General features: G+C 43.1%; 2 protein-coding genes across 12 annotated transcripts; both read left to right on the top strand.

The window, feature by feature from the left end:
• Window positions 1–91,804: 91,804 nt before the first annotated feature.
• Window positions 91,805–165,513, top strand: Il1r1 (interleukin 1 receptor type 1). Of its 11 annotated transcripts, none has more exons than XM_078028749.1 (14): window positions 91,805–91,821; window positions 93,007–93,117; window positions 134,704–134,780; window positions 137,000–137,093; window positions 140,403–140,466; window positions 150,903–151,137; window positions 151,241–151,430; window positions 152,142–152,310; window positions 154,087–154,152; window positions 158,327–158,444; window positions 159,154–159,305; window positions 160,914–161,057; window positions 161,698–161,865; window positions 162,407–165,513. In XM_078028749.1, the coding sequence occupies exons 4-14, from the start codon at window positions 137,055–137,057 to the stop codon at window positions 162,823–162,825; spliced, it is 1,764 nt and encodes a 587-aa protein (XP_077884875.1). In that variant the 5' UTR covers window positions 91,805–91,821; window positions 93,007–93,117; window positions 134,704–134,780; window positions 137,000–137,054; the 3' UTR covers window positions 162,826–165,513. The 11 variants fall into 11 exon arrangements, with proteins under 11 accessions (XP_077884875.1, XP_077884874.1, XP_077884879.1 ...); XM_078028748.1 differs by lacking the exon at window positions 91,805–91,821 and adding an exon at window positions 92,785–92,889; XM_078028750.1 differs by lacking the exons at window positions 91,805–91,821; window positions 93,007–93,117 and adding an exon at window positions 123,201–123,519.
• An 11,717-nt stretch (window positions 165,514–177,230) lies between these two features.
• Window positions 177,231–219,011, top strand: Il1rl2 (interleukin 1 receptor like 2). The gene is given in 11 exon segments (XM_040270832.2): window positions 177,231–177,304; window positions 178,125–178,359; window positions 180,532–180,727; window positions 189,069–189,228; window positions 192,885–192,959; window positions 200,200–200,329; window positions 201,096–201,232; window positions 207,071–207,214; window positions 213,600–213,761; window positions 215,301–215,631; window positions 215,633–219,011. Coding segments are annotated over 11 exon segments (1,728 nt in total). The 5' UTR covers window positions 177,231–177,234; the 3' UTR covers window positions 215,721–219,011.
• Window positions 219,012–261,664: the final 42,653 nt, after the last annotated feature.

The raw sequence follows: 261,664 nt of genomic DNA, 5'->3' as shown, positions 1-261,664 counted from the left end.
TCTGTTCACTCAACAAAATATGAAGATCGTCTAGGCTGCGTGGAAGGTGGCGTAGATGCCTAGTTGACAGTTTGCCATTCAGAGCGGGAGGTCTTGTTTTGATCCTGGCAGGGATGACTTAGAAATGCTCAGGCAGAAGAATCCATACAGTCGGTGAACCCTTTGGGAAAGATGATCCAAAATTAGTGATTAATAAAGAATTAGGATGATCCCCCAAAGACGCCAGCGGGAGCATATCGGCAAGTGGAGAAATGGACCCAGCTTCGTAACAGCACTTCTGAAAACAAGAAGGACACTGAGATGATTATATGCAAATTGGAAAAACATAGAACCAGAGCCTCTTTTATATCATACTTCAAAAGAATCACACCCGGATAAATGGGTTGAATTACAACAAAACAAACGGCAGGAAGATCAGCCTGGTTCACTCCTTCACCTATTTGTGGCATTTGATTGTAGCAGCCCAACTAGATGAAGAAAGATACCTTTCATAAAACTTTATGTGTTAAGAGTTATTAATTCTTTAACTTATCTGACATGATTTCCTTCAAATTTTATCTTTGCTGTTTTATCGTATAGAAATTGTGATCAAGCTTATCAGTCCTTTCTCTTGCAGTTAGTTCCCTTATGGGGAGTGAACACGGAAGGTTCATCTTCTTTTCTTTTATTCCATAAATATTCTCTAAATGCCACCTTCACAGGACTGGAGATGTACCTGTGATCAAAACGACACAAATAGGGCTCTGTTTAAATTTAGATGTGGCTTTCTCAGAGGCTTTTTCCTCCCCTCATGTTGCTCCATCCTTCGATGCTCTCCCCACTGGACCTCCCGTTGTAGGTGTGCCTGCTCATTTCCTGTCTGTGTTCCCCACCTGGATGGAAGATCTGCCAGGGCAGAGATGTCGTTTTGATCACAGGTGTCTCCCCAGCCCTGTGAAGGTGGCATTTAATGAATATTTATCGAATAAAAAAAAATAAGATGAACCTTTTGTGTTCACTCCCCCTAAGGGAACTGCCAGAGAAAAGATTAATAGGCTGAATCACAATTTCTACACCATAAAATCGTGAAGATAAAGTTGGAGGGAAATCCTGTCAGGTAAGTTAAAGAATTAATAACTCTAACAGGTAAAGTTTTATGAAAGGTATCTTTCTTCATCTAGTTGGGCTGCTATCATCAAATATCATACATTGGGTGGCTCATAAAGAACAGAAATTTAATTCTCCCATTTCTAAAGGTCGAGAAGTCTAGGATCAAGAGACCAGCAGACTGGGTGTGTGGCAAGGGCAGCTTCCTGGTTCAGAGAAGGCTGTCTTCAGGACTCGGTCACCCCCCACCCCAGGGCATCACCTCCCACCATCACACCGTAGGGGTTTCAGGTCTCCAAATACAAATTTTAGGAAGACACAAACATTCAGTGTAGTAGCCCATCATCCTGCTGGAGACCGTGAGTAGGGACCACATGGAAAGATGAAAATCAGAGATGCAAATTAAAGAGATACCAAGGCTCGAGAGTGAGATCCAGGCTGTCGGGAAGCCATCACTTACACACCCTGTGATTCAGTTTCAAATTTGGTCCTGGGAAATACAAAGGCAATATGGACCAAGCCAGGGGTCCAGGGGGCCAACTTGCATCCACTTGTCAGTGCTAAGCATCTGCCTCTCTTCCCATCGCTGTTCAGTGATGTCATGTTGGCAATTAAAAATCCACCATCATCAGAGAATTACCCCATAAAAATTGGCAAATGGCACAGATCAGTCCTCTCCTCCCCAACATATCGCTTTAAGAGTCAGACTGATGCCAAAGAGATGCCCAGGAGTTTAGCTTAAGAAATAATCCCTTGAAAGAAAGTGGTTAGAATGTATGAACTAATTTAGTGAATGCTATTATTTGAATGATGAAAAATCATGCTACAATGATCGGTTATAACTGTCAAGATTGTGAGACAAATATTTATCATGTTAAGGGACAGCAATGCATTGTTTCATGCAGAATTTATAGTAATAGCAATATTGAACTTTGCATGTGGACAAACAGGAAAGTTAGAAAGAAGAACTTTTAAGAGATTTTCTGGGTTCAAGTCCAAGTGCTACCCATGTGGTTTGGGGGCAAGTCCTTTAATCTCACAGTTCACTAATTTTGTCATTTGAAAAGTGGGAATAATCACAGTAATTGTTTTGACTATTAAGCTCTATTTTACATTTCATCTTTCCTTTAAAAATTTTTTAACTGTCGTTAACTATTTAATAATTAAAACCAGAGTAGGAACAGACCAAAATTTAGAACAGTTGTATTGTTTAGACTGTGGATAAACTGCAGCCTGGGGGTCAAATCTGGTCTGTCCTCTGGTTTTATAAAGTGCAAATTATTAGAAAATAGCTACTCCTGGTTGTTTATGTACTGCCTCGGACTGTTTTCACTCCTTGAAGACAGAGTAGTTGAGGAAGCAAAGTCTAAAATATCTACTCTCCGGCCTGTGATAGAACAAGACTGCCTCCCCCTGGTTTAGACTAAGGAACCCCCCCCCCAAGGTTTTTGACCTCAGCTGTTGTACCTTTATCTCCTCTTCCATCCTTTCTTCTATTTTCTAAGCATGTGATGGGAGTGGGGAGGAAGTAGGAAGAGGAAGCAGAGGCCTTTGAGCCTCTCATCAAAGCAGGATTTTATCCACTAAAGGAAGGAAACAGGTTTGTGACGGAAGGACCACGTGGGGACATCACCAATGGCTTCTGCATCTGCAGGTTGGGTACCACGGGGCGCTTGTTCCTCTTCCTTCCTGGGACTCCTCCAGGGCTCTCTGGAGTTCCCCACCTGCAGATTCTGGCAGCTTCAGCACTGACCCAGGAAAGAAGCTGACTGCAGCCAGGAAGAACTGCCGACGACGTCTCAGAACCTCCGTCGGCAGCCCGGGTCTGCATTTCCTCCTCCCCAATGGGCGAAGCATGGGGCCATGCTGTTTAGGAAAAGCACTAGGAGCAGGGAGTCGCGAAAACTGGATTCATGCTCACCTAGGGGATAAGTGTGATATTGGGGTTGATACAATTTTTAGAGTCGTTTCTTTGTAAGAGACATACTGAATTATTTATGGGATGATAGCTGAGATAGGATTCAAAATTATCCAGTGCTGGGTGGAAGAGTAAATAAGGTTGGCCAAGTGTTGATAGCAATCGACACCCAGGGTGGCTACTCTGGGCTCCTTAGGCCATTCTGTCTACTTTTGTGTGTATTTGAAAACTTGCTTAGAAAAGAGTAAAATGAAATCTAGGAGCAACCCCCATGAGTAGGGTGCAGGAACGGCAGTAAAATAGGGCGGTGGATTTTATAGTGGTGACTACTCTAATAAATGATCTGCTTGCAACAAAATATGGATGGATCTTAGAAATACATTATTGAGTCAGTAAGTCCAAGAAATGTTTGCTTATAGCTTGTTGCTCTCTTTGACATAAAGTGAAAAACAACTAAAACTAAGCTCTCTCTCACACACTCGTACATCTATGGTTAAAGCTGTGTCACATACGTGCTTCTGCATGTGTGTGTGGATACTGATTATGTCAGGCAACAGCCAACAAGAACTGATATGGATAGGAAGATGTAAGTTGCATCGGGTTCTTTGGGTCTCATGTTGGGCAGAGGACTTTTATTGTTTAACTTATAATCAAATAAACAGATGAAGAAACAGGTCCTTCAGGGACCAATGGAGAATGTGCATCTTGAATCAAGGATCATGACTAACCTAACTCTCTGCACCCGAGTCCATTTTAAACCCACACGTTGAACAAGTTGGCTTCTTAATGTGACTCATTTCTGTTAGATTGAGCCTGTTGTTTTAATCTTCAAAAGGTTAAACTGTGCCTTTATGAAAGATGGAGGGAAGGGGGAGACGAGGTGTGGAGACTTGACACTTCCTTGCACTGCCTCTGAGAAATACAATAAGCCTTAGGTGATAAGATGCCACCTCTTGAGACTAACCAAGGACAGCCGGGGATAGCCCCAACAGACACAAATAATTATTTATGCACTAAAAGGCAAATTGGATGTCTCTAGTATTTCAAATATCTGTGAGAGACCGCAGGGGTTCTTATAAAGGGGTTCTTAAAGAAAGAGTGGGATGTATAGTTCCTGTAAAATCCTCAGGGCAGGAGTTTCATGCTCACTGATGCAACCCCAGCACTGGCCCATCGTCTTGGCACTGGTAGAAAGCCGTTACAGAGTGTCTGCTGTGTGGACGGATGACCCATTACTTGGATTTTCCAGGCCTGTGTGAACAAATGGGGTCCTATTAGCAGCACTCAGCTAAATTCCTCTTCTGCTCCTGCTCTCAAACTTGCACTGCTTTTTTACCATGACCTCCTGCCAAGAGCTCGCTTGGACACACAAATGCTACTTGTGTTTCTGAGGCTGTTTTTCTGTACGTGTGGACTCCACCCATGGGCATCTGCCATGCATGCCACTTTTTCAGGGCTACTTGTTAATGTCGTTGGGCTCCAAGAAATCACTGTCATCCCCCAAGGGCACTGCCCTGGACATCCGGAGGACAAGCTGTCCAGCTGTCATTCTGGGCTACAGCCTCCCTGTGCACTCATGGAAGCTCCCCTTCCGTGGCTCCTGTGGCTGGCCAGGCTCCAAAGCAGAGGTGGTGTGTGGTCACCTTTTCCACAGGGCTCATACCTTTCCAGCCGCGCATCCTTCTCTCTGGCATGTTTGCAAAAACCACTTCCTCAGACAAAGCAAAGAGAAACAAAGCCTCCTGCAAAGAGACTCCTGCCCACTGGTTCTTCAGAAACCGCTCAGTCTACAGTCACCAGGTCCCTGAGGGAGGCCAATCCACTGGGGCCAGGTTGACACAGACAGATGCAAAGATTGGGGGAGAGAAGGTTTTTAGATGAAAAAAAAATTGGGGAGGCAACGTAAACAGAACCAAGAAGGGAAAACCAACATGTTATTGTCTGCACTGCGCTAGACTTTACCCAATATAATGCTAAAAGTAAACTTTACCAGGCAAGTATTTTACAGTGCATTCTCCAGATAAAGGAACTGAGGCTTACTGAGTTTAAATATTACTTACATCTTAGAGAGTGTAGCTTAGTGGTGCAGCAGCCGTGGGTGTCCCGAAACTAAATCTCAGAACTGAACACAGCTGGAGAGCAGCTGGGCCCTAGCAGGGGCTGGTCTGAGTCAAGGTTAAGGCAGGAAGGAGCAGAGTAAATATTTGCTTTCCTGGGGAAACGTGAGTCCCAAGAAGAGATGAGCCACTCACCAGAGTCAGTCCCCCTCCAAACTCACCAGGAGATGTGTCTGGAATCTGTGAGGGGACCAGAGTGACTCTAACATGATCCTAGGAAAGGAAGCCTCAGAAAGGGGGACCAAGTGTCCCTCTTTCCTACAGGGCTTCCCAGTGGTTTGTTGGCTTAGCCTCTGGGACCCCCAAACAAGTCCAAGGTCCACTGAGGCATTGCTGGGTTTCCCTGGCTGTCCATCAAAACAGTCCGGCTCCTTGACCTTCCTGAGCCTGCTTTCCTAGGGAAATACAGGTGGGACTCCCTGAACTTTCCTGAGCCCTTCAGGGGATAATGAAGATTTAGCCCCGAGAAAGCTCAAAAATGGTGAAGAACTGTATGTAAATTAAACTAATTTCAAAACGGTGCTGTCCCTAAGGCTGACAATTCACCTTGTTGCATTCCCTATTGCAAATTGCTGTTTGAAAATATGGATGTTATTATTATGCAGATAGGGTGAGGCCAACAGATCAAAGGACAAGTGCATTAAAGGAAATAGAGTATGTACTACAGAGCCCAAGAGGAGGGGGCACGCCACATCATGGGGAAAGGGCACGGGAAGCAGGAGGCTTGGTAGGAGGCAGAGGGAGCCAGGGGAAGTTTCTGTGGGGGCAGAGATGGGTGAGGCGGGGAGGCAAGATATGATTGGCTGGTTTGAATTCTCAATGAGCTCGGGGGTGTAGGGTCCGTCCCAAGCTGGGCAGGTGTGTAGTGATCCAGAGTGTGAGAGCTCCTTAGAGCAGGTGCAGTCTCTCCAGGGCCGCAGGCTTCCAGGTGTGTAACCATCAGAAACACACAGTCAATATATCTTCCTCCGGCATCGCCTGAAATGAGCATCAGAAGTTTTGCAAGGAAATTAAATAGCCCAAAGTAAAGATCCAACAAAGTAGATGCTCCAATATTATTATTATTTTAAAACAAGAATACCAAGTATCCTTTATTAAGTGCAGTAAAGCAGCCACCACAAGACCTTGCAAGTGTGGACAGCGAAACGTTAGTGTTGCCCTGAAATGTTGGCAATATCTATAAGGGATGGAAAGCAAATCGAAAAAATTTTGAAATCAAAATCTTAGTTTCTCCTTCCATAATTCCTTCTTGCTGAGCCCCAACAAGAGGGGTTGCAGTCTGGGTTGTCATTATTTTTTTTTTTTTTTTTTTTTTTTAGGGAAGGGTCTGGCTCCTTAGGATCTTGGGCACTGAATTGGCCTCTCATCTGTCCCCTTTTGAAGAGTTCCAGGTGTTAATGCAGGATTAGCACAGCCCGACCCATCTGCACTAGATTTTTAAAACAAGCCCTTTCTGGGCACTGGAGTGATTCCCCAGACAAACGTTGCTCCCGGGACCCTGTACTGAGTGTTGACAGTGGCCACAGCAGAGCCTTGAGGGTAAGTGAGGAAAGATGGAGACCAGCCGAGCTGCTGGTTCTCTGCACATAGACCCCACACCAGAAGTGTCAGCATCCCCAGGAACTCACTAGAAATGAAAGGCCTGTTGACTAGAGACTCCGGGTGATCCAGGGTCTGTAGTTTAACAAGTTTTTCAGTTAGGTTCTTCTACACAAAGGCTGAGCACCCCTGCTCTTATGGATAGTCTAGAATCCATGAGCTGAGAATGTGAGCCATCTTTGGCCAATTAGCTTAACAGGAGTTAGTGAGATCCCATGCTCATTGCATCTGGGGGGACTCCACCCATGCATCTTACCTCTCACTCCAGTATCGGGGACCCTGTGCTTTCCTGAATAATGCATTCATCTTCAGGAGTACTCCTGATTGCTCAGGCTCGGGGCCTTATTTTTTTTTTTTTTTTTGGTGACTTTCTTCCCATCCAGCATGTTTGGAATTTCTCCTAATGTTTTTTCCTGAGAACGCTCATTTCAGTCCTGTCTGGTGACAGAGCTTCCTCTCTGTTGTCAGCGATTGCCATGGCCTCCTCCTCTAGAACTTTCTAGACCTCTGCACCTTTCCCAAGGAAAGGGTACTTTCCCAGCCCCATTTGGGCTGCATCATTGCCCCAGCAGGTTAGCCACACTGCCTGTACCCCGGGATTTCAGTGAGAGTTGCCCTGTCAGCATGTGCTAGCAGCACGTGATTTCCCTTCGGCTTTTGAATGTTCAAGATGCTTTGTTTCTCTCACAAAAATATCTTTCAGAAGTGAAAGAATGGACCCGGAGTGACTGTATAATGGTTAAGTGGGAGTTCCCAGCCTTGGCTGCAGACTGGGATCATCTGGGGAGATGGAAGCCACATGGCGGGTGACTGGGCCAACCCCCCTCCCCTGCCCCCCCCCCCCTGCCCGGGCATTCTGCTGTGAGTAGCCTTGACTGTGGGAGTTGCCAGTACTTGCAGGTGGTTCTAATGGGAATTCACCCCTGGTTTAACCTCTTTTATTTTCCACTGCCTAAGGGCTGATGCTCTGTGCTCTTTGCTTTCTGTACCAGAAATCCATGCATTCACACACGCATTCTTTCATTCATCTATCCTAGCATAGTCTTCTAGATTTCTGTCTCATGGGTTTCCCATGCGACAGCTTACAGTCAGTATCTCTGGGCATGCCAGAAACACCCTGGAGAACTTAGGCCACAGAGGAGCCCAGAGCAGCTTATTTCTGTCCATCACTTGCCTCCTAAGAGACAGAGAAGGAGACCAGACCAAGCACATCTCTTCTCCCAGGGGTGAGAGTCTGGAAGTTTCCACATGAAGGAAATATAAGGAGTGGGGACCCTGTGTGGCCTTCTCAAAAAATAAACATTTATTAGTTATGTCCAACTATTTCACTACAACTTTTATTTGTATTCTTCCTGCCCAATTCTTCATTACTCTAAGAGAGTTCTTTCCCTGGAAAGTAGAAACAGAAGAGATAGCTGAGCTGTGGTCACAAAGTCTAAGCCGTTGAAAGTCGGGCTCCAGGGAATGGAATCCAAGTCTTTTGAAGGTTGCAGTTCGAGTCCTCATTTCCAGTCTGGCCTAGTCTCATTAGAGACCAGCAGTTGTCCATGAATGAACGACTTATGCATTCAAGGGAAGTGGCTAGAGGAAGCACTTCCCCATCAACTGCCGACTTTCCCGCAATTGGCTTTGTTTGCATTTTTTTTCCTCCTCTCTAAATCTTATTTTCTCTTGAGCCCTGTTCAAATGTCACCAGCACTATACATCCTTTTCCACACAATGAGATAATCTCCGGCAGTCCTGAATCCTCCAAGCACCTCACCGGGTCTTCATTTGAGCACTTAGTGCTTTCTGCCTTCTGTGATGGCTAATTGGATTTCCCTCTTTTCCCCCTGGCCTGACTGTGAGGAACTTGAGGGCAGGTTCGAGATTGGATTGAACTTCATGTCTCCAAAGCATGAGATAGGGGAGGGGAGAAGCACGCGGTGGACGTGTGCTCTGAGGAGGAAAGCTCACAACTGTGCATGAGCCCTCAACAGCCAAAGAAGGGCACCCAGACATAGAAGGGCAACGAAGAGAGGCCCTCCGCCCTAATCTGGGGGAAGCTGCCGGAACCCCAGGTCCCTGATGAAGGAGGCAGGGAGCATCCCCCAGGAAACAGCCCTTGCCGAGGCTCCTTCCCGAGGGACAGTCCCTAGGGCCCAGTGAGATGGGCTGAACCAATCAGATCCCCCCCTGGGAGTCTGCACACCCTACAGTCTGCCACTAGAGGGGGCCAAAGTGGAGAGATGACGAAGCCCCGGAGTGTGGGCACAGGGGCCTTTTGTTTCAATAACTGCCAAATGCCCCCAGACTCCGTTTCTAGTCTGCTTACTGCGCTCAGGTGTCTTGTCTACTCTGTCTCCTTTTAGAAGGCAAACTCTGGGAGACCAGGGCTCTGTATCTTGTTTGATTCACTACTCTTCTTCCTTTCAGCTCAGGAGAGAGGGCTTGGCATACAGCAGGTGCACAGAAAATATTTACTGAATGAACAGATAAGTGCTTGGCTCGGTGGCTTCATCTCCCACCAGTCCTCCAACTCTCCCCTTGCCCGTGGCTAGCCAAACAGTAGCGCTTGCAAGTCCCCTCAAGCCTCTATTTATTTTCTTGTGTTGGAGCCTTGGCATGTGCTGTTTCCTGGGGCTTGGAAAACTCCTTCATTCTGTCCAATCGGCTGAATCTTTCTTCCTGTTTAGGTCTTCCCTGGAAGTCTTTCCTGAGTCCCCAAGCTGGCAGGGAGGACCCTCTTACTGGACCCCAGAATACCAGGTGACCATCACAGTTGGAGTGGATGTCATTTATTGAGCCAGCAGGACAGCCTCTAGGCACATTTTTTTTTTTTTTTTTTTGGTACCAGGGATTGAACCAGGGACGCTTAACCACTGAGCCACATCCCAAGTCCTTTTTATATTTTATTTAGAGACAGGGTCTTGCTAAGTTGCTTAGGTCCTCACTAAGTTGCTGAGGCTGGCTTTGAACTTTCGATCCTCTTGCCTCAGCCTCCTGAGCTGCTGGGAATACAGGCATGCACCACTGTGCCCAGCTCTAAGTAATTTTTTAAACATGATCTCATTCATTTATCCAAACCACTAATAATTCCCCTGATTTACATGTGGGGCAATGGAAGGTTTGAAGGCTTCAGTAATTTGCCTCAGTTAATCCCAAGGAGGGCTAACAAGGAGATTATTCCTTGTAGTCAAAAGAGGAGACTTGAATTATATTCCAGGAATTGCTCCCTCTTCTTCAGAAATCAGTCTTTTCTCTCCAACATCTAACACTGCCAGACTCTGCCCACTGCATCTTTAGCTCCTTTATTATAAGAAGAGCACTCAAAATCTCCTTTTTAGTTTTCAGACTTAAGATATTCATCAGAGCCAGGTGTGGTGGTGCATGCCAGTCATCCCAGTCGTTTGGGAGGCTGAGCAGGAGGATTGCAAGTGCCAAGCTAGCCTTAGCAACTTAGGGAGGTCCTAAGCAACTTAAAGAGACTATCTCAAAATAGAAAATAAAATAAAGGGCTGGGGATGTGGCTCAGTGGTAAAGCACCTGGGTTAAAAAAAAAAGGCAAAAAAATAAAAATAAAAAAAGCTATCTGTCAGCAAAGTAGGGGAAGCTTGGGAGTTTGGTATGAGCAGGAAGGGAGATTTTTCCTGGTTATCACTGACACCATTCCAAATGTTTTCTGTTCTCTGGACTCACAATTTCCTGTTTAACAATAAGGTCTGAAAGTGTATCACAATTGGACACAGAGTACTTGCTAAGCCCTGACTATATACAAGCCTGTGATTAGATCATTTCAGACTCTAGTGAAAATATTTTTGGAATGAACTCCTTCGGGAGTCCTATCGGGTGCTGAGTACACTTTCTCGGTAAGCACTTGGACTTGCTCTGTCTTTCTGAGTCAGCCTGGACTCAGCAGCCTCCATCCTGAGGAAATTCGGGAGACTTATCTTCAAAGTCAAAAGCCTGGGGTGAGTTCAGAACTCTCCCAGAGATAAAGGATCCCGATAAGAGGGCTCTCAGGTGGCCAGAGCTTTTTGTTTATATATATGTAGAAAGAAAGGTAGATTTTCCTTGTTCATTTAACTGTTTAAATAAAAATTTCCTGCAATATACTTGAAATGGTGATCCTTCAAGGGAGAAAATTCATGAAGTAGGTGCTGTCAGGGTCCCTTTTTCCACCGTCCCCTAAATACAGGGCATCTAGTGTTGGATTGGGGTTGAGATAGGTGGGCCATGGCCTTTTGACTTCCCTATGCTGACTGACATTACTGTCACCATATTTCTTAAATCACAATTTTTCTTCAATAGCCCAAAGGAGATTCTCTGTTATTTCCTGCATCGAAGCACATGACTTTCAAATAACATCCAATGAACACCAGCATGAGTAAGAGGCTGTGCTTGGTGAGGGCTTGGGAGGAAGCACACTGGTGGGTTGTGCAGTATTTTTCTGTGTTCCAGAAGCTTGTGGGACGAGCGCTGGCAGGACATTTCCACAGGTTGAGCATGCTTTCCCTGGCTGAGCCAGTCTGTGGTGGCCCTAAGACAGGGGGAAATGCAGACAGCAACCAAAATCTTCTTTAGCTCTAGATCTGTATCAATTGGGGATGCCTTGGGCTGCAGGGAACAGCCAAGAAACAATGGAGAGTTATTTAAATAAAAATGGGTGCTCGGTTTTCTCACGGTTACCTGAGGTAGGAAGACCTAGCAGCTCATGCTGCCTTCTTTTTTGTTTTTCCTCATGGTTAGAAGATGACTGTTGGGTAGCAGGTGTGGCGTCTACAGTGCAGGCAGGTAGAAGGGAAAAGGAAACATCGGCTCTATCTTCACCTTTCCCTGGAAACCCTTCTCAAAGCCCCCTGCAGACTTCTGCTTCTGCTTCATGATCAGAACCGTCATGTGGGCTTTCCGGTTCCCACAAGCCCAGGAAAGCCATACCCCAGCTTCATGCCCTCCATTTCCTACCTTAACACTTTTTCTGAAGGTTGGCTTTTCTGATATTAAAGTCCCCAGTTCCTAGGGATCTAGAAAAATGTTTCTGTGGGCTGATTTGAAAAGAGCAGGGGGCTTCCAGCAGCACCTCTGCTCACACCTGTGACAGGGAGCACCACACCTGGCTCTCAGGCCTGACTTCCCCTCTCCTGGAACTACTTCTTTTCCCCACGAGAACATTGTAGGGTTACAGGACAGCGGGCCGTCCCTGCTTTTGGGGAGGGGATGAATTTGGGGCAAAGCTGGATGTCAGGCAATTGAACAATCCTAGGGAATTCAGACAGACAAAACCTAGGATGGGCTGACACCGACATGCCTGGATTCTTGATGACCACAGAGTTTATAGCTTTTTATGCTGCAATTTGGAAGAAAGGAAGAAAGGAAGGAAGGAAAGGAGGAAGGAAGGAAGGAAGGAAGGAAGGAAGGAAGGAAGGAAGGAAGGAAAGGGAGAGATGAGAGGTGGAGGGAAAGAGAGAGAGAGGGAGGAAAAAAGGAGAGAGAAAGGAAAGAGGGGAGGTGGGGAAGAAAGAGTAAGAGAGGGAGAAGGAGAAGAGAGAGGAAGGGAAAGAGGGAGGAAGGAAGGAATAGAGGAAAAGAAAGGGCAAGAGAGACTAACCAAACAAGCTAAAAATTCAAACTGTACTAGAGAGAGGAGGGAGGGAAAGAAGAGCGGGCAGGTAGGTAGAGAGAGGAGACGGAAAATACACAACCCAGCCCAGACACCAGAACTGCACTAGAGAGGAGACTGGGGTGTGTACAAGTTTCCACCCTGCTCTGCGGGAACATGGAGGGGATTCCCAGGGTGCTGTGTGAGTCCGTTGGAGGGAGCTCAGTAGAAAGGAGCAAAGAGCATCTTGACTCTTTGTTCGTTTGTTCGTGCAACAAATGTGAATTTTTCCTTCTTTGGCTGCCTGCCCTGTGGGAGCTTAATTTTCACAGAGAAGGCAAAGATGATACGATGAGCCCAATATAATATAAACTCACGGAAAGCGCGGTTATGACTGTGAGCAGGCATAATCAGGGAAATCCACCCACCAGGTGAGATTTTGACACAGAGAGGAAGGGGAGTGCTCCTCCTTAGGAGAAGCAGATGGAGCAGGGACAGGGTTGGCCTGGTGTGTGAGAGGTGAATGGACTGGGTATCTGAAAAGAGCAGAGGTTGGGACAACGATGTGCCACACATTTGTTGTTTCTTTTTATCATTATTATTTTCTGAATTTGTGTTATGCTTAGAACGATCCTGTAAAGTTAGAATCCCCTTCATTGTGGTCACCTTGACAGTAAACCCTGACACAAGGACTTGGAGACAAGCAGTCTCTCAGGGAAGCAATTCCAGTTAGCAGGAGTGAGGGAGAGTCGGCCAGGAACTCAGGAAACACGGAGCCGAGGTGAGTAAGAGAGGTCCCCACCATGGCCGGTGGAGCTCTGGTCCACTGGGGTCTCCTGGAAAGTACCACCAGCCCTCCATATCTGTGAATCCACGCCCCAACTTCAACCAACCACAGGGACAAATGTGTTTAGGTCTATGATGGTGGCATCTGTACGGAACATGTACATTTAAAATTGTTATCACTGGTCCATAAACCATGTAGTGTGACAACTGTTGATATGACCTGTGCGCTGTGATGTAATCTAGAGATGATAGAAAGCATAGAGGAGGATTTGTATAGGTTACAGGCAATATTATGCAATTTTATAGAAGGGACATGAGCATCTGTGAAATTTGGTGTCCATGGGGAGGGGAGTTGTAAAACCAATTTCCAACAGATACTGAGGGATATCTGTATATAAAAGTCTTCCACATTTTTTTTTTTTTTGCTTGAAGAAATGTACACAGATGCAAAGGGTTTATTGGCTGGGATGTAGTTCAGTGGTAAAGTGTGTGCCTTGCATAAGGCCCTGGGTTCAATCCCAAGCAACACACACACACACACACACACACACACACACACACTCTCAAAGCCAAAGGCCAAGGGCTCTTGAGATACTTGCCATGAATGTTATGTTCATTTTAGAGTTAAGGATCAAAACTTTCAACCCGGCTGGGCATGGTATGCACTCCTGTAATCCCAGAAGCTCTGGAGGCTGAGGCAGGAGGACCTAGAGTTCAAAGCCAGCCTCAGCAACAGTGAGGTATTAAGCAACTCAGTGAGATCCTGTAGGGCTGGGATGTGGCTCAGTGGTTGAGTGCCCCTGAGTTCAATACCCAGTACCTCCGCCCCCAAGACAAAAAAAAAAAAACACCAAACAAAGCAATTTCAACCCCTTGTCCAAATTTACATGGCCAGTAGATGACAGAGCAGGGATTTGGAACAAGGTATTGTGGTTTCAAAACTCGTACTTGTTCTTACCATCATCATTATATATTAAATATTAAATTTATCTGCCACAGTCCGGCTGCAGCAAAATAACCCCGGGGGTGGGGGGTGGGTGTTGACGAGGAACTTGTGTAGATTGATACAGAAGGAGTGGGAGCCGTTTATTGAAGGACAGGAGGGGCATATATACATTCCACACAGCTTATCTTAATTAACATAAACTAGATACATCAGTCAACCAATAAGGAATCTCCACACTTAATGGCTCGCTGGCGTGACTTCACAAACCACTCCCTCTGGCAAAATGCCAGGCGCCATCCTGACTTGTTTACAGACCCTAATATTTATCATTATATATTAAATTTGCTGGCCTCATCATCATGTATTAAACTTATAGTTATAAAAAGTAATGTATGAATATCCATGTTGGCATGGTATTTTCATAATAGTCATTCATTCTTCCAGTCTTAAAAATAATGTAAAATTTCTGATTTTCTATGGTACCTGTAGTACCTCATCACTGGATAGGAGTGAAGAGATGACATTGCCCTGTGATAATTTAATCCAAGCATCAGATAGCAAAGGGGATTTCAACAGGGCCTGTAGATTAATGACCTAAGAGCAGATTAAAGATGACCACAAATTCTGTGGAGTTTAAATCTCCTTCCCCTAAGTCCCGGCTGGCATTAACGACTTGCAAGATCAATCAAAGACTGAGACAGAGTGACTTTCTGGAATTTCCAAGCTTTGCTGATAGGAATCCCTGTGGTTTGGAACTGGGCTTTTTGTGTGGGAGACTATTGGTGTCCTGAGTGGCCATTGAAGGTATCTAGCCACTCAAGAGTCTCCGTGCTGGTGAGACCCCAGGTCAGTACTTCAGTAGAGAGTGTCAGCTGAGCCCAGCTTTCTAATCGTCCCCACAAAGTGCCAGATGGAGGAGAGGCCCTCCAGGCGAGGCCACGTTCCAGCTGTGTGCCACCGCGTAACCTCTATTGAAACAATGAATTACGTAGGCTGAGCCCTGCTCAAATATGGACCCGCAAAATGATGAGATAAAACCACATACTCGTTTGGTTAAGAGTCTAATTTGGGAGGCAGCTAATCAACAATAAATAGCTGGAATACAGCCACCCATTTCTATTTCCTGTCCTGGCTGCAGTATCCCTCAGTATCAGTAGGATACAGTAATATTACCATCTTTAATTTCTGGCCATAAAATTAGGTGGAAACTTAGCTATTTGAACTAAGTTATTTCTGATATACTTGGTAATCATTGGGAAGTTTAGAAATCTCATTTCTCTCTTTGTTAATCAAGCCTGGGGTTTATGTTTTTTTGCTTTTTAGTAAGAATTTTTATTTTATTTTTTTTTATTTTACTTTTTGCAGTTCTAAGGATTGAACTCAGAGAATTTCACCTGCTGGGCAAGTGCTCTACCCCTGAGCTACATGTCCAGTCCCATGTCTGGAATTCAGGAGTGTTCCTAATTCTCAGCACTGAACTTTAAGTCCCTGGCACAAGACTTACAAATTCATTTATAAACATCAGCAAACAAAATCCTCAAAACTATACTTTTTTTCCATGAGGGCTTGGTACCTACTGTCATAATTATGGGTGTGTTTTCTGAGACAAAGCAAAGCAGAAAGGAGAACACAAACTTGGGAGACGCCACGGTGAAAGAGGGAGAAGGAGAAGCCCAGGTCGGGTGCTTGGCAGCCAGGGAGAGGTTTGTAGAACTATGTCCAGACAGGCTCCTGGGAGAGGCCGATTCACAGAGTCCCCAGATCCTCACTCTGCGTGTGCTTTCATTAAGTTCCCTGGTGACCTCCCAAATAACTTTGGGTGGTGGTATACACGTTGTGTGGGGGGGGAGATCTTGTCTTTCATCAATGGGTAACTAATTTAGTGAGGCATCTCACCTTTGGGGGGCAAAGGCACAGCATGGTTTTATTTTTTTAATCCCCCAGTTGTCTTTTGACGAGTTCCTCATCTGTGCGGCTCGGGAATCTCCCTAAGGCTCGTTTGGTCCATTTCTATAAATGCCAGTGATGGGTTGTTAGAGCACTTCAGTTCTGGTTTCAAGACTTGGTCTTGTTCCCTTTAAAATCCTCATCTCACCCTCTGTGGTTTCCTTCTTGAAAGGAAAGTGACCACGACACTCGGAGTGACCACGAGATCTTTACTGCGGTGGTATCTGATTAACAGGGAAGGAAGAGAGAAAGAGAGAGAGAAAGAGAGAGAGAGCAGGGAAAGAGAGAGAGGGAGAGAGAGAGGGAGAGAGGGAGAGAGGGAAAGGGAGAGGGAGAGGGAGAGGGAGAGGGAGGGAGGGAGAGAGAGGGAGAGAGAGAGGGAGAGAGGGAGAGGGAGAGAGAGGGAGAGGGAGAGAGGGAGAGGGAGAGGGAGGGAGGGAGAGAGAGGGAGAGAGAGAGGGAGAGAGGGAGAGGGAGAGAGAGGGAGAGGGAGAGAGGGAGAGGGAGAGGGAGGGAGGGAGGGAGAGAGAGAGGGGGGGAGAGAGAGAGAGAGGGAGAGAGAGAGAGGGAGAGGGAGAGGGAGAGAGAGGGGGAGAGAGAGAGAGAGGGAGAGAGGGAGAGAGAGAGAGAGAGAGGGAGAGAGGGGGGGGAGGGCCAGGCAGGAGTTTTTATAGCCCAAATCTAACGGGGTCTCTGGGTGTGCAAGCTGCCTTGTTGGCGGACAGTGAGTGGACCACACAGAAGTGGTTAAGGGTGTCATCTTCTGTGTTCAGGGCCTAGATGTGGGTCTCCATTGCACCAGGCGGGTGGGGGCTGAGTGTTCAGCCCTGAGTGGGGCTGAGTGTTCAGCCTGGAGGCAAACAATGGATAAGGAGCCTGACCGATGAGCGTCTGGCCCACACTGCAGCGACCACTTCTCCCTTGCTGCTGTGTGTTGGAGCATGTCTCTCCCACCTCTCACCCCACTGAGCTCACACCTTTGCGTTGGCTGGGGCTGTGGGAGGGTGAGGGAAAGCCCTTAAAGACCCTGTGGGTGGACCCCGCTGGCCAGGTTGCCGTCCTCTTCCTGTGGCCACTGCTGTTTCTATGTTTCCATGACCGGCCTTGGGGTCCATTTGGTGCTTTCTAGCAAGAGCTGGTTGTCCGGAGGAGGCAAAGGGAGGGCACAGGACAGCTTCTCAATGGCCTGGGGAGGGCGGTCTCTTTCCACAAGGTTCCCTGGTTTTTATACCATGTTAATATGGTCAGGGCCTCCATCTCTTCTGGCTGAAGGATCCTCACTATTTTCGAGCCCCTTCCCAGAGCAGGCCTCCCACCACCAGGCTTTTTCTAAGTCCTCTCTACACACCAGCCACTGCTCAGAGCCCTTTCATCAAATCCTCTTGCCTCTGCAGGGAGCAGAGGCTGAGGAGGCAAAGCGTTGTCCAGAGTCCCAGCTGTGGGTCAGTGGTCTTGCCGGGTTCTCCCCGTCCTCTTTCTTCTGCTCCTGTTTATTCTCCACACACGGTGCAGACCTCTCAATCATTGTGCTTCTGAGAATTTCCTTCAGCCTCATGTGTCTTTTCTTAGATGTGGTAAACCAGAGTTCATGCAGTTTTCCAAATACGGCTGAGGCTGGGTTGTGCGTACCCACAGGGTGAGGGCTTGTTTTTGACAGCGACGGCCTTCCTGCCCTTTAACATGGGTGGGACAACCAGGGGAGGGAAAGAAGTGGGAAGATGTTTCCCGGAAATGGCCACAGTGACCCCCCAGCATCTCTTTTCAGGGCTATAATAAGGTGGGCTGGGGACCTTTATCTTAGAAAAATAGCAGAGACGGCTGTTTCTGGAAGTCGTTTCAGGGGAAAACTATGATCATAAAAGACTCCCAGAGAAGTACAGCTATCATTTCCTGCTGACTGTGTCAGATCATCTTACAGTATCATCAACTTGCCATTTTATTATCTGTAAAACTCGAGAGTCATCTGCAAAGTTGGAGATTTCCCTAGATACTCCCTCATTTTCCACCATGGAGACGTAGTCATTTATTTTGAAAGTTGGATTTGGTCCCCAGGTTTCCTGTCTAGACTTGCTATATGCCTACGCTCCTACAGGTTGTGTTGTGAAGACACTAAATTATTAGACCTGGGGCACCTATGAAGCAAGATCGGAACCCAGGAGAGGTGAGGGCTTCCAGACCAGGGTAGGTTACAAAGACCTGGTATTTTCTACTCAGGGAAATCACCAGTGGACAAAATAAGAGTATAAAATCATAAGATAATTTATTTAATTTAATTTTTTTTTTTTTTGGTACTGGGGATTGAACACAGAGGCTCTTCACCACGGAGCTATGTCACCAGCCCTTTTTACTTTTTATTTTTATTTTGCTGAGGGCCTCACTAAATTGCTGAGGCTGGCTTCACATTTGTGATCCTCCCGCATCAGCCTCCTAAGTCACCGGGATGACAGGCATATCACGTTGCCAAGCTCATGAGAAAATTTAAATCAGATTTACCTAACATGCAAGAGCAAGGAAGGTGCCATTTGATGTTTGATAGGGATTAAGAAAATGAAATGTCTGTTTGAATATATATATTAAAGAAGTGTATGTGAGTTGCTCACAAAGACATGGTACATATTCAGGTACCAAAAAAGTTCAAGTGGCGTCTGAGTTAAGCAATATAATTCTTAGAAGTCACTTGGGGGAATTAGGGATGTTTGGTTCACTAAGAAAATCAAAAATAGAATTGGGCCTGCAGGGTATGTTGGGGAGTTTGGGGAGATGTTGGTCAAAGGCTACAGAATTTCAGTCCGGAGGAGTAAGTAAAGATAATTGATTTTAATTAAAATATTAACTTCACAATTGTTATTGATAGCAGTTCTATAAGGACCACTAAGAATGGGTGACCGGTATGTCTATGAGAAGCCATGTTAGAGATCCTAAGGATCAAAGAGTCTGTTTTCTTTGTCCTGATGAACTCTTCCTTCTTCCTCAAATTCATTTTATATTAAAAAAAAAATCAAGCAACAACTCTAGCTTCAAATGATTCTTCACCTGCAGCCCTTCCTCTTTCTAGAATGTGTTAGACCAGGAGGTAACATACTGATTTAGTCACAAAGTAAGTTCCAGCCGGCCTGGGTTCAAATACTAGCTCAGCCACTCACTTGCTTGTGACAATGAGCAGGTTCCTTAAAATCTCTAAACCAGGAGGATGATGCTTCTCTTACGAGGTTGCTTTGGGGATTAAATTAATCAAGGTGATATATGATGAGTGTTTGTCACAGAATAAATTCTTCTTCCATTATACATTAGCATTGATAGCAATTCCAAAATCTAGGTCTTATAAAAGAAAAACGGAGGCCAGTTTAACCGAACAAAGTTCACTTGAAAAGAAAAAAGTTCTAGAATCAGGCAGCACGCTGGGCCTGACGTTGGTCCAGGAGGCCCCACTTTACCCCAAGGTCAGGCTGTGTTTAGGGCCAGGGAGAAGCAAGTGACAAGGAAAGAACCCGGCTGGGAGGTTGGCTTCTGCCTGCTATGGGCGTGGTCTGATCAGTTGGCAGCCGGTGATTGGCTGAAGCTCTGCTGCTCTGATTGGCTGGGACTCCCTCAGCTCTGGTAAGATTAGACTTTGAAGGGAGTTTGCACACCAGGTTGGGCTGTAGTCCTTGACACAGTTAGGCCGCTTTGGGCCAAGTTTTATTGCCCAAGGACGGAAACAGACTTAGGCCAAACATTAATAGTGTCTACTTGAAGTTTTTGGACTACAGTGAGTTCTTGGTTGGTTGGTTGGTTGATTTCTCACATCTCTGGGGAGTCACTATCCTCCTTCTCGCCCTTTAAGTCCCACCAGGGCTAAGTCCCTTCCCAGGAGGGTCCTGCTCACAAAAGAGATTGATGCTTCCTACTCAGAGCCCAGCCTTGATGTCAGTCACGGCAGCTGTGGGGTACAAAACAGGGGTGGCCTTTCTCTGCAGAATGGATCCATATATTGAGTATGACAACGAGTTTCCCCACCAGTTTCTGGAGCAGGAGAAGCGGAGCGTATCTTGTGATTCCAGGGAGATTTGAAAAAAATACTTGATGCTGAAGAACATCATCCCTAGGGGCGTTTGCCAAAGGCCCAGGAGCAGTTTCCATGAGCACTTCAGGGCAAAGTGTGCCCAGGCGTCATGGGGAACGAACATCCCAAGGAGGTTGACCTTGGAGAAAACAGCCCTTTCAGTGTCTCACAGCCCAGTCACAGCAGGGATCTGAGGCCCACTCCCGGTTTTTCAGTACATCTGTGGGCCTCCTCTTCCTCTTGGGCCGCCGGCCCCCTAATTCTCTTCTACAGCCTGCCTGCAGCAACAAAATCAAGACTCAGACTTTTCCATTAATCTTCAATTGATCCTTGTTCCAACCTGTGGGAAAGGCCGGGCAGCTCCTACTGCACCCGTTTAATGGATACAAACAATTCAGCAGACCAAGACCTTGCAAGTGGGGGCGCCAGCTCTTGCTCAGTTCCTTTTATTTTGCTGGATAATAAAGTTCACGGCTGTCATTTGTAGAGAGCATTTGCCTTTACATGAATTCCTGCAAAGGAGAGATTCATTCCTGTTAGAATTTTAAGCAAAATGACAAGGTCACAATTCAAAGATTTTCAGGGAAATCTCTCCAGACCCCTCTGGTCACTCGGGACTGTGTCTCCCTTGGGGGATGAATTGCCCTGGCAGATCAAAGGACTGGTGAAGTGAAAGTAGATTTACGAGAAACAACTCCTTCCCCTTACATGTTATTAAAGTGTTTTTTTTTTGTTTTGTTTTTTTGTAGGATTGAATCACAGTGACAATTTTTGAGGCAGTTGACCTAAATTTTGAATGTGATCTCAAGGTCAAGGTTCTTGAAATAATGAAAATGGCTGTGCTTACTACAGGGAAATAGAAAGAAAGCGAACCATGTGGTTTTAGTTCAGAAATCATCAAATTTAAAAGAAATCTCAGTCTGTTCCACCCAAGCAGGAAAACTGTGGCCAAAGAGAGACTTACTAGATTGCTTTTAAAGTGGGTGGGATTTAAATAGCACAAATGTGTATTTTAATTTCTTTTAGTGATCAGTTCTGGCTTTTTATTTTTTAATTGCATAAAGTGAGTCTCTAAGAGTTGAGCTCCTATTAATACTGAGTCATGGAAAAAAGGGAGTTTGACCTAGGACAGCTTGGTTTGCAATCCGGAGTCAATTAAATGGGGGTGGGAGGAGGCAGTGGTTGCTAGCACACTGTTTGTCAATGGTGTGGCCAAGGAGGGCCTGGCCCAGCTCTGCACAACTCTGGCTGCTGCTTGGTTAATGTGAAGCATTTGCCTAGTGGTGGCTGTAGGCTCTGTTTTCTCTACCTATTCCGGGACTCTGGGTCTTGCTGCAGTCAAGGGGAGGATGTTTTCAACTCCTCTTGGCAGGATGACTTATTCTTGAATGGTATCCAAGCAAAAAAGGATTTTCCTCAACTTGGTGAACCTTCAAATGCCAGGATATACACTTTTGGTAACAGCACTAAATGCATTTCATGACTTGTGGGATTCAAGGTCTTACGGTTCAAATCTATTTAGAGCGATCGGAGGTGGGCAGCACATGGATAGCCAGCTGGATACGGTGGTCTTCAGAGGGGACTGAGTGTGAGAGTGTGCATCACCCAGTGGAAGGCCTGGGTGTGGGCCCTGGTGGAGTCCAGGGCTTACAGGTCAGGAGGCATCCATGACAACTGTGGAGATGGTTCAGGGCGAGAGCCGGGGTGATCACAGGCACGGGGAGACTCGTGGAAGAGAAGTTTACATACATACATACTGACACTGTCTCAGTTTCAAATGTTTCTGAAAGGACATATAAAAGGATGTGGTTTTCTCTGGAGAGGAGGCCAGAGGTTCTGGGAATAGGAATTGTTCTACTTTTCTTTGAATCGTTTCTACAAGTGCGCTGATGCTGTTTCCATTAGATAACTGGACTAGGTTTCTCCACCTACATTAGAGGTGACTGATGATCTTGGTCATAAAGCACTGCATGTGGCCTAATGTCACACTTCTTACTATCAGGGCAAGGGATTTGAGTTAGAGACTTTTTAACATCTTTCCTCGCTCCTTCTAGGGATTAATTTTAAGACTGAAATATAACAGGAAGTAGGTTGTCTTCTACTTAAAACAAGTTTCTTTTTAAAATGTTTAAGTTGGTAGTAAAAATGTATACACAGTGCTCTTTGCCCTGGTAATGCCTCTTCTACCCGTAGCTAAGACAATGGAGATGTGAATGTCAATCACATGTCACTCCCGACCCTTAATGAGGGCAAATGTGGAGATGGCATTGCTTCCAGTAGATAAGACAGATGTGACAGAACTTCCTCTGTTTGTGTGGGTGAGTGAGATTATTTACATCTTTTTAAGTCAAGCCAAAAATTGGGATTCAGGCTAACAGCTGGAGGAAGCCAGGAACCTATTTGATTGGGACACACGAAGCCTTCAGGATTCTCCCGTCAAAGAGCCTTGTTTTCGGAAACTTTCCTCTTGTTGGACATTAATCTCTGCCAGTGCTTTGGAAACTACTGTTGGTGGCTGGTTGGTGAAGCTCTTTAGAAAACAGAATGGAAACAGCCATCTGTTACCAAAGCTAAGGAGCTTAGATAGGTTGTTATTTCTCCTCTCAGTGGAGGAATTAAATGTGCTGCGTGTTAACATCCAGTTAAGGCAAACAGATAAAATGGGGGCAGTTCTAGAAGGGCTGGCCTCACCATGCTGAGTCAAAGCTGAGTTTTTCTAAGACAGTCGTTAGACGGGCCCCAGGAAGAGGGAGACAGAAATGCAGGGTCTGGCCTGTGTCCCAGGAAAGAACTCACTCAAGGCTATTGCCACTGTGTGCACATAGCCACTGGGATCTTCAGGCCGCCTTGAACTGAGGCCAGAAACTCAACTTGGATAGTTTTCAGAGATGTTCAGGCTCCCAAGGGCAGGTTCATCCTATCCAAACTCAGCAGGCTGTCGAAATCCCAAATCCCCAACTGTTAAGGATGGTAGGGACATCTCTTTCCAACGACTTATGGATGTAACTGAGGGGCCTAATTCAGCATCTAAGGGCAGCTTGGAGAACATGCTACAGGAGGGCAGGGGCCTTGTGGAACTTTCTGGCAGTATAGTGCAGCTATATAATAGGGTGTGGTCCTGGACTGAGGCTGCCCGGGGCTAGGTTCCAACCCTAGAATATTGTTGATGCTGCAGAGGTTTCCTTGACTTGTCTTTGTCTCTGTTTCCTTGACTGATGAAATTGGTATAATTTCACTGGATAATTCCAGAGTCTGAGAGAGGATGAAATGAGCATGCTACGCACCCAGAACCGTGAGAGGCACGCGGTGAGCATTTGGAGTGTTAGCTATTGTTGTCATCCTCTCTGCAGACTTTTAGGGAAAGGAGATAACAAATACTTAATTGCATTGCTGACCACAACATTTCTATGGCAACTACTCAGCTGTGCGACACAACATAAAAGCAGTCATAGAGTGGGGTGGGGCTGTGTTCCCGTAAAACTTTATGAAAACAGAGGGTGGGTAGGATTCTGTCCTGTGGCTGAAGTTTGCTGACCACTCATTTATAAAATCTCCATGACACTGGAACACTGGTTCAATTACTGAGTGTAACGACTTGGATCTTCAACATCCCGCAAAAACTTATGTGTTTAGGGCTTGGTTACCTAACGGGGGGACGATCAGTGTCTCACTCGGGGGTTCTTCTTCCTGCTGAGGAAGGTGTAAGCCCCCTGAAAACTTAAAGTCTAAAATACTTAGTGAAGAACTAAATACAAAGAGCCAGAAATACATTTACAAAAGTGGAGCCGCTGATACATCCAGTCCACACAAAAGCTGCAACCAGACAGAGGGGAGATGGCTCCAGTGGTTTATTTAAGGGGGTACATCAAAGACAGGGGTAAGGTTCCAAGGGCGGAGTTTTACTTTGTGATGTCTCGCAGTCAGTAGGTTGATGGGCATCTTGGCAGGTCACATGCATCTCAGGTCCTGTGTGGGACATGGCAGAGCGAGACAGAAATTCACAATGTCTCTGGGCCATCGACTAGAAAAAATGTCCCCTGGTCATTCCCAGACACCAGATGTTTCTATCCACTAGGCTTCAATGCACGGTGATCCACGTGTAACCCATGGATGGCTTGTGACAGTTACCAGCCTGTGGTGTTAATGGGTGACTGTGGCACCTTTAAGAGGTGGGGCCTAATGGGAGTCGGGTAGGTCTTTGGGGACATGCCTTTGAAGGGGTTACTGGGGACTCTGGCCTCTTCCTGTACTCTCTTTGCTTCCTGATCACCATGAGGGGAACAGACCCCCTCTGCTCCACACTCTCTCCATGAGATGTTATGCTGCCAGACTCCCAAAGCAATGGTGCAAGTGATGAAAAATTGAGCCTTTGAAACCATCAGCCCAAATAAATCTTTCCTCTTTTCAGTCAGTTATCTCAGGTATTTTGTCACAATGACAGAAAGCTGACTAACACATTGAGTAACAGTAAGGGGTTGATAAGTGGGATGATCAGATTTTCCCTTTACTAAGTATGCATTCTATTCTTTGGAAGGATGGAATGGACAGATAGGGAGACCAAGGCACCCATGCTCATGTTATGAAGTTGGCAAAAATCTCACTTGCCTGATCCTTTTATTTACTGCTTTCTCCTCACCCTTGCACAGCCTAATACTTACAAGGGTGGAAGGAATTCAATTTGATCATGTGCAGATGAGTTAGGGATATAATTTCCTAGCCAAGGGAACCTCCAATGAGGGGTATTAAAGAATATGAAGGATAGAACCCCCATTCAAAGGGAATTTGTGGTAAATGTTGGACGCTTCTATCCTATCCACTGCACTCTGCCCAAGGGAATTGTGATAAATCAACAGCTGGCCTTCTCCAAGAGCATCCTCCAAAGACAGCAAATGTGATGCCTGGAGTCATAGAAAGAGGGACACTGCCCAAAGCCCCAAGCTCAAGAGATCTAAACACTGAAACCCAAAGACCTCATTTAAGGTTCATTATGAATCTTATAAGTAAGTTTTTTAAAGTTTGGACCAAAACTGAATATGAGGGAATTATAGAAGCAGCTTGCTGGAGCCAAACTAGACCCCTCCAAGCCAGAGGATGCTGTGTAGAGGGGAAAACCTGCTCTTAAGATCCAGAGAAAGTTGCTTTTGTTTAAAACGGACTGTCCCAAACCACCCAGAGTGGGAGTCTAAATAAATAACTGCGTCCCCTTCCTCCCCTTTGTTGAGAGGAGGTAGTTTGGAACTTCCTAGAAATTCTCAGGAAAGTGTGGCTCTGGAGTGGGTGGGAGCTTGCCCTCTGTGGCTCTTTGGGTGCTTGATCTTGTGCTCTCCCTACCCAGGACGCCGTGCTACATCTTGGGCTCCCAGCACGCTGGCTGGGTGGGAGGGGTCAGGGATCCCGTGGGTGCTGACCAGGCCCTGGATGTGAATGGGTAGGATTTCAAACATAGTTTTCTTAGGTTTACATTAAACAGCTTTGAAATATCTCCGTGAGAGGTGCGGTGGCTTAAATATGTCCCCCAGGTTTCCCGAGTTAGAAACTTAATCTCCAACTTCATTGGTTAACGATGCTTGGAGGTGGGATCCTAAGGTTACGAAACCTGCAGCTGAGACAAACCTTGAACCCTGGTCTTTGCTGTTTCATAAAAGGAAGCTCTTTCAGCCTTCTCTGTTCCAGAACCTCTTGTCTTTCCTACCAGATTTCACCACACAGTCATTGAAGATTTTATGCCAAATAGTTTTGCGAAAAAGTGGGTTGTCACCATTATGTGAAGCTTTTTTTTTTCTATTAAAAAGGTGCAGTATTTCTTCAAAATTGCTAATTACTAAACTGTCTTTGATGCAGAAGTAGGATGCACAAAATACTTATGAATATAGTTTAAATCCAATAATCCAAGTTGTTGAACACGTTTTCTTCATGACAGTTTAGACAACATTTTTCTGACCTAAAAAAAGTGAACACATTAGTTGTTATTGATTGGTGCATTTTGGTTGAAATAGTAAACATGAGAAAATTTACTACAGTGTTGCAAAGTATGGACTTGCAAAATGCGGACTTCTGGGTCTGCAGATTCGGAACCACTGTCATTATTTTCGTCATCCGACATGCTGTCCTCAGGGCCACTCAAACAAGCTGTGTTCACGGTTAGTACTGAAGCATTTTTTTTTTTTTTTGGTACTGAGAATTGAATCCAGGAACATCTAACCACTGAGCCATATCCCCAGCCCATATTTTTTTTGTATTTTATTTAGAGACAGGGTCTCCTTAACTTGTTTAGGTCCTCGCCAAGTTACTGAGGCTGGCTTTCCACTCACAATCCTCCTGCTTCAGCCTCCTGAGCCACTGGGATTACGGGCGTGGGACACCATGCCCGGCAGTACCATAGCATTCTTAACAAACCAAGCAAGTCGAATTTGGAAACACTGACAATATGCAGTGTTATCGAGGCTCACAGTGAGACCACCGTTTCTTAGCTCATGGTTTCAGAAGGCCAGCAGTTCAGGGTGGTTTTGTCTTAGGTCTTTCACATGATTGCGGTCAACATCTTGGCCAGGACAGCTGTCAATCAAGGCTCGAGTGGGGCAGAGTGATGACTCATAGCTGGCAAATTGGGGCTGGCTGTGGGCAGGAGACCTCAGTTCATGCCACATGCAGTCTCCTCAGGGCAGCTAGGATGTCTTCATGACATGGCAACTGGCTTTCTGGGTCTGATCTCAAAGTCTGCAGAGGAGGCTGCTCTGACTTTTATGATCTGGCCACGAGAATCACCTGTACTCATTTCTGAGGGTGTATTCTGATTTAATATTCAATGTGCAGGGTCATAAATAGGAGGTGGGGATGATGGGCTGGAGGGCGTTGTCGTGGAGACTGGCTACTGCAGATATCCTTATATCCCTATGCAACGTGGTATTCACAGCCCTCAGCTGGGGCTACTCAAGCCCTATTTTGAGGGGGCTGCTTCTTTGGACTGTCCTTTGTGCTCTGCCTTCAGATCCTTCATCCCCAGGTGCAGCTACACCTCCTCACTAATTCCTGCAGAAGTTCTTGGACTCAGGAATTCATAATAACCATTAAGGTGAGAACCTTACCTAGATGGTTAAGTGTTGACATGAATATGTGTACATCTAATTAGGTATAAGAAGGCGTGTACCCATGGAAGCCTCACATCAACTACCAGTACTTCCTCATCAGATGCCTGCGGACATTTGGTACTCTGGGGAACACTGGTAGGGTATCCATCTTTCCCCAGATCTTTCTCTTTGGATAATGCTGATGGGATTCTGTATCTTACATCATTCATTCTGCTTCATACTTTTAATTCAGCTGATATGGAAGTGAAAATATTCTGCCTCTCTCCCTTTTGTTCAAGAATCATCTTTTACTGGCCAGAATATATCGGCAGAGTCCCACAGTCCCATTAACTGTATTTCCAGCACTCTAGATCCTTGTGCGCTTGTTCAACCCTCCCTCATTGTTGCATTTATTACACGGTGACTGGGTGAGAGCTCTATTGCCAGGACTGGAGGCAAGTTTCTTTGCTTTCTTGTTGGTTGCTGTACGAATTGTCAAATACTGCAGGCTGGAGCTGGTCTCGCCTCCTTTAACTTAGGCTCCTCTAGTGCCCTCTGCAAAATGTCCTTATGCAAAGTGAAAGCTGCTTGCAGCACAAGGAGATGAAGTTTGAGAGGCAGCTCTCGCTGTAGGTGCAGAGCATACTTTCTGGGCTGGTGTCCAGCATGGTCCCTGGCAGATCCTCCATGTTCTGGTGCAGGTCTTCTTTACTGTTTCCAGTGTTCCAGAGTCCCCTTAGTCGCAGATGCTCCAAGAGCCTGTAGTTGTTATGGGTAGTTTGATCCTTTCCTGATTTTTTTTTTTTTTGGTCTCTTTTTAAAAAGGACTTTGTTCCTGGGTTGGGGTTGTGGCTCAGTGGCAGAGTGCTCACCTTGAACGTGTGAGGCATTGGGTTCGATTCTCAGCACCACATAAAATGAATAAATAAAATAAAGGTATTGTGTGTATCTACAACTAAAAAGTAAAAAATAAAATAAAAAGTAAAATACTACCAACTCCTTGATTTTTTAAAAAAAGACTTTGGTTCTTTGGTCCTCTACCACAGGAAGCTATGTATCATCTGACACCTGTGTATGTTCCAATACAGAGAAGATGAAAAACAACTCTTTTAAAATGCAAAGTGGCTTCTGGAAGCAGGTAGAAGGTCAGTAATGTGAAGAGCCATTGAAGAGACTGAAGAACCCACAGAACTGAAGAAAATCATCAGGAAGGTGGCCCTTGGTGACATGCAGAAGCAGGGCAGGCTTGGGAAAGAGAAGCCACAGAGCCGAGTCCTGCCAGTCATCCCGCCTTTGAGGCGAAGTCCAGAACATGGGCACCATGACATGTGGCCCCTAGAGATCTGGAGACAGGGACTGTGTGACCATGGGAAAATTGCCATGAACTGCCCCACAAGGTGGGTCTCAACACCCCTATTTTAATAAAAGAGCAGCCGACTGGATGTGGGGCTCGGTGGAAATCTCCTGGTGAACTTTGGGTGCTTTTTGGTTAGAAGTGACTTCAATTGGAGTTGTTCAGGAGAACAGTTCAGTGTTCTCCGGAACTAAGAGTGGCAGAGCCAGTTCTCAATTAAGCTAACAAAGAATGGGGAGGAAACTAGACTCCAGGGCTAGAGAAACTCAACTTTTATTAATGCTGTCATCTCTTGGGTGGTTATGGGTTTTTCCAATGGGTCTGCTATGATGCAGGCTCTAGGAAGTCTTTGTGATTGACAGCTCAATTGCAGTCTCCTGCCGAGGGAGGATGGTTTGGTGAGTGTGTATGTGTGTGTGTGTTTATGTGCATATATGTGGTGGTGACCTGCATGTCAAAGTCACTAGCTTCCTCCCCCCTTGGAACTGGATGAAGGTGCGAGAGTGGTACCTAAATACGTGCCTGGCTCTTCCCAAGCCAACGGAGGGATAGTTTCCTACATTCCCCCCACCCAGCCTCCAAGGCCATCTTGCACCAAACCCCAGGACGATTTCTAAAAAAATTCAATTACCCAAAGAGAGCTCTTTCAAGGGAAAACCAAATGATTTATTGAAATAATGCATTTAATTCCATATTTGCGTAAGTTCCATGAGAGGGGGAATAACAAACATATCCGGATGAGTCACAAGGTCTCACTGTTGACTGGGGGCTCCCACGTGTGAATTCTTTGACAGACACAAACCCCCCTCAGCTGCCCTCTCATTTCAGTCTTTGAGGCTTTCAAATCGGGGAGCCTAGTGTGAGCCTCAGAAGTAGCTCAGAATTATTCTGTCATTCACTTGCCGACTCTGTGATGGGGACAAGGAAGCCAGACGTGCTTGCATTGCCATGAACCGCCCCACAAGGTGGGCCTCAAAACCCCTATTTTAATAAGAGAGCAGCCGACTGGATGTGGGCTCGGTGGACATCTCCGTGTGAACTTTGGAGTGCTCAATGAGGAAAGACTCCCAGGACCCCTGTGAGCATGGATCTCACACATGCTCCCCCCAAGACCTTCAGGATTGGTCCTCTGCACTTTAAACGACTTCGCTGGACTAGAAATGAAACCCCACAACCCCTGGAGATTGAAGGTCCGTTTGTCTTTCTCCTGGTGCTGGACAAGGGTGCTCCTGTGCAGGACACTTTCCCTACGGTGGTGGCTTGCTGTTTGCCAGCTGAGTCCTCCAGTCTTCACCTCTCTAACTTTTCACCCAAAGCTTTGTTCAGGCTGTTCCTTGGTTTCTCTTCTTATTCACCCTCTTGGTTTATTATAAGCCTGTAATCACTGGAGAGAGTTTAGTTCATGGACAGAGAATCCAGAGGAAATCCTATGAGTTGGGCTTATTTGGTTACCTGCTGAAAGCTAACCCTATCACCTACCTTCCCAGGGGATTTTGGGACAGCCCCTGGAGACTCGGCTTTTCATTACTACAACAAAATACTAGATGCAGGCTAACTTTATAAAGAAAAGAGGTTGATCGGTTTGCAGTTTTGGAGGCTGAAAGTCCAAACATCAGGGTACAGGCTCTGTTGAGGGCTCCCACCCTGGCATCATCACCTCATGGCAGAAGTGCATGGTAGAAATGCATGAGGGGATGAGCGATCATGTTCCTGAACAGGAAGCCAGAGTGTTGGGTGGGGCCAGTTGCAGGCATTTACAATTACCAACTCCTGAGAACTTCCACAGATCACAGGAGAACTACTCAATCCCAATCAAGGGCAGCACCCTCAACTGATATAAGGACATCCCACCAACCAGGCTCCCCCTCCTAAAGGTTCCTCCATCCTCAATATCACCACCACCTGGTTGTCAAGCTTCCAACACATGAGACTTGGAGGGACACACAAAAAACATGCAAACCACAGTCACACCGAGTGAAGGGAGCCACACCTTGAATGTGAGCCACAGAGAGGGATGTAAGCAATTCCTTAAAAGTTGGCCAGAGGTTGAGGGGAGGGTTGGAGGGGGGAGCAGAGAGGAGCTTAATTCTAGCACTTTCATTGAATGGGTTAACCAGTGTTTGACGACATATAATCTATTTGCCTTTTCCCTTTTTCTTGTGTGTGTACATATAGTTATAGATAAATGCATACACATGTATACACGTGTATATTCATGTATGTATGGATCTATGCATGCTTATATACAAGTGTGTATAAATTTCTATGCACATGTATATAAATGTATGTACAAGTATTTTTAAATTATTTATGTACACACAGAAATCAATTCACACTTACTTTGAAAAGATGTCTTTAGAATTGTTTCCCAAAATCATTAAAACCAAGTTTTACGGCAACAGGCAGTTGAGGGCTAGGAAGTAGCTCAGTGGAAGAGAGTTTGCCTAGAATGAGGCTCTGGTTTGATCACCAGAGCTGTGAATGAATGAATGGGTGGATGGATGGATACAATAAAAAATAGAAAAAGAAATGTGGGAAAAATCCCTGTTTTATAAGTGTAATGAATGTCTGTAAAGTTCTGGGGACTTAGGACCTGGCAAAGCCTGCCCTTGTCTCTCCCATGGGATCTGCACCTCTGGCACCACTGGACAGCAGGCCGAGGGCCATCTCTCAGGAAGAGGAGAACCCAGGAGGCAGTGTGTTCTTCGGGTGGGTGAGGTCAGCCTTGTCTGAACCTCGTCACCAGGGGTGCCCGTGTGACCTGAGACACATCACTCTCACTCCCTGGGACTCTGTTTCCCTCTGTAGAAAAAGGATGCCCTAAGTGATCTCCACAGTCCTACAAAGCTCACGTTCCATGACTTAGAATCACTGGGCAATAGAACCTCAGTGGAGATGGATCTTGGCTTCAAGTCTGCCGCAGTCTGGCTGGGCACAATTCTCGAGCCACTTGTCAAGCAGAAAGGAACTTTATTTTTAGAACACAGGCCACACCACACAGCTCTTCAGGAATTCCCTCAGAGCCCAACTGCCACCACCGGCTTCCCACGAGCCTCTCAACCCCCCTCCCCACTCCTCCTGCTCTTGAGGCCAATTGGCTGGGTCTTGTGGGCGGAGCCAAAAGAGTCCCCCAATGAGCAGCTCCGTGGTCTGAAAGGGCGGGGAAACAGCCCAATGAGCATCACCACAGAGGAGCCAATCAGCTGGCAGCTGGAAGTTTGCTGGGGCCACGGTGAGCCAATCAGCTGGAAGTTTGCTGGGGCCCCTTTGGCTGTGGCTCTCAACACAAGTCCATTCTGAGCACACAGAGATGGGATGGCAAAGATTCAGGGGCTGATATTCCCCATGATTTCCCAATGAGCTCACAGTCAGTCAGGCTGGGAACACACCAAGAGCTGTAATTCTAGCTCCTCCGTTGAGTAGCTTTATGAACTTGACTACAGAACTATTACATTTACCCTCTTGAAATTTCTTTTTCTGAATGTCTACCTCTCGAGGTTATAGTTGGTACCTCACCTATAACAATACCTGACTCCCAGTGTGGCTCAGAGCCAGTAGCCCAGATCTTGTTTCTGACACCCTCCACAGCGAGTTGAGAATGGGGTGAGAATCTTGTCCCGGGGTGACAGCAGACCAGAGCTTGGAGTCAAGATTTCAGAGCTTTTAACAAAACAGTGGAGTGAGTGCAGACCAGCACTGAGATTTTCCAGAGAACATTTGACTTCAGCTTCTTCTTCTTCTTTTTTTTTTAAGTTACTTTTTTAGTTGGACACAATATCTTTATTTTATTTATTTATTTTTATGTGGGGCTGAGGGTCGAACCAGGGCCTCACACATGCTAGGTGAGCACTCTACTGCTGAGCCACACCCCCAGCCCTGACTGCAGCTTCTTGGCAGTATTTTTAAAGCTTTCACTATCATTTTTTTCTCTTCTTGAATGGAAGGGCTGAGCATTCAGCACAACAAAATCCTACTATATAATATAGAGTTGATGAGTAGGCAATTTCTCTTGAGCAGGAAACTTTCCTCATCAACATATTTATAAAAGTAATATTTCACATTTTCTAATTGATACGGTTTTCATTTAGGTTACTTTTGGTTCTTGATTATTTTAAAAATATACAGAGACATAAAAGCATAAAAAAACCACATAATTCCCCTCCTTATAACTGACGCGTATTAGTAAATTTTTCTTATTTCTAAATATTAACTTAACTCAAGAGGTGGGGGAGAGGCAGAGAATTATCTATTGGCTCATAAAACAATTCATAAGATCCAGAAACAGAAATTAACAGCTTCAGGCATGGCTGGATCCTGGGGCTCCCTGGCTTTCTTATCTTGGCATCTTGTCCGCATTCTCCTCATATGGTTGGCATATGAGCGACTGGTAGCTCAAGGTGGGCCTTATGTTTCCTCAGCAACCCACACGAGAAAAGAAAATCCTCCCTAATGATTCTGGCTGAAAACGCCTTAGGACGAGTTTGCCATGTCCAGTGTGTTCTGTGTTCCTGTCTGAACACAGCCTGTCTGAACACAGGCTGGGTGGATGGTACAATGACATTGGGTGACGTGGCCACATCCCTTCTATGTAGAACTCAAATGGTGGGAGTGATAGCCCAGTACCCTCATTTCTAAAAATAGCAAGAAGCCAGCCGTCTCTTGGTTCCATTGTCAAGGACACCAGGCAGGTAAGTGCAGGATTGATTTCAGTCCATCCTGTACTTGATGTCCCTGGAGGGGGATGGGGGTGTGTGCGTGTGTGTGTGTGTGTGTGTGTGTGTGTGTGTGTGCAGCGTTGTGCTCCAGAGTTTTGAAGCCTGTGCTCTTACACGCAGAGCCCAAAGCAGAAACCAGGTTGAAATGAAAAGTTGGAAATTTGTTCTTGAAAATCCCCAAGTGTTTGTAGCCCGTCTCTTATTAATCAAGGTCAAGTGCTTTTCCACGAGACACTTTGATGGCCTCTGTGCCATTTCTGATGCACTCTGGGTCTGACACCAAGGCTGGGTCTGATACCAGAAGTGAGGGGTCAGAATCACCGGGGACGCTCCCTGCATAGGAAAGCCCCTGGAGAATCCATGCAAGTCATCGCCTTCTCCGGACCGTGTGACTCAAGCCCCATGGGCTCGTGCTCATTGAAATCCCCCTTTGTGCGAGAATGATTTTTTTTTTAAAGATAAGGAAAAAAAATTGATTGGGAAAAATGAATAATATGATCTCTTAACTCTCTAAAGGCTTAAAATGATGTCATGAGCTTGGTCTCACTTTGAGAGGTGGCAGGCTCTGCCTGCAGTGGAGAAGCTGAGGTGTCTCCTGAGTCACCTGGCCACGGTTCCAGGGTAGCTCAGATCATCGCCATCTCAGACACCTTGGTGCACAGCTTTGTGCATTCATTTTCACAACATCCTTGGGAAACTGGGCCCTCCCTAATCAACAGATCTCTGCTCTGCACATCCTAAAGTTTAAAAACTCATGTATGCTGGGCACAGTGGTGCACCCCTGTAATCCTAGTGGCTTTGGAGGCTGAGGCAGGAGGATCTGAGTTCAAATCCAACCTCAGCAAGTTAGCGAGACACTTAGCAACTCAGTAAGACCCTGTCCCTAAATAAAATATAAAAAGTGGGCTAGGGATGTGGCTCAGTGGTTAAGCAACCCTGAGTTCAATCATCAGTACAAAAAACAAAACAAAAACCAAAACCCAAAAACTTCACTTAAGGACAAAGATCTTTGAGTTTGCTCTCTTGAACACACTTTGCACCCTCTAGGGTCTTCCAGGTCGTACTCCCCTGTGTGCTTCTGAACAAACAGCCCCTCCCTGTGTTTTCCAATGCCCTTTGCCCTCCTTTCAAGTGACATTGACCTCTTTTCAAATGCACCTTATCAGTTTCCCCTTTCCAAAAGGCCTTTGAAGCTCCCTTCCTTGCCAGGTCTTCCTTCCCAGGAGGCGTAGCCCTTACTGGAAGGTTGGCTGGGGGTGCTGCTGGTTTTGTTGACCCGGGGTTGCTACCTGCACACAGGTGGGCTAGGGACAGCGGTAGGAGGGGTCCCAGCAGCTTCCTCATTTCTTTTTATAGCAGGATCCCAAGAAACAGCCAAACCTATATTTCAAAATTCCACAACAAACCCAGCGTCTTTTCCCTGGGCCACTCCCTTCCTTCTCTTCCTTCTTCTTGGAGTTGGATACCAGCTGAGTGTCAGCCTGGGACTGCTGGTGCCCCCAGCTAGCCCGAGGGGACACAGAAGCCCATTCCAGGTCTGTTGAGGTGTGGGTGGCCTTGACAAGACGTGATTTCAAGATTTGGAGCTCTTCTGGATGAAGCTCTGTCCTCTGTTCTACATTTAATGATTTCACAAAATTGCCTGTTTCTGGTGTCTTCATGGTGTTGGTCGGCTGTGCGCACCCTCAGGGTGACTGTGAGGATCAAATGAGAGGACACCTGTAGAATCAGCAGGACCCTTGTCCCCACCACCTGTCTCTCTCAGGCAAGGCTGGATGCCCTTGTTGGTTTCATGGGATGACCAGGTGGCGAAGGCGATCCCCCACTCACTGTCTTGACAGGGTCACAGTGAGGATGAAGGCTGGCAAAGCCACGCTGGTTGGTGGGCAACCAAAACCATGAGACCCTTTTTTATGTAATTGGGACTTTGCATTTTCTTGCTTACGTTTCTGACAGGAGGCATGAGTATGTTAAATGCCAAGCAAGTTAAATTTCAGATGGCTAGACCATAACAGGTAGTTCATGCCTTGGAGGCTGTTCTCCTACCCCTCAGCATATCAAGGACAAAGTAGAAGGCTGTTCTTCTATCTCAGTACATTGTGGACAAACCTGATCACGGACAACAATCATCCTCTGAAAGGTCATGAGAGTTTTAGGCACCACATTGATTATATCAACTAGAACCCAAGCCCATATTTCCGGCCTCTTAGAAAACCTAATCATTTTGCTTATTTCACAAAGTTCACCACATGCAGTTTCATTTTTGATTAAGGAAAGTTATATTATACACTTAGGAAAGTTAAAACATATAAAGATATATTCTTCTCTTTTTATAAACTCTTTTTACTTTACATAGGGATTTATGATGAGCATAGTTAATATTGGTGGAAAGTGGATTGATGTTTAGAACTTACTTTCTATTGAGAAAGATTATAAAGATATGAGAACTAGTGCACCTTGACTGAGAAACAAAGAAACTCTTTGAGAAAGCAGCTCAACCAGTTTTATGAGAATAAATTTAGGAATTAATTAAAGTAGCTTTATAAGATATATTTTTAGAATAATGTTAGAAATATTATCCTGTTTAGATTTTTGGGTTTAGAAATTCTGAAGTTTTTAGTTGTATGGGTTTCTGATATGTTTTAAGAATAATTTATAAAACTTTAAGATATTTTAAGTATAAGATTTAAGGGGACCTTTTTAGATGGGAATTTTAGATTAGAAATAAAGTAAAGGTGTACTTTAAACTTAAAGGTTAATGATAGGTTAGGAGACTTAGAGTCTGGTTACGTAGTTTGGCATTAGTTAATAAGAAAATAGTAAATCTTGGGAAAATCTGAAAAATGTAAATTAGTGATGTATTTTATTAATGACTCTGTACTTTTAATAATTACATAACTGAAGGTCATATCCTGGAAAAATGTAAATTAATGTTACATTTTTTGTACCCCCGATCATGGTTAAGGAAATGTCATGTCTCGGCAAAGTTTTAAATTGTATAATCAATGACGTATTCTGAATCTATAATGATGAGAAAAATTGTAATAAAAGATGACCCAGAGAAAGCTGCATGAGCTCTCTCTCTGGAGATTGCTCCAACGGGACGACTCCTGTCTCATCTTTTCACCGACGCCACTCATCCTTCAGGACTCCCTGGACCCCCCTAGGGCAGGACCCCACAACTAGGTCTGCCCGCAGGCATCAAACCCAATGACAATAAGCCAGATATCACTTGTTTGCATCTCCACACCCATCCCATGTGGAACTTGCGGTTGCCACTCCATTTTGACAATGAGGAATCAAAGGCTGAGAGGTGTGTTAGCCACTGGACAGGTACTTTCCGGGGTGATCACCTATGCTTGAGACGGGGAGCTACTGCTGTTCCTTTAAATGACACTCTCAAAACTGCTGGGTTTTGTATAAGATAAGGCCATCTAGAGAAGCCAAAGCCACAGAGCCACGGTGCCTCACTCTTGTGAAGTAACTGGCGTAAACTTGGCTCATTACGACACTGACTTCTTCACCCGGAGGCGCTGCCCTCAGCCATCTCGTTGAACATGTGATCCATGACCTTGAGCTCTACATGCTCAGGAATGTGCCCACCTCCCTGTGACGGTGAGTCTTTCTTGTACCAATATGAGCTTCCCCCAAAAGCCCCTGGCTTTGTTCAGGGAGGTGCTACTTTGAGTGGCTCTGGTGCACTCCTTCCTTTCTGCAAGGATCTAAACTTTCTCCGCTCTCTCACCCCCTGGTTTTGCTGCTCAGCTTTGCAAACCCACTGTGTTCAGTCACAAAGGGACTTCTCATTACCAAACCTGCCCTTTTCTCACTGTGTCCATCAATTTCATTTATTTATTTTTGCAGTGACAAAATACCTGACACACTCAACTTGGAGGATGAAGGATTTATTTTGGCTCATGGCTTCAGAAGTCCATTGCTTTGGGCCTGTGGTAAGACAGAACATCATGGCGGAACGACAGAGGAAATGACCCAGCTCAAGGTATTCAGGAAGCAGAGATAGAGAGAAGAGAAGGAGCCAGGGACAAGATAAATCCTTCAAGGGCATACCTTTAGTGATTTACCTCCTTCAACTAGGCCCCAACTCCTGATAATCCATTTGAACGATCCACTGAATGGATTAATCCACAGATGAGGTTAGAGTCCTCCTGACCCAAATCATTTCCTAAAAACCCACCTCTGCATATTGCTGTACTGGGGACCAACCTGTTAAGTACATGAGCCTTTGGGGAACATTCCATATCCAAAGCATAACATCCACTATAATAGGATCATTTTTAAATATCATTTTTTTATTAATTAATTATTTTTAAAAATTTCATTCATGGTACACAATTGCAGCACAACTTTTCATTTCTCTGGTTGTTCATGATGTAGCATTGCACCGTATGTGCAGTCGTACCTCTACCTAGGGTAATGAGGTCCATGTAATTTCACCATCTTTCCTGCTCCCATGTTCCTTCCCCACTCCTCCCTCCCATTTGCCCCATCAAAATTCCTCCATTTTTCCCATGTCCCCCCCATTATGGATCAGTGTCCACTTATCAGAGAGAACATTGAGCCTTTGGATTTTTGGGATTGGCTTACTTCACTTAGCATGATATTCTCCAACTCCATCCATTTGCCTGCAAATGCCATAATTTTATTCTCTTTTAATGCTGAGTAATATTCCATTGTGTATATATACCACAGTTTCTTTATCCATTCATCTATGGAAGAGCATCTAGGTTGCTTCCACAGTTTAGCTATTGTGAATTGAGCTGCTATAAACATTGATGTGGCTGTGTTATTATAGAATTCTGATTTTAAGTCCTTTGGTTATAGACCAAGAAGTGGGATAGCTGGGTCAAGTTTTCTAACGAATCTCCATACTGCTTTCCAGATTGGTTGTACCAATTTGCAGTCCCACCAGCAGTGTATGAGTGTGCCTTTCCCCCCACATCCTCAACAACATTTATTGTGGTCTGTATTCTTGATAACTGCCATTCTGACTGGTGTGAGATGAAATCTTAAGAGTAGTTTTGGTTTGCATTTCTCTAATTTCTAGAGCTGTTGAGCATTTTTTCATATATTTGTTGATGTAAATACTCTTACTCAAAAAATGTTAAGAGTTCTGCAGGAAACACTTGAAAGCACGTGTGAGATTATCCTGGGCTAGTTTCACGTTTAAGTTAACAGAGGCACAGAGCTGGGGAGGGAAGAGGGGTTTTAGTCCCAGCCCTACCTCCACTGTGTCCTTACGGGGGGACCAGAGTCCTCATGGTGTGGTTGCATCTATGGTGAGATGCTGGAGAAGAAGGCAAGGAGTGCTCCGGGTGGCCTCCGTGCTGGCAGCGATGACTTTCTTGGTGAGACAGAACGTGACTACCTTCCTCTCTCTGTTGTCCTTGCAAGACTTGGAGTGGGGAACCTCTGGGTGTGTTCCAGCCTCTGCCCTGGGGCTTCCAGGCAGAGTGGGAGGACCAGAACACCCAGGTCAGAAGGTTAGAGCTGTCACCTCCCAGCTGTGGACCTGAATCTATCTAACATTGTACAGTTACTGTGAGGTTTTTAAAATAAAAATCACAGAAGGTTATTTATTATGTTGGACTGAGCTTTCGAATTGGGCTCCAAAGGACCTAAATAAAAAGCAAAACTACGATTTGATGTCAAACTGAAACTCGGCGGTTATCTGACAGCTCAAGAATCCAGGAGAAATGTGAGGTCCCAAGTGACTTTCCCAAACATTTCCCAAATAGGCTATTTCACTTGGCGGAATGATGAGGTTTCCTCTGCCATTCGTCCTTGCATCCTTTCATCTTTATAAAAAGCAAGCTGAAGTAGTCCGATGTTAAGCAATCAGTTATTTCCCTCTTGTTCTGCCTCCTTTGAAATGACCAATCCACCTTTTTCTTCTTTTGTTTCTGCTTTCACTTTTCTCTTTATAACTCAATCGCCTCTGTCTCCTACGCTGGAGCACTCATTCCATTGTATATAATGAAGTATTGCTGGATTCTAGGGTCAAAATAAAGTGAATTAACATATTAAAATTGTTTTCACTTGCCCTTTGACAGAATTAGATAAAGCATGGAAAGTTCCCGTCACAGAAGACAGTCAACAAATGTTCAGTGACATCTCCCTCCCTCACACCTGAAGAGCACTTGCTCTCTCTCCTTCTACACCCCATTCTTACACCTCTTGGACAGTCAGGTGATCTCTGAGAACCTCAGTCTCTTCAGTTATAGGGGAAAAACAATAGAGTTGCTTTAACAGTCAGGATAACTAAATCCTAAATTATTGTTCTCCATCCTAAAGCAGTTTCCCCTGTGTTAGCTGCAGGCCTGGGCTGCTGGGAGCAGCGGAGCTTGAGTCACTTTACCTCCACGGCTTCCCAAAGAGCCTTCGTCCTGCTGCAGAGATATTGCATAGATGGCCACTGCCCCCACTCCCAGAAGGCGTGACCTAGATTCAAGTCATTGTCACTGGGGGATTAGGCCTGGGGCCCCTCTATCTGTCTGCTGCAGAATAGCTCTTGTGTCGACAGCAACTCTTACAAGAGTCAGAGGGGACTTCAGAAACCAAAGTCCTCAGAGTCCTCAGCTGCTCTGTGCCTGCACCGAGTGGGGTAAGTGATACTGGGGACAGACAGCAGCTGCCTCTCAACCAATATTTGCCATGACGTGTGTTTTCTTCTGGTTCCCTTGATTTCAAGGTCGTTATTATAACATGATCTAGTTTAACTGCAATGTGTCCCCTGGGACTCACTCGCAGGGCAGAACCAGCTCCGCGGCTCCATCGTGGTGGGGAAGGAACTGGAGGGGGTGCAGGCCCCCTCCATATGTGCCTATCTTTTCTTGGGTATTTCTGGGTATAAAATGCATTGGACAAAATGGATGGTTTTACATGCCTTTTTGTTTTTTTAATGTTCTAGAATCGGAGCCCTTTGGACTGAAGAAATTTTCATGTCACTTCAAAATATAAAAAAAAATAGAAATTGGAAACCACTCCAGTTGAAGTCAGAGGGAAGAGACTCTTTAGGCTCCTCCCAGACCCCTTGTGGAACCCCAGGGTTCTTTGGCACACGGTCCGGGAACTGCTGGACTGGCGTCTCCCCGAGATGCTCTGTGGGTGATGAGTGTGTGAGATGCACCTGGGGGTGCTACCAGAGTCCGGCTCCTCTCTAGAATCCCCCCGGGAATCTGCATTCCCCCAGTATGTGAGGGACTCCCTTCACTCTCTGCCAAGGTGCTCAGTGGACAGGTTTCAGGGTCACCTGAAGGCTAGGATGGACCCGTTGGTCAAGGAGCCTTTCCTTAGGTTCCCAGGAAGGGCTTGGCGAGTACCTGATGGACAGGTAAGGAAACCTCTTTAAGGTATACAGAAGGCTGAACAACCCCCAGGCAGAGACATGTTGCCTGGAAGTCCCACATATAAGGAGACAGGAAAGCCTGGATAGACTTCATCCACGTGTCCTGGTTTGGACAGATGCTGGTGGGGACATCTGTGACCTGCTGCAGTATTTCTGTCACTCATTAATGGGTTAGGATCCCAGGAAGGCTGCTGAGGGGCTGCTCACTGTCACTCCACCCACCTACACGGGGGACACATGAATATCCCTCACACTATATCAAGGGTCAACAAACTGGGGACCCTGGCCAACCATGGCCTGTCACCTGTTTGTCCAGCCCAGCCTCAGGCCCAGCGCTCTGAGCCGTGGAACCCAAGCCTAGGTGTCTACCCCCATCCTTATTCTCCATTTGGCTTCCAGCACCTGCCTCCCCCGCCAGAGGACGGACCCGTCTTGCCACTACCCAGGCCCCCGGAGTCACCACCTGCATTGTGGGCACTCTCTTGATGAAGCAGCCAGGCGTGAGCCTCGAATCTCAGTCTGGGGGTTGGTGACGCCATAGACTCACTTCTGGCCAACTGTGTCAAGGGAGAGGGTGGAGGGCTTACACAGGCAGACAGCGCCTGCTTTCTGGGCCAGTTTTATAGACGGACCTACATTTTCTATGGTCAACCCTCCCTAAGTCGGGTGTGGGGTTTGTTTCTAGAGCCTCCTTATGATTCCCAAATCCAATGATGCTCATCTCCCTTATAAGAAATGGCAAAGGATTTGTACCAATCCTCTGCACTCTTTAGATCATCTCTAGATGACGTATGAAATAAATGTAATGCCATGTAAATGGTGATATTGTTTAGGGAATAATGACAAGACAAAACACCTTTGGTACATGTTTGGTACAGATGAAAGTTTATTCGATTATATATATATATATATTTTTGTGTGGTGCTGGGGATCAAACCCAGGGTCTGGAGCATGCTAAGCAGAAACTTTACCACTAAGCTACACCATCATTCCTTATTATCAATATGTTTGATCTGTAGTTGGTGAATCTGCAGATGATCCACAGTTGGCCCTCCATAAATATCATATCTAATATATATTTTATATCTACCAAATGAAAATTATATAATATACTTCTTTTGTTTATTTTTTTTTTTAGTTGTCAATGAACCTTTATTTTATCTATTTGTATGTGGTGCTGAGAATTGAACCCAGTGCCTCACACATAGAGTGGCAAGCGCTCTACCACTGGGCTACAATCCCAGCCCCCTATAATATACTTTTTGGACCACAGTATCTATAATATTTATAATTTGACTTTGGACAATGAGTTTGCCTACTTTGGTGCTATATCATAATAACTGTGCGTTGAATGATCCTATAAAGATTCAACTACTTTTTAATAACCATAAACAATAATATTAGCTATCATTTATTGAGGCTTAGAAAGGTTAAGTGATTTGATAAGGTCACCCAGCTAGTGTGTGGGATTTTGCAGTTTAGAAAAAGGAATAAATGAGAGACTCGATTCTTGGCCAAGCCTTCCGCTTCTCCACGGGTCGCCTCCCTCCGCAACTGCCAGGCAGCTCTGTCGTGCCTGCCCCTCCTCCTGAGCTCTCTCGGGGCTGCTGCCAATGTTTATCATTGTGGCCTTGCATGAGAACACGGTGGCCAGAAGCTTCTGTCTTTCCGGTAATTTCTTTCCTGTGTGGTCTCTCAGCTTCAGTGGTTCCTTTGTAACCTCGCTAGCTCCCCTCTGGAAACACAGTTTTCCCTTTGTGGATTCAGAGAAGAGACCAGTGCTCCGAGTTCCAGGTTGCTGTGTCGGTGATGAGGAGTCCCTGCCCTGCCTCCTCCTGACTCATCCCGGAGAGCAAACACAGCTCGCTCCTGGGCATCATTTCAGAATGTGCTGCTGGGTGCATTTTCCAGGAATTAGAGCTCACTGTTCTGAACGTGTAACTGTTTCACACATTAATCTTGACAACAGATTATTCTGCCTTTTGTTGTTAGCTAGAGCTCATGGTGCACATTGAAGCTCTCCTGAGAACTTGCAACACTATTATTGTGTGTGTGGAAGGTGGTAGTTGAACTCTCCCCCTTGAGGAATTGCCCATGAAACATGGAGGTCTCCAAAGTCTCATCTGTGGATGGGCATAATAGTACCCCAAGTCCCCATCCCTCACTCTCCATCAGGGAGGCTTCCAGAACCCACCCCCCCTCCCCGGGATGCCCCACTCCACAAATGCTCAAGTCTTTTAAGTAAAAAAGAGGCCATCTTTGCACACACCCTTTGCCTATACACCTGTATAATTTATCTCTAAATTACTTATAGTATCTAATACAGTATAATTTTGTGTAAATAGTTATTATACTATATTGCTTAGAAAATAATAAGGAAAAAGGTCTCTACATGTTCAGTTCAGATTCAATATTTTCTCTTTTTAAAATTTATGGTACCAGGGATTGAACCCAGGGGCACTTAACCACTGAGCCACAAATCCAGCCCTTGTTTAATATTTTATTTAGGGACAGGGTCTTGCTGAATTGCTCAGGGCCTCGCTAAATTGCTGTGGCTGGCTTTGAACTCACGATCTTCTTGCCTCTGCCTCCCTAGCCACTGGGATTAGGCTCTCCTCTTATTTCTGATGTATGGTTGTTGGAACCTGAGGATGCAGATAAGGAGGGCCAATGGTACTGACCCTGTGGGATTGCAGGGGGCTGAGATAATCCATGTAACGCTGCCTCCAGGGAGACTGGCCTAGGACTGGCCCACAGTGAGCCCCACTGGGGGAAGCTCGCTCTTGTGGTCGAAGTGCCATGCTGTCCCAAGGCAGTAGTGCCAACCCTGGCTGCATGCTCCAGTCCCCTGCAGGAGCATTTTAAATACGTGCTGGGGTGCCATCCAACATCATCCGAATCAGTGTCTGTGGGGCAGCTGCTGCTTGCAGCCCCAATGATTCTGTTTGTTTTGGTAGCAAGGATTGGACCCAGGGGTGTTTAATCACTGAGCCACATCCCCAGCCCCTTTTCATTGTTTTTATTTTGAGACAGAGTCTCACTAAATTGCTTAGGGCCTTGCTAAATTGCTAAGGCTGACCTCAAAATTTCAATCCTTCTGCCTCAGCCTCCTGAGTTGCTGGGACCCTAGATGAATGTCACTGTGCCCAGCCCAAGGATTCTGTTTTGATTTGTGTTAAGCTGAGCTCAGTTGTAGTTTGCACTGAAAACTGGTGCTTCAAGGTGTACCCAGGTGTCTCTCCCAACACCAGTGGTGGCCCCATCCTGCGGAAACCTTTGAGAATTTATATTTTCCTTTTGGAGTTTTTTCCTTCCTTCTCCTCCTGTTTACTCTTATGAGTAGCTAAGAAGGATTAGCTACTTGATTAACCTTGATCAACTGCCTTGAAGTTTTTACCCTTCCATCTCTACCTAGTCCCAGAGGCCTTCTGTGTCACTCTGGACCTCTTGGGAGTGAGGGGTCCCCACAGTATGCATGCCATCTTCAATCTGGGACCCCTGCAAGTTCCTGCTCTATTTCTTCCCTCTTGTCTCCGTCAGTGCTGGATTCTGCATTGGCTCTCTTCACTGATTTAGCACAGTCACCTAGAACTGTGCCTGTATACAGTAGGTGCTTGTGAGTGTATGAGTAAACCAGTGGTCCCGATAGGAACTCTGGGGGGCGGGGTTCAGGGACCACCATCATTCATCATTCCTCTTTTATAGATGAGGAAACTGAAGCACAGACACAATTTGCCTGAGGTCCCCAGGAGGCAGAGGCCCCTGGGTGGGTCTGAGGTCTTGGAACTCGCCTCCCGGATTCCGCATTTCGGCTGCCTGGAGCACTCCGGCTGCCAGTGAGACGCCAGGCCAGGAAACCAGCAGGCTGACTTTAAAAGAGAATTACATGATAAGCAAGAAGGCCGTGACTCTCTAGGGAAATTTGTTTCCCTTAATCTCCTGACAATGTGATTCCAGCTATTCTTGTTTAACAGATAAAACTTAACTATAATTTGGAGAGTTTGAAGTTTCCTTTTCTTAATTCTCAACTCAGTTCCTGTTACTGACCATTGCAGTAGAGACGTTTTAGTCTTTTGTTTTGTTTTTTTTTGTTAATTGCTGTGACCCAAAGACCCGGCAAGAACAATTAGAGGAAGAGAAGTTTATTTGGGGACTCAGTTTCAGAGGTCTCAGTCCATAGACAGCTGGCTCCATTCCTTGGGACTTGAGGTAAGGCAAGACCTCCTGGTGGAAGAGTTTGGTGGAAGAAAAGAGGTGAGAAAATGGCACCAAGAAGCCGAGAGAGGGGTGGGAGACTGACTTTACTCACCAGATACAAAATATAAACTCCAAAGGCATGCCACCATGACCCACCTCTTCCACCACACCCCACCTGCCCTCAGTTACCACCCACTTCATCCCCACCAGGGGATTAACCCACGGATTGGGTTAAGGCTTCCGTAACCCAATCATTCCACCTCCGATTCTTCTTGCATTGTCTCACACACGAGCTTTCGGGGGACACTCACATCCATTCCATAAAGCATCTGTCTCCGGGCTGCTGCAAAGCCATACGGGTGGCTTTGGCTGCTTATTTAGCCCCAGAGAAAGGAGTAAAGAAATATCCCAGAGGAGAAGTTGGGGCCAGGGACGGGGTGGCCACCCCTTCCAGCTTGCAGGTGGCTGGTCAGGTCAGGGGCACTTCCAAATTGTAGATGGTACTCCCCAAAGGGTGCTCCACCCCTACTCAAAGTGGGGAGCTTCCTCTACTGTATCCCAAGTCCAATGGGGTTGGGGAAGGGGAACGCAGGGTGACGGCTTCCTCGGGAGCCAGGGCCCTGGGTGGCTGCAGGCTCAGGAACACAGACACAGCAGCTCAATTCACCAAAGCTAAACTGTGGAAGCAACCGAGATGCCCTTCAATAGATGAGTGGAAAGAGAAACCGTGGTAAAGAAAACACAACAGAATAGTACTCAGCATTAAAAGAGAATAAAATCATGGCATTTGCAGGTAAATGGATGGAGTTGAAGACTGTCGTGCTAAGTGAAGTTAGCCAACCCCCCAAACCAAAGGCGGAATGTTCTCTCTGATAAGTGGATGCTGATCCATGATGGGGGTGGGGGCATGGGAAAAATGGAGGAACGTTGATGGGGAAAAAAGGAGGGAGCATGGGGGCAGGAAAGATGGTGGAATGAGACAGACATCATCACCCCAGGTAGAGGGATGACTATGTATGGCGCGACACTACATCGTGGTCAACCGGAGAATTGAAAAGTTGTGTTGTAGTTGTGTACGATGACTCAAAATGCATCCTGCTGTCACATATACCTAATTAGAATAAATAAACAAATAAATTAAAGAAAATAAAAACAGAGGGGAAAGCAGAATCAAGGGGACCGTGAGCTGCTGTTTTCTGAGATGCCAGAAGCAGCTGTGACTCAGGGCATGCTGTGATAGGTACCGCCAGGACTGGGCATCAGGGCTGAGGACAACCAGCCTCCCTCTGGCTCCTCACTTTGAAACCCATCTCTTCCTTGGGAATTATTGGTGATACGTGGGTCACACACACATTTCTGCAACACTAACACTGCTCTAAGGCGTCTAGACTTTTCTAGATGGTGATGGACTGCAAACTGTGTGTTTCTGTGGCGCTCTTGCTGTCTCCCTACTCTCAGGGAAGGAACTTTATTTTACTATAAATATGCCAAGAAAGTTGAATTTGCTGAAGATCTCACCCTTTTCTATTGGTTCTCCTCTTCACCAGGAGGGCTGCACAATAATGATGTGGAAATAACCAGGAGGCTGTTTGGACGGTGACCTGGCTTCCAGAAAACTCTGAGTCGGGAAAGTCTGATTACATCACTCGAGTGTGTCAGACTTTATTTATATTCACCCTGAAGCAAGAGCCACATGCTTTAGTCCCCTACAGAACTGCTTGTTTTCTAATAGTTACTGCAGGTAGACGTTTTTAGTGGATTTCATTCTTTTTTTTTTTTTAAATTTTAAATATTCATTTTTTTAGTTGTAGTTGAACATGATACCTTTATTTTTATGTGGTGTTGAGGATCAAACCCAGGGCTTCCCACATGCTAGGTGAGTGCTCTACTGCTGAGCCACAACCCCAGCCCTTTAGTGGATTTCTTAAGAAGCATTAGACCAAGTCTCTGCAGCACAGGGTGGGTGGGTGGATGATTTTGGGTAAACCACGCATATGCAGAGAGGAGGTCATGTGACCAGAGGAGAGCCAGAGACCCTTTGGATCCACTGGTGCTTCTGTCCCGGTCTCAGACCCTCATTTTGCAGAGAGGGGAGTAGGTAGTGGGGGTAGGAAGAGGGGTGCACTTGGAAAGAGGTAATGTTTCCAGGAGCCTGTTGTACTGCACATGGGACAAGCAGAGAGCCCGAAGGAAAGGTATTGGGACTTTGGTCAGGAGCAGAGAAGGTCACGAACGTGGGGCACTATGGATAGCATTGCTGAATGTGAATCTGCTCCTCTCCCAAATTTTCCTCCTTTTGATTTTGTGAGGGATGATTTGTCCCCTCAACAAGTCAACACTTGAAGGTTTATCCCAACTTCCCAGTGCGCAGGACCTTACTCAGGGCTTCCTAAACCATGTTAAATTTACATTTCTCTCCACTGCCTTAAATAAACCAGAACCCTGCCATGCCTGGGGGCTGTTGTCCTAGGCCATTGACTGGTCTCCTGGTGTTGCCGGCTCCAGTCCTCTCCCAGCTTGGGAGGCGGGACATTCTTCTGAAGCACAGATCTCTTTGGACAGACATTTCTGGGGGAGGAAAAACAACACACCCTCACAGCAGGGTGTCCCTGACCCTTTGGTGTCCGGTAGCAGTGGGCAGATGAGAGCAGCACCCTCCCTTGGACACTCCTGGTCCCCAACTGCCCCTCCTCTCTCACTCCCCTTTGAGAAAACACAACAGACGGCAGGTGGGGGACAGGGAGCCTGCAGGGACCCCCTCCACCGATCCTGACTGGTTACACATTACTTGCGCCACGCGGCTCCACGTTGAGTAACACGGCTCGGAGGCAGAGTCCAGTGGAGGAGGTCTCTCCGCCACTTTCCAGCCCTGCCTTTCAGTTGTCTTTCCCTTTGGTGGCCTTCGCCCTCCCCCTCTTCTCATGCTATCCCTGGCGCTCACTGTCCACTTTCCTCCTGGTGAATCTGGCACAGGTGGTGGTCTCTGCCCAGCCTGGCCTTCTCTCTCCTCTCTGTCCTTGCAGGTACTTCTGATTGTCAGTCCCAGCCTCTGGGTGGAGTCTTCCTTGGGCTTTTGTGCACCTGTGTGCTTGTTTCACAGTGTCTATCATATTATATTATCTTACCCTAAATCTTTTTTGAAAATCAATTTCCTTTAGTATAATTTACAAATTAGAAAATGCACCATGTTTGAGTCTTGCACTTCAATAAATCTCTCTCTCTCTCTCTCTCTCTCTCTCTCTCTCTCTATATATATATATATATATATATATATATATATATATATATATATGTTTTTTTTTTCATGTAACAGACCACCAAGGATACGATATAGGATTTTCTAACACCAGAAAAGTGCTCTTTGCTGGCCAGTTTCCCTCATCCCGGCCCTAGGACACCACTGGTCGGATGTCCATCATTTTAGATCAGGTTTTCTTTCTAGAGTTCCGTGTCCACGGAGCAGAGTGAGTGTGCTCTGTTGAGGGCTGCACCCTGGTGCACTCCCCCCCCACGAGGTGGACCAGCATTCTGGTTGCTCCACATTTCTGTCAACATTTGTTACTGTCCATCTTTTGAGTTTGAGCCATTCTGGTAAATGAGCAGTGTCCTCTTCTTGTTTTGGCTTATCACACTGTATTTCAGCTGTTTGTTTTAGAGACATTCTTGCCCACCAGAACTCAGTGCAGTGACAACTGCATTCACTTTTGCTGGTTGAAAGGACACAGTCCGAATGTCGCAGGATCCTCACCCTGACTCCACTTAAAAAAAATCAAACTGGGGGACTGGGGCTGTGGCTCAGCGGCAGAGCGCTTGCCAAGCCTGTGTGAGGCACTGGGTTCAATCCTCAGCACTACGTATAAATAAATGAATAAAATAAAGGTCCATCAACATCTTAAAAAAAATCAAACTGAAATGTTCTGGATAGACGCTACCTGAGTCCTAGGTAGCATGACCGGCCATCCTAGTTTGTCTGCAAGGGAAGGATTTCTCAGGCTGTAGGACTTTCAGTACAAACAGGAGAGTACCAGGCAAAAAGGTCATCAGATATGGGAGACAGCTCAGGAATGGCAGTGTGATATGGAGTCACCAAAATGAGACTTGATTTCTCTATTACTGATCTTAACTTAGCTCATGAATCCTTACTTCTGCCAGCAGTGGAAAAATTAAGGCTTTCCAGTTCAAGGTAGCTTAGGTTGTGTCCATTGATCTTGCACATGACCAAGGATTCAAACCAGTTCCAGGTTCCCTTCCATCCTTTCCTCCCCGCCCCTTCCCTCCCTGGGTGTGGTCTGCACTGGAAGCTGTTCAGTGACATCCATCAACCTGACCCCTGGCTACTGGATTCTCAATTTGCCTGCATCCTGCTTGTGCCTGGTCTCTAGAGGCACATGCTGAGCCCTTCTGTAGCTCAACTGGGGTTACTTGAACTCGGAGACTTCCCGCAGGTCTGTTTCCCCAGGCATCTGCCCGCCTTTCTGCACAGGCTTCATTGTGGATGAGGAGTTTGCATATGAGGCCCTCAATCTCCTTAGCCTGGAGATGGAGACCACAGGTTCCTTCCAACCCGCTCTTGAGCCATCAGTACTTCTTGTATCATGTGCTGGTTTGGATTTTTTTATTTTTTTCCTTGGAGCAGAAACTTTTTGGTTTATGATGTGAAATCTACGCTCTAGAATTCCAGGTGTTTGGCTCCTGACAAATGAGAATATGTCCTAGAATTCCAACAAATAAAAGTGAAAAATCAGAACTAACCCATTCTTGAGTTCTCAGGTGGCAGACTTAACTGTCAAGGCTTTTAAGATCCAAGTTTTGAAAATCAGCTTGGTGGCTACCTTGGCTTTTGGCCTCACTCCTGCACCTGGCCTCCTGTCGGAGCACAGTTCAGGAAATGTCGCTTGTTGCCAGGGCTGGGGGCAGTGGGCTCCGGGGAGGGAGGAGGGAGAGGCCGCTCTGGAGGTGGTGTGAAGGCATGTTGAAGAGGTGCCACCCAGGCTGCCTTTAAAGGGAGGGTGCATTCTGGCGACGAGGGGGCGTGAGCTCGGGAGGTCCTCCTGGAGAAGGAACCTGGTAACAACCACAGCACACAGCTGGCTGTGCCCCATGTGTGGGGACACTGGTAAGGCAGCCTGACCACAGGGGAGGATGTGCGGTCCAGGGAGATAAGATTGAGGGCGGCTGCTGTAGTCCTTGGGGGCAGGTTTGCCTTGGGTCACCGGGGTTCACGACCGACCCAGCAGGGTGCCAGTTGGCCACCCTCTCCATGGCTCCCTTCTAGTTACAGACCCTCCTTGACCAAGCATGTCACCTCAGCCTCCCCACCAAGCCCTGGGGTAGGTGTGCTCGCCTCTAGACAGAGAGGAAAAGGGGGCCCAACAAAGACAAGTCATTTGTGCTAGAACCAGAGAAAAGAATCATTCTGTCACTCCATGAGACACCTGTCAAATGTCTTCCATGACTCAGGTGCATGCACTATACACTTTTGTTTCTTTTGTACCTGGTAAAATTTTCAGACGACATGATGGAACACTACCTACTCAAGTGAAGAATCTGGGAGGAGTTTCGTATATTTCCTAAGTCTCCGTGATCCACTTATTATATGACTAACGATATTTCTCAAATTCCATGTTCAGTTGTTTCTGTGTCCATCGATTCAACATCCATGAAGTCGACCAACCACAGATTGCAAATTTTTTTTGGAAAAAAAAAAACTGCATCTGTATTGAACACCTACAAATTTTCATGGCATCTCAGTGAAATCACTTAAAACTCTGAGCACCAGAATCACCCTCAGGGCTCTTTCCTTGGATGCTGAATGGATCCAACAGTACCTCTTAAATAACCTCAATCTGACATCCTCTTGCCTTTCTGAAGTAGGAGACACTAGTCGACTGTTCTGAAAATCCACTGGTGGCTTGTGCAATGATGGCTACACAATTTCCTTCTAGGTATGTTATAAGCCCTGGGACACACTGCTGTTATTTTTGCTCAAGTCATCTTTCAAAGCCCTCTAGGAGTCACATGAAATTCAGGGGAGGGGGAAACCAACTCCACATTTAAAAGGCGAGAGTGACAAATAATTTTCAGACTTCAAACACCCACTGCAACATTCAATAGAGAATTCCTATGTCTCTCACTGGCATTCTGCTAAGTAGAGCACGAGGGTTATTCTTCACAGTGTCATTCAATTATCTCTAAGTTCAAAGACGAGAGAAGAGGGGAAAAGTGAGCCTACCTTACTCAGCAGAAACACCTTCTCCTAGAGGGTTCCTTGGAACCCTCAAAGATGGGCATCAGCATGCCTCTGCTTGATGCTGACCGGATGAAAGAACAAATGGTCTGGGGCTCATTCCAGGTCAGATGGTTCCAGAGCAGCTCAATCTTCCCCCGACAGTCACACAGCTTCGAACCTCATTTTTTAACATTATCTTTTTAGTTGTTGATGGACATTTCTTTTTTTATGTATTCATATGTGGTGCTGAGAGTCAAACCCAGGGTCTCACACCTGCTAGGCAAGCGCTCCGCCACTGAGCCCCAGCCCAAGCCCCAGCCTCAGGTTCTTTTCAACTCAACAGGGATGACTTAGCACGCGGCCTGCAACTTCACACCGTGCTTGAGATCGACCGTTTGGACTGAATTTGGGTACTTCTCAAAGAATCTCAGATACTGGAGAGTTTTGCTGTCTGTCTTATCTATTATGGCATCATGAACCTCCACCACCTCCAACTCCAGTGTGAGGTTTAGATCTGGGGCGTCCTCCAAAAGCTCACGTGTGAGACAATGCAAGAATGTTCACAGGTGAAATGACTGGACCATGAGGACTGTAACGTAATCAGTGGATTGAGCCACGGATGTGGATTAACTGGGTGGTAACTGTAGGCAGGTAGGGTGTGGCTAGAAGTAGGTCACTAGGGGTGTGCCTTTGCCCCTGGAGAGCAGAGGTCCCCGCTTCCTGGTGTCCTGCCCTGAACTGCTGCTTTTCCTCCACCATACCCCTCCGCCATGATGGAGTGTGTCACCTGGGGTCCAGAGCCATGGAACTGGCTGACCGTGGAGCGGACTTCTGAAACCATGAGTCAAAATATACGATTCTAGATTTCAGAAGTAACTACTGTTTCTCTAGTGAATCATGTTTTGCCCTTTTCAAATGAGGTCTTGCAGGTTTTTTTTTAAATATCTGAAATAATTAGGATGAACTTAATTCTAATTAGCATATAGTAAATTTCTGATAAAAAGAGCATTTATATAATCTGTACAATATGGTATGTGGTCTTTCATGTTTTTAGCTACAACTTATTGAGTATTATGACGATCTTATTATGTGGGTAAGATGTGGGTATGATGAACAAATAATAAATAACAATTACATGCTGCATTGTTAGTAATTCACCATTTTTTCAAAAACAGACTCTCTGATGTGTGGTTTTTACCAACTATTATATTATGAATGAATGAAGTTCAGTAAATGAATAATTGGAACTACATACTTGCTTAGGGTGCCTATCGCTCTTTGTTAAAAAACCTTTAGTTATATAAAATTTTAATACTGTTTCTTACATTGTGAATTAATGGAATTTTGATAAAATGTACATTAATAATGCTGAAGTCTTTCATTGAATCTTATATCAGTTTATGAAATAAATATGCTATATGTGGAAAAAAAACAAAAACAAAATATACGATTCTTCCTTAAGTTGTTCTTGTCAGGTCTTTTGGTCACAATGATACAAAGCTGAATAAAATATCCAGTGAAATAACAAACCCTTTATTTCTGTTCGTGATCCCGTTAGTTGGGTGAACCAGGTAGTTTGGGGTTCCACATGGTGTTGTCTGGTTGCAGCCATGTGGAAGCTGCTCAGGCTGGTGAGGTCTGACACTGCACACACAGGGGACTGGCACTTATGAGGAGAGCTGGGGAGCTGGGCTCTGATGGCATCCTGTGACTTTCCTGAGTAGCCTCAGGCCCCTCTCTACTGTCTTTCCACGTGTTCTCTAGTGGAGGAGCTCATCTCTTACACAGCCATTCAGGACTCCCAACACTGCAGAAGTGGAAGGAAACCTTTGCAGGCTTTGGCCCCGAGCCAGCATGGCACCACTTTCTTGGCCTCGTTTGGGGGAAAAGCAGTCACATGACATTCAGGGGGTGGGGAGACCAACTTCACATTTTAAAGGGGACAGTGACAAATAGTTTTCAGCCTCTAAAAACCCACTGCAATATTCAATAAAGAATACCTATGTCTCTCACTGGTATTCTGCTAAGTCGAGCACGAGGGTTATTTTTTATAATGTCATTCAATTAAGTAATAAAGGAAGGAATTTTTTAAAGTTTTCTTTTTAAAGTTTAATGTGTTCTAAGTAGTCACACGTGACAGTAGAATGTATTTTGACACATGGTGCACAAATGGAGCACAACATCTCATCCTCTGGCTGTACACGGTACAGAGTCACACCAGTAGTGCAGTCATACATGCATACAGGGTAACAATGTCTGTCTCATTCTACCATCCTCCCCCCACCACCGCCCCAACCCTCCCTGTACTCCCCTCTATACAACCCGAAGTTCCTTCATTCTTCCCTATCCCCGTCCCACTCTGCGTCAGCATCTCCTTATCAGAGAAAACATTTGGCCTTTTGGGGATTGGCTTGTTTCACTTAGCCTGATATTCACTAGTTCCATTCATTTACATGCAAATACCATAATTTCATTCTTCTTTAAGGCTGAGTAATATTCCATTGTTTATATTTACCACATTTTTTTTTTATAGATTCATCTAGGTTGGTTGCATAGTTTAGCTATTGTGAATTGAGCTGCTATAAACATTGTTGTGGCTGCATCACTGTAGTATGCTGATTTTAGTAAAAGAAGGAATTCTGTTTTCATTTAAAATATGAACTGGTCCAGAGGGAGGAGTTTTTGGTGACTTTTATTTTCTTCTTTACTAAACATTTCTGCACTTCAGAAATTTCTAAATGTATCATTTTATAATTAGAACAATGTCATTTTCATTTAAAAAATATACACATGTACACGTAGGAATGTATAAATGTATCTATATGCCTTGTACATTTTTTTCCCCTTGTTTTCTGAGTTGGAATTTGGCAAAGTCCGTGGTGACATCTGAATTACTCTGTAGGTGAAAGAGACTTTATGGTGGTAGAAGTGGACTAGGTGACTTCACAAGACCCCCAGCTGCCATACCTGCAATTTTTTGTTTGACCTCATCCAGTCCCGATGATTCAATGAACACCTCCTTACTAAAACTTTGCAAATCAGTTTGCAGAAGCATATACATATCCACTCAACAAGTAAGTGTGACGTGTATGTTGTGATGTTGACTCCGTATCAGACACATAGGCACTGGGAGGGGCTTGGTGTGGACTTCCTATCCTTAGGAACTTTTGAGTTGGGAGGTGAGACACAGATATGGACAAAATTATAACAAATGTTAAAACACAGCTATAAATGAAGATAAAAATTTAAATGTTGAAGAGGTGAGTATCAGCTGTTTAAAAAAAACATACAAACATAAATCCCAGATCTTTCTAATAAGATCAGATTTACCCTAACAGAGCTATTCATTCAAATATATAGACAATTTCTAAGTCCTTGATCCTGGAACCCCGATTTACATGACATGTAACTGATTTACATGAAGAAAAGAAAGATTTATAGTACATACAATGGAGAATGATTTCTCACTGGTCAGCAGCAGTGTATCACAGGCTTTAGAACACACCTAGAAGAAAAAATGTGTAGCAATCACAGCACTTTGAGGCCTTTCCTTCTGAGTCTCCCTGGATCTCTCCCACATGACTGTGGGAAACTCCTCAATTTACTTACCAGGCGCAAGTTTCTGATGCAAAACTCCCCCACACATTTCTGATTTCCTACTGCACTTCCCACAAGTGTCTCTAGGAGGGAGGCCCAGATATGGGAGATTAATTTCTTTACAGGAAATAAAAAGAGCACTTTAGAACATAAGAATGTTTAAGATAAGATTTGCTGAGGATGGTTGTCAGGAACCATTTGAATTTCCCACCAGCAAAGTGGCAGCACAACTGTCTTTAAGATCCATCTACTGGCAGTGGATCAAAGAACTAATATACTGATCTACGTCATGGAGGAACTTATTGTGCACATCTAAAACTTACTGCAGTCTCATTTCAAGTGATACTGCACTGCTTCATGTATAGCAAAAGAACATTACAATACTTTCGTTTCTCTACTCCTGGTCTTTGTGCAATGATTGCTACACATTTTTTCTTCTAGGTATGTTATAAACCCTATGAAACACTGATGTTATTTTTGCTTAAGTTATCTTTCAAAGAAACTTAAGTAAAAACAACAACAACAACAACTCAGGTATGTGTCCATATAATTTCCATATCTGCTGCTTTTCATTCCTGTTTTTAGATCATTCATTATAATTTTCTTCTTATCTGGAGGACTTTCTTGAACGTTTCCTATAGGCAGGTCTGCTGGTCATAAATCCTTTCAGCTTATATATCTGGTAAATGACTTTATTTCAATTTCTCTTTCAAAAGATTTTTATTGGGTAAAGAATTATAGGTGTTATTTCTTTCTTAAAGATGCTGATTCCAGCTTTTCTCTCTTGCATTGTTTCTGATGAGCAATCAGCTGTCTGTCTTTGTTCCACCGTTCGCTAGAAGCTGAGACTTGATTGTGGTAGATCTTGGTGTATTCTTCTTCACAATTATTTCCTAAAAGTTTGCTGCATTTCTTGGGTCTGTGAGCTTGTGATTGCCCTCACACTTGAGAATTTTTTGACCATTATTTATAAATATTTTTTCTATCACCTCTACCTTACTCCTCTGATTTAGAGACTTTTAATTGCATGTGTATTTAATTACTTTACATTGTTTCATAATTCACTGATGCTCTATTCATTTTTCCCCATCTTTTTTTCCTTTACTATTTAATTTTTGATACCTTTAATTGCTGTGTCTTAGAATGTTTCTTATGTTATTCATTTCACCTAACATATTTTTAAAAATCTTAGAGCTGGCTGGGTATGGTGGCGCATACCTGTAATCTCAGTGACTAGGGAGACTAATCTAGAAGGGTCCAAGTTTGAGGCTAGCTTCTGCCACTTAGCAAGACCTGTGCCAAAACAAAAAAATAAAAAAAGGGTTGGGGATGAAGCTGAGTAGTAAAGTGTCTCTCAGTTCAATTCCAAGTATCACAAAAAGCAAAACAAAATGACAACTCCCTCAAAACTCCCTCAGATCTGCCAATTTTCACCTCAATAAGTTTGTTTTAGATATTTAAAAAAATATCTTTTTTAAAAAAATTTGCACAGAACATGCTTGATACTTTCTCTAGCACCTTGAACATACGAAATATAATTCTGTTTTGACATTCTTACTTTTTAATTATACCATATGAGTTACTTCTGAATTAGCTTCAATGGATTATTTTCCTTTATATTGTGGGTCATATTTTCCTGCTTCTTGCATACTTGGAGATTTTTTTATTGACATGAATTTTATCTTGTTGAGTTAGAACTAACTATATTCAACAATCCACCCAGGAATAGCAAAATGCACATTCTTCTCATCTGCACATGGAACATTTTCCAGGACAGGCCATATCAAGTCATAAAACAGTGCTCAGTGCATATAAAAAGACTGAAATCATACAAAGTATGGGAATCAAACTAGAAAGTCAAAAATAGCAGCATCAAAAAGGAATATGAACCATGACACTTCAAATACCAAGAGTCAAAAAATAAAAGAAATTATAAAATTCTTTAAAATTAAAAAATAAAGAACAATAAAATTTATTGGATGCAGGCAAAGCTGTACATGTGCTGAAATTTAGAGATATACATGTCTGTATTAAAAAAGCAGACCTCAAAAAATGTGGCATATATACACACAATGGAATTTTACTCAGCAATAAAAGAGAATAAAATCATGGCATTTGCAGGTAAATGGATGGCGTTGGAGAAGATAATGCTAAGTGAAGTTAGCCAATCCCCCCAAAAAACAAATGCCAAATATTTTCTCTGATATCAGGAGGCTGACTCATAATGGGGTAGGGAGGGGGAGCATGGGAGGATTAGATGAATTCTAGATAGGGCAGAGGGGTGGGAGGGAAAGGAAGGGGGCAGGGGATTAGCAAGGGTGGTGGAATGTGATGGACATCATTATCCAAAGTACATGTATGAAGACACAAATTGGTGTCAACATACTTTATATACAACCAGAGACATGAAAAATTGTGCTGTTTATGTGTAATAAGAATTGTAATGCATTCCACTGTCATTTATTTTTTTAAAAAATCAATAAAACAAACAAACAAAAAAAGAAGATCTCAAATTCTTACACCCTGAGAAGATATTAAAAAGAAAACTAACCATCAAAAAATCAGAAGGAATTACATTAAAAAAAAAAGACTAGTGTAGAAATAGATAAAATGGAGAATGGGATAGAGAAAATTAACAAAATTAAAGTCGGTTTTCTGAAATGACATACAAAATTTGCCAACTGTTAGCTAGATTGATCAGTATGAAAGAAAAAAATTTAAATAAATAAAAACGAAAGGGAAGGCTTTGCTGGTAACATTAAAAAAATAAAACAAATTATAAGGGAATACTATAAAAAACTTCACGCTAGGGGCTGGGACTGTGGCTCAGTGGTAGAACACATCGCCCAGCGTGAGTGAGGCATTGGGTTTGATCCTCAGCACCAAATAAAAATAAATAAATAAAAATAAAGGCATTGCGTCCACCTACAACTAAAAAATATGAAAACAAACAAACAACAACAACAACAACTAAACTGTACACTAGCAAGTTAAATAGCCTTCATGAAAGAGACAAGTTCCCAGAATGTCATTAGCCGAAATGGATTCCAGAATATCATTAAAGTAATTAATAAATCGAATTAGCAGTCCAAAACTTCTCATGAAAAAAAGCTTAGGCACAGAGAATGCTCCTAGAGAATTGCACCAAACATTTAAAGAATTGACACTCATCCTTCAAAAGACTCTCCCAAAGAGCAGAAGAGGAGGGAACATTTGCCAAGTCATTCTGTGATGGCATTATTGCTCTAACACCAAAACCAAAGACATCAATGAGAAGAATGAAGACCAATATCCTTTACAAAAACAGACACAAAATCCTCAGGAAAATACTAGTAAGCCAAATACAGCAGCATCAAAAAGGAATATAAACTTTGACCAAATGGGAGTTGTTCTAAAAACACAAGCTTGTTCCAATATCCACAAACCGATTGGCGTAATACAACATATTAATTAATGAAATAAAGAACAGATACCAAGTGGTCTTCTCAATAGATGCAGACAAAGCACCATCCCCCTTTCATGGTGAAAAGAACCATCAGCAGATGAGGGAGAGAACAGAGCTTTCAATCTAATGATGAGCATCTGTGACAACTCCCCAGCTGACCCAGTCTTGTATATAGAAAATTCTAAGGAGTCCACAAAGAACTAATAGAACTAATAAAGAAGCTCAGGAAGGTTGCAAGACACAAGATCAAGAAACAAGCATCAGCTGTATTTTTATACATTAAAATCAGACTAAGTGAAATGAAGGAAACAATTCTGTTCATAACAGCATCAAAAAATACTTAGCAATATATACTTGACAAGAGAATTAAAAATATAACTACTAAAATTATGAAACACTATAGAGAAAAATTAAAGAAGATCTAAGCAAATTGAAAATGTTCCATGGTTGGGTTAAGAAGGACTTTTTTGTTTTAAAGGCAGCAATGATTCTCAAACTGATTTGCAGATTATCACAATCCCTGTGAAAATACAAGTTGCCATGGTTGCAGAAATTGACAAGCTGATTGTGAAATCCATGAAGGGAATGCAAGGGACCTGAATATCTGAGCAACTCAACAAGAACAAAGTTCAATGACTCACACCTTTCAACTTGAAACTTATCACAGAGCAGCACTGTTTCAAGTCAGTGTAGTGTTTCTGTATCATAAACATAGAAATCACTTGAAAACAGAATCAGACTTATGATTAATTGATTTTAAACAAGGATATCAGAATAATTCAATGAGAAAGAACTGTTTGTCAACGAATGGTGCTGGGACATTTCTACATGCAAGGAGAGAATTGGTGCTTCTACCTTCTACCAGGTACAAAAATCAATTCAAAAGTCATTGTACACATAAATGTATAAGCATAAAACTCTTGAAAGGAAACGTAGGTGTCAATCTATCTTTGTGACCTTGGATTGTTATAGTTAAAGCTTCGTCCCAGGGTTTCATAAACTCACTTCCAGACCACTCACGTATAATCGAATCAAGCCTTTATTGAAGCACACCGGTGGCGGCTGACCAGAACATAAAGCTGTTCCCCTGATCAGCCCCGAACAATTGCAAGGACACTCCTTATAAGCCTGAAAACCGCAAAAGGGATGTTCGGGGGTCTAGCCAATGCAAGCCAGCCAGGTTACAGAAGCGGGACAGTGCAGTCAAGTGGAGGGAAGCCTAACCAATCACAGTTAGCCCAGTCACCCCAGTTACAGAAACAAGAGCCCCGTTACCCTAGTTACAGAAACAATACCCCATTAGGTAGTTCCGTGTTCTTAAAGGTTTCTATAGCAAAAGGAAAAGAGCATCTTGCCCCAGTCATGACTCTTCTACTTGGAATGGCTGTTTTACAGGATGAAGTCATAAAACAAAATGGAGTCACATTTGCTCCAACTATCACAGGATTAGGTAATAGTTTTTTAAATATCACAGTAAAAGCCTAAGCAATAAAATAAAAATAGAAAATTATACTGCATCAAAATTTAAAGCTTTTCTGTTTTAAAGCACATTCTTAAGAAGGTGAAAAAAACTCATAACATGAATATATTTGTAAATTATATATATATATATATATATAATTTATATATATAATGAGAGACTTATATAAATGATACAGGAAAATCTCTTCTACAGGAATTATAAAAGACCACCTAATTAGAAAGTAGGCACAAGGTTTCAATAGACATTTTCCCAAAAACATTTCCAATGGCCAATAAGCACATGAAAAGACCCTCAAAATTGTTAGTCATTAAGAGAATGCAAATCAGGACATGAAGAGGTGTCACCTTGCATCCATTAGAATGACTACAATTTAAAAGACAAAAATTAATAATGTTAGTAAGGCTGTAGAGAAATTGGAATGCTCATTCATTGCTGGCAGGAATATAAAATGGCGCAGCCACTTTGTAAAACAGTTTAAGATTTCCTTGGAAAGTTCAATGGCTCAGCAATTCTCTTCCTAGGAATATGCTCAATGTAACTAACAACCTATACACCAATGTTCATAGCAATATTACTCCTAATATCTTAAAAGAGGAAACCGCCCAAATGCCCATTCACTGATGAATGAATGATCGACACATGGTACAGTCACACAACTGAATACTGAAAAAGAATGTAGCACTGAATCATTTTGCTAAGTGAAAGAAGCCAGTCCCCAAAAGACCAAGTTTGAGGCACTGGGTTCAATCCTGAGCACCCTATAAAAATAAAGATATTGTGTTCGTTTGCAACTAAAAAATTTTTTAAGAAATAAGAATGTATAGGACATCTATTTCTAAATGTAGAGATTTTATAAGGTTCTGCAGAAATGGGCTGAGCTAGTTGAAACCGGCTGGGGTGGGACAATTTGAACCCTGCTCAATGCCCTTAACCTCTCTCTCTCTCTGGAGACCCCCAGATAGAATCTTCGACCTGCAACACACCCGAGCATCACCCAGTCTGGCTAAAACAATGGCATTTTCCTGCAAATAATCAAGTTTTCATAATAGAATTCAGTCTGAAGACTAACAGGAAATAACAGCTCCTTCCCTGTTCTTGGGCCAGGGGTTTGGGAAGCACCTCACTTGTCCGTGAGTAACCCGGCTTCCTGCCAAGAAGAAGTCTAGTGGACTTCCCACCCCTTTGCAGAAGCCCAGGGTGAGGGAGCACGGAGGGCAGCTGGCGTCTCCCGTGTGTATCCGGGAGCATGCAGAAACCTCTGTGCTGCCAAATACTGTCTACCCTGGAAATCGTAATGGCCTCCGGTTGGTAAAGGATAGGGGGTTCACTAGCCAGGAGCAGTTACAGCGGCTTCCTCTCTGGTTATCGCAGTAGCTGTATAATATAAACTACCCATTCATTCATTTTTTTCTTTCTTTTTTACTTTTTTTTTTGGGGGGGTATCAGGCATTGATCTTAGGGGCACTGGGCCGCTGAGCCCCATCCCCAGCAGCCCCCGACCTTTGTATTTTATTTACAGGCAGGGTCTTCACTGAGTTGCTCAGTGCCTCACTTTTCTGGAGGCTTTGAACTCGAGATCCTCCTGTCTCAGCACCCCCCCCCCACCCCAGCCGCCCAGCTGCTGGGATTGCAGGCGAGCACCACCAGCCCCAGCTCATTCATTGTTATTAACGACTCATTTGCCTGGGATACTTTGAAAGTGCACAAAAGAGAGAAAACACATTTTTTTTTTCTTCTGTCTTTAAAGACCTTACAGCATGGGTCACGGAATGTTTCAGTTCAGTATTTCTCCATCTTTAGCCTGCCTGAGAATCATCTGGAGGGTGCAGATTCCTGGATCCCACCTCTGGGTTTTCCAAAGCAGAAGAGAGGAGCCTCCACTCATAGATTTCCTTCACTTCTTCCTCCTTTTCCTTCTTCAAATTTCTTCTTGACTTACACCCATCTTGTCTTTGTTTCTCTTCTTATACATTGCTTTTGTTAGATTTTAAATTTACTCCTTTAATTGAAATGTCATTTCTAGAATTTTTCCATGTAGTCCATCTTGCTGGAAAAGCACAAGGGGATTTTTTTTTAATGATATCTTTTCAGATATGAGTGTCTTGTTGGTCTTAAAGCCAAAAATGTGTAGTGCATCTCGGGATGTTTTATATTGAAGCAGGACACTTGACCCTTGTTTGCTTTTCATTTTTTAACATCTTTAATTTCCTTGACATAGAAAATTTGGGATTGGTTGGGCACCGTGGTGCACACCTGTAATCCCAGTGGCTGAGGCAGGAGGATCTCAAGTTCAAGGCTAGACTGAGCAGTTTAGTGAGGCCCTAAGCAACTTAGCCAAGACCCTTTTACAAAACAAAAAAATAAAAAGGATTGGGATGTAGCTCAATGGTAAAACACTTCTGAAGTTCATTCCCAGTACCTCTCCCCCCACCAAAAAAAAAAAATTGGAATCAGAGTCAAGTAAAAGTAGTTTCTCAGGAATGGTGTTGTCGTGATAATCCCAGACGCTCAACGTGAGGTAGGTGAGGACACAGTATATTAGTCTATTTCTTTTGGTGGTTGTTGTTTCTCTAACAAAATGTCTAAGGTTGGATGACTTATAAAGAAAAGAGGTCTGTTTTGCTCACAATTTTGCAAAGTTCAGTTCTGGTGAGCCCCATCCCCACCTGGGCTGTGTTACATTGTGACAGATGGCATCTGGGCAGCAGGAGCGTGTGTGAGAGAGACCACGTGGGGTGAGAGAGGCAGCCAGGGTGTGCACAGGGCCAGTCTTTCTCTTTTATAACCACCTTCTTGTGAGAAGTAGCTAGGGTCCCCAAGTAACTGCATTAATTTCTTCCAAAGGCAGTGTCCCTGGTGACCTCATCACCTCCCAAATGGCTCCATCTCTTAAAGATCCCATTGCCTCCCACCACTGAGCGCCACACTGGGAACAGAGGTTCCCAACTGTGAGCCCTTGTCCCAACCACAGCAGCTTCCTATTCAACCAAAAAGAAGCCCTGCTGGCAGAGAGTCCTCTCCTTCCTTTTGGAATTGTGTCTTATTTTAATGCTTCAAGCCAGCATGCTGGTAGCAGGGCTGTCTGCGCAGGGGGTATCTAGGGGTGGGAGGTGTTGAAGAAGGTTCTCTGGTCAGTGCATGACTGACCAGCGAGTGACTCTTGGAGACTGTTAGTGTTCTCTAACAGCTAACCCCGCCATCAAACCAGAGCTTCATGTGGGGGCGGTAACTTCCTCTCAGGAATCACACTGAAAATCGGGGCTTTGGACGTCAGGGATTCTCTGTGTGAGCGGGAATGACGTCAGAAGCATCAGGGCTCCCGGTCCTGAGGATCTCAGGGGCCACTCCAAGGGACCGCAAGCTTTGGGAGGGCCGGCTTGTGCCGTGGCTTTGAAGAGGACCTACTGACTGGCTTCTGAGGACATCTTGCCCTGCTCCAGTCCCTGAAGAGTTCCTTTGCTGTCTAGGGAAAGTCAGTTTCATGCCCTGACTCATTTCCACACGGCAGAAGACACTTTGGGTGGGTGGTTGGAAAGAAAATGCAAGATGGGTGTCACTCGCTGGTGACTCGTGCCCACCATGTCTAGAGCAGAACTTTTCTTCCTTTCTGGGTAGCTGTCTTCTCCCTAATGGTTAGTTTGTTTCCCAAACCCCTGGGATCACCGAGTGGGATAAGCTCACTCTCCCGTGTATGATCCTCCTAGTTCTTTTTTATAAGAGCTGGAAAGCCTGAGTGGTCCAGGGTGACATCTGAGGTAGTCTTGACTCCAGCAGATAAGGGCTCCTCCACCTTCTGCCTACCCTGGTCCCGTATCGGAGGGAAGATCCCCACAGCTCAGTGGATTCATGCTTGGTGGTGAGGCTTTTAAGCAGTTTCTTCAAGTACCTGTAACTCTCGCTACTGGCTATTCCAAAACAACGGCATGCTGATGCTTTATAGAATTGGACATATCAATATGTACTTGGGCCAAATACTAATTCTTGTTTTGACCCTGCCACTTAGTTCTGTGGCCTGGCTGAGGCCTCACGGAGACTCTGAATTTCAGTTTCCTTGTTGGCCAAACCGAGAGAGAGCAGCTGAAATAGGAGGGTCCGATGAGAGAGGCCATGTGAAACCCTGACCCTGGAAACCCATTACAGTGAAGCCAAATTAAACTGAGCACAGCCGATTGATGTGTTTTGTGTGCATTTCCTCCTTGATTTCCAGGAATTCCAGAGAATGAGACATTGTCTTAAACATGGAGATGCAGCAAAATAACAAATGCATGGGCTGGGGATGTGGCTCAGGCGGTAGCGCGCTCGCCTGGCATGCGTGCGGCCCGGGTTCCATCCTCAGCACCGCATACCAACAAAGGTGTTGTGTCTGCCGAGAACTAAAATAAATATTAAAAAATTCTCTCTCTCTCTCTCTCTCTCTCTCTCTCTCTCTCTCTCTCTCTCTTTAAAAAAAATAATGAATGCATGATTCTTTTAGTACCACACGAGATCATTTTCTAAAAGGCGGGACTGATGGTTTGATTTGACATAATCATTAACTGAAATCCATGCAGACAGTTCAAAACCCTGTAATATCAGAGGTTAATCTGAAGCAATGGATTAGTGCAGATGCTAGATGAAAATCATTCTCAAAGATGATATGATTTCATCGCCCTATATAATCTAACCAGTCTTACATATAACAATTTTTTTTTTACAAATTAAAGGAAGTAAAAAATACACACATACAGCAAAAGGGATCATCATGGACAGATCAACAAATTTTCACAAAACTCAAATTTTGTGAATGTGCCTTAATTTGTTGTCCATTGTGCTGCTGATTGGGCTAGTTTGGAGCTAACAAACATAGAGCTGCTAGAGATATTCTTGTGCATGTTATACATTTTCTAGGGTCATACATCTGGGTGTGAAACTGGTGAGTCACGAGAAACATATATATTCCTTGGTGGAAGATATTGCTACAGGTTCTCAAAGCGGGCTTATGAATATGTACTCCCATCAGGAACATTTGAGAGTGCTAGTTGCCAGAAGTCTTTATCAGCATTTGGTATTTTCTCTTTTTCATTTACTTTTGGGTCTATGCTAGTCTATTGATCAGATTGTCTAGATTTCCCTTGATACCATGTTATTCTAGTTATTGTAACCTTAAAATAAGACTTGATATCTGGTAGGGGAAGCTCTTTGGCTTTTCTTCTTCAAGATGGCCTGGGCTACTCTTTGCACTTTATATTTCAACATGAATTTTAAAATCATTTGACAGTTCCCATAAAAAACCTACAGTGATTTTCATTCAGTTTGCAATGGATTTATAAGTCAGGTTGGAAAGAATTGACATCTTTGCAACATGGATCCTCTCACTTATTGGAGAGGATATAGATCTGTACTTACATAGACACTCTTTGCATTTCTTTTGGTAATTTCCATGATTTCTCAGTGTAGCGAACTTGCATATTTTTCATTAGATTTACTTTTAGATGCTTTTAATGAGATTGCACCTGATGCCACCTTTCAAATTTTATTTACAGGTATACTTTGTTTTTTTGCACTTCCCTTCATAGCTTCACAGATATAACAATTTTTTTTTTCAAACTGAAGGTTTGTGGTAACCACGTGTTGCCATTTTCCCAACAGTATCTTCTCCCTTCATGTCTGTCAAATTTTTGTATTATTATATCTGCTATCAGTGATCTTTGATGTTACTATTGCAATTGTTTTGGGGCACAATGAGCCTCACCCATATAAGACTGAGAACTGAATCCATAAATGTGTGTGTTCTGAAGGCTCTGCCAACTAGCGATTTTCCCATCATTCTTCTTTTCCTTGGGCCTGTCTGTTCCCCGGGTCATATCGATATTGAAATTAAGCAGTTTACCTGGTGTCTAAATGTTCCAGTGAAAGGGAGAGCTGCACATCTTTCACTTTGAATCAAAAGCTAGAAACAATTAATCTCAGTGAGAAAGACATGTCAAAACCAAGACAGACCAAAGCTAGACCTAACCTTGTGCCAAACACCTAGTCAAGTTGTGAAATGCAAAGGAAAGTTCTTGAAGGAAATGAAAAGTGCTACCCCAGTGAAACCCAAGTGTAAGAAAGTGAAACACCCTTATTACTGATATGGAAAACGTTTAGTGGTCTGGGTAGAAGATGAAACCAGCCACAACACTTCCCTTAAGTCAAAACCTACGGCAGAGCAAGGCCCCGACACTCTTTAATTTCATGAAAGCAAAGAGAGGTGAGGAAGCTGCAGAAGAAAGGTCTGAAGCTAGCAGAGATGGTTTCATGAGGTTTAAGAAAGGCAGCTGGCTACATAATGCCCAGGTGCAAGGTGAAGCAGCAAGTGCTGATGTGGAAGCTGCAGGGAATTTTCCAGAAGGTCTAGCTAAGATTACCAATGCAGCTGGCTTCACTAAACAATCGATTTTCAGTGTGGATAAGACAGATTTTTCTTGAAACGAGATGACATTGAAGACCCTCATAGCTAGAGAAGCCAGGCAAATGCCTAGCTCCAATGTACAGGATGGCTCTTCTGGGGGCCTAAGGCAACTGGTGACTTTCAATTAAAATTGGTGTTTAATCACCAATCCCCAAATCCTAGCCCCTGTAAGAATTTTCCTAATCTACTCTGCCTGTGCTTTATAAATGGAACAATGAAGTCTGGGTGATAGTGTGTCTGTTTCTAGTCTGGTTTATTGAACGTTTTGAGCCCACTATTGAGATGGACTGGTTAGAAAAAATATTTTTTGAAACAGTGTTACTTGTTAACAAGGTGCCTACTCGACCAGGTGGAACATGAGATTAATGTCATTTTTATTCTTGTTAACACGACATTCATGGATCAAGAAGTGATTTCTACTTTCAAGACTGAGACATACATACCTATTTATTTATTTTACCAGAACTTTAATTTTTTATTTGTTCTTTTTAGTTATACATGACAGTAGACTGTATTTTAACATAGCATACGTACATGGAATATAAATTTCCATTTTTGTGGTGGTACATGATGTGGAGTTACACTGGTTGTGTATTCATATATGAACACAGGAAATTTATGTCTGATTCATTCTACTGTCTTTCCTATTCCCATCTCCCTCACTTACCCCTATTCTCTCCAATCCAATCCCATGACCCCCTCTCCCATTGTGAGTCAGCATCTGCATACAAAAGAGAACATTTAGCTTTGTTTTTTTTTGGGATTGGCTTATTTTGCTTAGCACAATAGTTTCCAGTTCCATCCCTTTACTGGCAAATACCATAATTCCATTCTTCTTTATGGCTTAATATTATTTTATTGTACCACATTTTCTTTATTCATTCATCTGTTAAAGGGCAACTAGGTTGATTTTATAGATTAGCTATTGTGAATTGAGCTTCTCTAAACATTGATGTGGCTGAGACAGGAGAGTATGCTAATTTTAGGTCCTTTGATTATAAAGCAAGGAATAGAATAACTGGGTCAAATGGTGGTTCCATTCTAAGTTTTCTGAGGAATCTCCATACTGCTTTCCAGAATGGTTGTGCCAATTTGCCGTCCCACCAGCAATGTAGGAGTGTACCTTTTTCCCCACATCCTCGCCAACATTTATTGTTACTTGTATTCTTTATAATTGCCATTCTGACTGGAGTGAGATGAAATCTGAGTGTAGTTTTAATTTGAATTACTCTAATTGTTAGTGATGTTGAACATTTTTTTTTGTATATTTGTTGACTGATCATATTTCTTCTGTGAATTGTCTGTTCAGTTCCTTTGCCCATTTATTGATTGGATTGATTGGGACTTTTTGATGTTAAGTTTTTTGAGTTCTTCGTAAACTTTAAAAAGCTTCTTCACAGCAAAGGAAACAATGAAGAACGTGAAGGGAGACCCTACAGAATGGGAGAAAATCCCTGCCACCTGCACCTCAGATAGAGCATTCATCTCATGTCTGATATTTAAGAAATACATTTTTTAAGGTAATAGATAAGATTCTTCTTGTGGAATCTTCAAAGCTGAAAACCTCTGGAAAACGATTCACTGTTCCATATGCCATTAAAAATATTGTTATTTGGGGCTGGGGATGTGGCCCAAGCGGTAGCACGCTCGCCTGGCATGCGTGTGGCCCGGGTTCGATCCTCAGCACCACATACCAACAAAGATGTTGTGTCTGCTGAAAAATAAATATTAAATAAATAAATATTCTCTCTCTTTAAAATAATATTGTTATTCCTGTGAGGAAATAAAAATATCAATACCTGCAGGAGTTTGTAAGAAGCTGACTTCATGAATGACTTTGAGGGACCCACAACTTAGTGGAGGGAGTAATGATAAATATAGTGGAAATGACAAGAGAACTAGGATTAGAATTAGGAGCCCAAAGATGTAACTGAAATGCTACCATTTCATGATAAAAAAATTAAAGATATTTTTTAAGATGGACACAATATCTTTATTTAATTTATTTATGTTTAATGAAAAAAATAAATCACACATCAGATAGAGCACTGATTTCTAGGGTATATAAAGAACTCAAAAAGCCAAACACTAAAAAACCAAATAACCCAATCAATAAATGGACCTGAACCGACACTTCTCAGAAGACGATATACAATGAATGAACAAATATATGAAAAAATGTTCATCATCTCTAGCAATCAGAGAAATACAAATCAAAACCACTCTAAGATTTCATCTTACTCCTATCAGAATAGCAGCTATGATGAAGACAAACAACAGTAAGTGTTGGCGAGGATGTGGGAGAAAAGGCACACTCATACATTGCTGGTGGGACTGCAAATTGGTGCAGCCAATATGGAAAGCAGTATGGAGATTCCTTGGAAAACTGGGAATGGAACCACCATTTGACCCAGCTGTCCCTCTCCTTGGACTATACCCAAAGGACTTAAAAACAGCATATTAAAGGGACACAGTCACATCAATGTTTATAGCAGCACAATTCACAATAGCTAAACTGTGGAACCAACCTAGATGCCCTTCAGTAGATGAGTGAATAAAAAAATGTGGCATATATACACAATGGAATATTACTCAGCAATAAAAGAGAATAAAATCATGGCATTTGCAGGTAAATGGATGGTGTTGGAGAAGATAATGCTGAGTGAAGTTAGCCAATCCTGAAAAAACAAATGCCAAATGTTTTCTCTGATATAAGGAGTCTGATTCATAGTGGGGTAGGGAGGGGGAGCATAGGAGGAATAGATGATCTTTAGATAGGGCAGAGGGACGGGAGGGGGAGGGAGAAGGCATAGGGTTAGAAATGATGGTGGAATGTGATGAACATCATTACCCAAAGTACATGTATGAAGACACAAAATGTCTTCATATACGAATATACTTTGTATACAACCAGAAATATGAAAAAATGTGCTCTATACGTGTAATATAAACTGTAATGCATTCTACTGTCATATATAAAAAATAAAAAATAAAAAAAAGATGGACACAATATCTTTATTTTATTTATATTTTTAATGTGATGCTGAGGATCAAACTCAGTGCCTCACATGTGCAAGGCAAGCACTGCTGAGCTATAACCCCAGCCCCTCATGAAAAAATTTTAACAGATGAGAAGTTGCTTCTTAGAGATGGGCAAAGAATGTGATTTCTTGAGATGGAATGTACTCCTGGTGAAGAAGTTGTGAACATTATTGAAAGATAACAGAGATTCTGAAAGTTAAATAAACCTAGGTGATAAAGCAACGTCAGGATTTGAAGGACTGATTCCAGTTTTGAAAGAAATTCTATGGTGGTAAAAATGCTATTAGATAATGTCACAAACTACCAAGAAATGTCTCATGACATTCTTAAGAAATTGACACAGGGGCTGAGGTTGTAGCTCAGTGGTAGAGCGCTTGCCTAGCAAATGTGAGGCGCTGATAATCACTATCCTGATTAGTCAGCAACCATTGATATTGAAACAAGACCCTCCACCAGCAAAAAGGTTAAGACTTGCTGAAGGCTCAGACGACCATTAGCATTTTTTTAAACCACAAAGTGTTTTAAAGTTGAAGTAGGCACCTTTTAAAAGACATAATGATTTGCATATTTAATAGACTACAAAATAGTCTAAACATAACTTTAGATGCACTGCGATACCAAAAAAAAAAAAATAGTGTGACTGTCTTTATTTCTGATTTTCATTTTATTGTGGTAGTCTGGAACTGAACTCACAATATCGCCAGGGTTTGCCTATACTGCTGGTGTGTTGACAGAGATAAAACTGATTCCATTGATTTATGTTTTATCCAGTGACCTTGCTAAATTTGTTTATTAATTCTATTAATTTTAGGTGCTTTTGAATATTCATGAAATACAATCATGTCATTTGTAAATAATGGCATATATTTTTGAAGGGTGTTTTCACTGGAAGGAGAATTCTTAGTTGATAGTTTCATTTTTCTTTAGGTGCTTAGATATACATGCATACGGGCTGGGGATGTGGCTCAAGCGGTAGCGCGCTCGCCTGGCATGCGTGCAGCCCGGGTTCGATCCTCAGCACCACGTACAAACAAAGATGTTGTGTCTGCCGAGAACTAAAAAATAAATATTAAAAAAATTCTCTCTCTCTCTTTAAAAAAAAATAAAATAAATATGCATACATACATTTATATTTATATTAAATATTAAATTACATATATTAATAATATTAAATTATATATAAATATTAAATTACATATATATGTAATTTAATATTATCCTACAGGTTCCTGGAGCTCTGTTTATTTTTCTACAATCTTTTATTCTCTGTGTTCTTCCAGTGTATAATTTCTACTAATCTATCTTAAAGCACTCCTATTCTTTCTTTTCTCATTACTTAATCTGCTCTGGGTCTACCTTTTTAAATCTCAGTTAATTTTTTTCCGGCTGTTCTTTAGGTCATATAACTTCCATTTCTCTGTCAAGATACTGTTTATGCATCAGTATCTTACCTTTAAAGATTATTTGAACATATGTCTTTATTTCTTTTAATATATTGATAATGGCTGCTTGGGTTTCTTGTTGTATCCAACCTCTGCACCCGCTCGCAGTCACTTGCATTTTTTTTTTATTTAATTTATTTTTTTTATTGTTGGTCGTTCAAAACCTTTTTGAATAACATGTTTGCATGGTGTAAAATTCTAGCTTTGTAATTGTTTTTCCTTCACACTTTAACTGCATCACTTCATTGTTTTCTAGTCTCCTGTGGAGATAACAGTAACTCTTCATCTGAAGGTCACATGCCTTTTTCTCTGGCTGCTTTTAAAGGATAACTTTTGATTCTCAACAGCTTTGTGATGATGTGTCTACTGGTAGTTACCTTTGGTTTATGCATTTTTTTTAAAAAAAGATTTGATCTTCTAGCCCTTTGTCCTCTCTTTCTCCTCCACTACCGCCACCACCTGTCGTCACAGGAACATAAATCCTCATAAAGGTTCTCCTTTGAGCTATTGCAAAACAAACAGATGCGTCAGATCCCATGTTACTTTCCCGTCCATGTGGGGCTTGAGCATCATGAAAATGGGGTTCGTTCCTTCTGGAAAAATTTTGGCCATTATCTCTTCAAATATTATTCCTGTCTTGCTCTGTCTTCTCCTAAGATTAATTATACCTATGTTAGAATATTTGGCTCCCATGCCTGTATGCTCTTTTCTAGGGTTCTCTTTCTCTCCAGGCATTAGCTTTGATGTTTTTTCCGATTACTTCCCCATTCGCTAATCCCGTGCCCTGATGCATTCTATCAGCTGTTAATCCAACAATTGAATTTTTGTTTCAGATGCTCTGTTTTTCAGTTCTATGGGATCCCTTTTTTTATAGATTCCAATTCCTTGTTGACATTCTTTATCCTTTTACCTACTTAGTTTGTGTTTTTCTCCATCTTCTATTGCCAGCTTTTTCCTAGGTGTTTCTATTGTCTGCTTTCCCCCTCCTGATTACTCTTTGTATTTCTCTGTCCCCCCAGTAAGTTTTTAATTTGGCCAGATAACCGTCATAAGAAGACCACCAAAGCTTCAGCTCTTGATGTTCAGCAGATGGCATGGGGTATTGGCAAATTCAAGTCACTCAGGATTTTCAGTTTTACGTTAGACCCTGCCCTGCTCCATTTCTGGGCTTTTCATGGAGACCCTTGTGAGTCTCTGTTGCCTTAGTTCTGAAAAATTGCTGGAGAACTAGTTCTACCCTCCAGAGATTCCTGGCCCGGCTCTTGGGTGTTCTGTTCCACCTAGGTGGCACAGGCACTGCACGACCGAAGGGCAGGGCCTCCCCTTCTAGAGGGTTTGGATGATTATTTTATGAGTTCAGCAGATTTTACTCTGCATTTTAAAAGCAGCTCCCTGCACTGCTTCCTTCTCCAGCTACCTGCACTGCCTCAGAACTCAGCAATGTCACACTTGCAAATTAATCATCTATTTAAGATTCCTGAAGTTTCTGCTTTGTCAGTGTAGCCCCATAGCTCTGCTGACTCCTCTCCTCAGGAGAGATCCAGAGTCCAGCCCTGATCTTGCAGCCAGAACTTTAAGTGCCTTCAGAAGGGAAAAGAAGAGGCTGACCGTCCCCAGCTCACATTCTAATCACTCTCTGTTCTCTGAAAACCGTGCTTTCCTATTCCCTATTTCCTCTTCCGTTCCTTTTCCTTCTCACCAGCTCTCTACTGCTTTCTAAAATGCAACTTCTTAAATTTATTCCTGTTTGTTCGATTTTTATGGTAAGATCTCCTATAACCTTTATCTATTATGTCCTCTCCAGACGCAGAGGTTCTTTTTTAAAAATATTTTTAGTTGTCAATGGATCTTGTTCTTTTAATATTTATTTTTTGTTGTAGTTGGACACAATATCCTTATTTTATTCATTTATTTTTATGTGGTGCTGAGGATCGAACCCAGGGTCTCGAACGTGTGAGGCGAGCGCTCTACCGCTGAGCCACAACCCCAGCCCAGGAGCAGAGATTCTTGATGACCATATTTTAATATTCATTTCCTGACTGATTGTAGAAAACTCTGTTTCTCAAGTGCTCTTTAAAACAAACTTCTTTTTATTTATTAAGGCTTAACAGTGATGGTGCATATGAGAATATTTTAGAGGGCAAATATTTAGCAAAGTCATAGCAGTCAGTTTTCTGATGCCCTGGAACACAGGCATACACATATTCACATGAGCTTGGGAATGGAGTGGATGAAAAGCAGCTGTTTTCCAAGAGCTTAGCCTTCAAACCTGACCTCCCCTCTCCTTCATCAGCAATTTTTCTTATTGCCACATTATGAATTGCCTGTTTTTAAGGCTTATCATAAATCTACTGTAATCAGGACAATACGGTAATGGTATAAACACAGACAAAGAGAATCAAAAGAGCAGCAAGAAGATTTAGAAATCAAGGCACATGCATATGGACAACTGATGTCCAGCAAGGTTTCAAAAGGTCGTGGAGACAGGGTAGGTCTTTTCAACAATGATGCTGAAATGATTGGATATTTATATGCAAAATTAAACACATATGAAAACTTCGATCCGTATTCCACACCACCCACATATATCCCGTGTACATCCAATATATACGTGTGTATGTACATAGACGTATTAGTATAACTCTTCACAGAAATCTAGGAAATGCAAACCAGTCCATGGTATCAGGGAAACAGAAGAGGGCTGACCTGGGGTGGATGTGGGGAACAGGAAGGATGACTTGCAAAAAAGGGTGAGAAAATGTCTGTGTGGAGGACACACGTGCCCCATCGCGGCTGTGGGGGTGGTTTCATAGATTTCGCCTGTGGCAAAACGCAGGCATCCCACAGCTGTTTCTGGGCAGTTTAACTCTTGACCTTTAAGCCCCTGCCCCAACACAGTGCTTATTCTTATTGCCACATCATGGACCAGTCTTTTCCCCTGAGTCACACACATATAATTTTTTGGGGGGATAATGATGGGAAAAAGACTAAACACCCAATTCTTGTGTGTGGTAAAAGCCCTTGCGGTGATGATAAAGAATGCAGAAAAAGAAACCAGTTATCCATTGGGGAAAGCCTCCTCCCCCCCTTTTTTTTTATAACTTCTGTCTTAACCTGATGACATTTTGCTACAAAATATTTTCTTTAAAAACAAGAGGATATGTTTTTTTTTTAAATTTTAAATGAAGGAATGTTTGAAATTTAACACAAAAGAAATGTAATGATAAGAGCTTAAGTTAAAAAAAAATGCACCAATGTGTTTGCTAATTAATTTGAGAAACAGAACATTAACACCTTAAAGGTTTTTCTGCACACCCTTCATCCCACCTCCCTGTTCCCCCAAGAGACAACTGTTCTCCTGCATGTCAGTATTTCTATAGTATTGGCATTTATGTTTGCATATCCAAAGTGCATTATTTTATTTCATTCGTTTTTAATTTTATAAAAATTCTATGTTGCATTGCAATTTTCATTTTACAATTTGTTTTTAAGTTATATTCAAGTGATACATGTAGCTGTATTTGGTGTTTACTGTGGTGTCATGTTTGTATCTGGCAAGGGGAGATCTCTCTGTCTCTGCTTCCTGATCACCACGGGAGCTGCTTCCTCTGCCCCACCCTTCCACCATGGTGTTTAGACTCACCTGGAGCCCTGAGAACTGGTGCCGGACTTTAAGGACTGAGACCTCTGAAACTGTGAGCCCTCAAATAACCTTTTTCTCCTTTACACTTGTTCTGATTGGGTCTTTTAGTCCCAGCAGTGATAAAGCTAACTAAAACAGTGTCATTCCTAAGCTGAATTTCAGGGTAGGCGTGTTCAAATTGTTTTCCAAAATGGTTATAAAGATGTATATCATATCAAGAGGAGTTTCTATTTGTTGTCAACGTCTGGTTTATTAGACTTTAAACTCTTTTGTCCATAAAGCAAATGTAAAATAGTATCTTGTTTGTGTCTCTAATTTTCCTGTTTTTTTAAGTTAAGAAAGTTTTCATTACTTTATTACCCTTACAAGTTTTCTCTTCTGTAGAATGTCTCCTCTATCTTCATCGTCCATTTAAGATTTGTTTGCCACTTTCTTCCTGACCGACCCTAGGAGATCCTTACATGCATTGGGTACCAATTCTCTGTAATTGTGTTACAAACACCTCTCACTTGTTTAATGATGTCTTTCAGTGAGGAGAAATTCTCAGTTGCAATGTAGGCAAAATGATTAATCATCAGAGCTTTTAAAGGCCTTTGAGTGTTTTTATGACTTCTTTTGGGCATCCATATTATTTTATTCTAAATATTCTTTTTCATTTTATTTTAAAAGATGGGAAGTTTTGTCTTGTCTGAGGTCCGTTTGAAAGGGACTTATTTTTTTCTTTCTTCCACATGGCCCCAATTCTGCTGGCTCCGCATGGACCTTACCAATTATCTGAGAAATCTTTAGTGAGCAGGCTGCATGGCCACCTCTGCCATTTGTCAGGATAGGAAACACTGCAGTGCATTAACAGAACCTTAACCCTAGACATAGAGCAGCGAACACTTCTTTCCCATCCTTGCTAAGTCTGATGTCAGAGGCTCTCTTCTACTGGCACCTCTCTCAGGGATCCACCTCGGAGTCTTTTCCTGCCAGCTTCCCACATGATGGAAAAGCAAGGATGATGGAGAACTTGGTTTTGCTCTTAACTGACTGGGGCCATAGTGAACCAGGATCTTCTGCTTACAGCCACTTGCTGAGGGTCATTACCTGGTCCAACCATACTGCAAGGGAGGGTAGTAAATATACATATGTATATTTAATGAGCACTTATTGGCTCAGCCACATCAACTAAGTATGAACATCTTCATGGAATCCCTATGCTGTTCTTGGTCTATTTGCATGTTTTTGTAACCGTACTTCGTATTAGTGTAGCTTTACAGTAGTTTTTCTATCTGCTTGTGCAAGTCTCCCATCTAATTTTCTTTTGCAATATTTTTAAAAGTATTTTTGGCCCCATCACTTTCATTTATAAAATCAGCCTGTATATATCCATAAAAATACTCCTATAAGATTATGTTATTAAATTTATTAAGTCTATTTAGTCTCTATTGAAGAGGATGGGAATCTTTCTGATTGCTATTGCCTTGTCTACTTAGATGTTTTTAAGGTTTTTAAATCAAAGTTTTATGATTTTTCTCTTACAAAGGTGTCTATATTTTTCTAGACTTATTCCCATGTCATAATTTTTGCATGTGTAGAAATAGTTTGTTTTTGAATAGTAAATTTGTATTTACTAATTTTGCTAGATTCTCTATTAATTCTCATACTTGACTCCCAATAATTCTAATTGTCGATCGGTAGCTATTCAGACAAGTCATATTATCATCAAATAATGACAACTTTGGTCATTTTATTACAGTACTCTTTGCTTTTGTTTATTTTCTTATATTATTGCCTTGGCTAACATCTTCAGCAAAGCATTCAAGAGAAAATTGGATCATCATTCTTGTCTTGCAGATGATTTAGAGAGAACTACTGTTTTAAGGATCTGACATTTACTTGTAGGTTTCTGGTGGATATTCTTTATCAGGTCAAGAATGATCTCTTTAGCCAGCTGGTAATCCCAGCAGCTCAGGAGGCTGAAGCAGGAGGATCACAAGTACAAAGCTAGACTTAGCAACTTAGACCCTCTTTCAAAATAAAAAAATAAAAAGGGCTAGGGATATGGCTCAGTGGTTGAGTACCCCTGGGTTCAATCCCTGATAACATGTATAAATAAATAAATATATAAATAAGGTCTCTTCTTGATTTACCAAGGAAGCACCCAGAATGAAAAATGAATATTGGGTATCATGAAAGCTATTTTTGGGTCTGTTAATTTCACTTTTACTTACCTACCAACATGCAAATAATATTAAGAGGTTTCCTAAAATTTAATCATCTATATGCTTCTGGGATAATTCCACAAAGGTCATGGTTTCTCATTTCTTTTTAAAATCCCCACTGGTTAAACATTGATAATTTTGTTTTATTTTAAGATTTGTATCTCTAGGTTGTAAAGTAAAATTTTATTTTCTTATGTTGGATTTTTAAAATTTTAGTGTTATTTCAGCTTCATACAATATGTGAAATATGTTTCTTTAAAATTAAAAAAAATTTTTTTAGTTGTACATAACACAATACCATTTATTTATTTATTTATTTATTTATTTAGTGCTGAGGATCAAACCCAGTGCCTTACACATGCAAAGCAAAAGCTCTACCACTGAGCCACAACCTCAGCCCCTCTTTTAAAATTTTTACCCTCTAAAAGAATTTGTATTAGATTAGGATTACCTATTGCTTTAATATTGGCAGAACTCACTCACAATATAATTTATGAAAAGCATTTTCTTTGTAAAAATAGTTGGTAATATGGATTAAATCAGGCAACCCAGATCTTCTATTTTTTTCTTTAGGCACTTGGGATACATTATGTTTTTCTTGGAACTTGTTCCTTAGACTTGAATTTTCAAAATTATTGGCTCCAAGTGGTTCTTGGTATTTCTTTACCTTTAACTTTTGCCATATCCACAGTCCTTTCACTCTTAGTATTTTATGATTTTTTTTCTTTTATCATTATTTCCTGGGGCCTCTCAGCTTTATGAGTCACTTTTGGGACATTGTTTATCTGGTAGACTTTAGGTTTCCTTTCCAAGTCTTATTTTTTGTTTTGTTTTGTTTTCACATCTATCATTTTCTTCCTTTCCTTTCTTTGAATTGTTCTGCATTAACCTGTTAAGTAGAGTTCTGAATTTATTAATATTTATCTTTTGTTTCTAGTATATTCACTCAAGGCCATAAACCTCCTCCTCATGGACTATTAGTTTTGATACATAGTTTTTAAAAATTGGTGTTTCATTCCAAGTGTCTTCTCATTGCCATTACTGCCCTTGAGTTGGGTAGAAATGTTTGCTCACTTTCTAGATACATGTCTTTGTTACCGATTTCTTTCTAACTTAATCACATTGTAGTGATAAAACAGGGCCTGTATGTGACGTATGGGAGAGGAGCAAGATGGTGGATTAGTGGAGGCAGCATTTCTCCTAGCTCAGCTACCCAGAACTCAAGCAGCAAGAATACTACTTCTCCTCGAGGCTCAGAGTGAAAAATCCACAGGCTGGAAGGGCAGTCTGCCCTAGCTGAAGGAGAAACTGTTTAACTCATTAAACGGACCCTATCAATCCACCGAGAGCCCATCCATGCGCCATCTTGAGACTGCAGTGCAGTGGAGCCAGTGGAAACTTGAAACTCAGATCTGTGAGTTCGTGGGTGGATCTGTGTAAACCTATACAAATGCAGCAAGACTTAACTGGGCCTAATAAACTCATGGGAAATTAGAAACTGAGAGTATTTCACCCCAGTGGGACACAGGTTGGAGAGTGAGTGTGAGTTCTGCAGCTTTCAGGGACTAACTAGGCCAGCTACAGTGGGTCAGGCAGGTGGAAGGGCAGGTGTGAAGGCTTTTGGCTCTCAACTTGCCCGGCCGACCAGACTGCCTGGTCTGGTACCCACTAGCACCTGCCAGGTCCCAGCACAAGCCCAGGCCCAGGAGCCTTTCCCAGTCCAGCAACTCCTGGGTTCTTTGTCCCTGGTGCCTGCTGGATCTGGCACCAGTTCACAATCCCCCTGGACCCCCTGGACCCCCTGGACCCCCCAGTCCTCTGAGCCCTTGGCCCACTGCCCTGTCTACTAGGCCTGCTGTTCACCTCTGGTACATAGCGGCCTTCCAGGCCCCCACTCTGCTGCCAGGCCTGCCCAGCCTGATCCACCTGGCCCAGGCCAGCCAGGCCCACAGGACATAACCAGCCACTTTGCCACCCAGCCACAGTGCAGCCGGCCCACCCACACCAATCTCCCAGAAAGGGGAGTTGGGAAGTCTTAAACCCTAACCGTCAACTCGGTGAGCCACACAATAAAAAGGAAGATAAACAATATAAAAGAGCTGGGAACAAACCATCCCAAACAATAGGAAAGACCTCGACAAGAGATTTCATCGACATCACAGGGGAGGAAATGTCAGAGATGGAATTCAAAAAGTTTATGGTTAAACTGCTCGATGAGGTAAAAGAGGATGTAAGAAGTGAAATCGGAGAGAAAATACCAGAAGTAAAACATCACTTCAATAAGGATATAGAGGTCCTGAAGAAGAACCAGTTGGAAATCCCCAAGATGGGGATCCTTGACAGCCCAGGGCCCATACTCCCACACTCAGTTCATACCCCAATAGGAAATGAAAAGAAAACCAGCTGGACACAGACAGCAAACACATATGTGCTCACTGAGTAATTCTGTCCAACGTAGTGGAATTAGAGTCCTTAATTTCTTCACTCTTCACTTTTTATTTATTTTTGGTTGTTTTAGGATAGAATCTTAAAGGCCACAAGAAATCGAGCACACACAGGGGGAGACCAATTTGTATCTCAGCAGATTTTTCAACCCAGACCCTCAAAGCCAGGAGATCCTGGGATGACAAATACCAAGCTCTGAAAGAAAATAGATGCCAACCAAGAATTTTATAACCAGCAAACTTAAGCTTTAGATTTGATGATGAAATAAAAACCTTCCATGATAAATAAAGGTTAAAAGAATTTACAACTAAAAAGCCTGCACTACAGAACATCCTTGGTAAAATATTCCATGAAGAGGAGATGAAAAACCATGATGAAAATCAGCAAAGGGAGGTAGTGCATTAAAAGAAAAACTAATCAGGAGAAACCAAGACAAGTTAAATACCAAAAATAAACAAAAATGTCTGGGAATACAAATCATGTCTCAATAATAATGCTGAATGTTAATGGCCTAAACTCACCAATCAAAAGACATAGACTAGCAGATTGGATCCACAAAAAAAAAAAAAAAAAAAAAAAAAAAGCCAACAATATCCTGCCTCCAAGAGACTCATCTCATAGGAAAAGATATCCACAGATGGAAAGAGAAAGGTTGGGAAAAATCATAACACTCATATGGACTGCGGAAGCAAGCAGGAGTTTCCATCCTTATATCAAATAAAGTAGACTTCAAGCCAAAGCTAATTAAAAGGGAAAAAGAAGGACATTTCATACTGCTCAAGGGAACCATACACCAACAAGACATAACAGTCATAAATATATATGCCCTAAACAATGGAGCATCTACGTTCATCAAACAAACTCTTCTCAAGTTCAAGAGTCAAATAGATCGCAACACAATAATCATGGGTGACTTTAACATGCCTCATTCACCACTGGCTGGATCTTCCAAACAAAAGCTGAACCATAGAACTCAATAATATAATCAATAACTTTGAGTTAACTGACATATAAAGAATACTTCATCCTTCAATGAGTGAATATACTTTCTTCCCAGCGGCACATGATTCTTCTCTAAAATAGACCATATATTGTGCCACAAAGGAACTCTTAATAAATACAAAAAAGTAGAGATACTACTCTGTATTCTATCAGATCATAATGAAATTAAATGAGAAATCAATGCTAAAATAAAAAATAAAAGCTACTCTAACACCAGGAGACTAAATAATACGCTACTGAATGAATAATGGGTTGCAAAAGACATCAAGGAAGAGATTAAAAAATTCTTAGAGGTAAATGAGAACACAGATACATCATATCAAAATTTCTGGGACACTATGAAGGCATTACTAAGAGGAAAGTACATTGCACGAAGTTCATTCCTTAAAAGAAGAAAAAGTCAAATAAATGACCTAATACTATATCTCAAAGCTCTAGAAAAAGAAGAACAAATCAACACTAAAATTAATAAAAGACAGAAAATAATTAAAATCAGAGCTGAAATCAATGAAATTGAAACAAAAGAAACAATTGAAAAAATAGACATGATAAAAAGTTGGTTCTTTGAAAAAATAAATGAAATTGACAAACCCTTAACCATGCTAATGAAGAGAAGGAGAGAGAAAACTCAAATTACTAATGATGAAAAATGAAATATCACAATAGACACTACAGAAATACAAAAGGTAATTAGAAATTATTTTGAAAACTTGTACTCTTTCAATAAAATAGAAAATATTGAAGGCATTGGCAAATTTCTAGAGTCATGTGATTTGCCCAAATTGAATCAAAATTATATACACAATTTAAGCAGACCAACATCAAGCGATGAAATAGAAGATGCCATCAGAAGCCTACCAACCAAGAAAAGCCCAGTACTCAATGGATTCTCAGCCAAATTCTACAAGTCCTTTAAAGAAGAACTAATATCAATAATCTTAAAATTATTTTGTAAAATAGAAAAAGAGGGTGCACTTCCAAACTCATTCTGTGAGGCCAGTATCACCCTGATTCCAAAACCAGGCAAAGATACATCAAAGAAAGAAAACATCAGACCAATTTCAATTGTTTCTTTTGTTTTAATTTCATTGATTTCAATATCTCTAATGAACGCAGACACAAAAATTCTCAATAAAAGCCTGGCAAATCCAATACAAAAAGATAGTAAAAAGATAGTGAACCATAATCAAGTGGGATTCATCCTATGGATACAAGATTGGTTCAACAAATGAAAATCAATAAATGTAATTCATCAAATCAATAGACTTATAAATAAGAATTATATGATCATCTCAATAGATGAAAAAAAAGCATTTAGTAAAATACAGCACCCCTTCATGTTAAAAACACTAGAAAAAGTATGGATAACAGGAACATATCTCAACATTGTAAAAGTTAACCTCAGCCCAACATCATTCTAAATGGAGAAAAATTGAAAGTGTTCCCTCAAAAATCTGGAATAAGACAAGGATGCCCTTTTTCACACTTCTATTTAACATAGTTCTTGAAACACTAGCCAGAGCACTTAGATGAAAGAAATTAAAGGAATACAGATAGGAAAAGAAGAACTCAAATTAGCACTATTTGCTGATGACATGATTCTATATCTAGAAGATCCAAAAAATTCCACCAGAAAACTTCTAGAACTAGTAAATTAATTCAGCAAAGTAGCACAAAATCAACACCCATAATTCAAAGGCATTTCTGTATATCAGTGACAAATCCTCCGGAAGGGAAATGAGAAAAACCACCCCATTTACAATAGCCTCAAAAACAAGCAAACAAACAAACAAACAAACAAAAAACAAAAAACTTGGGAATCAATGAAAGAGGTGAAAGACCTCTACAACAAAAACTTCAGAATGCTAAAGAAAGAAATTAAAGAAGACTTTGGAAGGTAGAAAGATCTACCTTGTTCTTAGATACGCAGAATTAATATTGTCAAAATGACCATACTACCAAAAGCACTATACAGATTAAATGCAATTCCAATCAAACTCCCAAATGACATTCCTCATAGAAATAGAAAAAGAAGTTGTGAAATTCATCTGGAAAAATAAAAGATCCAGAATAGCTAAAGCAATCCTTAGCAAGAAGAGTGAAGCAGGTGGCATCATTATACCAGACCTTAAACTATACTACAGAGCAATAGTAACAAAAACTGCATGGAATTGGCACCAACATAGACTTGAAGACTAATGGTACAGAATAGAGGACACAGAGACTAACCCACAAAATTACAATTATCTTATATTAGACAAAGGTGCCAAAAACATACATTGGAGAAAAGACAGCCTCTTCAACAAGTGGTGCTGGGAAAACTGGAAATCCATATCCAACAAAATGAAATTAGACCCCTATCTCTCACCATGCACATAACTCAACTCAAATGTACCAAGGACCTAGGAATTAAACCAGAGACACTGCACCTATTAGAAGAAAAAAGTAGTCCCAGATTTCCATCATGTTGGATTAGGACCTAACTTCCATAATAAGACTCTATTGCATAAGAGTTAAAATCAAGAATCAATAAAGGGGATGGATTCAAACTAAAAAAGCTTCTTCTCAGCAAAAGAAACAATCAGTGAGGTGAATAGAGAGCCTACATTTTGGGAGCAAATTTTTACCACATGCACATCAGATAGAGCACTAATCTCTAGGATATATAAAGAACTAAAAAATCTTAACACCAAAAAAACCCAAATAACCCAATCAATAAATGGGCCAAGGACCTGAACAGACACTTCTCAGAAGATGATATACAATCAATCAACAAATATATGAAAAGATGCTAAACATCTTTAGAAATTAGAGAAATGCAAATCAAAACTGCTCTAAGATTTCACATTCACTCCAATCAGAATGGCAGTTATTATGAATACAAACAACAATAAGTGTTGGCGAGGATGTGGGTGAAAAAGGCACTCTCACATATTGGTGGTGGGACTGCAAATTGATGCAGCCAATATGGAAAGCAGTATGGAGATTCCTTGGGAAACTTGGAATGGAACCACCATTTGATCCAGCTATCCCTCTCCTCAGTCTATACCCAAAGGACTTAAAAACAGCATACTATAGGGACACAGCCATATCAATGTTTATAGCAGCACAATTCACAATAGCTAAACTGTGCAACCAATCTAGATGCCCTTCAGTGGATGAATGGATAAAGAAAACGTGGTATATATACATACACAATGGAATACTAGTCAGCATTAAAAGAGAATAAAATCATGGCATTTGCAGGTAAATGGATGGAGTTGGAGAATATAAGTGAAGTTAGTCAATCCCAAAAATCAAATGCTGAATGTTTTCTCTGTTATGAGGAGGCTGATTCATAGTGGGGTTGTGGGGGGGACATGGGAGGATTAGACAAACTCTAGATAGAGCAAAGGGGAGGGAAGGGAGAGGAGGGGCACGGGGGTAGAAAAGGCAGTTCAGTGAGATGGACATCGTTACTCTAAATACATGTATGAAGACACAAATGGTGTGAGTACTTTGGGTACAACCAGAGATATGAAATATTGTAATGCATTCTGCTGTCATATGTAACAAATTAGAATTAAAAACAACAACTTTAAATCAGCCTGGTTTTCTTTGTTTTTTGTCTTCCCCCTACCTACCTCCTTGGGTTGTAACTGTAAAGTCATGTTTATCGGAAACATATTAACAAAAATCATTTGAGTGGGGGTCTGAGAGTTCACTGCCCTGAGTAATATGTACACCCTCCTCTACCAACGCTGCAGGGTTACTTTAGCTGGGGTTCTGGCTTTTCAGATTGTACAAACATGTAAAATCAGGATCTGGACCCCTGTTGAGGTGGATTTCTTTATCAAGAGCACATAGGGACAAAACAGGACCTGTATCTGATGCCAATGATCATTTTTTCTCTGCTATGTTCTGCTGCTTTTTTTTTAAATTCCATACTTTCTTGAAGGTTTTAATCCTTTCCAAGTTCTCCCTGTGATTTGCTTTTAATCTTGTTTTTTTTTTTTTTCTGGTACCAAGAATTGAACTCAGGGGTGCTTAACCACTGAGCAACATCCCCAACCCTTTTTATTTTTTATTTTGGGACAGCGCCTAAGTTGCTTAAGACCTTGCTACATTGCTGAGGCTAACCAAGAATTTGGGATCCTCCTGCCTCAGACTCCTGAGCTGCTGGGATTACAGGTGTGTGCCATTGCACCCTGCTTAACCTACTTTTTCATCCTGTGTGGCTTCAAACTTTGTCCTAGGTCTATTGGTAGGAGAGCTCCCTTGTTTATCTGATGGAAATCCCAGGTCACGGGGTTTTCATGTAAACCATTAAACACACCGAATATTTGCTTATGCATTACTAGATTATTTAAATGGTCTATCCTATAACATACGAAGCGTGTAAACAAAGTATCTTTTTCTTCTCACTATTCTAGAAGAAAGATTCGAAGATAAGATCAAGCTTATTGGGCAAATACTCTATATGAAGAAATCAACTATAAAGAAATAAGTAAAAGGAGTCACAGTGAGTGTGCAGACCAGGAGGAGGACAAGGGGCTGAGGGGGGCGCCCGTTGTGCCTGGTGAGCAGAGTTACAAGGGAGGTCGAGTGTGGAGGCAGTTGGTGGGGAAGAGAGAGCAGCTTAGCCTGGCTGGTTTTGTGGGGATCCCCCACCTCTGTCATCACCGGGCACACCTGTCACAGTCCCTGGGACAGAACCCTGTGCTGACATCCTGTGGGCTTCCACTGCTAGGTTTTTTAGGGCTGTGTTCTAGGGCCTAATGGGGCATCTGACCCAAATTTGCAATCCCTGAGTGCCAGGTGGAACAGCTAGGGCACAGTTGTCCTCAGCTCTGACAGGGCTGGAAGTGCAGTCTAAATTCTCACCCTCCCAGCAGAGGGTGGTTGAATCAAGAGGCAGGTCAATCACTAAGAGCAGAGCAGGGTGGGGGCAGCTGTGTGGAGTCTCAAGGAGTCCCGGTGACTGGAAGCAGGAGGAGAAAGCACGTTCAGAAAACAAGAGAAGAAATCCAGAGAGGGCAAAGGAAACCAGAGGAGAGTGTACACTGAGCCAAACACTCCCACAGGAACATCTGGTTTAATGTGGTTGCAGAATGCTTTTATTTACTTATTTATTTGGTGCTTTGCTTTTTAAAAAGAACAGAGGAAGTTATGGATAACAACAGATGTTCATCATACGTGTCAAATGCCGTTCTAAGTGCTCTGCATGTATTATCTCATTTAAAAATTTCCATAACCCAGTGAAGTCAACACAAATCTGTTTTGCCAAGATGGAAGCCTAAGATCCAGAGAGGGTAAGAAATTGCTGAGGGCCACCCTGCTGCTAAGTGGTAGACTGAATTTCGAGGGCTAAGCAGAGACCTGAGAAGTCATTGAACCATAACATCTGGCCTGCAGCTACTTTTTAGCTCAGAAACTTGTGTGTATCATCTTACTTCTTGCCATGCTTTGTAGAACAGTGTGGTGAGGCGTGGGAAAAGGAGACCTGTGGAGGTCCACTGACCCAGTTTCTTTCTTTTTTTTCTTGGTACCAGGGGCACTTGACTACTGAGCCACATCCATAGCCCTTTTTTTGTGTGTGTGTGTATTTTATTTAGAGACAGGGTTTCACTAAGTTGCTGAGGCTGGCTTTGAACTCATGATCCTCCTGCCTCAGCCTCCAGAGCCACTGGGATGACAGGTGTGCGCCACCACTGATCCAATTTCTCACTCCAGGTAAAAGTTCTTTCTTTCTAGGTGATGCACAGGATAGACTACCCTTTAGACAGAAGGAGTCTTGGAACTTCTTAGAGAGGCAGTTTGAAGAGAATCCAGAAGAATCATTTGAAAGTCAGATTGACTGAAGGAAACAGCATCCCCTTAGAAAACAGGGTGGAGAAAATGACACTGAGTGATATTTTAAGAACTATTTGTTAACAGAGAAGAACAGCATTTGAAATTGAGTCAGTAGCAGAATAAACACACAGACTCACAAAGGCCTTTGCTAACCACTAAAGATTTTTGTTTAAAAGCAGATTCTAAAAGAACTTTTTATTTTCGTGCTCTCTCTATACTGAAGCTGTGTTTGCAGTAAGCTGCAAATGAATATTATTTTCATAATTTAATGGTGCATTATAGTTGGACATAAAGGCAGGATTTATTGTTCTCCATATGCACACATAAGAGGATTCTTTTTGCTCACAAAATCTTCATTTATGAGAACACTAAACATGGAAAATTTCTTACTTTTCACTCTCCAACCTCCCCAGACAACTGATGATAACGCCTCTTAAAATTAAGAAAGTAAGGCTACAACCTTTCTATTGGTTTCTTTGGATTGGGTGCCATGGTCTATGTAGCTTCGAGCATATCAACCACAGAAGAGACAGGAGCTCCTCACTGTTCAACTTGTAATGACAGAGACTTGAATTTCATAGGTTTTTAAAAAGAATTTCATTAGAAGTAATGCATCCTTTGAGCAAAATATCCACAGCATGCAGAAAAGAAAAAAGAAAGCAACCCTGCATTCCTCCCCATTCAACCACTGTGAGAACTCTAGAGGCGTTTCTCCTTCCAGACTTTTGAAATTTAATACGTGGATAGAAAACTCACCCCGCTGCCTTTTTTTTTGTACTGGGGATTGTATCCAAGATCCTCTATCCCTGAACCACATCTCCAGTCTTTTGTGTATGTATGTATATTTTTTTTTGTTGTTTGTTTGTTTTGTTTTGTTTTGAGAGAGGTCTCCCTAAATTGCCCAGGCTGGCAATCCAGTTTGCAATCCTTCTGCCTCAGCCAATCTCTGTAGCTGAGATTATAGGCATGCACCACTGTGTCTGGCTCTTGTTTTCCTTTTTAAATGTAAAATGAAAGTCATAAAGAGAGTTAAGACTTCAAAGAAGGGTAATTTGCTGGAATAAGAACTCACAGCAGCTGCAGCAATATCCAGGGAACTTGAGAGTGACCCTGGAGAGGCCTCTTGCCTGGTTCTTGCTGTTGAGGCTCTAGTGACAGTCAGCAATCAGGGTTTTTCAAGTAAGTTGCAGTTTATCGGATCCCCATTTAATTGTATAATGCATGCACCAAAAATGATGATCATGAAAGAACTCCTTGTGACATGTGAAGCCAAGAAAGGTTATGTTTAAAGAAGAGGTGGAAACATTCCAGAATGCTAATACCAATGGGGATTAGGTGGCAAGACCTTGAGGGTTTTTAAAATCTCCTCTTTATTGCCTTCCCCCCCCATATCTTCTGTGTCATTTATTTTTTAAACAAAGGTATTTTTAAAATCTGTATTCATCAGAAGTGTTGAATCTTCCTATAAATTTATTGGTGCCGGTCAACTAGGTCGGAAAGCAGCTGTAGACTATGCAATTTCATCTAACGATAAATTAGACACTTTTATTGGACTGTGACTCATGTTTGAGCGTGAAACCTAAGAATACAAGTCATATATCTTCTTCCCTTATTAAAAAGAATAACTTCCCTATTCCCTGACAGAACTGAAGAATGGCATCTGCTGTGTTTGGGGCTATGAGGGGTCCCTCCAAAGCTCCCGTGTCCATGCAGGAATGTCCAGAAGAGGGATGACTGGGCCACAAGAGATGTCACCTCATCAGTCCTCCTCGTTTGACGGGACGGGATGGTGACTGTGGGCTGCTGAGGCTGGGTCACTGAGGACATGTCCTGGAAGATTTCCTTTTCCCCCTGGTCCCTTCCTTCTCTGCTTCCTGGACACGGTGAACAGAGCAGCGTTCCCCGTCCACCATGCCCTACTGCCATGATGTTCTGCCTCAACATGGGCCCAGAGCAGAGGACTCCATCCACTGTGGACTAAACCTCTGAAACTGTCAGCTCAAAATAATCCTTACCTGGCCTGATCTATTTTTGTCAGGTATATTGGCCGTAGTGACAAAAAAGTTGACTAACACAGCATCCAAAGTTTACAGAAATACACCATGAAAGATTGAGAGGAAAAGAAATCGCAGTCTGTAGATCTAAAGTTTGGCCTTGGATTTGACCTTACTAACTTCAGTTTCTTATATCAAAATGTGAACGATGAGAAAATTCTTTGCCTGGCTAACACGTGGATTTATTATGAGAGTAAAACAAAACCATAGAGCCCCCAAACCGAGCCCCCCAAATCAGAGAGGCCAGAGGAAGCAATTCCACTAGATTGTCATGCCCATCCAAGTGGTCATGGTTGGAATGCTTCAAAGATGCGGAAAATACCATCTTTAGGTTTGGCCCATTTCATTACCAAACTCTGTTGTTAAAAGGGTCTTGTTTATGCTCGTCTCTTGAACTTTCTACCCAGTTTTTCCAGTTGCATCTCTGGGGTAGGGCAACTTGACCGCAAGCATGGCTGGATGGCTCCCAGGTGTGCAGATAGCAGCCCTCTCGGTCCACTGGCTGGGGGCAGGGGGAGAGCCTGCTGCTCTACTCTGGCAACAGGAAGCCCTTGCTATGGCTCTTTCTGAGTGCCATGATGGGAAAATTCTTGGAAAGTACCACCCTGAACCCTACGGTGACCACTCTCTGTTGTATTAGAAGTCACATTTTCAGAAAGGCAGCTAAGCACATGTCATCCATAGTGGCTTAGTTAATCAAGATCCCAGCATTTGTTTCTTTTGTTTGTTTTTCTATCTGTATTTTTGCTTTTATGGATGCCCTAGCCTGTATTCATGAAATCAGCTTTAGAAAGTAAGAATGGGATTTTAGATGTATGTTAAATTCCATTTGTTACATTTGGCTCATGGTTCCATTCTAATGGAACCATGGAACTTTTGGGATTCTGATTCTCTTACTCAAGGAATTCACAGTCCATTTTACTCCAGGTCCTCCAGGATGTGGTGAACCTCGTAGCTCTGCCCTTCTGCTGTAGGAACCTGATCTGTACTTCCAGCTTCCTACCCCATCTCTGGCTTGGTCTTGAGATATTCTTTTCTACATTCATGTCCCTTGGGGGACAAATCACATCAGAATCATAGAACCTTGAATCTTTTTTTTTGAAAATGTATTACTTCCTTCCTCTCTCTCTTGCATCCCTCTGCTGTGGATTCTACAGCCAAAGGATGACCAGGACCCTGTCCACACCCACCTGGCTTCCTCTTTCCTGAGAGGAGCGGTCAGCTGCACATACAGGAAGCAGGATGCCATCAAGCACCAAGCCCGAGGTCTTCCACTAGAACCCGCTCTTCCAACTGACCACTTATCACAGAATACGGGAGGCTGCATGTGTATCTAACTCGGCTAAGCACATGGTCCATTTTTCTCACAAGACAGGAATTTTCAAGTGCTTTCAGGAAGTCCTGATTCACCAAGCTTTACAGCGTTCTGCCCAATCTCCCCGTCGGACAAAAGATTGAATGAGCTTCACCAGACTTGGCTGGTTTAGTGAATTCGTGCTTTTCCTTGGCAATTGTGGCTCCAGGAAGCACCGAAAGACTAGACTCTCTGTGACCGAAACCCCCTCAGACCCAGAAATGGACGTGGAATCTGTCTGTCTGAAAGAATGGAGGATGAGGGTGCATCCTCGGGTCAGAAACTGGGGGACACGGTGTAGTTTGGTGGACTGGGAGTCACAGGATGGTCTGAATGGCTCATGTGTCATTGCCTGGAACAGGAGTGAAATCAGCAGGCAGGCAATCGAGCCTGATTCTCCAGGCTGACCGCCAAGGTTACAAGGCGGCCATCGGGCACAGTGTGATGACTGCTCTGTGTACAGGGACAAGGGTTAAACTAATAGAATGTGTCGCTGGAAGGCCTTTTAGAGACTGCCTAATTTAATTACAGAATTGCCGGACCTCGTAAAACAGGCTGACGGCCCTTTCTGGATGACCCATAGCATTTTAAAGGGAGAGCCAAGACTAGATTGAGGGCATGCACGCTGGCACTCCCACACATACACGTGCACACACACGTACACACACGCTCACACACACATGCGCAGCTGGACTGTCCATGCATCTTCAGTCTCCTTTCTCCCGCATTGTGATATGTAGGAAACACATGCATTTTAATTACATTAAACATCTTCTTAAATGCAAATCAATTCTGAATGTGAAAACTTTCCCAGGAAAATAGATGAGTTACCGCTGACCTTTCATGTGTGAGTACACACGTTCTGGAGTTCTTTAAAGATCACGTTTACCAATGAAATTGCGTTATGATGTTGTCTCTTGATAGTTTAATATTAAAAGCTCTGGGCGTGGCTCAGTGAATTCTATCCTGTAGCTCTCACAAGGGACCCTGGAGGTTTGGAGATTTTCCATTAACTTCTGGTATTGAATTTTTGTTGCCAACGATGACTCTTTGTTTCCCCTGAACTCTGTAGGGGAAGAGAGTGCTGAGAAAACTCAGGCAGGAGTGAGTGTGTCTGCACGCGTGCATATGTGTGTGTCACGCCTGTTAACGAAAGTGCGCTGATTCCCGACATTTTGTTGAGAAGTGGGAAGGAGAGAGAGAAAAAAGTGTATGGAGTAGAAATGAGGACCACAAAGATCCTTGATATGAAATCTTCCCCTTTCACTGTTCAGTAACGATAATGGCTTAAGAAAAAATGGGGTGACAAAGTTCTACTTGAGGAGGCCAATGCCTGTGGTGGGCTGTGTCCAGGCCACTGTTGACCAGACGTCAGCTTGTTGGAACCAAGGGCTGGGCTTCCAGATCTCGGTGACTCTTCGGGGGCCTTGCAACCCTTGGGAAGCCAGAGGCATCTGGAATGAATTGAGCCTTTAGCACCGTCTGCTGCGGGTCAGCGGTCTGGGAAGACACACTGCTTGTTGCTGAGAGTATTCCGGTGACCGGGGACTCACTGGGAGGCATTGTCACAAAGCTGCAAACCACCACCGTGACAGCTTCTCCTTGCTGGCCTCTTCTCATCTGCTCTGAGCCGCTCTGCTGCTTTTCTTTCTTAATGGGAGGAATCATCAAAAAAGGAGAAAAAAGTAGGAAGAGGAGCAGGAGGAGGGGTCGGAGGGGGAAGAAGGAGGGAGAGGAAGGCAGAGGAGGAGGAGCAGGGAGAGGAAAAGGGAGGGGACGGGAATCAAAAGAGAGGGAGGGAGTTGAAGAGGAAGAAGGCAGCGGCGCAGGAGGACTGGGAGGAGCAGGGTGAGGAAGAGGAGGTACTGGGTAGCCCCAGGCAAAGAAGTAGGTCGTACTCTTTCCTGCACAATGTCCCTCCCTCAGCTTCCTCGGCTGCTCTTGATCTCTGCGGAGGGTGCCAGGACACACGGTTGCAGATGATTGAAAACCTGACCCAAACGACCCGACTTAAAAAACAGAACGAAACAAACAAATCCAAAACCAAAGAGGATCCGTTGGCATCCATCCCTGAGCAGCCCAGAGATCATATGCGCTGGATTAGTTTCTAGCGCTCTCCCTGTACTTCTCTAGAAGCCCTTCCCTGTGCATGGGCTTATTCCTCAAGCTGTTTCCCTTTTTGCTTAAGAAGGGTGTCAACAGCTGTCCTCTTTAGAGGTTAGCTCCCCACCACTGTACAACAGGAGCCCTGAACCCACGCACGCGGTCAGGAGCAGTCTGTGTGCTGATGAGCTTTGCCCTGGGCAAGCCTGTCTCTTGGTGTTTTTGGACAGAAGGGAGGTTTACCCAAGTTGGCTCAGACCAGAGGGGCTGCCCTTGGGGTTGAGGTGGAGCGTGTCCCTCCCAAGATTCCACCTTGGAGGCAGGTGGAAATTTCCACCTGACCTCTGAGAGACATGTCAGGGGTCTCAATGTATTTAAGTCTTCAGCCGTCTGTTGATTCACCAGATGGCTTAGACTTGAACATCCACATTAGAGGTAGGTTAGAACTGTCAGCAAAACCTCTTTGGGAATATTGCCTTGAACTCCAGGACCATTGTACTTATTAATGGGGTTATCATCCCCGTCCATGGCTACATTGGAACATTTGTGCTCTCAATAAGAGGTAATTAATCTACCAGTTAATCATAGCTGCTTGGTCATTGCCTAGAATGGGTTGTCCTCTGGGAAAGGTACCAAGAAGTGTGAGACTGACTGCTAGGAAATTGCACAGTTCCTGAGTAGATAAGCCCTGTTCCCAAATAAATTGTGCTGAGTCTCAGGTAAGACTTGAAGAGCAGCGCTGGACTGAACTCCACCTGGGCTCCATCCCTGCCTGGCTAAGGGATCTAGAGAAGGGTACTTGACTGGTTTCCTCATCTGTAGAACGGGATCAAATAATTTAAATTTCCTAGAAGAGGTCCTGGCATGGATCACTTGCTATCCCTGTTAATGGCACCGAGAGAAGGCATGGGTTCAGAGCAGGAGGAACCGCCCCAGGGAGCAGTGGAGGTGTGCTTGAGAGAACAGGGGCGAAGACCAGAAAATGGGAAGAGGGGCAAAGAGGTGGTGGGAGGTGCACTCGGTAGGTTCACATTCCACAGGGTAAGGAAGAAAATGGCAGAATAGGAGCTGCAGAGGTGACAGTAGGACTGAAGGTGTAAAGGATGTTTCTAGAGTCAGTGCAAAGGTTTCTGGGAAAGGGCAATGGAAGCAGTAGTGGACATGCATTTAAGACCAGCAAATGGGGGCTTTGAGTGCTGGAATAGGAGGTTTTGGGCTAGCACCAAGACAGACTGGACTCTGCATCACACTGAGAACACTCATAGCAATGCCGGGCACATGAGGGGCTGTAGGACATGAGAATGCACCCTGCCAGCTTAGCCTCCCAAGTGCAGATCAGTCTGGCTATGGCTCCCGTCTCCCCATGCCCTGCCTGCTCTACTTGCTGCCCTGGAGCATCAGTCCTGAGCCGAGGAGGATGCAGAGAAGAGAGACTTCCAGTGTTCTCAGGGCAGGCGACAGGGTGGTGGGCACCATTAAGCAGAGAGGTTGGATGTCTGGAACGTGAGCAGAACCGAATGGGGGCGTCCCTCAGTGCAATTGCTCACCGAGGCTGAGAGTGAAGGAGACGAGACTCCAGGCCTGGCCCCGAGTGGTCAGGACCCTGATGTCAGGTTTAAGGCAAGGTCGTGAGGAGAGAGACAACAGCCTTGTGAAACAGTGGAGGTTAATGTGCAGTGAGGGTACTGGTGTTTCGTAAGGGCTTGGCACGTTTGCTGAACGATTCTGGCTGGCTGCCCAGGTCTGGATTTCCTGTTCATAGCTCCCCAGATGTGTCACTGCCGAAGGATTAAAGCCTTCAGAGTCCCTGACACAGGCGTCACCAGGAGCCCACTTTCTCTGGGGTGTCTGACAAGATCTGAGGTGTCATTCTCATGTGACACAGACCCTAGCTCAGGGCTCTTTGGGAAAGGGGGAGAAAAGCATTAGGAAAACTCTCCAGGGCTGACTTCAGAATGTGCTTTTGTTTTTAATAACCAGCGTCCACCCGCAGGCTTCATTTGGGGGAAGAAAACTTGCTGAATTATCCTGAGAGCAGCTGCTTCCCACGAGGCCAGCCATTTCCAAATGCCCCAACGATGAACAGAAACGGTAAGATGATTAATTACCCATTTGGTTTTTTTTTTTTTTTCTGTTGGTGGTAGGGGGGAGTTTCTTGGAGTTAGGTATGGCTCTGTAGGCACATTAAACCTTCAGGTGTGTGTATGAGCCATATTAAGGGATAACTTATGATCACCTATGCTTTATTTAGTGGCAGATTTACTAATGACGGTATACTACTGATAAGCCATAAAGTTATGTGACTTTAGGAAGTATAGAGGGTTATAAATGATGGGCATTTTAAATAAGATCCTCTTATAATGCTGGTGTGGATGTTAGAATTAAGATATATCACTATCTGTTAAGCATCTACAGTTTTAGAGGGGCATAATCTCACTCAAAATTTTGCTGGAGGCTTAAGAGACTTCACGGTTATAATGCACTGTGATCCCAGTGACTCAGGAGGCTGAGGCAGAAGTATCACATGTTCAAGGCCAGCCTCCGCAATTTAGCGAGACTCTGTCTCAAAATCAAAAAATAAAAAGGATCCAGGGATGTAGCTCAGTAATGAAAGTGCTCCTGCATTCAATTCTCAGTATATAATGATGATGATGATGATGTCACAATGCATTGTGCTGGCAAGACTTGTACATGATTCCTTTGATAAGGGCTTAAAATGTAACATGAAAAGCACAGGATGACTTACTGTAGGGAGCTTTGCAAAGGTTACACATAGACCTGTAGAGAAGACTGTGCCCTCTGAGAGGGGATTAGAAACTGCCTTTCTTATTGGGCATCTTCACCACTATGATTCCCAATAACGGTGTGTTTTTGTGGGAAAGAATCAGAAAATGAGACAGAACAGGACAGATTAAGGGAAGGAAATAAGAGGACAGAATGAGGTTCTATCCATGCCACTCACTTCAATTCAGTTTATAGCTCTCTGCTGCTCTTAGATAAATTGCTACTTTTGCACTGTGTTTGTGAGAGTGTGAATTGAAGGATGGTGGAGAAGGATGCTCCTTTTAAGGAGCAGCCGGTGGCTGACAGGTGTGGAGAGTCAAATATTCACTAAGAACATCTGGGAACAGTGGTGGTGTGTCCAGTGCCTGGGATTTCTCTTCATCATAAATGGGTTGATCTGTTGGAAGAAAGAAGATGTGATTGTCCAGAATGATGCAGGAATGCTTTCTGAGATGAACTTGACCTTCCCAGTACAACATGCAGCTAATCTTTGAACCCATGAGCCCTATTTGCACAAGCCCAGTTAGTTTACTCAGGAGAAAAACTTGACAGCCAGGTCAAGGAATGGTGGAGACCCACTTTTAAAATATGCCCTTCAAAAATCTACCCCAATATCACATGCTCATGGTCAAAATAATAAAATTTAAAAAAGAATACATTTAGATAATTTAAAAAGATAAAAAATAGCAACATATCACTATGAGAGAAATTCTACACACTGATCAACCATAATCGGAAAATCTGAAATCCAAAATAGTCCAAATTGGATTTTAGAGCATTTCAGATTTTGGGATCAGGAATGCTTAATTAGGAAAATCGATTCCAAAATTCCAAAATCTACAAAACTCTGAAATCTGAAATACTTCTGTCCAAGCACTGGATAAGAGATGCTGAACCTGTACTAACATTTTGGTGGGTGTCTTTTTCTCTGAATGTATTCACATCTTGAAGAAATATACTTGTCCTGTGCACGCTGTTTTGTTACATACATTTACCTCTCAGCAATATATTTCAGTTGTAATATAAGCAATATATTGTGAGCATCTTGCTGTGGCAATGAATTTCCTTTTACCACTGCTTTTAAATTAGATTGCATAGATAATTTATTGAATTATTTGACGGACATTTGATTATTATTGCTTTATGAATATTCCCTGGGGATAAATTTCTAGAGGTAAAATTGCAGGGTCAAAGGACAAGAGAATTTTCAAAGCCCTGGAACTCAACTTTTAGATTAATCCTGGGAATGTGCTTTTAATGGATATGCCCATCATCAATGTCTGAATTCCATTTTCTAGTATGTTTATCAGCATTGGGTTTTACCATTTTAAAAAACAACTTGTTCTAACCTGAAATAACCGGCAAAAGCTATTTTTGTTGTCCTAGTTTACTTTAAGAAACCCTTAGTAAAACCTCCTGGCTTCCTCTTTTGTCCCTTGGGTTTGGTTTCTGACTTCTTGGTTACTCATCGCCGAAGCCTTCACCTTTTATCGTAACTTGTGTCAACCTAATTTCTGAGGTCTGTGGCCTCATTTGATGTCTCTCAGAACGTGTGCTCGGAGTGGTGAAGCAGAGGCTTTTGCTCTGATTTTGTTCTGATGAACCACCTGGGGTAAACCTCACTTTTATGATTTTTTTCCTCTTTTTTTAGTTGTAACGTTTAGAGAAGTTCCATGCAGAGGCTCATGCCTATAGTCCCAGCTACTCGGGAGCTGAGGCAGGGGGACGGCTTGAGCCAGGGAGTTTGAGATCAGCTTGGGCAGCATAGTGACACCTTCCCTGTCTCTTAAAAAAAAAAAGAAGGAAAGAAAGAAAGAAAAGAAAAGGAAAAAAAGTTAGAGACAAGGACTGTTCTATCCATGCCACAAACTGCCCTGAGAAGATAGAGCAGCAGCATAGAGGACCTTTTTCTATTAATGGAAAAAAAATGCAATTGCAAAGTGATTCTATCATTATTGTTGTTATTACTACCTGCGGAGTATCCCTGTCCAAAATGCTTGGGATCTGAAATGTTTCAGATTTATTTCAGATTTTTTTCATGTACATGTTTGAATATCCCTAATCTGAAAATCCCAAATCCAAGATGCTCCAAAATTTTAAACATTTTTTATTACGTCAGTGCTCAAAAAATATCAGATTTTGGAGCATTTTGTTGTTTTTTTTTTTCATGTTTAGATTGCAAATGCTCAAGTCTTATAATTTATTTATGTCTTACTTTCTGTAATATATATAGTTTCTGAAGAGCAGCACACCAAACCTTTGATGATGTCTTCTAATTCTAAACTTGGAAAATGTGTGTGTGTCTGTGTGGGGGTGTGTTTATACATGTGCGGGTGTGTGTTTATGAATGTGTGCGTTTGTGTGTTTGTGCACTCCTGAGTGACAACATGCTTCTTGGTTTTAGATTCAGCAGCCAGCATTTGGTATGTTCCAGTAGCACATGGAATACTTTAGATTAAAAATGGTTTCTGATTTGCTAGTTACTTATTCCACTTGAGTCCAGGCCCATGGGCCACGTTCTTGACGCTGCGTTGTGGTCATTCCTGTGCATTACCCTGGTCCCTGTTCTGACAGCTCTGAAGGACAGGGACAGGTTTCATGTGTTTTCCCTCCTCAGGGGTGGGTGTGGGGCCCTTCGCTGTGAGAGCTCAGTCAACTCTTTGTGAATGAGTCAATAGAAGGGAAATACAAAATATGTTTACCCAATTCTGCAGAAGAGGAACTTTCCAAAACAGGAATCACACAAGATTTTAAAAATCAACCCAAATGGAGCTTTTTAAGGGCAAATGGATTGTTTTAGTTTAGTTTAGGTGGATTTCAGTTTCTAATGGGTAAATTCTTAAAAGCTCTGAATGAGTTGTATGAAGCAAATGAAGGTTAAGACAAGGATAGTTCTGGCAAAAGGGAGAGCCAAGGACCGGTCTCCTGGAGGAGGTGAGGATGTGAAAGTCTTTAAGGAAAGAGGGACAAAGATTTTCACTCTGACCTTATGGTAAATAAAAATCAGGGCCAAACTGACATTTAGGAATGGTTCAAACTTGGTTCTGAATAATAGTAATAGCTAGTACTTAATGGGGTAGGTATTATTATATGTGAGACCCGGCTCTAAGTACTTCACGTTAACATACAAAGTATTCATTATTATGATCTTATGCTGCAGATTAGAAAAGGGAGGCACCCCAGAAGTGATTTGCTTGAAGTCACTTGAGTAGTGAGTACAGAGCTGGAGTCCGAGTGCAGAGTCTCCCTGTGGAGCTGAGGGGCCTGTGAAGGTAGGTCCAGCTGAACTTTGCAGACAATGACCTGTGGTTTCAGTGCTACTGCTGATGTCTGGGCTGCTGACTTGGGTCTACAGTGACCACTATTGAGTCTCCCTTAAGGGACATTAACTGTTCTTGGTTTTTGATATATATCATCTCACATCTTTCTTACAACCTTGCCAGGTTGGTACAAGTTGAGCATCATTAATCCAAAAATCCAAAATTTGAAACTTTTTGACCACAAGTAGAAATATCCCACACTGTGAAACTTTGTTTCATGCACAAAGTTATTAAAAATATTGTATCAGATAATGTGTATAGATGTAACATAGATGAATTCAAAATCTGAAACAGTTTTGGTGCCAAGCATTCAGATAAAGGATAGTCAACTGGTTTCATGATCATCTAGGGGCAAACATGCTGAAATCCTGAGAAGTTCAGCCATATTCCAGATCTAGGGCCAGCCATGCCCAGAGGTCCAAGATGGCAGCTGGTGAAAAAATATCCATCGATTCCCACCAACTTCATTTAGCTTTTAAGTCCAGATGCCACAGTGGCTTGGACAACTGAGTGACTGCTGATGCCCTTGGTTCTTCTACCCAAAAGATGCTAAGAGTCCAATTGTGCTGCATTTGGAGTTCTGAGCCTGGGGACTCACCAAGTCACCCTTTCACTTGGAGGTTAGGGAGAGCTCCACTTCAATTTCCTTGAATCTACATGAGTCAGTGCGAAATGGTCAGACCCAATCCTCCCTGGCAGGACCATCCAATTTACCTTGTCAACCCAGATATGATGATGTTTCCCATCCACTGAGCCCCCAATCTTTACCAAGAAAGTGCAGAGACTGTCTCAGAGGAGGGTAGGGCGAATATGGCGGACGCTGGCTTGGGAGTGGAGGCCAGCTTCATTTTCTCCTGGGCAACCCACCTATCTTCTCTTTGCTTAGTTGTTTCAGTTGTAAAATGGGGATATGAATGTAATTAAAAATGGAATTTTACTTATCTTTTGGTTAAAAATTTCCATAAGATTTTGGAATTCTTAAATTTTTGGAGTAGATGCATGATTTAGTTCCTTTTGCATAGATAACACATTTGAAAAGGCTACTCAGTGAAGGCTCCCTCTCTTCCCTTTCCCCAGCCTCCTCTCTCCCTCTTCTTCTCTGGAAGCAACTAAGATTTTCCTGTATTTCTTCCCCTCTCTCTCTCTCTCACTAGTGGTGGGTACTGCTCTGCACTTTGTTCCATTTCTTTATCTGACGTACTGTATTTTTAACCTCTTGCTGGGCATCTAAGTTGCTTGCAGTCTTAATGTTAGAGCCAGTGTTGCCATGAGTAACAGCCTGCCCATGTCATTTTGCAAAAGTGCAAGTATGTATATCTGTTGGCTAAACTTCTGAAAGTGTAGTTGCGCATAGGCTATGTGTATTTGTGATTTTTCAAAATGTATTTATTGATGCATTATGACTATACATAATAGTAGGATTCAATGTGACATATTCATACAGTACATTTGTGATTTTGACATCTGTCAAGATTTCCCAATCCCTTTCTAACCAGCTTATTCCAATGAACTCTCTCACCAGAAATGTTTGAGAAATATGTGCTTGTTGATGTTGTATGATGTCAGGGGAGTTATTATTAAATTCTGGTAGTGTTGAAGGAGAAAGAGGTGAACTTGGTGTGCTTTTAAATTTCTCCTTTCATATCATGGCTGAGGTTGGGCACCTATTCACTTGGCTTAAAACCATTTCTGATCATCATTTACTAATTCAACAAACATTTTCCTAGCCTTGCTGTCTGTCTGTCTAGCCATGTGAATACAAACATAAATTTGCAGTTGGGATGCCCTGGTGGGTCAGGGGGATCTGGCTACTGCCAGGCAGCTGTACAAGTTGGCACACATTGTGAAAAGCACCAGGAAAGAGACAGGCCACTGAGACAGCGACTAATGGGCCGAGATCCGCCTTGCTCTGGTGATCAGGGTTCCTTTGGGGAAAGGATGAGGTCCGAAACTCCAGAAGGATCCAGGAGGCAGAGGGCAGAGGACGCAGCAGCCTGACACTTGGGTGAGAAGCAGAATGGTCTCTTGATGGCTGGTGGAGGGAGAGGAAGGGATCCTGGAGGTGAGCTGGAGGCAGAGGTGGAGGCCGGATCATGGTGGGCATTTCAGGCCCAGGTAGGAGGTAGAATTTTATTGAAAGTTTTGGGTAGACTTCAGTCCCAGGCTAGGAAGATACAACCGGAGCCTGTGATTATTTACCTAGTAGACTGCAATTGCCCACCTGGATGATGTCAGGGAGGCATGGTTCCTACGCCTGAGCACATTTGATTTGTTGTGTTTGCCATAAAGAGATCATGACAGGCATGACATGCTGGGTGTAGGGCTGGCACCCAGCCCTGTGCTCGTTGTGAGACAAGTGACAAAAGCTTTATCTCCATAGGCCTGTGGAGCCGTTTTATAAAAGTACATTCTACCTCTCCCAGAAATAAAACTCCACTTGCAAAGATCTCTTCATTCGTTATTTCATATAATACTAAGTAGATTTTTCTTTTTTTAAATTCTGGGGCTTGAACCCAGGGCTTTGCACGTGCTAGGCACGTGTGCTACCACTGAGCTACATCCCCAACCCTCACTGATTTGCCCAATGATTACTGTGTCCAGTCTCTGCTGAGCATCGTTCTAGATGCTGGTGATGGTGAGTGGAAGAGGGGGTAGGAAGGAAAACACAAAGATCTAGAAAACTCAGAGAAGCTTGTAGTTCAGTTGTGAGATGAAAAAATTAAATGTCCACAATAAAAAAGAAAGCAAGGAGTGGGTGAGTGGAGGGACCACCTACCTTGGGGTTCTACACGAGAACTTTGGCTTTCTGTGTGAGCTACTGGTAAATCTTCTGCTGGTGGGGGTGGGCTGCTTGGTGTTGGGAGTTCTTCAGGGATTCGGGACCGGGAGACAGCCGTAGGCTGCAAGGTCAGCTTACAACTCAGTGAGCTTCACCTCCTGAACCAGGGACAAGAGAGCAGGTTCTGCCTCTGAGAAGTGACTCCACAGGTGAATGGCTCAGCCTGAATTGCCCCAATCAGACTCAACATGGTACAGGTTGTCCGTGAACTTGCTGGGTAAACCAGGCTGCAAAAGGAATGTAGTTGTTTCTCATTATCTGGAGGGCAATGCTTCCAGAATCTTCTGTGGACATCCAAATCTGAGGATGTTCAAGTTTGATGCATAATAGTGTAGTACTTGCACAGAACCTGTGCACCGTCCTCTGTATACTTTAATTCATCTCTAGATTACTCTGCATAATAACGAATGCAATGTAAATGCTTCACACATAGTTGTTATGCTATATTGTTTCAGGAGTAGGGATGGAAAAAAATTCTGTACATGTTCAGTACAGACACACATTCTCTATTTCTTTTGTATATTTTCAGTCCACAATTGGCTGACTCCACAGATGTGAAATTTCAGATGCAGGGGGCAGACTGTAATTTCAAAAAAGAAGTCCAGAAACATATTTATAAAACTTGAAATAAGCCTGCGATGATAATTGAGAAAAATACTTTAGGAATCAGAGAGTTTTAGGTTTTGGGTTTTTCTCTCTGTTTGCCCTGGATAGGTTGACTCCCTCATCCCAATGTGAAGTTTCTTCTGGAAGTAATTAGGTTGTGAGGGCAAAGCCCTCTCGGATGGGATCAACCCCATTATAAGAAGGGGACAGAGAGCTAGCTTGATATCGTTTGTCCCTGTAGGGATACAACGAGAAATCAGCTCTCTGCAAAGCAGGAAGTGGGCCCTCACCCGACATTGGATACGCTGACATCTTGATCTTGTCCACCCAGCCTCCAGAACTATGAGAAACTAATGCCTGTCATTCAAACCATCCAGTCCAACTTGTTACAGAAACCTGAGCGGACTAAGATGCCGTCTGATCAGCCTAGGAGAGCAGCACAGTAGGCTTTAAAGGTTACACTTTCAGCAGGGATTTTAGCAGGATTTTATAAAGCTCCCAGAATGAAGGAACAAATGAATGGTGACATTGCTATAGAGCTAGCGCATTTGTCTTGGCACATCGGTGTCTTTTGTGGATGTTTGCCTTCTTTTATTCGTCAAGGGGAAATTATTGGACGTGAACACTCTTATGAGCTGTCCCCTGTCTTTTTTGTAAAGATGCCGAAACTCTCAACACTGGTTTTCTTCTTTTCTGAGGCGCAGTGTTGCTTTTGATGGTTGGAGTCGCTCAGACATTCACAACCAATAACAGTCTAACAGAAGCCACAAACCAACATATCCCCAAGCCGTAATTATGCCCCCAGAGATTGATGTGGCTTCCCTAATTCTATTCCCGGAGTTAGTGGGAGGGTAGAACTTGACTGGAAGTCCTGGGAGAACCATTGTTAGGCATTTTCTTGCCTGTGATTTTATTTTCTGGCCCCTACCTCTCTCGGGCTCTGTTCGAGGCTGATGTGAGGCCATACCAGTGATTTGCGGCCACCCTGTCTTGGGGGCTGTACCCACAGCATTCAGCCGCCTTGGCAAGGCAGGCAGCTCACGTGGCAGTTCCAGAACAAACAAGAATCAGTAGTCTTCAGTCTCCTCCCTGCTCTGTCCGAGAGCTTTACGGACATTCCGTATTTCCCACCCAGGTTTTATAATTATCACCAATTTGTCCCAAAGAAAGGCTGAGTAGCTAAGTTTCTTCAGGTTGCAGCAAATAAATAGCAGACTTGGGATCTGAACGTGAGTCCCTCGGACTCTCAAACCTCTTTCCGTGTCATCGTGTTGAAATGACAAGATGACCCGAGTTAGGAAAACACTGGTTTGTGGAACAATGCTTGCAAGAGGTCTGGATGCTTCTCAACTTACAACCGGGTTATGCTCTGAGAAACCCATTGTAAGTTGAAACTATCCTAAAAATGCATTTGGTCCTCTTATGAGCACCATCACTTAGCAGCACAGCACACTGTGGAGCGCTGGTTGCTCTCCCTGGTGATTGTGGGGCTGTGTGGGAGCTGCAGCTCACTGCCACCACCTGGCATCAAGAGAGTGTCACACTGCATATCATTAGCCCAGGAAAAGATGCAAATTCACATTCCCCAGTGATACCACTGAGTGGGATTCACTTTTTGTGCCATTGTAAAATAAAACACACACACACACACACACACACACACATAAATTGAATCATTGTAAACTAGGGACTGTTTGAAGTTGGAGGTATGGGTCCTGAGTTTTTTGGAATTCCTTCACATCAAGCCTGGGACTCTCAATTCCTTCCACCACCTCCGAGAGATCATCTAAATTGGCCCAAGTTATCTGTAAGCTAGTTTAAAAAATTTCTTGGTACTGGGAAGTGAACCCAGGGACACTTAACCACTGAGCTATATCCTCAGTCTGTTTATTTTCTATTTGGAGACAGGGTCTTGCTATGTTGCTTAAGGCCTCACTAAGTTGCTGAGGCTGGTTTTGAACTTGTGATCCTCCGACTCAGCCTCCCAAGGCACTGGGATTACAGGTATATGCCACCACACCCAACTGTGAGTTAGTTTTAAGAAGAGGCATTTTATGCAAGCTTGATTTTTTTTTAAGCCTACAAAATGATCAGGTAGAGAGTCTTTGAAAATTAAAACAAGTACAAATGAAATAGATATGGCATTGACGTGCACATTCAAGTGTCATAGGAAGTCGGTAGTTATTTCTTTGGAGTAGTTAAAACAGACTCTTCTGGAAGCAGGTGGGAAAAACCTGGTTTTACAAATTGCATCATCTTTCTGTTATAGTCTATAAAACCATATGCAAAAATTCACAGGATTTCTTCCTGAGAGGGAAAATACATGACTATTAGCAGGCAGTGATGGTGTGTGTATTGAAACTTACTTTAAAAAATCTCATGTGAACTTGACATAACTACCTTTTTGAATGAATTGTCTTCAGGGCTTAAGTCTTTCTCTACATTAGCCTCGTGGTTCTTGAGCTGACTCAGAGGGAAAAAGAGAGGTTACATTTTTGCTATTGTAATAATGTGGGAAATTACATTCGGCATCACTCACCATACTTGAATAGATCATCAACCTCAAACTCTGAGATTCATGTAACTGCGAGATCAGAATTCTAAACTTTTTCCACAGTCAAAAATTTGGTAAGGTAATGTGGCAGAGTGTATAGAAAACCAGGTTCACAGGACATTGAATAACACTGGGGCTTTGGGGCAGAGACAGGCCCTTCCTTTAGTCTGCAGCTGATGTCCATACCACAAATCGTTGTTTTAGGGAAATCTGGTGGGTGTGAATCAGTCCCTGAAGCCAAATTTATTTCAGGCCTTGCTTTGTCTGCCAAGAATGCATAGAAAATGGGCATTGCTGCCTGCAAATAGGGTCAGATTCTGCTGAAAAGAATTAAGTCTCTATTTTATAGGTGGTAGTTTTCAACCCTGGCTGCATAGTAGAATTACCTGGGGAACCTTGACAACACTGAGGCCTGAGTTCAGAACCTTGAGGTTCTGATAGGGTGGATCCGCATATAGCCCCCGTTTTCAAAACTCTCCTGATGATTATACTGTGTGGCTAATACCGCATAATGTGGGTGAGAACCACTGACCCAGGAAGTATTCAGCCGTCCAGTCAATAAATTACCCAAGTAAACAAGAAGCTGGCTGAATCAAGCTTGTTCAGAGAGATTGCCAGATCCCACCTGCTTGGGGCATGTAGGGTCATTTCTCAGAAAACCTTGTCCCTGGAAGTTATTAAAGGCCCTCTACCTCCTGAGTGTACCTCCCATTTTCCAAGGCACTGTGGTGGGGCTTAAGAAATGTAAATGTAGCTGTTTTCATTCATTGGGCAAATATTTAAACAACTGCTTTGTTCAAGCTACAGTCAATCAGATGGAGCCCGATAGAGCGGAATCTTTAATCATCTTCAGTAGCCAGGGAGAGAAGAACTCAAGCAGTACAAAATAGGGGTTGCCAAGTGCCATCAGATGGGGGAGATGACAATTGCAGTGTTTCAGAGGAGGGAAAGAGAGTTGCTAGTTTCTGCTGGTGGAAGGGCTTGGAAAGTCGAATCATCCTCAGCAAAAAGCTTGGAAGGACAACCAGGAGAGAAACTGGTCCAGTGAGGGAGAGGAGGGTTGAACCCAGTGAGCGGGCTCCGCTTTACTGGGGAGCCAATGGGGAACCCCAGGTGGCAGGCTTTAACTTCCGAGGTTGAGGCAAAGGACAAGTAAAGAGTTTGCTCAGCACAATTTATGCAGCTCATTTGGATTATTAAGAAAAGGGTGGGAGGTCGGTTCCTTTGTCCAATTTAATTACGTGAAAAAGAAGTCAAGGTAGTTACCCAGGTGCACATCCTCTGCTCTGCCTGGACGAGGTGGGCGAATTGCATCCGGGCAAATCAGATTCCCTCTAATCCTTTGCCCTCACTCATCTCTCCTTCTCTCTAACGTTAACACTTTCTTGGCCCCTCCTTAGTCACCCACCTGCAAGAGAAGTTGAAGGGCTTTTCTTTTGCCCCCACACGATCTTGGTGTCAAAAGGAGTAACACCAACACCCTGACGACAGAAAGCAAAAGTTTGTTAAGATTTTCGATGTAAGCACAGCATGGACTTAGCAATTTTGGGTCCACTTTGACTCTTCATAGTACACATGGCAATTGCTGTATTATTTATTTTTCACACTACCAAGATAAAGCATAAGGGTCAACCAGATTTGGGCAAAAACAGCCACGATTTCTGTAAATGGCGTTTTTTGGACTGATTTTATTCATCTAATGCAATGTATCGTGAGAATCTTCTTTGTAAGGAAGCCTGTGAACACTGCTGGTGATTCAGCCTAGAAGAGAGGTTGAGGGACATGGACTTTCCTATAGCTGAGATCACTCTGTCGAAGTCTGATTTTAAGTCATCAAAAGGTATTTGGTGCATGTTTTGTGCTGTTTTGAAATATTAGTGGATAGGAAAAAGAAAAAAAAAAACCGTGATGGTCCTGAGAAACCTCTTTCCCTCTTGATTTGCTTTTCCTTTCCGTTGGGGGAAATGGGTGTAATCTTGCTGGCCAACTTTCTACATTGGGTCCTTTCCTAGGGTTTCCTTTATGACAAGGCTAGTATTTTGCGAGATAAAATTTTCATGTGGATAGTTTCTTAGTTTCACTTCCTAGTGTTCTCATATTAATTCACAATTCCCTTGTGACGTGCTTGGCTAAGTTGGAAAGAATCTCATGTAAGCAGGGAAGAAAAAAAAATCCCATTTAAAAGATGCCTCATTACATATAAATCTCAGACACATGACTAAGTAAGAAAATAAAATATTGAAAGGTCTTAGTCTTCATCCCCCACTCTGCCCTAAGAAAGTTTTAGCTTTAATGTCTTGGCTTGAAATATGAGCAATGCTGTCCCATGACATTTTTTTTTTTTTTCTTATCAAACCACATGTCTGGTTTGGAATGAGAAGACATCCTTACTCTATGTATTATGTACTTGAAATGGTAGCAGCTTCTCTGCCTCTCTTTGGGGTCACAAAATAATAATGACAACAAGCACCTCTTGGGCGCCCATTACCACAATACGCACTTTATCTGTATTTTTGTCATCCCAAGGGTGGGCTTTATCATCCCCATGAGCAGACGAGGGGACTGAGGCTGATAAGGTCCCTCTGGGAAGAGCAGCCCCAGAGACCACCTCTGCAGTGATTGTGCTGCTTGAGGTCTCCTTAAGGACGTGCAGAATGGATTTCTCAGAAATGATGTTTGCGTGTGTGGGAACAGAGCCGAGCAGAAAGCACTGACGCTGTCCGGTGTTCCCAGCACTTGAGTTTCAGAAATTGCTTTCACTTAGGAAGACCTTGGAAGAGTACCAGAGCTGCTACCTCCTGGGAGTTTTCCACCCAGATCCGTCCTCTGGCATGCAGCATGTGACAGAAAAATAGACACAGTGACATAAAAAGATGTATTTGGTCTCTGCCCCCATTTCCTAGCATGGAGCTCCCCATCCCTCAGTCTTCCGGGAGATAGATAGGAGTGTCTTTGTTGTAAAGAGGCGACCCTGGCTGTGCTCCTCCCTGCAAACCGGTCACTGGGAAGTTCAGGCTGTGATGAGCAGCTTGGAACCGTAGGCCCTGCAAACACCAACCCCCGCCTCCTGATAGGGGAGAAGGGCTGAAGATTGAGTTAATCACTGATCGTGCCCATATGAAGAAGGGTCTATAGAAATCCCCAAACTGTGGGGTTTGGAGAGTTGTTGATTTGCTGACCGCGTTGTGGGGCAGAGCACCAGGAGCAGACATGGATGCTTTGGGTCTTTCCCACATACCTTGCCCTGTGTATCTCTTCTTTTGGTTGTTCGTCCATCATCATCATCTCCCTTATTATATAGCAAGTGGGCAAAGTTGTTTCCCTCCCTGGGTTCTGCAGCTGTCTTAGCAAATTATTGAACGGGAGAAGGGGGTTATAGGAACCTGATTCTAGTGGTCAGAAGTACAGGTGACAACCTACCCTTGTTGTTGGTATTCTCAGTGGGGGCCAGGCTTGTGGGACTGAGCCCTTAACCTGTGGGGTCTGTCCTAACATCAGTTACTGTCACAGTTGAATTGTAGGACACCCAGTTGGTGTCAGAGAATTGCTTGGTGGTGGAAAAACACATCCATTCATCTGGTCATAGAAGTGTGTTGGACATGAATACAGAGAAGAAAAAAAAAATACTTGGTTTTTAAATCTTTTTTACAGATATTTTCACATTGCTCAAAATGCTCATACGACTCTACAAGGAGCAAAGAAAATATATATGGGTGGCATAAATATGGTAAAAATGTTAACATTGAAGTGGGGTGGTGCTTTTCTTTCAATGATGCAAGCACACCTCGTTAAAACACAAGCTCCTCACTGCGCTTCAAAAACATCTCTTTGTCTATGGGAGGTTTTCCCTACCAAAGTATGTTGTGTTGACTTTTGAGGTTGGGAAGTTTAGTATGGAAAAAAGATTGCACTTCCTTTGGTCCGCTGAGAATTAGAAAATAAATTTTGTGCAGTCGGTAGATTATTGCTTTAAACTTAATTGCATGAGATTAACTGCATGAACTGAGGCCACAGTGACAGTCTTAGAAGGTAATTTAATATTCATTTAAGTGCCACACGTTGGGAAAGATGTGCACCTGGTGCCAGGTGGCTTTCTCAGCCTGGTAAGGATTTAGTCTGAAGAGCTTTCACGGAAATTACAAAAGTCCAGACCGATAACAGTTGGCCGCAGAGGTAGATTTTATTTCATTTTATTTCCCAACTTTATTGAGGTATGATTGACAAATAAAGCTTGTGTCTATTTAAGGTGTTCAGCATGATTGCAGATGCGTGTGCACTGTGAAATGAGCACCTCACCTGAGCTAGTTGACACTGTTGCCACCTCAAATAGTTGCCCTTCTCTCTCTCTCTCTCTCTCTCTCTCTCTCTCTCTCTCTCTCTGGTGAGAATCCTTGAGACCAGTTCTCTTAGCGAACTGCAAGTGTACAATACCAGATGGCTCATGTAGCTGCCATGCTGTTCATTAGGTCCCCAGAACTCACTCATTGCACAACTGCAAATTTGCACCTGTTCTCCTGCCTCTGCCCAGACCACGCCGCCACTGTTCTACTCTGCAAATCAATCTTATGTCATTAGCCCCTGTCAGAACTCTGCAACTTGTGTGGGCAAATGGTGTCACCCTAAAGTGGTTCCATCCCCAAGCCTCCCCTGAGGTATGGAAGCCTAATCTGCTGCTCTGTAGAATCAACCGCCAGTGCTCATTGCCAGGCCAGCCCACATCTGTCGGGGGTGTTGGCAGTGAAGGTACTTCAGCCTTGACACCTATGCTGTGTGAGTACGTGTGTACCATATGTGTGCCGGTGTTATGTTTGTTGTATGTATTTTTCATGTTGCATGAATGTGCACGGTGTGCGTTTCTTACGTTTGTGTATTGTGAGTGTATATTGTTTGCTTGTGAGTGCTATGCTTTGGGAGTATGTGTGTTGTGTGCACTGTGTTATGTGTTTTATGTATGTTGTGTTGCATGTGTGTTTGTGTACGAGCTGAGTTTGTGGTATGTTGAACTAGTGTATATGTGGCGTGAGCGTGTTGTGAGTGCCTATTGTGTCTTTTATATGCCGTGTAAGTGTGTGTACAGTGTGTAGTGTGTGTCTACCGTGTGAATGTGTGTTATATTGTTGGATGTGTTTGTATGGCACGTATAGCATGTCTGTTGTATGTGCGTGGGTCATATTATTGTGTGTGTTGTGTGACTGCCAAGTACCTGGCATAGACATGACTAGGAGTTCACTCAGGGTGGGCCTATATTCGTCCATTTTTCTGTGCTTTGGCATTGCCAGGAGGCAGCTCTGCCATGCCGTGTGGGGCTCTCCAGCTCAGCCTTCCTGCGGCAGGCTGGTTTCCTCCCACATCCACCTTCTCACCTGCTTCATCCCTAACTCCCTATTTGTTGTGTTGATCTTTTCTTGTTTGCCGCTGCCCCCCGGAAAGTAGCCTTCCATCTGTTTTCAGATACGCCTCCTGTACCTGGAACACGATCTACTTTAGTATGTGCACGGTGAAACTCGTATCTGTTCACTGGTTAATATAATTTGTTTAAAGATTAAGAATAAGTGAGTTCCAGAATGTTTGGCTCAAAAGAAAGTTTTATGATCTGGGTCCCAGTGTCCTTTAAATCTGAATGAATCGTGGCCAACAGCCTTCCAGGTTTTTCCCCTCCTCCTCTCTGGCCCCATTATCCATCGGGGTCCTGCAGCGATGGTGAAATTGGCCCCGGGTGGGATGCCCCATCCTTCTAGATCCACGGTGATGGATCACACTGTTGGGTCCTGCACCGTGACTGTGTGTGGTGTAAAAGGTCTCACCAGGCTGCCCTGTGCTGACAGCCACAGACTTCACCAGGGCCCCCAGGAGGGAGACCCCAGATTCCATCCTCCTGTTCCCTCTAGGTCTCTGCTGGTCCTTTCACTGCCTCCATATCCCATCCTTGGGCCCAGAGATTAGGTCACTTCTCTGCCCTGCTCTGTCAGCTCCAGGAGCAGCACCCGGGCTCCGCCAGAGCTGGGTCTCACTATGTGATGCCTTGCAATTACAATACGAGTGCCAGGATCAGGCACGGGCTAGCTTTGTCCGAGGAATGTATCATAGTCCCTATTCAATATGCCTCTTGGAATGCAAGCGCTAAAGGTGCAGGGGGGCTAAAGGGCTGGGAGCAGCCAGGGCGCCATCTCTTCTTGCTTTCCTCTCTCTCTAAAACCTGACTTTTTTTGGAGGAAAATGGTCTCTTCTGCTTCTTCAAAGCTGAACAATATTTTGTTTGACTCCATCTGCAACACATGGGAGTTAGCACTTTGCTTTTAAGTGTTGATGTAAAATTCCCAGGAGAGGGAATGAGAATGCTTTAGCTTTAAGTCTAGTGAATATTCCTGGCCCAGTAGATCTTATCCAAAGGTGTATTTCAAGTCTACATCTATAGGCTGGAGGGTCAGGGAGATGGGTTTACTTTCCCATAAAAAAAGAGGTATGATATTAGCAGAGTAGGCACCTATCCACAGGCATCTATAAACAGAGGAAGTCTAAATGCAGTATAATCCTCTATTTCTTAAGGTGGCATTGCATTCCCATCCAATGAGTATGGATTCAATGGATGACATATCACACCCTTAGCCATGGACGCACCCATTCGGTGCCATCCTCATTACAGGTGAAACCTGTCTGTGTCTTATTTGGAAACGTGCTATGAAGCCCACTTTGAGAAGCAAGCTGAATTTTCCTATAAACACATTGAGCTCTGATGGAAGGAAGCATTGCCAGAGTTTCATGCTCAAAACAAATTTGGGTAGATCAAAATAAAATTTACCAAAAATGTGGATGATAAGATGGAGATCTGTGGAGTGCCTCTTTCTTGGGTGATGGTTTGGAAGATACTGCCAAGGGAGACAGAAATAGGAGGGAGAGGAAAAGAGGGAGGATGGGAGTAGGCGGAAGGAGATAAAAAGGGGTCTGTTGGGCGAGATTGCCCAAGTGAGTGCCCAGAGGCGGCCTCCACTCTTCCGGAGGCAGGAAAGAGTAGACAAGACAGGGCAGGAGGTGGCAGAGGGGCCCCCCTTGTGGCTCCCTCTGCCCTGATGGCCAGAGACCCTTCCTGCACTCCCACCCATCTGCTGGCCATGTGATGTCTTTTCTCTGTGGAATGTTTTGGTAGGAAAATCACACCAGAGGGTTGACTCTACAAATCCCTTCGTCATCCCTGTCTCAAGAACAACTCTTAGCTGTCTCCTCTTTGGACATCTCTCTCGATTCCCTTGGTGACCTTATTGCTTCTCCAAGGAAGGGGAGGAAAGAGCTTCTGTCTCGGGTCACAGACAGTCACCAAGGTATGCTCAGGATGATGTCACACTCAGCCGTCAGAGTGCACACCGTGGCACGTGGGAGAGGCGGTGGGAAGAAGCGGGGTGACTGAAGAGGGAGAAAGGAGCCACGGGATGTTAAGCCCTTCTGGCCCCATTGTGACACTTACTGTCGGAGGGGTAACCTGGGTCAGGTCCTCCTCGTAGTCTTGGGTGTGGTATCGCAAAGCAGAGCTCACATTAGTAAAAACTAAGGGGAAAGCTCTAGATATCTGTGCTGCACAGAAGAGCTGAGCAAAGACAAGCAGGTCCGTAACAGGGGATCTTGTGAAAGAAGACCTTTGTGGTGCTGGGGATTCAACAAGACTTGAGATCAGAAGTGGGTCTCCCAGGAAGATGGTTGGAATAGGTAAAAAAACCTAGGAAGGGCCATGGTGAACAAGTAGATGATCAAGAGGAGGCAGAGGGAACAGTGTCTTCCTCTTCAATCAGTGCCGAGGGGCAAGTCAGAAGATTTGATTCAGGGATTCTTAACATCAAGCATAGTGCTACCCCCCTTCCCAGCCGTTCCTCTCCTTCCCCCTTTCTTTCTCTCTTTCTCTTTCTTTCTTCCCCCTCCTCCCTTCTCCTCCTCCCTCCCTCCCTTCTTGGTGCTGGGGTTGAACCCAGGGTTTCACTCACGTAGCCAAGCACTCTACCACTGAGTCACACCCCCAGCGCATGCTCTTTTTCTTGATAAATATTTTATAACTTCCCCTTTACTATGTTAAAATAAAATTCACTGGTACACACCTATACATGACATAAAAAATTTAATTACCCTAACTGTAACGTAAAGAAGAAATAGAAGTTCTTACTTGTGCACGTGAGTGCATGTGGCTGGACCAGGAGGGACAGAGAAGCCGTCAGATGTTTGCAGCTGCACAGAGAAGTCTGTAATTCTGCGGTTACAAATGATGGGGAAATGTTATGCCTCACAGGGCCTTCAAATATCCTGGGTGACACTGACATCAGTAATAGGATTTTCTCCTGCTGTGAAAAATCTTTTATAAATTTCCAGAAAAAAAATAAGCTCAACTTCCCTTTGATTTACATAATAACTGCATTTCTGGAAACTTTACTACCCATTAAAATTATACAAAAAAACTTTACATGACAAGAGTTTGGTTCCAAGTTCTGATTACATCTATATTTAGGTCAGGGAAGATATTTGAAAAATGTGTAGGATGGGGGACAATTTATTCTACAGTGCTTTTCTGTGTATTGCGGAATTTCTAGTAGCCCCAAATTCTTGACTAAATACAGACCACCAGAAACATTCCTTGGCTGTATTTGCAACTGGCTTAGGCATGCCATCCCATAGGGACCCATTACATCTCATAGTTGCAGGAATAGAAAGACCCTGGGGATCTTCTTGCCTTGTTGGTCTGAGGAAGTGTTGGTAGCTCTTTAGACGGGCTTCCCAGGCACTGTCTTTAGAGATTCTGCCCAGGTGGGGTTTTAGTGTCCAGAAGACCCTGCTGCCTGGCCATTTGTGGGGCCCATGGAGCTAATGCATCCCTCTGATTCACCATGGCCCTTTACATGATCTTGGGTCAAGTGGCTGTCCAGCTAGAGTTTGAGGAGCTGGGTTTCGGTGCACAGTACCAATAGTGTCAGTTCTCTTCCTGGCCCTTGCAGAGATTCACTTTCTAGTCTAGAAGACGGGTAAGCACAGGAGGAGGTGCTCTAGGATCCTGCGCAACCTTTGTGGACCCTTGGATGTGGCAGCCAGAGAAACCATGGGCTGGTGATGCAGACTTGAGCATTCTCCATCCTCTGCGCTGCTCGCTGTTCAGGTCCCCACTGTGTTAAGGATGAGAAACACTTTGCTCCGGGTCTTAATCTCTGGAGTTCCCCTTGGCTGAGTGGGTTCTCCCCCTACCTTCAGCAGGATCCAGAACTGGTGAGCGTCTTAAAGTCAACACCTGCATATTCATGGACACACACGGTGAGAGGAAATAAAGATGGTGGGAGAAATGTAATGGGTTGGAGAAGAGCTGGGGATGAGAACAGAAAATATTAATAAATGGAAGGGACTGGAAAATACTGCAACCAACCAGGTGGACTTTTAGTGGACAGAGTGGAGTGATTCATTCATCCATTCAATAATATTTAAAGTGCATGTCCACCTGCTGGACTTTATTTTAAAACAATGATATAAAACAATGAATAAAAACAGACCAGAGCCCTACCCTCATGGAGATTATATTCCAATGGGGATAAGCAGCTAATAAATTATATTAAGAATTATCAATAGCTGGATACTGGCGGCATTCACCTATAATCCCAGCAGTTCAGGAGGCTGAGGCAGGAGGATTACAAGTTTAAAGCCAGCCTCAGCAACTTAGTGAGGCCCTAAGCAACTTAGTGAGAACCTGTCTCAATATAAAAAATAGAAAGGGCTGGGGATGTTGCTTAGTGGGTAAGCACTTCTGGGTTCAGTCCCTGATATAAAAAAAAAAAGAAAAAGGAACTAATAATATTAATAATAATATGTGTAAATTAGACAGTAACATGTATCATGAAACACCAGTAAGGACTTCAGATAAGGGAGAGGGGTATGTGTGCTAGCAGGAACACACACACACACACACACACACACACACACACACACATACATACCACACACAGTTTGCATTCGACATCTAACAGCAACAGCTAATGACTTGGATATGCATTTGGCAACAGGAGAAGAAAATTCCTTGGCAGTAGTGTTTGAACTTTAGTCGTCTAGGAGGAAAGAGAAAGACATATTGCTGTTGTTAAGACAGGAAATGATTCAAGTTTGGACAAAACTTTTTAACAATGAAAAATGGAGAGAAACAGAACCGCTTTGGCAAAACAGTAATTACTGAGTTTACGTAAAGCATGTTGTGAAACTTCTCATTGCAAGGTGACCTTTGTGTTTTCCTTAAAGTCTTTTTTATTATCTCCAAGTACTGTTTAGATTTCAGTTCCTGATAGTTCTTCAGAATATTTGACTAGTTCGAGATGTTTTGTCACACAGAGATCAAGTTATTTATGCATTTCGTACTTGGTTACTTGAGAACTTAGTGTTTGTATGGAAATACCCTGCTTTTTTAGTGTGGTTTTGGTTGGTGTTTTTGGAATGAGGAATTTGTCGGCTGTGGTGAGTGGTATACTCTTTCAGCCACACTTTACCAGAAAACTCTCTACTCCAAAATGACCTCGTTTCCACGAGTTTATGCCTAATACAACTCTAGTCATATTTACTTATTCGCATAACATTATTTAGCGAAAAGTATTTTCAAGTGTGCTAACTTTCTATAATTTTCTCGGTAACTCTGGGTTAACTGGCAGGTATGATCATATCCATTTCATTGATTCAAAAGGCCTGAATAAATTACCCAGATGTAATTAATGCGTGGCAGATAATTGTATTCTCTTCCGCTGACTATGCCTCAGACAGTTAAAGAAGACTTTTTATGAATCAACTTCTTCAGTCCTCACAACAACCCAATAAGGTGGGGATTATTACTAAGTTGTGCCTTTTTTTAACGATGGGGACATGTTTTGAGAAATGCATCCTGAGGTAACTTCGCATTGTGTGAGCATCGTGGGGTGGACGCACACAAACTAAGATGCTACATGTCCCTAGATGAGGTAATTTCCTGGAAGCACCATTGTATATGTGGCCCATTGTTGACTGTAATGTCATTAGGTGGCACATGACCGTTGTATGGTTTACCACTGAGGAAACTAAAACACAGCAGAACTAAGTGACTTGCTCAGGGCCCATAGATGCATCATGGTGGAGCTGGGATATAAACAGGGTCAGCTGGCCTTTGTCATCTATGCTAGTAACACCCTGCTGTGCTCCTTCTAGTTGTAGAAAGCAGACCTCCAGCTGGTACCTATTATAAGGCGTTTTTACTTGATAAGCAATCACACCACGGCAGCCAGCGGTTGATGGTGGAACAGTCAAAGGTGGAACAGTAAGGGCAGCAGTGTGAGTGGGAAGGACCATCAGCTTTGGAGAGTGAGGAGAATTCAATTCAGTTTTGCACTCATGGTGCAGTTCTTGGGTGAGGTCCTTCACCTTGCTGGGTGAAGGGTAGTGATACCCTTCACGGTGTGCTGAGCATTAGGAGCGATGGCCTATTCAAGTTTCCAACTCATGCTCCATCACGTCAAAGGCACAGTTCACCTCGACACACAGGATTGATTACTGGGCACAGGACAGGGGGCAGTTCAGATAGCTGTCGACAAGTAAACCTGGTGATTTCATGTGCCCCTGGGGGAATTCAGGGCAGTTATAATCTCAGTGATTATGTAGGACCCGATCCTTTCTGGGTGAGGCTCCTGGGAAGTATAATTTCAAAGTCTGGGGAGCAGGTGAAGAGACTGGTGTGGGGGCGACTCTCCCTCCTGACCTCTTGGCTCGTCCTTTGTCCTTTTTCCCTAGGAAGATTCTTTCTGTTTTTGCAGTCCCTACAGAGCTGCAAAAGTCTTAGGCAAGCAGAAATTCTCAAAATTTTGGTCTAAGGACATTTTCTACTTTTAAAAATTATTGAAAATATCAAAGAGCTTTTGTCTACATGGTTGATGCTATAGATATTCACCTCCGTAAAAATTAAAAATGAGAAATTGAAGAACTAAATTTTTCTGGATCGTTTAAAAATCAATAAACTCATTAGCTGTCCATTAAAAAAAACCCTACTTTTTATATAATAATGATATTTTTAAAACAAACACAAATGAGCAGAGTGGCAGCGTTTTACATTGTTCTGGAAGTTTCTCTCATATTTAGCTCGGCAGAAGACAGTTGAATCATATCATTATCTGCTTCTACATTCCATCTTTGAGGTTTTATACATCACGGGGCCTCTGGAGAGCTCCACTGTATACTTGTGAGAGAATCTGTATGACAAGGTGCATACCGTCTTCGAAGGATGATGAAAGTCGTTGTGACCTTGAGGAGCCTCTGAAAGGGTCTCAGGGACCTTCAAGAGCCACAGCATAGAGTCTCTTTTTCTCTTTAGTATATTTTTAAAACCTTTATCTTAGGCTTTATTTTACTTATTTATTTTTGTGTGGTTCTGAGGATAGAACCCAGTGTCTCGCATGTGCTAGGCGATGCTCTACTGTGGAGCCACAAGCCCAGCCCTCTCTTTAATATACTTTTTTAATATTTTTATTTTGAATTGACATATGATGTTTATACTTGTGGGGTGATGTGTGATATTTTAATACATGCGTAGAATGTGTAATGATCCCATCAGGGTAATTGGTGTGTCCCTCACCTCAGAGAGATATAATTTCTTTGTGTGAGGAATGTTCCAGATCTCTACTGGTTATTTTGAAATTAACTGTTACCAACCCTACTCACCCTACTGCGCTATATGGCATTGGAAGTCCCTTTCCTACCCAGCCATACCCTTGTACCTTAACACTCCTCTTCCTGCACCTGTTCCTTTCCCCTTACCTGCTTCTAGCTAATCAGATCTTTAGCTCTCACATAGACATGAGAACACGTGGCAACATATCTTTCTTTGCCTGACTTAATCCACGTAACATAATATCCTCCAGTTCCATCCATGTTGCTGCAAATGACAGGATTCCATCCTTTCTATGATTGAATAATATTCCGTTGTGTAGAAATACCCCGTTTTATGTATTGATTTATCTGTCGATGAACACGTAGGTTGATTTTATATATGTTCATATGACATATGAATAGTGCTGCAAACTTTAATAAATCTTTTGAGCATTATTAGAATTCCCTCTCAACGTTTCCCTTCTGATGCCTGTGTTCAATCAATAACAAATGCCAATGATTGATTCTTCCTTCAAAAATCTTGAGTTTTAGAAGGAAGATTCAAAAAACAGAATCTTAATTGTTTTTTTTAAATATCTTCATTTCACTTATTTATTTTTATGTGGTGCGGAGGATCAAACCCAGCAATCACTCTATTGCTGAGCCACAACCCCAGCCCAGTATCTTAGTTTTTGAATAAACTAAGAGAATAATCATGAGTTTTTTGGCCTTCAACTGTCTCCCTCCCTTCCTTTCTCCTACTGTTTTTTCCTTTCTTCTTTCTTCCTTCACAACTCTTCTTTCCTTTCCCTTCCTAAAGGGTCTGTCTCTAGGACCCAACTGCCCTCAGGCTGTTCTAACCTGCCATCATTCATCCTTCCTCAAAAAGCCTGATCTTGGATACCATGGACGAATTCTGGGTTATGTTTTTGTGTTTTATAAACATGAACAATATTCCTAAATCAGGACTATTGGTCTAGACTTTGCTTTTAGTGTCTTGTGTCGTTTTGAATATCTAGGGATACTGCTACCTCACAGAGTTTGGGAAAACTCATGAATTGAGAAGATTTTATTAGAAAAGTTTGGGTAGAACTGATATTGCAACTCTGCAAATGGACATGAAAATTCTAAACAAAATACTAACAAATAAAATCCAATAATACATAAAAAGGCAAATGTATCATGGCAAAGTAGGCTTTTCGCCCCAATTGCAAGATTGGCTTAGTATCAGAAAATTAATAATTATAATTCACCATATTATTAAAACAAAAAAGATACCATATAATAATAAATGCAGAAAAAGCATTTGACAAAATCCTACATCCTATTCTTGATGCAAACTCTCAGCCAATTAAGAAGAGAAAGAAGTATTTTCCAACAGATAGAGGGTGTCTAAGAAAGTCCTACAGTAAATATTACACTCAATGGATGTTGTTCTTCTATGATCAGGGACAACGCAAGTGGCCACTTCCTCACTTCTTTTCAACACTGTTCTAAAGGATTGAGTTCATGAAAAAAAAATCCAAGAAAAAGAAATATAAGAAAACTCTCTTTATTTGCAAGCAACATGGTGCTCTATGTAGAAAATTCCATAGAATCTATAAAATTGTTATCAGAACTAATAAGTGACTTTTTCAGGTTACAAGAACAATATACAAAATCAGTTGTACATCTATAGAGGGACAATGGACACTGAGGAACTGAAATTAAAAAAAAAAACACAAAAAAGCAAAAAAACTGTGTGCCTGAACGGGTTCTGGGTGTGTATGCATACTCTTCTACATGGACATCAAGTTTGAGAAACGTAGAGTAAATCTGTCAAAGATTTGCAAGAACTGTGGCATGAGGTGCTGGCGATGGCCAAGACTCTTCTGCCTCTGTGCCCACAGTGGGCTTGGCCCTATCCTTGTTGGTGTCCTCTATTTCCTGTTCACCCCCTGGCTTAGGTTGCTCACTCTGTGGAGTCTGTTTCAGAGTCTTTCTCAAATAACTGGCTTTTACAGATTTTTCCAGACACCTCCAGTACTAATTCCACACGCACGATTAAGAAAGCAAAAAATGCACTCCATACCTTCTTGGTTGCCATTTTTATCCTGAAATTTCCTACTTTTACTTAGCATAGCAAAACACTCTCATTCTAGGAGACTTGTAGCTCTCTTCTCATTCAGGCCTTCCCATGCTGGGCCTGGTTCTTGGTGCTCTTAGGAAGCTGAGGTCCTGAGTATGCACCTGCTCTCTTAGACACTGCTTCTTTGTGCCATTACTTTCATGCCCAGAATTAGTTGAAAAATCATCAAGTGATCTGACAAACACATAGGCAATATGCCAAAGGGCAAGGCACCATAAATGAATTTTTTTTCTTAAAAAATAAACAAAAAGGAATGGCAAAAACGTAGAGCACTGTAAGATTTTAGAATTTTATTTGCCGATCTAATTATATCTTCCACTTGTGGTCTGTTATTTTTAATTGAAGGGTAATAAGTGTTCTTTTGCAGATTTCCTGACCCTGTGGCTGGCAACCACAGTGTTGCCCCTATTAAAAATCACTGTGAGGACATTTGGGGTAACATTTATAATAATAAAAAAAATGCTTTACACTTTCCTCTTTATCTGGTAAATTGACTACTTCTAACCTGCTGGCTCTTTACCTAGTTGTGCCTGAGCATCTAGGGACAGGAGATAGACAGATTCTCCATCCTCTGCAAATATAGAGGTTCCTCTCTCTGAAGACTTTGCATTTATTTTTACTGACAAATAAATTTTTTATTTTATATAAAATAATATATTAATAAATTTACAAAAATCATATTAATTAATAGAAAGTAATTGTAAGAACATACAATGTACCTAAAATGTAGAGGGATTGTGTGAGCAGATAGGATTTAGATGAGCAATGGAAAAGGAATGGGATGCTGACATGGTTGATTGAAAGGCAGGAGGAAGGGAGTGATGAAGATTCTTGTTCCGGTAGAGATTTAAAATAAACAGATTGTTGGTTTTGGATGAAGACTGTCTTTTCAGAGAAGGATCTTTGTTCTAGGCCCTGAATTGTCAGGCTTTAAGCAGCAACATCCAACAAAATGTTTTGCAGCAATGGCATGTCCTTTGTCTGCTCTGTCCAATATGGTAGCCACTAGCAATGTGACTGCTGAGCTCTTGAATATTTCAATATGGCCGGGACCACTGAGGAACTGAATTTTTAATTTTATTTAATTTAAAATCATTTAAATAGCTACATGTCTCTAGAGGTTACATGAATTGGCTGGCATAGATCTAGAGGAACAAGAGATGGAATCCTTTTAGCTCCTTCCTGAGAGCCCACTCAGAGGTCTGTTTGGGTCTCTTGCCCCAAATCTGGTCCAATCTGGATCCTGAGTCATTGAGATTATGGGCTTCCACTGTGGTCACCCAGGAGGACTCAAGACTAAGAGGCCTTGGCGTCTGCCAAGGGTCATGCCAGCCTCTGCTCTAGACCACATAGTGTATTATTTTCTCTCATGATTTTGTGGGCTGATGAAGCTCAGTGGCATGGTTTGCATTTGGGGCCTCTCAGGTGGATGTAATCAGATACCTGCAGGCTGGGGTTGATTGGCCTGACATCCAAGATGGTGCACTCCCATGGTTACAGTTGATTCCTGCTGACAACTGGGGCTGTACACTGGAGCACCTGCACATGCCCTCCTTGTAACTTGGGCTTTCTAATAGTTTGGCAGTCTAAGGATAATAATTTTTACCTGGCGACTCTGGAGACTGAGGGTGAGTATTTCAAGAGGCCCAGGAAGGACCTGAGAAATTTTTATGGTTGGGTTCAAAAGTGCCAGAAAGTTCATTTCATCTCCTTCTATTGGTTGCAATTGGTTAATCAAATCACTAAAACTAGCCCAGGCTCAAGGGAGGAAAATTAGACTTGTCTTCTAAATTGAAGGAAGAACAACTAAATATGGCATCTCTAAATTCAGCAGAAATTGTCCTTAATTTACTATAGTGATCATATTAAAGGAAAATCATTCAGAGAAAATAAATGCACAATTATATTCAGAAAGGATCAAAGAGTTGAGAGGCTTCAATATGAAGGTCTAGATTTGGGAAGGTGCTCGTGATAAAACATGGAGACCACCTACAGAAAATTGCAGAGGCCCAAAGATGGTAAGACTATCTAGAATTACAAGGAAAGGAATATTAAATTTAAATGGATTTGCTGGGTTTGGTGGTGCATGTTTATAATACCAGCGGCCAAGGCAGGAGAATCATAGTTTCGAAGCCAGTCTCAGCAACTTAGTGAGGCTGTAAACAATCTAGTGAGACCCTGTCTCAAAATAAAAATTTAATGGATTTAAGGAGAGTCATGCTCTTATTAGAGATCTGGAATATGTCCAAGCAAAAAAGTTTCAATAGCTATCTTGGATAGCACGGGAAAAGCTGATAAGGGCTATTTGGGGTAGCAATTGACGGTTCTGTTATTGGTGCTTTAAGTTTTATACGTTACAGCAATCACCAAATAGGAGACAGCTGGCATAAGAGATAGGGAGGCCACAATCTGGTTCTGCTAGATGTAGAAGAATTTACCAAGTCTACCGGCCTCTGTGTTGTTTCTGTGTTAATAGGGGATGCAAAATGGGTGCAAAACCCCTTTTTTAGTCACTGGCCTTAATTGAGCAAGATTAAAGCTGAAGTAGAACAAAAAAGCTGGTCTGTCTGTCCCTGCCATCTTTCTTCCTCCTCCTGTAAAGGAGGTTAAGAAACGGCCCATGGTCTCGACGGTCTCATGGCATATGTCACACGTTCTGATCTGCTCTCATCTCTGTTCCACTTGTGGCTTTCTGTTTGGTGGAGGGCTTAAAAATCAGAGGAATTTGGATGATGATTAGAAAGATGATTGTAGAAACCCACTAAGAACTGATTAGACTGAGAAGTTGTAGGGAGAGGAGGTCACGGCAGATGTCGGTGAGAAAGTAGTGGTTTGGAGGTCAGTGGATGGAAACTGTGAGAGAAGCAGAAAAACTGGGCTGTAGAAGGAAATCCATCTGGGACAGCGGTTTTAGATCTGCATTGTGGTTCTGTGAGAGATTACTGGTAGCTCCCCAAATACCAAAAATAGGTGCAGCAAGTTAAGAATCTTAGAGGCCCTGTGTGATGTAATTTTCTTTATTTATCTGCAACTGAAGTCCACTTTGCTTATGATCTCCCATTTCCATCTGGTGGCAGAAACAAAAAATCTCATTGATTCAGAGTCGTTTCATTTCTGCTCAGTGTCTTTGGGGGTAATGACACACTCTGTTCAGAATTCTTTCCCCTCCTATCTTTGAGGGTGGGGAGGATGAGGGAGATAGAGGTGATTAAGGGGTCGTCTTGGTCTGTAGGGTGTAGAGTACCCTGCGGTCTTATAAACTTCAGCTAAGATCATGTTTGTCCTGACTGTCTCCATTGCAAGAATTCTTCCAGAGGTTGATCCTCTGGGCCCTTCATAACCCCCCTTGGAGGGTTTGGTGGCTCTTGGCTATTTCACTCTGGGATGCCCTGGACTTGGTGGGGCAGCCTGCCCCTAGGCCCAGGTCGCTCTGCTGCCGGGCATCAGATCCTGTGGCACTGGGCAGTGTGATTTTGTTTCAGGTGTATTGCTAGAGACTCCTCCCACAGAGGTGCTCAGGACCCACAGCCTGACAGGTGGGAGAGGGGCTGGAAATCCTCAGGGGATGAGGTCTCTCTTAAGGAAGGTGGCATTTCGAGGTGTCAGAACAATGTGTGGAGCTGAGAACACGGCAGAGAGTGAGACTGGGGTGATGGTGCCCCCTTCCGCGTGACTCCAGGTCAGAGGTGGAGTGAGGCGTGTGCCTGTACCAGGTGTCTGGGAAAGGAAACAAAGGGAAGGACAGGGACAGGGCCTGCTGTGGCTCTGTGAAGGAGGAGGTGGCTTCAAGATCCCAGACATTATGAGGTGAGAAAGGGACGTCTTCAAATCCTGTCACTGGAGTGGGTACCGAGGAGTCCCACCTGGGTATGGAGGCCTGAATGTCTAGCAGGATATTTGGGGAAGGGAGGGGTCAACCCTGATAAACAGGAAATCCAGGTGCAATGGCCTGTGCCTGTCATCCCAGATACTGGAGAGGCTGAGGTAGGAGGAACACTTGTTCCTAGAGCCCAGGAGTTCAGTGGTAGCCTGGGCAACACAGCAAGATCCTAGCTTAAAACAAATAAAAAGCATAATTTTTATTTTTAGTGCTTTTTTTTTTTTTTGTCCTTGGGGACTGGGGATTGAACCAAGGGGGTGCTCAGCTACTGAGCCATATCCCTAGCCTTTTTATCTTTTGAGACACGGTCTCACTAAGTTACTTAAAGCCTCACTGAATTGCTGAGGCTAGCCTTGCACTTGCGATCCTTCTGCCTCAGTCTCCTGAGTTGCCAGGACTGCAGGAGGGCATCACCGCACCTGGCAGAAATGTAACTTTTTATTTTTAGATTATTACACGAATTAATTTCACTTTCTACTTGTAAACTGATAAACTTTATAAAAAGCCTTTCACTACATAAATGGAAAGGCAAGTTCATGTTTACCAACCTAGGGCTTCTGGGTTGGTTTGCGGCGTCAACCCAGGCCTACCTACTTGAGTTTTCATTGATTGAACCATGTGACCATGCCTGTAGACGTGCCAATCAAGATGGACTGTTCAGTGTACCGGAATCACTGTGGGAGCTGAAAGGAACCCTGACAGCATAATGGAATCACCAGGAAGCTTTGAAAACACCGACACTTAAGACCTCAGCCCCAGAAATTCTGACATGACTGATGTAGGCGTGAAGGTATCAGATCTGCTTGGTCTGAGTGCACTGAAGTATGTGAAAACCATCTCTATTTAGATGAATACCGAGGAATGGGATTATTAGTGGATTTTCATAATACTATGTCACTACCAGATTTTAGCCTGCTTTTTTTTTTTTTCAGAAAAAGGAGTCATCTAAACTTATGGGAATAGAAAAAGAAATGAGCAATTGGCATCATGCCAGCTTTCATGATGAATTATGGCTGCAAGTTTCCTTATGTCCAATTCTTGGGTTCCTGAAGGAGTATTTCAAGAGATGACCTAGGGAAACAAGAACCTGTTCTGTTTGGAAAAGAGGCAGGAAAGGGTGGTGTGTATGGAAGGAAGGAAGGAATCATTTACTGAACAGTCTCAGGGGAGAGTGGTCCATTAAGACCCGAAAGACCTGGAGAGAAGCTGGAGGGTCCAGACACTTGCTGGAGGCAAGCAGAATGGAAGTTGAGCAGGTTTCAAGCTCCCCCGCTGATGGGGTAGGCACTGTCCCAGCTCCCCAAGGGAGCTCCCCTCCCCCACGCAGTCCTGAAAGGCTCCTTGCCGTTTTCTCGGTGTGAATTCTCATTTGCAAAGTGAGCTGGTGGGAGTGAGAAGTTTAGAAGAGTATTCATTCTGGCATCTAGATCAGAGCTAGATTATAGCGTTCCTAACAATAACCATAAAGCCAGCAGATGACGCTTGCGCATTTTCGATTTTGTGCCTGGCACTGCTTTCTAGGTATTAGCCCGTTTTATCTCTCCAACCACTCCACAAGATGGGGGCTGTTAGGATCCCTTTTCACAGAAAAGGCAACCGCGATCCAAAAATGCGGTGACTACTCCCAAGTTCACAAAACCAGTCCCAGAAACCTGACCAGGTTCCAGACTCCGAAGCCACTCGGAGCGAGCGCCGAAACTGAGCGTTGGCCTGGGGCTCAGCCAGTCGCTAGCTCACTTCTCACTGGTGGCAGAGTGTGGTCGCGATGGCTAGGTAAGTTGTCAACTTTAATTCTGTGGGTCCCCCTGCCCGTGGCCATCCAGGAGCAGGGCGGAGGTTTGGGAGTGCGCCGCAGCTCTCCAAGGCCCTGGCACCCGCGGAACCCCGGCAGGGGCGCGGGGACCACCGGGGAGTCCCGGGGCAGGGGAACGTGCGGAAAGGGCTGTCCAGCCGCGGCTGCTCCCCAAGACTGGAAGCCGCCCGGGTGGCGACCGAGAAGTCTCCGCCCGCTCCACGCCCCCGCGACCGCTGGGCTGGAGTTGGAGCCGCGCCCGCGGTTCCAGGCCGGGACGGGCGGAGCTCTCGCCCAGCGCCCGGAGCCCACTCGCAGCAGCGGCCGGGAGGAGCCGGAGCGCGGCCGGGCTGGGGCGGTGGAGGCGCCGGCCTGCCCCGTGCGCCCCCCGCGAGCGGCAGGAATGTGACCGCCAGGCGCCCGCGCCCCGGAGCACCCCTCGCGCGGCTCCCAGGGCTCTGATTTAGCTGGGCTCGGCCCGATCCCATCCACGACTGCGATCCCAGCACCAGGCACGGCGGCAGGCCCAGGTAGGAGAGCCCAGGAGAGCCCTGGGGGCAGATCGGGGTGCTGGTGTTCTTACCTTGGTTGTGAAAGTCTGTTGTGTAAGAAGGTGATGATGGTTGTGTGTGTGTGTGTGCGTGTTTCCTGTGTGAAGCAGGAGTAAATTCGAATGCTTTTGGGAACCCACGGATCCTTCTTGAAGTTTGTTTTAGGTGGGGATTGGTAAATTGCTTCCAGGTGTTGTGATCTGGTCAAGTTCAACTGGTGTTGGAGGGAGGAGGGGTTTAGGATCAGACGTCAGTCAGTGAGCAAGATAAGGGGTGAATGCTCTAAAGGCACCGGGTGGGGCAACTTGTCCTCCCCAGATAAAAGATGATCCTGGGCAAGGTAGCTAGGAAGAAGTAGACGGTAAGCAGACACTCATTGTTTATGACAAGTGTGCCCAGCACTTCAGAGTGTATATGGCCTTTATATGACTGTCCTTTTATCCTCCCAGGAGTTTTGTAGAGAAGGTTGCACGATCATCCTTGTTTTACAGTGGAGAGAGCAGAAGCTTAGAAAGGTGATTAACTTGTTGGGGCTCTGGCATCCCGAAGGAGCCTACCATCTGTGGTCTTCAAACTCCTGTGTCTTCTGTATTACCCTCTGTGGGCCCCTAGCAGTCCCTGCCTGCCAGGGCTTTCTCCTCTGCACTGCCAGGAGGGAGAGAGGCTACTGAGGAGGAACGTGAACTCGTGGCATGGACGTGTCTCAGTGTTTTCCTGGGGGCCTGGGGTGCTCATCAGATGGCGCATTCCTGTGGTTTTATCTCCACATCCTAGCAACTAAGAAGGGATCGCGTGCACTGGACCACTGGTGGTAGAGAGAAAAGGGGAGCTGAGGTTCATCCATCATTGAAATGTGATGTCTGGGAACTGGCTTAGTACTGGGCTTCTGTGTAAAATGGGACTCTGTGACTATGAGTTAAGGAAAGTCAGGGTGGTGCTGGGGGCATTTGTTCTCTCTTCCCACCGAATGTACTAAGTAGCTATTGACATCTCTTTTCAGTCACTCTAACTTCTTAGTATCCTATTTAATATGCCACTTACATCATTCTGTCTTCAGACCCTGTGCCAACTTTTGGGCTAAGCAGAAACATCGTGCCTTTGGGGTGGATTTGATGGGGAAGGGAGGTGGACCCTGACTTAGTCTCTTTGAGCTGTCATTCTGCTTCACTGGAAGGGAACACTCCCCATGGTCACTGCTTCCTAGGTTGCCGTGCAGTTCGAGAGAGGATGTTTGACCTGAATTCGGATGTGACCTTGGCAGGGCAGGACCAAACTAATCATTTCTAATGGGCTTCTCTGTGCCCTGTGTATCGTAATATGGCATCAAGATGTTCTTTAGGGTTCTGAAACGTGTAACACCTTTGAGCAAATTCTTCACCACTGGAAAAACACCAGTTCACATCCAACAAATGTCTATAGAATGCCTCCTTATGTCAGGCACTGTAGCAAGTTCTGGGACTAAAACAAGGAAAAGAATAAATGAAAATTCCTGTCCTCTGGTGGATGTATGTCCTCCTGGCAACTAATAGGACATCCAGAGTCTCTCTTCAGAAAGGGGTTCTTTGAAATCTTCTTCTCTACCCAGAGTGTGGGTACCTGGGCTATGCAGGGGACACTATTCAGCATCTCCAGCCAGAGGGTGAGGAGGTGATCGCAGAGAGAGCTCTGTGGTTCCCTAAGGAACAAAAATGGTGCCAAGATGTATCCCATGGTTTGCTTGTGTGTGTGGACTAGGACAGGTGAAAACACGCCATTGGAAAATATCTGTAGGAGGTAGATATGTGTCTGTCACCTGCAACCAAGACTCTAGAGGGAGGATCTCATTTGACAAAGGGGAAGCACTTACCACTGCAGGGAAACTACATAGCACCAGGGATGGGGAGTCGTAGAGGTCCTTATCATCTTAAGCAACACCAGGGTCCATTACGAACTTGCCCCACTTCAAAGGGGAGAAGTCATCAGGGGCACCTTTGTCTCACTGGCTGGGACCCAGCCCCACAGAGCTGGTGCTTGGTTTGCGTTTTCCTCTTTGTGGTGATCAGGTGGGCTGGTGGAGTGGCATGAGGATCTGCAGCACCAGCAGTTTTGTTCTCTGAGTGCCTGTCATGACCACAGAACATGCTGCGGCGGTCTCCTGGGCACACCCAGCACCTGGGAGCATGCAGTGGGACCCTGGCACCAAGTGATCTCATTGAGTGTTGAAAGGGGCTGGGCTTCTTCAAGATCTCTGCTCACCGGCATACCTTTGAATTCTGTGCTGTCTCCTCTTCATGCATATTCCACCCTAGGCACACAGGTGGCAGAGTAATGGGGACACTTTTCCATCTCCACCTGTTTTAGGAAGGATTTACAAGATGCCTCAGATTAAAAATAGGATGAAAGAAAAACAAGAGTGGAGATGAAGTGGAGCCTGAAATCAGGCTAGAAATGTCACATGCACACCTTGCTGACTTAGTTGCATGTAAAGTATTCCAAGCGGGGCTGCCAAGGTAAGTCTGTGTCTCAGTTCTGCATGTTCCTACCTCAGTATTGCCAGAGACACTCCTCGACATGCAGGATTGGAAGCCAAGCAGGATCTGCATCAGGCTGCATTAGGCACTGGTATTTTGAAAACCCTGCAGGTTCTTCTCATATGTAGAAAAGATTGAGGAGGTAAATACGCTTTCTTCCAGGAATTTGGAAGGTCTCAGCTGTCCTTGTTTTCAAGATAAACGGAAAATGTTTGGGAGAAATAAAAACATTCTTGATACAAAGTCAAGTAGAAACTTTTTCTTGAAGATCTTCATTAAAGAGGCAAGAAGAGCAAATTTCAGGCCATCTTTTTTTTTTTTTTTAAACACATAGTGTCTTTATTTATTTTAAAAATTTGTTTTAATTATACATGACAGCAGAATGCACTTATATGCTTTGATGTATCATACATAGATGGATATAATTTCTCATTTTTCTGAGTGTACATACTGTAGAATCACATTGGTCCTACATTCACATGCATACATGCAGTAATGTCTGTCGGGCCTCCTCTTGAAATGGCCTGCCTGGAAAGCTCAGTTCCATAATGATGATTTGGCCGTGTGTTAACAGGGAGGGTCTGTCCGGCCTGGTCTCTGCTCATCTGGCTTTCCAAATTGAGGAACTTCTGGACACCTAGAAGTCGAGTAATACCTCCTGCACAAGGGTTAAGTGGAAAGTTAGATGTTGTCACTTCCCGTCAGTGTCTCTTACCTCACTGAGAGCCCAACACCCTCCTCTTAGTGCACATATTTTTAACACCCATTAACAATTGCGAAATGATATGCAAAACTTACCTCTACTGTAATTTTTAAAAATGGATACATACCTACATGTAAAGAAGAAATAAAAGTAATTTGCATTAAAAGTATGTACTTCAGCCTGCAGATGCTTGGACGGAGCCTAACGAGAAACTAGCGGGGTTCCCCAGTGCTTTATGCAGACTCACCCTGTGGTAGCACGGGACAGCTCAGAGGCCTTGGAAGGGATGAGGTGGTGACCTTGGTCGAGGTCTGAATGGTAGTCAAAGGTCAGTCTTTTCTTAACTTCACAGTAGTGGCATTCCTAAACAATTTAGTAGGTATGGAAATTATGCCAACATTATCTGGGGTCTGGGACTCTGCGGGTCCCAACTTGAAAATCAAAGCTTGTTTTTGCCTGCCCAGAAAGATCTGACCCATTATTGTTTGTGGCATCTTGGGACAGTAACCATGTCTTGTGTGCCTCATTTTTCCCTTTTGCTGTTAGACCCCACCAGCCTTAGTTGAAATCACCAGTCTCATGGTTTTGAGACTCTGTGATAGCTGATATCAGATTTCTTAGCAACTCCTGAAAACTCTTGGGCAATTTTTATGTTATCTTCTTATTTTATGCATCCTTGATGCTAGAACACAACAGTAGACATTTTATATAAATATGGATTGATTTATGAGCTAGACTGTAAGTGTGGGCATGAATGTCCGTGGGACATCTGTGGTCACGTGGGACTTGGAAACAAGGTTTCTGTGAGCAGACTGCCTTGTGCTATTCTAGATGTCTAGCATCCATGGCCCCCAACACTCACCAAATGCACTGTGATCCCCCAAAGTATCCCCTTCCCCACAGTTTCTGAAATGCTCCCCTGGGGGTCATGCCTGCCCTGTTGGGAATGGATGCTTCCCTGCATGACTTGGTGGTAAGAAACATGGGTCCTGAAGAAGCAGGGCACTGGTGAGTAGGGTAGAAGTCAGCCTTCCAGGATGCACTTAGGGTCATTATTAAAGGATGGAAGGTAGAGGTGATAGAAATCAGAATGGTGGGAGCCGCGTGCGTGGGCGACGACTCTGAAGGTGCAGGAGGGAACCCTGGCGGGTGGCGGCAGCGGTCTGTCTTGGTGGAGTATCCCAGGTGCATACAGTTGTCTGGTTTATGCAATTGTACACATAGGCGTGTGTGTCTCACTATATGTCTCTTTTACCCTCAATGAAAAAATCATACAATGGAAAACAATGTGGACATTGCTGTGGAGAATGCTGGGTCCTCTGGGACTCTGCAGATCCCAATTTGAGAATCGGAGCTTGTTTTTGCCTGCCTGGAAGGGTCTGACCTATTATTGTTTGTGGCATCTTGTGGCAGTAAACCATGTCTCTTGTGCCTCATTTTTCCCATTGGCCGTTAAAACCCATGTGCCTTCATTGAAACCGCAAGTCTTATGGTTCTGAGACTTGTGATAGCTGATATTAGATTTCTTAGCAACTCCTGAAACCATTTTGGCAATTTTTACATTATCTTCTTATTTTATGCATCCTTGATAGAATTTTTTTTCCTTTTTCTATTTGTATGGGTTAATAAGCCAAATCCACTAGGCTTTTGGATTCATCTGCTGATAGGAAGATCACCAATCTGGGTGAATCTTGGGCTTTCTGAGATAGCAAATGAGTTCTTTTTTCCCTCTTGTTGAAGTGGTTTTGTTTGCTCACGATTTTGTACAACTGATTCTTGTGCCTATCCTATTGAAAGTGCAACTGGAGTTTTGGAATGTCTGTGAATGACAGTGTGTGCTACTGTCCAGAGTGGAAATGGTCCCGTTATGCTTGGAGCACACCATGGTGGTCCTCAGACTTTTCCCTGGTCATTCCCACCTCCTCCTTCTCCATTCTGAGTCTGGTCATGCGGTGGACTTGTTGGTAGTTGGAGTTAGGTTACTCTGTCTGTCTTGTCCACTGGGTATGACAAGGGCCCTGATGCTTCTGTTTCTATGGGATGGTGTAGAGATGACTGGGCATTGATTTAGCATAGCACCACTTAGCACCACTTACATTTTACCATCCAAGGACTCACTCTGAGAAGTGAAAAGCATATGTTTTACCTAGTCTCCAAAGTGGCTCAGCTTGGGGGATATTTTTTTGATGCCTCTTGTTTTATCCTGGGCATATTTTAAAGCCTTTTTCTTCCCACTTTACAGTATAGCCATGTTTGTTCTAATATAAAAATAATAACTCTCCCAAGAACTCTTTAAGTAAAAGTGATGTCCAGGAGAGTAGACTGGATTCCTGGCTGTCTGTAGATCCTCCTTGCAATATGTGGATTCTGGTTTAAGAATCAGGGGCTTGTGTAAGTATCAAATTCTAACATCTACAGATAGATGGTTTGTGGCTTTGTATGTTCCTTTTAGCTCTATCTTTCAAATGAACGTTTTTGGTCTCCAATGTTGAAGACTGCTGAATATGAATCCAAAACAAAGGTGTAACAGTAGAATGTCATAGTTATGGATTTAGTTTTAGAACAATAATTCATTCCCTTGCATTTCCAGTGACTTTCAACAGAACATGTAGCTTATGACATTTCATAAGCTAAAGAATATGACTCACTCTCAGTCACTTCTGAGGTATGGCCAAATTAGTTGCAACCTCATTCCCTGGATATTTCTCCACTACACCAAGTCTATACATACCATTAATGTTTGGACTGAGAGGTTGTATTAAATGATGCTGAGTATGTATTTATGGAAAGGTAGAAGTGTACACTGGAATGAGATGGCAATGTGGAAAGTTTGTGCTATGTTTCAATGTGTCCCTAAAGTTCACCTGTTGGAAACTTAATGCACAATGCAACAGTGTAGGGAGGTGGAGTCTAAGGGGAAGGATTAGGTCCCAGGGCTCTGCTCTCAGGAATGATAATGTCATTATCCGGGAAGTGAGTTCACTATTGCAGGAGAGGATTTGTGATGGAAATGAATTTAGCCTCTCCTGCTTGCTTGCTCACTCCTACCCTCTTGCCTTTCCACCTTATACCATGGGATGACATAGCCCAAAGTTCCCTAGTAAATGCTGGCACCATGCTCTTACTCTTTCTTCTCAGCCTCCTGAACCATGAGCCAAATAAATTTATGTTCATTATGAATTACTCAGTTTCAGATATTCAGTTGTTGTCTCAGAAAGTGGACTAAGTATGGTTAAGATTTTCTTATAAATTTCATATTTGGGGATTGCCTACTTCAGATCCTGGGGAGGAGAAAGTTACCTCTTGCTGTCTACTCACTCTTCCTGGGTTTATGTTGAGATTTAAATTAGAGGTAGGCCCTGTACTTGGGAAGGTCTGCTATGCCACTCAACAAGTATGTCCCTTGGCGTGGTGAGGAGTCTAAGAGGGCAAGATGTGCTTACTGGGAATCTGGACCCACCAGCAACCCTCTTGACCAAGCTTCAAGTAGCTGTGACCCCTGAAATTCTCTCCTCAAACAACCTGGATTCCCGTTCCAGAGCTATACAGGTCTCTTTCCAGGTGATCTCCATGAACTCCACTGCCAATGTACCGGACTGATTTGCAGAATGGCTAAGCAGGGCTGTGTGGAGAAAGGACTCAGACGTGCAGACGGGCATGTCTACTTGGGTGCCTGCTCAGGGCCCCTCACGAGAGGGAGAGAAGGAAGGAGAGGAAGTAGCTCGATACAGCATGAGCTCAGCCAGTGCTTGGACACGGAGCACTGGGTGCCTCTGTGCCAGGCTTCCAGCAGGGGGTCCATGCTTTGTGTACCCTCAGCATGTCTGACATCACCCTCCACGTGGCTTCACGTCATCGGTGGTAGGTCTGATGTGTAGCACCTCACTGGTGCCTGACTTCTGTTCTAGAAGGCAGACTCACAATGTGGGGGAGTTCCTCCGGAATAAGGAAGGAATTCCTCAAGAGTATGGGAAGTTCCTCAGGAATAAGAAGGTGCTTAACGGATACAATGTGGCCACCAACACAAACTTGGGAAAAATGCCCCTTCCCCCTACACTGGGTCCTATGCCCATGAAAGAAACAGGCTTGGGGTCTTGTGGCAGCTCCTCTGTCCCCACTTGTCACTTTTTCTGTGCCTACACTGGGGAAGGAGTTTTTTGCAGAGGGACAGAAAGTGTTGGATGGAGTCAGTTCTTCCTGGAAGGGAAGTTTTGGGGGAGGCCCAATATGTTCTTCATTTTTAATTCTTATACTTGATTTCTAGTGTTGTATGCTTTCATGTTTTATGTTTTAAGTTTCTCATCCTGAAGCTAGTGGTATCTTGGTCTGTTTTAAGTTGCTATAACAGAGTCCCTGAGACTGGGTAGTTTATAAACATTAGAAATTTATTTAACTTACAGTTCTGGAGGCTGGAAGTCCAAGATCAGGTGGCTGCATCTGGTGAGGGCCTTATCATGCCTCGTAACAGCAGAGAAGTGGAAATTCAGGAGACTGCATGTAGAGGAGAAAAGACATGGGGGAGGACCTCGCTTTATAATAACCTGCTCTCAGGGCCGCTAATCCAGTTCCACCAGAAAGAGGACTTCACTTCCTCCTGTGGGAATTAACCGAGTCTTAGGAGAGCAGCATTGATCTCTTAACATCTTTTAAAGGATCGTCCCTCAATATTGCCACAGTGGCCATCAAATTTCAACATGAGTTTCAGAGGGGACAGACCATATTGGAACCATAGCAAGGAGGAAATTGCTTTATGCGTCAGATGTGTATTTTCTCTTTAATGCCCAGTAGCTTTGTGTGTACCATGTGCCACTGCATCGTGTGACACACTGATGTTCCCGGATGTGGGATAGTCAGCAAAGAACAATGGGAACCAGACTTGTCTGTTGGCTTTCTTGTGTGTGATTGCCAAACAAATCGGGGTACACGTTAGTGAACCAACAAGGCTGCTTGGGGTAGAGGGTGACTAGCTGTGGGCTTCTGGTTACCTGAGGCCCCAGGGGGCTGGCCATCAGTGTCTTGGCGTCCCCCTCCCCCGACCTTGCTAAAAGCTGCTGTGCAGAGGTCCAGTCATGTCATCTGTGTCATAGACCTTGTACGCAGGATATTATGGTGTATTAATTTACTGGGTGACTGAATCTCTTTCCTGTCCTTGGTTATTTTATTTTGTGAGGTAAATTCAATTTGAAAAATAACACAGTGGACTAAATCTGCGACTTTGTATTTATCAATGGTGTTTTCTGAAGATATATTTTGCATTTTACCATAAACCGCTTTTACGACCGATATGGATCAGTTGCCCCTGAATGAGGGGGGTCTTGTCTGCCCAGTGTTTCTTTGCCTATTAACAGTTTTCCAGCCGGGCATGGTGGCACATGTCTGTAATCCCAGTGACTCAAGAAGCTGAGGCTAGTGGATCCAAAATTCGAGGCCAGCCTTAGCAATTGAGTGAGGTCAGAAGCAACTCGGTGAGACCCTCTTACAAACTAAGAAAAATAAGAAAGACTGGGGATGTCGCTCAGTGGTAAAGCACCCCTGAGTTCCATCCCCAGTATCAAAGTGTCAAAGAATGAACGAACGAAAGGAAGAGTCAGTTCTTGGTCTCCAGCTCTCTCCTCAGAGTTGTTCTCATCACCAGTTCTTTTGCCAGTCATCTGGGCATGAGCCCTTCATCTCACTCCTTAAGAAGAATTCTACCTTTTCCTGTGTGATTTCTGGTCTATCTCTAGACCCCAGCCACCCCAGTGCCATTTCTGTTCTCCAACCCATACTCGGTACCCATTTTCTTTGCTTGCTTTCCTTGACTCTAGGCCAAGTTTCCATCCCTATGTGTCCCATACAAAGATGGCGGGTGGGTGGGGTGGCTTACTTCCTTCCCTCCTTCCTTTCTTCCATAAGTGTTTACTGAGCTCCTACCAGATGCAAGTGTGATGGGACCCTCCTCCCAGATCTTTGTTTGCTTCTTAGAATCAACTTTGAGTCGGTTGGAAGTCCCAGATGCCACTGGACTGGACGAGGAGAACTGAATGGAGACATCCTAGAGGGCACTGTGACAGGGCTAGGACCAGAGCTAGGACGAGAGCTGAAAAGGAACAGAGCAAACTGGAAGATGACCATGGGAGAGTGGACAGGGCAGAGTGTCGACCTCATCCCAGGATCCAGAGGGTGGAGGTTGGGAGTGCGTCAGATGCACAGGGACATCCAGTTAGATGGAAACTCAGTTTCTGTGTAATTCCCTCAGCTGCAGAGAGGTGTCTGGGGCACCACCTGGAGACGGGGAAGGCTCTGTCCCAGGGTCCTTGGCATGGAGAAACTGGGAAGGCTGGAGGTTTGGGCAGTGCATTCCAGAGGAGTCATGAACACGGAGGGCGGGTGTGCACGGCTCAGCAGTGGGTAAGCAGTTGGCGATAGTGAGTATGAAAATTCTTAAAGGAAGTTTCTGGGTCCAAAAGGAAGAAGAAAAGTGAAGCAGGTTTGGGATGTGGGGAGTCAGCCTCTCTGTACGAGTTTTCTTGAACCTGCCAAATAAATTCATCCCTCGTCAGCCTTCTCTTCTCCCCCCATCTTTAATTCCCTTGTGACTTTATATAATACCCTCAGCTGCAGAGGTGTCTGGGGCACCACCTGGAGATGGGAAGGCTCTGTCCGAGGGCTGGGGACGGGAATTTCAGGGAGTCTTCCCTGTGGTAGGACTCACGCTCTTGAGCCCCTGAGGTTCTGATGGCTTAATGCGATGTACCTACCGTCTCTGAAGGGTAACAGGAACAATCGGTTGGGATTCAGTGTATCTGGTCTCAGCAAAGTGCTTAGCATTGAATTTGTCAGGCTGCTTTTAGGATGGATATTAAAAGGTCTATGTGGCCTCACAAGTTTGTTATGGGCCCAAGGAAATGACTCAGACATGAAAAAAAATATCAGTCTCCAACATATTAAAAGAAAACACAAGGGAATGATGGTGAGGTGGTGTATAGGACGGAACAGCAGGGCAATCTAAATCGGCTTTTACGAAGTCATTTTAAATCATGCAATATGGGCTGCAGGTCTACCGATACACTTGATATAAGGAAGATCAAGGACTTGGAAAACGAGTGTGCTGGTCTCAAAAGGCCCGGCCTGAGGCCTGGTAGTGAGCTCTGACACCCACCCCAGAGACATGTGAGTCATTTCTGCATCCATGTCTGGCAAAGGGCGTGGGTCTCATCAAAGATAGTTGGGGGTTGTAAGACCCTCTGTGTTCCTGTGACTTCATTTCCTGAAAGGGTTCCGTCCTCAGGGCTGTGGGACACAGACCTTTTAAACATTCAGCACAGAAGCCTTTCCCACCTCTGCTGGGGTCCTGGCGGCAGCTGTGGGTCCCTCAGGCCTCTAGATTCAAACTTCACTCCTGTCCTCTTTCTTCCCCAGGTGGACACGTCCCCTAAAGATGGTGACTCCCTCCTGAGCAGCCGGACCACTTCCCACAGGAAAAGGCCTTCTCCCAGGTAACAGGGCTGGGTCCCCCCGGGATCCCCCTGCTTTTCCTCAGCTCAAGGTGACCCCGACATGGCTTGTGCTCTAAGCAAACATATCTTCCAGTTCTTGGCCCACTTTTCTTTGGGAGAAGCCCTGTGGCGCTTCAGTTTGACAGATTCAGTTTGTCAGATTCAGTTTGACTCTGTAGCTGGCATTTGAGTGTTTGTATATATTTAGGAGGTCCTAACATCTGGGTGGGCCTGGAGGTCATGGGATTCAGTGAAAACGGCTGGGTACAGGAAGACACACACTGCATGATCTCACTCATACATAGAAGCTAAAAGAGTTGATTTCAGAGGAGAAAGAGCAAGACAGTGGTCCCGAGAGACAGGGAGGGAAGGCACAGGGCAGGTAAGAGGAAGATTTTATCAGATATTTGAAGGAGTCTGTGACTCAGTTGAGAGCCACTGCCTGCTCACGTTTTCTGGTCACCCAGGCCCCACTGCAGCTGTGAACTCTAAAATGATGATTCCCAATGTGGGAAGAGAGCGCTCCTCAATTCTAGAACATTCCAGGCCTTCCTGTCCATTTTCCACTTTTCTTTCATTTTACACCCAAATTATTCTTCTTTCCTTCCTTCCTTCCTTCCTTCCTTCCTTCCTTCCTTCCTTCCTTCCTTCCTTCCTTCCTTCCTTCCTTCCTTCCTTCCTTCCTTCCTTCCTTCCTTCCTTCCTCTCCTCCTCCTCCTCCTCCTCCTCCTCCTCCTCCTCCTTTTGCAGGACTGGGGATAGACTCAGGTGCTCATGTGGATTAGGCAAGTGCTCTATTGCTGACCTACATCCCTAGACATTAAAAAATTTCATTTTGAGGCAGAGTCTCACTGAGTTAGCCAGGTTGGCCTTGAACTTGGATTCCTCCTGCCTCAGCCTTCTGAGTAACTGGGATCAAGGTGGGTGCCACCACACCTGGCTATGTTTGAAGTTTTGATTTTGGCTAGAGACGACACTGCTGGCCTTGTCCCAGGAGATCTGGGCCTGGGTAGCACCAGTGACACCCTCTGATCTCCTCTGAGCTGTCTGTGGGTCCCTGAGCCTGTCCGCCTAACCTGGGCAGCCCTCCTTGGCCCCCAGTCAGCCTGCCATCCCCACCCTTGTCCCCAGGCACACATCTTGCCCTGCTGGATGGCCTGCCCTCTCATCTCTCATCTGGACCTTCATGGTAGCCTGTCCCCACTCTTGTCACTAGGTTATATTCCATCCGGGTGCCAAGATTTCCAAAAAGAAAACCTAGCCACAGCCCGCTGCACGATATAAAATCATGAAGTGATTTTCTGCCATCTTCAAATGACCGTCCAGCTCCTCGGCACACCCTTCATGTTGGGGCACTTTGGGCCACTCTGGTCGCACTTCTTGGCACCATCCCATGTGGACCCAGGCGTGAAGATAGTCGCGATATAATTGCTCAGTGGGGCAGCAACTAAATAGAGAAATGACTGGATAACCAACAACATTTCCCCAACACCTGCCTTTGTCTTCGGACTGGCCATGCGATTCAGAATAACTAACATCAGAGGGACCTTGGCGGATACTGTTTGATCTGAGCCCTTTCAGTGTGGCGACTCATTTCATCCTCATAGCAACCATCAATGGCAAATACTGTCACCAGCCTCACTTTGTCACTTGGGGGCACTGAGGCATGGAGGCTGAACTTCTATCCATGGTGCCCTTGTGTTTGGGGATCCCCGGCTTAAACAGCCTCTCCACTCCTGGCACTAGGAAGCCAGTCCGTGTCAGCTCTACCTTGGAATTTCTGTGTTGTCTGAGGGTATCATGGGGTTTGTGTTGATTTTTTGGGGGGTGGGGGTATTACCAGGGATTGAACTCAGTGCTACTCGACCACTGAGCCCCATCCCCAGCCCCATTTTGTATTTTATTTAGAGGGATGGTTTCACTGAGTTGCTAAGCGCCTCTCTTTTGCTGAGGCTGGCTTTGAACTCTCGATCCTCCTGCCTCAGCCTCCCGAGATGACAGGCATGTTCCACCACGTGGGGCTTGTGTTGACTTTTATTGGGAACACAGCTGGATGAGTCCCTCTCTGATGCTCTCACTCCCCTTGGTCACGTGACCTTTACTGCCCATCTCTAGGTCAGTGCTGACCCGTTGACCCCTGGGTCCTAGGGACTGATGTGGATTCTGGACGGCTCCTGGTGAGGGGAAGGGGGTGACTCCCACCTCTTTCTTTATTCCAGTTTGGGGGCAGAAGTCAAGCCTGGCGCCCTGTTTTACAGACCGTTTGAGTAGGGAATGACTGATGTCCCCTGCCTCAGTGCCCACCTGTGCCAGGTGAGGAGAGTGAGGTCCAGGAAGGACTCACGTCCTAGACCACACTGCCCAGGGGTGGACACCACTGGTCTTGGACGTGTGATCATCGGGTTGTTTGTCTCTGCTCAGTCTGGAACTATACCTTAGACACGCTCTCTCTAAAGACCCTTTGGCATCTTCCGCCTGCCTAATAATCAGACAAGCCTAATCTTGTGCCTCTGTGAACCACCAGCTGCTGTGCTCACGTGATTTCACAATGCCCTCATTTTGTCATTGATCAACTAATGAGAGTGGTGGTGATGCCCGGAGCTGGTAAGCAGGAAACTTACCAGTTCCTGGAACTTTCTTCTCTTTGTTCCTACTGTGAGGACTTAACACACACATCCATACAGTCCCAGAGAAAGGTCAAAAGCCAGGCTACCAGGCTCCAAAACCTTCTACCTTATTTCATAGCCTGAATGGAATTTCAAGTATATATGGCAGTAATACCATTAATCTAGACCAATTGGGGATAAGGCCAATTTACTTGAATAAAGTGTCAGAAGCACATGATATTTAAGGAATGCAGTTTAACTAGTCTGAGACTGGTTTTCAAGGCTTGAGCCAGACTTCAGGATCATCACCCTGGTACCGGGAGTAAAGTGACGGGAATCTGAATAGGTGTGTCTTGCATGCTTAGAAAATCTTGCAGGATTTTTGTAACTTTTGATTGAGCTTCTTAAAGAGAACACTTTCTAGTTAACATTCCAATGATTGCTTGTGTTAAGTCTCAAGGAGAATCATCTTAAAATATTTTGTACCTGTGTATTTACTTACTTATAGCTGCAAATAAGAAGATAGACACCTTTAGTCTCCAGAGCCGAGCACAGGTCTATAATCCCATGACTGACTTTGGAGGCCAAGGCAGGAGGATTGCATGTTCAGGGTCAGTCTTGGCAATTTAGCAAGGGCCTGCCTCAAAATAAAAATGAATGAATGAATGAAAAGGGCTGGGATTGTAGTTCAGGGTTCAGTCCCTAGTACTGTTTAAAAAAAAAAAAAAAGAGGCAGATTTTTTTTTTTCAAAGCATAGAACTACATGGTACTATAAGAAGTACATGGTCTCCCCTGATATTTAATGGAGGGGATGGCTATTTATTTTGTATGGGTTTTTTGTTTGTTTTTGTTGTTCATTCCGTGAGACATTACTAGGGGTGGCGGGGTTTCAAGCTCAGTGCTAGATGCTGAGCGGGCAGAGATGAACAGGCCTTGGCTCCTGCCCACGTGGGTTTTCCCTTGCCAGGATAACTGCAGGAAAGTGCTGAGAGCCAGGACAGAGGCAAGAGTTGCTGGGGTGACCCAGAGGAGGAAGCCAGGCTCAGGTCCACTGAAGGACCCACGAGAAGCTCAGACCCAGTAGCCTTCTGGGGTGTGGGAGGCTGATGGAGTGGGAAGGGGCCAAGACAGGGACAGAGGGAACAGCGGTGGCAAAGGCTAAGAGGCTGGCGCGCTTGGCGAGGCCACAGCTGAAGTCCTCCATGTTTCCAGGGGGTATGGGGTGTGCGGAGACCCAAGTCAGAGCCTGGCATGAAGCACCCCTGGGCTTTGCTAGGGGCATGGCCTTCTGGGCACACCCGAGAGCCAGGGAAGGTGTTTTGAACAGATCATTTGGTGGCTGATAGTTGGCAGGCTTTCTGGATGGATTGGCAGATGTCAGTCCCTAGGCAGAAAGACAGATTTGAAGCCTGTTGCCAGAATGACTCCAGACGAGGACTGGAGATGGCTTGAGCTACTGTGCCACCAGCAGTGGTCATGAGCGACCTGGGTGGGCTTGGTGGTCTGCAGAGACAGAATGGTTAGGCCTGGGGCGAGGGTGGGTGGAGTGGTGGCAGCCTCAGGTTCACTGATCCTTGGTCTCCTTTGGGTGCACACCCACGTAGGTTTGGAGCTGTGGTGTGCCTGTGGGGGGAGCCCTGGGGACGGAACTTTTGCTGGGACAGGAATGAGTCTCACTTGGGGAGCCTGTGGAGTCTGGGGTACTCATGGGCCCTGAGAGGATTTGTGCAAAAGCTAGCTGGAGACACAAGCCTGGAACTTTCTGCACGTCACCATGAGGCCCCTGTTCAGGAGTGTTCAACAGGAACATTCAGAGAGAAAAAGAGGCATTATCTTGGGCTTGGGAGGGTTAAAAGGGTAGGCAAGTGGGAAATGTTTGTTTTTCTCTTTCAAATTCACTTGGTGTTATTTTAGTGACTGTTCTGCAATGAGTGCGTTCTCCTTCCTGACTTGCTATCTTAGGCAAGCACTTAATCTCGCGTTACACTTCCCTCCTTGGAAGTGGACAAAGTCTTTTGCCATTAATAATAAATAACCAGAGTCTCAGTTTATTGTGTAGCCCAGTTGCTGACCAGAATCTGTTGTAGCTCATGCTGTGTTGGTGTGGAGGGGCTGTGGGTTTTTTTTTTCTTTTTTACTTTTGTGAAAACATTTGTATAAGCTCATTTATACATTTTTTGGAAAGTTTAAAAAGTTTCAGAGAAGAAGAAATCCGACCACAAGAACCAACCTCGTCTTAATATATTATTAGTCTTTTCAGTGCTGTTCTGCATTATGTTATATTGTAGAAAAAATTTGATCTCTTGCATGATGAAAGCAAGGCATGACCTTTGTACTGACGGAGAAGTATGGAAAGACTTTCGCCAGTGGGTCCTGGCAGGGGATACATTCCAGGTGGGGAATGGACCTTTACAAGTGGAAGCAACCGGGAAGAGGTCTTGGTTCCAGAACACTCCCCGCCATCAACATACTTATATATTCACATCTTTTTAATAAAACGGTGTAGTATTTCCATATGACCTGTGCACATCCTCCCATATGTTCAAAAAAAATCTCTAGATCACTTATAACACTGAATGCAATGTAAATGCCACATAAAGAGATATGCTACTGTATTGTTAAGGGAATAATAACAAAGTCTGTAAATGTTCAGTACAGATGCACTTTTTTCCCCCTAAGTATTTTAGATCTGCAGAGGTGGAGCCTGTGGATATGGAGAGCTGATTGTAGTCTACTTTGATATGGATTAGATCTGGGGGGGGGGAAGACAAGGGGGATACAAGACTAGAAATGTCTACTGGAGAAAATGATGGAAAATTTTTAAATATTAAATTGTCAAGTTTGCTTCCAGTTCTGTCAAATCTAACCAGAAGCCCGACATGGTAACATCAGTGACGGAGGAACATATCCGTTGGTGGGATTGGGGCCAGGCACAGGTGGGGCATCAGTGCATTTAGAGACTTGCTGGAATAGTAATGTTTTTTGTCTTTTTTTTCCATTCTTCCATTTTTCCAGGAGAATATGAAAGTGATACTCAGAACTGTTTGTCTCACAGTTCTACTGATTTCTTTAGAAGCTGGTAAGTTAAACACGTCCTTGTGTTCTCGTCTACTAAGAAAAACTGATTTAGAGGACACCAAGAACCTTCTCTAATAGTCATTTTTTGTTTTTTTTCTCATTGGTTTCTGTTGTCTCCCGGGACTGTCCTGGTCAGCGATCTGTGTAGCTGGAAATTTCCTTCAGATACTTCACCACTTTTCCTGTCACTCACAGTTGGGAAACCGAGGCCTAAGGAGGTTAATGAGCCAGGGTCAAGGGGCAAGAGCTCAAATCTGGGTCTCGCTGGTTGGAGTGAGATAAGGAAATCTTGGTTGTCTTTGGAGGAGGGTTATGCAGTCTTTAAGAGCTTTCTACTACAATCCTTCAGCAGATATTATTTTTTTTATTCCTTCATTTTCTCTTTTCCCTTCTCCATCCCTTATGTGAGTTTCTTGGGCCCCTTCCATATGCCAGGTACTAGGTGCTGGGGACGCAGCAGTGAATGTTCCAGACAGAAGTGTCTGCCTGCAGGGAGTTTGAATTCCTTTAGGGGAGAGAATACGTTAGATAAATAAATATACAGTGTGTCATTTGGTGACAAGGGTAGGGAGGAACAAAATAGGAAAGCAGGGTGTATAGTTTGGGGATTGGAGTGGGCAGAAGGTTAAATTTTTTGATAGTGTGGTCAGAAAAGGCCTTACCGAGAAGTTAACTTTTGATTTAAACCTGAAGGAGGGGAAGGAGAAAGCTGTGTGGAGGAGGGGTGGAAGTATCCTGAACTGCATGTGCAAAGGCCCTGAGGCTGAGTGCCTGGCATGTTCAAGAAGCTAAAATACCAGTATGGCTGGAGCATAGTGGCAGAAGGGAAGTCATCAGAGGTGTTGTTATTTGGATAAAGGGGGGATGGTAGAGGTTTGTTTGTAGAGAACCTTGCAAGATCTAAGGATCTTGGCTTGTCGTCTGACTGAGGTGAAAAGACTGCAGGGTTTTTTTGTTTGAAACCGGAGAGGGGATTGGACTTATATTTTAATGAGCTCTTTTTGGCTCCTATTTTGAGAACAAATCCTAAGGAGGCAAAGGCAGAAATAGAGATGCCAATTGAGAAGCCATTGTGATAATCCAGGCAAGTTAGTTGGTGATGGACTCTAGGCAGGAAATGATGAGGCTTATGTGTAAGTGGCAAGGAGTGAGGAGGAGCCACATTTCAAATCGACTTTGAATCTAGACCCAACAGGGGTTTTCAGATGGATGGATTGTGAGGTGGGAGGAGAAGAATCAAGGACAACTCCAAGGGTTTTGGCCTCACTTAACCAAGGTGGAACTGTCACTGATACGGTGGGGAAGGGACTGGACGGTCACTCTGGGCATGGGAAGTTTAGCTGTCCCTTGGATGTCTACATGGTGACCTTGACAAAGCACTGCAGAGCTTGAGAGAGAGGTCTGAGTTGGGATGTAAAATTGGATGACTGGGCAGCAGGTGACCGGAGAACCCTGAGCTGAACACGGTCATCGAGTGTGTTTAGGAAAGATGACAACTTCAAGGACTGGACTTGAAGGCCATGCAAAGACTGGTGAGCTGAGGGCTGGGGCGGTGGCTCATGGCAAAGTGCTTGCCCAGCGTGAGTGAGGCCTGGGGTTGGATCCCCAGCACCTTGAAGAAAGAGGAGAAGAAAAGAAGAAGGAGACAGAGAGGAGAAAGAGAAGAAAGAGGAAGAAGAGGAGGAGGAGGAATGGGAGGAGGGGGAGGAGGAAGAGGAAGGCCCTGAAATATGGAAGGAGAAACAGATAAGTATCCTGAGAGTCAAGTCAAGAAAATACTTCAGGAGGACAGAACCAGAGGGTCTACGTGTCAGTTGAAGATTTGTCAAGTGGGACGGTGTCGGAGAGTCGTGTATTTGGTTCAGCAACTTCAAAGTCACGGGTGGCTTTGGTTGGAACGGTGCTGGTGGAATGGGACAAATCTCACACAATGGAAACGTGGGTCTAGCTGAGGAGACACAGTGGTTGCTGCTACAGTTGCTCCCCCTAGCTAGGAGTCTTCCCTCTGTGCTGGGGCCATGCTAAGTTCCTAGCCACTTTTATTCCAGGCATATTTTAAAAAGATTAAAATGTTTAAATATTTAAAAAATTTTTAAATATTTAAAATATTGATTGGAATATAATCAATATTCAATAAACCTTACATAGCTGGAGTGCATAATTTGACTGTTGACATGCATAGACAGTTCTGAAGCCATGATCACAATCGAGATAATAAACACTGCCATCACTTTCTAGTTGCCATCCTTCAGAATCCCTCCTTTCCGTCAATCCTTCCCCATCTCCTTCCTCATCCCTAAGATCTGCTGGATCTGCTGATCTGCTTCCTGTGGCTAGCGATCAGTTTGTGTTCTCTATAATTTTGAATAAACGGTATTATATGGTATATGCTCCTTTGAGAGGGAGGGAATCTGATTTCTTTCCTGTTGTTGATTATTTTCCTACATAGTAGTATTCTATTATGTAAATATAATTCGTTTATCTGCTGACATGTTGATGGATATTCTGGCTGTTTCTAGTTTTTTTTTTTTTTTTCTCGCTGTGCTGGTGATTAAAACGAAGACTTTGGTGTCCTAAGCAAATGCTTTATCACTGAGCTAAAACCCTGGCCCTATTTCTGGTTTTTGAGAATTAAAAATAAAGGATTTATAAACATTGATGTACAGGTTTTTGAATGAGACATATGCTCTCATAATTTGGGGGTAAATAGGAGTAGAATGGCTAGATCATTTAGGGGATGCACATTTAACTTTTTAAGAAAATTTCAGAGTCTCCTAAACTTGTACCATTTTACACCCTCATCAGCAATGCACGGAAGTCCCAGTTCCCCCACATCTTCACCACGACTTGCTATCTATCACCAATCTTTCTTCATTCTAATCTGATAGATGATATCTGATCATGGCTTTAACTTGAATTTTGCTAATGATGTTGAGTTTCATTTCATGTGAGTATTTGTCATACATTTATCTTTTTTGGTGAAATTTCCAAATCATCTATCCATTTTTTTTTTTTTTTTGGTGGTACTGGGGATTGAACCAGGGCCTTGTGCATGCGAGGCAAGCCCTCTACTAACTGAGCTATATCCCTAGCCCCGTTTTTTTTCTAATTACTTGTTTTCTCATATTGGGTTTTGAGAAATCTTTAAACATTCGGAATACAAGGCCTTTATCATATATGTGGTTTGTAAATATTTTCTTCCTGTCTATCTTTTCATTTGCTTATGGTATCTTTCAAATAATAGAATTCTCAGTTTTGTTGAAGTCTAATTTGCCTTTTTTTTTCCTTGTATAAATTGTGCTTTTGGTATTGCATATAAAAAGATCTTTGCCTAATCCTAGGGCATAAAATTTTCTTCTAGATGTTTAATAGTTTTAAGTTTTACATGTAAGCCTGTGATTCCTTTTTATTGATTTGTAATTATTGTTTCATGCAGTTAAAAATTATATGGGAAAAAAGAGAAACTACATGCCCAAACTACTTATGTATTTTTAAAAATTTTATCTCTGTAGTTTTATATTTACCTCTGTAGTTACTGGTATTTTTTTCTTTTCTTAGTGGATTCTATTTATCATCTGGGTTCTTTTATTTTCAGCTTGAAGTCTTATGCACTTTATTTTTTCAGGGTAGGTATGCTTATGATGGATTTTCTCAGTTTTAGTTTATCTGTAAATGTATTCATCTCACCATCATTTTTGAAGGATGGTTTCTCCAGATATAGAATTTTTGATTGACAGTCATATTATTTTTAACTGGATGTCATGTCTTAATATGTCCTCCAGCAGCCTCCTGGCTTCTGTGGGTTCTAAGAGCCCATTGTGGATCTTATTGAAAATCCCTTGTATGTCATGAGGTATTTCTCTCTTGTCACCTTCAAGACTTTCTATTTTTGTCTTTCTATAATTGGACTATGATGTACCTAGGTGTCAATATCTTTCAGTTCATCCTTGTGGGTTAACCTTGCAAAATCCATACTTCCTGCAGTAAGTGACCACTGTAGTTATTACTTCTTTAATTTAAGGGTCAGCTAATGATTGGCCTTTCTTTGAATTCCTTGACCTGATAAGTTTTATACCCTTTGCCAAGGGGTTTTAAGATTTGGGTATGCCTTCCCACTCTGTCTTAGCCTTCAATGCCGGCTGATGTCTGATCTCTGAGTTATCTGGATGTAAGAGACTGGTCCCTTTCCTAGGCATGTGAACAGCCCTACCTACGTGAGCACTCTTCTTGATTCCCTAGGAATGTGTCAGAGCTTTCCAAAGCCCCTGTGGACTATGGATCTTCTTTGTCCTAACTGGCCTTAAGCTGCCTTCATATTGAACAATTGGCCCTGAGTTTGTTCAACAGACACCCTGGGTGTAGGGCATTTCCTGGGAGTTCCAAGGCAGGTCAGTCACAGCCCTCCTCCATGAACGTGACTTCCAGGGACTGCCAGCCAGGTCAAAGAGGGGCAGTGCTCCTTAGGACCTTCTGAGGACCTACAAACCTGATCTGTTCTTGAAAGTCTACTCTTTTCATAGCTGCTGTGTTTGCCAAGATTCTGGTTTTCATGGCCCGATAGAGGGGACTGGGAGTGGTGTCGTTTACAGAGCCAGAAGCCTTACCATTCTACCTTGGTTCAGCAGATTTTCTTTTCTTAAATAAATATTCTGATAGTTGCAAGCTTTTCATTAAAAAAAAAGTCAATCCTTTTGTTGTTTTTATGGAGGAATGATTGGAGACTCTTACTCTGCATCTTGGAGTTCTGTCTCTGAAGTTCTTTTAAATATTTTTCTTTACACAAGGATGTATAATTTGTTAAAAGGACTTTTCTTTTTCCACTGCGTTAATTTTGCACTTTTGTCAAAAATTGATTAAATATATTTGTGTAAATTACATCCAGGATCTCTATTATTAATAATATTAGCATAAAGATGAATATATTGCTGGAACAAAATAGAGGTCTTTATTGCTATATCTTTATTATATTAAGTATAACTTGATTTTAAGCCATGTAACTCCAACTTCTTTCTTTTTTAAATCAAAGTTGTTTTGGCTATTCCGTATGAATCTTAGAATGTATTTATCAATTTGTATGAAAAACTCTGATCCGATTCTGATTAGGATTGAATATAAATAAAATTTCAGAGAACTGATATCTTTTTTTTCATTTTTTCCTTTTGAATATTATAATATTATAATTATACAGAGTATTTGAGTTTATTTTGACAAAATCATACATGCAAGGAATTTTATTTCAATCTCCTTTCCTCTCCCCCTTTTCCTTCCCTCCTCCCTCCCCCTATTCTTTCTGCTTTACCCTACTAAACTTCCTTTCTTTTATTTATACCTATATATATCCCAGGGACAGGTGGTTCCTAGGGGTTTGTTCTGGTTTGGATATGAGGTGTCTCCCAAAAGGCTCGTATTAGGCAATGCACAAATGTTCATAGGTGAAACAATTAGATTATGAGAGCTATAATCTAATCAGTGGTTTGATGAATTTGAAAAATTAATAATTTTGAGGAATTACTGGGTGGTGACTGTAAGTGAGTGGAGAACGATTAGAGGAAATAATTCACTGGGGGTGTGACCTTGGGGATTATATTTTGTCCTTGGCTCTTTGTTCTTTCTTCTTTCTTCCTGGCTACCGTGAGCTGAGCTTTCCTCCACCGTCCTGCTCTGCCATGATGTTCTACCTCACCCTGGGCAGGGTGATGGAATCTGCCAGGCATGGTTGGAGCCTCTGAAACTGTGAGCCCCCAATAATTTTTTGGGCTCTGAGTTGTTCTTGTCAGGTATTTTGGTCACAGTGATGGAAAGGTGACTAACACACGGTTGTGGACAGCTTGGCCGGAGCTGCTTTGCATGGGAAGACTGCCGGATCCAGGGCTGGGTGGGCCCCCATCCAAATCATTATCCAACTCTCACACAGCAAGCCAATATTGCCACTGCCATAAATCAACCCAGGACCAGGTACCTGGCAGCTAGGGACAGCCCCTACTATGGAAATTGACCAGCCCTAAACTGGTTGCCCTACCTTGACTTTCCTGTAGGAACTTAAACAATGGCTTTGGCCTAGGCTCTTCCCTCCGTCCTGCTCTGCCCCTTAACTAAACCTGGTTATTCTTCCTCCAGCCTCCTGGGATATGGATGCCCCTTCTCTGGAATGTCAGCAATCACAGCTTCTTTCAATAGCATTAGCCTCTCTGTGTCTTCAATCAGTCATCTGCTGAATTAAGACTCAGACTGGAGACTGCTCACAGCTTACTTCAGTTTGTTCCTTTTCTAGTTTTTTTAATAGAATCTGAAGTCATGAATTTGAGTTTTTTTTTTTTTAATATGTTGAATTTATTGCTCTCAATTTCTCTCTAAACACTGCTTTCATTGAATGCCACAGTACTGGCCTACTGGGTTTTGCACACATCATTCAGGCATGAATACTTTCTAATCTTCCTTGTAATTTTTTTTTTGACTTATGGGTTATTTGGAAGAGTGTTAGTTTTCAAATCCATGAGGATTTCCTAGATATCTCTGTTATTGACTTTTAATTTAATTTCATTATCACAAGAGAATATGCTTTATTTAATTTGAATTCTTTCAAATATATTGAGTCCTGGGTTATGAGGAAGAATACAATATATGTTAGTGGGTATTTTATGTGTATTTAGAATGAATATTTTGCTGTTGTTGGGTGGAATTTTCTGTAAATATCAATCATGTCAAATTGACTGATGGTGTTTTTCAAATCTTCCACATCATTGTCAGTTATTCAGCTGTTCTATTTGTTATGTCAATCCTTCTGAGTGGATATTGAGGTCTCTAATTAAAATTGTTGGTTTCTCTAGTTCTTACAGTTCTATTTGCCTTTTGGGGGGAGGGGTGGGGAGTTCTGGGGGTTGAACTCAGACCACCATCCCCAGCCCTATTTTGTATTTTATTTAGAGTTAGGGTCTCACTGAGTTGCTTAGTGTCTGCTTTTGCTGAGGCTGGCTTTGAACTCGTGGTCCTCCTGCCTCAGCCTCCTGAGCCGTTGGGATTATAGGCCTGCACCACCACATCGGGCATTTGTTTTTGTTTCATGTATTTTGAAGCACTGTTAATAGATGCATAAATATTTATTAATGGGAAATGATCTTTTCTCCCTGCTAATGTTCTATACTATAAAAGTCTACTTTGATCATGCCATTCAAGCTATTTATTTATTGTTTTTATTTTTTACTGCAGTGTAGTTGACAAAAGTTGTATGAGTTTATGGTGTCCAATGTAGTGTCTTGGAATATGTATACAGTGTGAAATGGGTAAACCAAGCTAATTAAATCAAGCTTGCTATTGATTAGTGTCAATGTGGCATATATTTTTTATTTTTAACCTACTTTTGTCCTTGTAGTAAAATGGTGTATGAGTATGTGTGTGTGTGTGTTATGCACCATATAGCTTTCTATTTCTTTTTTCAGCTTGGCCATCTCTACCTTTCAACTGGAGTCTTCAGACTACTGTGATTATTGGTATACTTGGGTTTAATTTTAGGATTTTTCTATTTTCTCATTTCTCCCATCAATTGTGTTATTCCTCTTTCTGCTGCCTTTTACCTTACTTGAGAATGTTAATGGCTCATTTTTCATCTGTGTTGGTTAATTAATCACAACTCTTTAATATATGGTTTTTAAATAACTGCTCTAAGCCTTAGGTATCCATCTTTTAAATTATTACTGTTAACTTTCAAGTGATTCTGTACAATTTGTGAAATATAAGATCCTTAATGCTATACATCCTTGCTTGTATTTTGCCCTCTTATTTCCATATATCGTATTCCTCTATATGGTGTAGACCTCCTATGACATTATTTTTAAATTTAAGGATTCAGTTCTCTTTAAAGAGATTAGAATAATAGGGAAATTGTTTTATAATGAAGTTAATTATTTTATAATATAGTTAACATTTCTGATGCTATTTATTCCTTTGTGAAGATTGGTTTTTATGATAATATTTCTTTTCTTTCTGAAGGTATATCTTATAGTATAGGTCTACTGGTAATTACTTCTTACAGCTTTAAAAAATCTGAAAAAAATATTTTTCCTTAATTTTGAAAGACATTTTCAGTGGGTTCAGAAGTCTACTTGTCTTTCATCGCTGGAAGGATATTGTTCTTCTATCTCTGACTTGTATTGTTTCTGGAAAGAAGGCTGCAGTGTATTTCTTTGTTTACCTGTAATGATCACATCCCCTTTTTCTGGATACTTGAACAATTTTCTCTTTGTTGCTGGTTTTTAGCAATGTGGTTGTTAGGTGTTTGCTGTAGTTTTCTTCATGTTTCCATTGCGTGAGACTTATTATGATTTGGGGGGCTGTGAGTTCATTATTTTCCTTAATATCTTGAAAAAAATTCGTCTTCAAATATTTTTGTTTTGCCTACTTCTTTTCTTCAGCAATTCATATTACACATATTGATGTCATCCTAAGCTAACTAATGCCACATCTGTTTTGTTCTATTATTTTTCCATCTGTGATTAACTTTGGATAGTTTGTAATGCTGTGTCTTCCAGTATTACAAGACAGAGCATCACTTATTAATCTTTTTTCCTACAATGTCAAAGCTACTATACACCCAGCCAGTGTATTTTTTTAACTCAATATCATAATTTTCCATCTGTAAAAGTGTTTTTAACCTCTTCTGCGTCTTTACTCAGCATGGTTTGTCTTTCCTCTACCATCTCGGACACATGGAGTTCAGGAGAAACACCTGCTTCAGATCCTGTCGATATTAAGTCTATCATCTCTGTTATTTCTGGGTCAGTTTTGGTTGGTTGATTTTTTTCCCCTTCCTCGTGATTGCATGTTATCGATTCATTGCATGCCTAACAGTTTTTAAAAACATATTGTTGGGATTTGTGGTTACGTATTCCTATATGTACATAATATAACAATATAATTTGGGCAGTATCACTCCCTAGCATTTTTCCCCTCTTGGTCCTTTTCCTCTACTGAACTCCCTTTGATTTCCATGAGATCCATCCCCCACCTTTGTTTTCCTTTATTCCTTTCTAGTTTCTGCGTGAGAGAAAGCATAAGACTGTTATCCTTCTGAGTTTAACTTATTTCACTTAACATGGTTATCTTTAGTACTGTCTGTTTTCCTGCAAATGACATAATTTTATTTTCTTTATGGCTAAATAAAATTCCATTCTGTCTATACACCACATTTTTCTTTATCCATTCATCCATCAATGGATACCTAGCTGGTTCCAGTTTGTCAGTTGTGAATTGTGCTGCTATGAACCTGGGTATGCATGGATCACTATGCAAAATGACTTTAATTCTTTAAGATAAATACCAAGGAGGGGTATACCTGGGTCGTATGGTGGTTCCATGCCTTGTCTTTTGAGGAGACTCCGTACTGACTTCCAGAGCAGTTGCACTAATGTGTAGTCCCACCAACGATGTAAAAGTGTTCTTTCTTCTCCACAACCTTTCCAGACATTGTAGACTTCACCACGTTATCTGTTTTTCTGTCTATAAAAATGTTCGTGATCTTTGTTCTGCCGCAGGACTGTTATTTGGAAGGGGTTTTATACTTTCAGGTCTTGCTTTAAGCTTCATGAGAATCAGGAGAGTATATATTTGAATCTTAATTTTCTCCAACTAGTGAGTCAGAAGCTTCTGGGCATTCTACTTGCTGCCCCATGATGAATGAGGTTTCCCCTTAGGGCTGTAAGTGTGCTCCTTCTTTTGGCATTTTGACTCTAGATCTGGCTCTTTAAAAAAAAAACAACAACTGATTTTTATACTGATTTATACTTAGCTAAAAACTCCAGGGGACTATCTGGGGATCTGCAAACACTGTCTATGTGTGCCACCATAACCACGTGGGCACTTTGAGCTGCAAACTCTGAAGTTACACAGATTCCCAACCCCATCTCTTCCACTCAGAGAGACACTGGACTTTGCCTGTGTTTCCTCTTTGCAGTGTCATAGCCAGGCAGTAATTTGGGCAGTTAAGTTTGGATAATTGCTCCCTTCCTTTATTTCAATTTTCCTGAGATCTCTGTGCTTTATTCCTTCCTTCTCGGGGCCTTGAAGAGTGTGTTTTATAAACTTTGTTCATTTTTTAGTTGTTCAGCTGGGAAGGTGAATCCAGTCCTCATTGTTTCATGTTATTCTGAAGTGGCTGTCTCCTCTCCTACATTATTCCTGTTTCTTATATGAGCAAAGAAGGAGTAAGAGAGGTTAGGTAATGTGCCCAAGGGTACAGTACACAGGTAATAAGAGACACAGTTAGAACCGAATGTAAGTCTTCCAGGCTCCCAAGATGATGCTCTTAAGCATAAGATTGGAAAACTTTTATATGTAGTATGAATCAGTGTATTCGATGATTGTTGTGTTTATGTGTATCTATCACATTAAGAAACATTGGAAAAATTTCTAACGGAAGTTGCTTCCCCTTTCTCCCTTTCAAAGATGAATGTAAGATACGTGAAGAACCAGTCATTTTAGTTTCATCTGCAAATGAAATTGATGTTCGTGCCTGTCCTCTTAACCCAAATGAAAACATAGGCTCGGTGATTTGGTATAAAAATGACAGCAAGACACCTATATCAATGGAGCAAGACTCCAGGATTCATCAAGAAAAGGAAAAACTCTGGCTTGTCCCCGCTAAGGTAGAGGATTCAGGACATTACTACTGTTCAGTAAGGTAAGAGAGTCCTCTGTTACAAACGTGTTCCAAGTACCTACAATAGTTGAGGACAGAAAAATCTCTAAATAATTTCTAATTTCCCTATTTCACTTTATTTTAGAAATTCAACTTTCTGCCTTAAAATTAAAATAACTGCCAAGTTTGTGGAAAACGAACCTAACTTGTGTTACAATGGAGAAGCTATATTCACACAGAAATTACGCATTGCCGGAGATGGAAGACTTGTGTGCCCTCATTTGGATTTTTTTAAAGATGAAAATAATGAGTTTCCCACAGTAAAATGGTATAAGGTAATCTTATTTTAAATATGGCATTTTACTTATCTAGTAGATGAAATAGTTTTCTGTGTTGGACACAAAATGAATCTGCAAAGTGTTTTTTCCATTTCTAGATTGTGTTCTTCTGTCGTTGTGAAGATTAATAGGGAATCTAAAAAGAATCATAAGATTGCATTCATTTAATTTGAAGCTTAACTAAAATCTTACTTATCATTGTATTTATTTAATAAGATATAGTTGAAAAAAGTGACAGGATAAATGAAACCTGTTTAAGGACAAGACTGATTATAAAGTGAGGTGTTTAAAAGATAACTATCTATTATAGATTACTCCATGTTTTATTTAAAACTAAGTGGTCCTTAAATAACTTGATAGTTTCTGTAACTGTTAGAAAAGTGGCTTGACTAGCATTTCATATCATATGTTGGCACTTTTAACCTACCTCATCTGGTAGAACTTAATGGGAAATCATCTTTTAGAGGTTAGGAAAAGCAAAATAGTATCAGTGAAGAAAGAGAGCACAGCATTGATAAGAAATTACAGTGTTCACATTCTTTCCTCAAACACGTTTTTCTTGCTTAATTAATTTGCCCTTCACTTGTGTTTGTAGCACAAGACTCCGCCATAAAAAATTTAATGATTTTTGCAAAAAGAAAACTTTTTAGGTATATTGGGAAAAGTGACTAGTTAATTCTCAATGCTTCCTCTCTCCCTCTTGTCTAGGATTGCAAACCTCTGATTCTTGACAACGTGTACTTCGTTGGAGTCACAAATACGCTTCTTGTGATGAATGTGTCAGAGGGCCATAGAGGGAAGTACACTTGCCATGCGTCCTACATGTACTCGGGAAAGCCATATCATGTTACCCGGGCAATAGACTTTATTACTCTAGGTGAGTCATAACTCCAGCCCCAGGCGTTTAGGTCTAGAGAGGCCCAGACACCATGACTTGAACATTACTTTCGTTGTCTGTAGAGGAACTAAATCTAAGAGAAGGTTGATGACTCCACAGAGGTCCCCTGGCTTTAGTTTAGCTTTTTGTTCCTGAATAGGTAATGGAAACATTTTTCATTTTCATTTTAGATGCAGTGATAATTAAACAGAGATGTTATGAGCTTTCCAACTCACCTAGGAGCCTTATTGCTTGACATGGCTAACGATGTTCTTGGGAGAGCTCTGGGGCTCCTCTGGCTGAGAGCCTGCCCTTGAGGAGTCTCTGAGTGTCTTTCAACAAGAATAATTGCCACAGATGAGCCTTGGGACAAGTCACACTCCCAGGACCTCCTCCTGTGCCTTCTGTGTTAGCCCAGTCATGTGCCCTCTCTAAGGCTGTTTCCTCTTTTGTAACATGACGCCACCTCCCAAGGTCATTGGGAAGCTTAGATTTGAGGATGTGCAGCTTGTGCTCCTGTGTCTGAGGCCAAGCGGTGCGAAGGGCAAAACAGGTGTGCAGCTAATTGTGATTGTTCTTAATTTTCTCTGGGCTTTCAGTTCTGTATTGACCGTCTTCCATAGTAAGTTATTTGACAACAAAATGAAGCAAAATGTACTTCTACAGATTACCTAAAAAATGGGCAGGACACTCAGGCTTTCTGTAAATGTTGGCTTGAAGACTAGAACAGTTAATCTAACTGGAAGTTTTGCAAGTTAAAGGGTGTCTATTATGTTGGAATAACAGGTGTAAGTTGAGACTGTCTCAGACAACCCAGAAGATGATCACACAACACACAGCAACATTTTTCTATGATCATTAATTTTTCAAAGATTAATGATATTGAATAACAATTAATCCCCACAAGCGTCACCGAAATCCTAATTTTCAGTGGTCTTTGTATCACAACCACATTTCTGGGTTTTCAACAGCCTTCCTGATTCTTGTGTAGCTCTGATCTCCTTACACAGCAACCAAACCAGGGAGAACTGGCACTAGGAATTTTTAAAAATAGATCCAGTGTGTCTCAAATACTCTTCTGTCTCCTTGTCTGATCCCATTTGTAGAAATAATATAATTTACCCAGATGAGTAGATTTTTCCTCCAGACGCAACCCAATGAGGCTGAATGTTTTTCATTCATAAAACATATTTTTTGAATATGCGTCGTGTGCCAGGAACTGTTTTAAGAATAGATTAGGAAGCCAACCAACAAGCAATAGACATTATTCTGTCCTGCAGTGGATTACTGGAAATTCGAGTTCATCATTTCTGATCATTTTTCTCTTGGCCACAGATCAACTCTGAAAGCCAATTGATCTTACTGTGAAGAAGATTTAGATCAATTTCTGAGGCTCTTGACAACTTTCTGCCTGTTTTAATAAATTGCCCCAAAGTGCTTGGCACCTGTCAATAACCATATGCACCCATAAGCACAGCACTGTTGGTGTTAGCAGTGTTACTAAATACAAGTAGGCCTGGCGCTCTCCTCGCCTGTCCTGATTTGCTCTAAGAGAGCGTTGTCTTGAGTGTATGGGTTGGCAGGGTCCAGTTTGGTGAGGATGCTCAGGTAGCCACAGCCTCTGTGGACTCCCTGCCTCCCCCGTCACCTCCTGTCTCCTGCTGTCTATTCACCGTCTGGCCTGGTGTCATTTAGTGTGTTTTGCCAAGTGTTGTCATTACTTGTGATTCTCATGTATAAGAGATTGAGAAGCCCTGTGGGCGTTTTTTCTTTCAGAGGAAATCAAACCCGACAGTCCTGTGATTGAAAGTCCAGCAAACGGGACCCTGGAAGTGGAGCTGGGTGAGTAGGCCCTCGTCAGATGTGCCAGAACCATTCCTGCGAACTCAGATGAAAAGTGGCATGCACGAGTTATATCCCAAGGTGTCCTTCTGTTTTTGTTTGTTTTTTGATTCTTATGGCAAAAAACCTAGCCACGCCTGGTTTGCACAGCTCTCCTTTCCCATGAAAACCCAGGCAGAGGCGAAGTTCAAGTTAGGAACAAGAACTGTCATCATCCATCTACCTGGCACAGGGTTTATCACCAGAGCTAAGTTTTAGGCAGAAGGGTAAGACTCCAGGTCAAAAAGATGATAGTTATTCAAGAAAAAAATACTTTTGCAAGTTAATGGACCTTTTTTTTTTTTTTACATCAAGAATAAAGCTACATGTGGCTGTGTACATATAGAATTAAATTAAGCCAATTACCTAATTCAGTTAAATTAAAAACTAGTTCCCCCGCCACATTTGCCTTATTTCAAGGCATTAATAATAACCTGTGACTTCTGTTGTTGTAGTCCAGACAAAAAAACAGATTCTTGTCTCAGAGGATCAGTTCTCTTCCTAGGGAAACTGCAGGAAGGCCATGAACAGTTGTTCAAAAATTAGGAGTTTGTAACCTGCAAATTTTGTGCTTTGCCAAGTTTGTCATTCTTAGTGGAAAGTAATAGAAAGGCATTCTTAGATCAACAAAGATGCAGAGATGACAGTACTCTAAATATAGGCAAATAGAATTTGTGTAGTTTTTCCCATCTTTCAAATTTCCTTTAAATTATTCTCCTTCAGGGCCTAACCACCCCGCCCCCATCCTTTTCTCTTTTTAGGAATTTCAGTTCAGTGGCTGCTTTGCTTGTCTGTTAATGTGCTAAGGCCCTTGTAGGGTGACAGAACATACACCTCACATTTTCTTGCTCCCCTCTCCAAGAACTCCTTTTGCTCCGTTGGCCATAGTCATGCTGAGAAAGTATGCCCTAGACCTGTGAAATGGAGAGCGCTGAAGTCCAGATTGCACTGATCCAAAAGTAGCTTCATTGTAGGAGATACTTATTTTAATATATCAGGTTGTATCAGAGGCACATTTTACCCAGTCATAGGATTATTCTGACAGATATAAAACAGCCATTGATAAGATTCATACCAATTCCCAATAAAATGACTTAAAAAATAAGATTTGGGGAGCATTTCCTTAACTTAATAAATATCATCAACGTGAATCAGTGGTTACCAACATTTTTTTTTTTTTGTACCGAGGATTGAACTCAGGATACTTGGCCACTGAACCCCATCCCCAGCCCTATTTTATATTTTATTTAGAGACAGGGTCTCATTGAGTTGCTTAGTGCCTTGCTTTTGCTGAGGCTGGCTTTGAACTCTTGATCCTCCTGCTCAGCCTCCCCAGATGCTGGGATTATAGGCCTGCACCACTGTGCCCAGCGGTTCCCAACACTCTTAATGCAAAGCACTGTAGACATTTTTACTGAAGCCAACAGAAAGACAAAGATGCCTGCCTAATCACCATGATTTAACATAGTTCTAAAGTACCAAAAATGTGATTGAAGAAGAAACCAAGAGATGCTTACTATAGGGGGAAAAAAAAGATTTTTTAAATTATTAATTTGAGATCACATAATCATCTATCTGCAAATCCCAAGAGAATGACTGGGAAAATTTAATTATAATTAATATTTTATTTATTAGACATGATAAAATTACCATTTTAAAATATCAGACTTATTTAGCAATAACAAGCTAGAAAATGTAATGGGAAAAGAGATTCCATTTTAATACCAAATGTCTGTAAAAATATATTTTAAAATGTTTTCCAAATGTGTGATGTTTTTAAGGGAGGAATAAAAACCTCAAAATATAAAGCTCAGAAAAACTGAGAATTTATGATGGGGGTGGGGTCTTCATAGGGGGAAATTGACTCTTAGGAGTGAAAAAAATCTCCATCAACAGATAGACTGTATATCTATTAAAATTTTAGAAGGGATGCCTGGGGCTGTAACTTAGTAGTAGAGCGCTTACCTAGCACTCAGGAGGCTCTGGATTTGATCCCAGTCAGCATCCCCCACTGCAGGGGGAGGGAGAGTGGGAAGGACAGAGATGTAGAGGGACTTAAAAATTTACAAAGAAGGAAACAAATTATATATATATATATAGGCAAAATGAAAACCATATTAAGAAACACTGATTGAGGAAAATTGTAATATAGACAAGTATGTTTTTCCTATATGAGAAACTAGAAATTGTAAATGAAAATTCATTCAGATTTAATGGAGAGATTCATTATGGATTTAATGGAGAAATATTAAAAAAAATGTGAGTGGACTTAAAAATTTTCATATATTCTAAAATTCACTAGGGTGTTAAGATAATATTGGTAAGAAGAAAATACTAAAAAATGATATTAGCCTTTGCTTTAAAACTTCATTAATTAAAAGAATGTGGTAACCTTGGCATGATTGCACCCATTCAGATTAATTGAGAAAGTTCAAACTAAATGAGTATTTATTTTATGATAAAGGCAGCCTTGTGAAATAGTGAGGAGGAAAATTGTTATCAATCATGGGTCTTTCTGGAATGATGACCAGTATTTGGATAAAAACATTAAGTGAAAACTCTCCCTCAAGCTATGGGAAATTGTATTCAAGATAGATCAAAGAATAAAAATAAAACAAGGAAATCTTATATACCTAAAAAAATGTACATGGATATTTTCCTGATTTGTTGGTAGAAAGCACCTTCTTATTTAAAAATATTTATTTATTCAGGCACTGGAGATTAAACCCAGAAGTGCTCTACCACTGAGCTACATCCACAGTCCTTTTTATTTTTTATTTTGAGATGGGGTCTTGCTAAGTTACCCAGTCTGGCCTCAAATTTGTGATCCTCCTGTCTTAGCTTCCCCAGTTGCTAGATTACAGGTGTGTGCCCTCAAGCCTGGCTAGAGAGGACTTTTAGAAAAACTATAGTGAAACCAGATTAAAAAAATTTTTTTTAACTATTTTGACCAAATGAAAAATAAAGAGATCTACATCAAAGAATTCCCATAAGCAATAATAATGTGGAAGCAACCGACTTAGAAAACTACTTAAAACATTTTGTGTGTATTATAAAAAGTTAAAAATCCTCAATGAATACAGAGAACCTGCACATCCATAATATGAACATGAGGTTAAACAATGGTTGGTAGTACAAGTGGACCATGGGGAGAGGAAGGGAAGGAACTTATAATGGGGATGGGGTCTTCATAGGGAATGAGATGGATCAAATTATGTGCACATACAGATACAGTATAATGAATCTCCCTATTACATAAAATTTTAATATACCAGTAAAAATAGTAATAATTTAAAAATGTTTGGTATGCATAAGGAACAGCTCTTAAAAGAATCCACGAAATACTAAGCTCATGAAAAATGTTAATTCACCATGAGTTCAAGAAATGCAGGTGGGCTGGGGGTGTATGTTGCTCAGTGGTAGAGTACTTGCTTAACATGTTAGGGTCTTGGGTTTGATCCTCAGCACCACATAGAGAAGAAAGGCGCGGGGGGGGGGGTGGGAAGGAAAGAAAAACCAAATGCAAATGAAAATTTAACTTAAGTGCATTTATTTTCCTCCTTCTCTCCATTGGTAATGACTAAGCAAGACCACATGTTATCCGGGAGTTTGGGGAGAGCAAGCAAATGGGTGCAGACTCCCTTGAGAGAGGAAGTCTGGCCCTTTCATTCAATTCTACTTCCTTATTTTTATTCAGGGTAATATTTCAGGATATGTACAAACACTGATATATAAACAAGGATATTCTCTGGAATAATAATCAGATTAATTAATGAAAAGTTAGAAACAAATTGTGTTGAGCAATAGGAAATTATTAGAGGCTATTTATAGCATTAAATACTAAGCAGCCACAAAACAGTCTATTTTGGAGGACTAATCGTGGAGTCTGAAATTCCCAGTCCACAATAATTACAAAATAGTGGACAATAAAGTCTCATTTATAAAAATTACTTATGTGCACAGAGAAGATAAGGAATGAGACACAGAGTTATTAATCGTGGGTATCTCTGAGTGGTAAGTTTAAGGCAATTTTCCTCTGTGCTTTTCTAGCATTTAAAATTTTTGTTCCATAGCCATTTGCTAAAATAGATCAAAACCCACTTCATCTGATGATTAATAATATATTGCTTTGCAGGATCCTACGTCCAATTGGTCTGTAATGTCACTGGCCACTTAACTGACCTTGTCTACTGGAAGTGGAATGGGTCACTAATTTCACCTGATGATCCAATCCTGGTGGAAGACTTTGAATTGTGAGTGTGTCAGTCGATGTTATGTTAAAGTCTGTGTCGTATTTTTATATATAACCTTGACAGTTTAGTCTAATATTGAAGATTAGTTGGAAGTTGATGGTTCTTAATCTTTTGCTGCCCATTTTGAGTTTCGTGAAATAAGCTAAACAGATTTGTACATTTAAGGTAAAAATAATACATGTCATTATGTTGTAAACTCTGGACGACGTAGAAGCCTTTCTCTTAAGTTCAGTTATACATGTTGCAACATTCCAAAGAAGCAAGTATCCTGAGTTACTCTTCCTATTGTTTTAAGTAGTTTAGAAAAGACTAATTAAGTGGAGTCAAGAAGCAGATACTCTACTTCCAAGTCTCTATTGGCTTCCCATCATCCCTTCCATGATCACTATCTTCGAAACACTTTATCACCTGCCCCAGATGAGTGTTGTTTAGAGAACAGACTATTCTTGTTTTATGCTTCTCTGTGCCCCATGGATACCAAAATGCTTAGCTTATATTTTTCCTTTTGGAAGCAGGTAATTTTAACTTGATGTCTTTGTTTTGTTACTGAGTCTCACACGGGTATGGCCAGCAGTCTGCTGAGTCAGTGGTTGGTGATTATTTCAGCGGCAGTTTATGTGACAAATAAAGAAATAAACCAGACATGCATCCTTATGTGTAGTTGGTACAATTTATTTACACAATTTTATTTATCCTCTCTCTTGAACAGGGTGAACAGTCCTTCAGCCAATAGAAAAACTATACACATTATAACGCTTAATATTTCAAAAGTCAAAAGTCAATTTTATCTATATCCATTTACCTGTTTGGTCAACAGTAAATCTAATATATACTCAGCATACATACAATTAACCCTTCCAGGTAAACAACAAACTTATTTATTTGAAATGCAATGTTTTGTTGCTTCTGTTCTCATAAAAATCTAAGACCTTGAGTTTCCAATGCTGTTTTCCCCTGCCTGGAACTCTCTTCATCTTCTCTTCAGCTGAGCAACTTCTTCCTCTTTATTTCTCAGCTGAGCTATCTGTTCTTATAGGAAGCTTTTCTGATCTGACTCCTGCCCTTAATCCAGTTCTCTGCCGAAGCAGATGAGTTTAGTATGATTTCAGTGTATGTCTAAATACAAACAACGTGCAAAGGTAAACCAAATTTAAAAGATAACCTTTATAGTAGTTTCAAAAAAATAATCCAATACTTAAGAATAAACATAGCAAAAGCTATTCAAGTCCTCTGTGAAACAATTTAAAAACATATCATTGAGATTTATCAGGGATCAGATAGATGGAGGGATATACCATGTTCATAGATTGAAAGACTCAATGCTATAATGATGTTATTTCTCCCAAAATGAATTTATAGATTAAAAATCATTCCAATCAAAATTTCAGCAGTATTTGCATAAGTTAAGTTAGTGTGTGTGTTATGGTGACAGATGGATTTAGTCTAAAAGTCATATGAAAGTGTAAATGACCAAGAATAATAAAGATGGGGGCTGGGGTTGTGGCTCAGTGATAGAGCACTTGCCTTAGCATGTGTGAGGCACTGAGTTCAATCATCAGCACCACATAAAATAAATAAATAAAATAAAGGTATTGTGTCCATCCACAAATAAAAAAATTGCTATATGCAGAGTTATGTTTTAGATTTAATTATTTAAAAATAAATAATAATAAAGATGATCTTAAATACAAATGACAAACCTGGAGTATTTATACAACAGACATCATGATCTTGTATGAAGTTACATTAAGGAGGACTATAAATGTGAACTATCCACTGGATCAATTGGGACCTTAACTTGGAAAATGCTATATCTTGATTTCTACTTTGTACCAAAATCAATTCCAGATGGATCAAAGATCTAACTTGGAAAAGTAAAATAATATAACTTTTAGATACTCTTTTAGAGGGTTTTCTTATAACCTTAAGATCTCTTTTCTGGGTTCCCACAATGAAGGCACTTTCTTCTTTTAGTTTTTAAATTTTGATTCTTCAGTGTTCACCTCATCTCTCACTCCTCTTCTGTAATCATTGGATGAGTAATTAGAACAAGGCCAGGAGAATGTAGAAATGTGAAAAGACTCCATAAACCTCCTTTTTTTTTTCCCTCCCAGCTTTTGGCTTTTCCAAGTAATAATATTGACTTTGTATTTCACCTTTTATAGGCTGTTGAGTGATTCTCTTTATAAAGCTATAAAATACTCTGTTCTATTTTTTTTTCTGTCATTGTATATTATGCTATTTACCTGGAAACTTCATAGAATGAACCTTAGTGTTAGGTAGTTTCCATGTCACATTTCTTTGCGTAGTATTCATTTTTAGTGATAACAATGAATGAGTTAATACTACCCAAATACAGAGACAATCCCAAATATGCTTTCGCTACAATGAAAATATTTGATTTGTTATGCCCAAATTTTTAATTCTTTTTGGTTCTAATACTTTTTCCCCTCCTCTTTTCTACTGTAGTGCCTGATTTCCAGAAGCTCTTGATTGGAATATTTGTTACTTTAACAATTATAATTACATGCTCTGTTTTCATCTATAAAATCTTCAAGGTTGATATTGTGCTTTGGTACAGGGATTCCTGCTCTGATTTTCTTCCCCCCAAAGGTATAATTTTTGCATTCTTTGAAGTATTTTCTCATTGAAGAGGGCATAGTTAGGAGAGGTAGAAGATGACTAATAGGAATTTTACTGAAGGTTCAAAATGATATGTGGTAGCATGTACAAGAATAGTAGTTATTCTTATGGATAATTCTTGTTTCACAACTGACTAGGCTGAATGCCTTATTACTTTAGTTATTCTTTTAGCATTTATATGATGGGATAAGTAGGTATTGAGAGCATCTGTCAATAAATTCAGTCAGTGACGTGCTTTATGCTGTGTAGGACATACATCACTTCAAAATTCACTTCGAAAAGAAAGAAATGACTAGATTTTCACAAATCAGAGAGACTTGCAAAAAATACTACAATAATATATATATATATAACATATAAAATACTATAATATAAATATATATAATATATAAAATTAAGAATAGATAGAATTCTGGGAGGAGACATTTGGGGAAGAATATAAAAACAAGGAGCTGTGAATATTTCTATACCAAATGTACAAAAATTGGCCAATAAATGCAATATAAGAACAGTTTCGTAGTAAAGCACAATGAATCGGAAACTCCTAAGAGACGAATACTTAAGAAAGTATTGGTTCTGAATGCACTGCATGTCTTCATTTTTCCTTTAGCCTCAGATGGAAAGATCTACGATGCATATATCCTCTACCCAAAGACCTTTGGGGAAGCGTCCACCTCGAACTCAGATATTTTTGTGTTTAAAGTGTTGCCTGAGGTCTTGGAAAAGCAGTTGGGATATAAACTGTTTATTTATGGAAGGGATGATTATGTTGGAGAAGGTATGTATATAATGCAAAAGAATAGACGGTTGACTGTTGTGAAACTAGTTGCTAAATCTGGGACCCGTCTTTCTGGAGGTCTCAACGCAGGTGTACCTATATTACAGTTTTAAGACTCTCTTCAGACATGTATGAAGGTGATTTTCACATTTATTAAATGTATTCACTTCTCCCAGAGTTTATTAGATCAATAATTAATTGATTTTTATTGTTTTGGAAAACACATTGATTCATTAGACCTAGTAGTTAATTTTACGACGGATATTATAACATAGGAGTGGTGTCGATCAAATGATTTAACCAGAAACTTTTAAAATTTTGACTTAAAGTTTTCTGAGTTCTCAGTGAATATTCAAGTTTTGTAGGCCAGTTTATAAGTGAGTATATAAAATGGGAAAGACTTCTCATCTTAAGGAAGGCAAGAAAAAAACCTTTAGGAGCTATAGGGACGGAGTGGGAAGAAACTTGTAAGGTGTTGCTTCCAGAGAAAATGATTATACATAATAATTTGACTGTCTGTGCTGTGCTTCATGTTTTTTAGATGCTATTGAGGTCACTAATGCAAACATCAAGAAAAGCAGAAGACTGATCATCATTTTGGTGACAGACATGTCAGACTTCAGCTGGCTGGGCCATTCATCTGAAGAGCAAATAGTGATATATAATGCTCTCATCCAGGAGGGCATTAAAATTGTCCTGCTTGAGCTGGAAAAAATCCAAGACTATGAGAAAATGCCAGAATCCATTAAATTCATTAAGCAGAAACATGGGGCTATCTGCTGGTCAGGGGACTTCAGAGAGGGACCTCAGTCTCTAAAGACCAGGTTCTGGAAACAGGTCCGGTACCATATGCCAGCCCAGCGGCGATCTCCTTCATCCAAACACCGGTTATTGTCCACGGCCCAGGAGTCAGAGTCTAAGGAGAAGCAACAAAGGGAAGTTCACCTGCCTCTCGGGTAGCATGGAGAAGCTTGGCCAAGAATTTTTTGGGTGCATGCAGTCTTAGGGTGTTGAGCCTCCTGCTGACCTAATCTCTGAGGTCACCTGGAATCGCACAGTTAAGGGAGCAGGACTAGGTGACAATGGCAGGCCAGGGCAACTCAGATTAGAGGGCTTGGGAAAGCCTTTATAAAGGCCCTCTCTGAATGTTGAACTTCGGAGAAGAAGGCACTGAGACAGTGAGTTGGAAGAAGAAAAAAGAAAAAAAAACATGAAAGGAATGTCCATCTAGAGACAATTTTATTAAGTTATCCACAGACTGATGGTGGGGCCTTGGCCATCTCTGGGGACACTGCAGGATCACTGGCCCCGGAGAGTCTCTTTTGGGCAGCACTGCAGATGACGTGTGCCTGACACCGCACAGAGGAAGGTAGATGTCTTCTTGGAGAACTTTCCACGGCTTGCATTTTCCATACACATCCACAATGAGTCGTCACTTTCCAAAGACCAGATTGCATTTTATAGACCTCGAGAGAGGTATCTATCGTTAAAATGAAAAAGGGGCTTCTCCAGGATTCCAAGGCTGTGAAATCCCCTTAGCTTTCCTTAGAAGACAAAGACTCGTGAAAGCAATAGAAGCAGAAACGGACCCACCTCTTCCACCACTCTTGACTCTTTCCTCCCTGGAATGACTGACCTGAACTTCCACATTCCTCTTCACTTTCCTTGGCTCATTGCTCCTTTGGGAAGACAGCTGTGCTGGTCATCCCACCGAGTCTCGCAGCCTGTTTTCAAAGCCGTCCCCTCACCGTCCTGTGATGTGAGTCCCAGGTTAGCCTCCTGGGCCTCTGCACCGGCTCGGGCGCCTCCATGTTTGCTGAATTTTCTCCTCCCCTCACCAGAAGTCCTTCTTGCGTTTTCTCCAGCTGACCAGCTCTCCAGAGTCAGAGTTGACTTCAGCACTCTGGTTCCTGGGAGCCTTCCCCTAAGACACTGCCACCCTTACAACTCCGTCTGTCCCTCCAATCAGTTAGCTAGTGCTGCCTGTTGCTGGTCCCCTTACAAAGTGGCTCCCCTCGCTGGAATCTGTGCTGAGGAGAGACCATATGTCTCTCTCTGTCCCTTGCTACCTTCCATAAGCAATTTGCACATGAGAAATACATTTGTATAGTGCTTTATTTTTTTTTAATGTTTTTGGGTAATTATACCTAATTTTTGCAATTATTCTAATTTTATGTGGAGAGAAAATGACTCTTTTTAAAATTACTCTTTTAATTCTATTGGATCTGGAACTTGAACCTGTATTTTCCCAGCTTCTAGTCCAATGTTTGAATGTTTGATTTCAAGTCATTAACTGTTCACCCATCACGGATTGCTTTATAGGAGACTACTGAGTCCAGGAGTGTTTTTACATCACAAACAAATCTGATAATTTTCAGTGTTGGAATTTATAAAAATTATGTTTCGGTTTTTATGTACAATATTTTTATTTCCATATGTTCTTTCCTTAAAGGTCAGCATTTCTCAGCCAATTAAAAATGAAAGCAAAGAATGGGTTTGTTTTTTTTTTTTTTTTTGCACAGAAAAAAATGTTTCAAAATTTGCTCACAGTTCTTACGATAATTAGAGCAACTCTGGAAAAATCACAAAGCCAAGTTCACGTGACACACACATGGTTTTCAAAGTTGAATGAACAAGGGCAGTTCTTCTTTTTTTCATATTTTTTGATTACCTAATTATTATGGGTGAAGACAAACACTTATTTCGAAGGATATTTTTCCCCTGAAGCAGTCAGAGCTAGACAAAACCAGAGTTTAATATTTTGACTCTTCCTTTTCTACCTGTACTCTCCTGGGTCTGATCCATAGCACTGAATAATAGTACTGCTTGGGAACTGATGTTTTAAAAGAATTGGGCTCAGTTTCTTTGGCTGCACATAGAGAGCAGGATGTCTCATGAGGTAGAGAGGTGTCAGGACTCCCAAGGTCTGCTAGATACTTTAGAAGTTCTGCTGATGATTTTTATCTAGCATATATCGTGCCAAGGAAGCAAGCCAGTTCTGAAATGTAGAATTAGCTAAGGGGTGAGGGTGGGGACAAAATTGGCCATAAAGCAGGGGGTGAGGGTGGAGACAGCCAAGAATTACAAGTAGCTTAGTACTTAGACTTTAGACAGGAACAAGAATCTCCAACAGGAACGCACAGTGTCAGTCCCCAACTCTCCCGGGAGGATCCCAGAGGATGAAGCCACATTCCTAATCCCTGTGACCTGCCCTTGGATTGTTGTCTTCTCTACCAAACAATTTTAAAAGCTCTTCTTTTCATACTTCCCCCATTAGTTAAATCTTACTGCACTTTTCAATGGTATGCTTTTAAGTCAGTCTAAGTGCTGAAGAAAAGTTTGTAAATGCAACAAAATATTTAATTACCAGTGGTTAAAACTGATTTAGCAGAACCCATATTTTCCCTCCCCTTTCTTTTTAATTTTACTTGCAATAAAAGCCAAGGTATTGAGCCATTTTTAATGACATTTTTGATAAATTATGTTTGTGCTGGTTAATGAAGGGTTTTATTTTTTTGTAAATTGTATAATTCTGCAGCAGATGCCAAGTATTTTTATATCGTAAAACACCAAGTTTGTGAACAGTGTGCATCATTGATCAATAGACTGTACTTGTTTTCCAATAAAATTGTTAAACTTTGTACTGAATATCATTGAAAATCTGTTTCTCTGACTGCCCTTTCCGCAGCGTACCTGCACACTCCCAGGCCTGATGTAGAGTGAGCACACCTTCTTCAGAGAGGCCTTCTTGGGGTGGTGGGCCACGAGAAGGGGAATGGAGTTCAGAGGTCGCTGGCCATACATTGAGCCCTGACCTCTGCTGCATTGTGTAGCCTCATTTGTACTCAGTTTGCTTACTTCTAAAGTAGATTAAAATATGAGTCTTATTATTAAACTTTTGCTTATCCAAAAATTGATAACGGCAACATTTGTATGAACGTTTTAACATTTTACACAGGGTCTCTATTTATATTCTTTGACTCAGGAGTTGGACAAAATTGCCTAGCTAGGTGTCCAAAATGCATGTGCTGAAGCTTATAAACTCTGGTGATTAGAGCTCATTCACATCTGGTCAGGACCTCCCGGTTCTTAAACTTCCCCGCACTCCCAATGAGCAGTTGGTTCTGTCAGTACCTGGAGGAAATGGAAGGTGCCAGGTGGACCTAGAGTCTCTGACTCCACTGGAAAAGCTACCTCCATCTACCTGGTGTGAAGCCTTAGATAAACTATTTGAACCCTGTTTCTTTGCCTATAAAATGGTTATGATTCCTAATTCATAGAGTTGCGTAAGGATTGAAAGATGAAGTGGATTACAAGAAGCACAGTGCCTAGCATAAAGTAGGACCTTAGGAAATGGTGGGGTTTTTTTTTTAGTAGCTATTCTATGAACTAACTTGGTTCTCTTGAGTCCTATTAGAAAGGATTTATAAACAAGATGTGGCAGTGGACCCTAAGAGGTACTAAAAATAAGGACAAAGGACACATTAAATTATTTTGCAACACTGAGATCTGGAGCCCTGCCCAGACCACAGCCCCAAATGTGAAAGGATATTTAGTGGTCTAAATAAAAACAGATTTAACACACTTCCGAGTGACATTTCAATAAATCCCTCAATAAAAATCAACAATGCAGAAACTTATAAAAATTGAGGAAGCAGATATCTGGTAAGTTTGCCTATCCTGAATTTCTCACCAATATAATCCAGAGAGCTTTCCATCATTGTTTGTTCTTTAACCGGTTAATGTTTTTTCGCAAATTTTTAGGAAAAAACTAACAATCATTTAAAGAGTCATATTTCCCCCTTTCTTTATCAGATAATTTTTTTGTGAGTAAATGGAAAATAGCTTTTGGTGGGGGGGTGGGCGGTGAGGCGCTAGGGGAAATCTAGAATTCATTCATTCTTTTTTTTAAAAAAATTATTACTTTAATATTAAATTATTTTATGATATCAGCACAGGGCATAATCATTACAGATAAATTATAAAATAATAACAATAGTGAAAATATCCATAACCCCATGCACTGACACATCCATTGCTAATTCGATGGTGTTCACCTTTCCAGAGTATTTTTTTATATTAAAATTTAAATTTTTTTTCTAATCAGTTAAACATGACAGCAGAATGCATTTCGTTTCACTGCACACAAGTGGAGCACAGCTCTTCATTTCTCTGGTTGTACATGATGTAGAATCACACCATTTGTGATTAAACTGGGTACCCAGGGTAATGCTGTCCATCTCATTCCACCATTACCTACCCCTATGCCCCCTCCCCACTTCTCCTCCATTTCCACAATCCAGAGTTCCTCCATTCTTCCCGCGCCCCTCCCCACCATTATGGATCAGCATCCACTTCTCAGAGAGAACATTCGGCCTTTGGGGTTTGGGGATTGGCTTACTCCACTTAGCAGGATATTCTCCAACTCTCTCCATTTACCTGCAAAAGCTATGATTTTATTCTCTTTCTGAATTATTCCTTGAAAGGAATCCCATCTGATGAAAGAGACATGAATTATCAATTCCTGAATTGTCTCAATTTTGAAACTAGGGCCAAGCACCTAATTGTGTAACACGGAGTGTGGATGTCAGGTGAGGGTTCTTTGTCTCACGAATTTGAAAGAATGAAATCCAGGGACACAAGGGGGAGAGCAAAGTAAAGGGATTTATCAGAGTAATAGAAGAAAGAAAGAAAGAAGGAAGGAAGGAAGGAAGGAAGGAAGGAAGGAAGGAAGGAAGGAAGGAAGGAAAGAAAGAAAGAAAGGAAAGCAAGCAGAGCTCCTGAAGAGGGAGGGGTCCCAAGAGGAGGATACCAAGGAGTGTCTGTTGTCTGGGGAGTTTTAAAGGCATACCTGGTGGCCGAGCGCAGGGGATTGGTGGGAACTATTTTGATGAGGAATGCCAGCTTGGACCTACCAAGCTCTTTAGGCTCTGGGTTCAATGAGCCAATCAGAAGTGCACAATCTTAATACCTTATTTACACAATTAAGAGGATGGGTCCAATCTTGTGTTTGGGGATGTCTTTTGGAGAAGAGAGAGTGCTACAGAAAAGGGTAGATTTGTTGATTAGCTTTTGCTAGGGGTAGGAATCGCTAAGAAAGAGATATTATGGTTGAAGCTGCTAGGAACAGTAGCAGGTGTTACGGAGCCTTTGCAGTTGGAGCTGTCAGGGGCAGCAAGTAACAGGATGTCCTCCGGACCTGACGTCTCCTTGCAAAATGGCGTGATGTTCTCTTCCCCTCCTCCCATCCTGAGACCCTTCTCCTGTCATCCTATAGGAGGTCTACCTTCCCGCCTCATTCCCTCAATTGCTTTGAATCCAGTTTTTTCATCTGTAAAAGTGTACTTCCTGTTTTAGAAGGTGTTACTATGTAGAAAATCTCCATCCAGTACCTGGGATAGAATCTCAAAATATATTTCCTTAATTTTACCATTGAATGAGTACAGATAAAATGAAAAGTTCTTCTTTTACTAAAATAAAATAAAACAAATGCACCACTACAATAGCAAGAATTCATAAAATAAAAAAGAGTGCACTTAAAAATGTACCTGGGGGAAACACATGAAAGGGAATTTTATGGGATGTAATAACATTTATTTTATAAACAAAGTATGAAAGCCCGTGCCCGTGTGTGTGTGTGTGTGTGTGTGTGTGTGTGTGTGTGCGTGCGTGCGTGTGTGTGAACATTATGGAGAGTAAGAATTACAGAAAATAGGTGGTTATGAGTAAAGCCCAAACTTGCTCATCTTAATACGTGTTGCTCGGGGTTCTCCTGAGTTGGGTTGGCTGATTCAGGTACATAAATCCTGTATGTTTACTTTAAATCTGCACCCCAGTCTCTAACTCAGCAGTCTCTAAAATTTGCAGCCGTTAGACCAGTTGAACCGGTATCTCCTGAATCTGGGCTCTTGTGATCCTGTTGACTTCTCTGGTGCTGTGCTTAACCAATTGGGAAGTTAATTTAATCACAAAGGGAAAGTCTTTGAAGTTTATCTGTCTTAGAACTTTTTTTTTGCGGGGGTGGGGGGAGTGGGGGGTGGGGGTGGTGGGGTGAGGGTGGTGGGGGTGGGGGGGAGTAGGGGGTGTGGGGGGGTGGGGGGTGGGATTGAACTCAGGGGCACTCAACCACTGAGCCACATCCCCAGGTCTATTTGTATTTTATTTAGAGACAAGGTTTCACTGAATTGCTTAGTGCCTCTCTTTGCCGAGGCTGGCTTTGAGCTTGCTATCCTCCTGCCTCAGTCTCCCGAGCCTCTGGGATTACAGGAGTACACTACCACGCCTGCTTTGTCTTAGAACATTTGACTTGGAAGGGAGCCTAAGTGGGTTTTGCTTCCGGGTCTGGGAAGGGCTTCACTGATAACCATTCCCATGGTGTTCACTGGTTTTTTCTTAATTTAACCGTCCTGGGCATAGATTCCTCAGACTTTGTTAGTGAGAGGGCATTGCATGTTTCCCAGCTCCTGTGGAATCCACTTCTCTTTTGCCTGTGTGGTTCATTCTGCCTGCCCACAGCTCCACTTTCTCTCCTCAGCCATCTTGTTTGGATATCCTATTATTTTGAGCCAGCCCTGGATTCTCATTTGCCTAAGGCTATGGATGGAGACCATCGTTTTTGCTTGTTTCTTTGTTTTGTCCACACTTTTCATTGTTAAATGATAACCCTCATTCTATTTACTTGTTTCTGAATTCTTGTGTTTCTTAAAACCAGACCCCATGACCTTCCCCAAATTCCAAGGGGGAAACATGTTTGCTCTCAAGCTTACATTTAATCCCTTTATTAGTGCTAACCATGTGCCAAACCAAAGGGTGAAGAGAAAAGTTGTTATTATAAAAGATCTTAAATCCCTGACCAAAGTATTTTGGACATATCCTTTGGAGTAGGTGTGTGGGCACTATTGGAGGCTATTGGTTAGGAGAATGTCCGGCACAGAGAAGCAAGTTCACTGGGAACTGTTGTGAGTTCAGAGGCAATAAAAGATGCAGGAGAGGAAGTCTGTCAGGAACTTGGTGTGGTAACTCCTCTGTGAGCTGATTGTATTAGATTAATATTTTATTTATGGAATTAGGTACGACGATCTCTGTTTTATCTGTCTCCTTTTGCTAGCTATTGTATTTGTGAGATTCATTTATTGTTGTCTGTGTTAGCCCGTTTCTCATGCCCGGAGACTATCCCATTGTGTGACTCTACACATCTGTTTTATCCCTTCTATTAATCATGGACATTTGAGTACTTTCTTGTTTCTGACTCTCTTGAATACTGAGGCTAAGAACATGCTGGCAACTACCTCTTTTGGTGACCATCTGTAGGGGTTCTCATTTGGGGTAGCCCCCCCAAGTGGATTTGCTAAATTAGCTTCAGCCGAGTTTACCACATGGTTTTCCTGAGTGGTTGTGCCCATTCATGCTCAGCCAGTTGTTCCACATCCTCACCAACACTTGGGGTCCTCAATCTTTCTAATTTTAGCCATTTTGGTGGGGTCTAGTGGTAACAATAACATTTAAAAATGTACAGATTAATCTTTTTCTGCTTTAAATCTCCTAATAGCTTTTAATTTTACTTAGAATAAAACCCCAATTTCTTTTTTATGTTGGCTACCCGCCTCTGTATTATCTAGCATCTGTCTATATCCATGACTACATTTTTGGTCCCCCACCACCCATTTGCTGTAAGCTGGTCATACTGGTTCAGTTCTCTCTTATTTGGAAATTCCCAAACTCTTTTTCCTCCTTTAGTGATTTTGTACTGGTTCTTCCTTCTATGGGGACAGCTCTTCCCCCAGATACCTACTTGGTGGCTGCTTGTCTTTGCTCCCATCTGATATCTTACATGGTTCTCATCGGTCTAAAATCATCTTTTCAAACTTTCTTCATGACTAGACAAAGGAATGATTTGCAGCTCCAAGAGAGCTCTTCTCCAGCTGTTTCCAGCACTTAGCACATCATCTGGCACACAATGGGAACTGTACTCAGCTCTGAGGAGTCAGTGGATGTGTGGGAGGGTGGGGTTAGGCTCAGGCCTGCAGCAAACCAGCTGCTTTAGCACCATCCTTGCATCTCCCACTGCGTCTTCTATCTCTGGAAGTTCATTTCATTCCAATAATAAAAGTCTACCATGAAATTGCTGCTATGTTTACCCAATTTCAGAGACAGGACATATGAAAATGGAAGGACTTTGGTGGGGCCCCAAACGTTGGATTTTGGGCCATTTGATCAGTGCTTGTGAACAAAGTTCTACTACGTGCTTACTAGGAAACTGTAGTTGCAAATTATATCCAATGGAAAATCATCAGATGTTTAGTCAGAACAAATAAAAGGCACTATGCATCAGGTAAAATGTAATTTTATATGAAATATTTACTAAAAATATCTTCTGAATATGCATCATGTGCTGGACTGAGGATTAAATATGTTTGAAGGTAAAAGTCAGCCAATCAGAATCCCTCAACACCTCCAACACACACAGATGACCTGCTTTTGCTAGCTTTTAAAAGGAGAGAATGAATCTCTAGAGGGAGTTGATTTGAATTATAAACACATAAATCCATAGAAAATGTCAGTTACTCACCTAGTGAATGGTGCTTTTAAAGGACTGGCTAAGAATATTCAGACTGCCGAAATGGGAAAGAATGAGATAAGTGGAGTTGGGGGCACCAGGATAAAATATCAATGCCTGTCAAACATCTCTTTCTTGTCTGACGGGGCTTGATGAGATCTTACAATGATCAAAGTGGAGATAAGGGGTGTTGCTGGGAGAATGCGGTGAGACATATGTGCATCCCTGTGAAGGCAAACGCATGAGATTTTAGAGGTAGAATTGAATGGGTTCCCTGCAGAGAGGTGATATGAAGGCATGCAGACAAGTGGGTTAAGGGAGGAACATGAAAGGGATTTCACATGGAGGACATAATATGAATGGTTGATAACATAAGCAAAGATGTTCCTCTTTCCTAGTAATTAGGAAGTGGAAAAAAATCACAAGATAGGTTTTATACCACCAGACTGGCAAAACTTGCAATATTTACTATTGGGACATTACCAAATGTTGTCAAGAATATGAAGAAATGAAACTCTTCTTCTCTAAAGAATACGACTGTGGAAAAAACGAGGAATTTGTTAACGTAGTTGAAGATGCCTCTGTTCAACTGTCATGAAAGGGAGTCTGAGAAGGTCCAGAGTGGGCACCGCAGATGGGTCCTTGACATACATTGCAGACAAGACTTCAAGATGCGTAGAGGCACAAGCAGTGATTTATTCAGGAAAGCAAGGAGTACACATTCAAGGGAGATTGTGGGTGACCTTGAGAGTGACATGCACGTTTAGGGTCTAAGGTTTTTTGTTGTTGTTGTTGAACCCAGGGGCACTTAACCACTGAGTCATATCCCCAGCCCTTTTTTATTTTTTATTTTAGACAGGGTCTCGCTGAGTTGCTTAGGGCCTCACTGAGTTGCTGAGGCTGACTTTGAACTTGCGATCCTCCTGCCTCCGCCTCTGAAGCTTCTGGGGTTACAGGCATGCATTACCACACCAGGCATGGGCTCCTCTTTTTAAAGGAAACCTTGTGAAGGGGAAGCATGGGGAAGTACTTGGAGATGACACCCTTCTGGTGATCATAAGATGGTTTATGGTAGTCTGGTGACTCTCAGGATATTTAAGTTAATGTCTCCTCTACCAGATCAACAGGTAGGTAATATTTGGAATGTACCCTGTATTATAGATTTCTTAAAATACTGTATCTGTTTTTTTTTCACATCTTTCATACATGTATTTTGTATAATGATGACCCTCTCCTTCCTGTATCTTATTTTGAGGTAGGATAGAAGACATAAAAATAGGTAGAAAGGAGACATGAGGGTCAATACAGGAGTAACCACTATTTAAACTCCAGATCTGACAGTTACTTTTACATATCTTGATTACAAACATCATAATTAAATCAATCATTAGACTTTTCCACAGGTCCACTAATGCAGCACTGTTTTCACAAAGCAGAACATGTAGAAAACAAAGAAGAAAAAGACCCCCCTCCTACTAATGATCAACACATCAGTAAATGACCCCCATCCTGATAACGTCATGTCAGGAAATGATCCCTTCTGTCCTGGTAATTGTCAGCACACCCAGATACCAACACAAAGGAGAACGAGAAGCACACTATTAGCTCTTGTCCCTTAATATTGATCTTATGTGTATTAATATGCTCAGCTGAGATGGAGCTGGCCTGTTCCTCTCTGATGCCCACACTCTATCCCGTCTCTCAGAGTGTGCATGCCTTTCTTCCCCTCCATGTATTTAATCTGTGCTTCACTTTGACCTGTCCTGAAGCGCCTCTGATGTCCTTACGATGATGTCAGGGATACTCACACCCTGGGTTTGAGGTCCACCTCTCAGACTCAGGGTGTGAGTATTAAGACCTTTGTCCTGGTGAAAACTTAACTTGATCTATTTTAAAAACATATGCGCTAGTACATTACATGGGCTGATTAACAGTGCACAGGGCAATTTTTATTAATGAGTGGAATTAAGAATCTTTAAGATTCGTAGATTTTTTTTCAGACATTTGGGAGTAACAAGTCTGGGAGAAAAAGTGATCTGGCAGCGAAGGGGGCTGGAATGAGAAACTTTAACACAGGGTTCACAGATGAAAGTTACAGCTTCCTTTTGTCTCCTTTCTTACAACATTTCTTTTATCCTACCTCACGCTGATCCTGCAATTGCACTCAAATACAGACACAAGAATTGTCACAGCCGCACACCTGTAAAGCAAAATATAAATCTGGAACAAACTGTCCAAAGGAGATGGACGTATAAATTGGGACATATTCATACAATAGGATATTCTACTGCTTAAGGAGCATGCATGTGCATGTGCGCACACACACACTCACACACACATACACAGGAATGATAAGCACCAAGTCTGGATAGTTAGTTTGGGGAGTGGGAGGAATATACACAGGAAACTAGATGAGTATTGATTGTAAGCTGGACCTTGCTAACGTCACTTATGACTTGTTTTTGAATTCTGTAGCCCTTAAATATCACATGATCTACATTTCAGGAGAAAATTTTAATATTGAAAAATAGAATGGAAGATGGAGTGATTGAATCCAGGAAGTTTTAGCATAAAGCAACTTTTCTCAAGTGCGTTACAAAGCAAAACTAAACTTGCCCACCTGGAGCCTTTGTAAAAGAAATTTCATTTGAATTTCTCTCTTCCCCTTTCTCATTGGCAAACCATGCTATCCAGCTTCAGGGCAACTGAAAACCTGTAATAAATGTTACAGTTTCTTCTTTTTTTTAATTAAAAAAATTTAACTAGCATGTATTCATTGTACATATGAATGGTGTTCAGCGTGATATTTCAATACAAATACAGCATGAGTTGATCAAATCCAGGTTCCTTCATCTACCTCATTCTCAACCCACTAGTTATTACTCTACATTCAAGTTTATTTATTTATTTTTTTAATTCCACCTATGAGAGGGAACATGCACTACTAGTTTTTGTGTGTCTGGTTTGTTTCACTTAACATATTGTTGTTTTTCGTTGTAGAGTTTACAATCCCCAAATCAGTTCTGTCTTCAAAAACCAAACAATTCATTCTCCATGTATCAGAAAATGCACGTGACCATCCGTCAGTAAGGTCCAGTGAGAACCAGTCACCACGGGAGGGTTCACTGTCCTAACCTCACAAACTTTGTGGCATCTACTTTAAATGGAATAGGTGTACACGCCAGTCCTCACATCCCAGAAACAAGATAGGACACAAGTGCATTTATTCAGGAGGTACAAATGGAAAAGGAGCATAAATAAAGAGATTCGGAAATAATCTGCAACACTGCTCATGGCAATAGTTCTGTCACTAGAGAAAAAAATATCACTGGAAGAGAGTCCCAAGGGAGCTCCTCAGAGTGGAAAACTTGACTCGGGACAAGCAGGGTCCTTGACATACAACAGAAAAAAATTTCGGCACATGTTGGCAGAGACAGAAGACTTTTGTTTTTGTTTGTTTGTTTGTTTAAAGCAAAGAATAGACATTCAAAGGAGAATGTGGGACATCTGGAGATTTGAGAGGCACGTTTTTGTCTTCCTGACTCTTCTTTTAAAGGACACTCCACAAGGGGTAATATGGGAAGGTATAAGAGGATGACATTAGTCTAGTGATCTTAAGACATTTTCTAGTCTTCTGCACATTCTGAGGAGCCTTAGTTTGAAATGGGGTCTCCATGATCCAATCCAGTAAATAACATTGAAAAGTCCCCTAAATTGCAGGGTTTTTTTTTTTTTTTTAAATATGCCTGTATGTCTCTTTAACAGTACACAGGATAGAGTTTCAGATTTCCCAGATATCTGAGAACGACAGTCCTGAGAAAGTGAATGATTTTGGGGAATGGCAGGCCTGGAAAATATGTTAAAATTATATTTTCTTTATGTCTCCTTTCTATCTAATTTTATTTCTTCTATCCTGCCTCAGTTCTCTATGCGAATTACATTATTTATAGTCACATCTTTGTTTTGCTTAGGGTGAAGACAAACCCTGAAGAGTGTATATGTACAGACAAGGCTCATTCAATGCTGATGTTAGGGGAAAATAATAAAGATATTCATTTAGAGCTTAACAAAGAAGTTCTCTAAGTGTGGGAGACTTAGGAGAGTCCCAGAGACCCTTTAAAGAGATCTGTGAAATCAAAACTCTTTTCATAACCCTAGTAAGACTTCATTTGGCTTTTTAAATTCTCACTAGTGTAAGGTGGCCTTTTTCATAGATGACATGATATATTATATCATGAGACTGAATACCGAAGCAGATGGGAGGATCCACTTAATCCTCTATTAAGCCAGATACTCAAAAAATTTATAAGCATGTAGAGCAATCACACTCTTCTCAATAAGTTTGTTTTTGATAGTATAGTCATTTTCATAAAATGCATATATTTATTTCAACATGCAATAGGGTCATTATTTAAAATTAACGAGAAAGTAAGTATTTTAGAGTTCTTCTTTATGATTTCAAGCACAGTAATATTGGCAGGCATAGCCCACACAAGCAAATGCTTTGAAATTCTCAATGTTTTCTATGTGTAGATGCTTTGCTGTTAATGCAATTACTGCATTCTCTCTGCTCCCATGGTTGCTCTTTTAATTCGTCCTCATTCGCTTTAATCCCACAAAGACCACTAGAAATAGCTTTGCCCATGAATCCATTGAATGGAAAATACAATTTAAGTTTTTCTCTTTCAGGGCCCATGGGATAACTTGGGAGTGACTCCTGATGGCCAAGCTCACAGGTCCCTGTTGACATGATCTATTGAGAACTTTTTAGGCAAAAAGTCTTCAGACTCAAGGGTATGGAGGATTACCGTGCCATGCCTGCTTCACAGAAGTTAAAGGGCGTGACTCAGGCAGATTAAGAACGTTCCTTAGAAGCCATTGGGTGGCTTCCAAGTGCTTCCATAGAGGCCAACCTGGGCGTGTTAATAAGTGCTCACGTGGGATTTGAGAGAATGAATAGTTCATTTATGGAGACGATTGGGAAGATTTAGGTAGACATTGCTAGTGAGGAAGAACTTGCTGTCTGCTGGGTCATCAGGCAAAAGGATTTTAGCCCACTTCCCCTTCCTTTTTGCCCTCCCCTGGGGAAGACAGGCCTACCCCTCCCACGGAGGACAGGCTGTGCCAAGGAGTTAAAACGCCTTGACCGGGTTGGGACCTGTTTTCTCTCTTCTGGGACCAGCTCACTGGGATTTCGCTGGCAGGTAGACTGGCCGGGCCAGGTGCAGGTGGCGCGCTGACGGTGGGAAAGGTGTGCAGTGACAGATGACCCAAAATGGGCGCAACTGGGAGGCCAGAGGTGAGGACTCCCGGGGCGCTCCCCGACCCGGGGCCTGGCGGGGGTCGAGCCTGCGTTACCCCTCAGGTCTGGGGGCGGTGTCGCTCAGAGTCCCTCCGTCCTTTCCCGCCGGCCCTGGCCAGATTCGCCTGCGCTGGCTTCTGCGGAGGAGCCCGGGTTTGGGGTTAGCTTCAGAGCCCCTGGACCCGCAGATCCCGGCGCCAGGGGAGGCTCCCGGGGCCACGCTGGGGACCCGGGGGGACGCCGACCCTGCCTCGCTGCCGGGTGGCACAAAGGGACGCCACCAGGGAGCCCCTCCCGCGCTCCCGCATTCTCCAGCTCGGACCCTGGGGGTAAGAAGGGGCAGGGAAGGGGCCAGTTTCGGGAAAGCGTGGCGAGCCCCAGGTGAAGTGGCCCGGGTCGGGGTCTCTGGGGTTCCCCGGGCTCTGAAGCCGGACACGGGTTTGGGGGCGCGGGCGCCCGCGCCGTGCCTTGTTCCCCGCCCCAGCTGCTTCTCCCTTCCCTGCAGCCCAAAATGAGGACGCCCTCCTGGTCCTGGCTGCTCTGCCGAGTGTCCATCGCGCTGCCACTTCTTGTCCGAGCAGGTACGTTCTGAGTCCTCGGGTCTCGGAGGATGCCCACCAGGGTGGCCAGTCCCCGCTAGCCCCCTGGGCACACCTCCTGGGGCCTGAGCCTGGTGAATTACTCTGTCCCTAGAAAGCCCTTCAGAACTCCACAGAATGGGGAAATGGCAAAGGTACCCGATGCTCAGCCCCCCAATGTCACGTGGGAGCTTCCAGGTTGTCCTGCGGACGGGAAGAAGTCAGATAACTATGCCAGTCAAGATTTGGGTGAAAGTGCTTAAACGGAGGCAGCACTGTCTACTCACAGGCCAAAGGGCTATTTTATGATCCAGGATTAAAAACAAAGGACACTTCAACAGAGCAAATTTCTAAGAAAATCTAAGTAGCTTGGTAAAACAAAAACAAACAAACAAACAAACAAAACCCCAACAACCCATTTTGGGGGGTGGGATGCCTTTTACTGAAGATGTAGTAATTAGGTGGCAGAGTAAAAAGAAAACAGGACCAAGTGGGTTCCCTTACAATGAGGAGGAGGACAGAAAATTAAGTCTAAGAAGGGAAAGAAGGAAATCATTCCAAACAGGAGAGGCCTTTGTGAAGAAGGAAGCCAGGATGGATAGGTTTGATGAACTTGGAATCATGTTTTCGAATCAGTAGGCTATTGATGTTTTGTTTTTGTTGTTGTTGTTGTTGTTGTTGTTTTGTTTTAGAAAACTCTCAGATAAAATTTCAAGTTGACTAGAAAATTGAAGAGGTGTTCATTAACACTAATAATCAGCACGACTCTTGTGTGTCTCCCCCTCCCCCTAATTATTCTTGCTTTTTTCCTTTCTTTTCCTAGATACTTGCAAGGATAGGGATATGCATCATGAGGCAATATCAGCAGACCAGCCCTTTGCCTTCAATTGTACAAACCCTCCACTCACATATGGGGAAGTAAATGTAGTGTGGTATGATGCTGCTAGCAAAGCTCCCATTTCCAAAGACAATCAGTCTAGAATTCACCAGGAACACACCTGGATTTTGATTCTTCCCCTGAAACTGGAAGACTCAGGCATCTACCTATGTGTTATAAAGTAAGTTCTTCATTTAAAGTGGAACTAATTCATATGAATCTTTCATTTTATGTGTGCATATATATCTCTTAAGAAATTTTTAATAAACATAGAAAATGCAATGAGACAAATGATATTGTATAGCTTTATGGTGGTTATACAATGATTTCCAATGAACACATTTTAAAATACGATAGATTTGTAAACCATTATTAGAACATTAAATGCTTTTTTTCCTATTGAAATGATGCCTCAGGCCAGACCAACTTACAAAGTGTGTTTATTAGTATAATATCAGTATAATATTATTGTTGCCATCTTTCTTGGAATGCCAAAAGTTTTTGTGACAAGCGGCACACCCGGATAAGGATAAACCTCTTTCGAGCTCTTTTCATAAAGGATCTGTTTAAGGTGGGGATTTAAAAGTCAGTAAGCATTAAGTATTTTCCAAACCCACCCAAGGTGCTGTGCTAGGAAATAAATTGATAAGGGACACAGGTCTGGTGGGACTTTTGAGTTGTTTCCTATTTTTGGACATTTGAAATAAAGGTGGAAGGAGACCACTGAGCCTAGAAGGGCCTGTGATCAACTAGAAAGGGCATATGCTACCAAAGGTAGCTGTCTATTTGAGATTTGAGTGTGTGTGTGTGTGTGTGTGTGTGTGTGACTTTTCAATTTATAAAGCTCTGTGAGATGTGAAGGAAATCCAATTGTGGATCACATTTGATCAAAGGATCATCATTCTGTGATTCACTCTAACTTGTATGATAGTAATACATTATTTGATCTTTCTGAAACTTGGATCTCTTTTCTGTAAAATGGAAGAGATACTGGCTTGGCAGAGGTGAAGTGGAAATCAACTGAACTCCTGAGTGAAGTCTGTGCTCCATTCTCCCTCTGTTTTGTTCTGTAGCATTTGCTGACACCTTTCTGGGTCGCAGGATTACCCATGACCCACTAGAGTCATGCCAGGTTCCTTGTTTCCATATATCAGACAGACAGACTCAGTGTACAGAACCGCTGACTGAGTGGTGTACAGTGGAAGTGGTCAGTCACCGCCTGGCGCCTTCCCCCAGCGCTGGCCACTAGGGGTCTGCTGCTGAGGTCTCCTGGAACTCTGCTCTCCTGCTCTGATCTAGGCTGTGACTTATAACTGCAGTTGGAGACTATGTGCCACACAAATTACTGGGGATATTGGAGCCAGATTGAAAACATTTAAATCTGGATGTCATGAAATGAAGAAAAATCATCTTTTACAGAAATCAAACAAAGATATTATTTGTCGTGGAAAAGAATAAACATGAATTTTCCCAGATCTGTAATATCCATATATAATATGGATATATTTTTTACTTTTTACCTTGAAATGATTTCAAAGTTACATAAAACTGCAAAATAATATAGAGAAATCCTATCTACCCTTCCTCAAGAGTTCTATTTGTATAAGAATATTTTCCTTATAATTTTCTGTCTCCACATAATATCTGTGTATGTGTATATTACACACAATATTTTTTCTAAGCCATTTCAGTTGTACATGGCATACCCCTTTTGCTGCATAATATTTAAATGTATATTTCTTAACCACAAGGATATATCCCCTCACGTAATCATAGCGTAGTTACCGAATTCAGAAAATGTAACCATACATACTTTAACTTGTTGTTTCTAGTCTCATCTTATCAGGGGTCCTATCAGTGAACTGTACAACTTTTCCTTTTCTTTCCAGAAAAGAATTCAGTCCAAGACCATGGAATGCATTTGATTGCATAAACCTTTCATTTCTTAATCTGAAGCAGTTCCTCTATTTTTCTCAATTTTCTATATTTTTAAGGAGCCCAGGGAATTAGTTTATCATATCTCCTTCCTTTGGGTTTAGGTTTGGGTGTGTTTCTTTGGCTGGGATGCTGGGTGAGTGCTCTGTGTTCTCTGCCGAGAAACGCATGGTGTCCATTTTGCCCCTCGGAGGCTGAGTTCAATTTGATCTCTTCCTTAAGATGTTGTCCAGTTTCTGTCCTGTATACATGTCATCTGTTGTTGGGTCATCAATGTTTTGCAGGCTGCAAACTGTTTCTTTTAAGAAAGGATTGGTCTGGTGCCTTGAAAAGGATATGAAAAATGAGAAGATGACCTGACTCATTTGATTTTGTGGTTGCTTAAGGCTGTAGGTTTCAGCCTGCTGTTTTCTTACAGGAATGCCAACAACTGTGTCAGAATATGGATGAACCTAACTGTTTTTGAAAAACATTGGTGTGACAATTCCAGAAGGAGTCTACCCAACTTATCAGATGACTACCAACAAATATTACGTACGGGACCCAGTGACAGTCTGACCTGTCATCTGTACTTTCCAGAGACTTGTGTTTTGGGTCCAATAATGTGGTATAAGGTAAAAAAAAAAAAAAATCCTAATGATATTTTTTTCCTCCTTTAAAAAAATCCATTTGATTCTTCTAGATGAAGTGGGTTCTTTTAAGGCAGATTGGGAAAAGAGATTCATGTGCCTAAGATAGATCTGTTAGTCTTAGCGATCGATATTCTTACTTTGCTAATTAGGTAGTATTTAAACTTTCTGGTTATGACTTTGTAATGTCTTATTATTTGTATCATCTGTATCCCTGCGATTATCCATATTTTTCAGGGTGTCATTTTCCCCCCTAACACTAATTTCTTCAAATGGTTGCTGGATGAAAGTGGGTCAGAGATTACGGATTATACAGGGACCCCCAGGGAATGCCTTTTCCCACTCCTGCTCCGGCACCCCATGTAAGGCCACCCAGACACACACCTGGGGATAGTCTCGCGCTTCCATGTTTATGCAGACAGAGCCTCCTGTGCTCATCCTTCTGCAGCTCGAGTTTTTACCTCTTTTCATGACTGTGCTGGCTCCTGCCCACTTGGAAGGCAATCCTTGGCACGGAGGAGCACAGGCTGGTTATTTTAGTTTGGAATTACTTTTTCCTAACTTCTTGGTTGTACTTACCAGTACTGGACGGTGAGTTTCCTTAATGGGAGGGTTTTCGTCTCATGATTCTTTTTTTTTAGTGGTAAGATTGAGTCAGTTTCAGGAAGAATTTTTCTTTTTCGTAAGAAAATGCTCATTTTGTTCATGATTTTATACATATTGGAACATTGTTTTTCATCTCTTTCCATGTCTGCTTCTGCACTGAGTTCAACTTTAGTTCTTGTTTCTCTCTTCTCTCTCTCTCTCTCTCTCTCTCTCTCTCTCTCTCTCTCTCTCACACACACACACACACACAAACACACACACAAATATAAGTATTGCATTTAATTTCACAGGAGACTTGTGAGTTCAGTCTTTTCAAAAAGGTACCTTTTGCTTTTGTTGATAGTCTTTATTAAATTTCTAATGTTCATTTAGGTTGTTTCTATTTTCCCCTTTATTGAGAAATGTGGATATGAATATCTTCATATGGGTCCTCTAGTGGACATTTGATAGCATGAGTTTTTCGGAGTACATGATCACTAGCTCCAGAGAGACATATGAGTGAAGTGTTCTACTTTAATGATGTCAAATTACTCTACAAAGTTTTACATCAGTTTATATACTCACCAGGATTCCCTACAACCTCATGTAGGACTTTGTATTATAAACTTTAATTAATCTTCTTATTGTTGTTTTGGTTTGCTTTTTCTTAGTTATTAGTGAGATTGACAACTTTTTTCATGTTTAATTACCATTTCTGGATTCCTGCTTCTTGTGACTTATAGGATATTTGAGATATTTCTGTATCTTGGGTACCGGTGTTTGGCATGCTAGCCTGCGAATACTGTGCCTCCCTGTTTCCAAAGATCGATTTTCCTCTGACTTGACAGCTTTACAGATTGTATTTGCCAGTGTTTGAACTTTATTTAATCTGAATCACATTATGCATAGTATTTTGTGTACAGTTTCTGTAAATTTATAGTAAGCCTGTCAGAATCAACCACGTTGTTGCATGTTCCTCTAGCTGTTTTTTTCTTTTCCATTAATTTTTAAGGGTCAAATTTAATTTTTCCACGTAGATTTATAGTTCACCTGCCCTTTCTACCTTGCTTGGCACACTAATGCTGACTTAAATCTGATTGCTATCTGCATGTGGGTATGCTTAGGAACTCTCTGCAGTGTCCTGTAGAGCATTGTTTTGTTTATTCTTGTTAGTTGTTGTGACATTGGGCAAGTCTTATGAGTTTTAGGTCTTCTAAACTTTTTTCCCCCTAAATATCCCTTTGGCTATTATTGCACTTATACACAATTTTATAATCTATTTGCTAATTTTCACAAAAAAAGAGTTTTGGAATCTTGACTGTAATTTCACTGAATTTATAGTTCAGATTCGACATGTGGTAAAGTTTCCTTTCTCGTGTTGTCCTTCTCCTTTTGGGTTGTCTTATCTTTTGTAGCTCTTCAAATTTTCAGAAAAAAAATGAGTGTTTGAAATTTCACAAAAAAAAACAATATCTGAGTTTTAATTGTGATTGAAGTGTAAGTAAATTTAGCATAGATTGATATCTTTACAATTTTGAGTCTTCTAAATGATAAACACGGCATATCCCTCCTTTTGATTTTCCTTAATGTAATTTTTCATAGGATGGATTTATAATTTTCTATGTAGACGTTTGACATTTATTTCTGGCAACTTGATGTTTTTTATTATGGATTTTGTGTTATTATCATCTGTTTATTGCTGTAAAGTAGAAACACAATTTATTTTTGTACATTGTCCTTATATCTAGCAACCTTGGTAAATTCATTCATTTATATTAATAACAGATCTGCAGATTCTTTTGGATTTCCTACACATTCAGTCATGTTTGCAGATTAATGACAGTTCACTTTTCATTCTCCCACCCTTCCATTCTTCATTCCCTCATTCCTTTTTATCATTGCAACTTCTATGTCTTTTCCTTTCTTCTATTAGCCAGGATCTCTGAACACTTTGGAAGTTATTCCATTCCAGGGTTTTTACTTTGTTCTAGTAGATTATAGACATTTGACATTTATTTTGTTAGCTCTCCAAAAAATGGCAACTGTAGCATTTTCATAGCTTTATACTGAAGGAAAATTTCCCCATTAACTAATGTTTAAGATACTAACAAATGTCTTTTATGAGATGAGGGAACTTTCCCTAGTTTACTTGGATTTTTATTAGTTATTGGGGCCAAATTTTATAAAACACCTTTTTTACTTTTTGTATGATTTTTCTTTTTATTCTGCTAACGTGTTGAATAACAAGGCTGGTTTTTGAATGTTGTACCAATTTTGCCTTAGTGTATATAACTCGAATGGTGTGTAATTCCTTTTATACATTTCCAGGTTTGGTTTGCTAATATTTTGTTCAGGATTTTTGCATCTATATTGTAAGTGATACTGGTCCATAACTTTGGTTTCTTGTTAAGTCCTTGTCAGATTTTGATATGAAGGATTTTCTGGGATTATGAAATAAGTAGAATTGAGGCTTATGTTTCTTTTTTATAGAAATTCTTAAGATGGGTTTCATTTCTTTTTTTAATTTTTAAATTCTTTTTTTATTTATATATGACAGCGGAATGCATTGCAGTTCTTACTACACATATAGAGAACAATTTTTCATATCTCTGATGGTATACAAAGTATATTCACACCAATTCCTGTCTTCATACCTGTACTCTGGATAATAATGATCATCACATTCCAACATCATTTATAACCCCCTGCCCCCTCTTCCCCTCCCACCCCTCTACCCTATCTAGAGTTCATCTATTCCTCCCATGCTCCCTCTCCCTACCCCACTATGAATCAGCCTCCTTATATCAGAGAAAACATTCGGCATTTGGTTATTTGGGATTGGCTAACTTCATTTAGCATTATCTTCTCTAACTCCATCCATTTATCTGCAAATGCCATGATTTTATTTTTTTTTATTGCTGAGTAATATTCCATTGTGTATATATGCCACATTTTTTTTAATCCATTCATCTACTGAAGAGCATTTAGGTTGGTTCCACAGTTGAACTATTGTGAATTGTGCTGCTATAAACATAGATGTGGCTGTGTTCCTGTACTATGCAGTTTTTAAGTCCTTTGGGTATAGACCAAGGAGAGGGATAGCTGGGTCAAATGGTGGTTCCATCCCAATTTTCCAAGAAATCTCCATACTGCTTTTCATATTGGCTGCACCAATTTGCAGTCCCACCAGCAATGTATGAGTGTACCTTTTCCCCTACATCCTCGCCAACACTTATTGTTGTTTGTCTTCCTAAGTGCTGCCATTCTGACTGGAGTGAGATGAAATCTTAGAGTGATTTTGATTTGCATTTCTCAAATTGCTAGAGATGGTGAATATTTACTCATGTATTTGTTTCTTGATTGTACATCATCTTCTGAGAATTGTCTGTTCAGGTCCTTGGCCCATTTATTGATTGGGTTATTTGTTTTTTTGGGTGTTTAACTTTTTGAGTTCTTTATATACCCTAGAGATTAGTGCTCTGTCTGATGTGTGAGGGGTAAAGATTTGCTCCCAAGATTCAGACTCTCTATTTACCTCACAGATTGTTTCTTTTGCTGAGAAGAAACGTTTTATTTTGAGTCCATCCCATTTATTTATTTATTTATTTATTTATTTATTTATTTTTTAAAGAGAGGGAGAGAGGGAGAGAGGGAGAGAATTTTTTAATATTTATTTTTTAGCTTTTGGTGGACACAATATCTTTTTTTTTTTTTTTTTTAATGTGGTGCTGAGGATCAAACCCAGCGTCCCAGCATGCCAGGTGAGCACGTTACTGCTTGAGCCACATCCCCTGCCCCCCATCCCATTTATTGATTCTTGATTTTAATTCTTGTGCCAAAGGAGTCTTATTAAGGAACTTGGGGCCTAATCCCACATGATGGAGATTAGGTCCTACTTTTTCCTTCTATTAGATGCAGGGTCTCTGGTTTTATTCCTAAGTCCTTGATCCATTTTGAGTTGAGTTTTGTGCATGGTGAGAGATAGGGGTTTAATTTCATTTTGTTGCATATGGATTTCCAGTTTTCCCAGCACCATTTGTTGAAGAGACTATCTTGTCTCCAATGCATGTTTTGGGCACTTTGTCTAATATAAGATAATTGTAATTTTGTGGGTTAGTCTCTGTGTCCTCTATTCTGTACCATTGGTCTACCAGTCTGTTTTGGTGCCAATAAGATTGGTTTCATCTCTTTAGAATGTGCTTTTAGAGTTTATCAGTGAGGCCAGTTGGAATTGAAACTTTCTTTGATGGAAAGTTTCCAGCTACATATTTAACGTTGCTACCAGTCAAACAACTGTTCATATTTACTTTTTCTTATAACAGATTTAGTATGATGTGCTTGTGCACACATTTGTGCTTCATCTATTAATTTTAAAATTATTAAGATAATACTGCTAAAATATGCTCTTAATGTCTATGTAAGGTTTGTAGGATTTGTCTTATTTTCTTTTTCATGCCTAATATTGTATATTTCCATTTTTCCTACTACTTTTTTGTTGATTACTCTTGGCAGGAACTTATCGATTTTTATCAGTGTTTTTATAGTGCAATTTTTAGGTTTTGTTAATTCTCTCATTAGTTTGTTCTCTGATTTATTAATTTCTGTTCTCATCTAGTTTTCCCCCTCTGATATTTGCTTTTAATTTAAATTTTTTTATTACCTTTCTGAGATAGATTCTCCTATCATTCTTCTATCATAAGCCTTTCTCATTTTCTCATATACACATTTGAAGTTGGAATTTCACTTTGAACCAAGTTTTAGATGCATTCTACATGTTTTGATGTATCTGCTCTGTGTTAGGATGGGTGCTATGAACTTTGCGTGCTCTGTCACATTTTCCTTAGCATTTAAGACAGTTCTGTTCCCTCAGAAGGCGCCGACTGCCAGCCACAGTGTCCTCAGCTTCCGTTGGCTTTGATTTCAGTATCACCTATTTTTCAAAGCCAGCTGTGGACTTCTCAGGATGTTGTTCACACATTCCTCTGTGCGGCGCTTTAGACTGCACCTCAGGCTTCCTGTCATACACCTGCAACCTTGAAACCATCACCTCCTGGCCCAGAAGTATGAGTTATAGTCGTGACAAAAGGACTCTCCTGGCAATTCTTTTCTCCTGACTGGTGACCTATAGAGGTGAAAGCACTTGATATTGGTAGACAGTAGATATGTAAGAGTCACCTCTGTCACTAACTTGGTGGTGTCAAGTCCCCGGTATGCTGAGTCTTAGTTTCCGCACTTGAAAGGCAAAGTTTATTCTATGTTATTTCAGAGGGCTTGCTAGTGCACAAGAACATTATCTTGAGGACAAAATCTATTCTTTTCTGTTCCAGTGTGATTAGTCTTTGATAGTCATTAGCCATGTAGGAGTGTTTGAATCATTGATTATCATCTGATCTAAATTTCCATAGAACTTGGAGGTGGAGTCGGAGCTGTGACTAACAGTCTCAAGTAGGCATCCAATTTTATCTATGCACCTTTAAAAAATCAGATGCTTGCCCTTATTCTCCACTCTATGAGAGCACCTATGGAGGTTCAGATTCTTCATTTAAAAAAATACCTATGGGCTTAGGAGGTAGGAGGGCATAGGAGGCATGCAGTATAAGAGGGAAGGCTCATTCTGAAACTGCCTCACCTGCTAGACTCAGTGACCCTAGTTATGCCTTTGTTTTGGCCACTAACTAATTGGGCTCCTGCATCCTCCCTAGTTTCATCTCCCTCAGTCTTTTATACCCATTGTATCTTAGCCAGAATGCTCCGGGCTATTTTGTGTCTCTGAAACATTGTACATGCCAGGTTAGGGGTGTTCATCTTGGTACCTGGAATATATAAGACATTCAAATATTGGCTCTCTTTTTATTCATATTTTAATCATAAATCTTGATAGTGAAACATCACTCTCAAAATTTAAAATAAAGATGAAAGCTTGCAGAGAATTTATACTCTAAAATAATTTTCCATTGGATCAGACAGGGCATTCCACTTCACTCTAAAGGGAAAGACTTACCCTCAGTTAGTAAGGCCAATAATTAATATTATCAAATATTTGCATATTTTGAAAGGAAGAACAAGTCAATCAGGAGGAAGACTGTTCAACAATGGAAGCATAGAGGAAGAGACAGCCAGAGATCGTGCCTAGGCAGGGACTGTCAAGTGAAGACTACCCAGGGAAGAGATTTCTGAAGTCTGAGGACTCAAAATTTGTGTTTGTTTGTGTCCTGAAGAATGAGACATCATATCTTCAGGGTCTGATGCCTTCCATCTGACTCTTAATACTAATTCCCTTTCTATGTGGTGAGCAGTTGTCTACGTGATAGTTTGGTTTCCCAGGTGGGGTGCCGATGGGGAATATAATACTATACTTCTGGGAAGTCAGAATGGATATCGCAAATCAACAGATATCCACTCTGGCATTAGGTAATGGGTTTCGCCATGCAAGGTGGATTTATTCACATTGTTCTTGGATAGGGAGTGAGGGATGACTCTGAACTGTGGCTGACTAAATGAAGAGAGAGCTCCCACAATTAAAACATTTTAAATGAATTTTTATTAAAATAGACGTTTATATGTTCTTCATCTATGAGACTGTGAGCTCCCTGAGGACAGAGACTTCACCTGATTCCCGAGTGACCAAGGCCTCACACAGTGCCGACAAAGAGCAGGAACTCAAATGCTTGACTGGATAATTGGACTCAATTAGCCAATCAGTCATTCTGGAGTGGAGCTTCCTGAAGGGGAACAGGTTTGAGAAAGGCTGCAGAATTGGCCCCAAGAGAGAAAGGTGTGGTGCCGAGTGTGAGAATACGGGCTTCTGATAGGACAAGTGAATGGTGAGGCTTGCCCTCTGGGTGGTTGCCAAGGGTGACTTAGAGGGACAGGCCTTCCCGAGACTGATTGGCTTCAGGTTGGTGGAGTCGGGTGGCGGCCTGGCTGACAGGAGAAGTCATGTGATAGCCATTCTCTGTGGATTGGGAAGTGTTCTCTTACCACTGTTTACACCCCCAAACATGATTTTTTTTGTGAAGAGTTATTTTGGATTTTGTAAAATAAAACCCCAATAAGTAGAGAAGGTATAATTGGGCCTGCAACATGGTAGAAACGGCCACTATTCACCTAGACTGACAGCCTTACAATCCCCCCGGGCTTCACAAAGCACAGGGGCTTCCCACCATTAGATGAGTTTCCACTTGGAGAGATGGGCCTTGCCATGGAGGACATTCCTACCTGTTCCTGTTCTTCTGTTAAAATCCTTTATGACCTAGTCCCAGTCTTCCTCCATGAAGTCTTCTCTCTAGCCTACACAAGTCCTTCCCCTCTCAACTCTTATTGGACTTACTGTTTGTGTCACTCATTTTAGCCTAGGAAACACTTTGTCAAATCTTTGGTAGATAGACGGAGATGGACAGATACAAATATACAGATTATGGATTATGTCACACACACGACATGCATCCACAGACGAATTCCACAAAGGAATTCCTGCTCTGTCTATCCATCTGTCTATCATTTATTCTTTTCTCTCTATCCATCCATCCATTCGTCTACTTATCATCTCCATCCATTCTTTCTCTCTCTCTATCTACCAATCATCTATCATCTGTTGGTCTTTTAGTTAGATTGTAAATGATCTAAGGTTTAGGGTTCACATAGATTTCTTATCTTCCCACTGTTCTGAGGATGGGGCTAATTAGGAGTGTAACTGGTACCCCCCAATGCTAACTGGAATTTATTTATTTATTTTATTTAGGATTGTAAAGAGATCACAGAGACACGGTTTGTTCCTGTGGAAATGAAACTCGTTGTGTATGATGTCTCTGCAGAGGACAGCGGGAGCTATGCGTGCGCAGCCGAGCTGACACATGCCGGGAGAGCATACAGGGTTCTGAACAGCATCAACGTGAGCATCGGTAAGTACGCTCACACCTGTTGCCTGGTCTTCCTCACACGGAGCTGAGCCTGTTGGCTTCAGGCTTTGGGCAGAAGTGATCTGGATTTTTATTTTCTTGAAGATTAATAGGCTTTGAAATATGCCACGGATAGATCAGAGGGTAGAAAGAGTGAGGCAAAAGGGCATGAGCAACTTAGTTCTCCCCATCTGTCAAAGACAAAAATCAAAGCAAAACCAGAATATTCAAAACTTTGGGTCGATTTGGGAAAATGAAATGAGATCAGGTATATAGGGTGGCTGTTGGGGTGCCTGACAAAGTGTAGGTATTCAGTGCATCGTGGGTATTATTAATTTGACCCTGATTTCCCTCTGCCTTCACTGTTGGGAGCGATTTGTGGGCCACTCCAGCACTGGCCTACTCTGTCTTGGGCTCTGTAAGGTTCAGTGTTTCCGGCCTTAGTTCTAGAATAACCTGTTGTTCATGAGATTTCATTTCTTGACCCAGAACAGCCAGTTTCGTGGACCATATGCCCTGGAGATTTGAAAAGTAGAATCTTCAAAGAAATCCTCAAAATAATTTGGCTCAGACCCTGAATTTTATGGGGGCTCAGGACAGAAGCCACTCATCAAATTCACAAAGCTGACTCGTGTCAGAGATAGGACTGAAGCTCTGGCCTTCATTGTCCAGGCAGACCCGGTTCCTTCGACACACACTGGCAAAGTTGTCTTCTTGTCACGTTTTGCTCATTCTTCAGTAGAGAGTTACTTTCTGTATTTACGCGTCCAGAAGGAAAAGGAGGAAAGGCTGGATATTTCTTTGACTGGGACCTCCATGTTGGTCACGAATGTCTAGTTCTGGGGGATACCTAGCCAGTCCTTGATGGTGTTGTTCCCTAGAGGGTCCTTTGAGCAGAGGTGACTCCCTGCCGCCCCTCGGGAGGGCTCCGGGTCAATCCAGGATGGTCCTTGGTTCCTGGAGTCCAGGGGTGCCCTGCCTTCCAGCCCGTTCTTCCTCCTGCATCCCCCGGTTCTCTTTGCTGAAATCACGATGTTTGGGGGTGGCTTCCGTTTTGACTTCCTTCACTGAGGGCCACCTAATTAAGAAAGCAAAGATGGAGCTAGATTTCATGGTTTTTGTGCTCTTGGGTTTCCTGTGGCTGGGAATTTCTCTGTCCCCGTCTTGTTCCCAGCGGAATCCCAGCCCCAAGCTCAGTGTCTGGCCTTGTCAACGCGTAGGTCTGTTTATTCACCAAATGACTAGCCGATTACCAGAATGGTTCAGTTCTGCATGAGTAAATGGGAAACTTTTTCAGAAGGTTGAAATTTATAAAGGGGAAAAAAAAATACCTCGAGAGGTCATGGGGTCCAAGAGTCTATAGTTCCTGCCAGTTCCATCAACGTGTGTGATCTGTCACATGCCCAGAATTTCATTACACCCTGACAATTTAACACTTTCAGAACGTCATTCCTGCTGTTGAGAAACTCCAGCCTGGTGGTAGTGAATTTGAAGATATAAATGAATTGTTTTTAACATTATATGCTAAGGCTCACCTTTTTCATGGTGTCAAGGGACACAGAAAAGAACAGAAGGAGCTACAAGGTGGCAAGCAATTGGTCTAGGGAGGCTCTTAAGAGGAATTAGCTCTCAGTCAATTTTTTTCCCAGTTTTTAAAAGTTGTTCTTTTTACTTACACATGACAGTAGAATGTATTTTAACATCCCATACATACATGGAGTATAACTTCCCCTTCTTGTGGTTGTACATGATGTGGAGTTATACTTAGGTCATGTATTCAGATATAGGAACGCAGGCAAGTTATGGCCAATTCATTCTACTGTCTTTCCTATACCCATCTCCTCTCCCTTCCCCCCATTTTTCCCTGTCCAATCTGGTGAACCTCATTCATCCCCTCCCCTCCCCTGCCCCCACCTATCTTGAGTCAGTATCCACATTTCAGAGAGAAAACATTTGGCCTTTGGTTTTAGAGGATTGGCTTATTTCATTTAGCATGATAGCCTCCAGTTCCATCCTTGTACTGGCAAATGATTCAATTTCATTTTTTTATTTATGGCAGAGTAATATTCCATTGTGCATATGTACCACATTTTCTTTATCCATTCATCTGTTGAAGGGCATCTAGGTTGGTTCCATAGCTTAGGTATTGGGAATTGAGCTGTTATGAGCATTGATATGGCTGTATCACTATAGTTTGCTGATTTGAAATTCTTTGGGTCTATGCTCAGGTGGAATTACTGGGTCACATGGTGGTTCCATTTCAAGTTTTCTTTCAGCAGAATTTTGAAAGATGAATAGATTTTATAAATGTAAAGAAAAATAAGAAGCGGTCTGTAGGCAGAAGAGCATAAGGTAAAGTGTGGAAGTGTGAAATGTCATGGTTTATGTTGCATCTGTAATGAAGTTCATTTGAACGTAAGTATGTCTGAGCTGAGGAGTGGAGGAAACTGAGGACGTGGAGTTAAACAGGGGCAAGCTCAAGGGGCCATTTATACATAAGCTTTGCCATGTTGCCATTAAACAACTTCTGGGTGGGTACAAGCGCAGAGTCATGAGGCTGAACAAAACAGATTTAAGAGTCAGATCATGAGTTTGGTCATTAATAGGCTGAGTGTGAGGTGCCTTTGAGAAATCCCAAAGGAGATGTAGAGAAAGCCATGTCCTTTGTGAGTCTGGGGCTTAAAGGAAGGTCTGGAGATATGACTTTCAAAGCCATTGGAAGTGGTAACTGAAAATCGCAAGTGTGGATGAGATTGTCCAGGAAAAGAGTAGAGAATAAGATGACTTAAAAGTGGAGACAGAGGCACAGGCTATGAAATGTTTGGAGGTAAAATTTGTTGCACTGGTGATGAAATTGAGGAGGATGAAAGAAAAGCTGGTTCCTAGAATGACTTCCAGATTTGACATGTGTGTGATCCAGTGAGTGAGGGTTTGGGGACTAGTTGGCGATAGCTGCTATTTGGGGATACTGAGTTGGAATAGTTTGTAGAATGCACAATTGTTATGGCCATCGTACAGGGCATGTATTTCTGCATTCTCCCCTAGCTTCCTTCATTACATTTCCACATCCTACCCCTATAGAAGGAATGAGGGACTAAGCAGGGGATTGTTAACTTTTAGTGGGCAAATTGGGAAGGGAAGGAGTGGGAAAGTCCAAGGAGCATGGGATCCAGAGGATCAATCCAGAGAGACAAGCATAAAGTGGGAGTGGTATAGATTAAAGAGCTAGAAAATGACAGAAAAGGATTGAAAAGAACACCAAAATGATAGAAAGAAAGAGGAATGGAACTGAAGATACTGATAAGTTGGGGACATCATTTCTAACTAGCCAGAACTTGAAAAGTGTGTTTGGATTAATAAGTAATGAGGTTTTTATTATACCGTCTCATTAGTTTACATTTATACCAAATATACAATGAGGGAAATTCCTTTGGTAACTCAACTTCTAGTTTTTTTTCCCTCCTCAGCAATTTAGTTATTCCCAGTTGAAAAAAATATATATAAATTTATGGAATAATTTCTCACACCATAGGTTTTGTCTTTTCTTGACCAGTGTTTATTGATCTGTTCTCTGATGTGCTTCTTGCTATTATGTTATGGTATTTGGGAATGCATCATATAGTATTCTAATGCCATTGACTGTGGATTTGATTTCTTAGCAGGAAGAGTTGGAAATGAAAGAAGAATTCCTAAAATAATTTATCCAAAAAACAATTCCATTGAAGTACAACTTGGTGAGTAAAATTATGGAACTCATTGACATCACTGAGGGCCCAACTCACTATGTCCACATATTTTGTCTAGTGAATATTCTGAATTTCGATCGTGGAGACAAATCCCTTACACATCCATTTCCCGGCTTTGGATATACCTGCTGATCAGGAGAGGCATCAAAATGAAGACAAACAGAGCTGGTGCTTGGGGAAGTTACAATATTGGAGTTCTTAGGGTCGGGGGATCACTGTAGTTCTAGATGGTTACTGTAAATCTGTTTGTGTAGAGGTGATGAAAATGTAAAGATAACTCTTGAAAAAGACAACACATAATATAAAACTACAACTAAATAATGTTGATTGGGAATTCTGGGTTTTATTATCTAACACTGGAAGAACATTAATGTGGAAGTGATCATATTATATTCCTTCATTTTTATAGGATAAGAACAAAAAGATTGCCTCTACGTAGAGAAAAGGTGGTTCAAGTTATTCCTTGAAATGTAAAGGGAGTCACTAGTAAAATTAAAAAAAAAAAAAAACCTTAAGTACTTTCTCAAAAAGAAAAAGCAAGTTAAAGTTTCCATTAAAACATAGGTGTTCAGATTGAATCAAATATTAAAATTTAATTAGAATTTTGTAAATTTAATAACATTCTCTTTTCAAAAGATACATATGGAAAAAATGCAAGACCTAAAAGATGAAAAATAATTGCATAAGCAGGATACTTGCAGAAGTTAACATGAATGATCAAGTTGCTTGACTTCAGTCTGATAATAACCTTTTAAGAATTCCTCCCCCGACCATGACAAATTGAATCACTTTATATTAATCAAAATTACAATGTGTCCTAAAATTCAAACTTTTATGTATTAAACAGCAGTACATCAAAATATATAAAGCTAAAAGTCTCAGAAATCTAAGGACAATACAATTAAGACAATATTATTGTTTCAATGGTGGTGGGAGATTTTAATATACTCAGATTTATTAGGCAAATAAGAATCTAAAACATTTCAGCGAAATCACATGCAAATGTATTTAATAGATCACTCTCATAAATATCTGTGAAAAATGCAGGGTCCCCAAAGAGGAAACTGCACTGACCACATGGGGTAATCAAAATGCAGTCAGCCTAGAAAGTCATAACTAAAATCAAAACAATGAAAACTCCCTCATTAAATATGTGATGATGGAATTTTTAACTAGCTTGATTTGATTATTTCACATTGTTAACATATCAAAAATCACATTTTAATTTGTATTATCACATATAATTATTAACTGTCATTTAAAACCTTTAAAAATTTTTATAAAAGAGAAATTAACAACAAGCTCATTTCCTAATTATTTGTTTTCTTGGGTAGAGGTTAAACCAAAGCTGGAGTTCAAGAGTATTTAGAAAATAATGACAGTGAGAATATATCTTATTGAACTTCCTGGCTTGTGACCACTACTGTACTCTAAACAAGTTTGTATTTTTAAATATGATCATAATCAAGTGGAGAAATAATTAAAATACATAAATAACCATTTCTCTCTCTAAAAAAAAAGAACAACTAAGGAAAAAAAGATAAAAGTAGAAAATAACGAATATACTAAAAGAAAAAAAAAAGTAGAATGGTAAATCCCATAGTTGGTTCAGGGGTGGAAGAGTTGATGGGTGTCGGGTGGAAGGGAGGTAAACTTCCAGAAATCTCCTTCTCGAAATTCCAGCAAACCTGAATAGAAGACTTGGGGATGCGAAGCTTATGAAACTGTGAACAGAAAAGAGATGAAATCTGTTGAAAAGGTCCTAGGCCTTTATTTAGAAGTGCTTTTGAATTTTAAGGAACTATGGATGCCCACTATAGTGGATGCTTGGGTCTATGTATTCACTGCATGGATTCCCTTGGCGATCTCGTAAACACAAGGTTGCCTGACTTCATCTCCCACTCCTGTCTCTGGAAATTCTGACATACTTAGCTAAAAAGCAGGAGTCTTTTAGGAGGAAGATAAATATATAATTGTTTTTATATGACCTATGAATATCTACTTAGAAAAAAAAAGTTCATTATCCAAAATGCTATAAACACTATCAATTCTTCTGTAGGGGTTATTCCAATACAAAAGAAACTTTCAAAGCCAGTATCATTTCACAGGCCTGAAATAATAGTAGATGATCTTGATGTTAACATACTTCCTCTAGCCTTGTTGGTTATTTCAGCAGGCCCTGTAAAGCCTATTTTCTCTTGGGACACAACTGCCACAGGTGATTATGTACGGGCAAACAGCTGTTGGGTAATCCCAGCATCTCCCGTCTCCAGAGCACCAGCATTTCCCTTCAAGAATATGTTTGGCATGTCATCTTGAAGTGCTTTGCATGATTAGGGTTATTTTCCCCACGTCCATTGACATTTATTTCATGTAATTACTAAATTGAAATGGATTCTATTTTCTCTGGATCCATTTTTCATCCAACCATAAGAATTATAAAATTAGCAAATACCAGAATATCATAGTTTCTATGCATAAAACCAGTGTGTGTGTGTGGGGGGGAATCAAAAGTTAAAAGATGGAACAACATGCAAATATCTCAAATGTTTTCTCCCATATGTGAAAGCTAGAGAGAGCGAGAAAAAAGAAGGAATTAATAAATAAAATTAAATAAAGGGGATCTCATGAAAATAGAAGGGAGACCCAAAGAGCAGAGGAAGGGGAGAGAGAGACAGGGAGGAGGGGAGGGGTGGAGAAGTACTGGGGAATGAAATCTACTAAATTATGCTATGTCCTGCATGAATGTAACAAAATATATCCGGCATCTATACACCTTTATATTTATATAATTATAATGCACTAATTAAAATAATAATAATAAAAATAATGGAGATCATGAGAATAGAGCAAGCAAATCAAGGGGAGGGAGGAGGAGAGGGAAAGGGAAGATACTAGAGGCTGAGATCGATCAAGTTATGTTATGTGCACATAGAAATATAGCATAATGAATCCATTAATATGTATAATTATAATGCACCAATAAAAATTTTAAAAATCATATAACATAAAATTCACCAATTTAAAATATATAAAGAGTAATATTTAAGGGGAAAAAAAAGGATGAACCAGTTCTGGAAGTCTGATGGATGTATTTCTTAATTTGATCATAGTGAACATTATAATATATATATGTGCATACATACACACATTCTATATGTGTATCAAGTGTTTCATACTATGTACATTGAATACATATAAACTCCTTGTTCAATATTTGAAAGTTAAAAATATGAAAAACAAAACAAAATACAAGTATCTGTATATAGAGAAAATAGTAAAGTTAAAAACTAAAGGGCAGAGGCTGTGGTTGTGATTCAGTGCTTGCCTGGCATGTGTGAGGCACCACATTAAATAAATAAATAAATAAATAAAATAAAGGTATTGTGCCCATCTACAAATGAAACAAAAAAAAAAAAACTGCAGAATCTGAGTGAAGCCATAAATAATTCACACAAGGGAAAAAAACCAACAAAATATTAAAAATATTCATTTCCAATAAAAGAAGTGTACATTAAAGTGTATCCACCTATGAAATCGGCGAGGGTTGAAAAGCACGTGATACCCTTTATTAGCAAGGGTACCATGAAGAGCGTGCTCCCCCTTTGCTGATAATGAAGACGAGCGATCTCTTTAAAACAGGTTGAAACCCTCCAAAGGTTTTCCATCTCGCTCGCAAGAAGGTGCAAGTCCTCCCGGGGCCCAGCGTGGCATTTGGTGGCTTGCCTCTTCCCGCCCCATGCTCAGGAGCTCTCGCCCTCATCCTGACCCTCCTCCTCCCAGCCTACCCCCTGCTCCCACTGCTCCAACAGCCCAAGCACAGCTCCACCTCAGAGGTTCTGCTTGCTGTCCCTTCAGCTCGGATGCTGTTCTCCAGCCATCCATGCCATTTGTTCCCTCGCCTCCATCAGATCTGTGGGGAGTCAGCTCCCCTGTCCACCTCGTTAGAGAGTCTCATGCAACCACCCCCTACCCTCCCAACCCTTTTCATAAATTCACTTTTTTACTCTCACATACTTTTAAAGTTTTCTTTAGTATCTCTGGCTCTGTTTGAGCTAAGGCTCCTGAAGAGCATGCTTTTTGTCTGTTCTCTTCCCTGCTGATTCACCCGGGCTCAAAAAAGAGACGAGAATGTAGCAGATGCTCAAGAAACGGCTGTTAAATGGGAAATGAATGAACAGCTTACTTGCCAATATATATGTAGAACCGTGAGAAATGTCTACACCTTGGGCCCAGTAATATATACCTGGATAAGGTATATACAATAGAAACGGTCACAGGGGTTCAGATAGAGAAATATCAGACACGTGTCTTAGAAAAAATTGTCTGTGATCTGTTTAAGGAAAGAAAAGACAGGATTGAAGTTTTCTAAAGAAAACTTGAAACGCAAAGTTATAGCAGATCAGATTTGAAAAAGAACAAATAAAATATTCAGAGCTTATCAGTACAACCACCCCCCCCAAATAAAACTCAATAAAGGTTTTAAAAGCATTTTAGACTTGTTAAAAATGAGGATGATTAAGCTAAAATATAGGTGGAAAAAAATTTAGGATTAAGCATAGAGAGACAAAGGAATAGAAAATACAGATATATTGTGAGTTCAAAGCCAGTCTCAGCAAAAGTGAGGTGCCAAGCAACTCAATGAGACCCTGTGTCTAAAGAAAATACAAAATAGGGCTGGGGATGTGGCTCAGTATGTGCCACGGAGTTCAATTCCTGGTATCCCCTCCCCCCCACTCCAAATAAAAAGAGAGAGAGAGAGAGAGAGAGAGAGAGAGAGAGAGAGAGAGAGAGAGAGACAGAGAGAGACAGACTATGGAGGCAGAGGCAATGTTATATAGTTATATAATCCCAGTTAGTGCTGAGAATGTTCTGAACTGATAGGAACACGAATCCAAAAGATTCTATAAACAAAAAATCCCAAGCAAGGCCATAAAACTAAAACTACTACACCTGGATACACATAGCAAAATTGTGGAAAACCAAAAACAAAGAAAAAAATCTTAAAAATAAGAAAGAAAGAAAGAAAAAAATCCCTTCTATGTACAGAAATAAGACTGCTAATTGAAGTTTTAACAGGAATAATGGAAGCTGTGTGCTAAATAAAACAAAAACATTAATTTAATTTTTTTTTTGTACTAGGGATTGAATCCAGGGGCACCCACTTAGCCACTGAGCCACATGCCCAGCCCTTTTTAATATTTTATTTAGAGACAGGATCTCACTGAGTTGGTTAGAGCCTCACTAAGTGGCTGAGGCTGGCTTTGGACTTGAGATAATCCTGCCTCAGCCTCCCACGCTGCTAGAATTACAGGTGTGCACCACCGTGGCCAGCTAAAATGTTAAATGCACATGACAAGGTGGCAAAACTGAAACGGACCGGGCACCCCGGCTACTGTTGAGCACGTGAAGTGTAAGAAGGCCCCTGCCCTGCTGTGGAAAGCCAAGCTGTGCCATCGCGTGAAGCCGAAGAGATGTGTGATCTGTGATCTACCAGTATTGTATGTGGAATGTCTGCTTGTGCCCCAGGGGACACGCAGAAGGGAGTTCCCCGGCGGGCACCTCCACCAACAACTCACTAGGTGGAGGAGGGAGAATTGCAAGTTCTTAGGAAACTGTCTCGAAATAAAAATATAAAGTGCTGGGGATGCAGCTCAGGGCTTGATCAGCCCTGGTTTCAGTTCCCAATACTGGGGAAAAGGAAAGAGTTCCTAGGAGCCCTGGGCACACTAGACAAACACCAGAAATAATGTGAACGGCATGCAGCCGTGGCAGAAGGAATAAATGAGGGTTAGTGTGCTCCGTCCTCTCCGGCAGCATGGATGAGTCTCACCAGCAAAATGCTGAGCAGTAGAAACTGGTGCTCAGGGATGAACTTGCAAGTGATGAAATGTGAAGTAGGGAAGGGGCCTGGGAGACTTCTGGGGCTCTGGAGTACACTACCTTCCTGATGGAGTGAGGCGGGGGTGGATATTTGCTTTGTCATAATTCACTAACTGGATTCCATGGTTCTATCTCTGTGTTATGTATAGTAACAATACATTTTTTAATGTCTTAGTCTTTTTAATGTATCTTCTCCCCGATTGAATGTCCTGTTCCTAGGACCTCCATGTGTCCTATTTCTGAAAGCCGAAAATAACTTCAGCCTTATCTTGTGTTTTCTTTCTTTTTTTTTTTTTTTTTTTACTTTTTAAACAATTTGTTCTGATTAGTTATAGATGACATTGGAATGCACTTTGACACATCATACATAAATGGAGTATAACTTCTCATTCTTATGGTTATACGTGAATCACACCAGTCACATAGTCATATATGCACATTAGGTAATAATGTTCAATTCATTCTACGATCCTTCCTACCAGCCTGCCTCCTCCCTTCCCTTCACTCTCCTCTGCCTAGTTCAAAGTACCTCTATTCTTCCCTACTGGTCCCCCCTCCTCACGGTGACTTATCATCTGCATAGATCAGAGAAAACATTTGTCCTTTGGTTTGGGGGATTGGCTTCTTTCGCTTAGCATGATATTTGCCAGCTCCATCCATGACATTTTTAAAGTGCCACCTAGAATAAAGAACTATCCTTCAAACTGCACGTACGATTTATGAGACTTCTGGACAAAGTAAAATGAAAACATGGATTTATTAAGCAAGATGTGTGAGTGTATGTGGAAGCAGGTAAGGGAGAGATGACAAAGGGTGTGGGCCCACATTTATTGATGTAAAAATGTGACTGGATTTGGAATTAGAAAACGGTGTTTGTCTCGTCTCTCCCTGTACTTCACTTACGACCTTGGGCGAATCAGTCCATCTGTCTGAAACTTCAATTTTCTCATCTCTAACACGGGGATAACTCTTCCCCTTTCTTCTGCCTTGTTGGATCGTTTACAAGATATGAAGACTGAGGGAGAAAATCCGTATACAATGCTTTGTAAACGGTAGAGCTCTCGGCTGCAGCTCGAGTACAGGTGGTCTTTGTGTCTCTGATATTGTAGGGAAGTGCTGGCATTCGGCAGCATGTGCAACTCAATTTACCATAGACACCCTGGAAGCCGGCTCATCCCTCCTGATCTCTGTCCAGGGGGAGAGAGCCGACTGACCCGGGGCTGGGGAAATTCTGGTACTCAAGACACTCAAATCTCAAAAGAAGATGCATTTGGGAATTCACCAATTTGAGTCACTGAAACCTGGTGAACTTTTCACTGACTATCTGTGAATTTGGTTGCTCTAGGCTCCACTCTCATTGTGGACTGCAACATAACAGACTCGAAGGAGAACACCAACCTGCGCTGCTGGAGGGTCAACAGTACTTTGGTGGACACCTACTACAGTGAATCCAAGCGCATCAGAGAGGGAATCGAGTAGGTGCTTTGTTCCTCTGGCTTCTCTAAAACCTAGCAAGACTGTCTCCACCTACTACTTGCTGCTACTGCTGCTGCTTACAGACAGCTCCCGCCCCCTGCTCAGCCACCGCTCCTCTCGGCTTTGACTTTTGAAGATTGCAGTGTGCTGTGTGGCCAAGCAGCTGGCTCAGAGAGGTGAGCCCGGCCTAAGGGGCTATGCAGCAAAACCTGAAGCGTGCCTCAGTGAAAGAATGTCCATTTCTCTCAACTGCTGCTTGAAACCAGCCTATTCCTATTCAGTTACATCCTGAACCACTGGTCTTTGAGGATTAAATAGTAAAAACAAGAGCCAAGGCAGGAGTTCTTGGGGAGAGAGGACATAGTTCCCAGTGAATTGAGTATAAACTCAATGTCTGAAGGTCTGATTGGAGTGGTGTAAAATGGGCCCCGTGACCTCAGGGCAATAGAGCTTGTGCAGGGCCTAGAGGTGGAGCTGAGTTAGAGAAGCAGGGCTTTTGGGCGCAGAGATCATGTCTCTCACTAACAGAACCGTACTTCCTTGCCACTATCCAGAAGAAAATGCAAATTTGGAACCACATAATCTATACCCCTCATGGAGTGGCTCAGTGAAGTATTCTTAGGGTAAAAAAAAAAAAATTCTTAGGGTGAAAGTGTTCTCCAGGGGCGGGGAGAAAATACATAATTTTGTCTCCAGAAAAAAACATTATGAATTATGTTGGGTTCATCTGACCCAAGCGTTACGCTCCACTGTTTTCTTTTATAGAACCAATGTTTCTTTCCCGGAACACATTTTCTACACGGTAAACATAACCTTCTTAGAAGTGAAAATGGAAGATTACGGACTTCCATTCATGTGTCACGCCGGAGTGTCCACAGCCTACTTCATGCTAACGCTCCCAGGTAAGACCCAGTGTGTCGCCTACTGCTCCGCATGTTCAACGTGCTGGGCAGGAAACGCATCTGACAGACAAGGGGAAGTCACGTGTGCAATGGTGACACAGGGCGGTGGAACTGAGTGTCACCTGGGGAAGAATTGGTGCCTTCTACTCTGCATGGAGTAAGGCTGCGGTAAAGTAGCATCTTTGAAAATGCCACATTCATATATATTGACAATGTATGCATTAAGATTCCAGGAAACTTGAGTTTTCCTTTACAAAACCTCATTGTTCAACTTGTATGACCATTTAGTTGCGATTTTCAGCTTTTAGATTGTGACAAATCGTTTCCTATGCAAATAAAATGCTTATGCATATTTTCACCACATAACTTTGCAAACTTATATATATGATTCTGATATTTGAGCAGGCGTGCTCCCCACTCAACAACTGTATAGAGCTTTTAAAGGATGCATTGGAGGTCTTAAAGCTAGAGAATTGAGAGTAATAACAGAGGGTGATATCAACTAAGTTACCTTGAGATCAACTAAGTTGATAACCTACAAGAGAAGTGTATGAGATACCTTGTAAAATGCTGTGTAGTTTACCAAGGCATTTTTTCCTTGATTCTTTTAGTATAATCTCTCTCTCTCTCTCTCTCTCTCTCTCTCTCTCTGGGTGTATAACTCATATACAACAGAGAGCTTGAATGGCCAGTGTTCCTTAGTAATCAGTTAAACCTATGTTCTTATGCATCTAGCTAAAACCCTTCCAGAAGTTTTTTTCTAGAAGTTAACAGAAAACACAGGCGTTGCTGTATGAAGCTAGCAGATGTGCATCTGCTTCTGCCGAGCTCCTGACATTTTGTGTGTCCACAGCCTTCCTTAGAACAGTGGGGAATGAGGACGTGTGCCCAGTGTCCTGCGGTTCTGGGTGTGCATTCTCTCCCTGGGCTGTGACCAGGAGGCCAGAATCCCTCTGTCCCAGCTGCGTCTGCTCTGCGTGGGCACACGGCAGCTGCACAACTCTCCCTGGACCTGGGAGGAACCGCTGTGGTCACACCAGGAGGGAGGAGCCTGGAGCTTCTCCGTCTCCACTGCCCACGCTTCCTCTTCCCGTTGGCCTCTCATCAGGAGCCCGTTTCCACCACTTGCCTCGGGTGGGTCTTGTGCACCGTCTCTCTCTGCGGTGCCCTTCCCGAGGTCCTGTCCTAAGTGCTGACTTTCTCTCTGCACCCTCACCCCTGACCACCTCACTTTCTCTACGGCTTCGGAGCCAGCCCTGTGCAGGGACCAATGTCCCCCGCTGTGTCCTGCCTTTCCACCCGTGTGCTAGAGCACAGGCACCTTGGCTGACATGCCTACCCTCTCAGACCTCCCGGTTCTCTGTGCTTCTTACCTTTGCTGATGGTGTCCCCGTGTCATCCAGGTAATTGAGCCTCATCTCACTCCTTTCCTCTTCTTCCCTCAGGCCGAGGCCCAGTGAGCTGCCGAGTTCTAGGGAGACTTCCTGTCCACTTCCACTGCTAACCTAGACGGGGAGTGTTTCCAACCCGGGACAGCAAGGTCCAGGTGTCCAGGGTCACAGGTCATGGCTTTACCATTTAGGAGTTGTGTGACCACAGTGTTGTCATGGTCATAAAGGGACCTTCCACGGAGGGTTGTTGTTGAGACTGATTTGGAATTTCGGTTTTTAGTTTTTTAATCGTGAAACATAACACACCTATGAGAAAGGACATATATGATTTACATATTACATAGCAAATAATCACATAGCAGATTCATGCCAAGCTACCACCCAGATTAAGAAAAACAACCAGACACACGTTGCCAGACCCAAAGAGCCTCGGCATTTCCTTCCTGCCTAGATAATCACTTCTCCAACTTTTAGGAAAGTCATTGCTCTTCTTTCCCATCTGTGTTGCTAGCCCTAAAAAGTACAGTTTAGTTTTGCCTGTTTTTGAGCTTTATAGGAAAAGGATTCTATAGTATGAATCCTTCCTATGACTTTCATTTCCTCGTAGGTGTCTGGGTTGTGATGGTACCTCAGTGATGTAGATGTGGCTGTAGCTCATTCATTTTCCTGGCTGTGTCCTGTTCCTTTGAACAGCTAGATCATCATGCATCCACTTTACTATATATGCACGTGGACATTTGAGTTGTTTCCAGTTTAGACTATTAGCCAATAATCCCACTGTGAAGCTTCCTGGATGTGTGTCCTGGTATGCATGCAGAATATCCTCTCTGCTACAGTTTTAGGAGTAGAGTGGCCTAATGAGAGTGTGTTATGGGCCTTTCTATATAATGTCACACTGTTTTCCCATACAATTGGACCAATTCATCCTCCTGTTGCCTATCACAGTGTAGGAGAGAATCAAGGGATAATTTTGCAGAGTGACCACAGAGCCTGGCGTTTTAGTGAATTCTTAAAAAAAGTATGTTTGTTTGCATTACTACTATCCTGGTTCTGGTTGACTATTATGGATTTGGATGATCATATTAATTTTATTAATGACTTCCTTGCTTTGAGAACTTTGTCTGGTCAACTTATCTCCAGGTGACTGTTGTAGAATTACCTTCTCCAAGGATGACTGGAACTCTCCCACTCCCCTGCCTGAACATTAGTCCCACCTCCTTCCCTCTGGGATAAAAATGACCCTCCATGGCTTGGCATTCTCATCCCCCATCTACCTCTTCCCACTAACTTATTGGCTGTCTCCTTTGTCTGCCCTATGAAATAGATCACAGACAAAGGCAGGTCCTCTCTGGGCCTCATATTTTGAGAAAGGAAACGACTTTGAAGCCAGTGAGGGCTGAATTGCTTTTCAAGCGCTGAGCAGGGCAGAACCTGCAGACTGGCTTAGGCCAGAGACAGGAACTCATGGTCAACCCCAGAGAAAAGAGGGGAAGAAGAGAAGCCTTGGAGATACCATGAGACCTGAAGTTACCACTTCAATCTGCTTCAACCTAGAAGTTTGACTTCCTTGTTCAGTAACCTCACCTGAATCTGGCCAATACTGATTTCCATGCCAATCCTAACCGGTCAGTATGGACTACCCAGAAGCACTGCTCAGAAGGCTTCTGAGGCCAAATCCAGGATTAAAAGAGCGAGTGCTATATTTTCCCCAAGTAACATCTGTCAATCGTGGGGCAGCGGGTAGGATCCACGGGTCATTTCATCCTTTTATTCAGGAATGGGATTACACTTTCAGTGGACCTACTTTCCTGGTCGAAAATGAGCCACTGGCCAAAGGAGAATTTTGGGGTTATGTAGGTTACACTGAGAGGTGTTTTAGTGAGCATGACCGTTTGGGCACTCAGGGTATTTGGGATTTGGGGTTGGGGGTTGGTGGCCAGCACCTGGAGGGGATTATCTTGCAAGTCTCTAGGAATCATTCTAAGTTTGAATGGCCCACCTGTGGCCAGCTTCTGAAAAGGATTTATCTGGAAAGAGATGAAAGCTATCCGCGTATGGCTTTCTTTTCCACTCCCTTTTCCCAGGCTGCACTGTTTTGGGGTTTTTCATTTCCATATCTAACATTTTGTCTCTTCCTTTTAGGCAGGTGGAGAAGTTCTTGTTTACTGAATTCATCTTCCTTCCTCCTGACACTCATTTCACATCTCATATGCAATGCAATTTTGGTCATGTGCTTGTTTTCTTTTTTGGTGGGGACACCAGGGATTGAACTCAGGGGCACTCGACCACTGAGCCACACCCCCAGCCCTATTTTGTATTTTCTTTAGAGACAGGGGCTCACTGAGTTGCTTAGCGCCTTGCTTTTGCTGAGACTGGGCTTTGAACTCACGATCCTCCTGCCTCCGTCTCCTGAGATGCTGGGATTATAGGCGTGCACCACTTCAACCAGCTGCATATTGTTTTGTTTGCCCTGAGTTCTTAGGAACCTCACCCTCTTAAATCCAGGCTTCTTGGTTTTCTTGGGGGCAAAGTCAAGGTTATAACTTCTCCATTGGACTTCCTTCTTTTTGCTGAGAACACCTCCAGATTTGAATCTTACCAGTTTGTCTGAAACAGAGTCACTAAAAAGTTGTTTAGATTATCTGTCCCTTCCATAAATTTTTTGATCACTTGTCCTCAGCAACCATTTAGACTTTGTCATATTTCAAAAACTTGATTTTCATGCTATTGGCAAATTTAAAGGCTGATGGTGGCCACATGGACTCGAGTGACAAATACCATTTTTAACAGGGTTTCGGACGTACCAGCAGTGAGTTTTCCATTTGCTCCTATTTCAGACTCCATACTCCCTTTGAAGTTTCTCATTCCAGTGTCATCTTTCAGCACACTTGCAGAGCACAGAGCATCAACACACCTGAATGCCATGAACGACCAGCTCAAGAATCCTGGGGTATCTCTCCTGCTACCTGACACAGGGGCTCTTTGAATCTGATAAATATTGGGGCCATCGTCACCCTGTCATGGCTGCTTATCACACCAAGACCCCTGAGTTGTACATTAGGTCTCCCTAGACACGGATTCTCCCAAAGGAAGAGGGGTGGTGTTGATTCAAGAAGGAGAAAGAAGGGCTGACACGGTTATAACATGGGGTCAGGATGGGATTTGGCCCCAGTGTGTGGAGCATTTCCACCTGGCTGCATTGGCACTTAATCAATATATATATATTTTGGGGGGGGGCGGGAGCACCAAATGTGCTTTTTTATTTTAAACTAAATTATTTTTTAATATATATATATATTTAATTGTCAAAGGACTTTATTTAGTTTATTTATATGTGGTGCTGAGAATCGAACTCCGTGCCTCATACACACCAGGCGAGCTCTCTACCTCGGAGCCATGACCCCCGCCCCCAAATGTGCTTTTTGTTATTGTGCCTTATGGTGCCACGTATTTCAAGATCTGCAACAGGAAACAGAAAGTCTTGGGCCTCGTGATGCTTACAACATGGTGTGGCCTAGGGAAGATGGTGATAAGCTCTTTAATAAATATTCTTTTTAAGTGAATTCCCTCTGGGAGGGACCCTTCATCTTCAGGAGGATCAGGAAGGGGCTGTGAGGAAGTGGTTTGTGAGGTGGGTGGCAGGAATGGGAGGATTTCTCTTCCTCTCTCCCACTTCCTCTTTCCAAATTCCCTATTTCCTAGAGCAGCGTCCCACCTCACCACAGCTCCCAGGTTTGGCTGTGGTGAGGTGGGACGCTGCTCTTCCTCTTTGTGTGTGTGTGTGTGTGGGGGGCTTGGGGGGGGCCTTGCTCCCTGGAGGTGGGCCCCAGAGGTACTGCTCCTTTCCTTGGCCAGCTCTGCCCAGGGCTTGTCCATCCCCATCCTTGCACAGGAAGCAGAGCAGAACTGGTACCGCCTCTCAGAACCTGTCTCTCACCCAGGGCCCCAGCCTGGACTCCTGGCACCCAGAGGCCTGGATGAGGGCTTCCTTCTCAGGCAGCAGCGATGGCTTCCGGGGAGACTCGGGAGTCATGCTCCTCAGTGACGGGGGAGCAATGTGATATAGGATTGTCATCGGGACCTGCCGTGGATCCAGACTATACAGTAAACACTGGGGAATGTTTCAAACAAACCGCTGGAGTGTCTGGTGCTGACCGCGTAGAACCAGGACATGCAGAGCTGGAAAGCAGCTGTCCTGCAGTGGGAACGAGAAGGAAGACTTCTGCAGTTCTCCTCTTCCTAGTGCCCCAGAGCCCATTGGCTCCCTAAAATCATGGCCCAGATCAGATTACTCTACTCCCATACCTGTTCTTTAAAGAAATACTTAAGTAGGGTCCTCATGGATGTTGAGTACACTTTCCTTTGGAATTTATACTATAATGTCCCTGAATAAAGGGCTTAATCAACTCTCTGGATTATGATGATGTTATTTTGCTGTCATTTGTAGCTCCAGATTTCCGCGCTTACCTGATAGGAGGGCTGATTGCTTTGGCCGTTGTGGTCACATCTGTTCTATGCATCTACAATTATTTTAAGATCGACATTGTACTTTGGTATCGGAGTGCCTTCAGTTCCACCAAGGCCATGGAAGGTAAGTGTGTGTATATTCTCTGAGAAATGCCTTAAAATCGGTATCTTGTCGTCAGCATAACCATTTCAAATAGACTTTGTCGTATGTCACAAACTTGACTTTCACGCTATCGGCAAATTTAGAACTCCCTGAAACTTAAACAGTGATTCAGAGAGATCTGTCCACGATCACCGGGATTTTTTGTCTCCAAGAGCAAAGTGCTGTCCTTCTGTGATGTGTCCCCAGCACCATGGCAACTCGAGCACTGTTCATATTATGGGGAGTAGGAGCTGCCCTCTCTTAGGTCCAGGATGTGTTACTCAAAGGGGTTTCCGTGTCCAACTCTCAATGTTGAAGAGAGATGGAGCTGAGTGTGAATTTGAGTTCCCCGTTTCCTTTCCTGCCAGAGCTATTTGACAAGAAGATTCTTCAGGGGGTGGTGTGGTTGTGACTCTGCACTCTCTCTCTCTTTCTCTGGTCTCAGAATGGATGTGATCTTGAAAAAGGTAATAAATCTGCTTTAATGTTCTTTCGTTGCTTGGAAAAATTGGTACAAAGCCAAGAGAAGTCTGCACAGCTGACGTGCGTCGGGATGTGCACAGTTAAACCTTTCCAGTCCAGAAACTTGCAGAGCTGACCAGAGCATGTTTTTATAAGTAGCTAATGTGTACAAGAGCACGGTTTACTCTAAGTGCCTGCTCTTCATATGAAAATTATGGTACAAGTTACTGTCCACTTACTGGATAAAATATAGACGTCCTAACCGGGACTAACTTCCAAGTTAAAAGTCAGGATTAAAAATTGGCACCACAGGGGCTGGGAGTGCAGTTCAGTGGTAGAGCACTTGCTTAGTATGTATGAGACCCTGGGTTCCATTTCAAGTACCAAAAAGAGAAAAGAAAATAGAACAATGAGAAGCATCGGCAGACCCCGAGCAACATAGAGAGCAGCAGGTGCCTGGTGGGTGATGAAGTGCCATGTTGAACTCTGGCCTTGTGTGCCAGGCGTGCAGCATGCAGCGCTCGTAGGGCTGCAGATGGACTGGGAGGCTGTGTATCTGGCTTTGGCTGCGGTCAGCACAGAGTTTGCTCTAAGCGCTTGTGACTGTCATCCTTTTTGAGAAGAGGATCGGGTCCACCACCACCTATTTCTTCTGACACAGATAGGAGTGGTTCGGCTGCTTTCCGTCTTGACTAACAGGATCGCCTGGCTGACGTGGTCTTTCTGGAAGGTCTAGCTTTTCCGACTCCTTGGCATTTGTCTCTCTCTGACTCACTGGAACTCGCAGGAGCACGATTGGCTGTGAATTATTGGTATGGAGCAGAGTGCATGGTGAAGCTGACTGTCAGTGATTTGAGGTTAACAGGAAAAGAAGAAAAGGAATAGTGACTCATGCCAAGCAGATGCGCAGAGCAGAGGAGACTCAGGGAGCCCCACCCACGGCCAAACCTGGCTGTCGCCCCACAACCAGTGAGTGGGCTGACAGGCAGCCAATGGTCCCTTTAATTTTTAATGCCGGAAAGAATGTGTGTGCTCTGTGATTAAATTGCCTACACCTCGCTACCTTGTAATACAAGGGTTGGCTTTCACAACGAGCTGGTGATAGACTCTGATCTCGTTTACGGCTTTGTTTCCCTTGAGGATATTTTCTAAGCCATCTGGGAACAAACAGGGTAATGGATGGCAGAGACAAGGGAGGGAGAGAGAAATGATGTCCTCTTACATAAGTGAAATAAGTCATCTTCCCCAACGAGGCTCATCAAGCTGTGTGACATGGTGAACAGTTAGGTGAGTCTAACTCGTGGTTTTCGTGTGAGTCATTCTCAGGCCCGGCTGAAGTCAGAGAATTCTGTACATCCTCGGTCAAGCTCTTCTGGCAGGTGGGCATGTGTGCACAGGAATGGAGGGATTAGTTTACCAAGCTCCTGGAGGGATGGCACCTGCCTCCTCATACTCGAGGTGGGTGTGTGGAGAAGGTGCATGGAGAGCAGAGGAACTAGGAAAAAACCAAACCAGATACAGTGAACAAAGGGTAGAAAGGTTAAATAAGCTGGAGGTAGAGCTAATGACAAGTCTTGGTTGTTAAAGCTGAATTTGTTTTCAAAGCTAAAGCAAAGGCAATTACAAGATTTATTAATATGCTGTTCGCAGAAACCTTTCAATTGCTCATGAGAGAACATGGTGTTTTCTGGGACTCATTCCCAAGGGAGACTTTTTGGGGGAATGTGCTCTGTTTAAAGGGTGTGATATAAAGAACCCTGCCTGCGACATTTCTGTGGTAAATGTACCACCATATTTTAGGTGTCTTTCCTTCTAGTGACTTCTATGCATGCTGGAGCTGAATACCCCAAACCATTAAAGGCATTTAGATGAAGGTACATTGAACCTGTCCGATTTTTTTTTCTGCTGCTCTGGGTTTATCAAGTCTAAAATTCAACAATATCAAATTGAGAGAAAAGTCAAGAATTGAATAGTATTTAGGCAACCTTTCATAAACACTAGTTTATAAAAGTTAGATTTGTGTGTGTGTGTGTTTGGCAAACAATCAATAAGAGCACATGCACCAACTTTAATATTGAAGATCAGGTTGAACCTCCTCAGAAAATGAAGGGCGCTTGGCCAGGATGTGGATAAACTGTCACCTCCCCAGTATAGAGAGATGGACGTGTGATCGTCCATAGGGCTTATTGTCCCCAGAACGCTCACCAGTAGGTCTGTGTGTCTGAAATGTTCTTGATGAAATAGGATGTGGGCAGCCCATCGTTATTTGCCGTTTCTTTAGCTATGGCTGGGAAACGAATTACCTCAAAATGTCCTGGTGTAAAATAGCCCTTCATTCTGCTTCTGGGTTCTGTGGACCAGGGATACGCACGACACAGTGGGGACAGCCCAGCTCAGTTCCAGTTGGACCACTGGCAACTGACTCTGGCTGTTGGCTGATGGCTTCAGTCCCTCTTTGCAAGAGCCTCTTCAAGTCTTCTCTCTTTGTGTCACATTTGAGCTTCTTCATGGAATGGTGGCTGTTTTCCCAGGGTGAGCATTTCAGGAGCAAGAGAACCCGGGGAAAGTTGTGCTTTCTGGTATAATCTAGGCCTCCTGGATTTCTACTGCCAATTCCAATACCTCCTACATTGTGAGGCAGCCATGGAGGCCTCCCTAATTTCAAAGAAGTGGAAATAGATTCCCCTCTTTGTAGGGGTGTGGCAACATTCTGAAAGAACATGTAGGACCAGAAATGTGGCTGGGGCTGCCTTTGGAGAATACAGTCAGGCACAGTTGCACAAGATTGATTGGGAATAAGCTTTATGCCGTTCCCTGCATGATCTTTTAGTATCCTGGTCAGTGAATTATGGATCGGTCCATCGAAAGTGATGAAAACACATTGCATTTTTTAAAACAAGGCAGCAAAGAGTATTTTTATTCAAAAGCATTAGTCAGAGGGTTAGGGATGAAGCTCTGTGGTCGATCATGTGCCTAGCAGGTGAGAAATGCTGGGTTCACTTCCTGGCACTGCAGAAAAGAAAAAAAAAACTTAGAAAGAAAAAAAAATGAACAAAAAAGTTGAACATTTTTATATTTTGAATTTTAAAGTTTTTGAAAGGCGAGTTCTTGCCACCCAAATGTCTTCTGGGTTTGTAGAGCAAGGTGAATGTGTATCCTCAGATGGCTTGTTTAGAAACAGAATATCAGAGAGAGGACACTTAGCAAAAGTGGTTCATTTTTTTGTTTGCTTATTTGTTTTAAATTAGAGTCAGTGGGGGCGGGGAGGAGAAGCAGAATGAGCAGAGGGAGAATCCAGTGGCAGGCTCTGGGACAGAGTGGTGACGGAGCTGAGGGTTAGCTATAGCTAAGAGACCAGGGGAGCTATTCTCTGGGTTGAGCAAACCACCAACACAAACAACCCTCTTTCAGAGACAAAAGGATCAATATCACCAAATTTTCGAATGGGAAAATTTAATTCCTTCCTAAAATTTTGAAAAACATAAACATTTTACAAAATCTTTCTCTTTTTTTCCTTCATTTTTTCTCTCTTAATAAAAAATTTCTAGTTTCAGGAAGTTGAGTGTGGGACATTAAAGTTTATTCAGAAAAATATCCACTATTTGCAATGCTGGTCTAGTCTGGAGACCTTTAAGATTTCACAGAAAGTTCAGTTGTGTTGGATTTTGGCCATCTCTAGACACAAATTAATTGTTCCCTTAATGAATGTCCCTGATCCCATCCATTAAAAGGCTGAATCCACCCATGATCTAGAATCTCCCTGTCCAACAACATAGATTTAACCTAAGTCTGATCGGGCACTCTTCTGAGCAGGGAGGGTCCTGCTCCTGGTGCTGAAGGTAGAGCAGGGAGCCAGAGTCCCCAATATCACCCAGTGTCCTTCATGGCCGAGGGTGGGGAGAAGTGCATGCATGTGCAAGCATGGTACAATTGCATCATGTGCATGTATGTGTATGACGGCATGTGCCTGAGCATGTGTTTGCAGGAGCATGCACAGATGTGTGTGTACACATGCCTTGTCATTCTCCACAGGATGGCCAAGAATGGTGACCCTCTCCTGGAGATGGGCAGTGTTGGTATGGGAATTGATGGAACAAGAGAAGGCAACATGTCACCCAGAATAGTATGCATTTTAACTACTGTCCAAATAGACTTTTTAATGACTGTTACACAGAAACTAGAGATTTTGGTTCCACTTGTTAATTTCTGAACCTTTCTCCAGGTCTGTTCATCCAACTCCCATAAAAAGAGAAAAGAGAAGAATGGCTGTCCCCCTGGTACCCATTAGGTTGGCTTTGAATTTCCAAAACCTGAAGCTTGAAATCACCTATTCCGATGAGATGCCCACAGCTGGGTGTAACCGGCTCTTCTTCCACTCACACCCTCTACCCCAGTGTGGTTCCCAGGATTCCTGAACAGGCCATCAGTGTTCCCCTCCCACCCTCGTCTTAAGCTGCTCCCCTTTGTGCCTGTTTCCCCTGCACTCTCAGACCCTCATTTCTTTAAAACCCTCTCTGTTGCATGTCTGTTGAGAGCCACAGCCAAAGAAGTCACCCAATGAGCAGCTCCGTGGAGGAGCCAATCAGCTAGATGTTGCTGGGGCCGCTGTGAGCCAATCATCAGCTGGCAGTCTGAAGGGCAGGGAAACAGCCCAATGAACATCACCGCAGAGGAGCCAATCAGCTAGATGTTGCTGGGGCCACTGTGAGCCCAGTGTCAAAATCAGGAGCCACTTGTCAAAAAGAAACTAACTTTATTTTTAGAACTACAAACGCCAAACAAAACAGCTCCAGGGAAAAACCCTCAGAGCCCAACTGCCACCACCAGCTTCCACAAGCCTCTCTCTCCCACACCAGCCTCTCAGCCTCCCCCAATCCTCTTGCTCTTGAGGCCGATTGGCTGGGTTGCGTGGGCAGAGCCAAAGAAGTCACCCAATGAGCAGCTCCGTGGAGGAGCCAATCAGCTAGATGTTGCTGGGGCCGCTGTGAGCCAATCATCAGCTGGCAGTCTGAAGGGCAGGGAAACAGCCCAATGAACATCACCGCAGAGGAGCCAATCAGCTAGATGTTGCTGGGGCCACTGTGAGCCAATCATCAGCCGGCAACTGGAAGTTTGCTGGCAGCTGGATCATCAGTGCAGCCAAAGGGGCCCCAGCAAACTTCCAGCTGCCGACTGATGATCCAGCTGCCAGCACATGTCCTTTGCAATTTTTATTAAGACCTCCAGAGGACGGGGACTTTCCTTTCTTTCTGATTCTTCTGTTCACTTAGCTGTCATCATCTTGTAGTGCCTCGGGTTGTTTTACTTCTGTGTATGTGAATGGTCTGCCCAGTTATGTCCTGTGTCTAGTTCCTCTTTGCCCTGAGCGGAGGGACTGTTCTGCTCTCGGTGAATTCTTGCTCATTCTCAGGATGGTGACGTGGGCTGTTGCAAGGCACAGTCACAGTCCACTCAAAGGCTCGTTCTCTCACTGCAAGGCCAGCCTGCAAAACGGAACTGACAGAATCTACTGGTGGGTCTAACTCAAGAGGGACTGGGCTCACTTTCCCTGGTGAAGCATGCGCTGAGGATGATGTTGGTAGAACCTCAGTCTCTTCTTGTTTGGGGCCCCATTTAAAGGCAGTGGCGTCCATAAAATCAGAGGACTTGGGCTGGATTGAGGAATTGCAGAATGAAGTCATCGTCCTGCCTCAGCTTCATTCTCATGCAGTGGGGATGGGTTGGTGCCCCATTCTCAAATAGTAGGGCTACGGTGGCCTGTGAGGGCCAAGTGGGTGGCTGGACACACAGAAGTCACTGAACCCAAGGACAGAGGGCTTCATGGCAGCAGCTCAGGTGTTCGCCTTGTCCACCGAAGGGGATTCCGTAGGAATCACTGTGTGAGTTTCTCCCATTTCCTTTTCAGACGGGAAGCTGTATGATGCATACGTCTTGTACCCGAAGCCTCAAAAAGAGAGCCAGAGGCACGATGTGGACACTCTGGTGTTGAAGCTGCTGCCCGAGGTGCTGGAGAGACAGTGCAGATACAAGTTGTTCATATTCGGCAGGGATGAATTCCCCGGACAAGGTGCGTTTCAAGTGAGGAGCCCAATAGTAAATGAAAAAAGGGAAGGAGACTCTGCTCACCTGCCCCGAGCGCCCTGGGAAGGCGGGGACTGGAGCCCAGGCAGGTGGAACAAGCTGCCGTCTCTCATAAGGCTCCTCAAGCTGCCCCTGTCTGGGATTCTGGTTGCAGTCCTGCAAGCCCGCCTTTGGAGTGAGGATGTAGCTTACCTGTTCACGTGAACAGGCAGCCAGGAACACAGCTTTGGTTCAGACACTGAAGGAAGAAAACCATCATTTGACCTCCTGTAATTGAGTCTATCTACTGAGTTCCCCAATTGGTTTAAATATACAAGTCAGGTAATGTTAAAGCTGACTTAGGAAGCTCAACTCCACAGGCTCCTTTTCTATCCAAAAGAAGTGGGAGTTTTTAATAGACTTCTCCCATTTCATTTTGGCATGAGGTTTGGGGCAATTCATTCAGTATCTGAACCTCGCTTATCTCTTCTGTAAAATGGGGATAGGGATGCTTCTTTAGCACCGCTACGAGAACTAACCTGAGTGGGGTCCAGTAGGGAGCTTAGGACAGCATCAACATTTGTCACGGAAGTTCCCTCTCATCTCCTTTCTTCTCCTTTGAGGGCTGTGCAGCAAAATGTCTATGATCTAAAATCCTGGGGTTTTTTTTTTTTTTGGTACCAGGGATTGAACTCCCCAGCACTCGACTACTGAGCCACATCCCCAGCTCTATATTCATGTTTAATTTAGAGACAGGGTCTCACTGAGTTGCTTAGTGCCTTGTTTTTGCTGATGCTGGCTTTGAACTTGTGATCCTCCTATTTCAACCTCTCGAGCTGCTGGGATTACAGGCGTGTGCCATTGCACCTGGCCGTTTTTTGCTCACTAGGAAATACATTTGCTCACTAATGGAGCAGTTAATCACTGAGTTCTTCCATGCACTGTGTACTTGTCCAGACACTAGAAACCCAAAGAACCGGTCCTTGGGGAGGTTGACAGTCTACTCTTAGATCCCCTTGGAGACAACTGCACACCAAATATCTGCAGAGCCAGGCTCCCCGCCTCCCCACCCCGGCCCCAGCCCCGCAAGCCATCGTCAGTGGGTGTTATTTGGTTTCTAAATTAGTCACATAAATTCTGGTTATTTAAATAGCTGTAAAGAACAAAAGGAAAATACAAATGTTAGACTAACACAACATTTGAACTAACTATGTTTTTCCTGTCCTTCTAAAATTTATTTTGTAAATCTGTTCATTCTGTAATAGATAACAGACCTTCAGCAACTGGGGGGATACAAAGCTAGGCATGATAAATACTTGTTAGCTAGGGAAACTGACATAACAACAGACTTCCCCAAACAAAACCAAACACAAGTCATGAGAGAGCCAGGAAGGCTTCAAGTTTCATGAATCCATTCCTGCCCAGATCCGGCTGATTTTAAAGGCCGTTTCCTCTCCGCAGTGACCCTTTCTAATGTGCTCCGTAGCATTACCACCCAGGCTGTTCTGCTCTTGAGCTCTTCTGAGTCTTCATTCTTTGTTTCCAGCTGTGGCCCATGTCATTGATGAAAACATTAAGCTGTGCAGGAGGCTGATCCTCATTATAGTCCCCGAGTCGCCCAGCTTTGGTCTGCTAAAGAACATGTCAGAAGAACAAATTGCCGTCTACAACGCCCTCATCCAGCTTGGGATGAAGGTCATCCTGATTGAACTGGAGAAGATTGAGGACTATACCACCATGCCAGAGTCGATTCAGTACATGAGACAGAAGCACGGGGCCATCCAGTGGACGGGGGACCTCACAGAGTCATCGCAGTGTGCCAAGACCAAGTTCTGGAAAAGAGTGAGATACCACATGCCGCCCAAAAGGTTCCCGCCTTCCTCCAGTCCAGCGGCTGAAGCTCGTACCCTGCAATTTCCCAGCCGGCAAATGGAGACCAAGATGGGGCTCATCGGCCGCTGACTGAGAATTGTCCCCTCTTGGTATCTCGTGGCTGGCCAAGGGTGCATTTCATTTGGGCTGTCTGCCCCAAGGCTTGCTCTTTGCACTGCTTGGTTGGTTGGTCTTGATCAGACTTAGTTTTTTAGGGAAAGACATCACTTCTCCGGGGGCCCGTTAACGGGTCCTGGAGACTGGTGAGCTCTCACTGAGCAAGGGATGCATGTGGCATGGCGGCCCCATGGGAATGAGACACAGAGGTCTGTCGAGTGGATATAGAGTCTGAAAGCTTGACTGTGAGTTCTGAACTTGGAGCTGGGGTAGCCTAGGGATGGCGGGAGGGGAGCCAGTGACTTGAGGAAGACTGGCCAGAAGCACACTTTGTTTCTGCCCACCAGTGTCCCCAGGGCTCTGCTCCTCAGCAGTATCTGAGGTGCTGGAGTCCCCCTTCCTCGCTCCTCCAGGGCAGGCAAACAGTGTCACCACAGTTTTGGCCTGGTGTCCCCGGAAGCTACTTTGCGGTCAGCTAGAACAGTGGGAGACCCCCAGGGGTACCTCTATGAGTGTCCTGTGGTCACCCACCCAGGGGACCCTGTCCTTTGAAAGACTTTACCTGCCAAACCAAAATAAGTGAGATTTTTTTTTTCTTTTTTAAACCAGAGGATGAACCCTGGGGGCAGTTAACCACTGAGCCACATCTCCAGCCAGCCCCTATTGTTTTTTATTTTGAGACAGGGTCTTACTAAGTTGCTGAGGCTGTCTTTGAACTTGCGATCCTCTGCCTCAGCCTCCGCAGCTGCTGGGATTATAGATGTGTGTCATCATGCCTGGCAAGGAGTAAGAATTCTTTTTGGTTTTTCCTTTTGGACGCAGGAGGTGGAGTCATTCTGGTCGGAGGAAAGCAACATGTGTTTTCCCTTAGTGAGTGCGCTCTTCTCAAAGGTTAGTTTATGATCTAACAATTTGCCAACGATTTTTAATACTCAGAATTAGCTGTCAGGCCTCTTCACTACTTTGCAAAACCTAACTTGAGGATATTAGTTACAGTGGAACCCTCTCCAGCCATGTTTGATGATCCCAAGATTTAAACAGCGGCCCGTGTTAAGGAAGAGCTATCCAGGGCTGGAAGTGAGTCAGCCCAGGGACAGGAGGCCAGGCCCAGCCACAGTGGTCCCACGTGGAAGGAGGACAGGGTGGCCAGGAGGGAGCAGGTCCCGCAGGCCTGTGCCCCTGGAGTGTCTGGTGCAGGAGCTCCAGAGCCCTCTCCATTCTTTGAATTGACATTTCAAGGTGACTTAGCACCCAGCCCTCATTCAGTATTTGTTATTTAACACCTGCTTCTAAAAACGTTGAATTGTGGCAAAAACAGATGAACCTAAAAATTGACCATCCTAGTTATTTTTTAAGTGGACATTTCAATGGCATCAAGCACATGCCCACTGGCTGTGCGACTGTCACCACCTGTCACCTCGGAGCCTTTCCATCTTTGCAGACTGAAATGGTGTGCCCAACAAATAAGCACCACCCCCAGACCCCGGCAACTGCCAGTCTTCTTCTGGACTGTGAGTCTGACCTCACGGAGGTGCAGTGGAGCAGCACCTGTGGCTGGTTAATTCCCCCCCGCCCCCCCAGCAGAGCGCCCTCCAGGTTCCTCCTGTTCTTACACAGCGCCCCCTGTCGCCTTTCCTCCTTTCAACGTGTTTTCTGCCTCGTGGGGAGAGTGAGAGGAGAGCAAGGACTCGACTTCTGGATAGTCCTCAAAAGCAAGAAGCTAATCAAGGGACCTTCTCATCAGATGCTTGTCACTTCTTTCCTCCTTGACCTCTCTGACATGAGAATTCCTCAGGGAGGATTTGAAGTACAATACGGTTCCCCTTGCACCTGCTCCCCATTCCATCCCCTCACCCTCCAGGTCTTGGTCTGTCCTGGAGGTCTGTCCTCCAATGCTGGAGAAGCTGGGGACTGCAGGCTGGCTGAGGGCAGCTCGTATGACAGTGCCTGGCTTGGAACCTGGCCACACCAGCCAGCCAGCTCGGAGCAGGGGCCACTCATCTCTGGGAGCAGAAAATCTGGACTCCTCTCACGCTTTGTAGAGAACCTGGGGAACCCCCTTGTTCTGATTTGGAACTCCCCTGTCCTTCCCAGTCATTTCCTCCCAAAGAGGCAGGAAAGCAGATGCAGTGTCCTTTTCAGGAAGTAGGGGACAAGTTGGGGCGTGTCCTCTCTACGGGGCTCCTAGTATGCCTGTGAATTTCAGGAAATGAATTCTCCAGTGACTACTTATTTATTCTGATGGCATTCACTGGACCTCAGTTGAGACTAGTTGTAGAAGAGAAATCCGAACTCATCAGAAGAAAAAGTATTTTTGGAAAACCTCTGATTTATGGGAGACCCAGGCCTGTTGGAGAATTCAATTCCAGAACTTTACTTTTAGGTCAAAAATCCACCCCGCCCCCAACCCCATGTGGGTTTGAAGTTTCTTTCTGTTTAAAAGTGTTCAAGATGTATTATTAATTCAAGCTGTAATAACCTTAATGGATGACTCTAGCATATTTTAATATTACTTTTATTAAAATATATTTTGTGTCTTATGTGAAAACTCTCTTTCTCAAAAAGATGACATCTCACATGTTTGAATGCTGGGCAGGGTTCTCCAGGTGGAATGATTTCATTGCTGTGCTTAGAGATTTGCAAAAATGGACACATATTTTAAAAAAAGATTAGTAAGGGTTACCCGTAGCAGTGATAATTTGATAAAGGCCATGGACATCTCTCTTTTAACAAACAAACCATCTTGGCTACATTTTTAGAAGTTTGGCTGACGTGTTTTCAAGCTCTTCAGCGGGAACTTCTAGTGAGTCAATAGACCTGGATGTGGGGTAAAGATGCTTGTGTTAGCCTTTTGTTTTGTGTTTGTTTCTATCTTTATAAGACCTGATCTCAGAATTTTGGAGGACTTTATCTAGAGAGTCAGTGATTAGCAACGTGGGTGAATGAGTTAGATCTAAATATTCTTTGAGAAGAAACTCAGCCTGACAATTTCAGTGGTACTTGATCTAGCCCAGAGGCACACATGCATCACAGGTCTCCGGAGCTGCGGCATCCTGTCATCTACAGGGGGACACAGTGTGAGATCCCAGTGGATGCCTGAAGCTCCAGATGGTACTGAACCCCGTATGCACCATGTTTTTTCCTATAATACCTACTCAAGATAAAGGTGAATGTGTAAATTAGACATAGTAAGAGATTAACAATGATAACTACTAATACAATGGAGCAATTGTAACAATATACTGCAATAAACATTCAGTAAATGTGGTCTCTCTCTGTCTCTTTCTCTTTCTCCCATGAAACATCTCACTATGCTGGACACTCTGCTTCCTGAGTAGATGTGAGATGGCACAAAGCTTGGGTGGACCAGGAATGGCTGGAACCTTGGGGAGTGAGACCCCCAGATAAGGGGGCTACAGTATTTCTTCCTGGTGTGTCTGGAGTCTTGGGCCTTTCCTGGTCAGCCAGTGTGCCTTCTTCACTTCTGTGTGGGTGGTGACGGGAACACGGTTACCCTGGGGGAGACTAAGGCCCTGAGGAATTGAAGTGACTCACGGAAGCCTCTAGTAACCTGAGATGGAGAGGGACAGGTGTCTTGTGTTGAGAGCCACAGCCAAAGGGGCCCCAGTAAACTTCCAGCTGATTGGCTCACAGCGGCCCCAGCAAACTTCCAGCTGCCAGCTGATTGGCTCCTCTTCGGTGATGCTCATTGGGCTGTTTCCCCGACCTTTCAGACCACGGAGCTGCTCAATGGGGGACTCTTTTGGCTCCGCCCACGTGACCCAGCCAATCGGCCTCAAGAGCGGGAGGAGGGGTGGTTGAGAGGCTCCCCCTGAAGCCGGTGGTGGCAGTTGGGCTCTGAGGGAATTCCTGAAGAGCTGTGTGGTGCTGCGTGTGTGTTCTAAAAATAAAGTTCGTTTCTGCTTGATAAGTGGCTCCTGAATTGTGCCCAGCCAGGCTGCGGCAGACTTGGTCTTCTAAGTCGTGCTTTGATTTATATGAGCCCCCCACCCCTAGCAGGATGCGTTGGCGTTAACTAATGTCCATCTCTGGCCTGGACTAGAGAGTCCACTGCCTCCCAGGAATCTGGAACCTGGAGGTTGTGTGCTTGGTGATTTTAAGAGGAAAGGGGACTTAAGTTTGGAACTCACCATCTCCACACTACACCTGTGCAGCCCTTCAGAAGCTCATCAACCTCTCCGAGTTCCTTCATTTTTGTGGTGGCGCGAGTCAAGTCGGATGAGATCTGAAGTCCGGTGTGGGCATTATACGTAGTGGTCATTTATATGCAACTTGGGCAAACTTGAAAGAACTCTGCCACCCGTGCCATTTGGAGAAAAGCTTTCATTACAGAGAAAAGCATCAGTAGACATTGAGTGTTTTGCAGAAGGCAGCTTATGGTGTGGGGGAAATCCTCATCTACTACTCAAAGTCAGACAGAAAAAGCCCGTGAAGACAGGGTGCTCTCTATCTGGATCTATGGGACCTGCAGCTGTGCTGTACTGTGAGGGCTCAGCTGGAGGAGCTGTCCAGGCCACCCCAGCTTCGCATGCTGGTGGCTTTCTGTCCTGTTTACACAAGGACCCCAGCCTTTCCTGATTGCCCTGGATATTCACAAGGCTTCTTTCCTGATGAAACTGCTGAATATTGCTGATCTTGATTGGAGGGACTTAAGGAGTTTTGAAGGCCAGTCTTGGGAGGCAGATGCTAAATACTGCTGAAAGCCAGGACTAATTTTCAGTAACGACCACTCGGCCAGGTAGTAACCCAGGCCAAGGAGCATTTGGAGGAAGAGCCTTCAATAGGCATCTGCTGTTGACAGTGCCATCCCTAGCTTGGGCCTCCCAAGGACTAGGCTGGAGTAGAGAGTAGAGGGTCACCCCTGTCCCAGCCTTAACGTCAGTCCCACCAACTCAGACCATCACCAATTGTTCCTTGGGCCTTCAGCAGCCATGATTCCAAACGAGATTTGCAGGTGTTAAGGTCCTGGAGGTCTTCACTTCTTACCATCATTTGATACCAGCGCAAGTTTAATGAAACTTGCCAATTTTCCTCGAAGACCCTGCTTCATGCCAGAATTTCTGAAGCAGTTCAGGGGCACCCTTTGTTTGGGGTGGTGGTAGTTGAGAAGAACCTGGGGTAGCATTTGTGTAGTAATCTTCTCTAATCGGCAGTTTTACTTTTCTGTTTCAGTTACCCATGGTCAACTGCCATCTGAGAATACTAAATGGAAAAATCTCAGAAGTAAAGCGAGCATAAGTTTCTAAACTGTATGCCATTCTGAGTAGTGTAATGAAATCTTACATGGCCCCATCCACCAAGCATCCCTTTGTGCAGTGTATCTGTGCTGTATATGCTACCCACCAGTTAATAGCCATCTGAGTTAGCAGATCTGTTGTTATATCACAGTGATTCTGTTCAAGCAATCTTTATTTTACTTAATAATAACCCCTACGTGATATTGTCAAGCAATTTGGATATGCTGACGAGAAGTGGTAAAGCACTTCCTTTAAATACCTTCTCATGTCATCACAAAAAGGGTAAGTAGAGCACAATAAGATCTTTGAGAGAGAAATAAAAATCTCCTGTGGTTAAGGGAGTTGGGTGGGGGATCTTTATATAGCCATATCAGAGATGGCTAAATCTCAATGGAAATTTGTGGGGAGAGGTGCTGGAATTCCTCTCACTCAACCACTAAACTCAGTCAATTTTATCCACTCTTTTGTAGGGTTTCTTTAACCTTTGTCTCAACTGAACATGTAATCAAGCTGCTAACAATCAAGATCATACCTTATACCAGGCATCTGCCATTTTGAATCCTCAACAGTTCTGCTGTTTTCCATTTCGTTATCACCAGCTGGGGCACTTGTAGTTTTTAAATTCCCGTGGACTTTTAACACTGTAGAAGGGATCCGATACAGCCAAAAGAAAAATAATTGAATTAGCCTGGCCTCATTCCTGGTTGGTAGGTAATGGCTCAAAATACCCAAAAGCCAGTTGATGGTCTTGTGTCCAAATTTGCATAGGTAGGAAGGGCTAGGTGGCCAGCCATGGGTGCAGAAAAACACAGGTTATCTGAAAACGGAAGACCACCATTGATTTTCTCCTGTGTAACCAGCTGGGCCTGGTGCAGAGATGCACTTCTACAGGGTCTTACCCTCCTTCTTGGAAGTGAAGCCTGGCTCTGCTGGGACAACCTGAGGGGCGGGAGCTGACCTGAGCATGCGGCTGCCACAGGTGACCAGGTGAGACAGAGGGTGACTACAGGTGTCCCTAGGTTCCCTGTAATAACCGAGTGGTCAGTAAGGCCCACTTTGTTTGGGCCTTTCCCCTTCTGCCTCTGAGGCTTAGGAGAGACTGAGTGACATCCCGTGAAGGGTCTGGGCAGGTATGGTCTTTCCTCAGCAGCCGAGCTGAGCTGACGATGTGCATGTGCGGGTGCTTGACAGACTGTTGGACTCATCTGGGGAATGGGGAATGGGGGTGGGAGGGCTTGGCCTCAGTGCTTTCCATTCGTGACTCAGACGGCTTCCTGTGGGGTCAGAGTTGCCCTCTCCTCAGCTTGCTCCTGCCTCCTGTTGTAGACTCTCTTTCAGCACATGCTTGTTGGGTTGACTGATCCAGGGCGTGTGCTTGGGAAATGAAGAAGGTGGAAAATTCCTCTCTGGTTGCCCTCTGAGAATGGGGGCTATTCCACAGACGACCAACCTCCGCAGAACAGACTGAGCTTCTGGGTCCACTCTGCCTCTAAGAGCTGCAGACTCTGGGGTCTGAACTGCTGGAGGCCTCACAGCTCAGGTGGAACTATTCTGGGGCCCCTGAGAACTGGGGACTCTAGTGTACACACGGCTATGCTCACTCATACCCAGGGAGCTTCGGGGGATGCCACCTTTCCTTAAATACAAGTAAACCCTGCTCTCCCAAGTGATCCAAGGCAGAGATTCCCACTAGGGAAGGACTCACCTTTCCTCTGAGCTCCTACGGGCTGCTGCTCACCTTTGAGGCCTCACCGCCCTTGAACCCATAACACCAGAGCAATGAACCCGCAGGGTGTGGCGGGTGATTTGAACTACAAGGTGAGATTCTCCTGTTCTCTCATGAGTTTCTGAGCAAACCCACCACCTCAGGGAGGAAGAAATACCTAGTTCCTGATGTCAGGCCCCAAACGGGGCTTGAGATCACATGCCTGCCAGAGACCTGCTGATGCCAACTTTTGGTTTTCCCTAAATCTCTTCTTTCCTGCATACCATCTATTCCCTTCTGCGGAATGAGGCTGGGGTTGGGATTTCGGACACCCAGCTGAGCTCAGTCTTAGAGGGCTCCTGGATGGGGTTCGAGGTGTGTGAGTGTGAGGTTACCATGGTCACGGTAGGAAGCCAGTGCCCGGATGCCATATACGCTCTCTTTCCTGTCTCTTCACGTTGAAAATTTAAACTGTAAGTGCTAGAAACATCAGAAGTTCCTGAAATAAGGTTCCATTTGTGTTTGAGAAACAAATCCCGGTTTTATTTGTTCAACATCTATGTGGAAAAAAAAAATCACAAAACTTTGTGTCTAGAAAATGAAAATCTATTTCTACTACAGCCAAGCAATCAGCTTGTCAACCTTCAAATAGATATCAACTGAACTTCACTACTGTGGAGGTGTAGTCAATTGAAATACTGGTAAAATCCGCACTGCGATGCCAGCTATTGGAAGATGTCGGGGCAATGTGAATAGAAGTTCATGCCACACTTTGTCTTTAGCCTGGGAACCCTGGAGAACAAAGCTTTATCTCCCCAGGGGATCTGTGGTCCCTACACCGGACCCCTGACCTCCTCATTTCTCCCTGTTTCTCTCCCTTTAATACCACCACTTACCACAGAGAAGCACACTGAGCCGAGAAAGCAAGAGGCTTTATTGAAGATAGTAGAGCAGACTTCTCCCCAGGAAGAAGGGGACCGGAAAGGCGGAATCCACAGGATGAGGAAGTCCCATCCCTTTTATACCGAAGGTTTACTTTCTCCTTCTGCATTTCTTCCTTTATCTTACATGGGATGGGAATGCAGGTGGGAAGGCCAAAGGTGGGAAGAACAGACTGAGCTTCTGGGTCGACTCTGGCTCTAAGAGCTGCACTTGAGTCTGAATTGCTGGAGGCCTCAGGTGGAGGGATGGGGGTGGTGGGGGGAGTGACTGGGCAGGAAGGGCCTAGGGCAAACTGCTTCATTAACAGTTCTTTAGGATGGGCCTGGGCCTTGGGGACTTAACATTTCAGTCTCCCAGGTGCAGTTTCTGATTTCCCGGATCAGACTCCATTTTCTCTATTAGACCCTATATCAGACCTGATTTACTAGCTACACTAACTACCTATCTTTCCATCTGGCTTTGCCTTCACTTTACTGTTGTCATTAAGATCTATCCCCTTGATCCACTACTCATTTAGCATCTTTCTGGAAAATAAAAGCATTTATAAGGAGAGAGGCTTGGACAAGAGCTGGAAGACTTTACAGTGGTCAGGACACAGACCATGTTTTCACTGTCTCCGGTCCCATGGGAGGCCCTACGCTAGACAGAGTCAGGGGTGCAGAGTGCAGACTCGAGGTTTTTAGCTACTGGTATCCATCACCTTGCAGTTCATGTTTTTAAAATTGCAAGCTAACAGGCAGAAAGGCATTATATTTTTGGACTCAGTGTACAGGTGCACACATACACAGAATAAAAAAAAAAATTCTGTCCCATGTAATTTGTCCTGTTCTGTTCCAGTTTAGTTCAGTTTTACAAAATGCTGGCCACAGCCCAACTTGGTTTAACGACCGACTTCTGCATTTCCAGTGCTACTTGGAACACACAGTAACACAGCTTCCTGGTGCTTCCCTCCCCTCCGTCCCATCATGATATTTTATGTTCTTCCATCAACAAGACTTTATCAAGAACCAATTATGGCTCTTTTAATGATCTAACTTCCGGTCCAATCAGCTTTGTTTATTGTTTTAAGTGACCACAGGGCAGTAGAGGCCTTCCCACCGGCACAGGTTTAAGCAAACACAATTTCCTGTGTAAAAGGATGACATCAAGAGGAAAAGAAAGCAGTCCTAGGGGTGAAAAACCTCAAGAAAGAGAAAAGCATCATTTCCTCCCAAAGAAGCCCAGAGCAAACTGTTCAAACCTTCACTTGTCAAAACGCAGAGGATTCCGCCCCACGGCGCCATGGCGCCCTCTGGTGGCGGCTTGGGAGATGCACTCCCACCTGCGGCTCATGGAGTCACTCTGGTCAGGTGTGTGGGCATGCAGTCAGCTTCTCATGGGTCTCCCACTTCAGGCCACGAGTGTTTTCTTCTCCTTAGGCTGTGGAGGGCGGGGTAGTGCCATTTTATAATTAGGTAACTGTGTTTTAAATTCTTGGGTATCATGCAATGCAGCCATCTGACCCATTAGTGGAGAGTGGGGATCAGCGGGCTGTTACTGTGGTGCCCCAAGGCAGGACGGCGGTCCTAGAGAGAGAATGGTGGCCCTGGACCCCCCTCAGGACTCCACCACTGGCTTACCCTCGTTAAACCCGATTTCTTTGTTATTGGTTCTTTTTAGTTACATATGACAGCAGAATCCATTTTGATAGGATTTTACAAACGTGGGATCTATCTTATTCTTGTTAGAATCCCATTCTTACCAAGGTACGAGGTGGTGGAATTCACTGTGGGTTTTGTATATGTACACGGGGAAACTATGTCAGATTCATTCCACTGTCTTTCCTTTGCTTTCTTAGCCCTTCAGACACGTGACAAACTATGCCTGAGTTTCTTCATCTGAACCTACACTGTAGGATAACTGGTAAGTAGTGACATTTACTCATTATTGCAGATTGAATATCCCTTATCTGAAAGGCTTGGGACCAGAATTGTGTCAGATTTTGTATGTACACACATACTTATATATAATATTTAAATGTATTACATCTATAATGCTTTGATTTTAAACTATATGAATGCATTTATCTTGTATTTGTCTGACCAGGAAATTCAGAGAATTTTTGAATTTATGTTTTATAGGCATCTTATTCCCATAGCCTGAAGGTGATTTTATTTATCGATGTATTTATTTTTTATTAGCGCATTATGGTTATACGTAGTAGTTGGATTGGTCTTGACAAATGCCTACATTCATGGAATATGACTTCAGTTCATGTCCCCTCACTTTTCCTCCCTCTCCCCTATTCTTCTTTCTCTACTGATCTTCCTTTTGTTCATCTATGTATTCCATTTTTGATTGGTCCTTTCTATTTACACATAAAGGTGAAATTCCCTGTGATATATTTATAGAGGCACACAGCATGAGGTCAGGTGTGAACGTTTTCAGGTGTAGTCAGTGCTTAAAAAGTTTCAGATGTTGAGGCATTTTGGATTTTCAGATTGAGATCATAATTCGTATCCTTATGATACTAATATTTTTACTATCATGGTTATTTTTGCATTTTTGATTTCAGATTTTTCTAGCGTTTGCAGAGTGCTTGCTACATTGCATGCATTTTCATAATTATCTTGAAACAAGCCCTGTGAGTCCCATGTTATGTTCATTAAGAGCTTTTCAAATGCTGTTCTCTTTCTTGAGGTTTTTCACCCCTAGGAATGCTTTCTTTTCCTCTTGATGGCATCCTTTTATACTTATTTTTTTTATTACTGCTTGAATGATTATGATGCATTTACAACATTTCAGATGTTGCTCTCCTGACTTACACACATTTTTGCATTGGGAGCTCTATGAAGCAGGTGCTCTGAGGACTTGCCCTCTGAGGCAGGGTAAGTGTGGTATAGTGTTAGGGAGGCTTGGGAGCTGGAGGACCCTGGTTCCAGGTATCTGGCCTCTCTGCGCTGCAGTGCTCCGTCTCCAGGTGGAGTAAGAGTGCCTCCAGAGAGTGGTTGTAAGGATTAAATGCAGTGTGTGGAAAGTACTTATTTTAGTCTGCTTTTTTTGCTGCTTGACTAAAAGGACCCAACCAGAACAGTTGTAGAGGAGGGAAAGTTTATTTGAGAGCTCACAGTTTCAGAGGCTGACAGAGGGCTCCATTCCTCTGGGCTGTAGGTGAGGCAGGACAGGGTGGCTGAAGGGTGTGGGGAGGGAAGCAGCTCACATCATGGTGATCAGAAAGCAGAGAGAGGGTCTACTCCAAGATACAAACATATACCCCAAAGCCACACCACCAATTCCCACCTCCTCCATCCGCACCCTACCACTTCAGTTACCACTCAGTGAATCGCTGCCAGGGGATTAATTCACTGATTGGGTTAAGGCTATAACCCAATCATTTCTCCTCCAAACCTTCTTTCATTGTCTCACATGTGAACTTTCGGGGGACACTACATCTAAACCATAAACAGTACTTTAAATCCTACGCAGGGACTAATTATTGCTAGTATTGTGAACTTGGCAGTGGCCAGACAGCCTTATATAACTGAATTATTTATAGACTGTATCTACTTAAGAAAAATCCAATTTTATAGAAAATATATAAAAGCACATGAAATTAGAGAATGATTACAGCTTGACTTTATTTTTTTAAAAATCGAGACAAGTTCTCACTATGCTGCCCTGGCTGGCCTCCAACTCCTGAGCTTACGTGATCCTTCTGCCTCAGCCTCTCAAGTGGCTGGGACTATGGGCATGCATTGCTAGCTATGCCTGGATATTTTGCTTTTAAAATAATAACTAAAAAGATTCTAGGGTTCATTTAAAAGTAACTCTTAAAGTTTATATGGACCCCCCCCCCAAAAAAAACAGCAAACCACTGGAAAACATAGTTATATGTTATATTGTGTTAGCTTTTTGTCACAGTGACCGGACAAAAAACTTGGAGGAAAATAAGTTTGAGTTCACAGTTTCAGAGATTTTTTTCCATGGTTGACTGATACTGCTCTCGGCCCAAATTAAGGCAGATCATCCACCATGTTGAAAGGACATGATGGTGGGAAGCTGCTCTGCTCATGGTGGCCAGGAAGAAATCGGGGAGGGATTGGGTAACTGCCTACAGTTACCACCCGGTTTGTCTGTTCAAACTGGGATGCACTAATTAGGTCACGGCTCTCATAATCTAACTATAGAGCCTCCTATGTAGAAGCCTCTGGGGAACACCTCATATTTGAAACATCACTTCTTGGATTGGAGCAAAGGGAAGGGAAGATTGACACATTTTACTACATACTTGCAAATAAAGTGAAATGCATAGAACACATTGAATAAATGTGGGGAATAAGTATTAAAAAAAAGATTTGCTATCATTACTGCCTCATTGAAAATAGGCCAAGGAATATGAACAGAACATTTACAAAATAAGGGCTAAGTCATCAAATGCTTGGCAAATGGAAAGATGGCTACAGCACAAATGATCCAGCACTGTAGTGAAGTACATTTACAATGTGTCAGCCTCTTTGTCTAGATCTTTAAATACATTCTCTCATTAGTGCTCTCAAGTATCCTATATCCTCCCATTTTAAAACCAAAAATAAGCCAGGCTTGTAATCCCAGCATCTTGGGGGGGGGGTGCTGAGGCAGGAAAATTATGAGTTCAAAGCCAGCCTCAGCAATTTAGCAAAATCCTGAGCAACTTGATGAGACCCTGTCTCAAAATAAAAAAATATATATATATATAAAAATGGGCTGGAGATGTGGCTCCGTGGTTAAACAACCCTTGCTTCAATCCCCAGTACCAAAATTCAAAGATAAATAAATAACACAATAAGTAAGAGATTTAAGTATGTAAGAATTTTTGAGTATGGACAAAATTTGGTAACTTACCCAAGAGTAACAAAGTTGTAAGAAATAGAGCTGGTCCTGGGGGAATTTATCACCAGTGGCTGTTTGATGACGTTATAGCATTACTATTAAATTTGTAGACAGCATAATGGTAGCATCCTTCTGCTTCAGAGTTGATGCCGCAGTCTGGCTGGGCACAAATCAGGAGCCTCTGAAGCAAGAACAAACTTTATTTCTGAACTCCCCCAGCACACTCCACACACGCTCCCCAGGAACTCTCCCGAATGCCATGGGGCTCCTCTAGGAACCACCAACCGGAAATCCCTCCTCCAGCACTTCCCCAACCAATGGGAACTCTCTGGGAATCCCTGTGAGAACTCCAAAGTAGCAGGCCAGGCGGACAGCAGGGGTCTAATATCACGATTGAATACACAGCTTAACATAACCATTATCTCTCAACCACTCCTCTGGCAAAAATGCCATGTGTCATTCTGACTGGGCTATGGCTCTCAGCAAGTTGACACCCTTAAAATATTCAGAGATGTGATACTATGACATTTGAGATTTGCATCAAAATAATCCAGGACAGGGAGGTGTTCAGGGCCTTGAAGAGTTGATCAAACACGATTGGCCAGGAATGAGGATTGTGGGGTTCACAGTACTTTACTTTTTTCTACTTTTGTATATTTCTGAAATTTTCTTCAAAGAAAGGTTAAAAAATAAAGTAGTTAAAAAGGAAATTGAAAATAAAAAAATAATACTTAGACAAAAAAAGAAGTTTGTTTGTTAAATAAATACTGGGCTCTCTAAAAAGTAGGTGAATCTAGGGAATCTAGGAAAGGAGATTCTCTCTCTCTCCGTGTGTGTGTGCTTTCAAAATATAAAGTGAATTTTCCTGCCTGAGAATTTGTTCATTAGAAAAATTCATAAAAATAGTCAAATGCAAAAAAAAATATATACATAAGCATTTTTTGGTATAGGGATGACTATTCATGTATTTCAATCTTGCAAAATATGTGCTTCATTTATTTAACAATCCTATATTTATGCATTACATTAGTCAGAGTTTTCCAGAGAAACAGAACCAAGAGGAGGTTTACACCCCCCCACACACACACACGAATTATCTCACAAGATTGATCAGGGAGTCTGAGATGCTCCATAATCTGTTCTCTGCAAGCTAGAAACGAGGAAGGACATGGGTTTATCCATCCGTCAGAGTCTGGGCTATATTTTGATTTATTCAGCCCCTCAGTGGCCTGGTGATGTTCACCCCCTGCTGGAAAGTTCCATCTCCTTTACTGAGTCCACTGATTCAAATGCTGATCTCATCCAGAAACATCCTCAGAGACACACCCATTAATCAATCCTGGGCATCTCCTGGCCCAGCCAAGTTGATACAAACAAAACTAAACAGAACAGAACAACAAAACAAAACAAAACTTCTCACCAAACAGAATTCTCATGAACTCTGTTGTTTCCAATTGGTCACTTTTGCAAACAAAGTACACTCATCTGATAATTTTCCTTGGATAGACTACTGGAAATAGAATTTCCAGGTTGAGATATCTGATGTATTCTTCCAAATCCCCCTCCAGAAAGTTCTACCAATTGTGAATCCAACCTCTATTGCCTGAAGATGCCAGAAGGTGAAGTATTCTAAGCGTTCTAGAGAAGAATTACAGCATCGAGTTTGGATTCCTATTTGTTGTTCTATTATATTGATGTACATTTCAAAAGAAATGATCAAAGGGCATGGGGATTTGTTTTGCTCTTGAGTTCCAGTTATTCAAGTCTCCCTTCTGGGAAGGGTTATGTAATTTCCAGTCTTTTGTTTTCCTATCTCATGCACTTAGCACGTTGCATAGGCCCTGCATAGTCTCAGGTGGTAGAGCATCCCTGAAAGTTGGGTTGCTGTTTCCATCTCTCTGGGCACATCCTGAAAACTTGAAAGGCCATTATCAGACGAAAGGAAACATCCAGACTCAAAACAAAAAGGGAATCATCTAGTCATTTCTAGTAACCACTCTGATACAGAAAGTTAGTTAAACAATAGCAACCAAAAACTCTGCTGGGTGTTGTCTCCTTTTCTTACCCACCCCACCCCACCCAAGGGCAAATCAAAGCTATTGCAGGTTGAGCATCCTATACCCAAAGTACTTGTTACCACAGTGTTTTGGATTTCAGAATTTTTTGAACTTTGGAGTATTTGCATATACATAATAAGACTCGTTGGGTCAGGACCCAAGTCAAACATGAAGTTGATGTATGTTTTATAAGCATTCTATAAACATACTCTGAGGCTAATTTTTTTGGGGTGGTTTACTGAGGGATTGAACCCAGGAGTGCTCTAACACTGAGCTACATCCTCAGCCCTATTTTGTATTTTATGTAGAGACAGTGTCTCACTGAGTTGCTTAGCACCTTACTTTTGCTGAGGCTGGCTTTGAACTCCTCGAGATCCTCCTGCCTCAGCCTCCTGAGCTCCTGGGATTATAGGCAAGTGTCACTGGGCCTGCCTCTAAGAGTCATTTTATACAATAGTTTTTATACACCTTTGTTTGGACTGTGGCCTGTCACTTGAGGTCAGATGTAGAATGTCCCACTTGTGGTATAATTTCAACACTCAGAAAGTTTCAGATTTTGGAGCATTTCAGAGTTTGGAATTAGGGAGCCTCACCATTATATTTTGTTGGGGGGCGTCTATTGCATTTAGGATCTCATGTACGAGATAAAGCTGAGGGGTCCCAGAGAGAAAGAGATGGAGACAGGGGATTGCTTCCCTAGACTGTAACAGAAATCTACTCCTTGGTGGGAAGGCTGAAGTCCCGTGAAACCCAGAGAACACTTGGGGTCTGGAGATAACAGCTGTGAAATGGAAAAGAATCAAAGTCATACTATTTTGTTCTGACCTGACTCCATTTGTGCTTGCTTGAAATGTCTTCTTTTCAGCCTCCTGACACCTGTCTCTATGTCGGCAGCACCGTAGGGTCTTCCCATGTCCCTGATCATGGCTCTGATGTCTAACAAAAATGACTCCGAAATGTAAATCAAAACAATTCTCTCATGTAATCAAAATATCTGTCTCGACAAGGTCTTCTCTGACCCACGTCCTTGTGGTTTTTGTGGGTTCTGCCTTTATAAACTCTGTACTCCCAAAATTCAGGGGCTAGGAATTCTTTGAGGTGCTAGCCTGCTCCCAGTCCCTTGGCTGGCACGCTCATTAGAGGACTGTTTTCCCCCTTTCGATTTGGCTCAGTAGGTGTGACAGTCTGTAATTCCCCATGCACACTCTACACCAGCTGACCCTGCTTGGAGGCCACCGTCTGTGATTTCCTGTCACATATCAGTATACAGGGAACACATGTTCTCTGAAGACATTTCTGAAAGGAATGTTTGGGGTCTTGAGAAGATTATAGGTCTTATAGTAGGCATTGAAAGAAATCAACAAAATCAAAGATTTCATTGGGAACAAGTGCATGGGAAACAGCAGAAAAATTATTCTCACTCTCCACGCATGAAAATTGGTTCCTTTCCCACTTTTTCAACTTTTTTTTTTTTTTGGCTCAAGCAATGGTGATGAGTTGTCAAAACGCCCACAACACTTTTCTCACTGCATGAATAATAGGTAGCCCCTGCGTGCAAATAAAGGGTCTGTAACTTGCGATTCTTACAAGAGTCAATATATGCCCCAAAAGGTACAACCACGGACTTTTCTGGAGTTGAAGACCCCCAGCGTGGGGGCCTTGGCTAGACGCCTCTGCAGAGGTTTGTTAAATGAATGAATAATGAGATTATGGATGCAAAAGCAATGATAAGATTTGCTTATGGTCTTTCCCTGGCCCAAGCTTGATTTCTCCCGCTGCACCAAGCAAGGTAAGGACCTGTTGTTTCCATTTTATTTGTATCTGTAATGTGAGATTGCCACCTGAAGGTCGACACCAAATGGGTGGCAGATTTTTGTTCCAATGTTGGCTTTGTACCATGCAGTTCCCAAAGCTTGGGCTGTCTGGCCTTGGAAGCTACTCCCTCCTCAGGCTGTGATAGCTCCAGCTTTCAAGGGTGTGGCCTGAGCCAGGGAATCCAAAAAGTGTGCTTAGTTTCTGAAAATCTTACCTCTGCAGAAGAGTGGCTGGGGATCTCAAATGACCAGTTCTATACTTCCGTTTACCCTACCTCGCCCCTTTCAAATTGAAAGGGAGTCCTCTACAGAGACACCTCTGGAGGCAGTGAGAGAGCCCATGTGGTCTGACAGATACCCCAAACTGTGTCTTCTACCACCCAGGGAACAAATGCCTCTCCTACTAGGTTACAAAAAGGGCCAAATCAGCTTGGTCTCTGTCCTGATGGCACACACCCCAGAATGAATGGATAAGTCAGCAGCAGGAGGGAAGGTGGCTGGGAGAGGAGGTGGGAGATGCAGAGCAGAGACGAGAACAAAGGAAATCATGGAAGAGCAAATAATCGGATGGGCTCTCTTTCTCTTGCTCTCTCTTGAGCTTATCTTTTAAAAATGCAACAATAGTTGCCAGAGAATGTGACTGACCTGAACGCGATTTCCCTAATGAAGAAGCCTCAGCACTCTATCTGGTTTTGACCTTCAGGCCTCCGTGTGGGAAGAGCTGCAGCCAGGGGCCTCGGGACTGCACACTTTGTCGAGTTGATTGGTTTAAATTAAACCCAAGGCTCAACACTCCACCAAAGGAGTGTTTAAAGGTCAGTTAGTGTGCTCTTTCACTCAGCACTTGGTGATATCAGCCTCAAATGAGCCCAGAGAACATGTTTGGGAGTCCCTGCTCTCCTGTGGAGAAGGGTGGCGGTGGCTTGTCTGGGACAGGGGTTTCCAGATACCCTGGTTTGCTGAGGACGGAGCTAACAAGAAGAAGCCTTGTCCTCAGGATTGCTGCTGCCTCCCTCTGTCAGTCCCCGAGAGTCTGTCTGTCACAACGTGCCTCCTGCCGACATACCTGCTAATCTAATCTCAATGTCAAATTCCTGACTTTACCATTCCTGGTAGTTGCACAGCTAATGTGTCCCCAATCCAAGAAGTGGCATGTGATCGGGCGCCATTGCTCCACATGTCCTGCAGAGGGCGCCCTGGCGTTTCTTTCCTATTTTGCAGCAGATTTCTTGATTTGTCAGAAAGCAGTGGAGATATGCTGAGAACTGACTTTGCACCTTCTTGTCTCAGGCCAACGCACACATAATTGAAAATAACACGCAACCTTAGGCTTCTTCTATGATTGGATGGGTGAGCATTTTTTTGGTTGACTTTTCTGGAGACGTGCCATCAGCGTGGGAAAAGTGTAAAATGATTGTTGTCAAAACAATCCCATGAGACTGTTGTGGCAGGTGGGAGACAGGAGGTGTAACCAGGTAATTTAGCTCAAAGAGAATGGCACAAACATGGTTTTCCCCCCGTCCTAAGCCTTCTTTCCTACTGGATAGAATCTCTTGTGCTGATATTTGGGCTAGATTTCATAGCTTTGTGGTCACGTTTCTGGAGGTTGAGGAGGTGTTGGGGTGGAAAGGGGACATATTGCTGGTCCATACTAACACTTCTACCATGTGATTAGGGCTTTTCTCTTCCTCTGGCCCTCGTGGAGTAGACAAAGCTGACCCCCCACTAGCTGGAGTGGAGGTGGGTGTGGGTGCTTCACACTCTTGTCCTCTTCCTTCCTCTCTCCTGTCCCAGCTGGAGCAGTGGGAGATGGAGGAGGGCCAGGCCCACATTCGTGACTGCACATGGTGGCCACCCTCTCTCTCCCTGGGCCACCACAGCTGCCCTCCTAGCTCATTGTCAAGGGCGTCAGGAAGAGGGACCCTGACAACCCCTCAGGCTGTAAGGCTCTCACATCTGAGCAGAGCCTGGGCAGACATGGTCCTTGGAGAGATGTCATTGTGCTCTGCTGACATGCAGTGGGTGCCCTTGTGCTAGATACTAGTCACCTCTGTGCTGCTTCGTGCCTGGCTTCCTGACTCAGCTTCCCGTCCTGGTTGACTCTCAGGCTGCAGGGACACTTGGCATCCTTCTTCCTAACCTAGAAGCCAGACCCTCCTGGCCTATGTCCCCTTGGGAGAGCGGGAGTGTCCATGCCCTGCCCCACTGGGCAATGCCCTACCTGGCCACCTCTTCCAAGTCTACTCTTCTCTACTCTAGAGGCACAAGGACGGTTCAGCAAAGCTACCAGCTGAGCAGATGCACAGCGGAGCTCAATTTCCAGGCTCTCTTGCAGGTTTTCAGAGTTTTAGGAGTATTTTCCTTGGGGATGTTGCCCTGTTGAGATGGAAAAGAAATGGGCTGTTTGAACAAACCAAATCCTTCTACCAAAAGTCCAAAGCGACCCTTGATCTTTCTCCCCATCAGGATGGAGTCTAGAGGTCATCAGCGGGGAAACCAGTTTTTGTGAAATGTCCCACTCAGTGGCCCTCTTTAGCTTCTGCCTTGGACAGAGGAACAGTCCTGCCCGGTATGGGACATCAGCCTTTTACATAGATCTTCTTGTGAGGAAGAGTGGAAGGTTTGAGGTGATATGTCGGCACTCTGAGGCGTTAGAGTTAGTCCCCCCTCCGGTAATCTTCCTGGAGCCACGCAGGGAGGTACACGGCTGGGATCAGCTGTCAATCACCCTATTCTGACTGCACATCTAGGCACCAATGCAGGAGAAGGAGAGGAGATGGGCACAATGCAGCAAAGGCACTGACCGTTGAAGACAGGGGTCGGGGAGTTTCAGGCATGGAACAGGACGAGCGGTAATGGGAAGACACCCAGAGAGACAAAGTGGAAAGATGGTTGCACTTATTAGTCCATTTTCTATTGTGGTGATCAATAGCAGGATGAGAAGGATAATCAAGATCACAAGACCCTCCACTTTTATCTGTCCTGAAAAGGGACGTCCAGCCTGTGATCACAGCCCATCTTGGTGTCGATGGGTGTGGCTGCAGCTTTGCCTTTTCACAGAGGACACATCCTAACGGGGAGGGGAGCCCTCTGTTTCCAGTGGGCTGTGACTGGGTGATGGTTTGAGTCTGCTGTCCGAGGCTTCGTGTGTTGGGAGCTTGGTCCCTAGTGTGGCAGGGATGACTGGCAGTGAGTCCTTAAAAGTTAGGGACTCATGGAATGTCCTTAGGCCGCTGGAAGAGCTGCTCTGGGAAAGGATTAACACAGTTCTCTTGGGATTCCTGAGCTCTCTCGAGAGCCAGTTGTTAGAACAAGTACCACCCTTACAATAAAACATATTAAAAATATATAAAATATATTAAAATATATAAAATATATTGCTCTTTGGCTTTCTGTTTGTGATCTCTTCCTTCCACATGGGCTCCCACTTCTGTGACGCCATCCACCATGAGGTCCTCATCAGAGCAGAGCTGATGCTGGCACCTTGCCCTTGAGTCTGTAGAACCGTGAGCTAAATAATTTTTTTATAATGACTCAGCCTTGGGCATTTTGTTATAGTAGTGAAGTACAGACTAATACTGTCTGATTTAAAGGCTACTTCAAGATCTGTAAAGAGTGATCTTAAAAGATCTCTCCACAGGATGGGTTTAGATAAACTATTATGCAATGATTCCTTTTTCATAAATAATAAATTTCTGCATATGGTGGAGACTTCATTTGTTGGTCTTTGCTTTGGTTTTTGGAAGGGGTGTATGGCTTTCTGGAACAGCTGTAAGAATTGTGTATATCTTTTGTCTGCAGTCATGTATTAGAATTATCAGCTTGATGAAGCTTATCTTCTCTCTCTCTCTCTCTCTCTCTCTCTCTCTCTCTCTCTCTCTCTCTCTCTCTCTCTCTCTTCCCCCCTCTCTCCCTCTCCCTCTCTGCCTCCTTTCCTTCTCATTGCTGCCCAGGACACACAGGACAGACCACAGGGACATAGCAGAATTCTGCTGGTTACTTGTCTTGTGTCTTCTGGTCAGAAAGCCCTGATTTGCTTACCACCATCACCACATGTGCATTCACATGTAAAAAGGCATGTTTGTTTACTCAAAGTTGTTCCTGAGTGGAAAGTTGATTCTTTAGCTCCCTTGGCTGATAGCTGCTGGATTTACAATAAGATGCATTCTTAAAAATAAAAAAAAAAGGCAGGGAGTGAGGAGAATAAAACCAACAAGAAAATATTGTAAAAGAGGAAGACGAATCATGAGATACCCTTTCAGGGAGTTCAACAGGAAACTGTTGACAATCAAAACGATCAGGAACGATGTAGGTCACTGATGCTAGAGCAAGCAGAAGAGGCAGATGTCACACTAGGCACTTTTCTAGGTAGTGACTGGACAATAAAACGGGAGCTTTTAGTGAGGCCTACTACTGAGCACTCATTCAGTGACGGAGATCTCAGTGGAGGCCCTTCAGGCCGACCCTTAAAACTTTCTGTGTTTTGAGTTTCTTTATGCCAACTTTCTAATAGATTATGGAAATCTGACTGAAGAATAAGATCATAAATACCCTGAGTAATTTGTGTTTTGCAAGTGTTTTGAGTTGAGATCAGTAAACTGGTTTTATGTCTAAGGTTTCATATGAAGACAGGCATCTTGAAAATTGAGACATTTTCTTATTTTCAATTTTTCTGATTGAGAAATAAGTGGAACGGATTTCATTACAAGATCATAAAATACGCTCCCTTCCCCAGTGGAAGGCTATCTTGGATCTTAATGTTTTTCTTTCATCCATTTCTTCCCTTCCTGTATTTCCCTGTGCTATAACAAGAGGAAAGAGGACAGGATTCAGGAGGTCGGAGAGAACTTTCCGGAGAATGTGATTCTGGTGCAAGCCAGAGTCTGATGGAGATGGTAGGTGTGGTGGAGGATGAGGGAAACCATGTGAGCAAAGAAGCACAAAGTCATGTGGTCGGTCATGTGTCGCTTAGTGATGGGGACAGCTTCTCAGAGACACACCCTTAGTGGATTTCATGGCCACGGGGCTGAATGGAATGTCTTTTTGCAGCACAGGGATGTAGTTCCTCCAGTTTCCTGAGATGTGACATCTAGAAGGAAAGTGGGACTGAGAGGTGTGGTGCCGGGAGGGGGTCAAGGAGGAGCAGAGGGAGGAGTGTGGGAGCCTTCCTCATTCCTGAGGTTCTTTCTAGACTGAGGAAGACTTGGGATTTTACAAATGCATTTTATCTTCAAAGATTTTTCTGATTGTAAATCCTTGGAAGTTTTGAAATTGTGAAAAGCACAAAGAAAAAATCTTCCATAATCCTAGCATATTGCTATAAACACAATTTTAATGCTGTATAATGTGTTTTAACATCTATGTTTTAATACAAATAATTCCATATTGTTATACTTTTTATTCAACATTTTCCTGACTCTTGCTCATCCATTGGTTTATCGAGTTTTGACAAAATTTCTGTTGGTATTTTGATTTGAATTGTTTGGGATTATGCAATAATTTATAATATTTTACCTCTCTACAAATATAGTATCCCTTAATTCAATATGTCTGTAGTGTCTTGATATAATTTCATGCTTTTCTGTGCATCCTGGACTAAGCTTCTTAAAGAATTTCTTCTCAGGAAAAATTTTGTTGCTGCCATTGGGATTCCCCCCCCTTCCCTAGTTTTCCCTTTAATACTTAATTCCAGGTTAAAGGAATTCTATCTATTTTTGTATTTTTATTTTACCATGGTCAAACTGCTATTAATTTTAATATATTTTTATCTGATTTGATTATTTTTTTTCCCTGCATGGATAACCATAACTAAATGTCATAATAAACTTGTCTTTTTCTTTCCATGATTTATGGCATTTTTTTTTTGTTGCCTAATTGTTAAAGTGTCTAAATTTTATATCATAGGGATAAGAGTATGTCTGGGTCTCTAGGGTCTTACTCTTAGCTATGAGGCTAGATATTAATTTTCTTTAGGAATTTTTAAGTGTTTTAAATTTAAATTAGTTTAAATTAAATGATCACCTAGGCCTTTTTGCCAAAATTTTTAAAACTCGTGTGTTGAATTTTGTTGTAGGTGTCTTTGTCAAATATTATGGTGATTATATGCTTTTTCTCCACTAGCCTTTTGATATTACATTTTCTGCTATTAAACCATCTTTGCATTCCTGAGGACACACCAAATTTATATTTTTTTAAACTATTTTAATTATATGTTTGGGGGAGGGCAGATTTTTATTTATATTTGCAAGTAAAAAATGACCTTTACTTTTTCTAATTCTGTCTGGAAATTGCCTGCTTTATTAAATGAATTGTGAAGATTTCATCTTTTCATAGGCTCTGAAAGCATTAATGGAGGCTGTTTCCTGTTTCTTTTTTACAGGTTTGAAAACCGTGTCAGGAAACCGTGTGTGTCAGGGACTACTTTGCTGATGACTCTTAAATTATATATATATTTTTTTACCTTCTATCACATAAATTGATTTACTTGGATTTTTCTTTATTCATATGTAAATATCTAGACGTTGTGTATGCATCTTACTTTTCAAATTAATTACCACAGAGAGACACAAGCTACTTCTGCTGACAGCAACAGATGCCCCACACAAGCCCACTGGTGTTCCTTGTTTGCTCTCTGAATTTTTTTCCTTTTGCTTTCACTTTTCCCCTCTGTGACTTAATCAGCTAAAGGTCTCTATTTTACATTCTACCCTCTGTCCTGCTTGGATTTATCCATGCAAACATTTTCTCCTTCCCTCTTTCTTTCCTTCTTTCTTTCATCTTTAAGTCCTTCTTCCTCCTATTTTTTAGGTTCATTTGTGATTGTTGATCCCCACTCCCCCAACTTCTCAAGGTAAGTACTTAACAACTTTATTAAAATACTTTTATTTTACAAATTAAAGATTTGCTCCCACAGTACAGCTTTGGCTGCATTTCAGAGATTTGGTATGTGGTATTCTGCCAGCCTTTACTGGATTAGTATTGAGACATTGAATTTTGACTTTTTAAAGTTTTGATTTTTCATTTTAACCAAAGTTGTCTCTCCTTTTTTTTTCCTACGGATTCAATTTCTTTGTTAATCACTGCTAGTTTAGTGGCATCGTGATCCGAAAGTAGATTCTTTACCGATTATAGGATGTTTTTAAACAATCTCTTGGCACAACTTCTGGAATTCAATTGGCCTTAGAAGCAAGGTGGCGATTTTCCCATGACTACTTCAGCGTCCCGAGTACCAGTTCATCGTCAAGTTGCTTTACCCACCAGCTGCCAAGTCTCCAGGACTAGGCGGAGCCAAGTGTTCCTGGAACATAACTTGCAAGTGCAGTGATATATCTGTTGCTAGAGAGCAAATGTGAACAGGCCCTTCCCTCCCAACCTCTCTCACCCCCTGCCTCTCACTCCTCAAGGGGCATAAAGGTGCTCTTACTTCAGGGCCATGAGATGGTGGGGATTTGAGCTTCAGAAAACCAGTGTTTCAGACTGTGTTTCAAGTGTCAGGTGCTTAGGATGGGCAGGTGGCTCCATTTCCTTGGCAGAAGGTCCAGGAGGGTGTGGCAGTGAGGTGCAAGTTCGAGGGAGGTCCTCTGCCACCCACACAGGCAAAGCTGTCCCTGGAGGCATGCCCAGAACACAACAGAGAGGGCTGTGGGCACATCCTGTTATGCAGTGGGCATCAGGTCAGGGCAACTGCGAGTACATGCTGCCCCCACCCACTTCTGTGTCTCTGGCCACCGACCCCTCCCCTGTGTGGGGCCAGTCCTTCTTCAGCCCAGGACAATCACTCTTTTCTTCCTGTCCTTCTACCCATCCTTCAAAGGAAGGCATTGCCATACCAACGATATGACCTCCTGAATAAGGTGGGGTCTCAAGGAATCCCAAGCCTTCTCTCACCCTCGCTTCGATCCCCTGAGACCTTCTGTCACATCTGAGCACGACCCCTTGCTCACACACACTCAATTTCCAGCGGGGGGTGTCTCTCCACTAGGTCACTCGTCACAGAAGAAGAAATAAACATTCTGAAACGTTCACCGAGTTTCTATTCTCTTTCTTCTACACTGAGTCCACAAATAAAATGTCACATGTCTTTGAGCTTCTAAATTGGACTCTGATAGGATCTGTGCCTTCTAAACCCTTCCCGAACACTCTTTTCCTAAAATTTACATTTTTATGCAAAACTGTGCTTCCATTGCCTGTGTCCAAATTGAGTGAGAAGAATGTCACTTGATTCTCAAGTCACTCTTCTCCAGGCCCCTTCTATGGTGACCCCACACTGTGCTATTTCTTGCTCAAAATCCCACAGCCGATCATTATTCATTCTGTTGCTTGTCACAGCAACAGGAAGAGCATAGTGGCCTGGATTCGAGACCCAACCTGGTGACACAGTAGCTGGGAGGCCTGGAGGATGCCGCTTTGCCATTGTTTCCTGGTCTGGGGACATAATGATACCAACTGTAGAAGTGCTCAGATATGAACTTGAAAGCCTGGGACCCTGCAGACACTCAGCCAGTGCTGACTTCCTGGTTCTCAGCAGCATCCAAGACTCTTGAGAACGCGGCTGACCAGAGTTCCGTCCCCAGTCTCTGTCTCTGCCCCCAGCGATGTCCCATCTTCAAAACTTTCTTCACGGGCCTATCGCACACCCTCCTGTAGAACAAACCTGTCCTCTAGGAGAGTGGTTCTCCGTTGTACCTGCACCCCAGGGGTCCTGGGGATGTTTGGGATGCCTGGAGACCTTCTTAATTGTCACGGTTGCAGAAGGTTCACACTAGTGCTTAGAGTAGAGGGCAGCTGCTGCTGAGTGTGAGGCAGAGGCGCACCTGCCTGCAGGATCTTCCTTTTCTGTATTCTTTCTGTGGTGGGAGGCCATGTCTTGTGCAGCTCACCGCCACGCAGGGAGGTGATCCTCTGCAGAATCACGCAACGATGAAGAAATGGCTTTTCATTTCACCACAGGGGACAGAAAGGTGAATTTAGTGACAGGCAATTAAAACTCTCAAAACCACAAGCCGTGTATGTTATGAGAGCAGCAAATAATACAGTGAAAAACTTTTTCTTTCCTTTCTGAGAACATTTCCTTTCTCAGAAAAAAAAAGTGTGAAAATCACTTTTTCTTGTAAAGTGGTGACTAGAAGCAACCATTGGTCACAACTGCTAATTCAGCTGCTCTAGGAGGCATATTGGATGTGGCTCCTTGGCTTCCCACCACCCTCTTGCCCCCTCACGCACGCACGCATACACACACGCATACACACACGCACACACACACACACACACACACCTGATTTTCTGCATGTGGTCATGTCTGGGGCCACAACATATCACACAAGTTTGCACTTTTTCTTCAGCCTGATATGAGTGAAATTTAAAGTAAATACAAAACCCAATAATGTTTTTACTGTTATTCACTAAAAGTCTCAGAGCTAGCAGGTTCACAGTATCTCATTATGACTGGAAAGTATTTTAATTTGCAACTGGAAATTTTGTTTTCCACAAAGAAACCGTGACTTGGGTGGCACCAAGGGTTGACTTTTGTTTAAAAACAGTGTTTTTTGTGTCCTTTTTTCTTTTCTTTCTTTTTTGCTTATTTTGTGGTACTGGGGATTGAATCCAGGAGTTCTGTAACACTGAGCTACATCTCCAGATTTATTTATTTATTTATTTACTTACTTACTTATTTATTTATATCCTGAGACAGGGTCTGGTTAAATTGCAGAGACTGGCCTTGAACTTGTGATCCTCCTGCCTCAGCCTCCTGAGTCACTGGGATTACAGGCCTGAGCTACCACACCCAGCTGTTTTGGTGGCTTTTCTATGACAGGCTTGCATAGTTATCCCTATGAATCCCTGCTGTTTTTCTCCATCTTTCCTTGTAAGAAGAGACTTAAAAATATCTAAATATATGATATCCATTATCTCTTGGCTATATTTCCAGTTTTGTTCCTCCTGTGGGTCACCTTGCCTGGCCCTTATCTTTCTCAAGCCAAGAGAGAGAGGAGGGCTTTGGACGTCATTGCTGTTTCTCAGACCTGGTGGCACAGAAGAATGACCTCGGAGCTTAAGGAATTCGTAATGCCCAGCTGGTTCCAATCAGGGTCCAGCTGTGGCTTGGTGAGGACCCTCTTCCAGGTTATTTCCATCCTTATAATCCTGTGATCTGACAGCACCTGTGTGGGTGCAGGGGGTGACGTGTGCGTGTCAGCACTGTCAAGTGGAAAGGTGAGGGTCAGCAGGTGACTCTGAGGGTCAGTAGGACTGCAGCGATTATAAACCTTTAAAAAGCACCTAACCTTTGACCCAGCAGGTCTGTTTCTAGGTATTCATCCTGAAAAGGTAAGTACACTTGACCCTCTGCATCTGTGGGCTGCACATCCACGGTTTCAACTAACAGTGAATGGAAAATAGTTGGGGAGAATTCCATCCATACAGGAGATTACATGGAGAGTCCTGACACGAGGGTGAACACAGAGAGCAGTGAGGGAGTTCTTGCTACCATCCTGGTGAAACCTGATGAGACTTGAATCAGGGCAGTGGCAGTGAGCCATGACAGAGTGGATGATACCGTGGAGACGGCATGGATGAGTTTGCAGACGAAATCTTTCCTTGTCATGATTCACTCAAGAGAACAGGAGAGCCACTGTGTCCATGGCCTGACATTGCCTTAGATATTGTAGGTGATTTCAAGTGTGGGGGAGGATGATGGTAGATTAAATACAAATACCGTGTCATTTTACATGAAAGAGCTCAGTACCCATGGAGTTTGGTATTTACCATGTGTCTTGGAAGCAAACTTTCATGGCTATGGAAGGACAACCCAGTGTTTGGTTATGATGATGTTCATTCTGTAATTACATGAAATAGAGAAAAAAAATGAAAATAAGGGCATTCTTAAATAAATTATGATACGACCATCCAATGCTACTACACGGACACTGAAATAATACTGTTATAGAAAAATATTTTTTATCATGGGAAAATGCTCATGAGATACCAAGTGAAGAAGTACAAAATCTCTTTTTATCTTGGCAGGGGGGATGTGTATAGAGTGACATTTGTAAGGTTATAAAACAAAACAGTGACCAGGCAGCCATTATCTCTCACTGGTAGTAGTTTGGATTTCTCTTCCTTATTCTATATTCTATATTCTTCGATGGCCGTAGTGCACTGCTGTAATGAGGATCGCCTCTAATCTGTCCCTTTCCCAAAATATGTATTTACTCCATGAATTCTTTCAGCTTGATCCTGATGGAGCTTAGCTACAAACCCGGGCTTTCCAGAAGTATTGAGCTCAGACCAGCAAACACACGCAGACTTCAACTCTCCATCTGGCCTTCAGGTCACCCAGAGCAAATGGAGGAGACAGTTTCCTAACAGAGGTGGCCTGTGCTCCATCAGCGAGCAACCAGGATGGGGGACACAAGGGGACTTCCAAGCTAGGAGGGATGCCCAGAGCCTTCCCAAGGTCAAGAAGCACCGGAGAGTGAAGTTTCCCAGGTGAAACTGGGAGGACGACCTGCTGCAGAGATGATGGGAACCTCAGCGGGTTGTTAGCACACCTGGCATATTTGGGGAAAATAGATTGGGCCTGAGTGGCACCCATGGTGGGGGGAAACATATGCATTGATGAAGAAACCTGGGGAAGTCCCAGGCTCTGCCTTTATGTGAAGGAGGGAAATGTGCTACCTATTAAAACCAAACTCAGACTCAGCCAAGGCCAGGGAATTGGCAATGGTTGCAGGATGGGTTGGGTTCCTGTTTCTACTTACTGTAGTGGCTGGGCACACTCTTGCAGTGCATGATCTGGACAACTGCTCCTACCAAGGATACAGTGACTCAAAGAAGGTAAATAACTTTTACAAAGTCCTGTAACTTTGCCATGTGCGGGGACATGCATCCAGATTGAAGCAATAAATTTGGGCTTTATTTTATGAGCGATGAGGAGCATTGTCGGTTTTTGAAGAGGGAATTAAATTGAGAATTCTAAGGTAGGAGGGTGAACACAGAGAGCAGTGAGGGAGTTCTTGCTACCATCCTGGTGAAACTTGATGAGACTTGAATCAGGGCAGTGGCAGTGAGCCATGACAGAGTGGATGGATACTGTGGAGACTGCATGGATGAGTTTGCAAATGGCTGAAGTAGGAAGGTGTTGGAAGAGAACCTCTTGAAATGGACCTCCAAGGCATCCGCGTCTGTTGATGGCTGAAGTGGTAGGAATCCGTGGAAGGTTAAATAAGCACAGATCTTCAGAGAATGCCGACAGGGAGAATCAGTGGGGGCATCCTGAAGGCAGCAGAAACCAAGAAAGAGAGGAAAACCGAGAATGGTGTGGGGCGTCCTGGAAACCGACCGAGGAGGGAGATGTAATGGAAACCAAGAGTGGAAGGATGGAGTGGGGTTCAGGGGGGCCAAGAGTGAAGTATCAGGGAGGAAGTGGTCACTGCATCAGATGATAGCAGTGGGGGATTGATTTGCCCAGAGAAGACTCCATCAGCCCTTAATAGTCCTGCAGCGCCACAGAAATCTGATCCTAGGCCCCAAGGGGTAGGTGTGTTGGGGCTGGTGAAGGCTGGAGTCGACCTCTCTGGTAAGAACTTGAACAAGGAAAGGCAGGAGGGTGGCAGGGCAGCAGTTGCATCAGATAGTAAAGACCAAGGAAGGCTTTAGTTACAGCAGGAGGCTCTAGAACATTCTTAGAGATGAGTGGTGGGAAGCTCTGGAGACAGAGGTTACAAGTGATTCTAAGCAGACTCATATGAAGGGTGAGACCATCAGTGTTTGGGAGGTTGGAAAGATCCCATCTAGCCACCAATGGAGGAGCTAAGCACGGCCGAGGAGGCCTGTGTTCCTCGGAGGGGGGTGAGGAATAGGAGAAGGTGGGTGCAGATCCCGGGAAACGCTGGGTTGGGAAACACAGGTGATGATGGTGTGGCTAGAAAATGAGACCTTGACGATGAATTCTCCAATTTGGGTCCAACAGAACATCTGAAAAGATGCTTCAGGAATGGGAAGGACATGAGCATGGGGTGCAGACAAGGGCCAGCTGCAGCTGCATAACTCGATTCCTATGAAATCTGTGAGGAGGGACACTATATCCATCTTGGTACCATTCCATTTCCATTGCATCTCTGTGATGGAACCCAGTGCCCGGCGAGGGCAGATGCTCAGGAAACCTGAGTCGAATGAGTACATTCTGTTGTTGTGCTGATGAATATTCATTTAGCCAGTGGAGAAAAACAGAATGAGAGAAAAGGGAGTACATAGGAACAAATGGGGGCCTCCGCCTGGGTCCAGCACCAGATGCAGAGTCCCTTTGCGGTAGATGGTGGGTAGCCTCCCCTTGTCATCCAAAGGTCAGAGGGCAGTGTCTCACCCTGAGTTCAGGGACATTTTCCACTGTATCCTTTGCATCAGTTTCCTTTTCTCAAATCTGTCTGCCTAGCTTGGTGCAAACCATCGTACGCACAGTCAATTCCTGTTACTGGCCGCGAGGTTGCGGGGCCTCCTACTGGTATGGAAGTGTGAAATTTCCATCCCAGGACGGGTCTTGCTGGAGGAGGTAGCTCCTTTCCTCTTGACTCTTCCTTTTGCAAATAAGACTTTTTATTTTCCTTTTCCTGGTCCCATCACCTTTCATTTGTATGCTATGATTTTATTGGCTTCATCACCACCACTCCCCCCCACCCCCCACCACCACCATTTCTCTTCTGGTCTTTGAAGCATGAGGACCATCATGAGCCCATCTGCATGAAAATTCACAAACCCATTTCCAGTGAGGGACAGCCCCACTCTCGCGGTTTCCCTGTGTTGGGTTCTATCTTTCCCAGACCACTTTTGGGGTGTGGACTTCCTAATGGAGCGTCCTGGCAGGCCCCTCTAAGCAAGTGTGTGGTTCTCTCAGCTTCTCAGGATGAGGTCAGGTGGCCTTTCTCTGAGCCCACACTTCTGCCCCAGAACCCCTTCCCTTCTTCTGAATTCTTTTTTTTTTTTTGTGGGGGCATGGAGGTACCAGGGATTAAACTCAAGGACACTCCACCACTGAGTCACATCCCCAGCCCTCTTTTGTATTTTATTTAGAGACAGGGTCTCACGGAGTCGCTTCGTGCCTGGCCATTGCTGAGGCTGGCTTTGAACTCATGATCCTCCTGCCTCAGCCTCTTGAGCCACAGGGATCATGGGTGTGCACCACCAAGCTCTGCTGAGTTCTTCTTCAGGCGATCCGCTTCCCCAGCCCATCCTGGAAGCTGCATTTTAGGATTCATAGTGCATCTTAGAATGGAAAAGAGAAAGAGAGGGAGGGAGGGAAAGAGGGAAAAGGGAGAGAAGGCAATTAATTTCCTACTTGATTTTCTGAAAAGCAAAAATCATATGTAAATCCTGGCACCCCCTAAGACAGTGTTAAACCGGGTAAAGACAGGAGGACGCCTCCCTGCTTGAGGCCCAGTGGCTTGCAGTTTTGACAAGGAGGGTGGTGAGTTTCCTTCCAGGTGGCGGAAGCTCCCCTTCTTGGCTGTGCCACTCTCTCTATGAGTGGTTTTTCCTCTCCTCGTGCCCCAAGGCAGCAGGGTGGAGAGAATGATTCACAGGGTTGGCAAAGGCGTGGTGTTTCGGAGGTGCTCCTGGCTATGAGAACTTGTGTGGCTTGAAAATAAGGTGAGCAGGGGAGCATGGAAACCACGGACTTGTAGGCCCCCTTGAGGCGTTGGGTCAGTGGGAACTGCACTGTGAGAGTGAGTCCACCGCGCGGCCTGGGGTGGCTTAAAAGCGCACCTCCTTTTCTGTGGGACATGTGAATGCAGATCCAGCGTCCACGGTCTCCCATGACACAGATAAGATTGGGGATGCTTTGCTGCCAGTTGAGAGAGGCCAGTATGTGCCCTTGGGCCTTCCCATGTTGAGACGCAGAGACCCCGTGTGTATTAGCCACCGTGGGCTACTATAACAGAGTGCTACAGACTGGGTGGCTTAAATGACAGAGGGGTTTTATGGTTTCATTAGGGCATTCTAGTTATCCATAATGGTGGGGTTCCTTTTGATAAACTCATAATGCACTGAATATATATTTTTTTCATTTAAGTCCCTAGTACTTTCGTTTCCCCCTACTACTCCCTTCCTCTGGTCCCCTTTCTCTATTCTACTGGTTTTCCTTTTATTTATTTATTTTTAAGCATCCACAAAGGTGGAATTCACTGTGGTTTACATTACACTGAATATAATTTTATATGTACATAGTATAATCATATATATAATTATATATAATATATAGTTATGTATATCTACATATATGAATATGTACATAGTATAATTATATGTATAATTCTATATAATATATAGTTATGTATATCTACATATATGAATATGTACATAGTATAATTATATATATAATTCTATATAATATATAGTTATGTATATCTACATATATGAATATGTACATAGTATAATTATATGTATAATTCTATATAATATATAGTTATATATATCTACATATATAAATATCTACAAAGTATAATCTGACCACTTTCCTCACTTTCCTCCTCCCCTGCCACCCCCCTCCTTTGCCTCAATGATCTCCCTTCTATTTTCATGGATTCACCCTTTGCCCTTGTTTTGCTGTAGCTTTTGCATAGGAGACAAGACATTTGACCCTTGACTGTTTCTGAGTCTGGCTTACTTCACTTAGTATGTTCTCCAGTTCTACCCATTTACCAACAAAGGCCTTATTTTCCTTCTTTATGGCTGAGTAAAACTCCACTGTGTACCTATACCACACTTTTTACTGATAGGAACCTGGGTTGGTTCCATAACTTGGCTATTGTGAATCGCACTGTTTTAACATGAGTGTGCCTAACCACAGAGGTTCATTTGCTTGCAGTTCTGGAGTCTGGAAGTTTTAAGATCAAGGTGTTGTTTTCATCCGAGGTTGTTGAGGGAAAGGTCTGCTGCGGGCCTCTCTGCTTGGCCATGGACAGCTGCCTTGTCAGTGTCTTCCCATGGCCTTTCCTTTGTGTGTGCTCATTCCTGGTATCTCACTGTCTTAGAAGGATACCTATGGGTCATGTAGAAATTAGGGCCCATCCATATACAGTAGTCCCCAATTAACCTTGGTGATTATGTCCCAGATCTCTAGTGGACACTTATAACTCTGAATAGCACTGAACCCTATAAATGCTATGTTTTATAATCCACACCTATGATAAAAGTTAATTTATGAATTAGGCACAGGAAGAGTTTAACAGTAACTTAGCATAGTTCTTTGCAAACTCAGCATATGCTTATTGAGAACTTCTACTTTTTTACTTAAAGGAAGCACTTTACAGCCATCCTTTGGCTTATTCAGACATCACTACTCTTGCACTTGGGGATCATTAGTCAGTAAAACATGGTTACCTGATATGTTAGTTACCTTTCCTTTGCCAAAACAGATATCTGAGATAATCAACTTTATAAAGAGAAAAGGTTTACTTTGACTCAGAGTTTTGGAGGTGTCCATGATCAAGGGGGATTGCTTTGGGCCTGTGATGGCCCACCCTAGTGGCCAAGGAGCAAAAGAGATGAAGGGAGAGATGACAGTTCCACAGTCCCCTTCAAGGACATGTCCTCCGTGACTTGAATATCTCCCACTAAACCTCACCTTCTTAAGTTCCCACCGTCTCCCCAAAGCATCAATCTGGAGGCCAACCCTGTAATCCACAAGTCACAGGAGAACACTTAAGATCCAAACTACAGCACTTGAAAACATCCCTCGGATTCCACGGCGGTCTAACCACCAAGATGGATGTTAATACGCTGCATCCTAACTGCATCCTAATCATCCTAACAGAGACGATTCCCATCCCGGGTGGGATGGAATGGGACAGTGTGAGATTCCATCACACAACTCAGAGTGCTATGCAATCGAAAACTCATGATTTTTTTTCCCTCTGGAAATTTCCATTTGATACTTTTGGATCCTGGTTGACCGCAGGTAAACGGAACCTTAGACAGCAAAACTGTGGTTTAAAAGGATGACTCTCGTCTTAATTACCTCCTTAAAGACCCCATTTCCAAATGCAGCCCCATTCTAGGCTGTGTATCAGGGGTCAGGAGCTCCACACTGAAGGGGGCTCACACTTCTGTCCATACATTACCCACAGTGTCATCAGGGCCATTGGCTTAAGGAGAAAGGGAGCACAGTGATCCCTGAGACCACCAGAGACCACCAGACCCCATCCCAGAGGCTGCAGCATTGGAAGCCCCTGTGCCATGGCTCTGCCTCACTTTAAGGACATCACACTAAATGAAAGAAGCCAGACTCCAAATGACAAAGGCTGTGTGATTTCACTTGTGGGAGGTGCCTCAAGTAGCCTAGTTCAGGGAAACCGGAAGGAAAACAGTGGTTGTCCAGGGCCGGGGTAACGGGGGGTGGGGAGTGAGTGTTCAGTGGGTGCAGAGTTTTGGTCTGGGATGATGAAAACCCTCTAGAGATGGCTGGTATTGGATGGTGAACAAACGGGATGAATGTCCTTAATGTCACTTTCTACTTAAAATTGGCTAATGAAACAAATTTTACGCTATGTATATTTTATCATAATGATAACAATAAAAAGGGCATGAGCCACGGTGTCAGACCTGTTTCAGCCTCTCATTCTCCTCCTCCAAGATACACACCTTAATTTTGTTGTACGCGGCCTCAGATTTTTAACCTGCACATTGGGGATGTTTCCTACCCAGAGCTTAAAGGAGACAATGGAGCTAAAGTGTTTAGCAAAGGCTTTGGGGTAAGCTTGGCACTCAGCCAACCGTAGCTGATAATAGGACCAGTGACAGAGAAGGAAAAAAAAAATGCAATGTTCAGGTGACGGTGACATTTACTTTAGAGCAATTTGCTTCTCGGTGGGGGTCAAAATAACCTAGAACCGTGGCTTCAGAGAATTGAGATTGACCTGCGTATTGCTCCTGGATCCTCTGGAACTAGGAGGTTCCAGCAAAACTTCAAAGGAGGCATTCTGCATTCTCAGAAGAGCCGCCACTTTATCGTGCACGAAATCAAGCACATCAGGAAGAGCTGGCCAGAGCCAGGGGTGGGGCGCCCTTAGCTGTGGACTTGTTTCTCTGCTTCTGGCTTCAGTGGCTACCTCATGTGGCTACTAGGCCAGTCCTGCTAGGCCTGTGGCACACAAAGCACCTGTTCTCAGGCGAGAATGCATGGTTCTGCCAGGACGAGTGGGCTTCTCCCAGCAGGGCTCTGTGCCCAGTGAGGCTCTGCAGCCCTGGCTGTCCTGCTGACCCTGTCCTGCACTTTTGCTCTTCATGGAGGGCCACCTCCCGAGCCCTGAGTGGCTTCACTCTCTGGGTTTCTGCTGTGGCCTTTAGCTACCATCTCACTCTCCACTCCCTGAGAGCTGGCCCATGGCCTAGGCACAACTGACTCAAGAGAGCACTTCTTCAAGTATAGAGAAATTTAATTGCTTTTAATAAGGAGTGTGGTTTTCAGACACTGGTGAAGAGCAGAATCAAGCACCTGTGGATCCTTTTCCTCCTTCCCCAGTTCCCAGTTCTGATGTAGAGATTTGGAGGGTCCCTGGAAGGAGACCCTTCTCAGGGAGGATGGTGGAGGACTGGACCACTGGGTTGGGCTATTCCTGAGACCTACAATGCTGTGTATTTCTTCTTGGCTGTGGACACCAGCCTGTAATGCCATCCTGCCCATCCAGGGCCCTAGCCATGCTGTGCCTCCTGAGAAGTCCAGGTGAGCTCTGTGGTCATGTCTGCTCACCCACCCCTTCAGGCCCAGCTCCGTTTGCAGAGACCTGGTGAGCATCACCCAGCGCTCCTGCTTGTCCCCACTTTCTCTATGGGGGAGCTAGCTGCGCTCAGCCTGCCAGCTGTAAATTGGTCTCTTCAGGGCATCTCCAGTTTTCTCCTCCTCCTCCTCACCATCTCTTATGTGCCAGGTCCTAGCCTTCTGATACGACAGGTTCCACAACTCTTAATACACATTTTCCTTATGGGTCTTCAGGCCTTGGTCACTGGGCCAGGAATGCTGATGGTGTGACTCTCATGGGGACACTGGAGGAGGCTGCATTTGGGAATGACCCCTGAAGTCTACCCACATGGCCTTGACAGTCCTCTGCACAGAGTAGACTGCCTTTCAGCCTACCAGGTGGCTGAAAGTGACACCCAGAGAAAAAGTCCCCTCCTTTTGCTTTTAGATTTCCATGAACAGGGGCAAGGGGAGGCCCAGGTTCTTGGTATGACGTGGTCTCTGCTGCCTCCAAGAATCGCACGGAGGCCCCACTCCCGTCTTTCCCTTCCCACCTGCTCTTGGGTTCTTTCCCCATCGTCGCAAAGGCTTCAGGGCTACGTTTAGAATTTCTGTCATCCCCCTTTGAGTCACTTATTGGAATGCCACAGACCCGATCACCCCTCACCTACAACACCCTACGACACTCCAGAAACCCCGATTCCATTTCTTTCTCCCATCCTCACTCAGTCTTGAAGTACTCCCTGGTTTGTTTTTTTCCTGGCTTCACGCTCCACCTGCAGTTCACCTCCTGGATCTTGAATTCTTCTGGAATGATCTGTGCCTCCCCTCCTCACTCTTAGCTGGTGATCCTCTTCCCAGTCTTCTGAGAAAATGGATAATGCAGTTTGAATCCTGGTTCACTTGCCCAATGAGTCTGCTCCAGAATCCTCCCTTTTTCCTGATACGTACGTGCAGATAGTGATTTTTCTTCTTATAGTGGAAACAAACTCTTTGTCTCTTTGTCCTCGTTTCCTTTCTGGATTTTTTTTTTTTTTCATGTTTGTTTTCTTCCCATTCTCAGCAAAATTCCCTGAAATAGTTCTATGTCCTCATTGTTTAATTTTCCTTCTCCCACTCTTTCTCAAAACCGTGGACAGGCTTTCACCCCTCCTGATCCACAAACACTGACTTCTCAAGACGAACACGATGCCCAAGTTGCTAAATCCAGTGATTTTTCGTTAGTCCTCCTATTTGAGTTACTGGCAGCATTTGACCTGGTGGATGGCTACTTCCCTTTTAAAATCTCTTCCTTGGCTTCCAGATGCTGCACATGCTTAGGTTGAGGTTTCTTGTTATCTAACTGGTCTCTCTCTCCCTTTCTGTTTCTTTTCTTCTACCCAACTTTTTCAGTACGAGGGCTCCGGAGGTCACATCTGTCAGTTTCTCTTAATTATCTAGTTTCATGACTTAAATTTGACGTGCTGATAACTTCTAAAGCTGTGTTTCTAGCCTGGACCCATCCCCTATGTTTTAGCTGCTTTACTCAAACTTGCCACTTAGCTATTTAACGACATCTCAAGACTTCATGCATTCAAAATGGAGCCTCTTTCCAAATCTCCCCTACCTACAGCCTTCTTATCTTAGTTTTATCTTTTAAGGTGCTGTGGGTTAAAAACGTGTAGTTTTCCTTTCTTTGCCTCCCATCCAAACCTAATCCCATGGCAAATGCACACAGATTTACTTCCCGGTTATTTCCAGAATGTAGTCACTTATCAGGACTCTTGCCTCTACCTCCCTCATCCTAATCTGCCATTTAGATGATTACAACAGACTCCAGATATGCAGCTGCCCCTCCGCCCACTCCCATCCTTGACACACACTGAAATCTGTCGGCCAGTGTAATCCTTTCAATGTTTGTCTAAGATATCAGTTCACATTTCTGAAGTCTCTGAAGGTGACCGTCTCAAGCAGAGCGAAAGCTAAATAAAGTTTCTACAACAGCCAGCAAGGACTTCACCATCGTCTCCAAGACCCTTTGAGTCACTTTCTCTTGTTGCTCCTTCATTCCAACACTGCCCCATTTTACCTCCCACACGTATTCTTTGCCCATTGCCCTCCGGACCAACCATTCCCACTGTGCTCTGGGGAATCTTCATAGATTAATTGGTTCACTTATTCATTCCACTAAGTAGTCACTGATGTACCATAATGCAGAGACATAACAGTGAAGGTAGGGAATGCATCTCCTGGTCCCACGGAGCTCACGGAAGAGGAGGAAACATACTGAACAATTTGTGTGTGTGAAGAGTGGCACAACAGGCACATCCAGGGCTATGGGAACACGCTGAGTGGGGGCAAATAAAAAATGTGAGTCTAGAGAGTTCCTGTGGGAGTCCTGGGAGCTGAACCCTAAAGGATCAGGAGGAATTGGCGAGGCATGGGGTGCAGGGGAAGCAGGGCAGAGGGCAGTCCTGCTCCATTGTCAACAGTTTTCTTCACCTCTAAAGCCCCCCAGAGAGAACTTTCCAGAACCTGACTCAGTTGAGACCTGGTTCTCCTCTGAGAACACTATGTCTGCCAAGGGGATGCTGCGGCTTCCTTTCCTGACTTTAAAGGTGTGAGAGGAGGATGGGGTAGTGATCTTTTCGTGGCCTTTTCCAAATAGCCAACCTCGCTGAACTTAACTCAATGTTTTTACTTCTAAGGTTCTTTTTCCATCTCTGTTTCCTGCCTGGGCCACCCTCCATATCTCTGAAATCACTTGAGATAAGGTCGGTGGTGACTGTACTTATTACTGTTGGAAACTTCTCTGTCCTTCTCTGCCTTAAGCTCTTGGTGGCATTTACTAATGCGTGCACCAGCCCTTATCTGCAGATTGCACACCTGAGGGTTCAACCAACCTCAGGTCAAAATAGTCAGAAAAAAAAAAAACAACTATACCTGAACTGAACATGTACAGAATGTTTTCCTTGTCATTATTCTCTGAAATATAGTGTAACCACCATTTGCTCTGAACTAGCTGTAATCCAGAGATGATTTAAAATGTGTGGGAGAATGTGCATAGGTTACTTTGTATTTCCCTTCACAAGTGTCTTTTCTTCAGTTGTCTACTAGAATCTCCTGATTCTAGGCCTCCTTGCTTCACAGTTCTGGCTGTCTTCTGTCTTCCCAAGAGACCCCAGTCATCCCTGTGATATCAGCTTCAATTCACATGCTGACGATACTGGACCTATGATTTAGTTGACTGTGAAACTAAACTAGTTGACATTTCCAAGACCTTGATGTCAAGACGACACCTCAACATCAGCCTATCCAAAGGGAACTGGCCACCGCTTCCTCTGTCCCACATCCTCCTCCTCCAGGGTTTGTACCTCTGGGAGTGGACCTCCACCATTCCCCTTGGCCTGAATGTGGTCCTGACTCCTTTATCCCCTTCCAATACAAAATAATGAATCCAATTCGTCCTACTTTTAAACCCAGAAATACAATCTGCTCTTCTTCTTTCTTCCTGCTAACCTTTTTTTTCCCCCTAAATTTTAGTCCTTACCGCTTCCTGGTGGGATTCTTGTGGGAGCCTCCCAACTAGTATCCCGGCTTCTCACGGGCGGCCTCTGGTCACCTCTGTGTGGTCACAAGGTTTTAGGACTCAACTGACTCTGGTGTTCAGTTAGGAGGAAGATTGGGTTATATTTTGCTGTGGGTCAAAATGAAGGCTTTCCCTTATCTCCCTTTCCTTCATTTTCTCTTTTCTTTACTCAGCTCCTTCTTTCCAACCACAATTCCTGGAATCTTTATTCTCCCTCAGTATTCTGAACTCTGCTGGAGAGAAACAAACTAACAAATACGATTCCTCTGAGATGTGAAAGCTTAAGCTTCTTTTATCTCCTTCTATTCTAGATAATGTACCTTTAACAAACGCTAAACCATATTTAAAATGCTAGAATTTTACGTACCGAATCCTGGTATGGCTGCATGTTAGGATTTCTGTCTGTTCATTTCCCATTTTTATTTTCTGCACATCTCTCTTTATGTGAATATTCACAGATTATGTTCCATTCTTTAACATGGCATTCCAACATGTAGTTGTGAAATTTTGTTCTTTTAACCGAAATATGATTTAATTTTAAATGCTGTTATATGTAAAGAAAAAACTTTAACACTTCTTACCTAATTAATTAATTAATTCGTAAGATCATCTTTGCTATCTCACAACCTCTTATGGTATTAGGTCAACATATTATTCTTATCAAGATTCAGAGAATGCTGCCTTAGAGACTCCTAGGACCTCCCTCATTTCTAGAAACACATTGGCTTTTTGCCTCCAAAAGCTTTTCCTGAACAGTCTGTTCTATGAGGCACATGATATTTCTACTTGCCTAAGAACATGTGTTTGTTTTGAGATGTCTGTCTCTGCAGATGCTGTCAGTTCATTTATCTGGGGAAGCAAAGCTCTAGACAGCGAGAAGTTCACTTATCTAGTCCCATAATACATCCAACTCTGTGACCTACTCAGGGCAACAGGGTATCACTGATAAAAATAAGACAAACAAGAAGATACGATTTTGTTGCTAGGACATCACTGACTAGCCCACATTCTACTTCCTAACCTTAAGCCAGAGGGTATGGCCACCCACCTAAAAGACTGATGAGAAATAAACAATCAGCACAAAGATTAGGCAGATAGTGCCACCTCGAGACCACCTTGACTAGGCTTTTGATCCTGGCTGTCACACCTGCTATGTGACCCTTACTTCTGCATGCCTTGGTTTCTGACACAACAAAAATGATAATGCCTTACTATAAAGGTGTTTTAGCTTCTATGTGAGCTTGACTTAGGCCTAACATATAAAGTCCTCAGTAAGTGGCAACGTTCCAGGATTTGAGCCACAGAACTCCCCATAACAGCATCCTTCCTCCCTGACCCAACTTATTTTTGTAAGACGTTGTGAAGCTGTCTCTGGGCTAAAGTAGTGCATGTGAAAATATCCAGGATCCTGATTTTGATATGTGCTTTGATTATAGAAGAAAAGTTAGAATCCGAATCTCTGCTGAGTACTTAAAAGAGTTGTAGCTTAAGAGAAAATGTCTTTGGTTCTTTGGAAGGTAACTTTGATGCTTGTCATTCTTCTCAACTTACCCTTGAAGGTGCATGCCATGGTTGCACAGGGAAATTCAACTCGTTCTTGAACTTCCAGTAATTGAGTCTGCTGAAATAAGTGAACAGTAGAAAAAGTAACTGGAGACAGACATACAAATTTATTTTAAAATGGCCAGATTGTTAAAGTTTGTCATAGGCAAGAGGGAAGTGAGGGTCTAAGAAATGATTGGAGACTAGACTAGAGCTGTCTGTCTTATAACCTGACCACTCCGAGTTTCTTCCCTGGTGGTTAATTTTCCTTTGGTTGATGAAATTTTAGATTTCTCTCCCCTCCTTCCTTCCCTTTTTGTTTTCTTTTTCACTCCCTTTTCCTGGGCTGCACTATCTTGGGATTTTTCATTTTCCATATCTAACAGGGTCGGGGAGAAACAAAGGAGCATTATAGACCTTGACTCTCAGGGCAGCTTCTAAATCCTTCCAGTTTCTTTGCAAGGCAAAGTCTGCTTTGGGGTCTAATTTTCTGAGCCCTGCTTGTCATCGGTGTCAGTGTACACCAGCTGAGCACGCGTCCTCCTGTAACAGGCTTCCGGACCCTCAAGAAGGTGGCCGGAAGCTGTTGTTTCAATTTCCCAGTTCCTAGAAAGGCTACTCCCTTGTGCACCTAATATTAAACCAGGCATAAAAAAATCCGACAGCCCCATCTCTCACTTTATTAAATTCTCAGATGACTTTAAATCAACATTTTAAATATTAAATTATTAATAAATAGAAATAAATATAAAATATCTGGAACTGACCCCCTCTCTTGTTGAACATGAGGTCACATGTAGGAAAATGAGAAATGGGGACAGTCTTGCTGTCTATTCCCTAATGGCTTTGGGCTCAGGAATCAGGACTCTGTAGTCTTCCTGAAGCTCTCTGCCTGGCAGGACCCTGGGAGGAGGCTGAGGAGGCGTGGCCTTGCCTGCACTGATGAGAAGGAAAGAGAGGTCAAGGGTGACTGGTCCAGGCACCTGACGAATGTGCAAGAGTCTGACTGCTGCACTGAGGACTTGACAGGGACCTGGGGGCCCAGGGAATTCCTACAGGGGGAATTCTCAGAGTACTTTCCATGCCAAGGCCTTGCTAAATCAACCATGGATTTTTGCCTTTAGTTAAAAATTATGTTTCTTAGATAATAGTATGTTTTCCCATTAAAAAGTGTTTATGGCAGACAGGGAAACGCAAACCCAAACTCCACTTAGATTCCATCTCACTCCGGTCAGATGGCAACCATCAAGAAGACAAGCAGTAATCAATGTTGGCGAGGATGTGGGGGAAAGGGTACTCTCTTAGATTGCTGGGGGGGGGGGACTGAAAATTGGTTCAATTACTTTGGAAAGCCACATGGAGATTCCTCAGAATACTTAAAATGGAACCACCCTTTGACCCAGCTCTCCCACTCCTCAGCATATACCCAAAGGACTTAATGTCAGCATAGTACAGTGGGGCAGCCACATCAATGTTCATAGCAACTCAATTCACAATAGCTAGACTATGGAACCAACCCAGATGCCTTTCAACAGGTGAATGGATAAAAAGAAAATGTGTAACCTACCTGGTATTTGCTGGTAAACGGATGGAGCTAGAGATTAACATGCAAAGTGAAATAAGCTAAGCTGAACGAACCAACGTAGGAATGTTTTTTTCTGATATGTAGATGCTAATTCACAATAAGGGGGCACTAGGGAAGAAAAGAGGTACTTTGGATTGGACAGAGGGGAGTGAAGGGAGGGGAGGAGGTGTGAGGGTAGGAAGCACAGTAGAATGAATCGGATTATTACCCTATGTAATATGTGATCACATGGTCAGTGTAATTCTACATTATGTACAACCAGAAGAATGAGGAGTCATACTCACCTATGTATGATGTGTCAAAATGGATTCTACTGTCATGTATTACTGATCAGAACAAATTTTTAAAAAGTGTTTAATGGATGGGTGTGTAGCTCAGTGGGAGAGCGCTTGCCTAGTGTGAGTGAGGCCCTGAGTTCAATCCTCAGCACAAAAAGCAATAATAGCACTTTCCCACTTGCTGCCGTTTGTTACTGCAGCCTTCATCAATGGTGGGAGGGAAATGTTGCTGTTGCTCTGCTCTGCCACGTGGGTTATTGTTGGAGATGGTCACTGCTGCTGGATACCCTCCCTGGTCTCAGTTCCCGATTCCAGTTGTACTTCCAGACCCGGGTGGTCATTCTTTTCTGATGGACCACAACTGTGCTGGGGCCTCTGGCCACAATCCACCTTCATAACTTGAGAGTCTTGTGTAGCAGGGCCACTCTACTGCCCTGTAACTTGCCTCTTTCACTTGGAATCCCTGGGAACAGTATCTTCTCTCCTCCGAGAACCCATTAGGTTTCTGCACAGAAACCTGTTCCCTTCAGAGTCCAGGAAGACAAGAAGAAGTTCCGTTATGTTCTTCTGCTAGGATGATGATCGCCAGCTCATTTTATCACTTCTCTCAGGAGGCACTTAACTGACCATACGCAAGAGAAAGAAAAGGAAGTCCTATTACCAGACGACTATTTCCCAGGGCGGTTGGAGGTGCTGGAGTTTGAATGTGACTGGTCCTCACCAAAACTCATGTCAAGGCATTAATTCCCAAAGTCACAGTACTGCGGTGGTGGGGCCTCTAAGAGATCTGGTTGGACCTTTAAGATGAATTAATGCTACCTTGTTGGACTTTTAACTCTCCTGGGAATAGTCTTACTGAGATAGGGTTTTCTTTTTTCTTTTTGTCAATTTATACTACTTTGTTTGATGAAATCACAGGATATGGAGCATATTAAATGATAGGGTTATCATCAACTTATCTGTCAAATAATCTTGCTTCTAAGAAGAGATGATTAACACTTCTCTGTTGAAAAATTAAGGGTCATCCTGTTCCCCTCCTCTTTCCCTCTCTTTCTTTTTTAAAAAATTTGTTCTAATTAGCTACACATGGCAGTCGAATGCCCTCTGACACATCATAGATAGATGGGGCATAGTTTCTCATTCTTCTGGTTGTACATGATGTAGAATCACACCTGTGGTGTAGTCATATACGTACATAGGCTATGAATGTCTGATTTATTCTACTATCCTTCCCATCCCTATACCCTCTCCCCTCCGTTTACCCCCCTCTGCCTAATTCAGATTTTTATAAGGGAACTTGGCCTGTCCCTTGAGTCCTTCTTTTGCAAGTGTGTACTAGTGTAATTCTTGGACCTCCCAAACAGTGACCTGAATAAACCTCTTCTCTTTATAAAACCCAGCCTCAGACACTTTGTTGTAACAGCACAAAATGAATAGAGACCAGCTGGAAACACCTATGGGTTAAAAAAAAAAAAATACTTTTCCTTAAGGATGAGTAGTTCCTATTTGTGGCTCTTATTAGGAGCCAAGCACTTTGCATACCTTTCTTTATAGATCATGGCAATAATCCTGTGAAGTCATAATGGAGGTCTCCATTTTATAGATAGGGCAACTGAGGTTTAGAGAAGTTTAATAACTTGCTCAAGATTACACTGCTGGTAAGCAGTGGGGAGATTCTTGCAGAGATTGTGTGGATCTTGTAACCACTGTGCTCATCTGCACTCTAGTTCTTGCTGGGCCTGGCCAAGCCAAGTTTGTTAAGCATTTCTTGTTAGCCAAGGTATCTGTCAATGAATGAATGGGAAAAGGCCATGTCTATCTATCCCATGGAGTTTTACTCAGCCACAAAAAAGAATGAAATTATGTCATTTGCTGGTAAATAGTTAGGATCGGAGAACACCATGTTAAGTGAAATAAGCCAGACTCAGAGAACTAAGAGTCATATGTTTTCTCTCCAATGTGGAAGCTATAGAGAATCAAGGGGGGGAATTTTATGAAAACAGACGGGTGTCCAATGGATTGGAGGAAAGGGGCCAGGGGAAGGAAAAGGGGAAGTAACTCGGGAATAAAGTCGACCAAAGCATATTGTTATATTATTATTGTATGCATGTACAAATATCTAACAATGAACACACTCTTCTGCATGATTATAATGCACCAATAAAAAGGAAAAAAAAAGACATTTCCTGTTAGATTCTGTAAGAGATTTTATCTTTAGAGGTGACTCAAGTATAGGTCAGAGAGCTGAATGTGATGTAATAGTATTTGCATATCTTGTGGGTAGATTAAAGAAAAACAAAAACCCTGGAAAGTCAAAGAAAGAGAAAAAAAAAAACAGACCTCAGAAAAAGAAAAGAAGAAAAAAGGAAAAAAGCTTTGATTTACATGTATGAAATGGCGCATTGGCGTCCCCGAGACAGTGAGAAGTATGGCTACGGACCCACCTGGCTGCCGCTACATCTAGTGTCTTATCTAGTGTCCTGGTGCCACTAAGCACCTGGATGTTGAAAATATCCTCAGCTTTTCAAGAGTGTACTTCTGTGGCCAGAGGAGTTGATGTCCATTCTTACGTTCGGCTAAAGTCACCTTTAGATGAGATCAACTCCTCCGAGTGTCTTTCCCCCCTTAGTAATGGAAAAGCGTCCATTTGTTAACAAAAACTACATATCTGGATCTATCTCAAATCTCACAGCCCCAGTAGGATTTGAAGTTCATATTTTTTAATGCATACATTATAGAATTCCTCTACTTAGTGGAGCCAACGGTGTTGCCAACGGTGTATAAAAAAGTTTTAATTATACTTTTTTTTTTTAAAAAAAATGCATATTGTCCTAAAAGGTATCAACCTTCCTGGAATCTTTGTAGGTACACAATTTTGGAAGGACTGGGGCCATCTGTGTAGTATGCTGGGGCTGGGTGCTGTGCTTGACCCTTGGGAATTCATTGCTGCATCCTGGGAACTTCCCCTGAAGAGCTTGACCTACAAACATCTGGGCCTGTTCTCTCCGAGCACACGCTGAGACATTCCCCTGCACCCCATCTTTGTGACCACAAGGCCTATTTGAGAGCATTTAAGGGATATCACCCTGCCTGCTCTCATCCCTCTAGATCTGTAATAGGTCAAAGTGGAAATTTCCAAAATACCATCAATATTGGAACCCATCTGAGTTCAGGAGAACATATCCCACCATTCCTGGCTCTGGAATTCCATACCACTCTTGGGTCTTGCATGGCCTTGGAAGCCAACAGTCCTTTTTGATCTTTAGAAACAGGCCCAGTACATTTTCCATTCCCTTTTATAAGGATCTAACCTGTTCTCAGAGATTACCACTTTTCTCCTAAAAGAAATCCTTCTCTTCTAACTCAGTGTCCACCTTCGTTAAAAAAAAAAAAAAAAAATTTAGAAGTTCTGACAACACACAAATTGTGGACCAACACTTGCTTTTTGTTTTAGTTTGTTTAATGAATACCACTTCTTCTTTAGTGTCCAAGATAACAGCCTTCTTTGAAACAGTGCCAGTTTCCCTTAGGTTTCTTGTTCAGTTTGTATTTTTTTTTTTTTAATTCTTAACCCCAAAAGATATATCTGAC

Source organism: Ictidomys tridecemlineatus, chromosome 12 (genome assembly GCF_052094955.1).
Source record: "Ictidomys tridecemlineatus isolate mIctTri1 chromosome 12, mIctTri1.hap1, whole genome shotgun sequence".
Taxonomy (NCBI): Eukaryota; Metazoa; Chordata; class Mammalia; order Rodentia; family Sciuridae; genus Ictidomys; species Ictidomys tridecemlineatus.
Note: the sequence above shows the minus strand (reverse complement) of the source record. Positions and strands in the feature narration are given on the sequence as shown.

Bases quoted from the DNA above. Each gene is read 5' to 3' on its own strand.
- Il1r1 (XM_078028749.1), top strand. From the start codon at position 137,055: ATGACTGATGTCCCCTGCCTCAGTGCCCACCTGTGCCAG. The intron at 140,467-150,902 runs GTAAGTTAAACA...TCCCTTTCAAAG, and splicing joins ACTGATTTCTTTAGAAGCTG to ATGAATGTAAGATACGTGAA. The intron at 161,866-162,406 runs GTATGTATATAA...CATGTTTTTTAG, and splicing joins GGATGATTATGTTGGAGAAG to ATGCTATTGAGGTCACTAAT.